The following is a 288,358-nucleotide window of genomic DNA, read 5'->3' on the forward strand; positions in this document are numbered from 1 at the left end:
ATTAGAAGCAGCAGAATTCACCGGGAAAATGCTGTCCTGGCAAAACACAGGAACATCTAAACCAGAGGTACTGGGGCCCCGTCCTTCTTGTCCCAATATTAGTTTCCTAATATCTTCCTCTTGAAAATGGAGAAATAATACGGCAGGACCTGCACATTGGAACAGCTCGTAAGAGTTGTACAGCATCATCTCTACAATGTGCACGGCCGGCGCTTTTGTACCATATCTTAGTTTTTCGTAGGGAAATTATCGCCAAGTGTTGCTCTTATTCACCCTAGCGATGCCCATTGTGACGAATATTGCTGCTTTTGGCTGGACCAAATCGACCAGCCAATAGCGGCAAACATGGACAGAGGGGGGCAACAAAACCCCTCTGGACCGCAAGGCAAAATTGGTGGCTGTCAGGAACAGCCGCCACCCTGCCCCGATCACCGTGTCTACAGACATGGTGACCGGTATTACTGACGTCATAAGTAAATTCGCTGCTATTGGCTGGTCTGAATTGATGAGCCAGTAGCAGCGATCATGTGGGGGGGACGTAACCCTTCTGGTCCATGGGGCAGGATGAATGGCTGTCAGGAACAGCCGCCATCTTGCCCCGATCACTGTGTCTGAACCGTGTTGGCAAGTCACTACCCGCCGCACCGTTCTATAACAATGCGCGTTGGGAATAGGCTATACAATCTTTATTTATTTTTTAAGCAATTTAAACACATAATGGCTTATTTTTTGCGAGATGAGATGCACTGTAAAAAAAACTTAATTTTAGTGGGTTTTTAGCTTATTGAAGCAATTTTATTAACTTTTACGTGTGGAGGAAAATAAAATCATCAATTCTTGTTTTGGATTTTTAGCATTTTTTTGGGGGGTGTTCACTGTAGCATAACAATAATATATTATCTTTATTCTACGGATCACTACGATTACGGTGATACCTCATTTATATAGTTTATTTCATATTTGTCCAATTTTATTGAAGGAAAACTAGAATAGAAAAAATTGCATTTGTTTTAGTATTTCCATTTTTATAGCAGCATAATTATAGTATTTTTTGGTTGACGGAGCTGGTTGTAAGCTTATTTTTTGCGTGACAAGTTGTTCTTTTCATTGGTATCATTTTGGTGCTTGTAACTTTTTCGGATAACTTTTTAGAACATTTTTTGTAAAGCAATTTGATAAAAAGTTTAAATTTTTGGCATGTTTTTGGGTTTTTTTTTTACCACGTTCACCGAGGGGGTCCAATTATGATTAGGATTTATTGTACAGATTGTTACGGACGCAGCGATACCAAATAAGTGGGGTTTGATTGTGATTTAGTGTTTTTTATACTTTATTACTTGTGTACAGGGAAATGTGGTGTTTGGGGGGACTTTCACTTTCTTTTATTATTTATTTTTATTTAAAAAAACCTTTATTTATTTATTTTTACTTTTTTTACAGTTACTGCCATCTAAGCTTGAACAAGTGATCTTCTGATCACTTGTTCAAGCTTTTTTACAGGTTACACAGTGCAATACAGTGTCTGCCCAGTGTCTTACAGCCGGGTCCTGCCAGGAGGCAGGGACCCGGCACCGGGATGAAGATCTCGCAGCCCCGGGCACCGACAGTCCCGGGGCTGCGATCGGAGCAGCGGACCCCCCGGTAAGCTTACCGCGGGGGGGGGTCCGATTCCCTCTTGTTAAACTTTAAATGCCTCTAACACGCCGCGGTCAGCGCGACCGCAGCGTGTTAGGGGTTAACACCCGCAATCGGAGAAATCTCCGATCGCGGGTGTTAGGGGCAGGTGTCGGCTATGATATATAGCTGACACCCGCAGCTTCTGGCCCCGGCTCCGTTCAGGAGCCGGGGCCAGAAGCATGACGTAATAGTACTGCATTTTGCGGGATGCACCTCCCGCCATGCAGTACTATTACGTCAAATGTCGGGAAGGGGTTAAGAAAAAAGGCTTTAAAAATGATGCAAATGGGCCTTAGGCTCATTAACACCGATGGAGCTGGAGCCCCTCAGACTCAATTGCAGAATTTTAAAATCCTTTTTTTGGTAAAAAAAACTTGACATAAGAAGCTAAAAAAAGAGTGTGAGTGTGCTTAGTTTACAATCCTTGATCCTAGTGGTAGATTTCCTTTAAAGTAGTGTGATTTTCTCTGTTGGGAAGAAACTGGAGTTGACATTGTGACTGAAAATCGTTGTGTAGCCAAACCATCAATCTTATTTGCAAGTCTAGTCAACTTTCTTTGCCTTTCTTGAGTTTATTCTGGGTCTCAGTCTGCAGATCACATCATCCATAGGTCGCAGTGAGCCGGTGTCCATAATCCCAAAGCTCTGTCCTTCCACCAGCTCCAACTCAAACCTCTGCAGGAACTTGGCCATGACCACCTTTGCCTCCATCTGAATACAAATAGAATAGACAAAATTACGTATATCCATTGCACTGGTTACCCAATTTTTTCTAAATGCAGTCTATCACCTAGCCTGTGCTCCTTGATCCCAGTGATCCAAGATTCTTCTCTTCAAACCTATTATTCACATCTCCAGGACCTCTCTTGAGTTCCACCAATTCTCTGAAGTGCCCTATCATACTAATATCTAACTACCAAAGCTTCAAACACGCTCTACAGACAGGCCTATCACATTCCTTAACTGCATGTAACTTAGAGTCTCTTTTGACTTATATACCCTATGCAGTCCTCCATGGACTAATGAGGCGGTGGCGGATTTATTTTACATAGTTACATAATTTATACTTTTGAAAACAACACATGTCAATCAAGTTCAACCTAGAAAGGCTAGGGATTGGACGAGAAAGGGATTTAGGGGAAACAATTCTATATAACATAACCGTCAATGTAATTTAGGTGTAAAAAGGTATCTGGACCATTCTTCAAGCTCTCTGCTGTCCCTGCTGTGACAGCGCCTGAGGCAGGCTATTCCACAGATCGACAGTTCTCATAGTAAAAAAATCCCTGTCGTCTCTGGTGATTAAACCTTGATTTCTCCAGATGGAGACAGTGCCCCCTTTTCTTTTGATTTGATTTAACATGGAACAACTCGACCATATTTTTTGTATGGACCATTCATATATTTGTAGAAATTAACCATGTCCCCTCTTAATCGTTTCTTTTCCAGACTAAATAAATCTAGTTGTTTTAATCTTTCCTCATAACTAAGACCCTCAATACCCCTTATCATTTTTGTGGCTCTACGTTGAACCCTCTCCAGCTCCAGGGCATCCTTTTTATGGACCGGTGCCCAGAACTGGACAGCATATTCCAGGTGAGGCCGAACCAATGCCTTGTACAGTGGTAATATTACATTTCCCGAGAGCCCAGACCACTTTTGAGACATGACAATATCCTGCTTGCTTTAGAGCTGATTGGCATTGCATGCTGTCATTTAATTTATGATCTACTAGTACCCACAGGTCCTTCTCAATGAGACACTCCCTCAGATTTACTCCCTCTAGGACATATGTTGCAAGTGGATTACTAGCCCCAGTTGCATAACCTTATCCACATTGAACCTCATTTGCCAAATTTATTTAATTAATTTATTTATTCTAAAAACCTTATAAAGAAATGCTGGACCATTGTACAAGCTCCTATTCCTCCTGTGTACCCCCTTCCCAGTTATAGATTGTAATCTCTTGAAAATAGGGCCATCACTACTATTGTCTATTTTTGGTTGCATAGGTAATACATAATTTTGAAACTACTGCAGAATATAAAGATTTATTATTTTTAATATATACTAGAGATGGCTAGTGCTCACCTGTGCAAAGACTTGACCAATGCAAGAACGGGGACCCAACGAGAAAGGAAAGTATGAATAATATGGCCTGTGTGAAAATGGAATTTATTGAAACCAGAAAGTGATTAAGTGAAAGTTTGCAGTATTGGTGCCAGTTAGCCCTTGGCATCCAGACTTTAAAAGGCATCTACCACCAGGATGAAGGGTTGTATGCTAATGAGCTTGAGAGGCTCCAGGCTCCATGAGTGTTAATGGAACCTGGAGCCCCTCAGGCTCATTTGCATACAGTCTTTCATCCTGGTGGTAGATGTCCTTTAAAGGGAACCTACCACCACAAATCTACCTATAAAGGTAGATCCAGGGCCGGATTAAAAGAGGGGCTCCCGGGCTTGAGCCCCGGGGCCCCCACCACTTTCACTTCTAAAGGGGCCCCCACCAGTTTCCGACTGAGCCGCTGACTGTCTCTGTGTGCTATGCTATGCCCCTGGCTGCCCACATCGCACATAGGGGTCTAGGATGTGAGACACAGCTGCCATCGCTGGGGGGGATCGCTGATACACTGTTTCAGCAACAGCAGGTTGTGATGGGGGCTGGCTGGCTGTATACTACATGGGGCTGGTGGCTGTATACTACAGGGGGCTGGTGGCTGTATACTACAGGGGGCTGGCAGGCTGTATACTACAGGGGGCTGGCAGGCTGTATACTACAGGGGGCTGGCAGGCTATATACTACAGGGGGCTGGCAGGCTATATACTACTGGGGGCTAGCAAGCTATATTCTACAAGGGGCTAGCAGGCTATATTCTACAAGGGGCTGGTGGCTATATACTACAGGGGCTGGTAGCTATATTCTTACAGGAACTGGAAGGCTATTTACAGAGGCTGGTAGGCTATATATTACAGGGGCTGGCTATATATTACAGGGGCTGGCTGGCTATATACTTCCAAAAACATTGTTGGAGGGGCCCCAATCAATTTTCACCCAGGGGCCCCCACCACCCTTAATCCAGCCTGGGTAGATCGGGTGGTAGGTGGATCTATAGGACGTGAGGACGTGGGCCTGCTGTTCTGTGCAGACAGCAGGTTTGTCGGATGAGGAGCTGCGTGCCGAGGATTTCTGATAAAAGTTATCAAAAAAGTGCGGGGACGTGAGGATTAGCTCTTAAAAGGGCTATCCTCACGTCCTATAGATCCACCTGCCACCCGATCTACCTTTATAGGTAGATTTGTGGTGGTAGGTTCCCTTTAAAAGAGATGACCCCAAATCCGAGGACTTCCTGCATAGCTCTGATCTATGGGGAAACATTTAGGAAGTATTTGAATTTCCTCTAGTGACGCCACAAATTAGATGAGGCATTACGTGGTATATATGGAATTGAAAGCAATGTACGTTTTCCCAAGGAAAGAGGCTTTTTTGTAGCTGCTCTGTTGGCTATGAATGACCTTCTATTCCATAAAAATATAGCTGGTTCAGATCTGGTTTGTCTATTCCATGACAAAGTATCTGGTTCAGAAAATCTATTCTTCTAATCAGGCGACCCCTCTAATAATTCACATGGAAAATTAATTAGACAATTACTTAGCCGCATCTGGGTGGAATCTGTCCGGGTTAAAGGTAAGAGGATCTGGATAAAAGTGATTCATTCTTCCCATGATGTATGAGTTAAACTGTAGAAAAAATAAAATAAAATAAAAATACTGTACAATTAGAACAGTGACAAAAATGCAAAGCAAAATATTTAATGTTTAATATTTTTATCTCTTTAAAACTCTTCGCCATATTATCGTGTCATGCTCGACAGTAGGGATGAGTGAATCTTAACCTTAGGTTTGGCTTCCACCGTTTGGCAGCTCTGTGTAACCCAGACAGTTCCTTGCTTGTCAGGCAGCTCTACGCCCCTAGCAACTAGGCATTGATGTGATTGGGGCTTATTTATTAAGGGTCCACGCACGAACTTTCGTCAGACTTTCTGGCGTTTTCTGGTTTTGCACGGCTGTGACAGGTATTTAACAGGCCGGCGTGCGGCAATGCGCTGGCATTGCCGCACGCGAACGGATCTTGCTGCAGCTGCGCTGGCTTTCATGCGACAGAATTTGGGGAACAGGCCGTCAGACGACCCGACTGATTCGGGCTGAGTACAGGATTTAACTTTCAAATTGTTTCGCAAGACAATGCATTTACAAGCACCACAAAGAAGAAGGTGCACTCCGGTGGACCTGAGCCGGGAAGCGACACATGCAGGATATCGGGCGCACAATCTTAGTGAATCGCGGCACAGTGCATTATTGTTGGACAATGCACTTTCGGTGAACACTTCGAACCGGGTAAGTAAATGTGCCCCATTATCTTCACCTGGTACCATCAGCCATGTCAAGTTGCTAGGGGCGGAGCAGCAACATGTCCGAACATAGGACACCAAACCTAAAGATGGGTCCGTTCATTATTAGCACAGAGCTGCAATGGTACCAGTACAGGAGCCACATTAAAAAAAAATTTAAAAAACTTTAAAAATAATTGCTGTAATAATAATAACCAACTGGAATAGGTAATTTGGGTTAAACTTAAAGGGGTTGTCCACTTTCAGCAAATAATTGATATTGTTTGTATAATGAAAAGTTCTACAATTTTCCAATATACTTTCTGTATCAATTCCTCACCGTTTCGATAACTCTGCTTGCTGTCCTGCTATAGAAAACTTCTATGTTTACTTCCAGTGGAAAGAATCTGTACATGTCATGTGATGGACACGCAGGTGCACGAACTGTTATTATCCCACGACTCTGATTGCTTTCTGTGATAATAACGGCTTGTGCACCTGTGTGACATCACAAGATCATGGACAGATTACTATCATAGGAAATAAACAGAAAGTCTTTCTATATCAGGACAGCAAGCAGAGATATAGAATTTTCCAATATACTTTCTGTATCAATTCCTAATCTTTTCTAGAACAAAATTTTATACATCAATAGTACAAATGTTAATAGTAAACTTTATTTACATTATCAAAGAAATATATTCTATGTCATACTGTATTTTTAACTGAAACCTGAGAAAAAGTTTACAGACAGTCTGCATCATCAAGTAAAATATGCCCTAGGTCAGTGATGGCGAACCTTTTAGAGACCGAGTGCCCAAACTCCAAACCAAAGTCCATGTAATCATCGCAAAGTGCCAACACGTCTATTTAGCCTAAAATCACACTATACCACTCTATAAGGGGCTTATAACACTGCTACATGATGACCATTACCAGTACAACAAGATAAATACCACCATACTGATAATAAACAGACCAATATCACTAATAATATCACTAAGCAGGAGCAAATACAGTGAGGAACACTACCCCCATCCAGCGAGGAACACTACCCCCATCCAGTGAGGAACACTACCCCCATCCAGCGAGGAACACTACCCCCATCCAGCGAGGAACACTACCCCCATCCAGCGAGGAACACTACCCCCATCCAGCGAGGAACACTACCCCCATCCAGCGAGGAACACTACCCCCATCCAGCGAGGAACACTACCCCCATCCAGCGAGGATCACTACCCCCATCCAGCAAGGATCACTACCCCCATCCAGCGAGGATCACTACCCCCATCCAGCGAGGATCACTACCCCCATCCAGCGAGGGACACTACCCCCATCCAGCGAGGGACACTACCCCCATCCAGAGAGGGACACTACCCCCATCCAGAGAGGGACACTACCCCCATCCAGGGGCAATATGAAGGATTGTTGAATTCGGGAGGGGGTGTGTAGGGTAATGTGTATGTTGTAGGGTGGGTGCACTGAACAGCAAATCTACATGCAATCAGGCAGGTGAATTTACCATCAAATCACCACATGACACATGTCTGTGGCCACACACACATACATATATACATATATATACTGCTCTTGGTCTGGAGCTCTGGGCACCTGTGCCATGCTGTCAGTGAGGGCAGTGTAGTGCACCCCAGGGTCACTGGCAGCATAGCACAGTGACAGGAGCACTGGACCAGGGGCAGTATACATGTGGCCACAGACATGTGTCATACAGGGCAGTTTGGGACACTAAACAATAAGCACATACAGTTGTTCAGTGTCCCAAAGCTGCCTGCCTGCTGCCTGTGCCATATACACACAGAGCAGCTCCTGCCCTCCTGCTGCACTCCTCTGTACTCACTGTGCACCGGCTGCGTGCTCCGGCAGTTCTCTCTCTTCTCCTCATGTTCCCGGGCTGAAGGGGGAGGGGGAGGGGGTGGAGGGGCGGGCACAGACCTGCTGCTGTGTCTCTAGGCAGCATTAATGAGCACAGAGCAGGTCAGACGCAGCCTTCAGTGAAAGAGATCACTGGAGCTCTCGGCGATCGGCAGCTTTTCCTGCCTGCCGGGAGTTCTAATGATTTATATATGGACAGCAGGGGAGATGGTCCGCGTGCCCACAGAGAGGGCTCGGCGTGCCCTCTCTGGCACGCGTGCCATAGGTTCGCCACCACTGCCCTAGGTATTGGCCTCCTCTTTTTATCTATCTGTGATGTATGGACCAGCTCACTGCAGGATAAAGAAGAGTAGAAAAAAGGCACAGAGAAGCTACTTGATGAAATGTATTATAAAGTTTACTAATATCACCTGCACTATTCATTTCTGCAATAAAAATATAATTAGCTTCAAATATTAGTTACACTTTTCAGTGGTGCCATCTAAAAATACAGTTTGTTACATTAAAGCACACCTCTGTGGCAATGGCATTTGGGCTGTAATGCCCAAAGCTACCGTACTACTGCTTTTTCTAAAGGTTTTATTACAGGAAAACGTATGGACCTACAGTATGGTTTGGTGTTTCAAATCACAATGGGGCTTATTTACTAAGGGTCCTTGGATCGCATTTATGTCAGACTTCCCAACATTTTCTGGGACTGCGCGGCTGTGACTGGTATTTAGCAGGGGATTGTGTCGCATGCGATTGGATTTTAACGCTGCTGCGCCGGCTTTCATGCGACAGAAATCGGGGGGCGGGCCATCATACTGAGCGCAGGATTTAACATTCAAATTGTGTCGCAAGATCAAGCACCCACATGCACCGGGAAGAAGATGGTGAACTCCGGCGGACCTGAGCGGGGAAGCAACACATGCAGGATATGGGGCGCACAATCTTAGTGAATCGCGGCACAGTGCATTCCAGTTGGCCCTATATGTCAACTCTGTCTGAATTGACCCTGGTTTACAGCTCTCGCCGCCCATGCAGTCATTTAGTAAAACCACTGCGGCCTCACTGTACTTGCGCCACAGGACTGGTGCATGCGCAATGAAGTGGGCGTTCACTATGCTGGCTATGCTGAGGCAATAGGCAGGTACCAAGTCAACCAGAGAAGGGTCTGATGTAGCTCTTCAGTATAGGGATATTTTGGAGACACATGTTTCAAAACTAATTTTTGTTCAAAAGTTCTAGTAACCAGCCTGTTTGAGAGCTTTTTTTCACGACCGAAGACATCAATTTTTATGTTAAATGTTTTTTTTAATGCTGTTTAAAGTCTCACAATAGCCACCTACTCTGTATAGCCCAGTAAGGAAAGAACCAAAATTAGGTTGGGTATCAAAAAGCACCTGTCACCCGAATATTGGCTCTAGGAGTTGCTTACTAAAGTAAGCAGCTTCCTAGCCTTAACCCAGTAATAGTGTTAAACTGCTAGCATTATTGGAACATACCAATAAAGCTAGCAAACACTGCACTACATAGCCCTCGGAATTCACGAGGGGGCAGTCTGAGTAGGCGGTGACTGCCGCATGAAGCCTGGCAGTTACCGCTGGCCTATGGTGTTGGAAGAGCGGTCCGAAGGAAAAGCGGAGGAGAGGGGAGCGCCTGGGACCGCCCCCTCATGAATACCAAGCTTACAGCGGCCCGGCATTCTGAGGGGTATGTAGTGCAGTGTTTGCTACCTTTATTGGTTCTGATATATCTAGCGGTTTAACACTGCTATTACTGGGGTAGGGCCAGGGAGCTGCTTTAGTAATATTCAGTTGATAGGTCCGCTTTAAAGGAGCTTTATTAAAAACTCCTACTATTTATTGATGACAGCGCATATGTGTTCCTTTGGTGACAGAATACAAACAAATCTTATGTAGTCTGCAGTCATATTGTATTCTTGTGTTAATGTGATGTGCGGGGGAAGATATAAATGAATGTGATTTGAAGATAAGACTACAGGGTTAGTAGAAAGATAGGTATTTTCCAGGGCTGGAATATTGTCAGCCTATCCTTCGGTATTCATGTTTGATTGGTGGGGGTCAGTTCCTGGGGTCATTAACATCCTGCACAATGAATAGAGCACCACTTCACAAGATGTTTAATCCTCACCTTACCATCAGAGTTACTTTTGGTGGAATTCTCACTACTTCAATTATAGTTTCTTCTTCCACTGCTCTTGAAGTACCCGGAGCAGTAGGGTATAATCGCAGAGACTCCTTTAGAACCTTGAAACCAAAAAACTGAATTTATGACTTATTTCCAAATCATACAGGTACAGCTGGACTGGCATATTTACTAATCCTGTCTAAAAATGTATTTAGATTTCTGTAAACTAGCCTTCCAGTAATTTGAGTAACTCTCACTCTCTACATACTCAACCTCTGTTGCTCTTTATTTCTATGTTATTTATGGGATTTAAGTGCTCACTGCAGGAGAAAGAAGCATAAAAAGCAGAGAGAAGCAGCTTTACTTAATGAAGTATACTACAAGTTTACTATTTTCATTTCTGCATTAAAAAAAATTAAATTATACTTTAAATTACAAACTTAAATTTAAATAGCAACTATGGTTACCAACTCCCCTATACACATGCACTTTTATGTTGACTTTGCATGCATTTCTCGTCAATAGGATAAGCCACTAATAGAAACACTTGCCAATGGCATATCTCTTTGAGAGAAAGCCATAAATGTAATGTTTATTGCCAGTTTAACATAATTTCATGACATATTATCAACTTCTATTTAAGTATAAGCACCTGGGAGAGATATTGTAGCTTCCCAAGATCATCATACTCTAGGTCTCTTTTGGCACCAATGACGTCATCCACTTCAGCCTGGACCCTGAAGGGTTAACATATTCATATGCATTTAGGAACTATTGAAGCAGACTTATTATTTTAAATCAGAATTAGTTAGAATTAAGGATTATGTGATATTCTAGTTGGTTTGGGCTTTTCGTTATGTGGACAAAACAAGCGCTGGGCTATTCGTGTAGTTAAACCGGAGAGGAGAGGTATGAATGACTATACTAGGTCATCCAATATCGTTCATGTACTGTACAGGCGGTCCCCTACTTAAGGACACCCGACTTACAGACAACCCATAGTTACAGACAGACCCCTCTGCCCACTGTGACCTCTGGTGAAGCTTTCTGAATGCTTTACTATAGCCCCAGACTGCAATAATCAGCTGTAAGGTGTCTGTAATGAAGCTTTATTGATAATCCTTGGTCCCATTACAGCAAAAATTTTGAAACTCCAATTGTCACTAGGGCAAAAGAAAAAAAAATGTCCAGAACTTCAATTATAACATATACAGTTTCGACTTACATACAAATTCAACTTAAGAACAAACCTCCAGACCCTATCTTGTATGTAACCCGGGGACTGCCTGTATTGCAAGCACAGTTGAGCCTTCCCAAACCACTGATGGTGGAGACCCTTGTGTATGTATAACTGAGACCTACTCTACACAGGTGCAATCTAAGCTCTGGTGTCAAATCTTTTACAGACACTTTACAGTAGGGGCGCATGTGGCTGAATTTTACTGATATTTCTATTACTCTCTCTCACATCTAAATACATTTTGCAGAAATTATTGTCCATACTACAAAATCCAGACCCACTGGTATGAAGGATTCTCCATCACAAATACATTCTGCAACAAATTTATAGAATGTGAACAAACCCTAAAAGTATTATTACGTGTTTATGTATAGCAGGAAACGTTTTATGTTATGAGATCTTTTGTAGCAAACATCTGAAAACATGATTACATACATTACAATGGCTAGGTAGGCATGTTTATAAGCTTTCCATATGTATTTATCACATTTCTCTCTTAGGGTACATTCACACGCGGTATGCCCGCCGTGCGGGCATACCGCCGTGTGCTGGAGGTGAGGAGGAGGTGACCCCTCCTCCCTCCATAGGAAATGGCGGCACACGGCCGCACATCCGCCGAAAGATAGAGCTTGCTCTATCTTTTTGCGGTGTGCGGCCCGGATCGGTGCCACACATGTGTGGCACCGGATCCCCGCCGTGCCGCTATTGCCGTCTATGGGGACGTACATGCGGCCGCAAATTTGCGGCCGCATGTACGGCCCCGCAGATGGCAGTGTGAATGAGCCCTGAGTTTGGATATAATTCAACTATAAACAACACATGAATAAGCTTCCTTGACACACCAGGGGGAGTTCTGTAACTGCTAGTTCTTTATAATCATCCTCCTCTCTGAGTCTCTGAAAATTAGTGATTGTCCTGGTAAAACCTTGTAACGTAATAGAATGACTTGCTTTTCAAGTATCTCTGGATTCCGTGCCAGTTCCATTATAGTAAATGATAACTGATTGGCTGTAGTTTCTTGCCCTATGAAAAGAAAAGAAATAATCCTCGTAGTAGTACATATCCATAGGCTATTTTCAAAGGTATATCCAGTTGTCTTTTTAGGGATCAAGTGTGCGAGTGGACAGAGCCATGAAGGCAAGCAATGATGCAGCAACAGCACAGGCAGAGATTGCAGCACAGGAGGAAACTTTAAATGCATTACCTATTCCAGGGAAAAGTGGTTATTCAAAATTGTTACCAACCTGCTATGAAGAATGTAACAAAGTTGTCCAGTAAATCCTCCATATCACAGTCACCCTCCAGATCTATGAAGAGAGAATGTCACAATAACTTGGACCATTCTGCAGAAGAATCATACGGCTTTTTAAATTTTATAGAAACCAAAAAAGAGAAATGCAAGAATTCTTCAAAATAAAATGAATACTCGTATTGATAATGGAATGGCTAAGCTGTACTTCCACATCCATTGCTGAGGGGTTTACATCATACGGTGGCGCACCATATGTCATCTGCTCTATAAAACGCTACCTGTAGGCTACAGGGCCTTATGGTTCCCTTTTAGATGCATAATAGCCATAATCTTGTAGAAAATATTACCTGCTCCTTTGAGTATCTGTGTGAGGATATCCACAGGAATCTCCTCTCCATCCTGAATTGCCTTTTTCCTCCTTTCAATGCATTCTTTTCCTGTCTTCCGGAGCAGCCTTACGCTTTCCTGGACATCTTTTATAAAAGCACGTTTTTCCCATAAGTACTAGATGTAAGCAAAGTATATCAATGATGTACAGTAATGGCCTGACAATGGAACACAACTACTCAGGGAACCTTTCATTAGGATCACACATTTTCACCTAATGACAGGTTCCCATAGCCTTTGTAATGCTAATTTCCAGTACCAGTTGCTGGGGGCCCCTGGGTGCAAAATTTGTTGGAGGTGCACATTGAATATAACATAGATACATGTCCTCCTGCTCACTATTCACTTTACCCCAGTAATACATCTGTCTTCAGCCTCCTCCCCAGTACATAAAGGTTGCGTGGAGCCATAATAAGTCTGGCACATATAAAATAATAAAACCTTTTCCCGAAGCGCGCAAATCTTTTCTTCTGCAGTGCTTGAATCAGGCACCAAAGTCCAATTCACTCCACGGTCTATGGCGGAGTAGGGAACTTATTGTCAAGCGTAGACGCAGCCAGACCCGAACATATATATGGGCCCACACTTTGGTCGAGGCCCTTTCAAGGGCAAAGTGGGGGGTGAGGGCAAAGTGGGGGGCACCCTATAATTCGACCATGCTAATTCCCGATATGCTTCTATCATCAACATTACTGCTTCCACTCAGTTTTAAAAGTATGTAAAAGTTACCTGGCAACCTGTTAGCAAACTGCATCCAGTAACAGAGGCGTCTGTAACAAGGCTGCAGTCATCATCATTATCTTCTCTCTGCTAGATTTTCCTCTTTCTCTCCTCCCTCACCCGCTTCATGCAGCCCCATGCTCCAAGCAAATGTCTGCCTGCTCAGGAGAAGCAGGAAGAGCCAGAGCGGAGATGCAGTTTGCTGGCAGGGAGCCTGGTAAACTTTTATCAAACTTTAACAATGAGTATAACCAGTAGTGTTAATTATGTAAGGCTATGGGAACCTGTCATTTGGTGAAAATGTGTAATTCTGTAATCACTTTTCCTTTAAATGGCTTTGGGTGTGGTGCCTTTTCTTTTTTGTAGGGAATCCCAATGTAGGGAATCCCAATGCTCTGCACCCAGGCACAACATGGTGCACTGAGTTTGCTTAGAGTGTCTATTTAATGTATCAAAAATTAAAAGTATATTGTACAATATCATGCTGGCCACTATTTATATGATTGAAAAGATATATAATCCATACTCTAATAAATGGATTTCTCATCTCCACCATAGCTCTCATGATCAAAGATATGGCTCTTGGAAACGGAGTTAGATCATCTTCTATTGAGTTCATTTCCATTCCAAAGGCAACCTAGGCAAGAAAATGAGTCATTACTTGAAGCCCCTAAAACCTGCATGCAGAATCAAACACACATACCACCCCCCACCATCACACACCTACTGTATGTCAATAATACTGTAGCATTTTTATGTTACAGAGGAGCTTTTTTTATTTAATTTGGGTGGTTTGGGTGGTGGCAATTGACATTTCTAGCCAACTATAGACATACCTTTGATATCACCTCCAAGGTAACTCTAATCATGCCGTGCATTCCAACATGGATACTTCCATCTGCTTTTTCTGCCAGTCTCTCCATCAGTTCCTCTGCTTTCTGATTGAAGGGTCCCATTAATCCTATCAAGTATCTGAAAAGCAAAAAACTGATCCATTATATATTTATAGAATAGAACAATTTCACCTGCGGTCATCATATATCTAACAGGTCAACTGCATTCTGTCATATACCCAGATTTTTAAGACTGTAAGATGCACCTTACCATTAAACAGCCCCCAGATTTAGTAATCCATAAAAAGGAAAAATATACTTTACACTAATTAAGAATTCTGTTGGTCACACACAAGCACAGAACAGCCCAGTCACTGATCCCTGGACACGGCTGTACCACCACAGGCTCCCCATCCATTACCCAGGTACATATATTACAGACATTAAGGGGTTGCCCCGGGGAGATCCAGTACATCAGCCTCTCACTCCATATTTCATGCACATACCACCTGCTGGAGACCTGCCAGGATGTAGGACAGCCCTCCAGCCCCTCTACTAAGCATCACATGAACACACTCATCACTGCTAAACACACACAAACACACTCACATGAACACACTCGGCACTGTTACACCGACACAGTAACACACCCAGCACTGCTATATTCAAACACACAGAGTAGCACACCCAGCACTGCTATACACATCCAGCAGCGAACTGAGCTCTACTATACACACAAAGCAACACACCTGGCACTAATATACACACACAGTGACATACCCAGCACTGTTATACACACAGCAACACACTGATCACTACTGTATGCACACAGCAACACACCCAGCCCTAATATACACTCTTACTCTCTCCGTTACAGTGCGGTGAGCAGGTCCGATTGTGGTGCAGCCTCTCAACTCCCAATGGAGAGGGGAGGGATGAGGAAAGCTCACCTATTTTATCTTCAACAGGTTGCAAACTTCCCACAGTTTGTGGACCTTAAAGGGGTATTTCTTTTAAGACAAGTTTCTTAAATATACTCAGGATTACAAAATAACACATTCTCAATTCAATGTTATCAACAAAAATTGCAGCATTTCACACATATGATTCCAACCTATCTTTATCAGTCCTGCTGTACTGAATTTCAGTTGCCCCTGGTTTCCGACCCTGGATCTTCTGACTTTAGGATTGGCAGCCATGCTGCCTGACGGTGTGGGGATGAGCTTCTCTCTGCTACCTGTAGTTCCCCCTTCCCCTGCATTCCAGGTCGAGCTCTCAATGATGCACACTCACTTCCTGCCAGCAAACAACAGCCAGCTGCAAGAGGTGAGATACAAGCTACAGGCAGATAGGTTCTTTATCCAGGGAGGGAGGCACATCAGGTCTGATAGTATGAGAGCAAAGATATAGCAGAGCTGACTGCGTCACTGTGTGTAATATGCATCTCATGGATTTCATCATATCATCTCTGATCTGCCTCATCTCTCTTTCTATGTGTCAGATACCAGTACAATGTTTAGAAGGTATATGAAAGAGTATCTAAACCCTGCACCCTGATAATCTAAGCACATTGTCAGCACAAAGGAAACATGAAGTGTCTGCATGAAGGAGTCCCCACCCACACTCTGGAATCTTACACTGACCATCACTGAGTGATAGGAGCTAAAACAGCAATATAACCAAGTAAAATTGTAAAGTAAGGGGTTAAAAATTACCTTTATTGTATAAACTAGGGGATCACTAGGGGATTGAAATGTGAGAATTTTCTTTCATGGGCAAACCCTTTGCACACAAACACTTTGTGTGTACGTGGCCTTAAACTGTATATTACCGTCAAATATAAATACTGTCTCCTTTTCATATATGCAACAAAATATACAAATTCTCCCTCTCTTACCACCGTAAAAAATACCATATTTTTTTAACACACAAATTTACCTTCCTGATCCTTATTGGGTCCTCAAATCAGAAAAGAGAGCACAATCCAGCTGAGGTGTCCCATAGCTTTAAGCTTTATTCACATTACAGGAGACGTTCAATAGATAAACACAATAGTCAACTATTAACCCCTTAAGGACGGAGGGTTTTTCGGCTAATTTCTCGCTCTCCAACTTCAAAAATCCATAACTTTTTCATTTTTACGTGTACAGACCTGTGTGAGGGCTTATTTTGTGCGTAACAAATTTGACTTTCCCGTAATGTTATTTATTTTAACATGCCGTGTACCGCGAAGCTGAAAAAAAATTCCAAATGTGGAAAAATTGAAAAAAAAACCGCACGTGCGTCACGTTTTTGTGGGCTCAGTTTTTACGACTTTCACTCTTCGCTCCAAATAACACGCCTACTTTATTCTTTGGTTCGGTGCAATCGCGGTGATACCAAATTTATACAGGTTTTATTGTGTTGTAATACATTTTCAAAAATTAAACGAATGTGTACAAAAAAGAAAAAAAATTTTTTGCCATCTTCTGACGCTAATAACTTTTTCATACTTTGGCGCACGGAGATGTGTGAGGGGTCATTTTTTGCAAAATGAGGCGACGTTTTCATTGCTACCATTTTGAGGTCTGTGCGACATTTTGATCATTTTTTATTTCATTTTTTATGTTATGTAAAAAGGTGTAAAAGTCGCATTTCGGACATTTGGGCGCCATTTCCTGCCTCGGAGGTCACCGCCGGCCGTAACCGTTTTTATATTTTGATAGATCGGGCATTTTGGGACGCGGCGATACCTAATATGTTTGTGATTTTTACTGTTTATTATGTTTTATATCCGTTCTAGGGAAAGGGGGGTGATTTGAACTTTTAATATTTTATTAATTTTTTTTATTTTTTAAACTTTTTTTTTTCTTTTTTTTTTCACTATCTTTTAGACCATCTAGGGTACATTAACCCTAGATGGTCAGATCGTTCCTACCATATACTGCAATACTTCTGTATTGCAATATTTGGCATTTTTGCAGGTCATACATTACAATGAGCCACTGGCTCATTGTAACGAACCTGCATAAGCCATGTAGCCTCGTGTCAAAAGAAGACACGAGGCTACCATGGTAACCGATCGCCGCCCCCCCGATGACGTTCGGGGGCGTGGCGATCGAAAAAAAGATGGCGGCGCCCACGCGCCGGCGGCGTTTAAAAGACGGCGGCGACTTTGCCGGCGGCGTTTAGAGGGTTAATAGCCGCGATCGGTGCAAGCACCGACCGCGGTTATTAGCGGTGGGGGTTTTGTGCAAAATGCAAAAACCCCCACCTCTGTATGAAGAGGACTCAGCCCGTGAGCCCTCTTCATACATCCCTTATACCTCTGCGCCGTAGAGCTACGGCGCAGAGCGTTAAGGGGTTAAAGGAAACCTACCATGTGAAATTCAACTTGTAAGCTTCAAATACCGAGCACCAGCTCAGGGTGAGCTGGTGCCGGAGCATATTTTCATTATTCTCCTAAACTGCTGTATTGCGGTTTAAACACTTTAGTAATCTTTATAATAGGAAATGCCGGAGAGCTGACTCACGAACGGAGCCGGCACCAGAAGCAGCAGCTGTCAGCTTTCTATCCCCTTACATGCCGCGGTCAAGCATGACTGCGGCGTGTAAGGGTGTTCCCGCTATGGATCGGATCCCCTGTGCCGCTTACCGGGGGATCCAATCCACTTTTGGGCAGTCCCGAGGACTGCCCAGTGCCCTTGAGCTGCCCGATCTTCTAAGCAGTCGGACTCCTTCCGGGTCTGACTGTAAACTGTCCGCGCATGCGTCTTCATGCTCAGACAGTTTACACTGCTCTACAATAAAAAAGTATTGTAGAGCAGTGTATTGAACTTGAACCAGCGATCAGAGCATCACTGGTTCAAGTTCAAGTATGGAAAAGTAAAAACATGTAAAAACACTAAAGTTTAAACATTAGAATAAATAAAAAAAATTATGCTGGATCTTACGTTCTACTGAATGCGGGATCCATTATCCTCCTGAGCTTGTGCCAATGATCATTATCCCGATCTGTCACCAAACCTTTACCCATGAATCTGAAATGTATAAAAGTGATTAATTGTAAAAAAAAAAATAGATATTGGTATGATATGTTTTTCCATACAATGGTGTAGCTGTACTTTTACAGCTGTTATCCCTGTCACATCTTTGAACTCATTTCTATGATCAGTGCAGGGAGGTGACAGAAAGCAATAACAGAGAGGCGAGTAACCCCTGGACTGTAGAAATGCAGCAGTAATGCTTTTACTTCCCTCTACCTGTATTTATCCAATTACACCTAAACTAAAATGAACATGTCTGGACCACTGTATTCTCTTTAACCACTTCACTGCCCTAAGCATGGCTGCCATCATAGCGGGAATTGTCAAACTGCAATACTGCTGTATATAAAAGAAAATTGGGGGTGCAATACTCGCTATAATTAATTCCTGGAACAATATATTGAAGAATAAATGTATGAAGCACTAATATGTGATGTGGCATAATAGTATAAGATGAGAACTAAAATATGGAGAAGAGGGGGAAAATCTTGTCAGTCAGTAGCCCCAAAACTCCTAGTGGTGGCCCTGGCCCTAGGCCATCACTTATCCTGAGATTTACATCTCCATTGACCTAAACCACATTGACCTCCAAGTTGTCCATTCTGCTATTCCCTGTTGTAGACCATTACAAATGTTGACAACAACCTTGGACCCGTTTGCTGTGCGGTCCTGTATGTCTGGCCACTGTGTGTTTGATTATTAGGACACTGTACACTCACCGGCCACTTTATTAGGTACACCATGCTAGTAACGGGTTGGACCCCCTTTTGCCTTCAGAACTGCCTCAATTCTTCGTTTCATAGATTCAACAAGGTGCTGGAAGCATTCCTCAGAGATTTTGGTCCATATTGACATGATGGCATCACACAGTTGCCGCAGATTTGTTGGCTGCACATCCATGATGCGAATCTCCTGTTCCACCACATCCCAAAGATGCTCTATTGGATTGAGATCTGGTGACTGTGGAGGCCATTTGAGTACAGTGAACTCATTGTCATGTTCAAGAAACCAGTCTGAGATGATTCCAGCTTTATGACATGGCGCATTATCCTGCTATAAGTAGCCATCAGATGTTGGGTACATTGTGGTCATAAAGGGATGGACATGGTCAGCAACAATACTCAGGTAGGCTGTGGCGTTGCAACGATGCTCAATTGGTACCAAGGGGCCCAAAGAGTGCCAAGAAAATATTCCCCACACCATGACACCACCACCACCACCAGCCTGAACCGTTGATACAAGGCAGGATGGATCCATGCTTTCATGTTGTTGACGCCAAATTCTGACCCTACCATCCGAATGTCGCAGCAGAAATCTAGACTCATCAGACCAGGCAACGTTTTTCCAATCTTCTACTGTCCAATTTCGATGAGCTTGTGCAAATTGTAGCCTCAGTTTCCTGTTCTTAGCTGAAAGGAGTGGCACCCAGTGTGGTCTTCTGCTGCTGTAGCCCATCTGCCTCAAAGTTCGACGTACTGTGTGTTCAGAGATGCTCTTCTGCCTACCTTGGTTGTAATGGGTGGCGATTTGAGTCACTGTTGCCTTTCTATCAGCTCGAACCAGTCTGCCCATTCCCCTCTGACCTCTGCCATCAACAAGGCATTTCCGCCCACAGAACTGCCGCTCACTGGATGTTTTTTCTTTTTCAAACCATTCTCTGTAAACTCTAGAGATGGTTGTGCGTGAAAATCCCAGTAGATCAGCAGTTTCTGAAATACTCAGACCAGCCCTTCCGGCACCAACAACCATGCCACGTTCAAAGGCACTCAAATCACCTTTCTTCCCCATACTGATGCTCGGTTTGAACTGCAGGAGATTGTCTTGACCATGTCTACATGCCTAAATGCACTGAGTTGCCGCCATGTGATTGGCCGATTAGAAATTAAGTGTTAACGAGCAGTTGGACAGGTGTACCTAATAAAGTGGCCGGTGAATGTATGTTAATATTTATTTGATACAGTCCTTTCTTGCCCAATTTAGTAATGACTACACTACATGCAACCTTCCCAATTTTCCCAATACATTTCTATAAACAGTACGTCAAAAAGGTGGAGTTTGTGGTATCTTATTATTATATTATTTATAATATTATAAAGAGAGAAGTTCAACGAGAGCAGATCCTCTACATTTAAGGGATCGGTAGGGGAATCAATGTACAGCTTATATGTCTATGCTTTTACATGGACCCCCAAAGACTCTCTGCATTTTCGTTAAAAAAAATTAAAACATAAAATATTTATTGTAAATATAAAATCACATCATATATAAACTTAGAAATAAAAAATGGAAAATTTCTGGCAATTTATTTATTAGGAATGTAGTTGTAATTACCGGACTCCAAACATACTAAATAGACGATCATAAAACCAATCCTTTGTGTATTTTGGGAACACTAGAATATACAGTATCTCTATGATAAGCATACACTGTATGAAATTAAAAAAATGTAATAAAATCATGGATAAAACTCTGAGTAATCTCAATTTTCTCTAAAACACCAAATAGAATACAGGCACTAGTCCACCAGGGGTATGCACTCTTAAAAACAATTTGGGTAATTTATCAGTAGATCAGCTCCTTGGGACTTTGGAGCTGTGCAGTCCATCATATTTATGAAATTGGCTATGGCTCTATAAAATATCTGCCTGCAGCGTTTTTGCTGTTTTGGGACTTTTAGTCAAAAGTTTCATAAAAAGCCACAAAACACATACAATAATTGCAGCACATACACCAGCAAGTTAGTGGAGTGACTCTATGTGCAACTATAGTAAAGTGGTGGGAATAGACCTGTGCAACTTTTAACTGCAAAATGTTGCAAAAAGACTCAATGGGGGTCATTTACTAAGGGACCGAATCACGTTTTTCTGTTGCGTTACCTGGATTTTACCAATTTGCACTGATTTTCCCTGAATTGCCCTGGGATTTTGGTGCACGCGATTGGATTGTGGCGCATTGGCGCTGGCATGCACGCAACAGAAATCGGGGGATCGGCCGTCGGATTCGGAGAAACCACCGTATTTTTTTTAAAAAATGTGTCGCTTACCTGCACCCGGCCTGGCTTGGTGAACTTCAGTGAACTCCGACGGAATTCAGCAGCGACACCTGGTGGACATCGGGGGAACTACCTTAGTGAATCGCCGGAAGACACGAATCCACCACAGAGAACACGCTGCTGGATCGCGAATGGACAGGGTAAGTAAATCTGCCCCAATGTGACTTTTATGAAACTTTTTAACCCCAAAGAATCTTTAGACGACTGTATGTTAATTCTTTTGGGAAGTGGATGGCACAGTTTTTTTGGTACTGTATGATTGTATCTAATCAAGTAAAGAAATAGTAACAAAAGAGAAAAGTTAGAAGAAATGGACGGCACTCACCAATCTTCAAAAATATCTTCTTTCTTTATTCCATTAAGTAGAATTATTCACATCAGGAGATAAGTAGATGTAGGGGAGGGAGGACTTGCTGGGTGCACGATTGCGCCTAAATCCGATCGTGTGCGCTAAAACCCCCCTTAAATCGGAAGTAGTCGGGAAACCTGACGGAAATGTGGTCTGCGGACCCTTAGTAAATGTGCCCCAAAGTATCCTATTCAGTCATCTACAGCTGTAAGATGTCTGTTCCAATGAATGTCCTTGGGGAATCTAGCGGTTCGAGATGATATGTGAATAGATTCATTAAAAAAAAGTGTGTACTATATGAAGTTGAACAAATACATTGGGGCTCATTTACTAAGGGTCGCGCTGCTCACTTTTGTCGGACTCTGCACCTTTTTTGGGGATTACATAGCTTGCACAAGTTTTGGCGCACACAATCGTTTTTGGCGCAGTTGCGCTGGCTTTCATGTGACACAATTTAGGGGGCATATATATACACAACAAGGTATTTTTAATGAGGAGTCTAGTTTAAGATGTTTTTTCAAGAGTTTTGGCCTCCCTGTTGATAAGGCACTATGGGGCACATTAACTTACCTGTCCCGTTGACGCCGCCAATGTTTTTTCCTGTTCTGTATATACAGCTGTATTTTGGCCCTAAATACAGCACGTTTTTCACCCGTATGAGCTGGCAAATGATAGATGACTGACTATTGGCTGACTGACAGAATGCACCTTCCTCTGGTTCTGGTCTCCCTTGATACTGCACGTATGTACAACCATATACAACATGTATGCACCGTATTTTATATGTTCCCATGGACTTATATGGGGCATACGGAACAGAAGTACATGAGAAAATCGGACATGCTCCCTATTTGTTTATGTCTCAAAAACTGTACGGTAAAGTATGGTGCACAATCTGCCATTGAAATGAATGGGCCCTTATGCTACACATATATTTTCATTCGTTTGTGTGCATGAAGCCTTCCAATCACATGGAGTAGTGTGTCACACCTGACCAGGTGAGGTGTTTCTTGCAGCTCTGTTTAGGTGCATGGAAAGGTAAGGTTGCCACTATTGATCAATCTACTACCAGGATCAAGGATTGTAAACCAAGAACAATGACATACTGATGTGTGCCACCTCTGGCAGGATCTATTCTTTAATCTTCTTATGCCTCTGTTTTTAAAATTAAATGGCTGTAAAAATTATGCAAATGAGCCTGAGGTTCTTCAGTCTTCATGTAAACCTCTGGACCCCGGTGCCCCTCAGGCTCATTTGCATAATTTTAAAATCCTTTTTATTTACAAAAAAACGGGAATAAGAAGCTAAAAGATGAATAGATCCTACCAGTGTGTGCACACACCAGTATGTCAGTGTACTTGATTTACAACCCTTGATCCTGGTGGTAGATAGTAGAGGAGTTGTGTAAAGACAATTGGATAGGACACTTTGGGGCTTATTTACTAAGGGTCCGCGGATCGCATTTCCGTCGGACTTCCCAACATTTTCGGGGATTGCACGTCTGTGACAGCTGTTTAGCAGGGGATTGTGTCGCATGTGATCGGATTGTGGCGCAGCTGCTTCAGCTTTCATGTGACAAAAACAAGGGGGCGCGGGTCATTGGACAATCCGACTGATTCGGACTGAGCGCGGGATTTAACGTTCAAATTGTGACGCAAGATTAAGCACTTACATGCACCAGGAAGAAGAAGGTGAAATCCATCGGACCTGAGTGGGGAAGCGACACATGCAGGATATATCGGGGGCACGATCTTAGTGAATAGCTGCAGATGTGCATTCCGGTCGGACAATGCTCTTCAGGTGAACTTCGTCGGCTGGGTAAGTAAATGTGCCCCTTTGTGTTAATTTTACCTATCTGAGACCATCGGCCACAGTACTAGATCAGCTTCCTTCACTTAGTCACTTTCACATAGAGGCTCAAAGAAGCACAAATCAGTACGAAACAGCTGTTTCCTCAGTCCAGGCACCCAGCACGTACTTCGTCCCATACAGGCTCTTTATCTCATGTTTGTGAATATTTTTACTTGAAGGGGTTTTCACACAAACTAAAATTAGGGTCTATCCACAGGGGTTACCCAAAGTAGCTATAGAAGGGACCCCTCTCTGGGTCATTAAATATACAGTTTCTCGAATGTAATGAGTCTTACCTTTACGGATTCTGGACTTAGTGTCAAAATTGATATTTTGTGAAAAGCATTGAATCGTATAACTGGGCCATATTTCTCAACCCTGGAGGTAAATTAAAAGATCTGTCACCTTTGGTGCCAGTACAAACAGCTGTCTGATAACTGGTAGTTGATGTGGGTTAAAAAAGGAGGGAAGGACTGACATGGAGAATTTCCATTTCTAATATTTAACATGTCTCCTACCCAAAGGAGGTGTGGCAAAACTTTCAAGATATCCTGAAGATTTTTGACTGTTCATGGATCCCATTGACAGGTCTAGAAAATATTGGAGACTGTCGTAGGGTCCAGTTGCACAAATTGTGTAGTGAGTTAGACAGAGGTGGTAGATTGTGGCGCAGGGGATTAACAAATCAGTGCACAACCGAAAACTTCCTGAAATGACCCCACATTCATGAAGCAGAAATAGGACTAGGTAGTCTTTCTTTTTGTGGGTCTACGTGTGCAACACAAATTCTGGCAATAAAACTGTCTGAGAAATTAGAAAAGCAAGAAAAGTGTCTGGATACACAAGTTGCGCCCAATTTGAGCAACTAAAAAAAACTGTTGTGAGTGCTGGAAAAGGAGCATAATTGTGGTGCCAACACTTCATAAATATGGTGTTCCATGACAAATATCCATGACACAATCCATGACACAATCCACTAGTACCATGTAATATCTATATATGCTGGTCACTTAGGCCCTTTTACACTGCCTTTGTGGGGACATAAATCCAGTCGCAATGCCCATAGATGCCGATGGCACCTAGGCGCAGTATGTTGCAAACACATGTGTCACCATACCGTACCATGCATGGGAAAAATATAGAGCATGCGCTGTTCCTGTGCTGAGTGACATCTCATGCAATGGACTGGAGAGGGAGAGCATAGGCAGTGTGAAAGAGACCATTTTATCCAAACAAAAAAGACCAGATTGAGGAGAAAGGGGACAGGGAACAAATAATAACCAAGTGGTATTGAATCCCTCTAATCGTAGCCTAAAGTGGCCCCCCTCCTATGGTATACGCATGGGGTTAAAAACCTCAAACATAATAGACACTAATAGTATCCCCCCAAGAACAAAGCCGGAGGGAAGAGAGGAATAACCAATGCAATATGTAGAAATATGCAAAAATTGTTTTATTACTTACAAGAATATAAATCAACAAGACATATAAACAGAGTACATACAGTGTGGTGATGACACAGAAAGAATGGCAGTCAGAGCCTAAGGCAGTAAGGGAACTTGAAAGTATACACTATAATGATAGAGCAGGTGGACTGTGTACAACAGGGGATCCACTAAGGTGCTGGCTGGTAATAAATACCGTGCCCGGCCATAAACCAATGATATGGGAATCTGCCCAATATTGACCCAAGTCCTTACCAATTTGCGGTGATAGCGGAATGTTCCACTGCCTGGGATGACCGCCCGCCCCGACGCGCGTTTCGGCTCGGGATGAGCCTTCGTCTGGGGGTGGCGTCATAACGTTAGAGGGCCCTATGATAAACAATCCGTCAACCAATGAAAACTTGCGATGTTGTACACGTGAACAGTGGGTGAGGTGGTGCCTCCCATCATGATGCCGAGACATCGCGAGTCCGTGTCACGTGATCACGAGATCACGCGCTCACAGTATCGCGATATCTGGAATCACTTCGGTGCTGATGAAGGTAATAGTTTCTATCGGGGGCATCTAGCAAGCGCATGCGCACAGAAATAGATGCACCTTTTTAATGGCGTAATTACATATATTAAATAGATCAATAAATAATTTAAGTTAGGCAATATTATGATAAATTGGATGCCATCTACAACATATGCTTTTGTGACTACTGTCTACAATTATTGAAAGTGCAATTTTATATGCCAAATAGATTGGAAATGTTGTTGTGATAGCTGTTACAGCTGTTTATTGTAGCCTAGGACTAAATCACAATAAATTACCAATATCCAGAGGTCCGTTTGTAACTAGGGGTCGTATGTAAGTCGAGTGTTCTTAAGTAGGGGACCGCCTGTAGATTGGAAATGTTAAAAGTGCTACGTGCATGATACAATTTAAAACATGAATCACATGATTAGTGTGCAATAACATATTAAGAAAAATATGCTAGACATATTACAAAAAGTGCTACGTGCTACAATTATTTGATCAATGATTATAATCGACCAAGTATGTATAGATTCATATAGCATAATAACCAAAATAGAAAAAAATTATTAAAATCGTTATTCATATTGGCATTTCAAGTGATAATGGTAAGTGCAAAGTGCAAAAAAAGTGCAAACTCAGAAGTGAGGAAAAAAGGGGGGGGGGGAGAGGGAAGGGAAAAGTGAGGGAGGGGGGGAAAGGGGGGTTTTTGAATAGTGAGGGAATGTGATGGAAATAAGTGCATGGTGCATAAAACGTTATGCAGTGTGAGTAATTGCTACAATAATAAAAATCATAATTGCATTTTGAGACCTGCATCCTGATAATGCCATAGTATTTAATACGACTTGATAAGAGAGTACATCTGAATTGCAGTCCGGATGGTAGCATCACAGTTTTGAATAGATCTTCTTATATAAGTATCAGTGCACTTATTTTAGTCACAAATCCACGAAGTTGAATGGTCATGTGTGAGGGATAATCACATGCAGTACAAAGGCAGTAGTCTACTATGCAACCTGCCCATGCGATTTAATTTATGTAGGCCTAACATCTCGCCCCCTAAAAATACGGATTAGAGAACATATGCGAGACATTAAGGCTGGGGCAGATACAAATGTACTTCTGGAAGGGAAACCGGTAGCACAACACTTTAGAGACAAGCATCACTCTGATCCAAGTGTACTAAAAGTGCGTGGCATTGACAAAATCGATTTGGGAATTAGAGGGGGCCCAATCCAGCAACGTCTAGCACAGTGTGAAACACGGTGGATTTGGACCTTAAACACACTTAAACCAAAGGGCCTGAATGAAACGTTGAGTTTCGCCCCCTACCTCTAGTAAATCGTCTCTGTTCCACCCTGTTCTCACTGTAATTAATTCAAATCTTTCTCCTATCTCTGCAAAGTGTCTAAAACTCTCATTTACTGGCGTCAATTGTGCACCAGTTTTTAGAGTGATTTTATTTATCTTCATGTCTAATTTTATTATGATTATTTTTTTCTGCACTTTCAGAAACAGTAATATTCGCTCTATATGGGCTCCTATGGCTCTTTAGGAAATCGTTTACCTGCATAAACATCTCTTGCACCAAGTGTGATAGGGAGGATTATCCCTCACACATGACCATTCAACTTCGTGGATTTGTGACTAAAATAAGTGCACTGATACTTATATAAGAAGATCTATTCAAAACTGTGATGCTACCATCCGGACTGCAATTCAGATGTACTCTCTTATCAAGTCGTATTAAATACTATGGCATTATCAGGATGCAGGTCTCAAAATGCAATTATGATTTTTATTATTGTAGCAATTACTCACACTGCATAACGTTTTATGCACCATGCACTTATTTCCATCACATTCCCTCACTATTCAAAAACCCCCCTTTCCCCCCCTCCCTCACTTTTCCCTTCCCTCTCCCCCCCCCCCCTTTTTTCCTCACTTCTGAGTTTGCACTTTTTTTGCACTTTGTACTTACCATTAACACTTGAAATGCCAATATGAATAACGATTTTAATAATTTTTTTCTATTTTGGTTGTTATGCAATATGAATCTATACATACTTGGTCGATTATAATCATTGATCAAATAATTGTAGCACGTAGCACTTTTTGTAATATGTCTAGCATATTTTTCTTAATATGTTATTGCACACTAATCATGTGATTCATGTTTTAAATTGTATCATGCACGTAGCACTTTTAACATTTCCAATCTACAGGCGGTCCCCTACTTAAGAACACTCGACTTACATACGACCCCTAGTTACAAACCGACCTCTGGATATTGGTAATTTATTGTGCTTTAGTCCTAGGCTACAATAAACAGCTGTAACAGCTATCACAGGCGTCTAATATTAAGCTTTATTGTTAATCCTGGTTCTTATGACAACCCAACATTTTTAAAATCCAATTGTCACAGAGACCAAAAAAGTTCTGTCTGGGATTACAATGATAAAATATACAGTTTAGACTTACATACAAATTCAACTTAAGAACAAACCTCCAGACCCTATCTTGTATGTAACCCGGGGACTGCCTGTATTTGGCATATAAAATTGCACTTTCAATAATTGTAGACAGTAATCACATAAGCATATGTTGTAGATGGCATCCAATTTATCATAATATTTCCTAACTTAAATTATTTATTGATCTATTTAATATATGTAATTACGCCATTAAAAAGGTACATCTATTTCTAGCATAGCGGCGCATCGTCGCTGTGCGCATGCGCTTGCTAGATGCCCCGATAGAAACTATTACCTTCATCAGCACCGAAGTGATTCCAGATATCGCGATACTGTGAGCGCGTGATCTCGTGATCACGTGACACGGACTCGCGTTGTCTCGGCATCATGATGGGAGGCACCACCTCACCCACTGTTCACGTGTACAACATCGCAAGTTTTCATTGGTTGACGGATTGTTTATCATAGGGCCCTCCAACGTTATGACGCCACCCCCAGACGAAGGCTCATCCCGAGCCGAAACGCGCTTCGGGGCGGGCGGTCATCCCAGGCAGTGGAACATTCCGCTATCACCGCAAATTGGTAAGGACTTGGGTCAATATTGGGCAGATTCCCATATCATTGGTTTATGGCCGGGCACGGTATTTATTACCAGCCAGCACCTTAGTGGATCCCCTGTTGTACACAGTCCACCTGCTCTATCATTATAGTGTATACTTTCAAGTTCCCTTACTGCCTTAGGCTCTGACTGCCGTTCTTTCTGTGTCATCACCACACTGTATGTACTCTGTTTATATGTCTTGTTGATTTATATTCTTGTAAGTAATAAAACAATTTTTGCATATTTCTACATATTGCATTGGTTATTCCTCTCTTCCCTCCGGCTTTGTTCTTGGGGGGATACTATTAGTGTCTAGTGCAGGGCCGGCGCTATGGGTAGGCAAAGGTGGCAATTGCCCAGGGCCCCCTGAAAGGGGAGAATCTCTTCTTTCAAATGAATCTTGAATTGTGTTTCTGGGTGCCAGGGATCCAGAGATATTCAGGTTCAAAGTGAGAATATCAGGTGCCATTTTTATATATAAAAATCACTCCCAACGGCAGTTCAACAGTTATTATCTCCATTTTTCTAAAACTTAGAAACAGAAATTTAGATTCGTTTAAAAGAGGAGACTCTCTTCTTTCATAAGAAAAAAGAAGTAAGGTTCTATGTGTCACAGAGCCAGAGATACAGCCCTCTGAATTGTCCCCCCCCCCTCCAGATTCTTAGCCATCAGGCTGCAGGGAGAATTTGCTGCACACAGGAGCTGCTGCACCTCACAGATACTGGAAATATTCACTTTATATATTACTACATTTTGAGAAGGAATAATATCAACTAATATTCATGTTTTTAACCCTTCTCTATGCAGAACTATCTAAGAACACACTTTCTCTCTTATTTCCTTTTATTTTGTGATAGTTTTTTGTTGTTGGGAAAATTGACTGATACAATGAACATTCAAACCCAGAACATGTCCATAAAGTTATATGTAACATCAAAAACACACAAATGTCCTGGAATAAAGTTTTTATTTCCCACCATCCTCCATTACTTACCCCCATGTTATGATGTTCTCACTCATATTCTTATGATCCGCGGAGGGTCCTGTTATTGTGCAGCTAATACAATGGCGACATCTATAAGTGACTTTATTATCTCATTAGCTTGGTTTATGGATATATAGTTATTTATTTGGGTGACCATTGTGTAAGGAACATGCAATGATAGATTTGTGTGAATTTTCTAGCTGAAAAGCAGATATCTAGTTATTACAGTGTAAGTGATATTATGATGATTCGAACATATCAATATGGGACATTTGTGAACTCTACACATGTCCATCTATTTCATTTAGGAGATGTGAAGGTAAATAGTTTCTGTTTGGAGCACATTTTTTGCCATCAAAGTCAAATTTTAAGTATTTTTTTGTAAAATGTTTCATTTCGAATCAAAGTTGCATGAAGGCGCCTATGTCTATAAACTCTTTGATGCTATTTTGAAAATCAGCTATCTCCTATAAAATTCTCCAAAATTACAGTTTGTTTTACCATACTAAAGGAGTTTCTTGCTGACTGTGACTGGTCATAAAATAGTTTTATTTTGGGGCCCCACTTTTAGTTTTGCCCAGGGCCCCACTTTGTCTAGAACCGGCCCTGGTCTAGTGTGAAAGAGACCTAAATTATATACACTATTACCAGTCCACACTGCATTTAAAGATTCAACACTTATACATACCACTCCAAAAACAAGCCATATTTAAGCTGGTTAGAATTCATTAACTTCAATATTGAGGTTGAATGTCCAAAGAAAAAGCTGGAATGGCAAAGAAATCCTGTTAAAGTTGCATAAGGGACACATCTGTGGGATTTCTGGAATCTAATTTCAAGGGTGATGTGGCTTCCTCCATTTATTATTTCCCTATCAATGTTTTTAAGGCATATTGATATGATATGTGATAATTGTATGATTGGCGTGGGTCTGCTCTCTAGAACATGGACACCACAAATTCACCGATCTCCAGCACTGGTGCTCATGCACACAGCACTACTGTGGCACTATTCTAAACAGAGCCATTACAGGGCTTTCATTAGTGCACCTTATAAAAAATAGTGGTATGCTGCACAGGATGGACATAAGTACAGGAGTAATAAAAAAGTATTGCTTCTAGGGGTTCATTTTGCTTGTTTTGGAGAGATTCCTTACCTGTCTCTGGGGGGCCCAGGGATGTGATCATACTTCATATGTTGGTAATGGATATATCCACAGTACAGGAGGAAACTAAGGTCAGTAATAGTATAAGAACCCAGTAAATGAGGCCCAGCAGCTCCATAGTCGCTAAATAGTAACCTTGCTACTAGCACCTACTAACTATCTGTGCACATAGACTGCCTGTTGTGTAATGCTATCCAGCCGGGCTGTCCTGGAGACAGGGCCGTTTTATAGGCTGCCTCTTTGGCAATAATCCGTATTCAGAACATTGATATGAAAACAGGAGTTCATAGAGGTGCACGGGAGCACCTGCCCAGTAACACTATACACGGTAACATTATACAGTGCTCTGCTTTATATTGTGTCAACTATTAACACTTAATCCTTTTCCATTTTCACTCCTCCAAACCTTCCAAAAGCCATAATTTATTTGTGTTTTGGGGGTACAAGAAATATGGAGGCTTGTTTCACGCAGGACAACATGTACTTTTTAATCGCACCATTTAATATTCTATGCAATGTAATGGGAATGTCAAAATAAATGGCAAATGTGGTGAAACTGAGGGAAAAACGTATTTGTGCCATTTTCTTAATGGCTTTTTATACTGAATAAGCAGTCATTTTTGTGGGACGAGCTGATGTTTTAAGACTACAGGTGGTCCCCGGGTTACATGCAAGATAGGTTTCTTAGGTTTGTTCTTAAGTTGAATTTGTATTTAAGTCATATTGTATATTTTATAAATGTAACCCCAGCCATTTTTTTTTTTTGGTTTCTGTGACAATTGGATTTTAAAACTTTTGGGTTGCCAGAAGAACCAGGATTAATAATAAACCTTAATTGCAAACACCTTTGGTAACTGTTATAACTGTTTATTGTAGCCTAAGGCTAAAGTACAGTAAATTACCAATTACCAGAGGTTCGTTTGTAACTAGGGGTCGTATGTTAGTCAGGGGTTCTTAAGTAGGGGACCGCATGTATTTTAAGAACTGTTGTATAAGTTGTATTAAATGGCCAGATGACTTTCAAGAAAAATTTCCAGAAGCTCCTGGCCTCTACAGGTGCAGCACATTCAGTTTTTCAGATGCAGTTTTCAAAGCCAGAAGCAGGTATAAAAACATATCTATTTTTCACTCCACTCACGCAACCGCTCTCCCACAATTGGTACCAGCACCAATTGCAGAAGTTAACAGCAGGTTTCTGCTGTATAATGCAGGAGGCACCTGCCCTGTTAACCTGCGAGCTTCACACAGCCCTAACCAGAGAGTTATGATGTATGATTACGACATGGTGCGGCTAAAGGTTTACTGTATCTATGTAGTGAAATACCTACTGTACTTTTATAGTAGGCTTATAAAAATGAATCTATGTATTATATGAGGATCTAGAGACTTGGTTCTGGTACACCATTCTTCTAAAAGCAGCCCCCACACCCTTTTTGTGTATTATGTCCAGTGGTGCACCTCATACCTAATGGACTAAATTGGACTAAATTAAACTGAAATACCAAACACAACATGTATGTATGTGCTGATCCTGAATGTGTTCTCTTACCCTAAAGAAATTTTACCAACATAACTAATACTTATACACAGATCATGGCATGTAACATTTATGATGGCTGCTCGGACGCAGTAACAATGTGCATTACCTTCTTTCAACACTAGATGTCGTGACAGTCCTGTCCTGAAACATTATACAGCAAATGATCTGTGAAAATTGTATAATTGAAAGCAGAACAGTGTTTACTGAAGAAATGTAATACTACATGGTTTGTATTATTCTGATGGCTTTTTAGCGTGCAATATCACAATCTAATTATGTGCACTCTCTGGGCTAAAAAGACAGCGCCACAGGATGTTAGAATTTCCAGAACTAAAAAGAGTTCCCTAAATAGTCTTAAAGGGTAGTGAAGGAGTAATGCAAACAGTGTGTAAGAGAGGGACCCCCCACCTCTCCATTAAATTGTGTGTTGCCAAGTTGCCCTTCAATGCCAGGCTGGTGTATAGTACCCATGATAACATGTGGCTTCCTAAAGTGTCCCCATAACTACAAGTATCAACCACAATGGGGCAGATTTACTTACCGCGATTGACTAACATTGTGCATCCCAGTTCCTTCCTGTGTCGCTGCTGCGTTGAGATCCGCCGGAGTTCACCTTCTTCTTCCCGGTGCATGCGAGTGCTTGATCTTGCGACACAAATCCTTTTTTAAATTCTGGGGTTTGTCCAAATCCGTCGGGTTGTCCGACGGTCACGCCCCCCGATTTCTGTCGTGTGCGCCAAAATTTTGGGGCAATTCGCCACAAACGGAAATATACCGGAAACCTGACAAAAGTGCAGCGTTTGGATCCTTAGTAAATGAGCCCCATTGAGTCTATGTCTATCACAGGTACTCCATAAATGAACACCTGCAACAAATATTTGTCTCAGGCATTTGTCAATGGGTCATCAGATAGAAATCACAATATCACCGATTGTGTCCATGCTTTCTGTTCATCGTTTACTAGATCTAGAAGTTCCACTAGTTTCACTGACTTATTGATGAATGCTAAATCATTTAAAGGAAATCTACCATGAAAATCAAGCAAAATAAACCAAGGACACATACTAGCAGATCCAGGCTCTGCGACTCTGGTAATCTTCTTTGTTATCCATGGTTTTCTTTCTTCTAAAATCATATTTTACCATTATGCTAATGAACCCAAAGTGCTCCTGGGGTCGATACCAAAGCACTTCTGTGCTGCAGCCTCACAGGCCATTACAATACCTCACAGGTCTCCTCTCCCTGTGCACTTCCTGATTACACAGGCAAAGACACGAGGGAGGGAGTGAGCAAGGGGTTGGGTGAGACATGTTATGCTCTTATTACATCCTGTGAAGCTACAGCATCGAGGGGTTCTGGTAATACCTCCAGGAGCCCTTTGGGCTTAGTATCTTCGTTTTAAAAGTTGATTTTAGAAGGAGATTACAACATTCAAAGTTGGATATATGAGTAAGTGTCCCTGGTTTATCCTGCTTAAACTTTGTTATCTATATTCAGTAGTTTTTTGCTATACCACTCAGATTATCTCAATGCTGAAGTAGCTCTTTCCTCTGCCTGTGCTGACAAGCCCTGGAGTCAATCTGAGAAACAGATCTACAAGAGGCTGCTGCTCCCTGCTCACAGAGGAGGAGGTCATGTGACAGAGCTATCTGTGTGTGTAGCAGATCTCAGTGTGTTTTGTGTAGGAGACATCAGTATCACAGCACTGAATAGTGAGGTACAAGATCTCCCCTGTTCCCAATCAGTCCCTCCATCTGCGATTCTACAGAACTTTTTCTGTTTTTCTCTCTTCACCTCATGCTGCACCTCTTCTCCCACCTTGTACTTGGTACTTTGTGCACAGTCCAGAGAAGCTATTAACCCTTAGTGCTCACACAACACAGACTATATCCTTCATAACTGTTTTACTTATTTCTACCACTTATTACATCCTCCCTGCTTCTACATGTGATGGAAGCTGCCAGGCCAGTCACTATATACATCCTGTATGTGCACTGTGCATTGTTTAGCAGATTTACTTGTAGGAATCTCACTGGACCTGCTAATAAATTACTTTGAGAGAGAACAAGTAACAAGTATCAAGGGATCTAAGGGCAGAGTGAATTGGGCTTAGCTTTCGGCCAGATACAGGAAGAGGTTAGTCTCAACCCACTTCACCACTGGTGAGAAAGATTTTTTTGAACCAGCAACACCTAATGGGCATTGTTCTGTTTGTTCTTAAAAGGAGTATTGCATATGAGAATTTGGTAAAATCATTTTTGCTTTGGAGTTATAAGTAAGCTGTCATTCATAAGAAGAAATATTCTTACTAATCATGTGTAAAGATAGTTTAAAAATGGAGAAAAGGTGCTAAATTAGCTCACCTCTCCAGGATGTCTGTAGCTGCTGATTCACTGCAGTAGTTTAATCCAATGAATAAAGAGAAAAATCAATCCAGTGGCCGGCAATTGAATTCCAAAAATATATTAAATTACACTTTATTTGATCATGATAAAAAAAACAACTGCCATAAAAAACATCTGAGACATTTCGAGTCAACAGATCTTTAGTTGTCCACACTATTAGGTGCTTGAAAAACTAGAAGGTCTGATCATTCATAACCATATACTGAAACACTACTATAAAGACCTACTGCAGATCTTTCGGCCTTCCACTGGCTGCCAGTTACAGATCCTTCACAGTAAACACAACCAATTGTTCTATATTAGTGGATAAAAACTTTAAATGTGGCAAATAGAATAATCCCCGTGTAGCAGTCCAGAATAACCCGTCCCAGATTATACCTGGATATAGCCCGGATATAATCTGGGCTAGGCCAGACTATAGCCCCCAGCCCATAATAAAACCTCATCAGTGTCATATAGACAAGAGTTACACAAGGTTTCTTTATTTTATTGGGAATTCATCATTTTCTGATGCAGGTTTGTAGCAGGTGCGGATCCTAATGAGTGAGAACATATTAATGGAGATCTGCGGCACAAAGTTCCTGCAGTTTGGGCGTGTGTAGCGTGCACCATATTCATGAAGACAGAGCTCCGGTCTTCATGAATGTGTTGCCTGCTGCACATTGGTGAGGCAAACTTCACATAGTGCAGTTTGTCTCACTAATAGTAAATCTGGCCCAATGTGTTCAGATAATCAGGGTACTGGGTTTATCTACACTTTCATTTAGCTTCTAAAGAGTCTACTAGTAGAAAAAGAGAGATGAGGCAGACTAAAGTGATGAGATGGATATAAAACACAATGGTACACACAGATCTGCTGCACCACCTAATCAATAAAACACAGTCAGCACCTCTATGCCTCCCCTCCCCCTGATAGACAGGTTGGAATTATATTTGTGAAATGCTGTATTTTTGTTAATAACAGTGAATTACATAATGTGTTATTTTGTTACCCTAAATATATTTAAGAATCTTGTCTCTGTGGGGAAAACCCCTTTAATAAGAATGTGTAGGTCACATTGAGACGCGATGCGAACGTATAGAATCATCTACTCAGAAATTGTACTTTCAAGAAAAAAAGACATGGAACAGGAGCATTTGCATTTATTACAAAAAATATCAAAATCATAGTACATAAACAAATCAAAATGTACAATTAATAAAAAAATAATCTCTTTTAGATTTCGCATTATTATACAAGAAAATGCTTGGAAGAGCCTGTATGCTCCTTAAATGTCATGTCAAATTTTCCAAGGACTATATGGTAAGGAACTAAGGTTCTTCCCCGGGTATAAACGTAGGCATGGCTGTGTTTACTGCAGATTTTTACTTCAGTAAAAAAAAAATGCAAAATAAAATTTTCTTTTTAAATTTTGCTTCTGTTACTAACGTTCCTCCAAATACTTTGGTTTTTTTCCCACTGGGAGGTATTGTGTTTTAGCCTGGTTGATAATCCATAGTATTTTGAGGAACGTTAGTAGCAGAAGAAAAGAAAAAAAAACACTTTACAGGCGGTCCCCTACTTAAGGACACCCGACTTACAGACAACCCATAGTTACAGACAGACCCCTCTGACCTCTGGTGAAGCCTTCTGATTGCTTTACTATAGTCCCAGATTGCAATAATCAGCTGTAAGGTGTCTGTAATGAAGCTTTATCGATAATCCTTGGTCCCATTACAGCAAAAACTGTTTAAACTCCAATTGTCACTGGGGCAAAACATTTTTTTGTCTGGATCTACAATTATAAAATATACAGTTTTGACTTACATACAAATTCAACTTAAGAACAAACCTCCGGACCCTATCTTGTATGTAACCCGGGGACCGCCTGTATTAGACTTTTTATGTATGGGACTAACATAGACTTTTTCATCTAGCTCTGTTTCTGTTTGTTTCTATTGGAAGTTGCTTTTATGTGCATTATTAAGATCTGTGCGCAATGAGTATATTCATAAAAAAATGCTGCTTCGTTAACTATTTAGGCAAACTCATCACGTTTCTGTTCAGTAAATAATGATTTAATGGGCTGTACCAATAATAAGCTGATCAGTGAGGGTCTGACTGCTGAGACCCAGACCTATCACAGATTAAACAGGAGAAAAGGCCATTGTTGTCACTAATGGGTGGAGCGGCAGGATGAGAATGCATGCTGTCGCTAAAGTCAAATGTATGATAGTAGTAGAAATTGCCAAACAGAGTATAGACTATCACTAGCACTGATTCATTGTCTGTGGGAATTTCCGGGGATAGCCAAGCTACACAATTTCCAACACTACCACACAACTGTGAACAGGACTCCTGTTCTCTAGATAGCTGGGAGTACTGTTTTCCTGATCTGTGGTGTCCCAGCAGTCTGACCCTCATAGATCATCCTGTGTATAGGGGATAACCAGCTTTAATAGTGGCTATAGGCAATAGAAAACTGAGGAAATTGAACGCATGTTGGAGTCATCTCTCTGAATATGATGCAACAAGTCTGGTACCTGTTGTTGGCTTAGTGATAGTGATCTTATGATCTGGGACTTGGACGTTAAATGCAGATTACATTGGGGCTCATTTACTAAGGGTTGCGGATTGCACTTTTGTCGGACTGTTCACGGTTTTTGGGATTTGCGCAGCTTGCACAGGGGTTTGCACTGGGATTGTGTCGCACGCGATCGGATTGTGACGCAGCTGTGCTGGCTTCCATGCGACAGAAATCAGGGGTGTGTCGTCTTACGACAAACTTTCAATTTGTGTCGCAAGACAATGCACTTACATGCACCACACAGAAGATGGTGAAATCCGGCGGACCTGTGCGGGGAAGCGACACATGCAGGATAACAGGCACACAATCTTAGTGAATCGCGGCACAGTGCATTATCGTTGGACAATGCACTTTTGTGAACTCCGCGGGACCGGGTAAGTAAATGTGCCCCATTGTGTGCCATGTTGCATTTTGTGACCACCTATGGCTTTATTGTTTTATTGTACTTCCATGGTCTATTTGTGGCCTGCACGTTTACTGTAACAACCACCACATGTTTTTAGATGTGTAATGCTAAAGAGAATTTGGATGTTTGGAAATAACTTTGCCATTACATGTGTTGTTGGAAACGTTAGATCCTTTTTGCACCACTTGCAGGTTTAAATGAAAAAAAAAAAAGGTAAATGAGGTCAAGGATTAAAGATCCGTTTTACCATTTTACAGAAAAATAATTGACCACATATTGGTGTAATCACAGATACAATATTACACCAGCATGTTCAGAAAATTTTAGAATTTTAACATAAAATTGTCATCTTTTGGTGAGTCCTTTTTAGTTAATTTGGTCTATGATCAGAAGGCCATCATGAGAAGACCTTTAAACACATCAACTTTGATAATGTTCTGTGTGGCTGCATATAACTCCTGCATCTTCCTGGTGGTTACAGTTGTGTTTGCCGACCTCTTTGTGCTTGCAGTCCAGTAGAGTCTTCTCCTTTCCGGTGCAATCAATATCATCAAGGAGAATCCGCAAGTTCCGTCCTTCACCAAACTCTGCCTGTTTGGCGGCTTTTATAACATGTGGGAACCCCAGCTGGCGACACACTACACTCGCAGCCTTGGCATTCCATAAATCATCACATACTGTTCCCCATTCTCCGTTGATATAGATTTCCACACGCCCCCGGTCAGAACTTTGGCTATTTGCCAAGCGTACTGCGCCATTACGTAATTCTGTAGAGGTCGCTTTGGAATCTGCGCCACCATGTGCTTTATTTTTCTTCCTGTGGCCTCTTCTTTCATTGCTCTTACCCCCTTTATTGGTTTTTGATGGCCTTGTTGTAGCTGGTCTGGCCGTGGTGGAGGTTTGAGTTTTAGGATTATCTCCTGCACCTTCCATCAGCTTTAGGAGCTGCTCCACCCAATCAGGCGTGTGACTGGCAGGAGGCTGTGCTGTCACCCTGGTCCTTCCAGATGGTTTGGAGGTGGGTTTAACCTTTGGCCGTTTTGTTGGAGTTGTCTTTATTATAAGTTCTGTCAAAGATTAAAAAAAATGAGTTAAATATATGATCTTGTTCTTATAAAAAGAAAACAAGAATATAACCTTTAGAGGCAAACAATTATAGTGTTGTAGCCCACGGCTATGCCATTTGTGAATATAAACAGGATTTATATTCCAGGATTGCACATGGACTTGGAGCACTGTGGTGTGACATCTTTTCACTGAACACAGAACAGCACCTACCCTTTGCTGTAATATCTAACCAGTCACCTGGTACAAGAGCGACTCCTAGCAGTGGCTTTGCTTTAAGATCTCTCACAGCATGGTACAAGAGTCCAGCTACAATCCTGGAATATAAATTGATTTTTACAGCTCTTCTGCTACTAATTACAGACACCGGTATGGTTACACAGCTCTCCAAGGCTGTTACTGCACACTGTGTGTAGTTTTTAAGCTGACAGATTACCTTTAACCCCTTACCGACGTGTGACGTGTTAGAGGGCGTACAGGTATATCACGGGCTGAGCCCTCTCCATACAAGGTGGCAGTCTGCTGCATATAGCTAGCACCGATCGCAGGTGTTAACCCTTCAATTGCCGCCGGCAAAGCTGCCAGCAGCATTAAAAGGGCAGCGGCTTGTGGTCGCCACCATATTGGCTTAGATTGTGGCTCCCTGTCACTTCCCAGGCAATAGAAAAAAAAAACCAGGCTTTTTCTACTGCCTCTCGCTGCACAGCGGCCTTGCAATCCGTGTCTGAAGAAGGTCTATAAGAAAGACCAAAACGTTACATGAATTTGGATTGTCATACTTTGTACACCAGTAAAATTCTGTCTTTTTGCATCATCAAATGGAGAGCCAAGCGTTTTATTATTATACTTAACGGACTGGTATCCTACTTGAGCACCCTCTTGCACACCCAGTGGAGTGAGGTGCAGTCCTTTACTACTACATTATAATCCAATACTGTATAAACCTGTGCAGTCTGATCCTGCAGTCATATCTAACTACCTTCCATTCATCTCCTTCTTGAAATCCTACAGGCAAGAGAAGAGAGGCAGACAGGCAGAAGTAATAACTCCCAGATCAGGGCATGTAAAGTTTATGTGTAGCTACCTAAACATTGGATACAAAAAAATGTAATGCTCAAAAGTAGATTTTTATTTTTTTCTTTCATTTCAAATATACAGGCAGTCCCCGGGTTACGTACAAGATAGGGTCTGTAGGTTTGTTCTTAAGTTGAATTTGTATGTAAGTCGGAACTGTATATTATATCATTGTAGCCCCAGCCAGAACTTTTTTGGTCTCTGTGACAATTGGATTTTAAAAATGTTGGGTTGTCATAAGAATCAATATTAACACTAGAGTTTCATTTCAGACACCTGTGATAACTGTTCTAGATGTTTATTGTAGCCTAGGACTAAAGCACAATAAATTACCAATATCCACTGGTCCGTTTGTAACTAGGGGTCATATGTAAGTCGAGTGATCTTAAGTTGGGCACCCCCTGTACTGGAAAAAATGGTGCAACTTGGGCCTTTCATGTAACAACTCTACTTTCTTTGATAAAAATCACAGAAAAAAAAAAAATGAAAAAATTACAGCGAATGGTAGCGAATGGGTCAAACTCCAAGAGTAAAAATCTGTAAATGCTGCCACTTGATACTAAGTGGAAATCAAATGAAGCGGTCCATTTCCTAGCAGACCCCTCTAGAGCGCTACACTTCATGTACTATTAATAGCATGTATGATGAGAGTGCTGATCTGCGTCACACAGCCTCGCAGAGGCAGATGATGGGTCATTGTGCATGGAGATTACTTGTATAGAGATGATTCCATGGAAAAGATCTTTGTTGCCTAGACAACCAACACAGCTCAAGAACTATTCTGCGAGCAGCGCTGACCTACATAAGCCCATGACCAGCGCCACAGTCTGCTTTACTGTATTATAACACTGGCCCGGCAGATGGAAAGTATATAATAAGCACAACATCAATCTACATTGAAGACTATTAAACAATTAAAAATGGTTAGAACTCCATCCAGTGCTATACTGATCTGATCTGCAGCCACTCTTCAGTATTCCCATTTTGTTCAGTGCCTTTACACTACACGGTGTACCATTATATGATCAATACATTATAGAAGCGGAAATGTCATTACCTGTTGTGGTTACCAGCCTGATTGTACATTTCGGTCTGTGGCCTACTCAGGTTAAATAATGTTTCTGGGAGTAACTTTCAGGGAAGAGATCCACATCCTGCAGTTGGGAATTGTGGATAGTACGATTTGGAACCCACAAATAAATAAGTGCGGCTTCCATAGAGAAGAAAAAGTCAGCATCATTAGTCACCATCAGCTCCCTCCAGGAGCATTATAGTGCAATCCTAAACCGGGCAGGACCCCCTGTAGAATTGTCTTGATATACCAGGCAGGCCTGTGTTTACGCCATGGCAAAGGGGGCAAATGCCCAGGGACCCCGACCTCAAGAGGGCCCCTGGACATTTGAAGTATACAGGGTCGGACTGGATTCACTATGGCAGGGGCCTCCTATGGGTATGGACAGAGGCCCCTGACATAGTGAAGCCAGTCCAGCCCTGAATACTTCAGATGTCCACGGGTCCAGTGCCTGTAATAGTTTCTGGCCCAACAAGTACTATGACTACAGGGTGCTGAGTGCGAAGTGGCCTGAAGCTTTCCTGGAGCATGTTGCACTCTGACCACGGATGGGTGGCTGCATCATGGCGTCATCATGCGCCTGCGCATCCCTTCCCATCCGGTGGCACCAGTTGTCGAAGTTAGAACACGGGACAAGGCAGGAGGTGAGTACAGGGCCGGTTCTAGACAAAGTGGGGCCCTGGGCAAAAGTAAAAGTGGGAAAAGCTCCCTTTAGTATGGTAAAACAAACTGTAATATGGGAGAATTTTATAGGAGATAGATAGATGATAGGGAAATTGATGGGCAGCACAGTGGCTCAATGGTTAGCACTACAGCCTTGCAGTGCTGGTCAACATCTGCAAAGAATTTGTATGTTCTCTGTGTTTGCGCAGGTTTCCTCTGGGCCCTCCTGTTTCCTCCCACACTCCAAAAAATTACTGGTAGGTTGAATAGATTGTGAGCCCCATCGGGGACAGGGACTGATCTGACAAGTTCGGTGCAGCGTTGTGTAATCTGTGTGCGCTATATAAATAAAGGAATTATTATTATTATGATAGAAAATAAATATGAAAGATGATAGAGATTTCTAGATGCAGAACTATAAAGTAGATGATATTTACAGGAGATAGATATGAGAGATAAATACAGTAGAAGAGAAACAGAAGATTGATTAATAAATAGATAGCGAAATAGTGAGATATATAAATGGTCAGATTATATGAGATAGATAATTAGACAGATAGATGATAAGCATCTTCAACCGGGAATTCAACCCTTTCACTCCCCGGCATTTCTGGATATTTTGATGCGTTATTGACCAGAGCAATTTTTACAGTTTTGACGCTTAAAAATTAAATCAAAATTACAGCAAAAAGAATTAAACCCAACAAACCATATATTTTCTGAAAGCAGACACTTGCCCCATTTTCAAAATTGCATTAAAGAGTTTATAGACATAGGCGCCTTTATGCAATTTTGATTCAAACTGAAACATTTTATGAAAAAAAAAACTTAAAATTGACTTGGATGGCAAAAAATGTGCTCCAAACAGAAAACATTTACCTTCACATCTCCTAAGTGTAATAGATGGACATGTGTAGAGTTCACAAATGCCTCATATTGATATTGTTCACATGAATAAATCCACATAATATCACTAAAACTGAAATAACTAGATATCTGCTTTTCAGCTAGAAATTTTAAGACAGTCACAACCTGCAAAATATAGCAATAAAAACAGAATAAAAAGTAAAGGCGCCATAAAACCTATAGAATTTTGAAAGCAGACGATGCATTTGGCAATTAACATTCAAAATTTCAAAATATATTTACAAATCCTGAATACTTATATAAAGAAAATATATTTTCCTAAAACTGTAGGATCATACAGACCCCAGATGTGTAAATTTACCAAAATATGAAGCAAAGAGAATGTTAAATCCACAGGGACACCAAACTGTGCGAGCGTCACACAGATCTATCAGTGTATACTCCCTTACACAATGGTAACCCAAATAAATAACTATGTATCCATAAACTGAGCTAATGAGATAATAAAAGTCACTATTAGATGTGCGCCAATGTATTATCCGCACAACAACAGAACCCTCCGCGCTTCATAAGAATGAGAGTGAGAACGTCATAACACAGGTGTAAATAATGGAGGACAGTGTGAGTGTGAGTGTTTTTGGTGTTACATATAACTTTATGGACATGTTCTGGGTTGCGGTGTTAATATATAAAAGCAACATTAGGCGAAGAGGGTCAAATGTTCATTGTATCAGTCAATTTTCGCAAAAAAAACTATCACGAAATAAGGCAATAAGAGGGAAAGTGTGTTCTTAGATAGTTCTACCTAGAGAAGGGTTAAAAACATGAATAGTAGTTGATATTATCCCTTCTCAGAATGTAGTAACATATAAAGTGAATATTTCCATTATCTGTGAGGTGCAGCAGCTCCTGTGTGCAGCAAATTCTCCCTGTAGCCTGATGGGGGGGGGGGGGCACACTTCATTGGACTGTATCTCTGGCTCTGTGACACATAGAACCTCTTTTCCTATGAAAGAAGAAAGTCTCCTCTTTCCTGGTATACAGAGGCCCAATATTGGTGTCCAACTTTCCCTCACTGCTCCCTCCTCTTGCCAGGAGGTGGGATGATGTTATATCAATGCGTCCGCCGGCCTCCTCTGCACACAGCAGCAGCTTGTGTGATAACCACTGAAACACCGTCTAGCACACATGTCATGTCCATGAGCATGAGCCCTGACGTCACATAGGATTGGCTACAATGGTGGAGGTCAGCCCAGCAATTCATCATAGGATTATCCTTCATCCTCATGAAACGCAGAAAGGCTCACACCATGTACCCAAAAGTAAACCCCACAGTGTCAAGAAAAAACTTCTACACGGTCCCTGATAAATCTGCAGCCTTATATAATATTAAAATATACAATATTTTTCCCCACTAAAATTTTATGATTATATGTTCCAATAAATAAGATTAAAAGCTGTGAGTGAGGCGTCACTTATAAATATGTAGATATTAGGGCGTTTCATACCAGTACAAGAGACAAGGACATTTTAATTCCCCCTGTAGTCAGACATATTGTCAGCCATTCAAGGGTTAATCCTTCAGAATCCTGAGTGTGACCTCATAGATGCGCTGATGTCACAATTCCCACTTATGATAAATTGACCTCTGAATCAGAAGGGGCAGGGAATGGGTGATGAGACGTCGATGCGTGAAGAACCGTGGATCTATGGACCCCTGGACGTATGGACCCTGGACAAATGGACCCCGGACGTGTGCACCCCTGGACGCATGGACCCCTGGACGCATGGACCCCTGGACGCATGGACCCCTGGACCTCGGGATCCTGGATACCTGGGTGACAGATATTTATTGGCAGTAACCCTCTAAGCCCAGAGGAAGGGCAATCCTTCAGCCATGGGTTCCCTAGAGGTTTCCTCCACAGGGGGTTTTTCCTCTCCTGAGTGCTGAAGGGTGACTCTTCGTGAGTCCAGGGTCTGCCATGGGATGGGATTATAAATAAATATTTGGTTATTTAGTTCCCAATTATTTGTCTTTTGTCTATTTATTGGATCTTTTTTGGTTAAATTAATTTTTCTTGGTGGTTTCTTTGGCCGGTGAATACAAGGTCTGTGCACATCTCATCTCACAGGGTCATCAGGGAACATAGTGCAGTAACTGCCCCTATGTATGTATCTGCCCCAGTGGTTGCCCCTTATGTACTGCACAGGTATCACATGTACACGCACTCCCAGGGTAACATAACATATGCCAGAACTGTCCTGGTTACCCATACCAACCAATCACAGCTTCCATTCCTGACTATCCTCTCTTACACTTAAAGCTGCTCTGTGATTGGTTGCCAATTGATATACATTAAAAATTATTTCCTCAAGAAGCAAAGAAGGTAAAAACTAAACACTTCATTAACCTATTGCTGCTCAGAGAAAGAAATATCAGTCACCGGAGCTGAGCCGGTATCAGGAAGCCGGGTTTCATCTGCTACTAACAGCTGACACCCCAGTGTAGCACCCGCACTGAGTGTGAGCTCTGATTGTAGGAGTATGATCTGTTAGATGCCGTGGTCTGCTTACTTCAAATGCCTCCTGGGGGATTGTCCCCCCATGATCAGCCCCCCATTCCGCTGTTGATGAGTGACAGTAGTTGCTATGGCAACTCTGAGGTCCGATCAGGACCCCAGGACTGTCCATAGTCAGAACCCACATAGATGGATCTTACAGTCTCTGTATCAGCTTCTGCACAGGGTGACAGTGATAACACCCTGCAATACATCAGTACTACAGGGAATTATAATGGATAAGGAATCACCTGATGTTAATGTCCCATAGTGGGACTAATAAAAAAAGTCTACAGACATGTGGGTACATAGGTCTCCGTATGACCCCCCTGAACTGATATGCAGGTGCAGAAGACCCTCCAGCCTCCCCTATACCCCCCTGAGCATTGTGAGCCTTCAACCATACAGTAAGTCCCTTCAGGCTTGCTGTTTACTAATCCTATGACAACTGACCCGCTCCTTCACATACACACACATTACTGACACATGCTCTACATACACACACATTACTGACACATGCTCTACATATATACACATTACTGACACATGCTCTACATACACACACATTACTGACACATGCTCTACATACACACACATTACTGACACACTCTCTACATACACACACATTACTGACACACTCTCTACATTCATACACATTACTGACAAATGCTATACATATATACACATTACTGACACATGCTCTACATATATACACATTACTGACACATGCTCTACATACACACACATTACTGACACACGCTCTACATACACACACACATTACTGACACACTCTCTACATACACACACATTACTGACACATGCTCTACATATATACACATTACTGACACATGCTCTACATACACACACATTACTGACACATGCTCTACATACACACACATTACTGACAAATGCTATACATACATACATATTACTGACACATGCTCTACATACACACACATTACTGACACACGCTCTACATACACACACATTACTGACACACGCTCTACATACACACACATTACTGACACACTCTCTACATACACACAAATTACTGACACACTCTCTACATACACACACATTACTGACACATGCTCTACATATATACACATTACTGACACATGCTCTACATATATACACATTACTGACACATGCTCTACATATATACACATTACTGACACATGCTCTACATATATACACATTACTGACACATGCTCTACATACACACACATTACTGACACATGCTCTACACATATACACATTACTGACACATGCTCTACATACACACACATTACTGACACATGCTCTACATTCATACACATTACTGACAAATGCTATACATACATACATATTACTGACACATGATCTACATACACACATTACTGACACATGCTCTACATACACACACATTACTGACACATGCTCTACAGGCACACACATTACTGACACATGCTCTACATGCACACACATTACTGACACATGCTCTACATATATACACAATACTGACACATGCTCTACATACACACACATTACTGACACATGCTCTACATACACACACATTACTGACACACTCTACATTCACACACATTACTGACACATGATCTACATACACACATTACTGACACATGCTCTACATACACACACATTACTGACACATGCTCTACATGCACACACATTACTGACACATGCTCTACATACACACACATTACTGACACATGCTCTACATGCACACACATTACTGACACATGCTCTACATACACACACATTACTGACACATGCTCTACATACACACACATTACTGATACATGCTAATAGATGGACATGTGTAGAGTTCACAAATGCCTCATATTGATATGTTCACAAGAATAAATCCACATAATATCACTAAAACTGTAATAACTAGACATCTGTTTTTCAGCTAGAAATTTTAAGACAGTCACAACCTGCAAAATATAGCAATAAAACAGAATAAAAAGTAAAGGCGCCCGTAAAGCCTATATAATTTTGAAAGCAGACAACCAGGCGATGCATTTGGCAATTAAAATTCAAAATTTCCTCTAAAATATGTACAAATCCAGAATACCTACATAAAGAAAACATACTTTCCTAAACAAGCAAGATATGATGGAGATCATACAGACCCCACATGTGTATATTCACCAACATATGCAGCAAAGGGAACGTTAAATCCACAGGGGACAATAAACAATTTTTGCAGAACATTTCACTAAGCATCACACAGATCTATCATTGTATTCATTGTATTGTATTAAAAGGCAATAAGAGAGAAAGTGTGTTCTTAGATAGTTCTGCATAAAGAAGGGTTAAAAACATGAATATTAGTTGATATTATCCCTTCTCAAAATGTACTAACTTATAGAGTGAATATTTCCATTATCTGTGAGGAGCAGCAGCTCCTGTGTGCAGCAAATTCTCCCTGTAGCCTGATGGAAGGGGGGGGGGGGGGATGGAGCACACTTCAGAGGGCTGTATCTCTGGCTCTGTGACACCTAGAACGTCACTTCTTTTTTCCTAAGCAAGAAGAATCTAGTGAAGTGATAAAAATGATATTCTAACTTTAAACCTGAATATCTTTGGATCCCTGGCACCTAGAAACAAAATTCAAGATTCATTTGAAAGAAGAGATTCCCCCCTTTAAGGGGGCCCTGGGCAATTGCCCACTTTGCCTACCCATAGCGCCGGCCCTGGGTGAGTACATTAATTAATTTGCAACAAGAAGAGGGAGACCGGTATATATAATTCATTGGGGGGCAGTGTATATAATGAAGGAACCCATTATCTAAATTCATTAATGGAAGCAGTATATTAAGCTTATTGGGGGGCAGTGTATACAATTCATGGGGGAGGACAGTGTGTATAATGAGGAGGCCCAAGATGTAAATTCATGACTGGGTGCAGTGTATATAATGAATGGGCCCTTTATGTAATTTCATGAAGAGGGCAGTATATAATACTCATGGGCGGGACAGTGTATATAATTAATGAAGGGGCCCAGTATATACATTTTTATGCAAAATATTTTAATGAAATTATTTTTGTGCAAAGCTGGCAAAATGGGATCCAAACTTGAAGTTAATATTCCATGGCGGGAGATTACCATTGTGTTTTAAATGAATTAATTCAAGGTAACCTCTGTTGTGCAAAGTACATCTATTTGTGGTTTTACATATTGATTAACAGGTATCTCTGTATCTACACAAATAGAAGAATTGGTCTCAGTTACTAAGGTAGACTGAATCTTATTTGCTCAGCTTTCCTGCTCTGTATCATAATACTTGCATAAACAGTTCAACCAGAAATTCTCTCCTGAAAGGTTTGTAAGATAAAATGTTAAATACAACAGTATTAAAAAAAAAATTCTTTATTTAACATTCAGAATATTCCTTCACTTACTTTCTTTCGGTACAAAGGACACAGTGGCACTTTTGGTCTTCACTGGTACGGGATGGAAGCGGCATTTGCCTGGTGGAGCCCTCCTGTGGCGATAGAGAGTATGAGCTGTAAAATTCAGAGCCTAGAAGAAAGCTTCCAGGATATTAGTTGCTATTGACAGCCATCAGAGGTCCTGAGAGACTGAAGGCGAGATCTATCTATCCGATGTGTTCCTAATTACAGGATATTAATGATTCATGCCAATGTTCTATGGACAATTTGAGCAATAAATTCATCAGTCGACAAATAGAGCGATCTGTGAGCCTGGCACATCTGTGAGAGCACATCATCCCATAATTAGTCTGATACATGGAGGCCGAATACATTATGAGATGTGTACTGTGTAATGAGAGGCCGCACCAGGTATTTTATGTAGCACTTGTCATAAACTTAATGAGATAATTAGTGTGGATCATTAGCACATCCTGGCACTACACTTCAGTCGAATTCACTACGAGATTTGCAAACATTATAATGTATATCTCTATAAATAATGTTCCATAACTAGTCCACGACTGAAAAAGAACTAAACCACATCTGAGTTGTGTCTAAAGCGAGTCCCCACTTTGATGAAATGAACCTACACTGCAATACCACATTCAACCTATGATCAAGTGTGGCGCTGTATAATTAAATACTATTAATTATTGTCACCTTGATGGGTCTATGATCTTGTAAACTACTCCGGTCGGGGATGTGGCACTTGGTATACCAGTAGACATAAAGTAGAGTTCACCTGAAAAGATAGACAAAATGTTAGGGTAATGGTATTTTTTGCTTGCAGGTGACATATATATCTATTCGGTAATCTATCTATCTATCGGGTAATAAATCTATTGCCCCATAAATAAATACTCTGCACATAAAATATGGTTCCACAATAATCGGCTTTTTACTTTTAAAATTAATACGGTACTAACATTAGCCCCCTCCTCCATAAAGCCCCAGTGATGAGCCTGATACCCTTGTGTTATGCTTTATAACATATTTTAAATTTCTGGCCATTTGTTCAAGTTAAAAACATATAAAACCATAGTAAAGAAAGGATTTCATTTAATTTAGACTTTTATAGGAAATTTATCATCGAAATCAAGCATGATAAGTAAGTGTCCCTGGTGTATGAACGATCGCATCCTTTATACCAACATTACATGGGCTAGATCATCAATTATTGACCTCCCTTTTATATCGAATATAAACTCCCCTCAATAGAGTATACAAAAGATAACTGGAGTCATGCATATCCTCATTTCATAAAACCACTTTTATTAAATCCACATACCATACATAAAAAATCTTTTTTTTACAATACAAGCATTAAAACTATTTCAGGATTCCAAATACAGTCCTGAGGACAGACACACCCCCTGAGGGGGATAACCACGAAACACACGTTGGGGCAGCAGCAGTGTGATATTCAACATGGGTAAGTAGCACATCACAGTCTCTTGCTGCATAAAAGTTACAATATATACAGTAAATCTCAAGAGAGGGGATTTGGGTAGGTGATTTGCTATTATGCAACTTTGTGATTAGTGGTACTGCCTGCCGCATGGATATTCACCTGCTATTTGGCTATACTGTTTTAGGAACCCTGAAGTTGTTTAAATATTTGTACTATAAGTTTTAAAAATAAAAGTGGTTTTATGAAATAAGTGTGTGCATGACTCTAGTTCTCTCTTGTCTACTGCACTTGCTCATAGATCATAACCCTTCAGGCTCATTAGTACAATTTTTAAAGTTGACTTTTAGAAGGCAGGAGGCCATGGATAACAAATATAAGAAGATTACCAGAGTTACAGTGTCTGGATCTATGAGGAAGTTGTTTTACCATAATGGATTTTGATGGTAAATTTCCTTGAAGAAATTAAAACTTGTAACCCAGATAGAAAGGAAATAGACTGCCAACTGCCAGCTCAAGGAATCTCATAGAGACAGATGACAACACTGTGTATAGTATATTTTCCCCAAGAAGACTTGAGACGCTGTTGTAACGTGTCGAGCAGAAACTAGAAGAAGCAGAACAATCCCCTGGCGGAGTCACCTGTCACTCAGTGTCCTGGAGTATGAATTCACATGTCAGAGGAGGAAAGGGCTTCACTGAATCACTTGCAGGACAGAGTATAAGACAATATCTGAATAGAACACAAATGGACACAGTCACTGAGCACTTGTGCTTGTTTCTTCAGGACTGTCTTCAGTTCTATAAAAATCTCAAACATTCTTCCATTTTGAAAAGCTTAAAGATTTTTTGCACTGTGTTAGCCAGTGGATAAAAAGATGAAAGTTGAGAGTCTAACACAGTACCAAGAATTTTTAGGCTTTTAACCCCATAAAAAGATGTGTGGTGGCTTGTTTTCTGCGTAATAAATTGCACTTCATAGTGACGGTATTTAACCCCTTAAGGACGGAGGGTTTTCCGGCTCATTTCTCGCTCTCCAACTTCAAAAATCCATAACTTTTTCATTTTTCCGTGTACAGACCTGTGTGAGGGCTTATTTTGTGCGTAACAAATTTTACTTTCCCGTAATGTTATTTATTTTAACATGCCGTGTACTGCGAAGCTGAAAAAAAATTCCAAATGTGGAAAAATTGAAAAAAAACCGCACGTGCGTCACGTTCTTGTGGGCTCAGTTTTTACGACTTTCACTCTTCGCTCCAAATAACACGCCTACTTTATTCTTTGGTTCGGTGCGATCGCGGTGATACCAAATTTATATAGGTTTTATTGTGTTTTAATACATTTTCAAAAATTAAACGAATGTGTACAAAAAAGAAAAAAATTTTTTTGCCATCTTCTGACGCTAATAACTTTTTCATACTTTGGCGCACGGAAATGTGTGAGGGGTCATTTTTTGCGAAATGAGGCGACGTTTTCATTGCTACCATTTTGAGGTCTGTGCGACATTTTGATCATTTTTTATTTCATTTTTTATGTTATGTAAAAAGGTGTAAAAGTCGCATTTCGGACATTTGGGCGCCATTTCCCGCCTCGGAGGTCACCGCCGGCCGTAACCGTTTTTATATTTTGATAGATCGGGCATTTTGGGACGCGGCGATACCTAATATGTCTGTGATTTTTACTGTTTGTTATGTTTTATATCCGTTCTAGGGAAAGGGGGGTGATTTGAACTTTTAATATTTTATTAATTTTTTTTATTTTTTAAACTTTTTTTTTTCTTTTTTTTTTCACTATTTTTTAGACCATCTAGGGTACAATAACCCTAGATGATCAGATCGCTCCTACCATATACTGCAATACTACAGTATTGCAATATATGGCGTTTTTGCAGGTCTTACATTACAATGAGCCACTGGCTCATTGTAACGAACCTGCATAAACCATGTAGCCTCGTGTCAAGAGAAGACCCGAGGCTACCATGGTAACCGATCGCCGCCCCCCGATGACGTTCGGGGGCGTGGCGATCGAAAAAAAGATGGCGGCGCCCGCGCGCCGCCGTCTTTTAAACGCCGCCCGCGACTTTGCGGGCGGCGTTTAGAGGGTTAATAGCCGCGATCGGTGCAAGCACCGACCGCGGTTATTAGCGGTGGGGGTTTTGTGCAAAATGCAAAAACCCCCACCTCTGTATGAAGAGGACTCAGCCCGTGAGCCCTCTTCATACTTCCCTTATACCTCTGCGCCGTAGAGCTACGGCGCAGAGCGTTAAGGGGTTAATATTCCATGCCGTGTATTGGGAAGCCGAAAAAAAAATTCCAAATGCTGTGAAAATACAAAGCATTTATGCCATTTGCTTGTGGACTTGTATTTTACAGCTTTCACTGTGTGCCCCAAATTACTTGTCTACTTTATTCTTTTGCTTGGTGCAATCATGGGGATACCAAATTTATATAGGTTTTCTAATGTTTTCATACATTAACAAAAATTAAAACCTGTTTAGATAGTGAGCTCCATGGGGACAGGGACCAATTTGTCAAGCTTTGTGCAGCGCTGCGTAGGAGCTATATAAATAAAGAATTATTATAAGCATTATTGTTAACCTGTCCAAAAGAAATTCTTCATTTTGCCTTCTTCTGGCGCTAATAACATTTTTATACTTCAGTGCACGGAGCTGTGTGTGGTGTCATTTTTTGCGGCTTTTTATAGAATTTTTTATATTTTGCAAAATGCCAAAAAAGTGGCATTTTTTACTTTAGGCGCCATTTTCCATTGTGGGGTTAAACGCCAGGAATAACCATTATTATATTTTGATAGATCGGACATTTTGTGACGCAGCCATACCTAACATTTTTATGATTTGTACTGTTTATTTATAATTATATCAGTTCTAGGGAAACTTTCTTTTATTTATTTACTTTTTTTTAGATCCCCTAAGGTACCGTATATACTCGTGTATAAGCTTTTTCCAGCACAAAGAATGCTGAAAAGTCCTGAAAACCCTCAACTCGGCTTATACACGAGTCAATTAAAAAAAAACACAAAAAAAAAAAAACATACACACTCACCCTCCAGCGCCCCGATCCTTGGCACGGCTCTAGGCGGCTTCTCTTCGATCTACTAAATGCTGAATTAGCCGGCAGTGACACGTACATGCGATGAGACGCTGTCTCTACCAGCTGTTACAGCAGAGAGAAGAAAGAAGAGGAGCCGCTGGGAGCCGTGCCAAGGATCGGGAGCAGCGCCGAGCATCGGGGCACTGGAGGGTGAGTATGTAAGTTTATTTTTTTTATGTGCTAGGTAAACTGCTGGCTGTATACTACATGGGGGCCGGCTGGGTGTATACCACATGGGGGCCGGCAGGTTGTATACTACTGGGGGCCGGCAGGCTGACCAATGCATTTCCTACCCTTCCTACTCAAGTCAATAGGTTTTCCCAGTTTTTGGTGGTAAAATTAGGGGTCTCGGCTTATACTCGAGCATATAAGGTCCTTTAACCCTAGGTTGTCTGATTGATCCTACAATAAACTGCCATACTACATTATGGCAGTGTATGGGGATTTTGCACTGTTACAATGTACAAATCACGCATTTTAATACTTTGGGCTAAAAGGAGACAGCCTTTGTATGACCCAAGACTGTTATGGTAAGAGATCACACTCCCTGATGAAGTTACAGGGAGTGACTATCTAAGGCAATAATGTGGTGCCCACGCACTGTTGGCTTTTTAATGATGCCATGAAGCCCATGAGACCTCTCCATACACCCACAGTTGACATGTGACGTTCTATTACGTCACATATCGGTAAGGTATTAAAAAATGTAAGATACTAAAATGTACTTCATTTTTATGGAACTGAAGACACTCCTGAAGAATCAAGCACATCTGGACAGTTACGGTGTCCATTTGTGTATAAATTTTTGTTCTATTCAGATATTGTCTTGTAGATATTGTCTTGTAGTATTGGGCCCGAGTAGTCTTGAAAGCTTGCAACTGACATCCTCCTTTTTAGTAAGCCAATAAACTGAAGACTCTCAACCCGTTACCAGTCAGGGGACAGGTTGCTATAGACAAAGTACTTTATATGCCAAATAGGTTTTTAAAAAATGCCTGTGTTATATGGCGTTTGAAATAAAGTATGTGAAACTTTACATGGCTCACTGCCAGATTCCTCAGCCAGAGAGGAAAATTTTAAATCAATCATCCATCTGCTTTGTAATATATTTACTGCTCTGGTTGTTACTTCTGCCTGCTGCCCCTACCCCCCTTGATGATGTGTCAGCTCACTATAAACCATCTCTGCCTCCGGCATCTCAATGCAGGAAGAGGACGTGGGGGGGTGACAGGTTTCCTTTAACAGGACAGAGAAATACAATGAATGGCTGATCTCAATAATGAACTGACTGCAAACACGAAGAAGGTATATGGGACTGCTATGGAGGGGGTCCTCCACCACACTTTTACGTAGGACCTGAAGGCAATGGCAGGTCAGCCCCAGTTAAGGTAATATCCAATATCTGACACAGCCATGGACAAAACTGTTTCTAAAAAAAAAAAAACTGATGGCTGTGGGTGTATGAGTGACCCTTATATATAGAACTGTGGGCGCATGCTCCAACCCATTCACTTCAATGACACTTCAAAACAGCAATCTCTGGTACTTGTAATGGAGTGTATGGATGCACCACTGATCTATTCACATAGGGTGCTTGCAGACCCCCAGTGTGGTTGTAGATGAACTGCATTAGGATAAATTAAGAAATCTCTTTTCATATAGGTGCTAAAGAAGAAGAGTAACTAAATAAAGACTTCCCCCAACTATTTAGTTACACAATTATACTATATAGAATATGATAAAAATGCGATCTTTAATTCTTCTTGTACCTGCTTCATCCTCCGCAAAAGAGATTATGTACTGGTAATAGTTATTGATAAGACCAGGAAACATGCACGTCTGTCCCATCCCCATGCAGATTTCATGGTACTGCCATTCCCCTGTATGCCGATCTTCCTTCAAAGCCATCAATCTCCTGTTGTGATGAAGGCAAAAATAAAAAATAGTGTCAATGTATTGCCATGACATTTCTGTACAAAAAAGTAGTGTTTGCGTGGGTTCCTCCGGTTTCCTCCCACACTCCAAAACATACTGGTAGGTTGATTAGATTGTGAGGCACATTGGGGACAGGGACCGATTTGACATGCTCTGTGCAGCGCTGCGTAATCTGTGTGCGCTATATAAATAAAGAATTATTATTATTAATGCTAATACTATGCTAATGGGCCAGAGGTCAAAGCCAGCAGTAAGCTCCCTAAAAGACTCTCAAAGTGAGAGAAATGACAGAGGTATGTATTTTGGGTCTTTCCTTAGCACATGCCAGAGGCAGTGTCTAATATGCTGCCTGTCTGCATTAATAACAGTAATACAGTGTTTTATACAAGAAATAAAATTATCGCAAGTTGATGAAAAAGTTAAAACTTACCCACTCATAAAATCTCCAAATATATACAGTCCATTTAAGTTTGGATATTCACAGCCTCTGTAAACATATCCGCCAGTGACTGATTTCCCCAGTTTATGAGGGTAGGCAAAAATTGGAAGAATGTCATCTGCACAGAAAGAGGTGAATTTAGATTATATTCACATTGTAGGAGTAACAACAGATACAGACAATTCAATAATTTAGGACTAATTAATATGATGGTCATGCAGTGACATTCACAAGACCCCAGGAGGGGTGAGGAATACATTCATGCCGGCTCATATCATCCAATAACGCACCAATATATACTTTTAGGAATCTAACATAACACTGTAGCACTTTGCATGCATATTCTAAACTGCGCCCTCAGAAGCTCACAGAAATGGCGGGAGTTGCCATGGAGCTTACAAGACGCAGACAATGGAATCCTCACAGTTTTCTTGGTTCATTCTCAGTCTGAATGAATAAAACATTCCCCATAGAGAATCTGAAGCTACTGCTTGTTATATTTTCCCAGGCCATCCACCGAAACATCCCTCGCACTAATCTCCCACTAGATTTTGTTGCCAAGTTGGTTACTTAAACGTCACAGTGAGCGATTCAGTGCTGTAACTATATATCGCTATGAAGCTTCTCCTCACTCCTGTGACTAGTGAGGTAAATTTACAGAAATCTTAGAAAGGGCCACTTACTGCCATGCTGTAAGCTCCCTCTGCTCTGAGTAACTGCTGTAGCAGACCTTTGATTGGATACTAAAACTGCAGCTCAGAGCAGAGGGGAAGAAGCTGTGGAGCTGTATGAGGACATGTCCTCAATGTACAAAGTCCAGCTTTAGGCCCCATGCATTCCAATGGGCAATACGGCCTTCCATGTACATGGCCGTATTGTCCATCGTACCACTAATGGGATGTCTAATAACATAGAGGATGTCCTATTTTCCATTGTATATCCGCTCTATACGGCCCATAGAAGGGAACGTTTAATATATGGGCTAAATACGTGCTACATATGGCAGTGCACCGTATGCTGCTATATATACGTGCAATATCCAGAACCAGGGGGAGGGGCATTCTGTCAGCCAGCCAATAGTCAGCCATTCATTATCTGCCAGCCCACCGTATTTTATATGGATATGGTGCGGATATGTTGCCATACGTCCCGTGTTTAGAACCATATATAAAGAACAGAAAAGACCATACGTTCATGTGCATGAGGCCCAAAGGAAAAGAATCACCTGATCATTTTAAAATGGTTGATCCTAAGTTTACTGACCCCAGATATTGTATAGTGCTCTACTGATGGAATATTTAGATTTTATTGTTTTAGTGATGTAGTCTTTCCCATACCAACCAAGCAGCACAGACAAATCATTACATAGTTACTTAAAACCCAACAGACACCAGTTTCCAAAATATCAAAATATCATGCAAGTTTTTTTTCTTCAGTGGCTTTGACATTTAAATAATCATGTGATCATAAACTCATGCTTAACAGATGTGCTGCCACACAGTAAGCGATCATTACCTAGTGAAGAATTGGCGCACAGTTTTTTATCATAGCAGCTGAAGCCTTCTCTGGCTCTCCAGCCATAATTTTTTCCACTCTCTACAATGTCGATTTCTTCAAATTTATTCTGTCCTACATCTCCACAGAACAGGCGTCCTTTCCCATCTTTTGTCTGGGGATCTCCCCTATCAAATGAACAGCGCCACATGTTCCTCACCCCATAAGCATAGATTTCGGGCCTGGCAGATGGGTCATTTACAAACGGGTTGTCTGGTGGGATTCGGTAAAGAGGTCCATGGTTGTTATGATTCACATCAATACGGAGGACTTTGCCTAATAGTGTGGATCTAGAAATACGAAAATTACAAAGATGTCACAATGAAGAAAAATTTTATACAAAAATTAAAGGGGTTGTACAGTCACAAGTTACCCCAGAGGATAGGGGCTAACTTGCTGATCAGATGGCTGGTCTCAGTGTTGGGACTGTCACGGATCATGAGAATGGGGAGTTGTACCCCACGATACAAGCCAAAAGAATGAACTGGCAGGTTGGACATGCACTGTGCCGCTCCATGCACTGTCTAAGGAACTGACAAGATAGCTAAGTATGTCGCTCGGCTAGCTCTGTCAGTGCCATAGAGATCAATAGAGCACCAGAGTGTATATGCAACCAACTGCTCTGCTTTGGGTACAATGAACTCCCCATTCTCATGTTAAGTGGGGGTTCCCGCCACTGAAACCCCCACCAATCAGTTAGTTATCCCATATTCTGTGGATAGGGGCTAACTTGTTGTGACTGGACAAACCCTTTTAAAGGGGTTGTCTGAGACAGTAAAAAAAATTCAACCAGGGACACAGAAGCTGCGCTGCGTTCAGCTTCCGTCCGTGCCAAGGTGGCCAGCCACACCCACCCTCCCACATTATACAGCACTAGGAATAGGGATGGATGGACATGGCCAGCAACCTTGGCCGTCCGGAAGCTGAATGCAGCTCAGTGCAAACAAACAGAGTGACATGTTAAAGGTACCGACTCAATATATAGTTTTTGGAAAAATATCAAATATCTTTATTTAAATTCATACTACAGACAAGTTAAAAACATTTAAAAGCACCAACATGTGCATGAAGCTGAATGCAACGTAAACAAAGAGGGCACAGACCAGAGAGATAACAGCGCGGGAGGCCCGGAGCGACCTCAAAGCCAAGTACATAGGGGCGGCACGGTGGCGGAGTGAGTAGCACTTCTGCCTTGCAGCACTGGGGTCCTGGGTTCGAATCCCACTCAGGTCAACATCTGCAAAGAGTTTGTATGTTCTCTCCGTGTTTGCGTGGGTTTCCTCCGGGTACTCCGGTTTCCTCCCACACTCCAAAACATACTGTTAGGTTGTTTAGATTGTGAGCCCCATGGGGACAGGGACCAATTTGCGCTTTGTGCAGCGCTGTGTAATCTGTGTGCGCTATATAAATAAAGAATTATTATTATTATATTATTACATGTTTATTATTTTAAGAAGCCCCCTCTCGGCCACCAATGTTTATTTTATGGTCTTGGACAACCCCTTTAATCATTTCATCTGAGGTGATTGGAAAATCTGACAAATGAGGATCTCCAAAATTTTCTGAAACTCTGGAACTGTGTGGGAAACTCTCCTCACTTGACAGCACAGAATAAGTAAGGTCGATGACACACAGGCCAGGGTGGAATTGGCTGAATCGCTGCAATTTATACTAATCTCATCCACATGCTGCAATGAAACCCTTCTTCACTTATTGCTGCAGAATTCAATCAATTTTGTGTACAATGGTTGATTTCTGCTCCCCCCCCCCCAGCTGTAGTTTTGGGTATTGCTGAAAACACTGTATCTTGGTATCCAGGCTATGATGAATTTGTTATATATCTGGAGGACAAATAGCTACTGAATTATTAGAAACAGAGCAAGCAGAAAAACTCCCTGAGGATACAAGTGAATATTCTTACTTGTTTTGAGCATTTCCAAACTTTCCAAATGGATCTCCAGCCATGCCTCCATCCCCAATAAAGATGTAAAGATATCCATCAACTCCAAAGAGAACCTCCCCACCGTTGTGATTCGATGCTGGCTCCTCCACTTCCAAAATTATTCTAAAAAAAAAAAGTTATATTTATCATATCCACGTAACAGATCAGAGTGGCCCATCAGAGTAGTATAGGACCCCCAGTTGAACCAAACAACATTGGCCTCAAAAGTCACAGTGATCCTTGTGACAAAAAGACATGGTCCAAAACAGACTTCCCCTTCAAGGAAATTAAGCACTGACTGCTAAGCTTCATTATTTAGTGACACATTATATGCTCCCTATTGTTTAAAGTTTCAAAAATTTGCATGGGTAACATGGTAAACTAGTGGACCAAAAGCAAAGACAGTTTTGTAATAAAAAAAAATAAATAAATAAAAATCACTCCCCCGACTTTGCTTGTTCTATTATTTTCCTGGCATTAAATTCTCATTAAGGGTTGGGTCTTTCAAAAATTGGCAGCTAAATTCTATTTTATTATACCATGGAGGTTCCAGACAGGTGGCACTGTGCCCAGAAATGCAGCTCTTATTAATAATTGAGAGAGTCTTACTAGGCTGGTGAACACGTGTGTTATATTACCTCTCAGAGCTGTGATCGACCATGTTCATGTCATGAGCGGAAACTCTGAACTCACTGATTCGTATGATCTCATCAAAGCCAATTTCCACTGAGTAGTAAACATAGACTTTGCCGTTATGTTTAAAGTTTGGATGAAAAGCAATTCCTAGAAAACCTCGCTCATCTCCTTCCCAGGGTGAGGTCAGAACAGCTTGGGAGATATTTAAAAATGGCTTTTCAAGTCTAGAGCGGTCAGGAAGATAGGCCCACACTAGGCCGACCTGCTCTGCCACAAAGAAACGATGTGTGCCATCGTTGGCGTGAACCATGGCAACTGGGTTCTGTAGACCATTCGCCACTTCTTCCAAGCATAGCTGTAGACAGCCCTCTGAGTCAGCCGTCACCAAGCCCAGGTTCTGGTTGAGTTTCGTGTTCACTAATAGACGAGGAAAACAGTAATCAACGTCATCTAGAGCCAGGTGGCGGCAGAATTTGGCCATGTTCCCTTCCAAGGCCAATAACTCTTTGTCAGACGTCATGTATCTGAAAAATGATCTGCATTTTTTCCAGACATCCGCGCAATAATCCTCACAGAGCCCAGCAACAGAGCGCACTGGGGTGTTGGAGTCTTCAGCATCATATAAGTGAGCGGCATACGGAGAGCACTCCTAAAATGCAGGGAAAAAAAAGAGGTAAAATGAGATGCCCCATTCTTTGTACTGCTGAATACATTAACTACAGTGGGTTGCAAAAGTATTCATACTTCATATGTGAACTTTGCAAAGGGACTGACTGTTGGTAGACTAGTCCTAATGACAAGCTCCTTAGGATGTCTGATAGGACCTTCTTTCATTCTAATACTGAACATAGCAATTTTTTAAACATATGCAAATTAGTCAGAGGCATCCCGACTTATGTCACCGGAGCGCTGCCGAGAGCCTAAACTTATAATTTATAAACCCCCCCTCACTTGTCCAGTCGCGTCAATGTATCATTTTCTTTACACTTTACAAATACACGTTACTTTGTGTTGCATTATCATATATAATATCAATAAACATTTAGGTTTGTAGCTATAATGAGTTATAACGAGGAAAAGTCCAATAGATATGAATACTTTTGCTACCCACTGTGTATTGCAACTTTATAACCACATTCAAACAAATATGAGCAGTAGATTCTGCATACTACAATTTTCCACCGGTGTCTTAATACTGTAGGTACAGTGTCTCTTTTTACGAATCAGGATAAGAATATATTATACAGTAGATGTGACCACAGCTGCTACACAGACAATCTGCCGAATTATTCTGGTATAACCCATAAGTAGGTGAAAATATGCCTTTAAGGAAAAAGTATGCAACACATGAAGTAAAAGATATAATGGGGGTTATACTGCTTTCTCAACTAAAACAAAACAAGTCATGAGAATTTAGGCCCCTAAACAGCCATCAACCTGTAATCCAGGGCAGTGACAGGATCACAATGATGTATTTATAAATTAAAACACAACTCCAACATTATTTTCCTGAAACCAGTAGCTCTTGAGATCAGGGCCGCATCTGCCATGAGGCGAGGTGAGAATCTCGCTATAGGAGGCAGATGCCCGAGCTCTGAGGAAGGCGGCAAAATATGCGGCCATAATGAATATGCGCCCACATGAAAAATCGATTGCGCCTGTATCTTTAAGATATAGATGCGATTAATGTACTGGAGGACCCAGGCAGCGTGGAAAGATATCACTCTGCGTGCATTCGGACACAGAGCAGAAGAGGCGGGAAGAGGATTGAAGAGTAAGAGGACGCGAAAGGCAGCGTGAGAGCGAGGCGAGTATTTTCTTTATTAATAATTGTACTAGATGCCACTATTGTCTGTGTCACTGAATGACTACTGGCTCTTAACACATGTAAGTGTCGGTCACAGAGGGCCAGTTACTAATTTTAAGTAATGTTGGCACCATTCTTTTATCAGGTTGTACATTACATTTCAATTTTTCGCCTCAGGCAGCAAATAGGCTAGAATCGGCCCAGCTTGAGATGTAGAACAATGTTGCATAATCTTGATTACCTATGTGCAGCAGTTTCTTTGGTAGTCTTCTTAGTTTCACTTATTGGCTTGTCTCCTGGATGTGTGGACTACTCTTATGATCCGAGAGTTGTAAACAAGATATGGATTACGAAAAGAGGGGATTGGCTGCTGCTACTTGCTCACAGAAGAGGGAAGGTCATGTGACAATGCTCTGTCTGTGAAGCAAAGATGAGTGTCTCCTGTGCTGTAGATGCAGAAGTCTCCTACACAGAATAGTCAGGTATCAGTATCAGTCCCTCAATCCCAGTCTGTGATTCTACAGAACGTTCTCTATCTTTCTCTGCAATTCATGTAACACCTCTCCCCCTATCTTCTATTTGGCACTTTCCACACAAACTATACACTTCATGTAACCGTTTCACTGCTTGTTTTTACTACTTATAACATTCTCCTCCATGCGATTAAAGCTAGTCTCATATAGATCCTGTATGTACACTATGCCGTGTTGAGTGGATTTCAGGAATCTCACTAGATTTGCTGTTAAATTACCAAATGAGAGAAGATCAAATATTATGGGAAGTTATGACAACATCCATTTGACCTAACTTTAGGGCAGATACAGGAAGAGATGAAGACTTTTTGACAAGGATCTTCAGAACAGAAAATGCCATAACTCTGGGTGCTGAACACAATAGTGGTATTGTCCTGTTTGTTATTAAAGGAGGATTCATATGTAACAATTTGGGAAAAAAATCTAAGATACGCTTTAAGCGTTATACTAAAAAAAATCTTTGATTTACAAATTACCTCTAAGGAGTCAAGGAGATGTATAAGAGTCACATATGCCAGGTACATCATCATAAGTCAACTTATATAATGATGTTCTTTGAGGCATGTTTTAAGACTAGAAGGGGGAATCCAGGTGTCACCCTTCTACTCTTTACATGTCATTTAGATGCAGCATTAAAAATTATTATTTTTTGCATAAAGCTGAATCTCCCAAAATATAGAAGGACATCATCTTATCACCATTCATATGCATATATTTCAACATAACTGGGAATATTTAAAATTCTGGAGTCTTGCAAACCTGAGTGACAGACTTTTCCCAGAAATAGATATTGCTGAGATATTTAACCAGAGGCTATTCAGGGCTATCTATAATGAGACATTACTAGATTATAGCAGCTGCTGCCTTGTCCCATCAACATTTATATCAATCAATGTGACACAGTGGCCCAGCCAGATGTGCAGGTTTCATGGAGCAGTATAGAATCCCACAGCGATAGCAGGGCAGGAGGACACGTAATCATCTACCGCTGACCTGAGAGAAGAGGGCACTATGCTCAGAGGTGAAGTTTCACAATGTTGTCTGTGCGCCTTTAGATTCCCAATTTACACTGTGTGTGAGTAAGGGGGAATACCAAAAGATCTCCAGTCCACAGCACATTATTATTAGCCCCTAAAGTATAGAAGCCCTGATTATTTAAAGGGAACCTGTCAGTCTTGGGTCACAAATAAAATAAACATATGGCCTGTGAAGTAAACACAGGCTTGTTTGCAATCTAGAGATATTACATCATTCCAAATGTACAATTATTAGAGGAAGCAGAGAGGAATCAGAGTTTAACATTTGCTTTGGAGGCCCCAATTTCAATGGGCATCCATCACAGCTCCAATCTTCACCTGGAGGTGCTGCCGGTCTATAAATCACTTCCTGAAAAGTTTTACTCAGAACTATAGGGTGAAAATATTATTTCAGAAACATGAAAATGGCATATCTGAACACACAAGCAAGACATGGCTTTTATTCAATGTCTGAAAAATGGCCACCATCTTGAAAGCCACCATATTGGATCAAGGTCAGAACTTATCAAAGAAGATCAAATTGTCAAATCGGTTTTTCAATATCTCCTGTATTTCAAAAGTTACCAACACAAAGATTATTTGGAAAGTCTTGTGCAGGTTCATAACCTTGGGATCCAACGGATCCATCTTTGTGTTCAGCACCATGGACAACAGATTGAACACATCAAATAGCTGTGCATCAAAAATAGATTGCAAAACTGATTGTGACAATCAATTTCTGAGACAATTCTATCCCTTTATGATATGTTATGTTACCACCTTCACATTGGAAAAAAAATTGTCCTAGATACAATATGGCGCCCTTGTTCTGTACAAATTATAACCAACAAAATCAGGCTGCTCACAAAAACTATTTTACCTGTAAATAACATTCCAGAATGCTAAACTGTATGTATCAAATTTACCTTTACTATAATAAAGTTTAAAAACAATACATAGTCACTAAAAAAGTTGGATGGAAAAAATATCACAATAATCTGGCGGATGTGCAGACAGCAGGAGCTAAGAAAGGCTAAAATAATAGCATTATGAACGACATGGTGTTCCCTTCACTGATGAAAGGGATCATCTGGTGAACAGACGGATTCTGGGACAAAGAAATATAATATAGAAATAAGCTCTGAGCAAACAATGAATAATCACACAAAATAAATAAAACAGGGGGCTGTCAAAATAATCAAATAAAATACCCGTAATGCACCAGAATCTGACACGCCAGTCCTTGACCTGTATTTTCCTCATGCTTTTTATGGTGTGTGTCCAGTACATGGCCGCCCATGGTTATTGGAATATTGTGCCCACCAATGATAGGTGATGTATGAGATGGGTGCTTACATTGTTCTACCACCCCTATTTTACAGCGTAATAAAGTGTTATCGCATCCATAAAGTTTAGGTTTCTGATCTGCTATTTATGTGCTAGATATGTTCTGTCCTCGCACAGTACAAGCTGCATGTATGGGAATACCCTTCTAGCATCTACAGAGGGAAAAAAAGATTAGGTTTCCACATGCCCGATAGCCCCGATCCATTTTATCCTGAGCATCGGTCACAAAAAGCTAATTTTATAAACAGGATTATAAAAAGATCTTTTTTTTTAAATAAAATGTTTATTGCATTTTCAAACAATACTATATGGGTAACAAAACCAAAAAGACATACACAATGCGATGCCATGCCCCAAACCCATATCCAAACCCCTCTCTAGCACATCAATCTTAACACAAGATTAAGAAAGGCTTTATCCATTCTATGTAAATGGAACCAAAAAACGGATATTTACTTGCCACTTACAGCTAATTACATAGCAGTTTTAACATTTTCAGACCAATTTAAAAATTGAAAGCCAAGATCCAATTAGTTGCTATTGACAACAACTACATTCAGAGTGAGTGTCTGACAGCAGCCTGCACACAATCCCACCTAAATTTCGGCCATACATTACCTGTGCCAGGTAAGGTATATAACTAACTACCATCACTTGGCACAAACAATGTAACTCCAGACCTGACCCTATTCCCTTTATCGCCTGGCACAGATCATGTGACTCTATACCCCAGCGTCGCCTGGCACAGATCATGTGAATCTATACCCCAGGATCGCCTGGCACAGATCACACCACGACTATACCCTAGCTTCACCTGGCACAGATCATGTGACTCTATACCCCAGCGTCGCCTGGCACAGATCATGTGACTCTATACCCCAGCATCGCCTGGCACAGATCACACCACGACTATACCCTAGCTTCACCTGGCACAGATCATGTGACTCTATACCCCAACGTCGCCTGGCACAGATCATGTGACTCTATACCCCAGCATCGCCTGGCACAGATCATGTAACTCTATACCCCAGCATCGCCTGGCACAGATCATGTGACTCTATACCCCAGCATCGCCTGGCACAGATCATGTGACTCTATACCCCAGCATCGCCTGGCACAGATCATGTGACTCTATACCCCAGCATCGCCTGGCACAGATCATGTGACTCTATACCCCAGCATCGCCTGGCACAGATCATGTGACTCTATACCCCAGCATCGCCTGGCACAGATCATGTGACTCTATACCCCAGCATCGCCTGGCACAGATCATGTGACTCTATACCCCAGCATCGCCTGGCACAGATCATGTGACTCTATACCCCAGCATCGCCTGGCACAGATCATGTGACTCTATACCCCAGCATCGCCTGGCACAGATCATGTCACTCTATACCCCAGCATCGCCTAGCATAGATCATGTGACTCTATACCCCAGCATCGCCTGGCATAGATCACACCACGACTATACCCTAGCTTCACCTGGCACAGATCATGTGACTCTATACCCCAGCATCACCTGGCACAGATCATGTGACTCTATACCCCAGCATCGCCTGGCACAGATCACACCACGACTATACCCTAGCTTCACCTGGCACAGATCATGTGACTCTATACCCCAGCATCACCTGGCACAGATCAAGTGACTATCACCTGGCACAGATCATGTGACTATCACCTGGCTGAGTGCTATGACTGGGTCTGGTGGCAGCAGTCATTACGATGTACTGATGGGCACTCACCTGGCACAGGATGTCTTGCACATGGGCAGCACACAGCTCATAGCCTGCCTCATCTGCATGCCCCATCACCCGGTAGAAGGTGTCCATGATCTCCCTGTCCCGGGAGGAGTCGCAGCAGCCAAACTCTCTGTACTGGACGCAGAAGGTGAGCGGCTGCGGCGGGCGGAAGGGAGGCTTGAAGTCCAGACATTGTGGGTGAGAGCGGGCCCGGTGCAGCAGAGCCGGGAGCAGCAGCCATGCAGCCCATGCCAGCCCCATGCTGACAGCCTATAGTGCATCCAGCACGTCCCTCCCCAGCGATCTGCACATTGTCCCTGTTATGCAATAAGACCTGCCCCTGGGCAGAGCTCAGCCTGCACCCCCACCCCCTGCACCCCAGCTCTGTCTACACTGTGTGCCCCCAATACCTGGGCTCAACAGCTCAAAAGTACCATGTGTACCCCCAATTCCTCACATGTTTCCCTAGCTCTGCAGGCTCCATACAGGCTCTCCATGATCGTCCACAAGCTACACAGATGTACTCGATGCAGAATGTAGGCTCCTGCGGCTTGGGATCCTGTCAGGCACCAAAACAGTTAATGAAGGTGCCTGCAGGGGGAGGGGGAGGAGAGGGGATGACTTTCCTCTGTGTGTATTGGTGCAGGGCGAGCTGGGGCGGGGCTAAGAAGTGTTAAAACCTACAGGAGATGCCACCCAGCTCGTCCTGGACATTAGTGTTACAAATGTTTTACCTCCTGCGTTAACTCCTGGAGAATCATGGCTTATTACCTAGTTAAAGGAGGCTCTGCTTGGCTTGTCAGCATTGCTACTGGTGCCCTGATGCCAAGCTCCTCTGCCCTGGATGACAGGGGATGAGACATCCTCACTGAGGTTAAGCCCTGCTTCTCCTGGACATCAGGGTTACGGCCAGCAGCACCTGTGTAGCAGAAGTACACACTTCCCAAATACAGGAACCTGCTTCACCTGTTCAGATGCCAAATCCCAGCAGTGGAGTCACCACTGCACTTCTGACTCCTCAATTTCCTCTTCTCTCAAACACCACTAAAAAGGTCACTGACTCAACAGTCCTGTTTATCTGGTCACTCTATCAATTTTAAGATGAGTGCATGTATTCCTGCTCCTTCTCTGCTCTGTAGTGGAGGAGCATCACTACTGAGCATGTACATAAAGTGCAGAACACAATCATCTCGTTCACAAGCGAAGATAAGGGTTGCAAACCCACAACTGGCCACATATGGTCAGTCAATCCTTGAGTTGTGGTTGACAACCTGCTGACAGAGTCCAATTAGCGCTTCCATAACTGAAGACAGGTAAAGGTGAGTGCAGCTAATAAGTCCTCATCGCTCCCCGAGGGTGCGGTCACACGTTGCGTTTAACGCATGCATTTAAAAACGCATTGCAACTGCTGAAGATAGATTTGCCTAATTAAACAGCTGTAAACACTTGTGTTTACAAGATGCAAATGATAACGCTTGTGTTAACATTGTGTTAATAAACACATGCATTAACGGTTGTTTAATTAGGCAAATCTCTCTGCAGCTGTTGCAATGCGTGTTTAAACGCATGCGTTAAACGCGACGTGTGTCCGCACACTGTACTTTATATAAGCTTAATTCACATTTCCTGGCTCCCTGCAAGCATGTGGTAAACACTGGGGGAGGGGGTAGCTGCAGCCTGGGTGATTCTGTGTCTCCTCATGCATTCTTCCTCTACTCCACACTATGGATGAGTATGGAGGAGAGGAGACCGACACAGGCACACACAAGCTGCGGCTCCCCAGAGACTAACTACTTGCTGCTGACAGGGAGCCAGATCATTTGAAAGAAATTATATAAACTACTGCAATGATTCAGAATGGTGACAACATTTTTAAAATAAGCATAGCATAGGCTATTGGAACCTGTCACCAGCTAAAATCACATTCCTGGTGACAGGTTCACTTTAAAGTCAAGTACTTTGACAATGTGTGTTGTTTACCCCTGGCCGAAATCCTTAGATCAGAACAGACATTTAAAAGAAGTTTTATAACTCCACACCACTCCCTGACCACCTGTACAGATAGTACAAAGCACAGGCAGTGGAGCTCCCTCCTATAACTACGATTGTTGTTCAGTCCATAATTTTAACTTCCCGTTTATAGTTCCGCAACCTTGGGGAGACAATAGGGGATCTGATGTGGATTTAGGCAATCTGATTAGTGGAAAATAATTTAGAACGTGTACCTTTTGTGTTCACAGACAACATTGGATCAGTAGGAGAAAACTGTGAAAAGTCGGAGAAGTATGAAAAAGCCCATTGACCCAGATTTATGGATAGTGAGACAGTAAGTGCATTTAGCCTTACGAATGTGCCAGTATTGAATACTGGCACAATGGCCCACATTTATCAATGACAGTGCGCCAGATTCATGTTTTGTGGCACCAGTTGATGAATCTGGCTCCCCCTGCACTGCCCCCATCTTAAACATGCTTATGCGACAAGCTTATGTCGGACTCTGCATCATAAATGTGTTGCATGGTCCGACACAGCAGCGGAACGCCTCTTCTTGTGCAGAAATTTGTGTTGCATCGACACAAATTTTATGTGGCAAGTACACTTCTTAAATACATGTGCAAGCAGTTTGTACTAGAAATAACGTTTTACGTCTGACAGAAAACTGGCATAGGGGCTTTCGTAAAAGTGAACCACGATCTTCAATTTTCTAGTGCACCCTGCACTGCACTGCTCGAGTCCCTGTATTAATTGTGTGTCAAAGTAAAGAAAAGAAAAAGGTTTTTGCGCACACCGATATGAAGTCCGATTAAATGTGTGTCGCAAGCTCTGTCTAAGCAATAAACTCACCCCTTAAGGTGCACATTTTTCTGTCTTGTTGGCACAGTGCATCCGCAGAACAAACTCTTCTTAGATACATGTGCAAGCTCCAAAGACGCTCTTTTCAGTGCAATGTACAACAGTAAAAAATCACTGAAAAATGCTAATATAAAAGAGCCCTAATACATACTAATAAATCTGCTCCCTTAGTATTTAGAAGCTGATGACTCTCATGTGTCTGTACACATCTATTTTCAAGCGCCCTGATGGCCGTCCTGGATCATGTGGAATTTACAAGACCTTCAGCAATATCTGAACCTTGGCAAGGAGTTGGAGATTTAAGAAAATATAATAAGTGTCCAAGTTTGTAGAGTGGAAATAAACATCGCAGCCATCCCCTGCAGCTCGGTCACATCTGCCGTGTGCTCTTCTGTGTAGCTAATGAAGGAGAGTATTTGTAATGAGCTCGTGTAGCTGCCAGAAGATTAAGAAATCTCATATTTACCTATTTATAGAGGTACACAATGTAATGGATGTTTTAGTTATTATGGATCTACTATGTGTCCTGTTCGCTGTGGTTAAAGGGGTTGTCCATTTATGCAACATTTATCAAGAAGGGGCTCTAAGCCATAAATTTGTCATTGAACTCTTATGTGGAAGCCGGTCTAGCGCCATCACAGGGGAAAAGGAACATTACACAGTTGGCATTGAAATCAATAGGTTGTTCATGTAGTGCCAGGTGCTCTTGGCTGTTAGAACACTATAGAGGGAATCAGAGTGTAATATGGTCTTTAGAGAGTTTGTTTCTTTTATATTATCATTCAAAAAAAGTAAAAAGAGATTCTCTAGTTGTACAGAATTGTGAGTAGGTTCCCATGCATCTGTACCATATGTTAAAGAATAGGAGACATTTACCAATAGCTGTCTAAATGTCTAGACCGTCTGTAACATTATCATGTCTAATGCTGAATGATAATCTGGCTCGGCCTATATGCGTTGTAGCCCCCTTCATAAGAACACAGGCAAAATCCTCTAGTGGGGACTGCTGCAGTCAGACATTTCTTCTTTCTTATACTTTAATGTAGTTCTGCATGTAAAAGGCTCACAAGGGCTTAGTGGTCTGCACTTCTGCCATGTAGCTCTAGGTCCAGCCAAGGGCCACCTCTGCACATTCTCCCTGTGTTTGTTGCCTCTGGGCACCCAGGCTTCCTCCCATACCCAATGGTGACAGGTACTGAGATGAATGTTGCTATTGTTGATACAGCTATATATAAATGAATGATGATTATTATTTACATGCCTATGGCAAGGGGTGGATTAAAGGTACCATGGGCCCTGGGCTGTATAAAAAGTGTGGGCCACCTAAATCCCAGAATTTTAAAATAGTTTGTTACAGTGTTTCCACGCGCTCCCCACTTTCCAAAAAGTGATATTATAAGTCATTGGAGTCTGCTTTGAAAGCAGCATAACCAGAGGCATAGTCTGAGGCAACTACTAGCACATGCAATCTATAAATGTATTTTTTAAAATATCCATGTACACAACTTTATATGCGTACATACACCTACCTATACACACAGGCACTTACATACAAAAACACGTCATGAAATTACACATACATATGCACAAATACAGCTTTATTTACACATGCATTCACATATGCATATCCTAAGATGTGCAAGCACACATATCAGGCACTTACGTACTGTACACACTTAATCGCACATATATACATATATGTATATACTACCACATACATACCCACATCATACACTTACATATACATGAACTAGCAGATGCATACAAATATGCATATAGTAACACTCAGGCACACACCATGCAAATACAGATTATATATACATATGTACATACATACACACACATCCTGCACCTAGTTTACACACATATATGCACATATATGTATACTACGCATCGCCTGAGCCACAGTTACATGATCCAGGTAAAGAAGGCACCAAGAGAAGAGAGAAGGCGTAGAGAGGAACAAGGTAAGTATGGTTCTTTAATACCATTGGCTTCTGTAGGACCACACTTTGACTACTGGCTACTGGGAGCATTCCTGTGACTTCTGGCTACTGGGGGCATTACTGTGACTACTAGGGGCAGGCACTTGGGCCACTGCAGGCAAGCATTGTTAATACTGGCTACTGGAGGCAGACACTGTGACTACTGGCTACTGGTGGATAGGCACTAGGGCTACAGGGAGCAAGCACCTTGACTAATGGCTACTGGGGACAAGCACTTTCACTGCTGGCTACTGGGGGCAGGTGCTGTTACGACTTGCTACTGGGTGTATCACTGTGACTAATAGGGGGTAGGCACTGTGACTATTGGCTACTATTGGGCAGGTACTGTGTCTATAGAGTACTTTGGACACACACTATGACTAATGGCTGCTGGTGTGACTATTGGCTACTCTGGGGCTGTTGCTGTGACTACTGGTTTTTGTCAATGGCTTTGATTGTTAGTTACAGTATGGGGGCAAGGTGACTATTGGCTTCTATGCTTCTGTAACTGCGGCGTACCATTTCAGACACCAAGACAAAATTAGCTAATGTGAGGGCCCTATTACTATATTGGCGACTGTGTGCACATAATATTGATCTCTAGGGGAACAACTGAACAGTATCAAGGTTGTGATAAGAAGATGGAGGTGAAGAGGTGATGTATAGAACTTGGTTATGAGGCTGTATTTATGGTATGATCTTGGCTCTGGTGATGTATTTAACTTGGTTCTGGTGTTGTCTTTGTTCTACCTTCTGGATCTATGCAGTTATCAAAACATTTTTGTATTTATGCTTTGGTAAAGGGGTTGTATATGTCTTTTATATGTATACTCAAGTATAAGCTGAGTTTTTCAGGACAATTTTTATACTAAAAAAGCCCGAATTGGCTTATATTGAAGTGAGGTTCCATTTCAGCGGTTGAAAGCTGCGGCAGAGCTCCTTGCTCTAAGGCTACATTCACACGAACGTATGGGGGACGTATATACGGCCGACGTATATACGGCCGATTTACGTCCCCCATACACTCCTATGAGCGCACGGCACCCTACAGGAGCGGTACGGTGCAGCACACGTGCGGCACCGTACCGTTCCGTACCCGGGAAAAAGATAGGACATGTCCTATCTTTTCCCGTAATACGGGGCCGTGCGCTATAGGTTGCTATGGAGAGGGGCGGGGGTGAGCTGCGCTCACCTCCTCCTCCTCTCCCCGTACACTGCCGTTGCCCGCTACGGTACGGTACGGGCGGGCAACGGCAGTGTGAATGTAGCCTAACACATCCTGAAGATATCTGCATCCCAACTCCTGTGACACAATAAATTGACAGGCTTATATTTGGTTGGCTTATACTTGATTCTATTCTGTATTTTTGTTACTACTGTAATGTACTGTACAGACGTGCTGAAGTAAAGTTTACCAAATCTTTACAGTGTTTTCTCTGATGCAACTTTGACTGTACAGTTGCAGAATCTGACCTTGTCTTGTGTTTAGAAAATTGATGAAGCAAACAGTCTGTTACATTATCTCGTCTTCCTAATCGCTTGCAGCAAATAAACATGTTTTACCCCTTTTTTTCAGGGTGTCCCATCGCTGCCTTTCTTAACCATGTGTGTTCTCATGTCATCTTGTAAGGGACCTTCTTTCACTATGCCACCAGCAATTCCCTGACATGGTCCCCTGATGTGTAACTATGGACATCAAATCAGTAGGAATAGAGAAATAAAATAAGTTGTGGAGAATGTCTGTGGTCTGAAAATGGGGACCCCAATGGAATCTGAAACCTTGAATTGGATATATTAGGGCAAATTTACTTACCCGGTCATGTCGCGATCCCCGATTCGGACTGTCCGATGAGGATGAAGTCCGGCGCGATTCACCAAGATCGTGCGCCTGAGATCCTACATGTGCCGCTTCCCCGTCGGAGTTCAATTTCCTCTTAATGGTGTATGTGAGTGCATGTCTAGCGACACAATTTGAAATGATAAATCCTGCGCTCCGTCCCCTGATTTGTGTCATGTGAAAGCCGGGGCTAATGCGCCAAAATCCGATCGCGTGCGACAAAAAGCCCTTCTAAATGCGTAGCACATCGGAAATCGTCGGATATTCCGACCATAGTGTGGTCCGCCCCATTGGGTTCACATCAAAAGAGCTCTTTTAATTTATGGCATATGCACAAAATATGCCGTATATGTAATGGATGTGAAGGGCTACTACTTGCATCTTACCAGTTTCAAAGCAAGAGCAAAGCTGGCAGATCTTCCATAGGAGTTATGAAATCAGCCATTGACGTAAGAGGCCCTCGTTTTTAACAAAGGTGCAGCTCCCTGATGACGGAAATCTAACTATTGTACATTAATATCAGAGATTGTGATGCACCTTCAATCTTGTAATTATTTCACCCCTCGAGTTATTGTTAATCTAAAGCATAAGCACTCACTGAGCACCTCCTCAAATAACTCCTTCTCTCTTTGTAGTTTACACCATAGGTCTGGTGGGTCTTGTTTTTTACTTTATGATTTTCCAATAGCTTCATTAGAGAAATGCCGACTGTTCTGACAGCGGGAAACATCTGGTTGTAATTGGCTATGATGCAGGATTTGTGCAAAAAAAAGAAAGCAGAAGACTGCATCAGAAACGTTTCTGGGACTTTTTCTTGAAAATAATTGTGACCTTTATTGGCAGGATAATGTGGTATCACATGGCCAGTAGATACAGTAATATGGGTTTGTTAATAGGTCATTTTATAGCCAGGCTGATATAGCCAACTTTAATGATGTCCTACCTCCGCTGTACCTCCCAAACAAATGGATTTCCTGTCTGCATAGATAGTGGCCCAAATTAAGTTTTCTGTTGGACGTTCTTTTAGGTGCAAACTGCTTGCACAGTTATTTAAGAAGTATCCTGCACTAGTCTTCACGCCACACAAATTTCTACACTGAAATGGGCGTTCCGGTCCTCAGTCGGACTGCGCGACAGATTTATCATGCAAAGTCCGAAACCATAAAATGGCTGCAGATGGAGGGTCATGATATCTCTGACCATTAACAATCGCCTGCTATCATAAAGTCTTGGTAGGGCGATTTGTTCATGGACAAATAGAGATCACATGACCCTCCATCAGCAGCCATTTTATGGACAGGAATCTCTGGCTGATGAGGAAAAAACACTAAGGAGTGGGACTTTTCTCCTTACTATACTTTCTACCAGGGGAAGGGAGGTTACATTTCAGCACAAAAACAATTATAAAGTCTCAGACATACATTGAGTCCCCATAATATTCTATGGCAGAAGGGTTCTAAGGTGTAAACAACTTCCAGGCAGCACCTGTCATTCTAAAGGTCAGGCTGTCAGCTTGTCTGGTTAACAAGTCTGTTTTTCCTCTGCAAACAATCTGCTATAGCTGGAAAATTACTGACTTCTCCGAGAGATAGAGATACACAGTCAGAAATGTTCTTCAATGTTCATTAACCCTTACTACTAATATATACAGATACAGTAATAATAAACAGAATGTATGTAACAAAATACTATGGATTAATGCAAGTTCAAAAACTGAAGGTTTTGCTTTGAAAACTTCACACCAGGTTTTTCAGCCTCATCAGTTAAAAAAACAGACGTTTCATCCATTTTTTCTTTTTTTGCGCACCAATAGAATTCTTCCGTGATCCGCATACCTGAAAAAAGTAGGACATGTTTCATCATTTTTTTTATTACTTGAAAGAAACAAGTGAGAAATATAATGAAAACTGGTTTTGGATATGCTTGGGATTGACTGTGGGCACGTGGGAGAATTTAAAAACAGTGTTTTGGTGATAGGTTCCCTTTAAATCTGTTTCATGAGCTTTAATTGTGTTTCATCCTTTATATGTAACTTTGTAAACTGGATGTTCCAGAACAGGATGAAGTGATCTGACAAATACCTGAAGGCCAGTGACTTTTACCCTGAAAATAAGCTCCAAAAGTCCTTCACAGCCGAGGTCAGAGCTGTCACTGTAAATGTATCACAGTATTATCTTGATCATGGTGTTCTAAAGATCTTTTCCCTGCCAAGTGAGGACAAGATACAATGTTATAAACAGTAACCATTTATAGTAAGTTACGGGGAAGAGTTATTAATTTTTCGAAATCTATTCTTTTCAACTTTTTTGGTGCTCTTTTGTGCATAATTTATCCCAATTTTTTTTCTTGTTTCTTGACAAGGTTTTCTTTCCACAGGATAGGGCCTGACTTGCTTATGGGCCAGAGTCTCGGTCACGAGGCCCCCACAGATCATGAGAACGGGGGTTTGAGGTACCTCTGTCGGACCCCTCATCCTTCCCAGAGATGAAAGCAGAGGGCGGTGTATGTCCGCTCTGCTCCATTCATCTCTTAGCATAATTTTAAAAGTTGATTTTAGAAGGAAGCAGGCCATGGATAACAAATATAAGAAGATCACCACAGTCATAGAGCCTGGATCTATGAGTAGGTAGATTTGCCTTAAACTTTTCAGTAACCGGCATCCCCATGGATCAACTGCGCTAAGGCAGCTCCTTTCTCTGTGTAGTGGTCAGACAAGGTTACTGCACATCACCTACCATTTATTTGAATAGGAACACTGCCCTGACTTCAGCCACTAAACAGAGAACTAAGCTGTCTGCTGTCTATTCCAATTGGGTATCTTTAGGGTTTAAGTGAACTTTAAAAGTGCCTACATCAGGGGTAGGGAACCTATGGCTCAGGAGCCAGATATGGCTCTTTTGTTGGCTGCATCTGGCTCTGAGACAGATCTTTAAAAATAGTGATGGCTGCTGTGTGTCCTTTGTGCAACCCAGACACCATTGTCGCCATCGCCAAGAGAAGAGCGTGGGAGCGATGAGAAGCTAGCTGCAGGGAGCGCACGTAGGTGAATATTCTTTTTTTTTTCTTTGCTGTGACTACCTATCTACTTGGGGGCATGTGCTGTGGCTACTCATCTCCTTGGGGGCATGTGCTGAGGCTACCTATCTACTGGGAGGCATGTGCTGTGGCTACTCATCTACTTGGGGGCATGTGCTGAGGCTACCCATCTACTGGGAGGCATGTGCTGTGGCTACTCATCTACTTGGGGGCATGTGCTGGGGCTACCTATCTACTGGGAGGCATGTGCTGTCGCTACCAATCTACTGGGGGTATCTACTGGGAGGCATGTGCTGCGGCTGCCTATCTACTGGGAGGCATGTGCATATTGTATGGCTCTTACAGAATAACATTCCTGCGAGAGCCATATTTATGTGGCGTTCATGGCTCTCTCAGCCAAAAAGGTTCCTGACCCCCAGTCTACATGATTATTCTTTATGTGCTGTAGCATAAGATATATTAGGGTCTTGCACTTCTTTATATATCGCTATGTACAATGTGAACTCCAACAAAACAAAGATTACAGACAAGAAAATTCTGTCTAAAACCCCTGTTTTGCCCTTGTGTCAAAGTCATAAATAGGTACAGCAGGGGCCCCATACACTTCAATGGAAGCCCTAACGTGGCTCCATAGATAATACAGTAGTCTGCATGAGCCCTTAGACATGTTCTTCACATTTTTCGGTGACTTATTTTCCTCACATTACATCTTATTGTGGGTGGAAAACGTTGACATTTATTCTTCTGAAACAGTCAGAATTTGTATGTAAGAATAGAACTTTATTTTGTGTCTATATAAAGACATTTCCAAATATTGCAGCCTGTGGTGTCTGAATCACAGAGCACCGGCGAGAAGATGTTATTGTGGAAAGTGACAATATAACTCGTCTGGTTTCTATGGGAACAAGTTTTTGACCTAGAAATAATAATTAACCTGAGTATTTATTTAGTTAAATTTTCTCTATTTTAATTCATATTATTTTCAAGGCCATAACTTGGCTGTGGTCATTAACCGGTTAAGGACCGGGCCCTTTCCCGTTTTTTCATTTCCATTTTTCACTCCCCACCTTCAAAAATCTATAACTTTTTTATTTTTACACGTAAAAATCTATGTGACGGCTCGTTTTTTGCGTAACAAATTGCACATCATAGTGACCACATTGAATATTCCATGCCATGTACTGGGAAGTGGGAAAAAAATTCCAAATGCAGTGAAAATGGTGAAAAAACGCATTTGTGTCGCATTCTTGTGGGCTTGGATATTACGGCTTTCACTTCACGCCACAAATGATGCATCTAATTTATTCTTTGGGTCAGTACGATTACAGGGATACCAAATTTGTATAGGTTTTATAATGTTTTCATACATTTCCAAAAATTAAAACCTCATGAACAAAATTTTTTTTTTAATTTTGCCGTCTTCTTGTGCTTGTAACTTTTTCATACTTCGTTGTATGGAGTTGAGGGTGGTGTCATCTTTTGCGACTTTTGATGATGTTTTCAATTATATTATTTTTAGGACTGTACGACCTTTTGATCACTTTTTATAGAATTTAAAAATTTTTTTTAAATGGCAAAAAAGTGCCAGTTTTGGCTTTGGACGCGATTTTCCGTTACGGGGTTAAACGCAGTGAAAAACAGTTATTATATTTTGATAGATCGGGCATTTTCGGACGCGGCGATACCTAATGTGTTTATGATTTTTACTGTTTATTTATATTTATATCAGTTCTAGGGAAAGGGGGGTGATTTGAATTTTTAGGTTTTTTTATTATAATTTTTTTTTTTAAACTTTTTTTTAATTTTAATTTTTACTATTTTTCAGACTCCCTAGGGTACTTTAACCCTAGGTTGTCTGATCGATCCTACCATATACTGCCATACTACTGTATGGCGGTATATGTGGATTTTACTCCTCATACATTACAATTTGCTGATAGCACATTGTAATGAATGGGTTAACCCGAGGTAGCTTCGGGTCTTCATGAGACCCGAAGCTACCATGGCGACGGGGAGCGGCGATCCTCGGAAAGATGGCGGCGCCCATGCGGCGATCAGCAAGAAAACACCCGCGATTGGTGCCGTGTTACCGGTAAGCCTTTGCTGCAATATGCAGCAGAGACTTACCGGCTATGGAGAGGGCTCGGCCCGCGAGCCCTCTCCATGCATCGGAACGCGACCACCGCCGTGAATACACGGCGGGCGGTCGTGAACCGGTTAAGCTTTCTGTTGTGTATGACTCCATGTCATCTGTAAGATGATAAAGTTCTTAGGTACATATTCTAAACGCTGCCTATACTTTGCAGTTATCTATACTTTTTGTTGGCACTTAGGCATCATGCACATAAATGTGTGCAGAGCCCGAGATTTGGTCACACAAACTGCAGCCAGGTTATGGCCCCCATAGATGCCATAGGTGTCCGGGAAGGTGTGGTGGACAATGGGGCAGATTTACTTACCCGGCCCATTCGCGATCCAGCGGCGCCTTCTCTGCACAGGATTCGGGTCCGGCTGGGATTTAAGAAGGTAGTTCCTCCGCCGTCCACCAGGTGGCGCTGCTGCGCCGAAAATAATCTTAACGCCCCGGAATGCACCATCCCATAGCAGGTGAAGGTGAGCGCTCCCCAAGCGACACATTTCGGTTTTTAAATGCGGCGGTTTTTCCGAATACGTAGGGTTTTCGTTCGGCCACGCCCCCCGATTTCTGTCGCGCGCATGCCGGCGCCGATGCGCCACAATCCGATCGCGTGCGCCAAAAACCCGGGGCAATTCATGTACAAGCGGCGCAAATCGGAAATATTCGGGTAACACGTCGGGAAAACGCGAATCGGGCCGTTAGTAAATGACCCCCAATGTGTCTCATTGCACTGTGATCGAGTGGGCTAGTCATGCCACAAAAGACAGAACGGCTCCTATACCTGCTCGTATTGTAACGTCCTCCTAGCTGGGTGTATGAGCTGAGCTCAAAGAAATTACACCAAGGAAGTATGGTATAATATCTCAATCTCTGTCGACAACTGATCCTCTACAAGGCTTATGCAGATGTGATACTTTATTCACGTCACAAAGGATTTTACAAAAACCCTCAGTGGGCTGACCTGGCATGGTTAGCTAAAGATAAGAAGTAATGTCCATAGTTCATTGGTTAGTAAATTATGATAATCGCAGAAACTAAGGCTGTTTCTTCTTGTAGTGGGCAGTATCGTTATTCAGCCAAGGCCACATTCTTTCACTGCACAGGGCTCTGTTATCAATCTTCATCCATAGTCTGGCCTCTTCTCAGTTTTCACATGGGTGAAGCACATGGCTGTTGGCATAAGGCCTTAAAGCAGTAGTTCTCAACCTTTCTAATGCTGTGACCCCGCAATACAGTTCCACATGTTGCGGTGACCCCCAAACCATGTACAAGAATATTGTATTCATGCCAAAAAATGCAATAAAATCGTGGCTCCGATGGCTTTAGGAGACCCCTGTGTTTTGATCGTTCAACCCCCACTGGGGTCGCGACCCACAGGTTGAGAACCACTGCCTTAAAGGGTTTTTTTTTAATAAATATAGAAAACCCTCAGGGGGACAGGCACGAGGACAACACAGGAAGTGAAATGAATTTGTGGTTCCATGTCCACTGAGTCCAATCATTTGAGTTCTGCGACTACTTACCCTGGAACTTCCAGTTGGCCATGGTATGTATGTGTTCTTTTCTTGTTAATGGAAGACCTTTAACCCATTATCAAGTACATGTACATCATAATGCGTTAAGGATATATGAAAAGGGCTGTAACGGGTCACACAGACAACTGGAAGGTACCTGGGAGTACCCGGGAGGAAAGTCTCTAAGGGGAGAGTCCGGAGGGAGGAGTTTGTGGACCAGTGGACCCTCTGGACCACCACGGGAGATGGTATGAGGTCCGCAGTTGCAGCCAAGGTACAGGAAATAGTCCGAGCCTGGGATGACAGCAGGAACACGGAGGAACACTGGTGACGCTGGCACGGACTGAAGACACTGCTGGACTGGAGCCCTGGAAGGCCCAGCAGGAAGCGTATGGGAACGCTGGAGACAGAAGACATGGAGGTGTCTGGAAACACTGGAAGACAGGACACACAAGGAGCGTATGGGAACGCTGGAGACAGAGGACATGGAGGCGTCTGGAAACGCTGGAGGAACACAGAGGTGTCTGGAAACGCTGGAAGACAGGAGTGTCTGGAAACGTTGGGGGACAATCACTTCAACAGGAACCGCTGTGGGATGCTAGGTGTGGAAACCTTGGAAGTTCCTTGTAGAATGCTGAAGATCCGTAAAGAATGGAGGTGCCGGATTAGCCAGCGCCAATCAAGAGGACACTGGCCCTTTAACTCTTGAGAAGTTTGCACGCACCCTAGCAGCGGGAGCTGGTGGCATGCAGGGAAGGAGGCGTGTGGCCTACACTCCGTGACCCGTAGCACAGCCAGGAGAGGTAAGTGTGGGCAGGGGGACAGGCAGGCAGCAGAGCACGGGTGTACCCGCGATCCTCAACATGGATCACGGGAGCACCCGTGACAAGGGCTCAGAGACTGAGCCCTCTTCATAAATGATAGTTGGTGGCTGCACCGATCGCAGGTGTTAACTATTTACCGGCTGCTGGTAAAGCAGCCATCGGGGCGCGATGATCTGTTCCCAAGGCAACCTGGAGTCTGTATGAGACGCCAGAACCTGTCATTCAGCAAGATCGATAACAATGTGCTGTAAGCACACTATACATACCTAGCATATTCTTCATATACTGAAATACTGTAGTCTAAGAAATAAAAACAACAATTAAAAAAGACTAAAAATAGAAATTCAAATCACCTCCTACTTTCTCTAGAACTGATATAAAAATAAATAAATAAAATCGGTGTGTCCCAAAAGTCCTGAGCTATCATATGAAAACAGTTATTCCTGGCGGTGAACCCCCATAACAGAAAATAGCAGCTAAATGTCTGAAATGCCACTTTTTCACCATTTTGCAACTGCAAAAATTGTTATAAAAAGTAATCAAAAGGTTGTACAATTCCCAAAAAGGTATAAATGGCAATGTCAACAAGTCCCATTTCATCACACTTGGAATTTTTTTCTAGCTTCCCAGTAACCGGCATTGAATATGATATGCTGTCACTAGGAAGTACAATTTGTTACACAGAAAACAATCCCTCATACAGCTCTGTAAACAAACAAACAAAAGATCTAGATTTTTAAAGATGGGGGAAAAATGGAAACCCAAAAAACTATAATGAACTGATCCTTATGGGGTTGAGGACACTTTTTTTTCTCAGGGATAAATTGAATTTTTCAGATGAACTTTTTTGAGGTGCTTGTTAACTTGTTAACAATTTTTAAATCATTCTACGAAGGGTTAAGAAAACAATTTTTGTTTCTAATTATATTTTTAGCAGGGTTCACGTTACAACAATAACAAAGCAATATTATACGGGTTAGTATGTTAATGGGGACATTTTTTATTCGTGCTTTGCTCATTTTGCATAATATGCACATTTTATTCAGAAAATGATTTGTTATGTGTCATTAGGTTTTATTTTGGCTCGTCTTTTTTTGCTGGAAAAGCTCTTCTTTATCTTGGCATCTTTCAGTACCAATGTATTGCACTGCATTGCCAGCTGCCATGACAGCATATTGGCACCCCAGCAAATTCAGAGTGCAGGTAGGGGCCTGTGCAGGGCAACAACAGTGACAAAATCTTAGGTCAGTGGTTTAGAACTTTGATCCTGGTTGTTTAACAACATAGATGCCACGTGATTGGAGTTATCTCTCTTGGCAGGTTTTGCATGCTGTTAGGGTGTCAATCACCAACAACACTCAATAGGACCATCGAACTGGACTAGTTTAAATTATTGTCCAGAGCAATTTCTGTTTTTGCAGGATTCTGGACTCATACATAGAACTCATGTGTTCATGTGCAGTACTCATATCAAAGAGTAATTAGGTGTTGAGGAAAACTACATAATCAGATAATACGAGGCTGTATCTCATGTAATTAGTACAAGATAAGTAATTTCATGTTTTTATACAGTAAAGCAAACAGCAGAATAGTGAGTGCCGCTCTGCAGTATAATAAAGGATGTAACTCGGGATAAGTAATGTAATTTACACAGTGACTCCACCAGCAGAATAGTGAGTGCAGCTCTGGAGTATAACACATGATATAGCTCAGGATCAGTACAGGATAAGTAATATCATGTACACAGTGACTTCACCAGCAGAATACTGAGTGCATCTCTCGAGAATGATACATGATATAGCTCAGGGGAAATACTGGCGTACATAAATAATAACTCTCCCCCAGTGACTCTACCAGCAGAACAGGAGTATAATAACTAGAGTATAATACTGGATGTAATTCAGGATAAGTGCAGAAAAAGAAATGGCATGCATGTACACAGTCACAAAACCAGCAGAATAGTGAGGACAGGTTGTAACTCAGGATCACTACTGAATATGTTATGTCATGTATGTATATACTGAATGACCCAGAAGAACAGTGAGTGCAGCTCTGGAGCATGATACAGAATATAATTCAGGATCAGTACAGGATAAGTAATGTACATATACACATTGATTCCAGCAGCACATTAGTGAGTGCAGCTCTGGGGTATAATACAGGATATTACTCTTGATCAGTGTAGGTTAAATAATAATACATTTTTAAAGAGTTTCGTAACTTTATACTAAGTTTGGCTGCTTACCCAGCAACATTCATGCACAGCAGGTGACACTGCTATAATGCAAGGGGGCATGATTTTATTTTTGCGTGTCACAGAGTAATATGCCAAGCACTGAGATCTGGCAGAGGAAGCATTACTCACCCTGTACACAGCAGATGTTACTTGAAAGTAGAAGGAACACTGGCCCACACTAAACAGCACTCTGACCCAGAGACCTCCTATAGCAGTGATGGCTAACCTATGGCACTGGTGCCAGAGGTGGCACTCAGAGCCCTTTCTGTGGGCACTCAGGCCATCACCAGAGATGACTCCAGGTATCTTCCTGCAGTCCCAGACAGCCCAGGACTTGCTGTGCACAGAGCTATTTTAAAGTGACAGCGCTACCTGGGACTATTTTCTGCATTATTGGTGTCCTCAGGTGCTGGTATCAATGAAAACTGTGACAGAGAAGGGAGTATAAATCATAAATTAAATTTCTGTGTTGGCACTTTGCGATAAATAAGCGGGTCTTTGTTGTAGTTTGGGCACTCGGTCTCTAAAAGGTTTGCCATCACTGCCCTATAGCAATGGTGGTGATACTATGCCACGGGTGCCAGAGATGGCACTCAGAGCCCTCAGACAGGACTCCACCTGAAGCCCAAGATGTGCGTTGCTCAGAATTTTTCAAAGCAAGACATCCTTGGCTGACTGCAGGAGTAGGGAGAATGGGGTTTTTTCTCTAGAACCCATGATTCCTGCCAATTAGGGGACCATGGGGGTAATCTACAATGATTTCCCCTAAATTTCTCCACTTGTTTCTACTGTATTGGTGTCCTTACGATGCTGAGTCGATTGAAGGATGTGATAGAGCAATAAGCAACTGCTTAAAGGGGTTGTCCACTTTCAGCAAATAATTGATATTAATTGTGTAATGAAAAGCTATACAATTTTCCTATCATTTCTGCATCAATTCCTTATGGTTTTCTATTTACTTCCAATGGATATAAATCTGTCCATGGTCTTGTGATGTCCATCACAAAGACTATGGGGCAGATTTATCAAGCTGTCTGAAAGTTAGAATACTCCTAGTTGTCCATGGCAACCAATCACAGCTCCCCTTTAAAATATTCATGAGCACTGGTAAAATGAAAGCTGCGCTGTAATTGGTTGCCAGTAGTTTGGGCACTTGGTCTTTATAAGGTTCGCCATCACTGTCCTATAGGCATGCAAATGAGGTTACACAAGCCATGGGGCCCATTCATATGGAAGGTGAGTACACTGTTTGTTTTTTTCCTACAGGCATTTTATTGGGGGCAGGGGCTGCAGGCTATATGCTAGAGGGGGCTGGCAGGCTATATCCTAGAGGGGGCTGGCAGGCTATATCCTAGAGGGGGCTGGCAGGCTATATCCTAGAGGGGGCTGGCAGGCTATATCCTAGAGGGGGCTGGCAGGCTATATCCTAGAGGGGGCTGGCAGGCTACACCCTAGAGGGGGCTGGAAGGCTACACACTACAGGGAGCTGGCAGGCTATACACTACTGGGGGCAGGCTATACGCTACAGGGGGCTGGCAGGCTATACACTACAGGGGGCTGGCAGGCTATACACTACAGTGGGCTGGCAGGCTATACACTACAGTGGGCTGGCAGGCTATACACTACAGGGGGCTGGCAGACTATATACTGGGGGGATGTGACCAATGCATTTCCCACCCTCGGCTTATACTCGAGTCAATAGGTTTTTCCATTTTTTTGTGTTAAAATTAGGGGTCTTTAACTAGGTAATAAATTTTGGCACTTTACATGGATCCAGACCTTTCACCGCTTCTTTCATATCAACCCAGTATCACATACAGAAGGGGCCGCAACATTATGGACCACATTGTTCACAGTCATGTTTGTAAACCAGATCCCCTGACCTCTTGGCTGAATAGAGAAATGAATGGCTGACGCGTAGTGGCGATAAAAAAGTCCTGTCATTCAAAGGGATAGACTATGTGAAACCACTAAGAAGGGGTGGCCACTGGGATCTCCTCATCTTACAATATGAGGCAAGGTGGATATTCCGCCTTAAGACAGTATCCCCCAGAGGCTTAAATGAACAATTAAATATTGCTTGTTTTATTTAGAATATCGTTAACCTGGGCATTCAGTCCTAGTTTAACACTTGCAATTATTACTTTTTACCTTTTGTTGCATTATGAATTTTATGCATTATGTCTAAACCTACCAGCCTGTATACCTATTCTTTTTAATACTTTAATCTGTGACAATAAATACTGACCACAGATCGGCAGAATAGGGGTTAACACCACTTCAATATAAATTTCCCTCTCTCTCTGTAGTATTTGACCCCCCAGAGGCTGTCCCTCGACATCAAACACCACTCTTCATTGACCGCTACAGCCCATACCAAAGATGGCGACTACGGTGAGGGGCACCTGCATGGTTGACCCTTTCCGGTGGAGCCTTGGGCACTTCCACGTGCCTCTGTCTGTCGGGGGGATAGTACCATGCGTGCGTAGTTTGATACTACCTCTCAATGGCGGTTAGGCCTGCCAGTCTATGATGGCACCGATCACGGGGAGTGACTTGTCCGAGGGGTGTGGCAGCGCAGTGCAGCGTGCCAACTTTGCTCTATTTATATCTTGCTCCTACGGCAGAATAGGTTGACCCACTGGCTACCTATATACTAGCCATTGCGCTGCAGCTATACACTACGCACTTCATTACTTGCTATGGGGTAAGTCCTACATTTATATTATATGTGAGTCATAATATCTGTTTGACACGTGTATATTCACATTGCTTTGGTAGGCGTAATTTATCTTCCTTCCCTGACGAACCCACAGGGGCGAAACATGCCATGTCGGGAACGTTTACTGTAAGAAATGTACCCCTAATAATTTGAATGGGACCACACCAGTAGGTTGTACTAGGGATTTCATTATCAGGTTCGTGTCGGGGTGGTAGTGATTAAAGGGGATGTGGGGAGTTGGCCCAGTAGAGACCGTGGTAGCGGGGTGCTGTGATGCAGTTCAAGACAGTGACACCAAGGTACAGTCCAAAACAGGTCTCGCCTGCGTTTATTGTAGCAGCAAAATAAAACAGCCTTTACATTCAGGCATTAAATAAACAAAAATCCTACCCGTCAGGGTGCTAACTATACAAGTATTCCACTAACTCACCACTATACAAAATCACTTGGCTGCTCCAGGCACAGAGGTCAGGGCTGTGTGCTCTCCAGCCTCCTTCCAGAGAGAGACAACACTTCCAGCTCTGCCGAGTGGTTTAAAAAAAAAGACTGATTGGGCTGCTCCCATCACCTGTGTCCAAGCTGCTGGACACCCAACCTCAGCACTAAGGCCTTGCATAATAGCAAAACCTAGGGGAAACATACCGCCCATCCACAGTTAACCCCTTCAGTGTCTCACATACCCTCCCCCTCTGTTTGACCCTGTGGGGGCGAACACTTTTGGCCATCAGACAGTGGGTACGAGACAGGGCATCGGCATTCCCATGCAGCTTTCCTGCTCGATGTTCTACCGTGAACTTGAAATTTTGTAACATTAGGAACCACCTTGTGACCCTGGCGTTCCTCTCTTTGGCCTGACTCATCTAGGTGAGGGGAGAGTGATCGGTCACTAGTGTAAACTGTCGCCCTATCAAGTAATACCTCAGGGATTCCAGAGCCCATTTTATCGCCAAGCACTCCCTCTCAACTATGCTATAGTTCTTCTCAGGAGGTGTGAGCTTGCGGCTCAGGAAGGTCACGGGATGTTCCTCACCCTCCACTACTTGGGACAGGACAGCCCCTAAGCCCACGTCAGAAGCGTCAGTCTGCACAATAAAGGTCTTGGTGAAGTTAGGGGTGATCAGTACCGGTCCCTCGCACAAAACCGTCTTAAGTCGCTGAAACGCCCCCTCAGCCTCTTCACTCCACTTTACCATCACCGCCCTGCTACCCTTGGTCAGGTCAGTCAGGGGTGCCGCTATGGAAGCAAAATCGGGGATAAATCGGCGATAATAGCCCACTATGCCTAGGAAAGCCCTCACTTGCTTCTTGCTCATAGGTCGTGGCCACTGCTGGATCGCCTCCACTTTATTTACTTGGGGTTTGATGACACCTCGCCCAATACGGTACCCCAGGTAACGGGCCTCTTCCAGACCCAGTGCACATTTTTGGGGGTTCGCTGTCAACCCTGCTGCCCTCAGGGAGTCTACCACTGCTTGCACCTTGGCCAGGTGACTCTCCCAATCGTTACTATAAACTATGATGTCATCCAGATAGGCCGAGGCATATCTCCGGTGAGGTTTTAGCACGAGATCCATTAACCTCTGGAATGTGGCGGGAGCCCCATGTAGCCCAAAGGGGAGTACCACGTACTGAAAAAGCCCATCAGGAGTAACAAAAGCGGTCTTCTCTTTGGCCCTGTCAGTAAGGGGTAACTGCCAATACCCTTTCGTCAGGTCAAGGGTGGAGAAGAATCTAGCCTGTCCAAGTCGTTCTATCAACTCGTCAACCCTGGGCATGGGATAAGAATCAAATTTGGACACCTCGTTCAACTTCCTAAAGTCTTTGCAGAACCGTAGGGAACCATCAGGTTTGGGAATCAACACAATAGGACTCGACCAGTCACTTTTAGACTCCTCGATAACCCCCAGGTCTAACATCTGCCTGACTTCTTCGGATATGGCAAGCCGGCGCGCTTCAGGGACCCGGTAGGGTTTTTGGTGTACCCGGATGTGGGGTTCGGTTATGATATCATGCTTGATGACTGAAGTACGTCCCGGTAACTTAGAGAACACATCCACATTTCGGAGCACAAACTCCTTCGCTTCCTGAATCTGGGCCCTGGAGAGGGACTCCGAGATCCGTACTTCAGGCACCTTGGCATCGGGTACACCTACCTCCGGTGTCCCCTTCTTGGGGACAGACGCTTTTTCTACTCCCACGGCCATCAGGGACTCTCTTTCCCTCCATGGCTTTAGGAGGTTCACGTGGTATATCTGTTCGGGTTTCCTCCTCCCCGGCTGAGATACCTTGTAGGTTACCTCCCCTACTTTCTCCATGACCTCATATGGTCCTTGCCATTTTGCCAAGAACTTGCTCTCAACGGTGGGCACCAGAGCTAGCACTCTGTCGCCTGGGTTAAAGGTCCTGAGTCTGGCTGACCTATTGTAGACCCTAGACTGGGCCTCTTGTGCCCTTGTCATGTGCTCCTTTACAAGGGGCATTACCGCCGCTATGCGGTCCTGCATAAGGGAGACGTGTTCAATCACACTACGGTGGGGGGTCCTCTCCTGTTCCCAGGTCTCCTTGGCTATATCCAAAAGCCCACGTGGGGAACGGCCATATAACAGCTCAAAGGGTGAGAAACCCGTGGAGGACTGGGGAACTTCACGTATGGCAAACATCAAATAGGGCAACAAACAATCCCAGTCCTTCCCATCCTTGCTGACCACCCTCTTTAGCATCCCCTTCAAGGTCTTGTTAAACCTCTCGACTAGGCCATCTGTCTGAGGATGATACACAGAGGTGCGGAGCTGTTTAACCTGCAGTAACTTACACATCTCCTTCATTACCCTAGACATGAATGGGGTACCCTGGTCAGTCAAGATTTCCTTGGGGAGGCCTGTGCGTGAGAATACCTGGAACAGCTCCCTAGCAATATTTTTGGAGGAGGTGTTCCTTAATGGAATCGCCTCGGGATACCGCGTAGCGTAGTCCAGGATAACCAGGATGTATTGGTGCCCCCTTGAGGATTTGACTATGGGGCCAACCAGATCCATTGCAATCCGTTCAAATGGCACCTCTATGATTGGTAGCGGGACCAAAGGACTCCTGAAGTGGGACACCGGGGCAGTAAGTTGACACTCGGGGCAGGAGCTACAATACCGGTTTACCTCCTCCCACACCCCGGGCCAGAAAAATCTCTGCAGGATCCTCTCCCGGGTCTTCTTAGCACCTAAGTGCCCTCCCAGCACATGTTTGTGTGCCAACTCTAGCACCAGCCTACGGTGAGATTGGGGTACTACAAGTTGCTCAACCTCCTCACCCCGTATCTGGTCGACCCTGTACAACAGCTCCCCAACAATCATCATTCGGGGGTATATTTTGTCAGCCCCTGGTATTTGGAGTACCCCATTTATCACCTTAACATTCTCCCGTGCTTTAAACAAGGTAGGGTCCTGTAGCTGTGCAGCCCCAAAATTCTCTCGGGAAAACTCAAGGTCCGGCATGTCGGCCACCTCCTCGTGGCCCTCGACCTCACCAGCTAGGACCTCTAGGGGAGAGAATTCATCACATGGGGTCACCCCTACTGCTGGTGTGGGTACATCGGCCTCAAAGGGTTCAGGGGCCAAGGCCGGACATACCTGACGTCCATTTTCTGCAACAGCACCTGAGGTGGGTCTTCGTCTCCAGAGGTCCCAAAACACTGGTAAGTCTCTGCCGATAATAGCCTCATGAAACAGGGTCCCCACCACCCCCACTTCATGGGTAATAGTACCACAAGGTGTATGTAGGTTGATGACAGCAGTGGGATATTCGCGAGTGTCCCCATGTATACACAACACTCCCACTTTACGCCCACTGTACAGTCCAGGATCAACCAAAGTTCCCCGCACCAGGGTAACCAGACTCCCTGAGTCTAGCAAGGCTTCCACCGTGTGACCACCGATTGTGACCATACACACTTGGGGTTCTGCATCTGTGACTGACTCGGCAGCCAGAACCGGCCGGGCAAACAGTGACATTCGCCGGGTCTGGTTGCAGTCCATTGGCTCCACAGACAGGGGACAGTTGGCAGCAATATGGCCCATTTCATGGCATCGCCAGCAATGGATACGGCTATGACCTCTGTCACGAGCCTCACTGGGTTTCTGTGTATCCAAGCCCCCCCAGTGTACCTACTTCCAACCTGACCTGTTTCCCTTTTCCTGCAGTAGCAGTCCTACCAGATGGTTTAATGGCCTTGTCACTGGCACTGCTTCGTGTGGGAGGGATAAGTAGAAGATCCTCCGTAGCCCGATATCTCTCTACTAGGGACATAAGTTCCTCAGCATTTGTGGGACCGGCCTGTCCAACCCACCGCTGGAGCCGAGAGGGCAGAGAACGGGTGAACTTGTCAAGAACCACTCTCTCGACCATCTGTGCTGGGGTGCAGTCATCGGGTTGTAGCCACTTCCGGACAAGATGGATCAGGTCATGCATTTGGGAGCGCGGGGGTAGTTTTTCAGAGTATGCCCACTGGTGGACCCGGCTGGAACGAACTTGAACGGTGACCCCAAGACGAGCCAGAATCTCCGCCTTTAGCTGGGGGTACTCACGTGCCTCCGTTTCACTCAGGTCGTAGTAGGCCTTCTGCGATTCGCCTGTCAGGAATGGCGCCAGGACATCTGCCCACTGCTCAGCTGGTAACTCCTCTCGCTCAGCTACTCGCTCGAACACAGTGAGATAAGCCTCCACGTCGTCGGTCGCCGTCATCTTTTGTAAAGCCTTCTGCACTGCAGCCCGTGCGGAATGCTGGACACCCGGGTACCCTTGCAAACCAGTATGGGACCCCTCAGTAGTCGTCGCTTGCGGTGCTGCCATAACGCCAGAAAACTTTTCCATCATCAGCTGGAACATGGCTCGGGACTCTTCCTGCTGTTGCTGTAGCATGGCTCGGGACTCTGCCTGCTGTTGCTGGAGCATGGCTTGCTGCTGTCGGGACCTCTCCTCCTGCTGCTGGAGCATGGCCTGCTGCTGCTGCCGATTAGCTCTGGCCTCCTCTTGCAGGTATTTTATAAAGTCCTCCATCTTGGCTTTATCCTGCAATTTGCCTGCTGCTTTCACCCAGGCCATGCAATGTTGCAGGATGTAGCGAGCCTTTCAGGTGTGTGTCTTTTGAACTGCCCGCATCCTCCACCATATGTGGGAATTTGGCCCAGTAGAGACCGTGGTAGCGGGGTGCTGTGATGCAGTTCAAGACAGTGACACCAAGGTACAGTCCAAAACAGGTCTCGCCTGCGTTTATTGTAGCAGCAAAATAAAACAGCCTTTACATTCAGGCATTAAATAAACAAAAATCCTACCCGTCAGGGTGCTAACTATACAAGTATTCCACTAACTCACCACTATACAAAATCACTTGGCTGCTCCAGGCACAGAGGTCAGGGCTGTGTGCTCTCCAGCCTCCTTCCAGAGAGAGACAACACTTCCAGCTCTGCCGAGCGGTTTAAAAAAAAAGACTGATTGGGCTGCTCCCATCACCTGTGTCCAAGGTGCTGGACACCCAACCTCAGCACTAAGGCCTTGCATAATAGCAAAACCTAGGGGAAACATACCGCCCATCCACAGTTAACCCCTTCAGTGTCTCACAGGGATTAAAGGACTACGTCCTATTAGCGTGTTTTAGGGCAACACTAGGGATAGGTATCCTGGTCCCGGGGTCACCACATATACTGTCTTCTCCTAGATTAACACCCTAATATACACACATTCTTTCTCCTATAACAAATTCTCCAGTGATACACCATATTGCAGAATTTATACATTTACATCTAGAAGAATTCAAGGAACCTGCTCCCTGACTTCAGTCTAGTATCACTCCAAACATCAGTTGAGGGTAAGCAACTGTACCCTTTTTTATCCCTCTGCCTTTAGTGTATGGTTCGAATTCTACCCACCACTTCTTAGAGAGTGAGTGACATTTTTTGATAGTACTATTTTATTGCATATTTGGTAAAAGGTACTTTTTATCACACAAGCTACTACTATTTGGAGTTTGTATTTAGTTGTGGGTAAACGAAGCTCAATCATTTTTGTACTTAAGTACCATTAAATACAGGAAGAAAATAGTTGTGCTGTGCAGTACCCACATATGCAGGATGAGAGGAATGATACTGTGATGTGTCCATGCTGTAGAAACCGGATAGGACTAGAAAGACACATACAGGACTTCTACTCCTCTCCATGCAGGCTGCTGTGATATCATGTGATATGATATATTGTGATTTCATGAGATATATGCTTGGCGTACAGTATTCTTATGTTAGAAGGCTAAAGGACCTGCGATGATGTCACCCTTGTCAAATGACATTAGTGCTGCATGCAGAGATCGCAAAGGGAGGAGCTGCTGGATTCAGCCCGAGGAGGCAAACACCCCTCAACTCACTATAAGCATGCTAAGATACCAGGTAAAAGTATAAAGTTAAATATATGGGAATCTGAGGGTAACAATTTTTAGCTAAAAGAAGGGTGTCAGTTACTAGGGCTCTATGGGAACCTGCCACTAGCTGTATTTGTGAATAATGTGTTGACAGGTTCCCTTCAAACCAAGCCTGTATGTATATAATATATATATATATATATATATATATATATATATATATATATATATATATAATATATATGTGTGTGTGTGTATATAGATATTTAACAAGGGATTGTGTCGTACGCAATCAGATTTTGGTGCAGCTGCACTGGCTTTCATGCGACAGAAATTAGGGGGCGTGCCATCGGACGATCTGACTGATTCGGACTGAGCGCGGGATTTGACTTTCAAATTGTGGATCAAACACTTATATGCATCAGGAAGAAGAAGGTGAACTCCTGAGCGGGGAAGCGACACATGCAGGATATCGGGCGGACGATCTGAGTGAATCGCGTCAGAATGCATTATCATCGGACAATGCACTTTCTGGGGTAACACAGTGGGGTAAGTAAATGTGCCCCACTGTGTTCAACGTAATAAAAATTAGAAGGTAAGTTTCAAATATGAGAAGCCTTCTCCTGCCCCATTCTTGCTACACCTCTGTAATCAATATAAGTATTGCCACCCATCCATTATCTCTGTTGGAACATCTCCATGGACCACCCTTCCTAATTATACCACATTCCACTCTTTCTTAGCACTATATCTTCAGGATCTTCCTCCTTGGTTTAGTATTTCGGTGTTTGTTCTCCGGAGCTGAAGTTCTATAAACACAGATAAATAGGTAAACTAAAGGTCTAAATTGGTGATTTCCCTTTCTCTGCCATTCCCATTATGTCAACCCTTTCTCTCCTTATCTCCACAATCCTCACATTACTGTCCCTAGTCCTCTAAATCTCACTTTACAGATCAGTTTCTGTGGGGAAGCTTTTCATTAGTTTCTGTAAGGAGACAATGCCCTGTAAAGTGCTGCTATTTACGTTATCTCACTGTCCTATCTACAGAAAAAGACAAACCTCTCCCCACTTAGGATTGTTCCCCCAACCTCACCATTCCAGGAGCCGGTGCAATCATTTATGGATGGACCACATGAAAAACATGTGCTGATAATTTTCTTCATATATCTTAACAGGAGTAGGAGTTAAATTATACATTTAGCTTGTCTGTGGTTGTTATAAGAAGAGCTTTGGACCTTACTTCTTATTGTTCATACAATAAACTAAATTATAGAAGAATATGCGGTCAGGGCCGTATTTAGTGTTGACGCTGCCCTAGGCACTCTCAGTGCTTACGCCCCCTATTGGAGTAGTCAAGCAAATGCCTCTGCCCATATCCCCCAGCATGTTACTAGAAGAGATCATTGCTGGACCAAGGAGGGTCCTCTCTAATGATCCACTGTTGGCATGAGATTCAAAAACTGATTCAGGCTGCTTTCACATGATGCATTTGCCTTGTGTTCTGGGCAAATTACTACAACAAATATAAATACTTTTTCTTAGTAGCAGCATCTGCATGACATTGTAAGTCATCACTATTAAAGTCCCATCTAACAAGTATGGCGCTCAGCTATCTCCATAAGCTCCTTAGAGATGAACTGGGGAGCACATGCATGCGCGAACATCTTCTCCGGTCATCTTGGAAAGCAACGAGGGTACATCGGACCCTTGTTCTCATGATACGCATGGATCCCATCACTGAAAGACACATCGATCAGCAAGTTAGGCCCTATCTGACAACCCCTTTGATGTTAAAAGACAAATGCATGTTGCTGCTTACATAACATGTGTTACATGAAGTCATTGAGCCTACAAAAAAAAGTAACAATGTACTCACCTTTCCTATGCCCCTCGCAGGTCCTCTTCTTGCTTTAGATGCTTCGGTGCCTCTTCGGCTCCACCGGCACCTTTTCGAAGGACCCAAAGGTGCACCGGAGCATCCAAAGCAAGAAGAGGTCCTGTGGGGGCGTTGGAAAGGTGAGTAGTGTTAATTTTTTTTAGTTATATGCTTGGCATACTCGGGGCAGGGACTGGCTGTCTATAAATTTTGGGGGGCTGGGGGGAAATGGGCTAGTTATATACTGCAGGGTCTGGCAGGCTAAATACCCGGTGGTGCGGGTGGCTGGCTATATACTGCAGGGGCTGGCAGTCTATATACAGGGGGGGGGGTGGCTGGCTATATACTGCAGGGGCTGGCAGGCTATATACTGGGGGCAGGGGTTAACAGGCTATATACTGGGCTGGCAGGCTATATACTAAGGGTGGCGGGGGCTGGCAGGCACATACAGACTGGGAGTGCTGGAGGGCAAAGCACTGGACCAAAGCACCAGAGTAAGTACAACTGTGGGTAGGTCAGGACAGGCAGCACGAGATTGGAGTCAGGAAATCTGGATAATCGCAAATCGTGGACCTTGTATGCTGGTATAGATCTCATTCACTTACATGTTGGGTATTGGAACCATGGAGGTGATACTAAGGGTCTTGGGTGCAGTAAAGGGCCTTATTGGTTGCTGAACATCGGGATCTTGATGATCAGCTACAGTACAGGGGCTACATGTGAGGTCAAGTATAATGGAATACAGGCAGTCCCCAGGTTACATACAAGATAGGGTCCAGAGGTTTGGTCTTAAGTTGAATTTGTATGTAAGTCGAAACTGTATATTTTATAATTGAAGTTCTAGACACATTTTTTTCTTTTGCCCCAGTGACAATTGGAGATTCAAAATTTTTGCTGTAATTGGACCAAGAATTATCAATAAAGCTTCATTGCAGACACCTTACAGCTGATCATTGCAGCCCCATGTAAACAAACGGGCACCGAAGCCGCGGGGTGTGCACGCCCACCTCGGCCGGCTGGAAGCAGCATGCAGCACGGCTTGCTTGCCCCTGTTGTTTCCATAGGGCACAGACCGGAGTGATGGCAGTGGGGGACATCGGAAGGGACCGGGGAGGTGAGTAAATGTTTGTTTTTATAACCAGACCCCTCCTGGCCACTAATAGGTTTTTTATGCTGTCAGACAACCCCTTTAAGTGGAGTTCTGGGGACATGTTTGGTAAAGGAGATTTCTCTTTCCTTGTCCACTATTGTTTATCATGTCTTCATCTGTAGAGATCATAGTGTATGTCCTGGACACTCATTATCTTTTTTAATTATGGGATGGAAGACAATATGGATAGAAAGGAGATGGAGGTGGAAGAGATTAAGATCGGAGAGGTGGAGATGGTGGAGGAGAAGATGAAGAGGGAGCTGAAGAGGAATGCATGGGAGGAAAAGAAGGTGAACAAGAGCAGGAGGTGGACAACATCAGGAAGCAGGAGAAAGAGGATGAGGTGATGTAATTATCATTGTACATTTATATTATAAGACAAGTCAACGATTTCATAAATTAACCTAGAACAAGACCTTTAAAATTTGAAAAATTCCCTATAACAACTAACCTGGACACTTTTCCATTATTTCAATAAGATCAGTTGTTATGGGTAACAACTATGGGATTCCCATAACCTGCGAGACAATAGCCCAGAAATATAAAAAGTGGTGCAATCTTCTTACTGCAATGTCAGCCAAAAAAAGCTGGTGTAACCAGTGTAATATATCTGAGCCAATGAAAGATGGATGATCCACATATAGGAGTCCAGATTGATCTAAGTGGGACTTGTATGTCAGTATAGATCTCAGGGAAAGGAGTCCAGAATATACTGGACCTAAGTCCAGGCCTTGGATTCTGTCTTATTACTTATAGGATGGGTGATAACGAGGAGATAGATGAAGTGAAGCCGGCAGTGATTAAGATCCGAAAGGTTGAGGATAAGAACACCAAGAAGAAGCAGAAGAGGGAGGTGAAAATTGCCTGGGAGGAAACTAACATCAAGGAAGAGAAGGTGGACAACATCGTGCAGAAGAAAGAAGGGGATATTGAGTTGACGTAAGTATCGGTCCACATATATATACTGTATTTATAAAAGTAAGACAAATTAATGATTTCTTTAAAAATTACCTAGAACAGGACAGTATAAAAAAATGGAGAAATTGCCCATAGCAACCAATCTATCACTTTTTCGATTATTTCAATAACAGCAGTTGTAATGGGCAATGACTGTCCCGTAACTTTTCCCCAATTTTTTATCAATTGTCAAATGTAATGATACAAATCTTCTGATCTCCATCTTCCATGTAATACAGGCGGTCCCCTACTTAAGAACACTCGACTTACATACGACCCCTAGTTACAACGGACCTCTGGATATTGGTAATTTATTGTACTTTAGTCCTAGGCTACAATAAACAGCCGTAACAAAGGTGTAATGAAGCTTTATTGTTAATCCTGGTTCTTATGACAACCCAACATTTTTAAAATCCAATTGTCACAGAGACCAAAAAAGTTCTAGCTGGGATTACAATGGCTGCATATAATGGTGGTGGCGCATTTATGGATCAGACCCACAAAAATGGTAATTATATGATACTACTATTCTGTAATTCTATAGGTACATTATAGGGAAATAAAAATAACACAACACAAATATAACGAAATAATGCAGCATTTTATGGGGGAGATGGTGACATAAAAGGGACATAAGGGGTATGTGGGGGCAGGAAGGTTATGTGGGGGACATGTAGGAGACATGATGGAATTATCGGGAGGTAAAGTTAGAATGGGAACATGCGTTGGACCTGCAGAGACAGTAGCAGATTTTAGAAGAATTTAAAAGATATTATCAGTATATATAGTAACATGAGGGGATTATGTCAGACATACAGGGCACATTGTGACATGAGGGGTATGTCAGGATCTTGTGGGATAAAATGGGGGACATGAGGGGTATATTGGTTATATAAGGGGTATATGGGGAACACATGTTGGAAGGTTCCAGTAACCAGCGTTGTGTTTTCTATTTTAGGATGAGAATTGCTACAGAAATGAAATATTTTATGCCTAATAACCCTAATAAATAAACGGAACAGGACTACACTGCTTGAAGGGGTCACATATTTTATTAACTTCCAATATCTTACATACATTTTACAACCAGTTTGTAATATAATCTCTTCCGCAATACTGGTCAGTATAATATAGCGCATTTTTAATAGAGATGTCATTTATGCTCTGTCATATAGCAAGGAGGATGATGATGCAGAGAAAGAGACAAAACATCAGGAAGTGGAGGAGAAAGTCTTGGAGAAGAAGGAGATGGAAGAACAGATGGAAAACAAACTGGACAGGAAAGTGGTGGAGGAAATGGAACAATAAGTGAGGTGAGTACAGGGTCCGGATTTCATAAGGGACTATGAACTGACATGGATATTCATGGTGAAGTCATCAGACTCCATTGCTCATTGCTCCCTATAACCTGCTGCAATGTCCGGGAAATTCTGGAACCCTTGTGTGACTTGGCTAGTCATTCTATACGTTACACACCAAAAAGTCCAAAAAAGGACACCTTCCCCCATTGGTCACGAAAGTGTAAAGGTGCCCTATACTGTACATGGCATTGATTCTACCTGTATAGTTTCTTAATTGTTAGATTGTCAGGATGATAATGGTTAGGTGAATAGTATTGTTTTCATCCTAATTTCACTGGTTATTTTGAGCCCCTCCCTCGGATCTGAAAGGGGTACCTTTCGCGAGTTCATTCGCCTTTAATAAATAGAGTAGAGATTTAGTAGGGATAGAGTAGTCCACAAGGGCTCACAGAGATAAAACACCCAGACCCAAATTTGACTGCTACATATCCAACCCTATTGCAACCTCTCTGGACGGTATATGTGCTGTTACTCAACACAACCCAGTGTAATTTCTGCTTCCATCAGCGAAGGATTGTCCTCTCAAATGTGGACAAATGAATGTCTATTTAATCTCAACACTAGGTGGCAGTGTTTCCTTAAAGTGTCATTGTATTGTATTTCCACACACATGTGGATGGTGACAATTCAGCTGCTATACAGTCACTAAAAGCTGCAATAAAAGCATTACTATGTCCCTATAACAATTTATAATCAAAAATAATAATAACATGTATTTACCTTCCAGAGAGGCCCCCCCTTCATGAAAACCTCTACTGTGCACATATCGAATCATTGTAATTTATGAGCCATAAATCCCTGGACAGTGATAACATTGTCTTGGAATAAGCTCTGTTTGCAGCGGGTTTTAACTTCAGAAGAGAAAGCCCAGGTGGCCAGAGAAGAACTGCAGAAATAAAAGCGACTTCATGTTATCTTTCCCACTGGGGGGATGAGAGAAGACCACCCCCCACTGAACATCAATTCAGACTTCACAAAGAGCTCACATGAAGGCGCAACTCTCATTCACCAGGAACTGATGGAATTTACACTCTCCAGAGGAAAGCAGGACTTGGCAAAGTTGTAGAACTTTTTTTTTTTTTCTCTGTTAACAAATGTCAGAGTAATAAATATTTATGACATTGTTGTATTGTATTAGATGTTACTTGTCTTTTCTACTGATCCACATTTATACATAAAACCTTCACTTTATCTTTATATATTTCTTTTTACTTCATATATTTGTGATATGTATCTGCTCATCTCTCACTTATTTAGATGACTTTTATTATTAGCATATTTACCTATCTTTCTTATTGTTTATATCACTTTCTTTATTGCTTTATGACTACATATTTAGTTCACACCTACATAACTCTTCATATCCATCTATTAGTCTATGAAGTTCCTAGCTTTAAATAAATAAATACAAAATAAGTCTTTATTTATATAGCGCTATCATATTCTGCAGCGCTTTACAAATCATGGGGTACACATAGAAAAGAAATATGACATCTAATTTTCTATTTGTTTCATCAATCTTATTATTATGGGGGACATTAATGGAGAAAAGTAATCACAAATCGTAACGAACCAAAAGGCGTAATGATTATTTTCCCCTTTTAGCCACCACCACGCCAAGTGGGCATAGAGGAGCATGGTGTGTTGGAAGAGCGGGCCGGCATGGGATGTTAGGGCCCCTGCACACCCGCTATAGTCTGCAAGCCTATGTTTACGCCAGTATAGTGAAGTGGCGGGAATAGTCCTGTGCGACTTTTGAGCAATGAAAAGCCACAAAAACCTTCTATGCAACTTTTATACACCAAAAAGGCCAAAACCAATGATAAATCTCCCCTTTTATCTTTATTTCATAATTCTCTATCCATTACATCTCTCTCTCTCTCTCTCTATCTATTACAGCTATAACCATGTTTCCAGGAAAATAAGTATAATTTTTGCTTCTAAAGAGGAACTAGGTCTTATTTTCAGGAGATGTCTTATTTTTCCATGACCAAGAATTCATAACTATTTTCTTATGCCATCACATACATCAGCATAACCATCTGAATAGAGTTTTGTGACTCTATTTACATGTACAACAATCCTGGTCTTTTTTTATACGGCACAGTTTCTTAGTGGTTAGCATTACAGCCTTGCAGCGCTGGAGACCTGTGTTCAAGTTCCAGAGTTTGTATGTTCTCTCCGTGTTTGCGTGGGTTTCCTCCCACACTCCAAAACATACTGGTAGGTTGATTAGATTGTGAGCCCCATTGGGCACAGGGACTGATTTGGAAAGCTCTGTGCAGCGCTGCGTAATCTGTGTGCGCTATATAAATAAAGCAATTATTATAATTATTTAAAGACCAACATATAACTCTCCATTTCTATTGGAATCATTGGTCCCAATCTGTCATGTTTAGCACTTTCCTTCAATGACCCCTTCTTGTCTAGGTAGCAGCTCGTAGTGCATTTTTACCAGAAAAGTCAGTGATTCTATCCAAGGACTGTCAGGAGAGGCCTTATATTTCTAAGCTTGAATAAAATTGCACTAGGTCTATTTTTCAGGGGGTGTCTTATTTTTGGGGGTAGTCTACCTATCTACATAATATCCATTTCATACCTTTATAGTATACATCCAATATATATGTATCTATACACTTCATAGTTATAATTTACTAATTATTACAGCTATTAGTCTATCTATCTAAATAATATCCATTTCACATCTATCTTATATCTGTATAATATACCTCTCATACCTCTGTCTCATATATATGTATCTATACATTTCATATCTATCTTATATCTGCATAATATCTCTCATACCTATAATATACATTTCATATCTATCATCTATCGATCCAAATATCTATATAATATATATTCTTCTCATATATCTATCCAGATCACCGTTATGCATTTATCACCTACTTTATATGCATCTGTTTCTCCCTATTTTATGCATTTGGGTTTATTTGGAAATACAGCTTCTTCCCTAAATCTCTAGTAATACTATTCAGCCCCCAGATGTGTTTCTGATGACAACAGACATGTCAGCAGCACTCTCCTAGATGCCGCCACTACCTCTGCTTGCTGTCTTCAGATATTGTTGTTATTTTTTAATCAAGCCAAGGAGAACGTTGACCTAGTTTGAATTGTGTCGTCACGCCATGTGCTTGTCAATAAAGCTGGTTTGAATGTGGAAAAAAAGCGAGCAGTAAGTGGAGGCCGGGCAGGAGGGAGGAGGCTCCAGAGGAGCTGGAGACAGCGGAGCTGTGAGATCGAGCCCGGTGCGTGCAGGAGGAGACCCGTGCCCATGCCTGCATGCCAGCTCTGTGCCAGGGGGCTCTGAGGCACCATTGGATTACTCTATTCTTCTGCCCAAGTTCCCACCTGAGATGCATGAGCCCCCTGCACCATGGCTGCTGCAGGAATCTGCTGTATAGCAGCTGCTCAGGGATGGTAGTTTTGCAATAAAAGGGAGTTTGATTGAATTCTGATCTCCCCCTTTTTGCATCTCTCAATATTTGTCATGGCCAAGCTTTCCCAAGGAGTAGGGTCTGCAGAAGACCTCAACAAGATCTCAGATGAAGAACTTCTCAGGTGGAGCAAGGAGGACCTGATCAAGAGGCTGAGGAAAGTGGAGGGTGACAAGATGAATCTCATGGTGGAACATAGCAATTTAATGAAGGATGTCAACAGGAGGCTGCAGGTCCACCTTCATGAGATCAGGGGATTGAAGGAAGTCAACCAGAAACTTCAAGATGACAACCAGGAGCTCAGGGAGCTGTGCTGCTTTTTGGATGATGATAGGCAAAAGGGGAAAAAGCTCTCCAGGGAATGGCAGAGATTTGGGAGACACACTGCCGGGGTCATGTGGAAGGAGGTAGGGTCATATCAGCAAAAACTGAAGGACTTGGAATCCAAGCAAGAGGCTCTTATTAGAGATAACCTGGAGCTCAAGGAGATAGTCCTCATGTTGGACGAGGAGAGGAATGGGGCAGGTTCTAGGAGTTCCATTGATAGCCAAAACAGTTTGACCAATTTGAACGGTGGCTCAGGGGCAAGGGATGTAGGGGATGGCAGCAGTACTTCAAGTACTGGCAGTGCAGGTAGTCCGGACCACCACCACCATCATCATCATCACCCCAAACCAGTGGAGAATAAAACTGGCACCATCAGGAGATCTGCCGATGACCTTTCCACCCTTCCACACCACAGAAGTATTCCTAATGGGTTGAATGGTAAGTCCCAAGCTTCCCATTCAGAGCAGTCTGTGTGATTATTGTTACTCTGGTGATTTGTGTTTGAAGTGTTCAGGAAAGAAAGCGAGGAGAAGCAGTCGTATCCTGAGACCTAGTGGAGAAAAATCTAGGAAACAAGGATTTGGATCACTGTATTTCTAAACCTTTACTTAAAAAACAAACAAACAAGAGGTGCACTAGTATGCCATTTGTAGGAATTATTCTAGATCTTAGTTTTCTTAAAGCCTTTAGATCAGTGGTTCTCAACCTGTGGGTCGGGACCCCAGCGGGGGTCGAACGACCAAAACCGAGGGTCGCCTAAAGCCATCGGAGCCGCAATTTTAATGTGTTTTTACTGCGAGTTGCATGGTTTGGGGTCACCACAGCATGAGGAACTGTATTGTGGGGTCACAGCATTAGAAAGGTTGAGAACCACTGCTTTAGATGCACATAAAGTGTAAATTATGCTTATATGTCAGTTTTTCACATGTATCAGACTTGAGAAACATCTAAATCTCTACATGCTTAAGGCTTAGGATTGACATCTGGTAACCTTATACATGATGTTTCTTCATAACATCCTATCTGAAGTTCTCTTCTCACTGATGTATTGCTGGTTGTCTTTCTCCAATTACTTGTCATTTACTGGGTCTTTATGTTTGATATCTTCAAAAACACCTATTTTCTCAAGCATCAATGTTTCCTTTGTCCTGAATGCAGCTAAACATGTAAACCATATGAACCAGAACAGCTCTGAGCCTCATGAGCAATAGGACATTGCAATATGGCATCTATGATGAGTTTGTGTATGATGGGTCATATGTATTAATTCTTGTCCTGCCCATTAGTTAGAGTCAGTAGTATTTTAAGGTCACTAATACTTTTCTTGAGGTTTTCATAAGGTTATTAGATAACCCCAGCACCCTTCAAAGAGCTTGACATTGGTGGACCTTGAAGATGAAAAGGGGTTGTTAAATCTTTTAAATGTGGGGAATGTTACATTGTTATATTAGACCTGCAAAATTCTGAATGATTAGTGAGCAAGAACTTGAATATTTCATTAAAACAAGTGCCAGGAGACAACAATTATGATTACCCGTCTGTTTGGTCATCATGATGTCCGTTGACTCCTCTCAAAGCCTGGGTGACATGTTGTAGAATATATGCTTGTGAATGGACCATAAATCAGTCACGTAAAAAGGATATCACACCCATGAAACGGCTCATGTACAATAAAATGAAAATTCTGAAGACTGATAGCTGTTATGACAATAAGATGTATGTAAAAGCTAATGTACCCTTCATGGCTTAGTCACCCCAAACTTTGAGTCAGTGTGAAGTTTTTCATCGATTGATGTTGACAACAATGACTTCCAAAACAGTATTTAATATGCAATGACTTATATCCAAGGATGTGCTCAACTATTCGCTTATTTAGAGCAGAGGTGACTTATGGTGGAGGGAAAACATGTCATACAGATATTGGGTAGGTGGTTACAGCTGAGATCATATCAGGAGCCAAAGCTGCTCCATAATTGTTAGGATGACGAAGATTACAAGTCATATTTTCTTTCAAATGCCTACACCTTGATTGAAGTCACTCATTGGACACTCAAATCAGCTCCTGTATACTTAACTATAGGTGAAGTGTCACCTTCTGACTATAATTTAGTAAAGATCTTCACAAGAAGACCCTACTGATCACAATGTAGACGATAACTAATGGTGGGCAACAAGGTTCCTTGTCAACACTAATTGTAGATGCTCCTTGATGACTTCAATGGCCCCTCAGTTTTGATTCTGTGGGCAGAGAGCATCTATAATGGGCGATATACCCTCCTAACATCTCATTGTAGCTTATCTTCCTGGGCTCCAATAAATGTGATACTGTGGGAGTGAAACATTTACACATGATATTTTAGGATGTTTATGGAGATGAACCAACATTGATAATTGAGAAATATGGAGTAAAAAATTACTGTGACATGCTGAGCCTGACTATACATCTGGTTTTATGGCACTTTCCTTTCCCAGAGTCTGTTTATATTTGCTTGGTGTCAATACAGAGTACAGGCTACACGAGGAAGTGGAAAAACCTCTGTGAATGTCACTTACTACAGGGAGCACTTATGATTTTCACCCAATACTCCCTTATTTTATTGTGCTATGCTCCTTAACAAGCTGTAGTATACTTTTTTATAACTGATGCACCATATGTCATCATAGTGGGGTGCATATATTGGACCTTTAGAGACACCCCGGTGCCGTCATATAATTGCCTTCTATATATGTATACTTTTTTTTTTTCACATGACACAAGGAAACAGGAAAAGTATGTCTTGAAAGCTTATAAAATGACGCTGGTTTTAGATATGGACTGATTTGACACTCTTGTTATGTGTCACCCAGAACAGACTTGCCTAGGAAACTGCTTGCAATAGCAAGACTTTTTGATCGTGTAGGGAATAATAATTCACATTTATATCATGGCATCCTGCTTGTCAAATGAGGCATTTAAAAGCCATTGTATCCTCCTCCTTTGCTCTATATTTCAGTACATGTCATGAAAAAACTTTTACAAAAGAGACCAAATTTACCTGCCCGGTCATGTTCCATCTCCGCAGGCTCAGCTCTTCACTTGCAGCTGTAGACTACATCCTGCATCTCAAGGACAATCTGGAGAGGTACCATTACCGTCAGGATGTTTGCAGACTGGATAGTTACCAGCAGTAAACACATGTCTTAAAATATGTAGCTGTGATTATGGGAGCAAGTTTCAACAGAATGAAGGACATTTTGAGAAAAACATAAAAAATTAGGCCAAGGCAATTCCTTTTCCCGCATCACAGTCTATGCATTCAGAATATATCATACTTATTATTTCATACCTATATTTGGGCAGGATGGGGTATTGACTGGGGATTCTCTCATATATTGTAGCTCTTTATTATATGACATCTAGCAGAAACATTTTCTTAAGCATGGAACTAGTCCATAAAATGGAGCTCCTCTAGACCCAGGCTCTCATAGGACCAACAGATAACATCACCAAATGGAGGCGACTTAAAGGACCCCCAGGATGAAGGATTGTAAACAAAGTACACTGACATACTGAGCTTCTTATCCCATATTATTTTTTTTTTTTTAAAGGCTTAAAACATTTTGCAAATGAACCTGAGGGGCTGCAGACTCTAATGCTGTTAACTGAGCTGGAGCCAGGTTAATTTGCATAATTTTTAAAGTGTCTTTTTTTTTTCATATAAAAACAAGGGCATAAGAAGCTTAAAGAGCAGATCCTGCCAGAGGAGGCACACACCAGTATGTCGCTGTGATTGGTTCACAATCCTCCATCCTAGTGGTAGATGTCCTTTGAGAATCAATCACTTGCCTATAGAGTTTTATTCTTTTGGCATGATTTACAAATTATTTCCTAAATGTGTCATTGAAAGCCCACATGTTATATGTAGAGTTAGCACTTTGAAAAAGTGTCTCTCACAGTTGTGGCTGGGGCCACGAGGCACTGACAGGACCCACAACACTTTGGTCTCCATTATCATTTGGCAATTTAAGTATCCTAGCTCCCTGTGATCATAGTCTCTTCACTGAGATTTGATATACAATCTGCCAGACTTGTTGTCCTTTATTGTGTTGCGCACGGAGCTGAAACTTTGCACTGAGCCTAAGAGATTTTAGAATTTTGTTTGGTGTATGGCCATCTTAAATTATGTCCTCTGAGGGGACCAAGGACACACAACAGTGACTATTGTGTCTTTAAAGAACTTTAAAGAAGATTCTGGTAAAATTATGAGTTTACCTCTGATTATAAATCCCCGTAAGAGATTCCTAATCCAGAAAATCAGAAAACACTCTTTATCTATTGAAGAGAATTACAGTATACTCCCTTTATAGTGGTTGTCAGTAAAAATACAACTTTACTGATTCCCTAAAAATCCATGTAGGATGTTTCTTTTCTTTTTATCTTAATGCTTTTAGTAAACCTTTTCAATAGAAATACCAAAACCTCAAACATAGGTCGTGGTTGCAAAATTTCTTAAATTGTTTGTCGACTTTCTCAGTATAGACACAAAGCTTATTCCTTGGGGGGTTGCAGGTCAGTGTTCACGTGAAGCTGATGGTATGTACGTGTTATCTGATGGACTCAGGATTCCTCTGTACAGTCAGTGTTGCTGCTTTGTGTATTGAGAGCTGCAGGTGTCATTCCTGGAATCCAGAAAGTCAAGTTTCCTGCATTGTTTCAAGGCTTACATTGTGTTCCTCAAGGAAGTTTTTTTTCAAATAAACATCACAATAGCTCATTTATATGCGTGCACCAGAGCCAGTTCATCAGCTTCTACTACTACTTTTATTTTTGGATTGACATTATCACAAAACTTACTCTTGTTTCATGTTTTATTTCTTCTACTTGTAGCTCAACAGTGTAAAGTTATTTGCATGTGAGCCTCTATTTTAGTTGCTGATATGGTTGAATAATAGAGTTTTGCTAGTTGTGTTGTCTTTTATGAGTGCGCCACTTCCTTCATGCTTTAGAATGGAGTACAAATATCAAATTCACCTTCTCCTGTGTTTATCATCACCCCCCCCCCCCCCCTGCAGAGTAATATACTTTGTATAAGGAGTGCGGAAGTGACATTTTGAAGCTTTGAGCTGTTACGGACAATAATATAACTACTACAATACTGCTTGTATGTACAATGATATAACTGCTATAATACTACCCGCTATGTACAAGGATAAAACTACTATAATACTGCCCCTACATACAATAATAAAACTACTATAATACTGCATCTTGTGTGCAAGAATATAACTACTATAATACTGCCTCATGTATACAAGTATATTACTACTATAATACTGCCCCCTATGTACAACAATATAACTACTATAGTACTGCCCCCTATGTACAACAATATAACTACTATAGTACTGCCCCCTATGTACAACAATATAACTACTATAATACTGCCCCCTATGTACAACAATAGAACTACTAATATACTCCCCCCTACGTACAACAATAGAACTACTAATATACTCCCCCCTACGTACAACAATAGAACTACTAATATACTGCCCCCTATGTACAACAATAGAACTACTAATATACTGCCCCCTACGCACATAAACATAACTGGTATAATACTGTACTATATACTACAGTACTGCTCTGTACATACAAGAATAAAACTACTATACTACTTCTTGCCATATACAAGAAAATAGGTATAAAGTAATGCTGTAGACTGTAGGACAATTTTCATTTTTTAATGGGAAATAAATGATTTACAGGTTAAATAATTTCATTTTGGCTGGATAACTTTCTCATCCATGAAATGCTACAGACAGTCATTTGTACCTTGCACTGGTGTTACTGAGCGGCCAGATACACTGTACTTATCAGTGGTTGGGTCATCCTGGACCAACACCCTACAAGAATATCCTTCCCATTGGTAGCATTACTATATCGACCTTTGGAACGTAGAGATCAAATACAGCTGAAAGGCAGATAAGTCACAGGACGTGGTTAACATTAGTGAGAAGTAACCTTGAATATATCATACAACTTGACAGCTGGTTCTGTTATGCTCAAATAAGGAGAGAAGTGCATTGTATAAATTCCTGATCCTCCCAGAAATAGTAAAAATCCACAATCTGTGTCTTGCTGCAGTTGGCGCCATTTGTGAATGTGCCCTAAGGCTGGGTGCACATAAGTGAATTACATGGCAGAAAAATCTGGTGTGTATTTGCAGGAAATAGATGCCAGAAATGAGATTACTGCTGCAGGTTTGCAGTTCGATCTACTGTTGGATCACATATGGAATTGCTCCATACATGTTTGCTTGGTAATCATACTGCTGTGATAAAGGCAACATTTTAAACTTTTGTTTAAAGTATTTCTATTGCCTATTTTCCTTATAGAGATGTAAGAATAAGATAAGTCCTCCATAATAGATTCTTGGAGGTCCGGAACTAAGGAATTCTAGTGAATCGGAGCTGAGCTGCTGTCCCCTTGGCCTGATACCACACTACCTGCTCTGTTGTCTGTTAAACTTCTGGCGCTCGGGTGGTCGACGCTCAATAATCTCATATTGATTACCTTTACTTGGACAAGTTTGTAGAGAGCACAAATATATGCACATTTGAATGAAGGCCAGGGCAAAAAGCTTAGAACCTATTAATTTTATCGACCACGAAGGGCATCTACCACAAGGATGAAGGACTGTATGCAAAAGAGCCTGAGGGGCTCCCGCCTCCATAGCTATTAATGGAGCTTAGAGCCCCTCCGGCTCGTTTGCATACAGTCTTTCCTCCTTGTGGGAATGTTCTTTAACTACTTTAGATCTCACATATAATCTGTATAGACTGAATACAGTTGCACCAAATCCTTAGTAGTTACATATTTTAAGCTACTGCATAAAAAACATGGAATTTTGACTGCAATCAGAGATCTTGAAAAATAAAATGATTTCATGATAACATAAAACCCAACTTCCCCTTTAAGGTTGTTTCAGCAGAAGTAGTATTACTGCCCAGTAATGGGTTAATGAATAATCTGCTGTAATTGTTTCATTTTAATATGATTCCTTGCTCTTCCAGACACCGGTATATACAGTGTATCCTTGCTGATGCGGCCCATAGATACCTCCCGGTGTGACTGATGGATCGATGTCCCCCATGGATTGTGTTGATCTCATTTAAGGCTCCATTGTTCTCCTCTTGATCCTTTAGGCGGCAGAGTGTTGTACTGTATCCACCGCGCTGTTTACACATTATACACTTGGTGTCAGGGGAGCAGATCCTGCAGATCCTTCCCGGTAGCTATGGATCACGCTGTGCGCTCATCACTGCCTGGTACAGATGGCACGAGACACACAGGAGACGCACTGAACGTTGTAAAAGAGTGTAATAATTTATAATGATTTATTATTTACATGGAGTCTCAACTTGGATGATCCTACATTCATTGCAATTCCCTTGTAGTGGCCTATGATTGGGGTCACTTCCATTGTGAGTATTAGTCATTTGTGTTTACACCCAGCGGCCATTTATCATCATTTTAAAGATCTCTGCTTACTGTCAGTGATAAGGATGATTCTAGTTACGATCAAAAGCTCAAAATGTATTCAACCCCATTGTAACAATTGTATCCAGTCTAGACAATTAATGAACATAAAAAAGGCTATGGTGCCACTCAATAGACAATATTTGAACACAAATCTGGGGCAGATTTACTGACCTGGTCCCGTTGCGATCCTGCGGTGCGTTATCCGATGTGGATTTGGGTCCGGCACGATTCACTAAGATCGTTCGTCCGAGTTCCTTCCTGTGTCGCTGCTGCTCCGAGGTCCGCCGGAGTTCACCTGCTTCTTCCTGGTGCATGTAAGTGCTTGATCTTGCGACACAAAACCTTTTTTAAATTCTGTGGTTTGTCCGAATCCGTCGGGTTGTCCGGCCAGGCCCCCCCCCATTTCTGTCGCGTGCAAGCCGGCGCCCAAGCGCCAAAATGCGATCGCGTGCACCAAAATCCCGGGGCAATTTGGCGCAAAATGGAAATATTTGGGAAACCCGACTAAAGTGTGGCATTGGGACCCTTAGTAAATAAGCCCCAATGGGTCCTAAAATTATACTCGTAGACCGTCTTGAGTATCAAGAACATAGAATTTGCAAAAAAGGAAACGGACCGTCTTGAGTATCAAAGATCAGTGCTCTAGACATTCTTTTCACAGTCTAAACAATGCTCTGTGAGCTATATCACTGTACGACTTTCCCATCCTGATAGTTTTAGGTTAGAGAAGTATTAAGCTAACTGCACACATTGCGGATTATTTGAGTTTTTTTCTGCACAGATTTTCTTGTTGAAATTTTCCAGGGTAACACAGGAGCATTAAAGTCGATCTGTTTTTGAACCAATAATGTACATGAAAATGCACTCAAAAACCTGGAAATGTAAAGGCAACCTTGTATCACATCTGGTCTGCAGGAGAATATTCCATTCATTTTCAGCAAATAGGGATCCTTAAAATGACGAGAAACTAAAAAGTTCCAGATGTGTTCATGTTTCGTCTCTCATTACACATGATAGCTGCCTGATCTCAACCTTAGTAGATATAGTGCAGAGAGCGCTGTATAAGCAGAGAGAAATAACTATAAGGTCAGTAAGATTTCTTATAATCATAGTCGCCCCTAGAGGGAGCTTAGAACCTCACTGCATACACTGATTTCAATAATATGCAGTAATTGCCATATTGCCCCCTAGTAGTGGTTTCGGGCAGTTAAAATTTGTCCTATAACTGCAGAAAATGTCAGAAATGCATCCGTATGGAAGTAAGGAAGGAATCGGCAGACAGTTTTGAATCTTTTTAGATGAAGTTTTGCTGGTTGTCAGCGGCTGTCTTCTGTGCACAGGCGCCATGGCTTTGTACTTCTGAGCTGTGTTGTCTGAGGGAATTTAGATTTTGGAGAACATTTCCTCATGACTGATGACTTGTACACTGTCTTCTTCCAGTTTCCTGCATAGCAACAGCGTTCTGCTTCTGTGAGTGTCTCGGCTCCGTCCCTGCAACGTGCGGAGAACACCCAGACGCGTCTCTTTTCATTACTGTTTTCATGCTATGCTTCCTGTAAAAAGCAGTGTACTATGTATAGCGTGATCACATCTCCACCTCATCACTCTGCATTGTGCTGCCATGCTATAGCTAAAAGACTTTGACCCAAATTTGATGCCCTCCGGTGAAACGAGGCATGCTTGGCAAATGTACAGTATTAGGCAAATATAGTTATATATTAAGTGCTCTTATTGTTAAGGACGATTGTAAGTACCTTAAGCATAATAGTCTATCATAACTATCCAGCTTTCCGGGTACTCTGAATGGCATCTTGGAGAGTGCTGGCACAGTCCCTGAACAGGAGTTACACAGTACAGGAAAATGCTACATTATGGAGCACTGTAACCCCATTTAATCCCTGTGGTCAGTCCTTAAAGGGAATCTACCATCAAAATCAAGCAGGATAAACCAGGGGCACTTGCTCATAGATCCAAGCACCATGACTGTGGTAATCTTATATTTGTTATTCAAGGTCTCCTTCCTTCTAAAACCAACTTTTAAACACGCTAATGGGTGATAAAGGCTCTGGGGGACGTTACCAGAGCTCCTCTGTGCTGCAGCTGCCCAAGCTGTTACACTGTGCAAGGAGCACCTCCCCCCTCCCACTGTGTGCTGAAACTTCCTGCTCCCATTAGATTACAGAAGGAGGCAAAGGCTGAGACAGTGTAGTCTGTGAAGCTAAAGCAGGGAAGGGCTCTGGTAACACCCCCAGAGCCCTTTTTGCTCAATAGAATAATTTTAAAATTTGATTTTAGAAGGAATGAAGCCATGGATAACAAATATAAGAAGATTACCACAGTCACAGTGCCTGGATCTATAAGTAAGTGTCCCTGGTTTATCATGATGGATTTTCATAGCTTAAAACAACCTCTTAAAACTTATACAACTGTTGTGTCTGTTTCTGGAAAAGCTGGGTGGCCACGACCATGTCCTTTATTACAATTCCCATAAGATTACTAGCTTTCTTCGACTTCCACATGGCAATTCTTGCTAGATCCCCATTATAAAGGGAGCAGAATCATATATCCACTCCCCATGGAGCAGGAGATTTATCCGAAATACCATGTCCCAGGAGTGACATATACCTGTCTTAGAGGCATGTGCTCTGTGATTCATAAACCCAAACCTACACAAGCTCGGAGACGAGTTTCTGGTGTAAGTTTCTGAAATGTGTCAGGTTCTTGTCGATCCTGTATTCACCACTTTTCCCACACACATTTTTAGTCAAAATTGTGTGGGAGGTGTAACATGGTGAAAAGTCTAACTAAAATATATTATCTTTTTACACCACTTTAGTGGCGCCTCGGTATACTCCCACACCTTTACCTACTTTAAATGATGGGAGATTCGATATTCCTGTACAGTTTAGACTACCCCCCACCTAAATCTGTCTTTTCATGATGCGGCACGGTAGCTGAGTGGGTAGCAGTTCTGTCTTGCAGCGCTGGGGTCCTTTTGTTCAAATCCCACCCAGGTCAACATCTGCAAAAAGTTTGTATGTTCTCTCCGTGTTTGTGTGGGTTTCCTCCGGTTTCCTCCCACACTCCAAAACATACAGATTCAGATTGTGAGCTCCATGGGGACAGGGACCAATTTGTCATGCTTTGTGCAGCGCTGCACAATCTGTAGGCGCCATATAAATAAAGGAATTATTATTATTAAGTGCTGCATTGTATCAGTGCAGGTAAAGTATTTCTCTGCATAGAAGTAAGAAAGTTTCCATTCACGGAACGAAAGCAGAGATCTTACAATTGGTAAGAACTTGAATACTAGATTTTAGGGACACAGAAGTTTTGTGTATGTAATGAGTGAGCGCTATGTACATAGGACAGGGTGCCCCCAGCTCTGTACATACCAGTGTATCATTCACCATGGTACCTGATATCTAGGCCGTACAATCTCTGGGAAACAAGACCCCTCCTTGTCATCCAGTCCATTGCACAGGTTTATTCAAAGCCTCTAACCCCTCCGATCTGAATCGTCTATTTGTTCCCGAGACAGGTGGACATGGGGAACTTCTAGGAAAAGCGAGCATAGGTCAACCGTCTGCCGCAGTGATGGATCCCCTCTGCCGGCACCCATGTATCGCTATCATTGCTCGCTTGTTTCACATATCATTTCAGGAGCTGGAGAACACAAGGCTTTGTCTTTGCTTTCTTTGGGGATGAAACAGGAAGCCGGCATATTCTTACAACCTTGTTACTCCGTAGAGAGTGTAGCTGTGCGTTACAGGTCATACACCATGCAACGGCGGCCATTGTCTATTGTATCCAAAGGGAGTTACAAACCTTTGTCTCTTGGCGCCCGAGTCACAGTTTTACTGGATTTGCATAGAAATGAGGCCATATTTTGGGATTTCTTTCATCATCCTAATTGCATTGTTGATGGATTCTTGGCCTGAGAAGGGAATCGGGCCTCCACTTTCATCTACCTGTATAATGCCTTGATTGTGCTGTAAGACGGGAAGGGGTACAGCAGGAACTCTTAGTCTTGTGGCATTTCCACCCTTGCAATTCCCAGCATCTGCATTGGGAAAAGTGCAAAAATCACAGCATTTATGCCATGTTTAATTGCTACACTATGTCCTTTTTCGTGTAATAATAATCCCAGCCGGTGACTTTTCACATGTTAAAAGTTGTTGACTGCAGCTATTGCGCTGGTTCGGGGACAGAAACTCCAGGCGGAGGACCACTGCCCCGCTGGCCAGACCCCCCTTCGTGCCCCTCCAACTGGGGCACTTTCATGTAAGAAATTTAATTCACTTCTGTACCCTGTATTACATGTATGCAAGCACAGAGTGACCTTTTTATCTATCTTTACCGTTTTCAATCTATTTTTATGTAGGCAGTATTATATGGGCACTATATGATGATGTGTTTTGTCAGGATGTCAAAATAGAGGGGCCACCGTGTGTTATTTCCTCCCAGTTCCTCCATTATAATGGCCTCAATCTGTTAATAGAAGGATCAAGGAATAAGTAGTCGGTGGGAGTTAATTTTTACCTATTATCAGATTATATATAGGAATAAATATAAACACTATTGTGAGCCTGTAAGGTAGACACTAATGAGATAATTGGGTAACATTTTGGTTGTTTAGCATTTCCTTCCTTCCACACAGAGCATACATAACAATGAATGACTGAGCTGTCAATCAGAATAACCTGCGAGCGACGTCTTTATGAGGCTGTCTCACTTTCTTTACAAGACTCCTGAAGGAAATGTAGCGGAGATCAATCATCATGATGGTAAAAGTGTATATAGGTAGTCGTATTTACCGCTATTATGTCATCACTTCTATATGATATATTACTAGAACCATTCAATAGTAATCAAACCTTACACACTGGGGCACATTAACTTACCCCGGTCCCTGCGCGATCCCCCATCCGGACTGTCCGACAATGATGAACTGTGAAATGATGAGCAATGAACTGTCCGCGATTCATGAAGATCATGTGCCTGATTTCCTGCATGTGTCGCTTCCCCAATCAGGTCTGTTGGAGTTTACCTTTTTCCTGGTGAATGTAAGTGCATGGCTTGCGACACAAATTTAAATGTTAAATCCCGGGTGTAGTCCGTATCCGTCGGATCGTCCGACGTCCTGATTTGTGTCAAGTGACAGCCAGGGTGATTGCGACACAAAACGATCTCATGTGATCCGATCCCGAGCGCGACCCCCGAATAGTCGGAAAACCGCCGAAAATGTGCCCGCGGGACCCTTAGAAAATAAGCCCCAAAATCTGTATATGTATTTAAAATTAATTTCTGCAAATATTCAGAATTTTTCCAATTTTTTTTTTTTTTTTTACTTGATTCTGTTATCACATAAAAAAAATAGCATTTTTTATCTTTACAAATACACCATGTGGGATATCAGGCTTACAGGGGGGATTCTTAATGTGGGACCCCTCTATCTATGTCCATGTACTCCCACAGGGCAAATAGACAAGAAGAAGAGTCTTCATCCTAGTCTTCATCGGTAAGGACTAGAAATGAGTTACACAGAGATGAGTGATCAAACTCTGCAAGGGTTAAAGAAAAAAATGACAAAAGGGTCAGATGTTTGTGTGTAGCGAGGTGTGAGGCAGTGAATCATTCTATCCCCTACCTGACGCTCGCTGTAGTCATTGTGCTGTGTGACTCGTAAGGTAATATGATTCACCACAGTCCTCTATAATGATCGTGTCATGCCCCAATTCTACTATACACCTGTTCCACATGTACCCAGCTCGGGGCTACCACATCTATCCATCCCCAGGTTACTACATTGTCCTGGCCGGTGTGCCTACACCTTTACACACCTCTCACCTTTACACCTTCCAATGTGTGCCCACATCTTTCCACCCATGTGTATGGCCTGTGGACACCCCATATCTTCCAGCCCTACATACCCCCCGTGCTCCCCTGTACTGTGCATACCCCTGTCTCCACCCACTATTCATAACATATCTCTCTGTGCCCTTTAACTCCCTAAGTCAGTAAATGTCCTATTCCCTCTCTTCATCCCATCTTCAGTCTTGTACCCGTCCTGATCTTCCAATGTCTGTGCTCGATCCTGCTACACCATGTACTTCATCCATCTGCCACAGTCTAGTTTGTTGCTGTAATTCATCTCCATAGTTATCTTTACCTGCTCTGTCCTGTTAATTTAAAAAACTTTTTTGTAATGCAGTGTTCATCTAATTACAAAAAAGTGCATTCCTTTACCCTGGCCATGATGATACCCCGCCTTATAGGTGCTCCCCCTCCCCCATACTGGTACACGCAGTGTCACCTTTGTGGGTTACTTTCCTCCCGCGCTTCCTGCCCACATCATTCTCATCCCCTGGAGAAATATTTCCCATATCCACGTGAAACACTTCTATTTTCGTTCACTGTTGAACTTCTCACATCGTCTTCATTTCAGCTGAAATCTAATGAGTCATTTCTTTTCATGCCCAAGTTTAAAGGGAATAAATCAGGAAGACGGTAAAAAATTAATGCCACTTTCTCATTAGTTAGTTCTGCCCATTGATCTATTTGTGGACTGTTTTCGGTTCTTCTGTAATATCTGGTTTGTAAACACTTCTCTGAATTATTCATAATGGTAGAGTTTGAAATTACGCTCCACCTTCAGGCAACTTTAACCGGATTAGGGAATTACATTATAAAAGAGCTATTACGATTTTATCATTGCAATTGTCCTCATTTATAAATGGGAACAACATTGATAATTATCCTACAGGCCGCAGGGCTCATTCCTACTATGCAGAAAAGTATGCAGAAAAGCTGTTTTTGGCAGCCTGTATTCTATGAAGGGACCACTCACTGGGCTTTTGCATAATGATCAGGGTTAACTGTAGAAATTGTGGGGCCCCGGATTGTCAAATTGTATTTTTGTGTGTGTGTGGGGGGGGGGGGGAGGTGTTGCACATTATCTAAAATCTAATTTTAGGGTTGAATGGCGTGCAACATAGATGTAAACCCATCTATTTATTTTCCTGGGCACCATAGGGGTCACCTCCAGTGAGTTTAAAGGTCAGTTGCCAAAATGACTAAATCTTGGATGAGTTTGTAGAAGACATGCTTCCAACATGCTAGAAAACACAAGGCGCCTTTCATCAGTCTCCGTGTCAGAATCTCATCCAATTTACTGTTTCCGTCTTGCGTTATTTTTGCTCCTGTGAGCGGTGTCTGGCAGGGAATAGTCATTGTTATGGGTAAACAGTCTGCTCCGTCCTCCGCTTCTACTCTGCTTGTGATGGAGGAAAATCAAAACTGATTCAACACAGGAGCCTTCAACCATGAGCATCAAGGGGCAGCACTGCTACAAAATGAAAGCTAATCTTAGCATTTCCCATAAAGTATTTTATTTGCACATTGTTTAATTGTATTACTGGTTATTAAACTGGTATTTAGTCACTTTGGGGCACATTTACTAAGGGTCTGAACGCCGCATTTTAGTCAGGTTTCGCAAATTTTTTTTTTAAGATTTGCCCTGAATTGCCCCGGGTTTTTGGCGCACGCGATCAGATTGTGGCGCATCGGCGTCGGCTTGCATGCAACACACATCGGGGGGCGTGGACGTCGGACAACCCGACTGATTCGGACAAACTGCGGAATTTAAAAAGCAAATTGTGTCGCAAGATCAGCACTCATATGCATCGGGAAGAAGAAGGTGAACTCCGGCGGACCTCAGCGGGGGAAGCGACATATGCAGGAAATTGGACGCACGATCTAGTGAATCGAGGCAGCTCTGAATCCTCGTCAGACATTCCGGATCGGCGGCGTCAACGGGACGGGTAAGTAGATGTGCCCCTTTTATGTTTTTGTTTCCATAGTCTCTGACTGTATTCACTTAAAGTAACTAGACCTTTTGAAGCCTTTTTTTCCAGAAATGAATAGAGCAGGTGATAATAATATGCTACATCATTCCTTTTTATGCTTCTTTCTCTAGTAGTGAGCAGTGTGCTAAATACTTTCTGAGGTCTGTCCAATTTAGACCGATAAGGAGACAAATGATTGATTCTTTCCATACCTAGAGATATGATTCAGCTAGCTTAGGTGATTATTAGACATTTATGATAATGTAAGATCATAATTACAAATTACTTTATTAATTCCCAGCAGAAATTTTACACACAATGAACACCAGTATTAAAAAAAATAAAAATTTTTTTTTTTTAACTTGCCGTAAAATCCTGGTGAGCACTGGATTACTATATATATGTATATATATATAATATATTTTGCTTTGAGGTCCAGGAGGGCAGTCCATTGACACACCAGGCACTGAGAATGGTGAGCTGAATAAACTTTTACCTTCTTATTATCTTAAATTACACTATCTCTGTCAGCTGTCAGTGGAGTACAGGACAGAAAGATGATTTGCACAAACTGCTTAAATATGGGAGAAAGGCAGAGGAAAAAGAAGGGCACAGGGATATATTTATTTAATAAAGTCTATTACAATGTTTACTATTATCATCTACACTATTCATTTATGCAATTTTGACAAAACTTTAGTTACACTTAAAAAGTGTGTCCCACTAAAGACACTTATGCCCTTAAAGTTATGAAAATCTCCCTGAATACTCACTATGAGTGAAGCATCAATGTGCATGCATATCCAGCACTCCATTAACTTTAATGTATCTAACACCATTTGGTTGTATCACCAACAGTAGGAGAAAGTTTTCAAGGTGATAATCTTCCTACTTAAGGACACAGTCCATCCTCCTCTACTTTCATTTATATTAAGATTGCACCTAGGCTGGTTCCCATTTTGGTTTACTTTAATGACTTCCTTTTTCGGAAAGTGAGAACAAAAGCCGGATCTAGAAGGGGCTCCACTCCTAACCCCTGGACACTATGACAGTAACTAAGACTATCATTCAAGGGGGATAACCTGTTGAAAGATAAAAATCTGAATGTCCAGTTACTACCAAAGTATAATATGGAGCATCATTTTTGTTTTTGGTTCATTTTGTTGCCATACATGCAAAATATTGCCATAGGTCCTGAAAACGGGGCTACATGTAGCTGTGTGGTGTGCTTCTTCACACTGGGGAGCTGCCTGCTCGTGACACAAAAGGAAAACTCCAGTCATTTTTTTTTTTCATTTCCTTGCAAAATTGAATCTCTGCAGGAACAAAAGTCAAACATTGATTTTGTGATGACCCCGCAGAGTTGCTGTTTTCTCAGGAGAAGAAAATAGTGACCCAATTCTGACTGCCTTGTCTCACAAAAACACAGTGGCATCTCTCTCCATTGTCGGGATCCCAAATCATAATTTGTTATCTATCACAAGGACAGGAAAGGTAAAAAGAATCCTATTTTTTTTTTTAAAGATTTTACAGGATTAAAAAAAATAACTTGGATTCTGTTTTACCGAAATCCCCCTAACCCTACAAAATACAGCATTTGCGAACATTTGTCAGACACATTACACGGGGTAACATACTTTCTAAAAGTTCTTTCCTGGTCACCATGTGAACCATAGTCTTAAAACTAATATAGTGATATACTGTATGGCAAAGTGCAGAGATCTCATTGTACTGGGAGGAACTTTTACTTCAGAACCTTCTATTTCCAGGTGCATGGAAATTTTGATGGAAAACCTAAAAGCACAGGCAGAGGTTTCTGGTTGTGACCCATTGCAGTTAGGCCCAGGTAAGAACAGGGTTGGGCCTTTCTATTAGAAAAGGTTAGTTAGTAGGTGGGGGATATTAGAGACATAATGGGCACAAGTTTTACGTCTCTGCATCTAAAACAGAAGCCCATGGAATGTGAGTTGTATCCGGAGGTTGGAACAGGACATGGGAAAAACACTGCAGACATTGGGCAAGGAAGTTTTCATCAGGGCTCCATTTCTCCATAATGCGTCACTGAAGGTCACTGCGCAGTATTGGGGATTATTAGTATTTTAAAGAGAGTCCACCACCTCCACAATGATGTCCAACATTCCTTTATTATTTCTGCCAGTTATGGTGTTCCCCAGATATTCCCATTTTAATACATATGCTAATGAGGCAGTTGGTGCCCCTGAGGCATGCCCCCAGAGCACTGCTAATCCTGCCTAAATCACTTCAGCTTCTTCAAGTGTTGCCCCTTGCTTCTCACAAGACATCACTAGCGCATCTGATAAAGAAGGTAGTGGTCCAGGCAGGAAAAGCTGTGTTCTTGTGCGAAGGATAGAGCGAGGACACAACTTCTTTCTCATTAGCATATAGGTTCAAATGGGAATATTTAAAAAACAGCATAATGGGCAAAAATATTGAAGGTATGTTTTAAATCATAGCTTATTTCCCTACAATGTGCTGACAGAAGATTTGAATGCTTTGGGGTTGAGGTTAGTCTCTATTTATGTGTTCTACGACCTAAAATGTCTCTTTTGACATTAAGAGGTCACAATGTTACTTATAGTTCGATACCAAAAGCTTAAGAGGGTTAACCTTGCTGTCTAGTTATAAGTTGCCCCAGTTTTATGGATAAGACTCTTGCTCGCCTTTATGTCACACACTTGCAGACATTTCATGACTCCTACCACAGGGCCACCAAATTTTGGCTTTTAAGTGAAGTAAAACCAGATATCTGTCCTCTAGAACTGAAAAGATCGAGAACTTAATTTAGTGGTCATGGGGTGTCAGGTATTCAGACACAAAACTGGCCTGAACTAGGAACTAAAATTGCTGCTTACTAAGTTATTCTGTATTCTGCAAGTTGTGATAACGCCAGGATGCGCAGGCAGTCATGGTCAGCAATATATGGCGGCTGTAGAGCTGAAACAAAGAGATTGGGGGTGAGAAAGAGGTCACTTGTTAAATAATTGCACCAGAGAGAACAGGTTTCCGAATGACTGAACAGAGTAGCGGAGTCCTGGCCACTAAATTATACAGGAGCACAGAGAGTGCAAGTTACCTGTCTGCAGCACAGGGCATGCTGGGAATCGCTGCCAGGGCCAGGACATGTGCCAGCTTCACCTACTGCTGGCAGAGGGTCACTTATTTTCCTTCCCTAAAATATGACCACCTAGCTTTTATAGCATGTTGGGGAAAGGGGGCTTGGTAGGGATGTATAATTAGGCATGTATGTCCTGTGGGATCTTAGGAAAGCTGGATAATAACAATCCTTATGAGACCTATAGACAGGATGCATAGGTTTCTGTGAACCTTCGTTACTACAGTCCATCAGTAGCTATGTAAATTTAGAAATTTAATTGAAGCAAGTTTTTGGCACGGGGAAACATGTTGGGCTATTGTCAATTGTTTATAGATGGGAAGCGGGTGACAAGGAGACAGTGTTCTCATTGTAGTCATGAAGTGTGTTTTTATAGCATATATTAATTTGTATTATTCCATTCTTCATGGAAATTTACTTACAGGTTATGATAATAAGGGGTCACTTGTAACACGTGGTAAATGTGCAGGATCACCTGAGTGTGTGAAAATAAAAGCCATATTGGCTTTGAGGCAGTGCGCTATGACTCCAGAGTGTTGCCCTAGCCTAGATTTGTCTATTTTTGCTAAAGTTGTGGGGTCTTAGGAAGTGCTGTATAAAACCATAATGCCTATATTGCCCTCGTATGGCTTGGCACCCAGGGACCCATAGCAGCACCCTGCCCCCACTCCATCACTTTACCATAGGTCACTACTCTGCTCATTACATGACAGTCATAGCTCAGTGTATTGTCCTGTACGTCAGTATGTTCTTTATTGTAATGCTGGATACACCTGGATGCTCAGAAATTCCACCCGCTTCCTCCTAATAAAACACACCCAGATAACTCAACCGTTTACAAGCGATGGGCGCCCACAGGAAGCGCTTTTTTGCCATTGTTATTGTGTACAATGGTTTAATTGGTGTCTGCCTCTTCCCATGCTCTTTTTTTTTTAGGATGGTTTTCTGCTTGTTTGAAGTCATCCACCTAAGCGTGAATTGCAGTAGGTGACCCATGTCAGTCACATGACCTTGTGAACTGCATGTCCCTACATTATGGTACACGTCCTATAGAAAGCTACTAAAGAGTGCAGAAGTAAAATGTCAGATTAAAATGGACATTTTCCAGGATTTGAATAAGTTAAAGTGGGTCTTGTCACTATGGTGGTCCTCAGATTTCTTGCAGTGGTCCTATGCCATACAGGACAGCAGCACTACTGGCATTTCTTCTCATAAAGGACCTCTACCAGCAGTTTAGTGATGGCAAATGTGTCCTAGTAAGATGTCCCTTCTTTTATTATAGCTCTATACCCCGCAGCGCTATCAGCCCTGCCAGGAGGGTGTGCAGACATTTAAAATTCTAAGCTCCCTATATCACTCTATGGGGGAGATTTATCATAAGTCTCTGATAGCAGAACTGTTCTAGGTGCCCATGGCAACCAATCAGAGCGCAGCTTTATCCTTACTGTATTTTATACAGTACTTACTGTCTTATGCAAGGACACACTAAATCAGTTTGAATGGTAGTTACAGGGCATCTACCACCAGGATGAAGGACTGTATGCAAATGAGCCTGTGGGGCCCATACAGTCTTTCATCCTGGTGGCTGGAAGCCCTTTAAAGAAGACCTGTCACCAGAATTTTACCAGCCTGACTAACAAAGGGTTACTCCCCAATTTTTTCCGATATGCAAACTAGCTTTCCTGCCTCATGTCTTCTGGCTCTGACTCTTCTCCTGTCCCAGGCTGCCAGTGAACCGCGATTAATTATTCTGACTGACAGCTCTGTGTCTCTTCAAATCACTGCCCTGTCTCCTTGTACTTAGGGACTCTCCTTTTTTCTGCAGTGATTTTATTAGCTGAAGAAAGGTTCCCCTTATGCTATAAGGGCTCTATGAGAACGTGCCCGCAACTAAATTCTTTCAAACAGCGGTGACAGGTTCCCTTTAATGTTCCACTACAGACAGGTAAAGTTTTATTTACTTGTGTTGCATTCATCTTCGTCTTGAGATCCAGTTAAGCTTATGGTTTGACAAGCTACAGACTTGGACATACAGGCAGTTAACTAACAAGCTTGCATATGATTTGTAAAGTGAATATGATGGCGCTATATAAATAAAGTTTATTATTATTAACAACTATGTCTTTAGTTGCCTCTGTCTCTGGTACTGAAGCAGACAAAGCCATATATGATCTGAAAGAGAACAAAAGATAAGGACATCAGAAGTGACACTTTCCCAATGACCACTAAGCTTGGCTCACTCCTGTGAAAATGGGATGAGAAGTCATATTTGCCTGATTTTGGGGAAGATTTTCTTTTTTTTTTTAGAGATTTCACATAAAACCGGGAATTCTCTAAGGGGGTTGGTAGTTTAGTGGGTTAAAAGCTGGTGACAAGTTCTCTTTAAAGGTAAATACATTTTAGGAGCGTGGGAGGAAACTGCAGTAGTGGAGAAGCCAGGATAGCACAGTAGCAGCCCTGCGCCAACCTATCCCACAGCATTTACATTATGGGAAAATGACAGAACAAACTTTGAGCAAACATTGTAACCAGATCCTCACATTCCTCCTGTACTCAATGGAAATTTGAAACACAAATAATGTGGGGATAGATGGAGACAGAAGGTAAAATAACAGATCCACTTCAGTCAGAATTATTTTAATATTTACCCATATGTTTATATAATCCAGATACTTGCTGATTAATTTGTTAATATATATTTAAGTTTTACTGATTTAGAGCGCCAAATCCCCTGCCAAGATGTAAGTTACATTCCATCTTCTGTCTACCTTCCGTCCGTCACCTCTAGGAGAGCTCATTGCTAAGAGATCTATGCAGGTATTCAACTCCTTTATATTTGCCATGAAAAAGCTCCCTCTAGTGGGTGCTATGAAAAGCCAGAACTTTATCACTTGTGCCTGTTGGAAAAATTAATCCCTGACCGGTACATAGATCTATAATAAAATTAATCAGAACAGACTCCTGTTTCATCATAATGGGGGAAAGAGAGTGGTGACACAAGAGGTATAAGAGCCTGTATAAAGGTCCAGCCATTCTTAAAAAGAGAATAGTGTAAAATAATGTAATAAATAAAACTGCTACTGCTTGAACCAGACATCAGCAGCCATCTTATATACAAAGTCTAAGGTTAATGGCACTGCAGGGTAACCTGGAGCTTGTTACCTTGTGTTTGCCGGATAACAAACGGTAGCAGGACACCGGATGGGTTAGTAAAGAGAGAGTTGAAATTTCATGTAGTTAGTGATTGTAACTGGCTTGCCTAAAGAAATGGGTTTCAAGAGCATGTTTGAAGCTTTGGAGGTTGTGTATTGGTCTTCTAGTCTGGGGGAAGGGCATTCCAGAGAATTGCTGCAGCTCAGGATAAGTCCTGGAGATGTGCATGAGAGTTTCAAATTAAGGTAGAGATTAATCTAATATCACTGACAGATTGAAGATCACGGGTTGGACGGTAGACTAAGATAAGAGAAGAGAGCTAGGTAGGTGCAGCATTATGCAGAGCTTTGTGGATGAGGGTTATTATTTTAAACTATATTCGGAAGGAGACAGGCAGCCAGTGCAGTGATTGGCAGTAACTGGAGACATGAAAGACAAGTCTGGCTGCTGCAATAAGAATAGATTGTAGACGAGAGAGTTTGGTAGGACCCACCCAATGAAGACTAACGGGAGTCATATTGGTTGTGTACCAACTTAGCCCTATACATATAAAGCAAAAAAATCCCCCTGAGTATGGGTGTAGTAAGCATTCCCCGCACACACATGGTGTTCTCTACATTTAATTCATCATTTTGGTATACAGTAGATGCTAAGGATTATGGGTAATGCTGAGTATCACCCACTGTAGTAATCAGGCTCCATTGATAAATTCCTCTCCGTGAATGCTTTATCCTCAGATGTGGGAGAATACACAACAATAGCCGGATAAGACAAAGGCAGCATTTATATGGGATTTTTGGCTAGTGCGGGTCTCCAGATCCTCTGAGGCTGCCTGGGGCCCAAGCCTATTATGACATTAATTGGATTTTTGTTTGATTGAGCCAAGCGATTTGGAACACGAGTTGGGGGTGAGGCCGGATGGGAAGATTTGACATTGTGAAAAGCAATAGAAACTGATGATGAAGCAGAGAGCATGGACTGACATAATCTCATCACTCATAATCCCAGGGCAGAGGTTACACTCGCAGATAATGGGGACAGCTCATCTGTGTATTTAGTGTGAATGGAAATGGATTGGTTGAGGAGTTTTACACTAATCCAGGGATTTTTTGGGTAAACACCCATATGGTGGTCATCACAGCTCCTACTCAGCTTTACAAGGCTCCTGAACTGTATGATTTGTTACTAGTTAGAATTTCTCTACACTGGGGGTGATCTTCATCCATCTTTACCAAAAACAGATTCTTCAATTAGCATAATTTGTTAGAATGTTAGAAGCTATAGCTATAGTGATGGCCTTTACAACCCCCACATGACCTCACTTCTTTCTGACACTCACTGAGTGTGAGTGAGATAAAAGTAACATGTACATCATCAATAAGTTTTACTGCTCCTGACATAAAACATGAACTAGGCTCCATTTGGTCTTATCTAGTAATTGTACTTGGCCCTTTGACCTTTCTCGGATTGTAAAACTCTGCAGGCGTAAAATTGTCTTCACTTAAGAGGAGACCCAGCACAGGAGGGGTTATATGGAGATCTGGGACCGAGCACAGGAGGGGTTATATAAACATACACTGAGGAGACACAGAGCACCTTCTGGAAAGAGACAGAGGGGTCAGGCGTCTTCTGTAGAGGTTCAGGTCTTGTATACAGTGACACTAAAATCTCTGGGAAGATGTCACAGTAATTATCTATATTAGCCTCAGATCTGCAGGGCTTGTTAAAAATGGCAAAACATACCAAAAAACATAAGGGGAAAATTATTTATCATCTTATGGCTCTATTATTGTTTCATTTACATAGGGCATGACCAGAGTATAACCAAATCACTGCCCCATAAACCCTGGCATCGGCCTTGGTATATACCGTATACTGATGCCACTCTGGCACTCCTTATTGTTTTATGTACTTGTAGTTTATACTGTGGCTCTTATCATGTGACGTCCAGGACGCTTCCTGAGCGAGTTGATGATTAATAGATCTACCTTGCCCATTCTTACCTCCGGTAACCAGTTCATGGCTCTCCTAGTTATGTAATGGGGGGAAATGACCATTTCAGCTTTACATTGATAAAATAACTAAGTGGATTAAGATGGCATCACTTCCATATATACGTAACTAGTCATATAATATTTATTTAGAGAGGCTGACTTCTGAGTATATTGACTTTTTGACGTTTTATTATTTATCTTGAGTTTTTTTACACTGAAGTCAATGGGGACGGATAGTAAGTGTCAGTTTTAACAGATGTTTTAAAGGGGTTATTCAGGTTTAAGAAGTTACTTAGGGCAGGGCTGGGGCAGGCTTTTTAAAATAACAAACGTGTACTTGCCTTCTCCGGCGGCGCTGATGTCCGGCCCAGTGGTCCTTCTGATCCGTGCCCCTGTTTGTTTACAGGGGCACAGAAGCCGCGCGCAGGGAGTTTCCGGCCGGTGCCAGAATGAGGTGTTACAAAGGAAGGGACATGATACCACTGAAACTCATAAATCTGTTTATTAATAGTGAATAGTCTTAGACCTCATATAAAGCCTGCCCCCTAGTGGTTAGGGTAGCATAAAAAACTATTTTCCTTTCTTTAATACTACTACTTGGTTATGGCATGATTACATTACATTTGCAGCGCTCTCTATGTAGATTAGATCTGCTACCCGCCAGAGTCAGCGTGACGGATGATTGAATCCCTCTCCAGCGCTTTACTTACAGTTAATAACATTTAAGGATATAGGATTGGTCCCATCCATCTTGTTCTGCTGCCAGAGCTCTCATGGGGCTGGCATAGTGTTATGGTAAATGCCTTGCAGTCATCACTCACTCTGGGGTTTCATGGAAGCTGAATATTTATCCGCCGTCATGCGGTGTCTGTACGAAGGCTAAAGCGGTCACTGTACTCCTGGTGGAATAGGCTTCTTATTGTTGGATTTCATGTGAATCCAATAGGCTCCTTTTATACACAAGCGATGGGGATGTATACCGCTAAATGGATGCGGTTTCCCAAAACTAATATTTAAGAGGTACAGTAACATAAGTAACAAATAGAAAGGGGTCAAACAATTTGTAGTATTAATCCAATGGAAAAGAGTGACACTTATAAAGAGTAGGATCCTGTATACTTGTGATCATTGGGGTCACCCACACGTCAGTTTTTAGACAATAGCGTGACATGTCATGCACAAAGACATATTTCACATTGGTGAAAATCGGTATTGGTTTGGGAACATATATCGCCAGAGACAGTCTAATGGTACCTAACATCCAGCAAAAAAGTTGGTATTGCGTAAATGTCTCCTATTGGAATACCCCTTTAAGGGCTTATGCTCATAGCCTAACGTTGTGCACAGAGCATGTACTGTGGACTGGGAAAACGTTTTAATCTTATGGCGAATGTCACAATGAAATTGGAGGCTTCCATAGGTCAATTGTAGTCCCATAGGCTTCTACATTCTACCCAAAAAAAACAGCCAGACTTAATACACAGTTTTTGTCATCAAAAAGCATCAAAATTTTATTATGTTAAAAAATACAAGACAGAAAAAAGTTTGCATAAATACACTGTACTGGAGGGACATACAACAACATCGGGGCAGGGCTTGTTAAAAAAATGAAATTTACAATCACAGAATCTAATCCCTAATATGGTGTCAGTACTACCTCTTTAACAACCTACCAATAATACTTCCTATAGGAGGCTTCCATAGGTCCATTGTAGCCCCATAGGCTTCTGTGGATTCCCTATAATGGGCTTCTGTACAATTCATATGTTATAGGGACCTGTAATATTATCATGTGCATGAGCCCATGCAGCTACATACGTCTATACTTGGGGGAGAACTCACTGCTCACGTGAAATAGTGTAAGGGTACAGACCAGGATTTATCAATTGTAACTATAGCACTAATTTTTAGTAATGTTAGCACCCGGAAAGAGAAAATACAAAAATATTCTTTATCCGCACAATACAAAAGACTCATGGAAAAAAGCACAATTTAAAAACACTTTCAGCAACCCAAATGAGCAAATGGTACCACCTTATAAACTTGGTTCCCACACACCAGACCCCTATGTAATAAGGGGAACGCATCAATATTCATGGTTCTATTGTAATTCCAATACAGACAGTCCCCGGGTTACATACAAGATAGGGTCTGGAGGTTTGTTCTTAAGTTGAATTTGTATGTAAGTCGAAACTGTATATTTTATAATTGAAGTTCTGGACAATTTTTTTTCTTTTGTCCCAGTGACAATTGGAGTTTCAAAATTTTTGCTGTAATTGGACCAAGGATTATGAATAAAGCTTCATTACAGACACCTTACAGCTGATCATTGCAGTCTGGGGCTATAGTAAAGCATCCAGAGAGCTTCACCAGAGGTCACAGTGGGCAGAGGGGTCTGTCTGTAACTATGGGTTGTCTGTAAGTCGGGTGTCCTTAAGTAGGGGACCGCCTGTAGGTCCCCCTCATTATGTAGGTGGCTGGTGGTTTAGGCTTATAAGCTGGTGCCCTTCGCTTACTGTGATGTTTTATGTGTATTTTTTTCTCTGATCCCTTTTCTTTTCCAAATAAAGAATATCTTTGTATCACCTGTTGTGAACGGTTCTGATTTTGTGCTTTTTCTTTGTGCTATTTTTGGCACATTCTCTTGTGAAATAATGTAGCTAATGTAGTTAAAATAATGATATGCCTAAAAGGCCATTTATCAAGAGTTTAAAGCAAGTCAATGAGTGACAATAGTGCAAGTGCGATATAGGAGGGAGGAGGAGGAAGTGCAGGGAGCAAAGGTGAATTGTGTCTCCCGGGGACATGACAATCTGCACATTCCTGTATGGAAATGTTTACATAAATATTGGTGAGTGTTACAACATGACTGCTCCTGCTGCCGAGGCTATCATTTCCACTGACAATCACTGAGTCATCAGAAAGGTTGGCAATACCCAGATTGAGGACTGCAGGGAAGTGTTTGCAAAGACAAATGTCTTCAGAGGTAAATGGTGAATGCTAAGCTGTTGGGGAAAAAAACCCAAAATTTCTCAAGTCAACCTGTTAACAAGTTATTGATTACAATAAGTGACTCCTGTTTGAATTGTGGGTGAATGTGGCGCTGGAGTATAATATAGTGCACACCATAATCACTACAGAATAAATAATTTGTGAGCACAGTGACACTACCAGCAGAATAGGGAGTATAGCTCTGGAGTAAAATACATGATGCAAATTCTGATCCCTTAAAAGTAAACAATCCTACTGAACGACAGCAACAACAGATATTTAGAGGATCGCCGTACAATGCAAAAACTTTAGTTGTTGAAGTGGTAATATTGCATTTTACAGGAGTCTACAGAATGGGTTAAGCCTGGGCTCCACATAGTACCCATAGTTGGTAAAGTCAATCACAGTTGGGTGCTGACTTTCTGTAGCTCTGCTTCACTCCTTGCAAAGTGGAAAGAATTGGAAATCCAATTTCAAATTAAAATTCCAGGGAGCTGCAGAAGTGAGAGCACAGATTTAATGGGAACTTTATAAAAAAAAAAAAAGGCACTCAGCCCGTACAAGTAAAGAAGCTGTCATGTCAATGCTTCAGAGAGTCGCTGCGCCTGCATGTCCCCTGCCGCTTATCTCTATTTTACTGCCGCCTTTTGATCTTGACGGTTGCCCATTCTTATTACAGCTCACCCAAAAACTGCCAGTTCCCTTCAAGAAAAGCGTAGCAATGATGTTCTCATTATTATTGGGAACATACTCCTGACCCAGAGAAACTCACATATCTAATTTCCTTATTTTATGTATATGCATATAACATAGGTGTTTATATACCATAGGCCCTTCATCTGCTGCAGCATGGCTCACTGCAGCGTGGTATGGGTTCTAATACAATAGTAGGTTGTAATACAGATACATACTAAGGTTGTTATTGGTGGATTGTCAAAAATTCTGGATTATTTGATGTAATAGCAAAATGATATAAGACATGAAAGGGTAGAGAACATTTACTCAAATTTTTACTTCTTATTTGGTATTTTAAAACATTACGGTATATCACTTTGGAATTCCTTTAAATCAGGCACATCTAATAATCTAGCAAAGTAACTTCACATGCCTGGTTTAGGGTCCATGTAGGAGTAGTGTGCATATATATATCTACAGCTCTTTGTACAGGAACATAGTACTAATGCTCTGTAGCCTTTGTTTCTGTGGATAATATTACTTGGTACAACCGATTTAACGCTCAGAATTAGTGGGTTACCCACCAGCTCCAGCATTTTTTTTTTTTCATTACAGGGGCCCTGCAATCCAACAGATCCCCATCTCATAATGACGGTGCTTCAGTGGTGCCCTCTGCTTCAACAAAACATGCACTACTGACTTTGATTTTGTTTTCTTCTGTGTCCTGCTGACTTTTGACTGGGCTGAGGACGGTTAACTACCTGTGATGGACAGATCCCTTTCCAATTCCTGTGTAGGACCAGGATTTTGATATCTCATAACAGAATTATCTGCCCAATTACCAGTTGACCCTGCTAGTGTTTTCTAAACTTTTGTATTTGTATATTCTTATCATCCACTTGTTTCTTAATTCTGTACTGAATTGTCCTAGCTTTAGGGCTCACTGTGTCTGTCTGTCCTGTCTTTCCATCTTTGTCCTTTTCCTGACAGCAACACAGCATCACAGGTATAGCCCTATAAGTTATAGTGGTGGTTGCCTACAAATTTCACTGTGTATGTGTAGAATTTTCTGTAGACTTTTCAGGTGCCAAAGTGTTGGAGGGAATTTAAAGTAACGATGAACATATGGTAACAGAAAGGTTTGAGTGACTCTTACCAGGACTGAAAATCATTACCACTCACATGTAACATTCCACAGTACTCCCAAGAGTAATCCGGAAGCCCCCAATTTTTTTTTTTGCTCAGGAATTCTTTATTTTGCTATGTGAAATTTAATGAGGGGCGTTGATGCTAGAACATGGCTGAGTCAGCGGTTTCTTTATCCAAGCTGTCAGAAACTGGCCATGCACATCGACATGGTACAAGCAGAGTGGTGGAGTGTTACAGCTTCGAATGACCTTTTTCTCTCTTCGCACCATTGGAAGAACCAATTCCGTTTGCAGATCATTCCCATAACCTCATTTTTTTCTATTTATTTCCCAGCATTCACTATCCCTCTTTCATTCTCACGGAGGATAAGTGTTCAGCTGCGAATGTTACTTTTTAGTTAGAATTTTGTAGCTTTTCGTAATTGAAAAGAAAAGTCGACTTGTTGGTGGTTGTGAAGGGGAGCTAGGCCGCGGCGGGTCACCCTTGATACAAAAATGAATTTGGGCTTTGAATAGGAGACGCGGGTTGAAAGCGGCCCTCACACTGTTTTTCATTCTAGTCACTCAAGAAGCCTAATCCTTCTAAGGCACCGCACAGACTGTGAAGTAAGATCCCACTGTTAATTTGCCTTGATACCTTCCCGCGCTCAAAGACATGGCAACCTCTAAAAGTTTTCTGCAACTTTGTTTTTTCAGTTGCTCAGATTGCAAGGATTGTCTTTTAATGATTCATTTACTTGTAGTAACCTCATACACAATGCTGGGGCTGACTCAAGGGCAAGGCGACAGAGGCAACTGGCTTCAATGAGATTATATATTTTACATTTAGATTGCACTAGGAATTAATGGATAAGTCAGCTCTTGGTTGTTAATGAGTTGATTTGGAAAAAAAAACTGACTGAGATTGGAGAGGACCAAGGGTTTATATGATAGGTTTATGATTCTGGATAGTTCTCAGTGTCCGGTGACAGATGGGACGCCAGGTTACATGGAGTACATTCATCTGCTTGAGATTGCTGCATAAACAGGACAATTTTTTGACTCCTTTCATGGCCCTATTCAATTAATAGACCTAGGGCAGATCAGCCAAAGATTGATGAAGTAGAGCACGATCTGGGGAACACCAGCAGGTAAAAGACTAAACCTCTTCATGCCAGGGAATGTCAAAGACGTTGTCACCAAAGTGGGTAACTACAGGGACTATAACCTTAACATCAAGAATTGGGTTACTAAGGCATTGATCATAAATCAAATCTACCACATGCAGTATTGTACACCATTCACACTTACATGCTGGTTTGTGTCCCCTGAAATAGGATCCATTCTTACTTTATTCTAATGGCTCGTGAAGAAAATGGTTTTATTTTTAAGTTATGCAAATGAGCCTCAGGTGCTCCTGTCTACATCATAGAAATTCCGTTGTCTGTTAATTATAACATCTCTGCATCTCTGGCTGGGGAGAGGAGGAAGGGCGGCAAGTGGTAACCTCGTACAGAGTTGTGCATAATTAGCAGACTACCTCGCCAGAAGATCCATTTGCATAATTTAAGAAATTCTAATTTTCTAAAAAAATCGGGCCAATAGAAGATAATGGAAGAGTGGATCCTGTTTCAGGGGATACAGATAAGCCTGTAAATTTGCTTGGTGTAAGATGCTGCATTCATGTGGTAGATTTCCTTTGATAGACGTCTACAGATAAGAATAGGGGGTAAAATCGTCGGAGTCTTAGGATTTGGGGTTGACACTACTGGACTCTCTAGAGTACCTTTGGATACCACTTCAAAATTAAGTATGTTGGGACCTCAAGGCACTTTCATACTTAACACTAGAGGTTGTAGGGGCTCTAAGCTACTAAATACTAGGAGAAAGAAGACCAAACTAGTAGACTAAACAATTGGGGGGCTGGGGCTGTCTTTCCATTTACCACTTCTATGACTGCTACATTTTCTCATGGATACAATAAATTGAAGACCATGGAGAAATCTGGAGGTTGATAACAATAATAGTGATGACAATTATGGAGTTATTAATGCCAGGGCTGCGGCCAGGCGTGTTATTTGTATGTGCCATGAAAGGCCTTCATTGTGTTGTATTGCAAAAAACTTGGTAAACAAGAAATAAGAAAACCTAAAAAATCAGTTTTTATAGGAGAGGTGTTTTCTTGCAGGTGAAATAGTAAAGGACTGTTTCCCTCGGGCAGTCGGCCTACCTGCATCCACAGGCAGCAAACAATTGATTCATGGTCCATTGTTCACAGCCCGTGTGTGAATTCTAATGAAACGATTGTGCAAACTGCATGTCCTTATATTCCTAGAAATGTGGGTAGGAATAGGACTTGTTGTCTTGTGAGCCCTATTGAATTATATAGGATAAAAACAATGTTTGTGTGCATCTAGTCTAGCCTAAGCCTTAGCCAGTTTTCTGCCAAAAAAATAAAATTATATGTGATCATGAATATTCCCTATACATTGGGGAACAGGTATTATAAGTCTGGCTTTGTCCTTCTGTTTTTTGGGACTTTTCTTTGCTGTTTTGCAGGTCAGATGTATCTTAGCATTTTCTCTCAATTGAGACATATGACGTTTGGTCTTTAACGAAGTTGCAACTTAAAACAAAAGTTGCAAAAAGTCTCCAAAACTCACAATCAGTTCTAAGCTACTTTCTAAACCTGGTCAGGAGAAGCCATAGGTTTGCAACTTTTTTGTGACTTTTAAAAGTCTGGATTCAGGTGATGGCACTGGCAACACTGCAGAAAACTAGACAATAGCAAACTTTCAAGGGAGACTGTCTTGGGCTCAAAAAAAAGTCACAAATAAGCACGTGCCATGAAAAGTCTCAAAATTAAAGAAAAAGGCATGCCAAAAGTTTGATACATGTGCCCCATTGACACACTGGCAGGAGCATAGTTTTTGCCTCTGTATGCAAAGTATATCTTGTATACGGTGTAAAAAGCAGGATAGAAATATGCAGCAAGCCACATCTTTCCATTCTCCTGTAATGTTCTGCATCTACCCCCGGCCACCACTGAGCGTATATGTCCCCAACCAAAGATTTCACGGATCCAGCTAATTTGCAAAATAAAATCTCCTTTTATTGGTCAATTCATGGCATCCACAGGTAAAATACAGGTGTGTAGGTCAAAGTATTTTACCTATAGATGCTAGGAATTGACCAATAAAGGCAGGCTTTTCTAGTTTATAGGTACCCAGGGATGTCTCTGTCCATATTGGGGCAGAAACCTAAATGGGGAAAACGCACAGAACATCAGCAGCGGCCAATCGCTGCTGCCAATGTTTACTCCCCCCGTCCCCCTACATTCAGTGGGGAGGCACCAGGGGACATATTCCAAGTGCATACAGTGGGATACGTCTGTGCCCCCTCTTGTAAGGGTTACGCTGGGAATCTTCCCAGACTGAGGGACATAACAAGGTGTAAATCCAGCCTTACTTATGACTAGAGATTTTTACCAATCTGCTTATTTGTCAATCCCTAAAATAAAATTAGACAGTTAATTAGCAAAAAAGGTTCATCTCAACCTAGCAAAATCCTAACAAGTCCTTTTGATGGGAAAATCGGGATCTGATATACAGGCAGAAGTTTAGGAATAAACTTCCACATGACAGCCCACATGCAGTCAGCAATGAAAATGTCTTTTATGGTTTTCAATCGTTCAGTGAAGAGTTTCTCTAATTCGGCCGCTCTCCAAGCTCTCCTCCATCTGAAAGATGTCTCTCCCGGCTCAGCCTTTGCAATGTTTACAGCGCCAATTTAGCTGGTAGGGCAGGAAAGTTCATTAACAAACTGCTGCCCTGTTTAACAGGCCCCTGACAAAACATAAAGCGGAATACACAGGCTGGAGGGACATGAGTCACTGCACATCCACCAACATCACCCCAACATGTCCTTTTGTTTCTGAAAATGTACTCAATGTTTTTTTGTGAGTGTCTCTTGTGAACAAGCCGCTGATGGTTTCCCACCAAAGTCTTTGATAAGGTGCTGAATGGGAAGCGGAGGCGCTGTGACAAGGAGGCCTTGATTTAGGGCCCGCTCTGGGCCAGGCTTGGTCAAGGGCCTGGAAGAGAGCAGATGCCGCCATCTCCAGATCATTTGTGGACACACAGTCTTGCCTGCGTGTTTCCAAGATCCCTGCTGTCTCCAGCCAAAATGAACAATTAGTGCAAGGCATGAGATTCATACATCCATGCCATCTGTGCCGTGCCATTGTCTGGCTGACAAAGACAACGGAGAATGGCTGCCTGCGCTTTCTAAAAGACAGTGATTAACTCGGGATCATACAACCATTCCCCTCTGTAGAGATGTATAAGACCACAGCTAATAGCGGCAGCCTGTCCTATGTATAGAGGACCTCCAAAATACATATTTTCTGTTTCTAGAAACATAGTATAGCATGAATCATAGTATTGCTTCATATCTTGGTGACAGAAGTTATTTAGTTATAGTAATTTCAGTCTGGCCTGATATCAACATACCATAAAGAGTTAAAAAAAAAGTTTAGAAAAACAACCATGGCCCCATTTCAAAAGGTGGATCCATCACTGGATACATTAATATAGTTCTAGAGCTCAGTCTTTGGACCCATGGCTCTTCTTGTAACATAAGCCTTGAAGAATGGGAGAGGGGGGGGGTCTTAAGCTCCAACATTTTTCATCTTTGTTTCCATCTACAATCAATAGATCAGGATGACCTTTTATGTAGTGTGTATGGATACCTTCTTAGAAGCTGTGTCCACTGTCTGGTGTCACATCTTCCTTTGATCCCAGACTAATGTGTTTCCCAGATTATCTAGAAGGCACCATGAGATATCCTGGCTGTGTTTATCTGAATAGGTACTAGGCCGGAGATGCCCCCTGCTCGGAGGTTAACATCTCCCATCATCTCCTAGGAGACTTGACTAATATGCAGAAACAAGTTCATTCTCTCTTTACTCTGAAAGGTTAAACTAGGAGCAGGGATGAAATGTTTAGGAATGTGAAATTAGTGAATGAGAATAAGTATTCACGCCAATAAATTTCACTTGTGTTGAATGGGACCTAATGGATTGTTTACTATTCACAATGGATTGCAGCTAATTGTATTATCCTGATGTTAGTGACATGTCACTTCATGGTTGTGGTGCTGCGGCTAGTGCGACTCCATCAATAGAGGACTTACTTAACCTAATTGATTTCCTTTTGCTATACATGGTCTCCCTTCTGGGAAGATAGCGCATTTCTTACAATGTCACTTGTTTTTTAAATGATTAAAACTCCATTTTTGTTCAGTTTTCCCCTGAAATGTAAAAATTAAGCAGCTAGTCTTTATTAAATCTTTACATTTTTGTGCCTACAGCTCCTATGCAGAATACATGGTAACAGAGAAAGAACCAATAGATTCTGAAATAGTTTTGGTGTCAGTCCTGCATGAATCCCATTAGACTGATTTTAATTGTTATTAACCCTTGCTTACCCATTTTTCGGTTCTAGTTGTTTACTTAGGAACCAACATTCTATATTAAATCCAACATCTCGGAGGCCGCATTTCACTCTTGTATTTTTATTGGCAGATTTTGATTGCTGTTGGCCCGAGATGGGTCTCTAGAATCCAATTTGAAATATTCTAGAAATCGCTCTTATTTAAAGCACAAAGCGGAACAAAGATGAAAATGCAGATGTTCTGCTAATTAGCCCATAAAATTCTTTATTTATGGTCATCCCTTTTTTCTGACTGGCCCGCCAGAGCCACAGCTGATTTATCTGGAGAGGAACAAAGCAAATTACGCCAAGAAACACATTAAGGAATAAATCCAGGGCCATTACTTCAATGAGGTAGCAGGCGGAGAGGAGAGATACCTTAAATAATTGGGAGCCGTAAAACGTCTTCATCCACCATTATCTACAAATCATCAAGACCCATTTCCTGGCTGTCTGTTCACTCAGGGAGGTATTGTGCTCCTTGTGTAAATGAATGGTTTGAGTATTACATTTGGTTTTATTAGATGTAGATCCGTCCCCACATAACTTCAGTTTAAAAAAAACTATTTCCCATTTTGGGATTATTAAAGTTTTTATCTATCTATTTTAATGAAGCCTCCTGCAACTTTTACAAAAACTAAACATTTCTTATTTTAGGTGTGGCTTGTGTGTAATCCAAGAGGGTTGTTTATTTGTGTTGACCTGTTCCCTTCCCTACTCATTATAGTCAAGGGTTAAAAACCCAGCAGACCTGGGCAGAAAGAAAATAAACTCTACCAGATGAGACTCGGCTAAACATGGAGGAAGCCAGACTGAAAAATAGAACAATGTAATAAATGAAATAGATTTTTCCGGGGTGGCAGGTATAGTGCGAGATTACAAAAGCCAAAAATAATACTTCTCAAGGGTTGACTCCTTTGTACCTCAAAAATAAAGGGAGAGGGACTGAATAATATAAGTTAGCAGTGGTGTACACTCGACTTACAGACGACCCCTAGTTACAAACGGAGCTCTGGATGTTGCCAATTTACTTTACTTTATCCCTAGGCTACAATAAACAGCTGTAACGGTTATCACAGGTGTCTGTAATGAAGCTTTATTATTAATCCTGGTTCTTATGACAATCCAACATTTTTTAAATCCAATTGTCACAGAGACCAAAAAGAATTTGGCTGGGGTTACAATTATAAAATATACTGGTTCGTATTGCATACAAATTCAACTTAAGAACAAACTTGCAGAATCTATCTTGTAAGTAACCCGGGGGCTCCCTGTAGTCATAAATAGTCATAAATAAGTAGTCCTAAATATACCATACTCTAAAGGGTGTAGAAAAAAATAACCTGCCTAGTAAAAAATACTGAAAAGACTGGCAGAATACCTACTAGCTGACAACTCTACCTATAACCCTGTGCTTAACCGATCCACTATTATAGCCGTTTCGTGGATAGAAAATGACACTTAGAGAGATTTCATGTGTAATAGATAAGTGGGTGCTTATTTAGGATGGTCATTTATAGTCATAGGTGGAGATGTATTAATGTGTTGGTCTTTGAGTAGAACTAAACCGTTCTCTGGTGCACCAATTAATAATTACGCCTGCTGGATGATTAATCTGGTGCAGTATAAGACTGGAGAGTTGTACATGGCATCTCCTATTAGTCCATCTAATTTTCTGTGCCACTATGTTGAAGTTGCTGGTGAAAAGAGTTTAGGATATTTCCTAAGTATCCAAGCCTTAGAAGAGTCTGTTGTCAGCTGCTCCCCCCTTTTTTTTTTTATATATATATCTTCACTTGGCTGCCGAAAGCAGAGATATATCAACCCACAACACTGCGCTGCAGCCGTAACAAGAAGATAACTCCGCTGTGCTGTCATCCATTGTTCTGGGACTTATTATTTGATGATGACACAGAGTCCTAGCGATGTAATATGTCACCTGAGTCTCTGAGGAGCGGCCGCCTGTCTAAGAAGCTGAATGTAAAACATGTGTTCTGAGACTATCGCTACCCGACACTCCATGGAGCTGAACTGCAAACACTGGGCCACATTTATTAAAGTGTAAGCGCTAGTTTTTTGTCTGATTCTGGACTGAAAAGAACATGCAAACTGGTTGCACATGTATTTATAAAGCGTTTGCGCTAGTATTGTGTTCTGCACCTAAAGGGGAATTCCGGTGCACCCCAGTTGGATCACGCACCCTTTTTATCACTGTGACTCAACAGAATTGTGTTGTGCGTTTTATGTTAAAATACTACAAAAAAAGTTATGGCACACTTCCCGAGCATTCATTCATAATAATGAAGACCATGCGTCACTTTTGATGAATCTGGCGCACTCTACACACTCTGCACATAGTGCTGCTTGCACTACTTTTGATAAATTTGGCCAGGATAACAATGTCCAAAGGTTTTAACACATTAAAACGAGTGGTATTAAGGAAAATCAACCACTAAAAAAACCTATTTATACTAATCCCTGCTTCTCTTCACCTTGAACCCGGCGCTGTCCGTCACTATTCTTGACACGCCCGTCAAGTTATATTTAGCAGCCTGAAGCGCGGGGACAAGACGTCTGGCACTTTGGGCTAATTCTGCACGCTCTGCGTTCCGGTTGACTTGTGTTTAGAAATGGGAGGGGTTTGGCCCTATGTGCATATGCATTTCAACTAAAACTCGTGCAATCGGTAAGAAGCACCACGTGTTTTCCATTGTTTAAATGCAAAACATATGGTGCTTGTTACCGATTGCATGAGTTTCAGTTGAAAAGCTTAGGTGCATGGGCCAAGCCTCTCCCTGGTCCGGTATTTCCAGACACAAATCAATCGAAATGTATGAACGCTTCCTTAATTAGGATTCACGTGGAGACATTAACAGGCTGCAAGTTTGTGCACGGTTGTACCTCCCCGTAGATGCCTATGGCACCTGGCCGCGGTACGGTGAGCACAATGTGCCATTGCCGCAAAAAGAATAGAGCCGGCTCAATCTTTGGCTGTAAGAAGGGCCTTGCAGCACTGTTTCCTATGGAGAGGGAAGGGGTGATCAGCGCCGGTCTGAAGGACAACTTAAACATTGGAAAGTGTGTGAAACTGCAACATTGCAGAAGTGAAATGCAACATTTACAAAGGCAAGTTTTTAGGAGCAGCTTAAGCTGTGTTTCAGTAGTAACAGTGTTTGCCTGTGGTCATGGTCCTGCAGATTGGATGATGTCTTGTAGAGATACATTGCATGTATCACTTACCAGGACGATGCAGCCTCTGAATGACTGTCTCCAGTAACAGCAAGCATATTCTTGTGTAGACAAAACCTTCTATTATTCAGTAACTGACTGAGCCAGGAGGGGAAATTCTTAAAATAATCAAAACCCACAGCGTTTATGTGTTATTATATTCTCCATCTATTGGAATGTTTCTGTATGAAGGATATAAACCTGGGGAATGTTGCTCCCTCTTTGGTATTTTTATATGGCACTGATAGTTGGCATTGTTATAGGAACAATTACATATAAGGCTCTCTTTAAAGGAAAGCTACCATTTACTTTTTATGGATTGTGAATATACCTTTAGAATGCTGTAGCTACACTGATGCAGAAACATATCTTATTTAATCCCTGAACTGAGTAGTTTTGCTTAAAATTTTTTTATAAAATTTAGGCCTTGGCTGCCGTACATAAACACATTACTTACACAGAAGCTGCCTCAACTGTCCAGACAAGACTAATCAACTTGAGCTTTTTGACTCATACACAGCAGTGGGGGATGGTGCAGCGATTGATTGCGTTTGCCTGTCAGGGACAACACGTTGATTATGTATTTTTTTTAGCAGTACAAGGCTGAAGCAGTGCATAATTGGGGTATGAGGAAAGCACTGGGGCAGCCACAGGAGCGACAGAGCCTCATTATCATAAACCATTCAGTTCAGGGATTAAACAAGATATGTTCCTGCATCAGTGTAGCTACAGCATTCTCATGGTATGTTTATATTACTATATTAACTGAGCGCTATATGGCATCATAATTTTGTTTATATTCATAGACAAAACTGTAAAATATGATGCACATCAAAGTCAGCCATAAAAAACTGATGTTTTCTTCCCTTTCCAAGGTATCAGTCTGGCATCTGTGGACCCTCAAAAACTATAACCTATGAGTGACCCCTGTAAAATAGTATGGACTAGGACATGCTCTATTCTTCAACGGACCGGTCACGTGGTCCATTAAAGTAACGTCTGCTGGTACTCCTCCATTAAGAGGTATTGCATTTTGTCCAACCGTGTGCCATCCATTTTTGCATGGATGCATCGTGCATCTAGCCTACGGCTATCTATACGTATCTATTGCAGATTCCGTGCACATTTTACTTATGGATTTGGTTCGAGAAAATTCACAGCGTAATACAGAAGCTTTAAAGTGAATTTGATTTTATTTTTACCACACGGAAATTATTGCTCAGTACAGAAAATAAATTGATTATTTCACTTTTCTCGTGCGTCCTCACGGTTTTTGCCATGCATTTTTTTTCAGTGTACTCTCTATTGGAGAGTAAAAATCTGCTTCTTGTCCACGTCAAAACTGCATCATGTTGCAGATTTTTGCTTGAAATGATGTCAGATTCGTGGAAAATTAAATTGTTAAAAAAAACTCATGCAGAAAAGCGCACGCTTTACATGTTACTCATACATGTATGTGAGTGTAAAAGCTTATGGCTATGTAGTACTATAGACATAGCAGTCCTGGGGAACTTTTCAATCATAAATAATATGTCACCTTATTAACCCCCATGGAATCCAATACTACTTATAAGAAGTAACGTCAGCAGTCAGAATGATGTTTGCTCCTGTCAGATACATATCTCCCCATTGTGAAATGGAAGTGAACACTCCTCCGTGCCCACGGCACATTTGGGAAGATGCCAAGCCTGCCAACATGCCCTTGACTGTAGTCTTAATCCGCGCACCAGAGAAAAGTCAGAGCGCTTGATCTGTAGCCCGAGGAAAGTGCCTTAGCTTACATTCTCTACATTCTCATACCAGTGATGCCACAGGGACAGCAGCGAGGGCATCCTGGGGGTGTAATGGGCATATAGAGTGCGAGATAGATAGATAATGGATAGAAAGCTATGACCTGGAAAAAGAGATAGAAATAAATGCGGTAGGTAGATGGATAGATAGATAGATAGATGGGCAGTGGTATTGGTGCTGTTTCCCAGCTTGCCCAAGCCCCTGATTGGCAAATGTTTTTCATATAACTCCATTTGCTGTAATCTTTGTGTTTCTTCATTACTATGGCGTTCTCTTCTCTTGATGCTGGCACCGGCGGTTGCCATGTTGCTTGGTGAGCAGTAATAATAATATATTTGCACAGAGGTCTAGCGCACTCATCACACACTGTAATTAGCCTCATTGTACAATTACGTCTCACTAATTGACGCTATGTGTAATTACACCATTGCCTCTCTGCTTGTAACACAATATTTACCTATCATAAATTAGGATGTTTCAGCTGTTTTCTGCCAAATAAAGGGGACAGAAAGCTTTAGAAAACGTATATATAAAAATAAATGTGATATGCTTTGTGATCAGACAGAAATTGGGAGAATTTCAGAGCCCCATTTCCCGATTGAGTCACCATCTTTACAGTTGATGCTATCCTGCTTTCCCAAATTCCCTGTGATCTGAAAGTAAAATTGATGGTCACCCAACTTTCCTACTAAAGAGTATAGCATTTTGCAGATTTTTACTTCCTGGCTACATTGTTGTGAATATTGAAGCCACTGTCATAATGGCAAGCCGTCGTTGATTTTAAAGGGGTTGTACCAAGTTTAATTGTTCTCTCCATCCACCTGATATGGGCTAACAATCTGATTGGTGGGGTCCAGGGGCGTAACTACAGTGGTAGCAGCCATAGCGGTTGCTATGAGGCCCACAGTATCAGGGGGCCCAGCATCTGACCTGATATACTGAAGTATGGAGGATGTGCACAATAATGTATATAACAGAGCACGCCTTCCACACTGCAAAGCATGAATAGTCACTCTCCTCTCTAATTCCTGTTGTCTACTTCCCCCATGTGGTCAACAGCAACTGGAACAGATGTGTGTAATTTTATAAATGTATATATCGGTGCGAATCACGGCAGAAATGTGATGAAACTGGCCTGGGGGGAGGGCCGAGCCCATTGCTAGCCCCCAAAATTCCACCATCCAGCAGGAGGCGACGCCCGAGGTGAAAATTGCCCCATGGGTTGTGTGTCCCTAGTAGTGGGCCCCATTTAGATGTCTGCTATGGGGCCCTGCCTCTCCTAGTTACGCCCCTGGTGGGGTCCTAGCAGTTGGAACCCCAATGATCAGATTGTAATTTGATGGGGGAACAGTGAAACAAGATAGTGATTGGATCTGGGACCCATGATTTTCCTTGTTTCTCACTCCCACACTCGCTGCCTTTCCCATTGTTCTCCTTGCTGTGTTTTTATCCGATGATGTTGTTTTGATAAATCATTGCATTCCTGGTGATACTTTTTGTACTTTATTGCATAGACTCAGACCCTGCAGGTCTTGTTAATGTTTTCACTCTTTTAACTGTTTTGTTACTCCTAAAATAAAAAAAAAACTTTAATACTAATTGTAAGCTGAAAAAAAAAAGCTGGCAGAGATGAACTGTGTAAAGCCGAGTTGGGATCTTATTAATACATTTACAGAAGGAAAAACGGAGGGACAGAACTACAACGTTTTAAGAAAAGACTCACGAACATTTTATTGGGATTGCAAGTTTGCAGTGAATGGACAAGTCAGGAGTGGGGACAGGCTCCCATTATAGAAGTAATGACTTGTATTTCTGATACATGACCGGTGTCACAGCAGAAGTCATTATATAATATCCAGCAGAGGACACATCCTCGCGTCCGCCTCTGTTCATGCTTAAAATAACTACACAACCATTACATTACAACTGCTGCCCAGGGAGCTCATGTGGCCTTGCTAGCGGGATGTATTAGATGCGCTGCGCTTCATCAGACCAACGCTCCCCCCCACTAATGTATAAGCAATTAGGCAATTACTGGAGTAATAGGAGGTGAGGGCACACTAGCAAACAATGAGATCACGCCATCCTTTTCCACTACCCTAGACTTGACTACTAGGAGACAGTAATCGGCTTGGCTGAGCCGCTGGGTCATGTGATTTGGTGTCGCCACATGTTGACCGGATTAACAGAGCACGAGGGACACAAAGAAGCTTAATGATGCAAGTATGACCCAGCTGGTCATTCCGATAACCCTTTGTTTGCTGCTTGAGTTGAGCTGATCATACTAACACATTGAGGGGGGGGGGGGGGGGCGACCTAAACATGCCAACACAAATGAGATGTGCGCCAATAGGACTGCGCCTTTTTAAATTTATTTTGATTTCAGACCTTTTTTTCCTGGTCTGTTTTGCGCCAAAATTTCTGCCTAAAAATGCTGACAAGCCCCTCATAAATGTGGCGAATGATGTGGAAAATAAAGGCCACGCCCACTTGTGCCAAAAAAAGACGGATGAGTCGGGATAGTCGGAAACAACTATTATTACTGGCACCAACTCATTATAAATGATCTGCAACAATTATGCGCCAAAAAATGTGGGTTTCCGACACTTTTTTTTGGCGCAGATACGATAATACATCTTCCCCATTATCTATTATATTCCACTCTATATCTCATGAAATGTATTGTCCACTTTAGTAGATGGACCTACTATCATAATATTTTATAGGCAGTCTTTACATAGGTCTGCTTGACAGTCTATGGATTTACCCGATTAACTTTAATGACATCATGAGTAACAAATACCCACTGATGACTAGAGGAGGGTCCTCTGTACCCCTTTTTGTAGAGATTGAATAACAAAGAATTCCAGCTTGGCTGCAGCCATTTATACCATATAAATGAATACAACCAGTTAAATCTTTGTATTATGGGCCCGGGGTTGATTAAGATTACAAATGTTATTACAATAGGGGACATTAATTGGGGGGGGGGGGCTTAAGAAGTAGAATTCTGGATTACTCTGAATCCTTAGCTTTAATCTCTAAGAATGCCACATTCTTGTTTTCCCACATTCTTAATACAATGACATCAATTTATTAGAGAAAGTTGGTGCTCCGGCATCTCCTTTGATCAGTCTTCAAAGTGGAGGAAGAAAAGCACAAGTGTGAAAAAACTTGGATGAGAGGTGATGTTACCCAGAGGAGTCATATAAATATTATAGCTGCTACATTTGTGCCTCACACCTCATATATTACAGGACCTCCTACCTAGAATTTTCTGGTGAAAGGTAATTGAGGTGAGTGAAGCCTGGCAGCGAATGTGTCTGCCTCATATTGGTGTGCGTGATCCATTGTGTACAAGACAGCTAGGCCGAGTACCCTGCCAGGGAAAACCTCACACACCCTGCCTAGAACTGAAGAGTCTACGCTTTATATCAGTCTAATACATAGAAAATGTATTCATAGTTTGATAGATCCTATCTATACATCTATTTACTTATTTGTAACAGCTGCTGCCTACAAGTAAATTTGCTGTGACAAACTTGCTCCGTGCGCTTTTACCAGACCGAACCAAGCACCACTGAACTGAACAAATGTTCTTCATGAGTCCAATTCAGTGATTCTAGGTTCAGTCTGTTTTACCCCACGAGTTCACAGAGCGATCAAACTCACTCAAGGGTTACTGTCTTGCGGCCAAGTACACACGTTGGGGTTTATGTACTAAGGGTCCCGTGGCTGCATTTCCATGGGATTTTCTGACGTTTTCTGGGATTGATCCGCAAGGGGATTTAGAAGGGGATTGTGTTGCACGCGATCGGATTTTGACGCATCGGTGCTGGCTTTCATGCAACAGAAATCGGAGGGGGAGTTGGCGTTGGACGATCCGACAGATTCGGATTGAGTGTGGGATCTAACATTTAAATTGTGTCGCAAGACAATTCACTCACATGCACCAGGAAGAAGAAGGTGAACTTCTTCCACACAGCGGGTATCGCGACAGGATGTGCCCCGTTGTGTTTAGATGCCCCGTTGTGTTTAGATGCCCCGTTGTGTTTAGATACCCAATTTAAGCGCAGCCAGGCGGAGTTTTTCCTGATTGCAGATGCTTTTAGACCAAAACTCTTGCGATGAGGAACAAGTAACATGTGTTTTGCATTGTTTATCGGCAAGTGTTTAGGTCAAAACTGTGTCCGGGAGTAGCTCCTCTCTACTGCACTTAAATTGTGTTTCAGTGGCTGCTAGTAATGGCTTATTCACGAATGAGAGTTGTCGTCTCTGCGCTGAACGTAGCCCCAACCCAATCAACTAGCCCCACCCTATTCCATGGCTACACTCCCTTTTCATGCCGAAAAACATCCTGGAGCCTTTCAGGAGCTAGAAGAGCCGACTCTTTATAGTGAGCATGAGCCAAATGATCCAGCTCACTATAAGGGGCTGGACTACCCATCATTAATGGCCATGTTCACACGTGGCATTTACATTGTGTATTAAAACACGATGCAACAGATGAGGACAGATTTGCATAATTACCCGGTTGTTAACACTGCATTTTAAAAAACGCAAATGTTAACACAAAGGGGGATTGTGTTTACCACACAATTCATAATTTGCTGAAACTTCACCACATTTATAAAGGGTTGTGGACAGTGCACCACAAAAGGATCACGAAGGACCTGTAAATACCTGTGCAAGCAGTTCTCACTTAAAGAACGTGCAAAGTCCATCAGAAAACTGGCGCACGTCCCTTATTAAATGTGCCCCAATATGTTTGAACGCCGCCATAGACTACAGTAACACAATGCACTTAGATTATGTTTTGAAATGCATTGCATGTGCATCAGAGGATACTCAATACCAAATGCATACGCGTTGCATTTTAACCAAAACACTTGTATTTGATAAGTAGCAACGTTTCAAAATTAATTTCTATGGACTCATGGCTGTGCATTCCATGGATCCATGTGCCAGCCGACTTACCAGGCTTCAAAATTCAGCTGAATAACCAGTCTGAGGCCCTATTCCTGAAAGGGGCCTCAAATTCTTTATTGCTGTCATCGGTGGGTGAGCAGAATTTATGTACAAAAATACACAGCCACAAACAGTGGACATGGATCCGTAGATTTGCATTCTGTGTAATGTATACGTTTGTGCACATCTGAGAGAAACTGGAGAATTGTGGCTGGGTTCACACGTTGCAGTTTAAACTTCATCACTTCTGAGAAGTAAAGAACTACATTCCGTTTTTAGCATGTTGTAGGTGCGGTTTCTTAATTTAACAGGCAATAGGCTGTTTTTACCTGCAAAATAAAAAAACTGCTCCAAGGCCAGCATCAAAACTACGTGAACGCACGTTCTGGTGTCTCCCATAGCATGACAATCTGATCAGTGGTCATCATTTTTTTTTTTACATTAACTTTTTTGTCACATTTCCATGAAGATGAGTCATTTATTTAGTTTTATGTGAGGAAACCAGAGCTAATTGTGTGGGAGTTGTGTGGGAGACGTCTTAGCCCTGGCTCTCTGCCCGCCTGGCAGCCCTATGCGTTATTTATGCAGATGGCACCGTTGTCTGTGTTGTCGTATTTCCACAGTTTGTGCTCCCTGTGAGCGCTTTGTGACGCGCTTCGCACCTAAACACACAATCCACGCCGTTCGTTGTTTGTTGCCTAGGCTGCAGGCTCTATGTTATTCCAGTTTTACCTGTTTTGTGAAATTCCCTGCATCTTTCATCCTTCTCCAAGTGGCTCCTCATTCCCACAGGTTTCTTCTTGCCTTCTGGGGAAGAGGGGTGCCCTTCCTTAGATAAAGGCCATTCCTGTATTTTGCCACAAAGTCTGTAAAAGTGAATGCTCTATTGGAGGCTAAGGCATTGTTATCCAAATGAAATGTTAAAAGGGATCTCTCAATGATTTCTCACAAAATCCTGATAAATAAGGACATTATAAGATTATCTAGAAGATACTACAGCAACCAAAAAATATAACTACAGTACTAAATATGGACACAGTAGCAGAAGAAATTGGAACTAAAGGTGCACTGGTAGGATGAAGTAATTGAATAAGCTGTGTACAATTATATACATAACTCTCATATAGGCATGATCAGGAGATCTGTATGGGTGCAGCCGAAAGTTTGTTCCCTCTAGCTTGGGGTGCTAAAGAAGATGGACACAACACAACACCACATATACATGATCCAGGTGAAGTGAGAATTATTTTTAGTGTTATGTTTTTTAACAATAAAAATAATTCTCCTCTTCATCTGGAGCCTGCATGTGTTGTGTCGTGCCTATCTTCTACACCTACATAAATATGGGACCTTTGACCCCCTACAAAAAGAGCTCCTTGTGGAGTGTTACCTGTAGAGTCATGTGACTTCACTGATGAGTTATTTCATTGGGGCCATAAATCACAAGTGTGTACCTGCTGTGTTATCCTATCAGGTGATATCCAAAAGCCCTACATAATGGGTTAAGCGATAAGATGCATTCTGGAATGCCTCTGTGTGTATTTTGTATCCATGAGTCGAATGTGGATGTGGAATGTTCTATGGCTGTTGTGTAGGGTTAACAAAATCACTATTCACTATTAAGTTGCCAAATTACTAGATAAATGATTTTTCTACCAAACGAGTAAAGTGTTGCCATGGCTACCAGTGCAAAGATATAATATCATACGGTAAGGTAGCGTCCTCTTTCCGCTGTGTACTAGTAGATTTTTGTTTGTTTTAGTGACTGGAGTAGATTATTTTATCTATAGAGATATATCTATATTATTGTATCTAATTCTCATATTTATGTAATAATTTCTCATCTAATTTTGCATTAATCTTTTACCTATCTGTTTGTCATTACCTTATCCACATATCATCTTTATCTATCTATCTCATGTCAATCATCTATCTGTTCTTCTAAGTATCAATCAATCAACTATCAAAGACAAAAATAGCACTCCAACTTGGAAAAAAGTGAAAGTGAAGGTTTATTCACCCATATATTACTATATCTGTGAATAAACCATCACGTTTTTTTTTTTGTTTTTTTTTTAAAGTTGGAGTGCTGCCTATTTTTGTCTCCATCTATCGTTCTATCTATCTATTCTTCTATCTAACCTCCTCTTTATGTTTGTCTTTAACATATGTCCCTCGGTCACGTATTCTTTCCATAGCTTCCCATTGACTGCATCTGATAGATTTGGGTTTACCCACCATCTACAATTCTGGTCACTAATACAATATTTAGCCTAGAGGTGTATTATTTATAAGGTGAGTCTTTTCCAGAATGATAGGGCAGGGTTTTGGCATCTGTACAGCCCAGATATAATAGTCAGTCCCCTGTGCAGGTCCTCGCACACTGCAGTTGTTCAGAGCTTGGGCTTTGACCTTTCCTGATGAATAGTTTGGTAACATTGTCGCTTTTGTGGTAGATTCTATGTGGGTGCCAGGGTCCTGTAAAATGGAGGAATAGGAGCGCTACCAGATGTCAGGCTGAGATTTATGTGACATTTATGCTCGACAGTGAGAAACATAGAAAGAGAAAAAAATGTAATGACGACAAGAGAGCCTAATTATGGACATGCAATGTTTTCCTATTATGGAGCATCGGATACGGCACAGTATGCAGGATCAGCAGTTCCTATAGTGTCTGCTTATTAACCCTTTACACAAAGGCCTTCCTCAGGTGCTCATGGTAGGGTGTTGTGAAAGAAGATGCCAAGATCACAGCAATGGAGCCCCTTAAGTGCCCAGAGGACATGAGGGCTGTGATTGGACCTTGATTGCGGGGAAGGGGGCTATGTCACAGGTATCAGTTTCCTGAGTCTTGAAAACTGTTTAGCACATAGATGCTTATTCATAGCTTACAATGGCCAAGGTAGAACAAGACATATGTAGATGCACATCAAAGCCAACATATGGAAAGGATGGCAGTAGGCCAGATATATTATTGCATAACCAGACAGATGTGTCATGAAGATGGCTGTGAGACTGACACCCATGGCTAGTTGTGCTGTGGCCACCACATAGGCTGCAGTAGTGACATGTATGGCATGAAAGACATAAGCCAACAAGCACTGAGGCCAGTGATAAGCTTTAGAGGTCATGTATCATCCATTTGATGTCACCTCTCCAGGATCTGTAAACAGGAGACATCAGAATTTACCGCCACAAGGCAGAAGGAAAGGTAGATTATAGGTTCTTATAGGTTGCCAGTGACCACAATCCCTTTAAGACTGCTGTGGATAAACACATTTTCGAAAGATTGGACAAAAGTTATTGCTGGTGAAGTAGTTCTACAAACGGGAAGTTTGGGAAGTGCTAGTTTTTCACACATTTTGGCTTGTGTGATTGTATAGCACCTATAGAGAATCTACGTAAAGGATTACAATGCAGCAAGAGAACAATTGCGCTTCTCACAATATTGATCGTTATTCAGCCAGTCAGCATAACTCAAGAACCAAAAAGGGCAAAGGTAGCGCTGACATCCCATTAACCCGATCATAAATACACATCTGGAGGGACCATAAATCAAAATGATTGGTTGTGCTTCTAGCATTCCAACATTAAAGGGCTGAATGGGTGGCCTCCATGATCAGAAGAGATGGAATTGGATCATAGATAACAGCAGGTCAACATAACATTCCCGGGAATGCAGCTAATCCTTCTCCAACTCTGTTTTCCCTTTTTTTTTCTTAATAGGGAGAGTGTCTGTCTAAATTTGCCTGATGTCTCTCCAGCTTCATAGAGTCATGGAAGGCTACCTCTCCTTATCTACTGGCTTGTGATATTGAAGTGTCAGCGCAGGATAGATGGGGGCATGGTGGTGTTAGTGCTTCTAGGATGGGTATTGATTTTTTTACATGTTACAAATGGGTTTGAGTCGCGGTAACATGGGTAAAATGATCCTATTAATCATCCCATGTTTCCCATAATAATACAGGGTATTGATGGTCTTATCATATTAAGGGTATTCTTACAAAGTCCAAAGAGTGGTGAGATCTCATTACAGGAGGCTTAAATTTCACCAGATTTCACTGTAGTTGCATCTCCTTATGCATTTGATGGCATTCTGAGATATTGTTGGCGTAAAAGGAGTTTTCTACCACTCCTCCCTTTTTCAAAACAGTTACACGTTATTATAGAGCTCCTCACAATGAATCATAACATACCTTTTTGTACAAAAATATATGCAGCTTTTTAGTAAAAATTACTAGTAATATTCATGTAAATTAGGCATTTGGAGGACCCATGGTGTTGCCTTCCCAATGAAGCACCACTTTGGAACACCCCACCCTTCCCATCTGTATGCAGCTCCACCCAATCCTGCACAACCCGTGATCTTCAATCTGCCAGTGATATTAGATTAATCTCTACCTTTAATTCGAAGCTCTCACACACGTCTCCAGGACTTCTCCCGAGCTACACCAATTCTCTGGAATGACCTTCACCGGACTATCAGACTAATACCCAACCTCCAAAGTTTTAACTGTGTTCTTAAAACCCATCGCTTTAGGCAAGCCTATCACACTCGCTAACTGCATGAAATGTCAACTCTCTCTTTACTAATCCATCCTATGTCCTATCTCCCATCTGTTATCCAGCGAACACTAGATATATACCAAGCTCCAGGCTTCTCTGCAGTCACTTTCACCGTGGACTTTGTATATAAGATGTGGCTGATGACTGGTTCAAGCAGCAGAATTTGTATTTATTAAATTAGTTTACACTGTTCCCTTATAAAGAAAGGCTGGACCATTATACAAGCTCTTATACCTCTTTTGTCACCCCCTTCATCCTCATAGACTGTAAGCTCTAGTGTCACCCCTCATCCTCATAGTCTGTAAGCTCTAGTGAGCAGGGCCCTCACTCCTATTGTTCCATATGACTTTTCGTACTCTGTAATGTAATATTATATTTGTATATGTCCCCTTTGATAAAGCGCTATGGAATATGATGGCGCTATATAAATGATGTTACTTTTATTATTATACTCCCACGTCCTGCACACATAAGGGAAAGACAACACCATGTGTGCACCAACTACCTCATTTACATAAGTGTTATAGTTATGGTTGTTAGTTATAGTTGTTAGTGGTTTGGGGTGGGAGCATGCTACCTTTAAGCTGAGATTGCACCAGTCTGGGGTGCTGATCATTGTGAAGATCTACAGACTGCAGGCCTTTAATATCTCATGATATTCCAATCAGGGACCAAATATTTCATCTGACTGGAAAAGCTAAAATGTGGCTACTTTCTCCCAAGAACAATGCCACCTATGTTCAAAGTTAGTATTGCTGCTTTTTGCTGATTATGAGAGTGAGCTGTAAAACCAATGAATCGCTATAACCACGTTTCCAATTCTTTTCAGGAGATCACTTTTTTGAGATATCTCATATACTGAATGTAGCAAAGAATTCCCCTTTAAGTTGGCAATCAGGCTCTTCAGAAAATGTTATTGACACCACGATGGCGGTATAATTATTTCTCCATTCAGTGTCATTGTAGATCCAGAACATGAGCAATGGCACATAATATTTCCCAGGGGACATCCAGCAATACCATTGTCCTGTCACCACAGACGGTAGCTGCTTTCTTGTTGAGGAGATTTACTGTCCTTACTGGAACCGAGGCCTAGACTATGATGCCGAGCACCGAGGACACATCCATCAGCACAGCTGTCCTCACACAACTTGAGCAGTAATAGCCGCCACAAGACATATATTGCTTTTTATTACCAGAGTCTTCTAAGGGACCGTCAAGCCAAGATCATGACACATTGATATAGATGTTAGTGAAGAGTTATAAAACATGAACATTTATTCTTTAACATTAAGCCTTAATTTAAAGGCGACATACCACAAATACTATATTAAATCCTCTCATGCACATAAAGTGCTCATGTAGCTTACAGCCTGGAGATGTACTACTACTACTGTATAGAGACCTTGTAGATTCAAATCCCCATCCATAGTAATTTACATGTTTACTCACTATCCAGGTATAGCGCTACAGAAACAGAAACAATTGTCATCGATGGGAAAATATTTAAAGGGAACATGTCACCACATTTTTACAAATGTAGCTAGTGACAGGTTCCCATAGAACCCTATTAACTGACACCTATTGACTAACTGACAACCTAAAAATAGTTTCCCTTACATCCCCATAAATCAACTTTATGTTACATTACCTGGTATCAGAGGGGCGTGTCCTGCTAGACAGGCATGACCAGGATGATGTCATCTAAGGTCCTTCACACAGTTATGTTTGCAACGTCTTCCCCATGCATGTATCTGATGACATGAAATCACAGCATGAACTTCACAAATTCACTCCATGAACTTCTACTTCTCTCCATACAGTATGGAGGCTGTTGTGATTTCATGTGATCAGATACATACATGGGGTAGACACAAATGTAACAGGACCTTAGATGACATTATCCTGCTCATATGTCATGAAGTGCCCAATGATGTAACAGAGCTTTCTCTCAATATTCCACACAGCATCATGCCCGTGACCTGCCAATCAGGCAGGGCAATGCAAGTTAAAGGTGAGTAAAACAAACTGATTTTTGTCACATTGCAAACATGGAAATGAACAATTTAGGGATAAGGGCAATGCTTTTTAATCATGGCTTTTAATTAAGTATTTATTTTGGGTGGGTTTATTTAAATGGCAGGTTATCTTTAAGAATTGACTTTGCAGTCTTAATGTACCATTGTTTTGGCTTCATGTATTGCATAGCGCATGTGCAGCGCAGTGTATAAGATCCCATACATGTGCACACATGCAGCTGAGTTTTTGCTATGGCTCCTGGTTGGATAACTAACAAGGCAAAAACTGATAATACGGCTCTACACCTCCAGCGCGCCGTCAGCCAGAGGCAAAAAGCGTATTCCAAGGAATGTGGGTGCAGCATTGTAGTTTGGATGTTAGTTTGGGCCGTTTTTTCTCCATGTATTTCAGATTCCATTCCTCCCTCTCCTAGGCAGCGGTAGTGGCCTAAGTAATAAAACAAATATTGACCCTTCTCCTCCTCTCATATAATGAAGACAAAGCTCTGAGCTGGGAGGAGTGGGGGCACCGGTTATTAGCTGGAATATTCCCAGAAATTTACTCATTCACTGAAGTTTTTCACATGTTAATAACATTCCACTTAACAGTAGGCGTTGACTGAGGTTTTCAAGTTTTTATAGAAGAAAAGTATCATAGTCTTGAATTTCGATGCCATAAAATTGCATTTATGGGGTTAATTTCAAGAAATTGTATTTGGTGTCATATGTATTTCTTGATATCAGTTACATCCATGTATAAATTCATTTTGGAAGAATAGCCCTTTAAGGACCTTGTAGGTGCAATGTATCTCAATTACATTTCCCACCTGTCTGGAATGTGGAGTGTAATCATAACCTTTATCCCACAGGCCCTTACTTCATACTTGTACTGCAAGAAAGTGTCTTAAGTGACTGTTAAGAAGAATAATATTACATACCATGGAGTTTTTATCCTGAGAGTTCCATGAAAATCGAAAAAATAATGCACCTTCTCTATACTTTTACACTAAGTATTAAGCTTCTTAAGTAACACCTGCATTGCCCAACAGATGCTTCATTGCTTCATAGATTAATAATAATAATCTTATATAGCGCCATCATATTCCATATAGGGGACATATACAAATATAATATTACATTACAGATTACAAACCGTCATATGGAACAATAGGAGTGAGGGCCCTGCTCACAAGCTTACAGTCTATGAGGATGAGGGGGGACACAAGAGGTAAATACCGTATATACTCGAGTATAAGCCGACCCAAGTATAAGCCGAGGCCCCTAATTTCACCACAAAAACCTGGTTATACTCAAGTATAAGCCGAATTTGGGTTTTCAGCACATTTGTTTGTGCTGAAAAACTAGGCTCATACTCGAGTATAAATGGTAATAATGGTCCAGCAATTCTTTATAAGGGAACATAAAGGACAGGACACTTGCCGTTTCAGTCTTCTACTTCTACCCATTTTTAAAACCACCCTAAGTTGGGATCTGGACGAAGATAGATAATGTTTTTTTGTCCCAACCCCTCCATTGTTTACCAGGTACAGCGCCATACATTTGGTTGTGGTTGTATCTACTACTGAAGCTTAAAGTTCCTCAGTCTCTTACTAGTCCCAGTCATGTGGATGCTGCAGTTGTAAATGTACAGCAAGTTTTGTAAATGTTTCAGTATGAGGTTTGCCGTGAGTTGGACCAGGCCAGATATCGATACTTATCTTAATTATGTGTCATCAATAGTAAAGTTCTTAATATATTGATAATAAGTTCCTGGTTGTCCATCTTATCTACTGGTCATCATCTCAAAAACAGATCTTATTATCCTAGAGATTGGTCTGTGTAGTTACATTCCATCTTCTAAAGTGATGGTCTATCTAGTAGACCTGCTCTAGGATTTACCATATTGTTGTCAACCTCCCTCTTGGTGCAATCTACAATGTTTGCATTATTACAAGGTGCTTTGATTTAGATGTAGATCAGAAAACCTTTTACGAATTATACAATTATAATCATGGTGTGTAAGGTATTGAGAAGCCACCATAGAATGGGGACACTTTATCAAAGTTCTAGTTATGATTTACAACTAATCCTCTGACTTAGGCTTATGGGGGAATCAAGACATAAGCTTTGACTACTACTGGTCTTATCAGCATCAGTAATATATTTATATAATATATAAAGATAATTTTGAATGAATTGAGATGGGACTAGAATAGAAACCATTGACTTGACGATGTAAAAATCTTATTTCTGTAGTCTAAATGTGTGTTATACAAGTTGTGTGTTCAAATAAACATTAGTTCATGGCTTAGGATAGCTTTAAGCTAGGAGACATTATCTTTTCAGCCTGAAGAAGGAGGAGTGTCCCCAGGCATAGTCCTCATAGTCCCCATAGTATAATCACTGCCATAGGCAGTTACCAGACCATGAATCTGGACCACAAAATTGTTGCTTAAAGACCTGCTAATCTACACCTAACAGGCTTATGTACCTTGGCGACCTAAAATTGTTTGGCAGCTTGAATCTATATTAAGTTGCCAATGTCCCCATTTCTCAACAGTTAACTATTGTATCTCAGTTATTTCAACTACAACATTGTTTAAAGCTAGTTATTAACGAATAGTTAATCAAAATTAATAGACATAAAAACTTGTGTGGTCTGAATGTCTCTGTCCTTTCTTTACACCTCCCATGTCATACTTTTATTTTTTTTTCAATAGATACGTCTTCCAACTATATCCGTCAACTAGAGACCAAAGTGAAGCTCCTCGAAGATGACAATAAACTCCTGTCACAGGTAGGAAACAATTCAGTATTTTCCATCAAGTTGAAGATGTGATCGCGCTTGTTATGAATTTGTAGCGTCATGGCCAACGCATTAATTCATATGTAATCACTCATAAGACATTATAGGGTGTGAAACCAGTGAAAATAGATTTTTATTCTCTATGTATCTCAACTAATTTCCTTACTCCATGAAGATTATTTCTTGATAAGAACCCTTGTAATCGTTCCAACAATTGCGTTTAAATGGAGATTTGTGCTGAGGATCTTCTGGGGGCTGGTGAAATGGCTAAAAAAATGCTACTAAAGGTGTTTTAGTGACTGGAGCAGATAAAGTAACCTTATTTTGCTTATTTTATGTATAGTGTATCTCATCTATCTAACTGCTGAATAGGACTATCTGACATTTGTTATGTTGACTGCTCAGTTAGTCACTGGCTGCAGCAGGCACGCACCTTAGCTGCTGCAGCCAGTCACTGCCTGAGTGGTCATTTCCTGGGATGGTCAATTTAGGGATTGGAATATCAAAGAATGGGAAAGGTAGGTATGACACATTTTACCTTTCCAAATGGGTCATCCATTTTATATTGGAAATAAATAAAAGCATAATTGTTTACATTCAGAGCCTGAAGAAAACACAACCTGAAGTTTTTTTTTACATTCTATCAATGTAGACAATCTCCGATTCTGATTCTTTTCCACAATCAAATGTGTCAGTTTGGAATCCATGGGTTGTATAGATGAGATACATTGTAACAAGCTTTCAGCTATAAGAAGGACACAGCAGGTTTTCTCGCTAAGTGTAAATAATATTGGTTATAATAATATAATAAGGGTTCATTTTTTTCCCCTCTGCTCTGGCCTGCGTTGTAGCCAGTGGCAATATCAACATATTAATTGGAAAAAGGATGGCGCTTAGCAGTGATCTAGATATTGTTGTAGCTCATATGGATTGTAGATGGAAACACTGCGGGGTTCCTGCCATATTTCATATGATTTATCCCACAATGATAACAGGATCGTATCTCTGACTATCGCTTTTAGAGACTGTAGTAAGGTCAATCTTAATTATCCAGTGATCCCGTCTACTTCCAGAAGGGATTATATATGGCTGGAAAAGATTTGTGCCCTTCTTCTTCAGAAATAGGGTAATTAAGTCATAAAGGGCCCACTGAGTGGTTCTTAATGTGTTTCATTAACTAACTTGTGTCATGTCTCATGGCGCCATCCTAATAAAGCAATCCATCATCTCTGGTGATAATTCAGGGCACATTGCTGCTCCGGAATAGGCCACAAAACAGTTTTGCCACTTTTTATGGTGTTAGTCCCCTTTTAGATTAAAAAAAAAATTGCTTAAAGGAACAATCTGGTAAGAAGTGATACATTGCATTATGTCTAGTGCAGGTCATATGAGCAGGACACTGGGATTATTTGTGTCAAGCACCTCCTTTCTTGTGATACAGAATGTGGAATGTTCATTTAAGAATGGGGAAACCCTACAGTGTTATAGATCATAATAACATAAATCATATGCCTTAATTCATGCACTTATCTTATAGAAGCCAGTAATGAGGATGTATAGATAGGATTGTGAGGTTATATATGCATTGTCCTTATCTCACTGTGTGTACCCATAGGAGTTCACCCTTCTCTAAATGGTTTAATGGATCTTCATATTATATTAATAATCCTTTATATCAGGCAGGAGGAGGATAGTTTTTCAACACATAAGTGTATAACCCTGTAATAAGGATTGAAGCGCGGCTAATAACAATGTCTAATGGGCTGTGAGAACCAAGATCCAAAACTCCAGTCTAATATCAAATTGTACATTATGCTTCCAGTTACAGTATAGCTTCTACATTGTAGCAGCTTGTGGCAGGAATGTGTATAATGCTTATTGGTTAATAGCAGAAAATGTATGTGGAGCTATTTCATTTTCTGGGCGATTATTGTCCCTGCCAGTAAAAATAGGGACGGCAACACATACATAGCCTAAGATAGTGGAGGCCTAGAGTCCTGTCTGGTGTACTATGCGAGGTGACAACCATGTGCCCACAGAAAGACTCCGATTGCCACCTTTGGCACCCGTGTCATAAGTTTGCCACCACTTTCCTAAGGTTAGAAACAAGGGGATGAGTTCTTGGAACAATCATGAGTATGAATGCAACCCTACAGCATGTATAGGTTATGTTCAGATATGGGAGTGTAGGTTACAGGTCCATTCAATCTATGAGTCCGCTCATTAAAGTGGTTGTCAGTCTTTACTAAAAGTTCTAGAGGTGGGCTGTTCTAAAGCTGTACTTATCTCTTGTTGTGCTCCGGTGTCCTGCACCTGTTGGTTTACTGGGGCACGGCACCTCCGCTCCGACTGCTGCGCAGAAGATAAGTCAGAAAACTGACCCATAGATTAAATTGGACGTGTAACATCAGTCTACAGAGATAAGATGTGAACAACGACCAGTTAGTTAGGCAGTGAAGTCCGAGCCCTCACTAGAGTTTTTCATTCTTCCTTGAAGCAATTTGTGCCTTTTTCCAACTTTCTCCTCTCCACTTGCTAATGCTAAAGTTTTGCTGCCATATGTCTGCCCCTCTAAGATAAATAGGACAAACCAAAGACAGCAAAAAATACAGTGTCAAGTAAGGCTAAAAGCTCCTAAATAGGTTCAATGAAAGAAAAATAAATAAATGACCCCCACTGTGTTTCATAAGTCTGCTAAAACTATAGGTGATCAGCCCACAAACTGTGGTTCAATCCAATGGTATAACAGAAACAATAGATTAACCTCATGGTATACAATGATTTATAAATCCCCGCAATCAATGGTGAACTCCAATGTGTCCTATAGGTCCGCTGAAGCAATGGGCCACACACACTTGGCACATGGTAATGACACCTTTTGGCATATGGCATACAATGTAGTAGAAGTCCACGGACGCTTTGAGTCTTCCCTATGGAATACAGTATCCTATAGATTCCCATTTATCCAGTGCTTCTGCCTTGTTTTAGTTAGGATGAGCGGATTTAAGAGTCTTCCGCTTTGTCTGGCAAGGAGAGAGAAAAGTGATTTAATTGCACGTGAAGTTTGGCAGTAGGCAGAGAGGACTATTACCATAGCAGCGCATTACTTCTGCTTCAGACTGTTATTATTGGGTCAATCTCTGATGACTGAAAATAGAGTACATTCTTCCTGCAAACTCTTGTCTTTTCTATCCACGTTATGGAAGAGAAAGCATCTCATGGAAACCACCTCCCTGCATGCATCCTGATCACATAATCCCATTTGCAGGGCTACCTCATCCATTTACATAAGGAATCGTTCACGGAGAATGGATTCCTTGTTGAATTGAGCTCCGATGAATTGCACCTACAATTCAGGGGTTCATTCTTTCAGTTTTGGTCTTGGATAATGTGGCCCTATGGCTTTTGTGTTGCTGTGACTTCCAGGACACTCAATTCCTTTTACGTGTTTATGCAGATTTGCAATGACACCAGTGGCACCTGACATGTCCTGTAGGTCAGGAGTGTCTGTGCCCTACAGCTCCCATCTGCCCCAGTGTACAGGTGACAGACAGTGGCGGGTGCTGCTGGTTGAGGCTTAACCCATTGATTCCAGCAGAAGGGAGATGCTATACATGACAGCTGCTCCTGATATGAGAGCGTGCTTCATATCTTCTGTTTAGCTGCCCTTATGGGGGGATTAGCAAACACACAAGACCAAACAATCTGTTTTCTCTGTCCTAAAGCCAGGTGGACTCCACTCAGATGCCAAGATAAACCCAACCGCCAGAAGTAGAGCGTTTTACCATTAATTCTTATTCGGAATTATGTGTTTGTTAATTCGGCACAGATCACCAATTACTGTGCTAGAGTTTTTCTTTATTATACCTTTCTTAGCAGGTTTTAGCAGATGGTAAGCCATACACCTGCCCATCATAAATTTATATACACAAATAAGTTAAATGCCACAATATTATATCCAAAGATTCTTTATTAAGTCTTCTTTAAAATCCTCACATTCTATATATTTCTGAGGATTCTAATGAAGATCTAATAAATGTTGTGGTATTGTGATATAATGTTGTGGTTATTCTGGCATGGAATTGAATATCTGCACTGAATGACACTAATGTGTTATGGTGACATTATAAGGTAGTATTTGTTAACCCAATAGACCTGTGGTGGGATGTAGATTGTCACGTTTAGTCTGCATAAGCCATTTATACAAGCATTTTATTGAGGCAGTCCCATGGTTAATGTGGGGCTCACAGAATAGGACACTTGTATCTTAAAGAGAACCTGCCATTGAAATTAACCTACCCCGAATAAGTACTTCATTAAAAAGCATTGACCTTATCCTTAAATGGTTCCTTTCCATGACGGCAATGTTTAAAAAAAAATCAGTGACACCACTTGCATATACATTTACAAACTAAGTGAGTCCATTGAGACCCTGCATATTGAGTGGGTACTGCATTGCCCTGCCGCCTCATTCCTTATTGACAGGTCTCAGTGCTATGATATGCTGCTGTGGAACATTGAGAGAAAGCTCTGTTACATCATTGGGCACTTAACCCTGGCCACATGACTTTATCTAAGGTCCTATTACAGCTGTAACATCTACTCCATGTTTGAATCTGATCACATGAAATCACAGCAGCCACCGTGGACTTCTACAACTCTCCATCCTCCATGGACATATGCTGGGATTTCATGTGATCAGATGCATACATGGGTAGATGTTGCAGATGTAACAGGACCTTAAAGGACATCACCCTGGTCACATGACATGAAGGGCTGAATACTTAGAAAAGGCATGGTACATGGGGAGGAGTAGATGGGAAGGGCCAGCTGAGTAGGACATGCCCCCTCTGATGCCAGGGAAAATAACATAAAGTTTATTTATGGGGATGTGAGGGAAGCAGTTTTTAGCTAAAAGAAGGGTGTCAGCTAGTTAATATGGCTCTAAGGGAACCTGTCACTAGCTGTATTTGTAAAACTGGGGTGACAGGTTCCCTTTAAGTCTGGCTTTGTGCACCTGCTTTTTTTTTTTAGCTTTTCTGTCAGATGTATCAAAAGAGGTCCCCAAAAAATAGCATTTAGCTCTACGCTATTTCCTAAAACTGGAAGGGAGCAGGTGTAGATTTGTGACTTTGTGGTGACTTTTTAAAAAGGCTGCAATTTTCACATCTGAAGGAGGGCAGAAAACTCAACCATGGCAAACTTTGAAGGGAGATTGTCTTAGGTGCAAAGTCACAAAAGTCCACATATGTTTTACAAATAAAGAAAAAAACGAGCCAAAAATTTGATTCATGTGCCGGAATGACTAAGCCAGCTCAAGTTCTTCCTAATGACCTGAAACATGGATGGGGAAACCCTAAAAGAGTCACAACATGGCTATTACATAAGACCACCCTTCTGTAAGGGGAGGAGGGGGAATGCAATTCCCATGTTTGGTGCCATTCTTGATGTGGTTTGGTTACCTGGGGTAAGTATAAATGTATATATGCTGGCGCTTCACAGTCTGATAGAGCACTATTTAAAGCCCCTTTCTTCTAAGTATATCAGGAGGTAAGTGTCCTGGGATGGTGGTATGACCTGGAAAATTTGTTTGCTTTATTGAAATTTAATTTATGGAGGCATTAAGTGGCATCAAGTAGGACCCTCCTCTATACCTGCTCCTACATAGAATGACCTGTATAGAGTACTTCATATCTGTCTGATCAGTATGTGTCACCCCCTGATACACAGAACATTATTATATAACGATCAGTCCTTTATATTACCTGCCTTGACATATTTCAGTACATGGTGTAATACAGAAGATGGGAGACGTTTATGAGAGGTCGGAGGTGACTCGTTGGGTTTAGGTCAGACCTGGTTATGTAGGTTTTATATCCTCTCTGGACAGGTGCCTCCTCCAGTTCTTGAACTGGTTTTTAAAAGAGTGGAAGGGTTTATAAATCCACCCTGCCCTGTGATCTTCCTTAATCCTCCTTCTAGATGTCTTAATTCAATTGTGACTCTTCTGAACACATTGATGATGACTCGGACTAAACCGAATAAACAGGATTAAAGGCGTACAAAGCACCTGTCTGTTACAGTATGGTTAATACACAGCTCTGGATATGGGGGACAATGTATGGCTATGTAAGGAGTAATGAGGGCTACACCTTTATAATACAGGGGGGGACCTAGCTTCCTCGAATATACCGTACATATTCCTCTAATCCAATGTCATTGTGACCTAACATGTACCAGATTATCACAATAATTATGGATCATAAAGAAAAGTAGATGAACTTGAATTGTAGTAGAGATCACCCAAGAAGCCATATCATCCAAGACCATTTGGAGCCTAAAATATAAAAAGCCAATGTCAGATTTTTTTAATGGTTGTAGGTCTCTTTTAAAGGTAGGGCCTCTTTTGTTAAAGGGCACCTACCACCACAAATCTACCTATAAAGGTAGATTGGGTGGTAGGTGGATCAATGGGACGTGAGGATAGTCCTTTTAAGGGCTAATCCTCACGTCCCCACACTTTTTTGATAACTTTTATTCCACATATATTCAAATTTTCTTATGCGGCTACTGGGGCGTGGAGTAGCCGCATCTGAGGTTACACGAGGCGGCTACTCCACGCCCCGGTAGCCACTTTACCCCTCCTACTCATCCATCTTCGGCACGCAGCTCCGCGTAGCTGCGCGCCCTCGTCCGGCGATCCTGCCGTCTGCGCATGCGCAGAAGAGCAGGCCCGCGCCTGCGCGGTCACTGCTCCGAAACAGGCGTGGGCCTGCTCTTCTGCGCATGCGTAGCTGCGCGCCGAAGATGGGTGAGTAGGAGGGGTAAAGTGGCTACCGGGGCGTGGAGTAGCCGCCTCGTGTAACCTCAGATGCGGCTACTCCACGCCCCAGTAGCCGCATAAGTAAATTTTAATATATGTGGAATAAAAGTTATCAAAAAAGTGTGGGGACGTGAGGATTAGCCCTTAAAAGGGCTATCCTCACGTCCCATTGATCCACCTACCACCCAATCTACCTTTATAGGTAGATTTGTGGTGGTAGGTTTCCTTTAACTTCTTCAACATGGGGATATAAACATGACTTTCAGGTCCCACCAAAGTCAGTAGATGACAGTATGGTGGCACGGTGTCTGAGTGGGTAGCACTTCTGCCTTGCAGCGCTGGGGTCTTGGGTTAAAATCCCACCCAGGTCAACATCTGCAAAGAGTTTGTATGTTTCTTCCGGGTCCTCCGGTTTCCTCCCACACTCCAAAACATACTGGTAGGTTGGTTAGATTGAGAGCTCCATGGGGATCGATTTGTCATGCTTTGTGCAGCGCTGTGTAATCTGCAGGCGCTATATAAATAAAGGATATATTATTATTAGATTGATTTACAATCATTTATTTCCTTCCACAGGGGGCAGCACATTGGTACATTAGTGGGTGGCCACCTACACAGAAGATAAAGATAGATATTTCCCTCTAGATCATTTAGAACTTTTTTTCGCCATTCTACACAATACACTTTATGCTGAAACTATTTGGGCCACTAAGAAATTGGTACCAAATTTGACTCTTCGAATATTTGACTTGATTTTAAAGACCAAAGTTCAGTCAGACTTCGCTATACACCGTGGCCGATTGAAAACAAAAAATCTTTTTGAAACATTACTGTACAGGCAGTCCCCAGGTTACATACAAGATAGGTTCTGTAGGTTTGTTCTTAAGTTGAGTTTGTATGTAAGTCTGAACCGTATACTTTATTATTGTAACCCCAGTCAAAATTTTTTTGGTCTCTGTGACAATTGGATTTTAAAAATGTTGGATTGTCATAAGAACCAGGATTAACAATAAATCTTAATTACAGGCACCATTGATAACTGTTAAAGCTGTTTATTGTAGCCTAGGACTAAAGTACAATAAATTACCAAAATCCAGAGGTCCGTTTGTAACTAGGGGTCGTATGTAAGTCAGGTGTTCTTAAGTAGGGGACCGCCTGTATTGTAAAGTAGAATTGTAGAATGTGATTGTACCCAGATTTGGGTCCTTGTATGTTGTTGCTTATTCTCAGATTTTTCCTTTGGTTTTCAGCATTCCAGCCATAGTGAGTTAAGGACATTACGGAAAGGCTTATCTCCATACCACTCCGAATCGCAGCTGTCATCACTGTCTCAGTACCAGGAGCCCCTGCAGAATGTGAGTAACCCCTCTGCTCCATCTCATTTACTGGTGACAAGAACTAGATGTGTGCGTACCGCAGGAAAAAGACCGCTCCCCATTCTCTCCTGTATCAGAATGAATATTTATAAGCAGATACAATAGAGGGGGATTTATGCCCCTAAATAGAGGAAGGGCATGAATATTTATAACACTTGATCCCAAAGGCACTACCTAATTTGCAGCTTGAGAATGTATATGATATCATCAGGGGTTTTGTTGGGTAAATCAGGAATTATAAATGGTTCCCATGTATTGAAATTTTCAAAAACACTTTCTAATGATGGGGAATTTATAGAAGTCCTTCAGCCATGGTATGAAGAGTGTTATAGTAGCTGTATTCTTGTACATAGAGCCAGGATTGCATTAGTTATAGTCCTGTGTCTATGGAGTAGTATTATAGTTGTATATGGTTAGTTTCTGGTACATAGGAGCAGCATTATATTCTTATGCCCAGGGAGAGGTATTATAGTTATTATATTCTTGTTCATAATGGGTAGTATTTTAGTAGCTATATTCTAGTACATAGGGGGCAGTATTATAGTAGTTATATTCTTGTACATAGGGGGCAGTATTATAGTAGTTATATCCTTGTACATAGGGGGCAGTATTTTAGTAGCTATATTCTAGTACATAGGGGGCAGTATTATAGTAGTTATATTCTTGTACATAGGGGGTAGTATTATAGTAGTTATATTCTTGTACATAGGGGCAGTATTATAGTAGTTATATTCTTGTACATAGGGGGCAGTATTTTAGTAGCTATATTCTAGTACATAGGGAGCAGTATTATAGTAGTCATATTCTTGTACATAGGGGGTAGTATTATAGTAGTTATATTCTTGTACATAGGGGGCAGTATTATAGTAGTTATTCTCTTGTACATAGGGGGCAGTATTATAGTAGTTATATTCTTGTACATAGGGGGCAGTATTATAGTAGTTATATTCTTGTACATAGGGATAGTATTATAGTAGTTATATACTTGTACATAGGGGGCAGTATTATAGTAGTTATATTCTTGTACATAGGGATAGTATTGTAGTAGTTATATTCTTGTACATAGGGGGCAGTATTATAGTAGTTATATACTTGTACATAGGGGGCAGTATTATAGTAGTTATATTCTTGTACATAGAGGGCAGTATTATAGTAGTTATATTCTTGTACATAGGGATAGTATTATAGTAGTTATATACTTGTACATAGGGGGCAGTATTATAGTAGTTATATTCTTGTACATAGAGGGCAGTATTATAGTAGTTATATTCTTGTACATAGGGGGCAGTATTATAGTAGTTATATACTTGTACATAGGGGGCAGTATTATAGTAGTTATATTCTTGTACATAGGGGGCAGTATTATAGTAGTTATATTCTTGTACATAGGGATAGTATTATAGTAGTTATATACTTGTACATAGGGGGCAGTATTATAGTAGTTATATTCTTGTACATAGGGATAGTATTGTAGTAGTTATATTCTTGTACATAGGGGGCAGTATTATAGTAGTTATATACTTGTACATAGGGGGCAGTATTATAGTAGTTATATTCTTGTACATAGAGGGCAGTATTATAGTAGTGGTTCAGGGGCGGATTAAGACTGCCATGGGCCCTGGTTTGTATGAATATTATAGTCCCTACCTGTCTGGAATCACTTCCAACATACGGTACTAGAATCAGCTTCTTGGGGAATGGAGGATGTGCCCCTTCTGCCTGGTTTCAATCTGCGGTTTCAGTACTTTGAAGGGTCCTGAAATGGTTCTTGTGTACGTGTGTGTTGAGAGCAGAAACAGATGTAGACGGATTTCATGGGTGAAGGTCTTTCTCAGAATAAAATTTGGTGGGTGGTTTGGGTGGCCATGGTCTACCGGCCCAGGCTTGGGCCCTGGGCTACCACCCAAACCACCTGTGTTATAACCCACTACTGACAGTAATTATATTCTTGAGTATAAGAATCAGTAGTGTATCTACGTATAGAAAGATCCAGCGGCACTATCCTTGATAGAGTACAGGTGGGTGCAGGCTTCCTAGGAATGAGCTTCAGGTCCTCCCATATAGATTTTGAAGAAATGTGCAGCACTCCAATTTAGTAGAAAAGTAGAAAAACCTTTTATTCCATAGTGAGTAACAACAGCGACATTTCGGCTCAAGAGAGCCTTTTTCAAGCTTGAAAAAGGCTCTCTTGAGCCGAAACGTCGCTGTTGTTACTCACTATGGAATAAAAGGTTTTTCTACTTTTCTACTAAATTGGAGTGCTGCACATTTCTTCAAAATCAGTAGTATATCTAGTTATATTCTTGAACCATATGTAATTATTTTATGTATAATAGAGGGTAAAACATGGGTGCAACTCTTCAGAAGCGGCTGATCCAGACACATCAAAAGTTCACCAGAAAAATATAGTAGTGAAGCAGCACCCCTTAAAAAAGTATTTCTTTTTAAAGGATTGCTGCTACGCTACTCTATTTTTCTGGTATGTATCTTTGTATGCATTGTAAGTTGTTTGCAGTTGTATTTGTGTCTACAATGTGTATATGATAGTTACACTCTTACATAGGAAGCAGTATTCTGGAGCAGACATATCCTTGTTTCTCATTGAAGCCTATGGAATTATAGCAATTGGAACAATAAAATATGGACACTGAGAATTCACGATGATCCTTGTTCTCAGAGGCTTTGATTTGATGTGGCATTACTCTGAAACACTTTGAGAACACATGCAGGAGTATAAAGCTCTCAGATAGAAGAGCAGAGGCAATGGAAAGTGCTTGTACAGGATGTATGAAGAGCATTGTAGATCCTGTGAGATGTAATAAAAGCGGCACAGTGCTCAGGCTGTGCCTCTCCCAGGAGTTCTGTGATACATCGGTTACTTGGGGTGAGAATCTGTCATGTGTAAGACAACACTGCCTCTAGTGGCCGGCTGTCTGATGGATATGTATAAGGTCTGTATTGCCAGTCTTCTTGTAGTTTCCTATTCAGACTCTTTTTATAGCTGCTCTTATATGAAAGTTCTTAATTCTGGATCTTAATAGCTGAGTTATATAGGGGAATCTATATATGACAATATTTGTGCCTGCTTCAGATGCCTTTATGCCTACCACATAGTGGGAATTTAAAGAAACAACTTTATGCTGGTAATCTGAAGATAAATGGACGATAATCTGATGCTGAGAATTATAGGTTATTAGCACTGGCAGTTATTGGGGGCATCGGAGGTAGGTGCCTTTTGGGCATTCATTGTAGGCAAATATTAGACAGGCAGTTATGGGTAAATTATATGCACGTTCTTGTTTTGTTTTAAACAATATCTCTTGATTTTAAATTTTGATGCAATTTTGATGCATATTTTGATGCTGGAAAGTGGTCAGTAAGCTATTACCAATACAGTAAAATATAGGGTCTTGGATGGTCTGTGATATTTGTGCCTATGGATCATGTACCAGGCAGGATATCATTACTGTCCGTCTGGCCCTTTGTTCTCACATCTTATGATGTGCCCCAGCTGCTCAGCGAGGGAATAATCAAGGAAGATGGAAAAGGATCCATCCTGGGATCTCCGCTCCATGTCATTGTAAATTATATCCTAAATAGTAATAAAACCTGCAATAACATTTTCTCGATAATTCAATCCCCAGAACAATGCAGTGGGCCAACCTCTATATACATATATACACTCACCGGCCACTTTATTAGGTACACCTGTCCAACTGCTCGTTAACACTTATTTTCTAATCAGCCAATCACATGGCGACAACTCAGTGCATTTAGGCATGTAGACATGGTCAAGACAATCTCCTGCAGTTCAAACCGAGCATCAGTATGGGGAAGAAAGGTGATTTGAGTGCCTTTGAACGTGGCATGGTTGTTGGTGCCAGAAGGGCTGATCTGAGTATTTCAGAAACTGCTGATCTACTGGGATTTTCACACACACCCATCTCTAGGGTTTACAGAGAATGGTCCGAAAAAGAAAAAACATCCAGTGAGCGTCAGTTCTGTGGGCGGAAATGCCTTGTTGATGCCAGAGGTCAGAGGAGAATGGGCAGACTGGTTCGAGCTGATAGAAAGGCAACAGTGACTCAAATCGCCACCCGGTACAACCAAGGTAGGCAGAAGAGCATCTCTGAACGCACAGTACGTCGAACTTTGAGGCAGATGGGCTACAGCAGCAGAAGACCACACCGGGTGCCATTCCTTTCAGCTAAGAACAGGAAACTGAGGCTACAATTTGCACAAGCTCATCGAAATTGGACAGTAGAAGATTGGAAAAAACGTTGCCTGGTCTGACGAGTCTCGATTTCTGCTGCGACATTCGGATGGTAGGGTCAGAATTTGGCGTCAACAACATGAAAGCATGGATCCATCCTTCCTTGTATCAACGGTTCAGGCTGGTGGTGGTGGTGTCATGGTGTGGGGAATATTTTCTTGGCACTCTTTGGGCCCCTTGGTACCAATTGAGCATCGTTGCAACGCCACAGCCTACCTGAGTATTGTTGCTGACCATGTCCATCCCTTTATGACCACAATGTACCCTGTAACATCTGATGGCTACTTTCAGCAGGATAATGCGCCATGTCATAAAGCTGGAATCATCTCAGACTGGTTTCTTGAACATGACAATGAGTTCACTGTACTCAAATGACCTCCACAGTCACCAGATCTCAATCCAATAGAGCATCTTTGGGATGTGGTGGAACGGGAGATTCGCATCATGGATGTGCAGCCGACAAATCTGCGGCAACTGTGTGATGCCATCATGTCACTATGGACCAAAATCTCTGAGGAATGCTTCCAGCACCTTGTTGAATCTATGCCACGAAGAATTGAGGCAGTTCTGAAGGCAAAAGGGGGTCCAACCCGTTACTAGCATGGTGTACCTAATAAAGTGGCCGGTGAGTGTATATATATCATGTAGATGGGGTTTCTTGGAGACATCCCTGAAATGTCAAGGGTATTGGTTTGCCTATGGGTCGGTACTCCCCTCAGCTCTGAATTGAGCATGGTACCAATGAAGGTGATTGGTGCCAGGGCTGTAGAACTGGTAAACTGGACTGGCAGGTTCTGGGCTAAGGTAAAAATGGGTGCACCAAGAATTTTATTTGGGGTGATTGTATAGCTGATGGGCAATCCTGAGATGAGGTCCCCTCTGTATTGGGGTTTATAGAAGATTCCTGTACCCCTCTAATAACCATCACCTCTCACCTATTCATAGAATAGTACACCAACCTCACTAAATATATCAGGTTCCATAAATTCCTCTGAATATTATTATCATTCCAATTATTTATCTTCCTCTTTATTTGAATAGAACCTGTAGTTCTCATATATACCGTTCTTCTTACCTCTCTTAATGCAGGGAATAACCCAGGTCAGAACATTATCTTGTATATCCTGGATATTATAGGTTGTTGCAAATCCACTTTTCACTTGTTTTTCCCTCAAACAATGTCATTCTTGTTCACAGCCTGTGCCTGGTATCGCGGTTCAGAGAGAGAGGGGCGGCAATACCACACACAGACGAACAAAAAATGCGGAGCTGTTTTTGTAATGATCCCCCCAAAGCTGTGGAATAGTGATCGGACGGTCGAGGTTCAGCATCAACTGAGCTAAAATGATGGGAGTTGTATGCGATGGGACTGGAGGGTACCATTGTGAGACTGGGATACAACATGTTATAAGCAGAGATTAGATTATCATATTAAGCAGGAGCTTTGACAGCTCTTTAAAGTGACACCTCCATTCTCATACATATTACATGGGCTCCTATGCTATAGAGCACTTGAGTAGAGAACACCCTAGGTAGATAATGAACATTTTCTATACAGTTAACGTGATGTTTATCTCTGGTCATTTACTGATCACTGACATAATCCAGTAGCTGCAGAATCCCTGGTGACGCTGCGTCTGTCTGCTGCCTCCTCTTATATAACCCGCATCTGTGCTGATGTCTGAGCAGATGCTGCCCCCATCACAGATCACAGGGGGAACAGAGGGGCTTGTCGCATCTAGTAAAAGTCTGAATGTAGGACTCCAGGTTTCATCTGTTGGGATTTATTAGCTGATAACTGTATATTGCTGACTTAGTCCATAGCGCTGTACACAGAAAACACGGCTTCAGTCCATGTCTGCCAAATAGAGGGTAATCCGGAAAGAACGCAACACCTATTCACGGGTTGTGTGGTACTGCAGCACTGGTACCATTGGACCTGTGAGCTGCAGGTATATTAATGAATACTTTTTTTTACAGTTGCTTCACTGATGGTAGACTAGTCTTACTAACAAGCTCCTGAGGAATCCCTCTTCTCCAAACTTCTATTACTAGAACTCTAGAGTCATAAAATGTATTGTAATCAGTCGGAGGTGCTACGGCTTTCATCACCACGCACCTCGGAGCACCTTGGCTTATAATTTATTCACACTCCCTGCATTACTCTTCCAGTCCCATCTGGTCCCTGACATCACCTGCTCTCTGAACGGATGGGACCAGGAGGGAAAAGAAGAGTAATGGGGGAGTGAATAAATTATAATAATACAATATATATAATAATTCCTTTATTTATATAGAGCACACAGATTATGCACAGAGCTTGCCAAATCAGTCCCTATCCCCAATGGGGCTCCCAATCTAATAACCCTACCAGTAGTTATAAGTAGAAGTGCTCCGGTGATGTAAGCCGGAGTGCCCCAGACTGATTAGCATAATCTTTATATCTGTATATTGCTAAAATCGCAGCATGCAGGGTTATAATAGAGAAGTTCAGAGAAGAGGGAATCCTCAGGAGCTTGTAAGTAGGACTAGTGAATCTGATGGTAGATGTAAAGGTATACTCATTTGCTACCCAGTGATTTGAGTAAATTTAATGGCCTAAAAAGGAGATTTAAACAGCCATGGTGGACACTCGAGATACCTTCTCTGGGAGAATGCATAATTTTTTTCAGCCCACGTATAGCGCGGTGCATGTAGAGAACCTGGAGGAAGCCATCTAAGCCTCAGTAGAATGTGCAGATTACACACGTATGTTGCCACTGGCTAAATTTGATCCCAATATCTCAGTGTTTCCTAGATATTACATACTTACACAATCTCCCCTTCCTTGTGGTGATGATACGGCTGCCATTAATGTATCACCCAGCGTTCCTGTTTAGTAAACCAAGTTTTCTTTTCCTCAGGGCACTGCACGGATACCGCCTGATCCCTCGTCCACTCCCCCTGCTGGATATATCCCAGTAGTACAGAAGCCAGAAGCCGTTGTGCATGCTATGAAGGTAACTTTTAATAAATTGTTTATCTATATGTAAGCCAAAACCCAGAGTGGAACATAAACATGGAAAAAAACATATCCTTCTACTAAAAATGTTTCTCTAATCTTTATGAGGCCTTAGGCTCAGTCCAGAAAATAGACATTTATATCCATTCTTTATGGCTGATACGCATCCGTTTTTATCTCTGTCGCATATGTGTGGCATCTGGGCGTTTTTTTGATAACCTTCTTTTTTTTCACGAACTGCTGCAGGATGCTATCCATGTGCGGCCTGTTTTTTACCCTAACCTATTCACTTTTGTCGTACACATGGGTCAGTGAAAATGGTTCTGACCAGGACATTCTTTAAGGGAAGGGATACACAGCACGTCCATTAATTCCTGAAAATGATAGCATTCTGAGCAGCCGTGTGCTGCATAATACATGGAAATATTGGTTGCAGAACCTTACCACAGAGCACTACAGGCCACGTAGTGCCACTAATACTTACATTGTACATTTATGTGCAGACTTTATGCTTTTAAGTCAACTAAAACCACTTTCCATTTTCCTTTTGGTAGGTTCTGGAGGTACATGAAAACCTGGACAGACAAGCCCCTGACAGCTATGAGGAAGACCTGAGCGAGAAGGAGAAGGCAATTGTACGAGAAATGTGCAATGTAAGAACAGCTTCGGGTTGTGATGGGTATCGGCTGACTAGCATTGATGAAGTCCTATTTAGAAACTTTTTAATAGGTCTGTCATATCTCCACTAGGACCTAAATGGTTGCCTTAACATGGCATCCACACATATATAATGATTTTTTGGCGCTAGGCTACATTTACAAAACAATCTTGAGTTTCTTAATTACATTTTGATCAAATTGTATGAGCCCACTAACCACTTCACAGTGATCTTGTTGTAGTGGGTCCCTACGCTATTGTGTGCGGCATCACAAAGCACCAGCAGGGACCAAGACCCAGTTGCCCCACCAGCACCACACCACAGAAGCAGCATATGTCATGCAATACTGCACCATGTGTACATATGCGGTATTGCATGGCATCACTTGGCCTAAATAGTCTTGTGTATTTGCAGAGGGGACTTGTACAATCCCATATCAGAGATGACTAGACGAACCACTACTCTTTAGGGAGCTTTTTTTCAGCACTCTCCAAGTTGTAGCATTCCTTTGCTGGGGATGTCTTTCTATTTGTTGGGGATCCAACTGCAAATTTCCCCGGTAATCTCAAGAACGGGGGTCCTCCCTTGTACATCTATGAAGCAGCTTGCAGTAACAGCAGTCACTTTCCCAGTGATCGCCAAATGTTTTAGTGGGCTACCTCTCACAGGTATGGCCAACGCCTTCATTCTAGATATAAGTTGGACACCATCAAACAGTAAGTGGATTTGGGATTGGAATCCAGGAGGAAAGGGTTAATGATGTATTGTACATATTGTACAAGGCCACTTCCAGGCTGCATTGTGTAGATCTGGCTGTGCTTTTTTCTAATCTCGCTGTTTGGGATTCCTGCCACTCCTGGACACAGTGACATTATAAGATTGTCATTTATGAGATAAATAAATAGTCCTGCTGGGAAGACGGCGCTGGTCACGCTGTTCTTCAGGAAACTTCTGGAGTATGTTACAGCAGACAAAGCCTCAGCATTTCCGCGTTTTGGGGGATGCATAACAATGTTCTTCACACATCTAAAAGAAGCTTGTGCTGCCAAGAAACTCGTTATTGAGTTTGCTGAATTGTCATGTGATGATCAAAGTTACCTGAAGATAGAAACTATTAGAATTATTTTGAACAGTTGATGTTCTGCCCAGCTGGAGGTAAGTAGCGGGACATCAACTCTGCCGGTATCCTCCTGAACCTGACAAAGGCAGCAGCTCCCTGCACCATCACTGTGACTCTGCTTCTGCTGTGTGTAGCAAAGGCAGCAAGTGATGACATCATGTAATGATGTCATCTCTGCCTGCCAGCTTCATTGGTACACACAATAGGAGAGGAGCTGCTGCAGGGGAACAGAGAAAGGTGAGTATTTTTTTTTTTATAATTCTACTACAGTGCACAATAAGAGGGGGAGGGGGGACAATAAGTGATAGTGCTGCTGTGGGGGCACTATAAGAGAGGGAGCCAGTGTGTGTGTGTGTGTGGGGGGGGAGAGGTAACTGCTATGGAGAGGGGGAGGGGGGACAATAAGTGATAGTGCTGCTGTGGGGGCACTATAAAAGAGGGAGCCAGAGGGGGGGGGATGAGAGGTAACTGCTATGGAGAGGGGGAGGGGGGGGGACAATATGTGATAGTGCTGCTGTGTGGGCACTATAAAAGAGGGAGCCATTGTGTGTGTGTGTGGGGGGGGGGGGGGTGAGGTAACTGCTATGGAGAGGGGGAGGGGGACAATAAGTGATAGTGCTGCTGTGGGGGCACTATAAAAGAGGGAGCCAGTGTGGGGGAGACGCAATAAGAGAGGGAGCTACTGGAGAGTGAGCTTGGGGTGTGTAAAATAAGAGGGGTAGCTACTGTAGAAGGACACAATAAAAGGGGGAGCTGGAGTCTTCATATATGAGGGAGATGAAGGGCACTAAGGGAGAAGTTATACTGTGGAGGGTGGATTTGGGGTGGAGCAAACGGGGAAAAAAAATATTTTGTTCTTCTTTCTCTGCTATGAAAGTTGGGAGGTACAGGAGACTGATCACTAGTGCACAATTTGGAAGTCACCTAAATAGAACTTAGACCTAAGGAGGATAACACCTTTCTACCTATCAAAAATTAAATTAAATGCAGTCTGTTGTAGGAATTGTACTTTCCTGTTGTCTATTGTTGTCTCCTTTTTTGTCTATGGAAATGTTGAAATTACATACCATATACACAGTATATATTTATTTATTTTAAGGAGATGTACAAAATAAAAAAAACATGATTTTTCGTTTCTTTTTTTTTTCCCAATAAAACTACCAAATCCAATACAAACTATGCACAGGTACAGCTTCTGCAAGAAATCAGCATTGGTTTTCCCATTCCATGAATCTCCTTTATTCAAAAGAAACCTCCTTTTGGGACATTAAACCTCTCACAGGACCTTAAGGCGGTTTAGTTTCCTGCGAGGTTCCCTTTGAATATAAACAATAAAATTAATTTTGGTTTATTGAGCTGTACTATTATAAATGAATGCCACATAGTGGAAAAAATAAACCAATAGCTGGTATAGATGTAATATTTTAGAGAAATACTTATTATAATAATCCATGGAGTCTATTAGGGTGACAGCACTTCAATGGGAACATTTTACTTGCAGGATTATCAAGTATTCTGATTTATTGGATGGTCAAGAATTTTAGTAGCAAAAAACTTAAGTGAAGTGATTATAATGCAGATGTATTTCTTTATCTTTTAGGTGGTCTGGAGAAAGTTGGGCGATGCAGCGAACTCCAAGCCCTCGATCAGGCAGCATCTATCTGGAAACCAGTTTAAAGGACCCTTGTGAAATGACTCATTTGAAGATAAAGATGTCAGAGGCACTTGAAATAAAAGAAAAAATGCTGTAAATATGGCGACTTAAGATGAAACCACAAGCTGGAGACGCAATACACTGTATATAGATGTACCACGGAGGACTTATATACAGACACAGTAGATACAAAGAAGACCCCCTCCCTCACATTGTCTCCTATGTAGACCAATGCACGTCCTGCAATAGACCACTATCCTAGAGCTCAGATAGGGGCTCCGCATTCTATGTTTTTTTGGGTACTGAACTACAACTCCCAGCAGTGACCATAGATTGGGCACCACTTACCCGTTAGTATTGAACACTGGATTATTATTTTGTAACAAGAATTTTTATTTAATTGGATGAGAACAAATCAGGATATTTTTGTATAGAAGACGAGGCTATGCCCCTACCCCACGTTTTATGAACTTTCTAATGGACCGATCATTTTAGCTGCTTCATTGATTTTTTTTTTTCTGATCAATATTTGTACTATGGGGGGGAAATGAACAAAAAAAAATCTAAACTTTTCAGGAACTTGTAGATTTATATCCTTGTAAAGACCAATTCTGTTTTTGTTTTTACCTCCAAACTGCTGTATATAAAGTGGACGGATCTCTATTTTGTTACAATGCTGTACTAGAATATGTAGAAGTTGACAGAGAATATATTCATTTTATGGTCGTTGTGTATAAAAACCTGTGTATATGTGACTTGTCAAGATTCATTTCTCCATTAATACACATCACAGATGAGCACATGGTATACTATGCATCATTGTGGCACATAGTAAAGACACAGCTATATTATATACATTATGGGATATACTGATTTCCATTCAAAGTTCACCATGGTTGAGTTTTCTGCTGAGTTACCACCTAATTCCAGTGACAAATTTCGGAGCAACGCCACTCCTGTCCCCCTACTAGGTGTAGGAAATAGATTAGACCTGTTCTTTTTTTGAGACCTTTTCACTAAAGACCTTGACTCCTCAAACGGAAGATGTACAAGGAAAAACCACTAAGATACATCTGACCAGTATTGAAGCCAAACAAAAAAAGCAGGTACACAAAATAAAAAAAGAGAGATTCACATTTGGGAATTCATATCCATTTCCATAAATGTAATGTTGTTGTTTAGAAACAAGATAGCTGTCCTTGGATATGACCACCTCTGCTTTCTGGCAGCGGTGGCTACACCTTCGCTGCTATTGAGACCTGCCTGACCACCTGGATTCAGCTTTCATTACCGCAGGACGGGTGTGGGACATGCCGTAGCTCCTGGCTATTTCATATGTAAGAACAATTTGTTTCTTTGTGCTTGTCTCCATTGACAACAATCTTGTTTTTAAAGGACAGAATGGTTACATCACAGCATGGCTTCTCTACAACCATCACAAAAGCTGCGAACTGTAGTAGATCTAGAGCTGGCGACGTGCGATGGCGCATCGGCCTTCCTTACCTCAAACAATCCTGAGATGAAGCAGTCGAGGCGAACGCCTGATATTATCATGCGTCACCTGCGCTGCAGACTGGCAAGAGAAGAAGAGATGGATTTGACAATTATTGTAGATAAGGTTGGGAAAAGAAACATAGGTACCCCAAGTCCTATAAAAATAAAAAAATGTTTTCTCCCCATAACCTGTGATATTTTTTCTCTCCAGAAAGTCATCCAGGCCTCTCTTGAACATGTACATAGAGTCCACCAGAGGTCGCATTAACGCCTCACCAAGCGTCATAGACGCATGCTGAGGCGCCATTACCCCCCAAAATAATTGCCATGCGTCAAAGTACATTTGGATGTGGTTGTATTGACCAATTATTATTAGCCCTCCACTTCAACCACTAACTGTCCTGGCTTACCTGCTATACCATCCACCCAGGGGTGATCCTAGTCTCTCTGCTGTCCGAGGCGAACAATAGAGGGATGCCCCCCAATATTTCAAGTAGAGTCAGAGTGGTGCGAGAATAAAGCAATGCGAAATACATGCAGCTTGCCACCATGTTATATAAAATACATATTATTAATTAACATACAGTCTTATAAAGACTCCAAGCTGTCAAAGAAACTGATTGTCGCTCCCCAATTACATCACGGGTAGCGACTATCAAAACCAATATCTGCTGGTGGCTTTGCCTATGCCATCCCCCACATTTACAAATATATACCCCATTGGGTAACCTCGGTGTTACATCTGTCCACTTCAACCCTACTACAACTGGCAATGGTTGACTGATGTAGCAGAGCTGATGTAGACAGATGTATAGAAGCTAAGGGAACATATGTGGCAGGTGGACAACCACATGCACCTCTGATATACATGTCCACAATTGACAGATGTAGCAAAGTTGAAGTGTCCACCTCAGCTCTGCTGGACATACAGTTGGGAAAATTATGCAAGTTCTCCCACTTCAAAAGATGAGAGGTCTGTAATTGACATAGTAGGTAGACCTCAACTATGAGAGACAAAATGAGAAAATCACAGAAAATCCCATTGCAAATTAAAGTATTTGCAAATTATGGTGGAAAATAAGTATTCGGTTATCTACAAACAAGCAAGATTTCTGGCTCTCACAGACCTGTATCATCTTCTTTAAAAGGGAACCTCTGTCCTCCACTCGTAGTAATGGCTCCTGTTCGAACTTGTTATCAGTATAAAAGACACACTCCAAACTCTACAATGGTGAAGACTAGAGATGAGCGAGCACTAAAATGCTCGGGTGCTCGTTACTCGAGCCGAACATTTCCAGATGCTCGAGTGCTCGTTTCGAGTAACGAGCCCCATTGAAGTCAATGGGAGACCCGAGCATTTTTCAAAGGGACCATGGTTCAGGAATAAAATGTGTTATTTAATTGAAAAATAATGTCTTCTGATAATTTGCAAACATCTGCGATCTATTCTTCACTGTTCCGCGCGTATATTATCTCCCGACAAGTTAGCAGATGTAAAGAACAGTGAAGAATAGAATAAAAACAGTGAACACAGTGAACACAGTGAACACAGTATCATTTAAGATAAAAACACAGTGCAGAACACAGTGCAGAATAGATTACAGATGTTCGGCACATCTGCTTACTTGTCGGGAGATACGCGCGGAACGGCGCGAACAAAATAGCATGTGAAGAACAATATATATGTGTGTAAAGAACACATTGCAGATGTTTAAATACATCTGCAATGTGTTCTTCACACATATATATTGTTCTTCACATGCTATTTTGTTCGCGCCGTTCCGCGCGTATCTCCCGACAAGTAAGCAGATGTGCCGAACATCTGTAATCTATTCTGCACTGTGTTCTGCACTGTGTTTTTATCTTAAATGATCCTGTGTTCACTGTTTTTATTCTATTCTTCATTGTTCTTCACTGTGTTTTTTTTAATTAAATGCTCGATCTCGAGCAGGGGAAATACTCGTCCGAGCAACGAGCCGTCTCGAGTACCCTAATGCTCGACCGAGCATCAAGCTCGGACGAGCATGTTCGCTCATCTCTAGTGAAGACCAAAGAGCCGTTGAAGGACACCAGAAACAAAATAGTAGACCTGCACCCGGATCGGAAGACTGAATCTGTATTAGGCACCAGCTTGGTGTAAAAAAAAAATTAACTGTGAAGCAATGATGAGATCACTGATAATCCGCCTTGATTAGAGGCTCCACGCAATATCTCACCCAGTGGGGTCAAAATGATCACAAAAATGGTGAGAAAAAACCAAGAAACAAATGGGGGGACCTAGTGAATGACCTGCAGAAATATGGCCACTGTCAGTAACACTGCACCACCTGGGACTCAGATCCCCCTGCTTAAGCCAGTACATATCTGGCTCCATCTGAAGTTTGCCAGAGAGCATTTGGTGTACCAGAAGATTATAGGGAGAAAGTCATGAAACCAAAGTAGAACTGTTTGATATAAAACACAACTCATTTTTGGGAGAAGAGTGAATACCGAGTTGCAGCCAACGAACACCATATCTACCATGGGGGTGGCAACGTCATGATGAGGGGCTGTTACACTGCAAAGGGACCAGGACAATGGATCCGTGTACTTCAAAGAATGAATGAGGCCATGTATCATGAGTTTTTGAGTGCAAACCTCCTTCCATCAGCAAGGGCACTGAAGAGGAAACGTGGCTGGGTCTTTAAGCATGACAATGAACTCAAACACACCAGCAGGGGGAAGAAGGAGTGCCTTCATAAGAAGCATTTCAAGGTCCTAGTCAGGTCGACTCCATAGAAAACCTTTGGAGCGAGTTGAAAGTTTCTGTTGCCCAAAACATCACTGCTCCAGAGGAGATCTGCATGGAGGAATGGGCCAACATACCAGCCGCCGTGTGTGCCAACCTGGTGAAGACTTAAAGAAAACAGATAACAAATGTAATCCAAGCACTCCTTTAAAGGACACCTGTCATCAGGTCTCTGCCACTAGTCTTGTCACCTCTTCCTGTTGGAGCAGCTCACAAGGATCCCACCCCAGCCTTTATCTAGTTATTTCATACATTAAATCATTATAAAATCTTCTATTCTTTATCATATAAATGAGGCTGGTCACATGGTCAGAGGCAGTGATGTCACCCCTGTTACCCCTCTCCTCTCCTCTCCCTGCTCATGTCTGTGTGTAATGTATAGTAAAGCATTGCTAGTGTGTGTGCTGTACCTGCTGACATGCTGCATCCTCCTAATACACATGTGAGAGACACAGACATCAGCTACACATGAATCTGACATGTTCTACTGTAACATGGCTGCCTGGAGCTGCTGTATCTCTCCTATACACACACAGGCTGCAGGGGGCGTGGCCACCAGCACCAGGAAGCACATCATTATACAGCCTCACATCATTACACAGGCTGTCAGTCAAGCACTGGGGGTGTGGCTGTACCTCCCACTCATGAATAGAGTGGACAGCTTGAATATGCTAATGCTTCATTGGACATTTCACAGGTCATTTGCATACAGCTTTAGGACCTCATTGCTTAGGTTTACAGGCATGTAGAGGGACAATGAAGGGATAGAGGCAATGCTCTCTAATGGCAGTTTATGAAAATATATTTAGTTTAGGGGGGTTATTTTGCATGACGGGTTTTAAGTTTTTGCTGAGAAATATCTGCAGAGACGAGTATCTGGTGTTTATTTTTTTATTACAAGCGTCCACAATAGAAGGAGGAGATGAGAAAGACGGGAGCCACAATATGAGGGGGAGATGGAGAAGTGTGCTTTTAATAAGATGCCCTGCTTAATGCCATGTGCACAAGATGGAAATGCAATTTGAAATACATGTCAAGTGCACCCAGAATATCTCCTCCTAGAACAGATGTGTTTTGATGTATTCAGCAAGTAGAAACATGTGTTTTGCCATGTTAAACACACAAAAAACTAAAACATGTAACTACTTACTAGTTATAAAAAAACTATGAAGTGTTAATTCAAGATAATACAATTACTGATATAAGAACTACTTTTGATCTCTTTAAAACGACATGAGCCACTTAGAATCACGAACAACGAGAGCTGCTATTCTCCAACGTATAAGCTGTGCACATAAATCCTTTTCCTAATTCGCCTGCGTTCACACTGCATTTTGAAACCAAATGAAACAGCTGTAATGAGATTTGCCTAATTTCATTGCGCTAAGGCCATTGACACATGTGGTGTTCTGGTTGCATCTTTCCATTGTATACATATCTTAGATGCTGCATTTCTAAGGGCTGCGTTTTTGGTCTCCGTTGTTGAACACATGACATCACATATACATACAGCAGGGAGAACACAAATCCCATGCAAGAACCAAAATCCAACAAGCCACTGTGAGTTGCGTTTCAAAATGCAATGTAAACTCAGTGTGTGAATGCAACCTCAGCTGACCAGGAAAAGAAGGGGAGGGGGGTTCTATATCAGTAGGAAATAACAAATCTGCAAGGATCTTACAATCTAATTGTAAGCAACTCTCAGAACACAACTCTCCCTCCACAATGTCTATCCTTTACCAGGAGGGCTCCACTCTTCCAATCCAGCCAGCATCCATCACCCTCACGCCCCCTCTACCCCTTCTCTCATTAAACGGGAACTAGTAGGCACAGAGATACTCCAAAACAATGCAAATAACTACCGACATGGAGCTTTGCTGCCCTCTAGTGGTCTCCTTTGAAGGCTCATATAACAGATACTGTTTATTTGCCAAGTTATAGCTTTTTACATCATTGAGACAAAATGAGAAGTGGTTGAACACAAAGGTTTCCTTTATACCTTCTCTGTACTCTACACACCTACATTTATTCACAATAACAAATAAAAGTAAAAGTACACACCGTCAGCACTTTAAACTACAACTGGAAAAAAGAAAAAACTGCAAAGTACTAAGGAATTGCTGAACTTGACAATTCGTTTATAGGGTATTTTGGAAATTGCAAGGGCTTGCAAAACAGTGAAAGGTGGTGGAGGAAGTGTCATGGTTTGGGAAAATGTTTTCTGCAGCAGGAGTTGGACCTCTCATACATCTACATGGCAGAGTAAATGCATGAGTTTATCAGAACCTTCAACAACACATGGTTCCTTACTTGCATAATACACTCAATTAGCAGGACATTACCCTGGACACATGGCAAAACAGGTAAAGCAGTTCCTTGAAACAGAAAACACAGAAATAATTACCGTATATAAGCCGACAAAAAATGTGCTGTAAATCCTCAACTCTGCTTATACACGAGTCAATACCCAGCCCAGCACTGGCTTCTATACTCACCCTCCGGTGGCCCCGATGCGCAGCGCTGCTACCCAGATGTCCGCGCAGGTCCTCTTCTGCCTTTGGCGGCCGCGTCATGCTATGCGCCTGCCGGGTAGCACTTGGCGGCGCCCAGCAGGATGTTACGGAAGATGGAAGACAGAAGAAGACCTGCGCGGACATCAGGGGAGCAGCGCTGCGCTTCGGGGCCACTGGAGGCAGAGTATAGAAGTTAAATTTTTTTTTTAGTGCTGGGCTCGCTGTGTACTAATGGGGGCTGGCAATATACTAGGGGGGGGGGGGGGGGGGTGTCTGATCAATGCATTTCCCACCCTTGGCTTATACTCGAGTCAATACGTTTTCCCAGTTTTTGGTGGTAAAATTAGGGGTCTCGAGTATATACGGTAAATGACAACAGTCAGAACCACGGAAGAGACCAGAAGAAGAGTGGATCAAAATCCCAGCAGAGCAGCGTGAGAGACTAGTGATGTCCTGTGCCTGCAGATGTGCTGAAGTCATTCAGGGCAAAGTCCTTACTGATAGTGACTGGTGTAACCTTCAGAAAATGTACTTATCTATGAACCACAGTCATTGCTGTTCTCTAATCATGATCATTTTAGGTTGATCTAGTTTGGCATATTGTACCCCTTACCAAAAAAACCCCACATCAGTTGGTTGAGATTACATTATTTCTAAGAAAATAAAGTGATCATACATTGTTCTCCAATGGTAATCTACAATGTGATTGATAAACACACAGTATACCTTGTAGCACAGTCAAGACTTGGTTATTTTTTTTATTTACCATTTAGGAGACTGTTACAGCAGAGATTATACTGAACACTTACAACTGTTTCTTTATACACTAAAAAATATTTACAAACATTTGTAAAATTTTCCAAAAATTTAGAAAAAAAAAAAAGCAAGACCTCAAACATTTCAGCAAACGTGTTGATCTTTGCCTTGCCGATTAGTCAAAATTATTTTCAATTTTTATTTGTACATTTCTAGCTAGGCCAATATGGCCCTCGCAATATAAAGCAGAAATCAGGATTTCAGTGTATCCGCTAGTATCGCAGCAGCTCAGTATACTGTACGATATCAGCCAGGCACGTTGTAACAATACAAAGACATTCAATGCCCCCCATATACTCAAAGATGGCAATAAGGGAAAGATTTTGACAAACATTACATGTCCCCTGCAGCCTGTATGGGAGTACAAGTCATATCCATCAGTCTCCTCCCTCCCAGTGCACATAGATCACTTTACCTCACTATCTCATCCAGGCGGCACGGCCAAGTCCTGCCACAGGCGGCATGCCAGGCGGGGGAATAGGAGGGGGAACCGGAGGCTGGCCTCCAGGTGGCACTGTTGGAGGGGGATAAGTTGCTGGGGGCAAACCAATTCCTGGAGGTGGGTGATTGGGTACAGTATGGGTAGGGGGCAATCTTGGTGGGGGGAAATTTGGATTGTAAGTAGGTGGAGGGGGATACACTGGAGTAGGAGGAGGAATGTTAGGAGGGGGGAATGAAGAAGGTGGTGGGGGTGGTGGCACAGATGGAGGAGGATTAGGTGGATACACATGGGGATGATAGGGCATGTGTGTTGGAGGACCATAGGCAGGTGGCAAGTTCCCATAAGTAGGTGCTTCAGTCTTCATCATAGACTGGAGACTTTGGTAGCCCTCCCCAGACATATAAGAGTTGGTTGTCGACATTCCAGTTATGTAACTAGAAGGAGGTGGTGGCGGCGGCCGATGTGGTAGTGGCGGCGGCTGATGAACTGTAGGATGAGTTGGAGGAGGAATTTGAAGCTTGGTCAAGTCCGCAGCCTCAGGCATGCCGACAGGATCTCCCTCCCCTGGAACCAGAGCTGGAGCCACAGGTTTTCTCTCTATTAGCAGGGAATGAAAAGGCAAGTCAGAATGATTGAGGTAGTAGGACAGATGGTATTGAGAGATCAGGAAAGATGCACTAAATGCATAGTCAGTATTGTAACCATCATTTACAACAAGGATGGATTCACCCAACAGAGATACAATGTAAGGGGCAGAAGAGCACTTGCTTAGGAATAAAAATCTGACTGACAGCTTTACCTGCCGGGGTGATGACAGGAGGAAGGGGCGGGTGCACGGTTTCAACTTTAGACATTTTTGTCAGTGGTTGATCTGAAAGGATAGAGGAGACAATGGGAAGTAATACAGTCCGTAATATCAAATACAATAAAAAAATTACATACAAGGTTACAGGCATGAAAATAAAAAAGGCCTATACCCCACAGGCAGTCTGCAAACCAGCTGCTATATACAGCAGAGGAAAAAAAAAAAAACAATTGCTATAAGTGAGTGAGTAACTTATTTGTCAGTTTTAATAATTCTGAAGTCCGGCAGGTTGTGTGTGGGCCTGGCCATCTTTGTCTTATTACTTCTCAATACTGCATTAATTCTGTAGCAGTTTACATTATTACTATATTTTTTTGTAACTGTGCCATGGATTTAACGAAGTTTACACCCTATGCATGAAAGGATGTAACTTTCTTGTTGTCACTCCAAAATTAACTGTAAAGCTAATGAGCCATAAAGGCTCTTGGGAGTGTTCGAGCACCCTGCTACTGTAGCTTCAAGGGCTGTTACACCTCAGCATTTCCCCTTGACTGTGCCAGAGTTTATAGCTCCTTGCACACAGGTCAGAGGCTAGAGAAAGCCTTGCTGCATACCGGCGTCCTGTACTGTCCGTGCACCCATTAAAGTTCTGAAGGATTACACCGGTGAGTGCCGCTACAATCTTCCGTTTATCGACATGTTTGATATACTTCTCCACTAAGCACCCTAACCCTGCTAATAGATACTCCACTAATGCTGATACCCGTCTACTCCTGGAGCAGTGTTGCGTATGGGAGCAGTGCTAGTGCCGCTTTTTTCTTCTGCTACTACCCTCCTTGCACATTAACAGCTTGAGTAGCTACAGCACAGAGGCCGCTGGTAACATCCTTCTGGCTCTCTGGAATAATTTTAAAAAGGAGGCCATGTACAAGTATAAGATACTCATAGATCCAGGCACCAACATTGGTTATGTGTCCCTGGTTTATCATGCTTCACTTTGATGGTAAAAGATTTATGCAGTGGGTTTTAGCTTCTGCTTGGCAAAGGTCAAAACCTGGTGACATGCTCTAAATTGTGTATAAAATGTAATTTTATATAGCTCCATTCACTTGCATTGTACTGTATGTTATGAATATTTGGATTCAAAATATATAGGTTAAAGAAGGAACCTACCTGGCGCTTTCCCCTCATCTTTGGGTGATGTTGGCTGAAAGAAAGAAAATTTTGAAAACTTAAAAATAAGGTATCTCGCAGCGTAGGGATGAGTGTCAGGGTAGAGTAACCTACAGGAGACTACAATTTAAAACTGTGATCCATGAGTTCTTGGGGACAACAGAGTAGATCTGAGGGATAGGCAGAAACTAATGGGAATGGCAAGACAGTAATTGCATAAGGCACAATTTTTTGGTGTGACTGCAGGTCATCGATGTTGAGGAACTTCATTAATTTACAATGCTGAGAATCACACTGGATCTACTATCAATTAAGGGAAAACAGAACAGAGGTTTTACTGGACGCCACATCTTTATAGATGAGTTTCGATGAGCCACAGTATGGGTTGTTCCTCGTCCGAAACACGACCAACTGAAGGGCATGGGCGAGATACCATTCACCCACAACTTTAAAATTATAAAAGTGAAAAAATTATACTGTACATGAACGTAAACCTCAATAACTTTCAGATGATGTGATATAAGGAGATAGCAGGGAAACTTCTAGCATAAAAAACCCACCACACAACTGTCTAGCATATAAAAGTCAGAATACTTTCCTGGGTTCTCCCTAGCCACTTTTATAAAACTTAAATGATAAAAAAACTTGTTCAGCAAAAAAGAACCGTATACAGCTCCAAATGCAAAAAAGAAAGTCATCACAAGTCATCAAATGTGGTGAAATTGAAAAATGGAGATCATGGGTGGCAGGTAGAGCAAATGGCCATTTGTTGCATTAGGCAGCAAACAACTGCTGTCAGCTCTGCAACAATCACAGGCGTTTCCAACATTATATAGGTTTAAAAAAAAAAAAAAAGTTAGCTAGCTCTGATCGTACAGACCTAAATAGAGGAGAGGTGTCATTTGGAGCCCACAAGAAAATGGTGCAAATGAGTTTTTTCAAATCCACAGGGTTTGGAACATATGGATTTTTGAATGTGGGGAGTGAAAAAAGGAAACACAAAAGAGGTTGTTTATCTGGTGCAATTTAGGACTTCTCTTACAGGAAAAACTGCCTGCGCCATGGATACTACCACATACCAGAGGTCTTTTGGTCTGTTTTGGAGGGCTAGACTGAGGGGATGGTTTCTTTGTTTGAAGGCCTCCTGACAGTGGATCTTTCTGTTGCGATGCCTGGGAGTCTGCGTTGAGCTGAGCCTGCACTGAAGCAATCTGAGCTTGGACCTGCGGGGATTGCTGCTGGGCTCCATGGTGAGGCATTTGCTGCTTTCCTTGGGAATACAGGTCCAGGATCTGATGACAGATGTCTGAGAAGAAACACATTTTTAGAAAGCCATATAGAAACCAAGTGCAACAGAAAACCACTACCGTATATACCCGAGTACAATACAATTTGAAAAAGCCCCACTCAGCTTATATTCCAGTAAATTAAAAAAATATAAAGTTCGTACTCACCCTTGGCTTACTCGGGTTGGCTTATACTGGAGTATATACAGTAGGTACCCTTGGATTTAGAAGTACAAGATAGGTTCTGTAGGTTTGTTCTTAAGTTGAACTTGTATGCAAGTCAGAACTGTATATTTTATAATTGTAACATCTGTCAATTTTTTTTTGGTCTTGTGACAACCCAAAATTTTAAAAATCCATTTGTCAAAGAACCAGGAACAACAATACATCTTAATTTCAGACACCTCTGAACTCTTACAGCTGATCATTGCAGCCTGGGACTAAATTACAGTAAAAAAACATCCAGAGGTCCGTTTGTATGTGGTATCATTTGGGCCTCATTTATAAAAACTGCCTAAGAGCACAACTTAATTAGCATTTTATTGCATGAAATATTTTTTTCAAGTTAGTGTGATTTTCTCAAATACTTATTTTCAGCACTGTAAAAACATGTGCATTTTATGTAATTATTACACTTGGGAAAAGGCAGAAGTGTAACTCATTTGAACTAATGGTTTGTATTTTAGTACAAAGGCTTATTATAAAAAATTCTTTTTTTATTAAACAGCCCCTGAAGTTTCTCCTTAACCCCTTAAGGACGCAGCCATTTTGTAGCTTAAGGCTCAGCCCGATTTTTTGGATTCTGACTTGCTTCGCTTTATATGGTTATAACTTTTGAACACTGTTACTTATCAAAACGATTCTGAGATTGTTTTTTCCCCACATGTTGTACTTCATTTTAGTGGTAAATTTTGGCTGATAAGTTTTGCGTTTATTTACAAAAAAAAAAAGAAAATATGATAATTTTTTTGAAAAATTTGCCATTTTCGAAATTCTAAATCATTGCGTTTTAAATAAGTTGCTGAATAACATTTCCCCATTTGTCTACTTTACATTTTCATAATTTCTGAAATGTTTGGATAATTTATTTTGATGTCACGCGGCTTACAAATAGAATATCGCTTTTCCGGATTTTCAGAATTGACTATTTTGGGGATAAATACAGTTTTGAATGAAATTTTACATATTTAGCATCAAAACCCCCTATATAATCTACCCATTTTCAAATCTGTACCCCTCAAGCTATCAGAAACAGCTTTTACGAAGATTGTTAACCCCTTGAGATCTTCATAGTAATTGAATCAAAATGGAGGTGAAATTTTGAATGGTCATATTGTTCCCTTATACGTTCATTTAGCCCTAAAATTTACACATTTCCAAAATATAAAAAGAGAAAACCCACCATACAATTTGTTCTGCAATTTCTCCTGAGTACAAAGACCCCCCACATGTGGCTGTGACTTGTTTTATGGGGGCACAGCGAGGCGCAGAAGGGAAGGAGGGCGCTGCAGCTGCCAGGATTTTAGTTTCCTCATTGGCCCCCTTTGAAGGCTATAAAATTTTCGCTTTTTCGTTATTGGGGCCATGTGACAGCATTTTTTTTGCGGCATGAGATGCTTTTTCCATTGTTACCATTTTGGGGTTGGTATCACCTATTGTTGAAAATTTAGGAACTTTTTGTGAGGGCAGGAGTAGAAAAGCATCAATTCTGTACTGGATTTTTTACTCTTTTTTTTTTGGTGTTCACCGTATAGCCCAATAATCCTGTTATCTTTATTCTATGGGTTGATACGATTACGGGGATACCAGACATGAATATATTTTCTTACGTTTTACTAAATTTGTCAAACAAAACCCTAATGTGGGGAAAAATCTATCATTTATGTATTGCCGTCTTCCAAGTGGCATAACATTGTTACTTTTTTGGCTACGGAGCTGGTTGATGGCTTGTTTTTTGCGGGACATGTTGTACTTTGCACCAGTATCATGTCTGAGTACATATGGTTTTTTGATCGCATTTTATAGCATTTTTTGTGGGATTGAAAAGGTAAAAATCATAATTTTTGGAGGGTTTATAACAGTTTTTTTTTACGGCGTTTATCGTGGGGGTTCAATAATGATTTACTTTTATTCTACGGGTTGTTACGGACGCGGTGATACTATATATTTGGGGTTTGTGTTATGATTTAGACTTTTTTTTGAGTTATATGTCTCTTTATATGTTTTGGGGGTTTGGGGCATTTTTAGTGATTTATGACTATTTTTTTATTGAATAACTTTTTTTTTTTTTTACTTTTTCACTTTTATACCATGGGGCATGAACAAGCAATCATCTGATTGCTTCTTCATGATAATATTCTGCAATACTGATGTATTGCAGAGTATTATCAGTGTCAGCCTATACACTTGCATAGGCTGGCACTGTGCCAGTAAGATGACGTCACAGACGCCATCTTACCGGCAATTCTTGCAAGTAACTCTGGGGTCCAGATCGGACCCCAGAGTTGCTATAGCAACGATCTGCGCCCCCCCGAAAACGGTTGGGGGGGGCCGATCGTGGGGGAAAAACCCCCCAGATGCATGTTAGATGCCGCGGTCGCGCTGACCGCGGCAGTTAACGGGTTAAGCACCCGCGATCGGAGACAACTCCGATCGCGGGTGTTACACTGGGGTGCCGGCTATTAGTTACAGCCGGCACCCCGTGTTTCCCGATGCCGGTTCGGCTCTGATCCAGAGCCGGGCCGGCATAAGCGCCGTGGCGGATATATCCGCCACGGAGCGTGAAGGGGTTAACAATGCTCTGAGAGTTGCCAAGGAACGTCTGTATTCGATTTGCGCCTATATTAACTCCAGAGTCAAGTCACTCCAGCAGACTTTTTCCCATCTAATACAAAGTAATTTGCATATACATATATCTACACATACGTTATACTGCCCCTGCCTATCCAAAACAATTAGAAATAATCGCTGCTCAGCTTCTCGCTCTAGCAAATGCACAGAGGGGTATAAAGTAGAGTGGCTACTAGTGCTGCATCTTCTAATATAACTCCATTAAAATTACTGTGTTCAATCTGTATACAGAAGCTTATTAAGAAAAGCATGTTGCAAAGGAGAAACTTCAGGGATTTAAATATAAAAGTACAAATTTTTCAAATAACCCCCCTTAATATTATACTGATAATTCATTCAAAAGACATTGCTGCTGTGGGGTAGATGCACCTCCTGACACAAAGACCAAAGTATTTTATGAGACATTTATCAAGTTGCTTTAGCAAGGACAGTTCTGAGGAGACACAAATGGGATTGCCAGGTGACTATTACAACTATTTTCTATCCGCAAGACTTTGTTCGTACCTTCAAGCACATCAACTGGGACATCCTGGACAAACTGCTCCCACCACCTCCTGTACATAGGCTTCGCAGTCCATTCCTGGATCTCAAACTTGCAAAGTCGACCAGCCAGATACATGACCGCTACGGCTATGATCTCCGGCTCCCACTGCAGGGACAGTGTAGTGCAGAGGCTGGAGACAGAACACACACAACAGCATAAAGAAAAGGATTAACACTAGGGGAGAAATGCTACAGGGATTATTCAAGGCATGTACCTATCATTAACAAATGTCCACGCCATCTGCACCAACTTCTGTATTTTATTCTTATCACCTGGAAAAACAGGAAAAAAAAAATTGAAAAAATAATCCGTTATTTGCCTTGTATCTTTCACCCACTTCAATTCTCTTTGCATGCTGACCACTAATATTTGTCAAATGACAACACATTTAAGGGAACCAGTTAGTGGTTAATAACAGTATGATCAAGCAGATTCTTTCATGACCCAGGGATACATAAATTGGATAAAGTCACTGAGGCACATGTATCTAATTTTTAGCTGGGCTTTTTCTTTAAATGCAACTTTTTCTGGCGCATGTCTACTTTTGAGAGCCCAAAACAATCTTCAACAGTGCGAGTCTTCCTCCACTCACCCAGCATCATCCCCACTTCCAGTAATGTGCAGTGGGCAGGCAGGGGGACGGCGCAGGAGAGGAAGATCGCATAAGGAGACAGACACACGGACTGCAACTTTCATGTGTATAAGATCACAGATTAAGTTCTTAGAATCAACCACTTCACAGAGAAGGAATCAAAATTTCCAGCACAGTTGTGCATAAGGATCAACTGATCCACAGCAGTGGGAGCATTACTGATCTGAGATGGATAATCTATCCATATGTTAGTAAAGCTCAATGACAGATTCCCTTTCAGAGGCAGAAATCCACTTACCAATCACAAAGTGCCAACACCATAATGTAGTGCAATAGTACCAAGAACCACTACACAAGGGCCAAATATTGCCATATGATGCCCACCACAACAAATACCATCATACAGCTATAATATTACTAATAATATATCGGTACGGTGATGGTATTGTGGTTTACTGGTGGCCTATGCTCAATGATACTGCTAAACCAGTTTAAGTGCTCCCTTTCTTGCTCCTAGGGAAAAAGAGGGTGGCTACTACTAATATGTAGGCCCCTTTCTGCAGCCCTTCACAAGAATAACAATAATCATTGTTATTATAATACAATAGTTTTAGATTACCTTTTAACTGTTTCGCATATTTTAGTAGAAACTGATATGGATGCTCCACTTGTAGGTCGAACTTAATAGTTTGGAGAAGAATCCTCTCTAGAACCATAACTTCTTCCTAGGTAAAAAAAAAAAAAATATGGAACATCTTCATTATGTTTTTTATGCAGCATATTATTCAGTATTGTAAAGAAAAAAAATTATGTATATATATTTTTTTTTAAAAGAGCTGTGGTCTTCCAACTACGGGATACGAACAAAACAAGAAAACCACGGTAATGGAGACCCATAGCAGAGAGGACAAATATGTTTATACAAATTGCTGTATTCTGCTTCAGGAACAGCTAGGTGACAACCAAAAAACACGGGTGGTTTCCAAGTCACCCAATTTTCTAAACTTTTTTTTCTATATAGAAAACATGTTACAACTAAAATTTTTACTACAGATTGTACTCATCAGGGGTAAAGCAGTGATGGATCTGCAGCACCGGCAACATGTCATACATAGTGCTTTTACTACAGAAAAACAGGGTACATATCTGCTACTAAACCCACAAGACAAAATTCAAGGATTTTGTCACTGTTCCAGTTTCACCCTCACCTTTGGGTCATCCCCAAATTGTCCAAACTGCACATCATTTAACAAGCTGCGGGCAGTCTTTATGATGTCTTTACATTTCTTTGGCGTTTCTTCCACCTTACCAGCAAGAAAAAGACAGCAGGCCCCAGTCACCTAGAGGAGATAAAACACAAGCGTCACCTCTGGACAGCAGGGCATAGCAAAGGGCAGTGTAGTAAGCATACTCACATATCTGGCAAACTGCTTGAATGAATGGAACATGTAGAAGCGGTGGAAATAAATAATGCCGGTGGCAAGTGTATCATAATGTCTGAGGTAAAGCGTTAAGGAAAACAATGTGCAAAAGCCACGTGCATTTAACGAAGTAATTCCTCTTGTGTGGTGCAGGATATAGAAAGAATTTATCAGCTCATGTATGGTACAGTATACAGACCAGAGGCGGACAGCCTTTATTTGCCCAAGGGAAACATTGTTATACTGCGCAACCTTAAGGGGGTCACACTAGTAAGCAGCACCCTAGACACAACAACACCCACAATAAACAGCAAATTGCCACCCCAAAAATGACAAAATAACTGCATACAGACAATAACTAATACACACCCCAGGGACTAAGTAATACTCATCAACTGCGGCATGCAGCACCAAGAATCGTGCAAGCCCAATTACATTAGGACCTTGTGGGGCTCTGAACAGGGCATAAGACGCTCGACAACACACATATCAAGAGCCGAGCTAAATGGGAAAGAGACATAGGACCCATATCAGATGAACAACTGTCTGACTGCTTAGAAATTGTTCCCACCTTATCTCCTAGCGAGGCACATAGTATGTTCCATGTTTTCATGCTGCACAGGGCGTATAAATCCCCACAGGTACTGCATCACATAAGGGTACGGGGAGACTCAAATTGTCCTAGGTGTGGCTGTGAAGCAGCGGTATTTTACATATGATGTGGGAATGTGAGGAATTGGAAAACCTTTGGAAGGAAGTACTGGAAATATTAAGAAGAGTATTCTCAGTTATACCAGCAACACCTCTAACCTGTCTGTTTGGGATTTAGGATATAGACAATCTACTAACACTTCAAAGTGTAGTGATTCAGCGGTCCCTGTACCAAGTTAGGAAGTTAATAGCGGCACACTGGATTAGGCCACGTCCTCCCTCTGAGAGACAGTACTTAAATAGGGTTAATAAAGTACTTACCCTGGAATATGGTTCCAATAGCTAAAAATTTGAAAATTTTTTTGGGGAAATGGATGGAATCACCAGGTTTGCCATCGCAAGCGTCGTTTTAAATAAGGTCGAGTAGAAAATACCAGCTCTCCCTAGCCCCATAAACATGCAAGCAAGATCAAGGAAACGCAATATATTGGGGCACTTAAGCCCTACCATTAGGAGCTGACTCTGCCGACCCCAGACAATAGACAACCCAGTGCAGACCAGTGATGGAAGCACTCATTGGCTGCAAGCTCTCACAATTTGCCAATTTTAGTGAATACTTGTATTCATCATGAAATAACAAACTGTAAAACACTAGCACTTGTTCTGTGATCCACTACACCTGGTTTTGGTCTACAATAATTAAAGACATAACGAAGATGGGCAATGGTCCTAAGATTCTAGTGATCAGTGGGGCTTGTGGTTTCTGGGGCTCTCACCAAATCAGGCATGTATCATGTCTACACCAAACCACCAGTAGCACAGAAGGATACAGTCCTAGTCTTGTCCCGACATCAAATATAAACCTTGCTCCTTCGCGTCTGTATCTGGCTTCTGTGGCAGGATCCAGGCCTTCCTGCTGAGAGGGAGTATGAGCTAGATCCTTCTTGTCCCAATACCAACATGGTTTGGAGTGGTCCAGAGCTCCTGATGTCACCGAGGGGCTTGAATTTTCTTTATTCTCCTTCATTGCTGAAACGTCCAAGCATTCAGACTACCTGGAAAGGAAGTAAAAGTTTATGAAGTTTATAAGTAAGACTAATGACTTGGGAGTCAGCCTCTTCGTGGTTAATATAGACCACTATTAGTGATTACTAAGCAATCTATTAATACTAAAGCTAAAACACTTTCTAACACACTTTGCATGTTAATTCCTAATCCTTGTAAGATCTCTGCTTGCTGTCACTGATAAGTATTCTTGAACAATTGTTCTGGTCCTACAGACAAAACATGCTGCAACAAAAATGTGACAACTTTCTAGTAACGTTTTTACACTTCGGCCATTTGTTTTTACTGCACTTTAGAGTTCCATAGCGGTGATTGGAAGAGTCACATGACTGTGCACACAGGGTACATGAGAAGACAAAGGGAATAATGTGTATGACTGGTAGAACTACAAGTCCCAGCATGCCCAGGCTTACAGGAGATGCCCCCTCAGACTACTCTGGCACCAAGGAGTGTACGTATCCTGCTTATACGGGGCAGTATGAATGGACAGAGTAAGCAGCGCACTGTATAGCGGCCTCACTGCAATGAGTGACAAGATGGCGGCAGAGAACTCCGAGCAACGCGCGATACCACTCACCCGCAGCGCCCGGCTCCACGTACTAAGCGGCTTCCGTAGTTAAACGGGAGAAACTACAAGCCCAGCACTACACAGGCAGCCATCTTGGAACAGAATGTGCGACGAGACGTCATCACCGGTGGACACGCCTCCTCCCTGCTCACTAAAAAGGACACAGACTTGCATTTACCAATCAGGGGAGAAAACGTCATCGTAAGGGGCGTGGTTAGCGATGTTGCACTGCAACCAAACCTGAGGGCTGTAGTCTGTTGAGCTTGACTGAAAGACCGAGGCGTGAGTGACGGGCAAGAGACGCGACCAATGACCGGCCTCTCATTCGTCTCACGGACCAATCTTGGCAGAGTGTTGCTGGGCGCTGGCAGCGGACTGTTTGGTTGTGGTGGGTTCCTCTCTCTCTCCATCGTTGTACGTCTGTTTCTCCCGGGCCGGTGACTGGCAGAGGCCGCTGGTGTGTAAGGGTCGCAGGGGGGAAACGGGAGGTAAGTACTCCCTGTCCTCCCGTCCCCCTGTGTATTCACTGCACGTCCTGCGCACTGCGGAATCCCCCAAGAGCTAGCACTCTATACTGCTGCTGCCTGTGCACACGGGCGCTCAGCTGTCACTTACCCTATACATACCAGGGGACTACAAGTGCAGTCACATGCTGCGGCTTTCCTGCGGTTCTAGCCCAGCAGCTTCCATAGAAGTCTCCGGCAGTGTGAACGCATGTCATGTCCATTCATTTCAATGGAATAACGAAATAAATAGTTGGAATACAGTGATGTACCGGACACCCGCTCATCCTATAGGCAGGACATCAGTAGTCACGTCACGGAGGGCCCCAGCTCCAGACTAGATAATATATCCCATAATGCTCTGGGAACATTATAAATAAAGCTGGTTGAAAAGACCTCAGTATGGCTTCATGCTTTCAGATTTGGTGAAAACAGGCCATTCAACAGATCTCATGGACAAGGAACTGGAACTACTACTCTCAGCATGAGTAGACACCTTACGGCTGGTTGTAGTTTCACAACATTTTAAACCGAACCTGTCACCAGACTATCCCCCTGAAGCCTTCTAACAGTATCATCTTCTGTAACATGTACGGCCCCTGGAGATGTTTGAGCATATTTCTCCTGCAGTGGGGGTCGCCCCCGCCTCCAGCAGTGGGGGTCGCCCCCGCCTCCAGCAGTGGGGGTCGCCCCCGCCTCCAGCAGTGGGGGTCGCCCCCGCCTCCAGCAGTGGGGGTCGCCCCCGCCTCCAGCAGTGGGGGTCGCCCCCGCCTCCAGCAGTGGGGGTCGCCCCCGCCTCCAGCAGTGGGGGTCGCCCCCGCCTCCAGCAGTCTGACTGAAGAATCATCTTTTATACTTTTGTAGGCTGCAGTGGGGGTCGCCCCCGCCTCCAGCAGCGGGGGTCGCCCCCGCCTCCAGCAGCGGGGGTCGCCCCCGCCTCCAGCTGGGCCAGATGCATGGAGTGGGCTCAGCAGACCGAATGCAGGAGGCGGAGCAGACTGACTTCAGGGGGTGGGGTTACCTGACTGCATACTACAAAATAATAAAAGATAGAATTGCGCTAAAAACACCTCCAGGGTACATATTTCAGAAGAAGTTACTGCTTGTAGGCTTGTGGGGTTAGTGTGGTGACAGGTTCACTTTAAGAGCAGCAGGTTGCAGACACTTATCTGTAATTATGTTGTCACTATCATCTACTTGTGCACAGCAGGTAATCCAGAGCTGCAGTGTAAAGTATGGAGGAGAGAAACCTTTCCTAAAATGGGATAATCAATTGTCTATTTTCACACTACTGGTCCTCCTAGGCCCCTCTTGTTGTGTCCTAATGTAGTCCTGTCCGTGCTGACGTCCCGCGTACAGCTGTGATCAGCCGCTGCGGTAACAGTGTAACAACCAGGCAATAGCGCTTCATTTTGTATAAAATCCAAACAATAACCGGCACAGGGATGAATTGCAGTGTTATTATATCTGTAACACTCTTCTAATATTGGAAATATACTCTGACACCACAGTAGTGTCTGTCTTTCCAGATCTCATAATGAAAAGTAAAATAGAAGGGAATGAGGGTGGACAAAAAGGGGAAAAGCAAACGCTTTACTCTGATAAAATATATTACACTTTTTCTTGCAGTCACTTGTTGTTATTTAACATTTGTTTAATTTTTTTTTTTACACCAATCTTGCTGGCCCCTATACCACTCTGCTGTGTGCTTATTATACGCGAGGCACAGTGGTCACCACAATTGCCTACAGTAGGGGGCAGTAGTAATCAATTGTAGCCAGCTGTCACTTTCTGAACAAATGGAGTTGAACAAGATGTAAATGCTTTATGGCTTTTTCTACACCAAATAGTGTTCGTAAATGACTCCCAATCTACCTGCTGAGCTTTCCTACTGGTGCGTGTAGTATTTGGTTGCAGTGGTCACATGCATATATGACATGTTATTGGCCCATTAAAGTAAATCCACTGGGGGATCAGAACCAAAACTATGAGGAATGTGTAGGAGGCTCCCAAACCACCTTGAAAAGTCCTGATATTGATGACCTGTTCTTTTCATAGATCATCAATATCAGATTGGTGGGGGTCTGACATCCGCCACAGATTACCTGGGGGCTGATGAGAAAGCTGACTGGGGAGGATCAGGGATCTGATATGATAAAGCTTCTTCTGCTTCAGAGTTTGGGGTTCCCCACGACTGTTCACATGTTCTCAGCAGTTGTCATTACTCAAGAGGGAGCAGGATTGAGCTCTATCACACTGAAATGTCTGCTATGAGGGAAGTGACTGAGAGAATTCTTAAAGGGGTTGGTCACTTTTCAATAAATTGCTTCCATTAGACATGTCTCCGCATGTACATGTACTTGTGTCTTTGTCTCCTGTGAGAGCTCCAGCCTTTCCCTGTTCTCCACATGCTGCACTTTGCATCTCTACACAGCTTCCTGTTTCTCCCTCCTTCAGTCCATCCTAATGGCAGCCTCCAGTTTGTCTTTTTTCTCTCTGTCCCTCTTACTGACACACAGGGAGGGGGCGCAGGAGGATGAGTTATAATCTCCTGCTGCAGGTCCCTCCTATTTACCAGTGTAGGATCTTTGTTTACATGTCTATGCAGAGTGCACAGGAAGTCTGCACACAGCAATAAAGGAAGCACCAGGGATGATGAATCAATTGGTGATCATTTAGGGATTATTAAGGCAGTAAAAGCCCATGGGCAATTTTAAACTGTTTCACACTTAGCTGTCTGTTGTGACATGGGAAGGGGAGTGACTGGGAGAATTCTTGAGCTGTACCATTCTGAACTTTCTTCTGTGACATGGGAGGGGAAGTGACTGAGAATGCTGAAACTCTATCTCACTGAGCGGGTGAGTTGCTGAGGGGGTGATTGAGCTGTATTACACAGGTGTGTGCTGTGACCTGGGCAGGAGAGTGAAAGTTATAGAGCTGTATCATTCTGAGCTGTCGGATGTGAGATTCTTTGGGGAGGGTCTCTGTGGGAGTGCTTGAGCTGTATCGCACTGAGCTGTCTGATGTGAGATTCTTTGGGGAGGGTCTCTGTGGGAGTGCTTGAGCTGTATATCGCACTGAGCTGTCTGATGTGAGATTCTTTGGGGAGGGTCTCTGTGGGAGTGCTTGAGCTGTATATCGCACTGAGCTGTCTGATGTGAGATTCTTTGGGGAGGGTCTCTGTGGGAGTGCTTGAGCTGTATATCGCACTGAGCTGTCGGATGTGAGATTCTTTGGGGGGGGGTCTCTGTGGGAGTGCTTGAGCTGTATATCGCACTGAGCTGTCGGATGTGACATGGGAGGGGAGAGGAGCATTTAACTCATTTGGGAATGCGCTGTTTATTTGTGACCTGGCCTTGCCCTGTGCATAAGGAAACTTCACCTTCCAGTCCAGGGATTGTGAAACACAAAATGTATGTTCAGCATTTACAGAGATGAATCACTTATAACCAGCGTGTACACCTCTGTCTGCAGAGAGGGCATGGGGAACATTTATCATTACCAAGGGGTGTTGCTGCTAGTTTTGAAAGCTTTTATTTTTATTTTTTCTATGTTTTGTTTTATCTTTAAGTTTACTGTTTAATAGATCTTCAGTAACATTATACAGGAAATCCCGTGTACCTTATATACTCGAGTATAAGCCTAGTTTTTCAGCACAAAATTTGTGCTCAAAAACCCTAACTCGGCTTATACTCGAGTCAACTAAAAACATAAAGACAAAACTCACCTTTCTGACGTCACCCATAGGTCCTCTTCTGTCTGAGACAGAAGAGGACCTATGGGGGACGTCGGAAAGATGAGTACAGTGTTATTTTTTTTCCTACTACAGGGGCTGGGCAGGCTGTATGCTACAGGGGCTGGGCAGGCTGTATACTACAGGGGCTGGGAAGGCTGTATGTTACAGGGTTTGGGCAGGCTGTATGCTACAGGGGCTGGCAGACTATATACTGGGAGGCTGTAACCAATGCATTTCCCACCCTCGGCTTATACTCGAGTCAATAGGTTTTCCCAGTTTTTTGTGTTGAAATTAGGGGTCTCGGCTTATACTCGGGTCGGCTTATACTCGAGTATATACGGTAATCAATATCAGATTGGAAGAGGTCCAGAGCATCAGACCTGTACCAATGTCCTGTAACCAGTATACAGCTGGATATTCGGTGGGCTTCTGGTGTGGAAAGGTCATGAATAGCCTGGAAAACTACCATTCCCTGATGTTACTCCACTTTCCGTATCACCTCCTTACAGAACGAGGATTAAGATTATTATTGCAACAGTTGATAAATCTGGAGGGGCCGACCACGTCCATCTACTTTACTAAAGGAGAAGGGAGCTGTGAAATGTCCCAAATCTTTCTTTTGTAACTTGTTCAACAAATTCTGTTTATATTTCCCCCCCAATATGTAATCTTGCTTTTTAAATGACTGCTCCAGACAGCAGAGTGAGGTGTTTCATTCAGGTCTTTGCAAAGCTCCACTATATGGTTTTATATGTGCGGCATTGTGCCAGTTTTGGCTCGCAGCTTTGACTTTTCTGCACCCATATTTTGTTGTTCCATTTCATTTACCTGCGTTTATTCTGAAATCTTAGAGGATTACATAAGGCCCAGCTCTGAGCTGTCTTATATTACAGGACAAATAGGTTCTTTCCCAGAACATGCTGTTTAACCCCTAACCTCCCTTAAGGTTGGGAGAATCAATACATACAGACAATCATTGGGCATCATGCTATATTGCAGTGGATGGCTGCAGATGCCATTCATACATTCCTGCTGCAAATGCAATTTTAATCCTGCTCTCAAAAGTTGAGAAAAAAACCCCTGGAATACACTTAAAAAAATGTAATAATTAAATCCGTGTCACATAAAGATTTGTGCATCACATGTACATATGTTCTAATAATACTTTCATTTTAAATGCAAGAACTCCTGGGGAGCATCTTTCATTAAGACTTTACATACTGCAGTTCCTCTGTTACTCATCCTGGAAAAATGTGAATAATTTAACACGAGGAAGTTGCCATTTCCATTTGGCTGCACTGATTGGATAGTGGCAGTCTGTATAGATACAGTAACACCCAGTTTTCACCTTATTTGTACATTTTCCTTGAGGAATAACAGAGTGCACAGACCCAAGGCAGATTATTCTGTTTTTTGTATTCATTTTTATTTTCCGGGTAACGTTTATTAAAGCAGGTTATGACAGCCATGTCAATGAAAAACTGTACAAATATACATAATTGGGCAGATTTATCAAGTGTCTGAAATTCTGAATATTTCCAGTTGCACATGGCAACCAATAACAGCTCCCCTTTTAAAATATTCATGAGCACTGGTAAAATGAAAGCTGAGCTGTGATTGGTTGCCATGGGCAATTGGAAATATTCTGACTTTCAGACACTTGACAAATCTGCCACAATATCTTAACAGTATAATTTAGTCTTAGAATAGATTCTCATGATAGTTTTGCCCTTATACAAATCCCTGGTCAGACCACACATGGGATATTGTGGGCAGTTTTGGGCACCAGTGTATAAAAAGGATATAGTAGAACTGGAACTAGTGCAATGAGGGGAGACCTCATTACAATGCAAAAATACCTCAACGGGCAGTACAGGGATCTCTCCAAATATCTTTCTATAACTAGGCCTGGGGGACATCCCGTAAGCCTAGAGGAGAGGCGATTCTACCATCGCCATAGATGGGGATTCTTTACTGTGGTGTGGCACATTGCAAAAGGGAGCCTGATTTCGGGGGGGGGGGGGGCTAGATGTACTCAACTGGTATGAAATTGAGACCACACTACAAAAAACAAGTCTAGAGGAATCGCCAGTTCCTTATACTCTACTGACGCAATACAAATACATTGAATCAGTGCTGTTTAGAGTTGGGAATCTGTTCATTATGGAATAGATATACTGGTTTGACATTCATCATGCATCATTAGGCTTCTTGAACGTCATGGTTCATAATTAGGGGGCTTCCAGGAGCATAAGCAAGAAAAATGTAGGGATTTCTTGGACCACTGGACTGATCTCAGCATGTCCGTTCAGCTCATTGATATGAGATTCATTCTGGGGAATCCCTCCGTCTCAAATGCTTCTCCTCAGACAGAAGTCTCTTGTGGGCAACTGGACTAATACATATAGTCGCTGTCCTGCTATCTTACATCATCCACAACTTTCAGCAGTCACTTTGCCACATTCTGCACCAGGAAATTTGCAAAAGAAAAAGTTCTCTTGTCGCACTTACTATACATAGGCATCCAAAATTACGTATTACATTGACTATTCTTAATCTAATGTGGGTCCCAATACAAAACCCTCCTCGTGTATGACAGATCTTATTGGTGATAGTCGGCCCTTTCAATAGATCAGAGGTTTCCGTAGATCCAACCTTCATCCAGGTTTAGAGAATCCCAGTGATCATTGTATCCTCCCAGTGTAATCCTTTAGCCACTTCTCCCTATCTATATCTAGGACATTAGCCTGTTCACTACTCCCAGCGCTACAGCCACAGCTATGGGACAAGCAGCTGCAGGGATTGTGTCAATGAAAGGACTGCTCAGAGTCATTTGTGTCACCCATAGCAAGTAAGGTGACAGCTGATTCCCTCTACTCGCTGCCCGGTTTTGTGCTGCGATCGGTTGTGATATTTAAATAATCCCTTTCTTCTGTTTCCATGGCGCTGGTGACAAAATAATTACGCTTTTCCAGGCTGAAATGATACTGGATTCTTATACAAAGTGTTTTTCCTCCTTTTCTTTTTACATGAAGAAACACTAAATGATGTTTTATGTATTAGCAGAAGAAAGGCAGATTGTCCGTGCTCCCATTGCTGGGGCTCGCTGGGTGCAGAATTGACCAGATTAGTTACAATTATTATAGACTAAAAGTATCACTGCAGTGGGGATCAGGTGAGATTGTGTCACTGCCCGGAGCCTGTCTGTATAAGATGAGCTGCAGTGTTTAGCATGGGGACTTTGTACATGAGCAGCCTATTCTCTCCTGACATGCCAATATCTTGTGTATTTGGGTAGATTTTATCTTAATTTTATTTTATTTCTCTCTTTTGCAGGTGCTTCTGAATTGCATATCAGACACTTTACAGAAAACACAGGTAATGTGATAGAGAACACTTAGTGGTTTGTTTATAAGTGTCCTTTAATGGGGTTGGGCACTTTAATCTAATTTTCTTGTGGGGATTTCGGGCAGGCTATCACACATTATTGTCCTGATCCTCCTGTGTGATCCGGCAACATCTTCTCTCTTCTCCTTCCTTCAATCCGTCCTGGCCTCTCCCTCCCTCCCCGGAGGACCATGTGACGTACCTCCGTCCTCTGCTGCGAGTGTTCAGAGCTGCGTCTCCGCTCAGTGAGTGGAATCCCAGCGCTGAGCTAAGCCTGGGCATAGCTCCCTCTGTCTTCTCCATCACAGTGACACGCATGTGACGATGATGTCCCAGTCAGGGACAAGGCTGGATGCTGGCGAGGAGACTTGGGGCCAGAAAAAGATAATGGGTAACTAGTACCGGGCGTGTGATCTAGTGGGCATTGCTATGAAAATTTGAAACGTGAAAGTTGCCTTTAAGATAATATTATTTTTAAAATCCGCCTTTGTGCTGTTTTAAGAATAATAAAAAACAATACTGGCCATATGGATTCTGCTTAGGTCTTTTTCAACAGTACGATGAGGTGATCAGACTTTTGTTGTGTCCTTATTTGGGTACGCTCACATTTTGGATTTTTGGGATTGCAGTGCAGTGAACGTGGCGGGTAGCCACAAATGGATAAGCTCTTGTATATGTGGCTTATCTCCATACAAAACCAAGCCCTTATGCCATGGATCCAATTTTGGGTCACATGTTTAGGTGATTGACATCCTCAAAATCCAAAGCCAAAATACTGCACATTTGGCCTAGACCTGCTAAAGCAGATGTGAGAAGGATGAGGAAGTGTGGGGATTGAAGTAGTGCAGGATCCAGAAGGTCAGATTAGATTAAAAAAATATATATATACATCTCTTCGCCTTGGGACTAAAACATACAAGCGTGGTCGATGTGTGAATCACGGCCATGCTGTATCTCGATTCACAGACCAATCATAGTGCTGGGGATGGGACCTCGTCCTTGTGATATGATACAGCCCCTAACTGTAATCATGAAGCAGCGGCATCATATATATCACCAAGATGCCCAAAGTCCCTTCCCTGGCACAAGTCGTGATTTCAGGCTGACCAGCAAAAAATACCAAAGCATTTAGTGGCACTGCATAAGGGGGATCCAAAGCTCTGCATAGGTGCTGTAGACATAAATTGATTTGATATTCACAGATATGCTGCGTTATTTGGTATCCTTACATACCAGAGTATAATGGCATTCTGTGCGTTGTCTAATTTTGGTTCATGTCCATTTAACTCAATATCTCGAATGATGATTATAAAGGTCATGGCTTCAAAAAGCTGAAGGATGCATTCACTCACCAGTGTTATCTTTTCAGAAAGGAAACAAAATGGGGAAAAAAAGCAGAGTGAAAACTCAGAAGTCGGGGAGTGGAGCCGCCGCGGCTGTCTCCCCAAAAGAAATGATGAACCTGATCAGTGAGTTATTGCAAAGTAAGTAATGGTCATTCTGTAGGGAGAACATGGGTGTTCTCATGGCAGGGGCTCAGAATAAAAATGTAGCGGCATGTCGACAGTGTACCTATACAGGGCAAAACAACTTATTGGTTGTTTCTAGTAGCAATCAGCTAAACATTAAATGTATCTCTGGCTTGTAATACTGGTTGTTACTCAAGATCAGTACAGGATAAATAATATAATGTGTGACTCCAATATCAGAATAGGGAGTGCAGCTCTGGGGTGAAATACAATATAAGGTCAACGTGTAACTAATGTAAAGTTTTAAAAGTAAATTATATTAATATAAGTGCAAAGCGATTGTAAGATTTTGTTTGTTTGATATAATAAAATGACAAACTGCTAATAGCCATTGTATTTCCATAGAGTGTAGTAACCCCAACTCCGCACCAGGGAGAGAGTGGGAAGAATATGTGCAGATTCGGGGACTTGTTGAAAGGATTCGCAAAAAGCAGAAAGGTCTGTAAAATCTTGGATAATAATGGCTGGGTTTAGTAGTCTGTGATTACTACGTTGTGTATGTGTATATACATGTATTTATATTTGTATTCCTGCAAATAATTGATATTGTTTGTGTGATGAAAAGCTACACTATTTTCCAATATACTTTCTGTATCAATTATTCACAAGATTTCTGCTTGTTGTCTGCTCGCTGTCAACAGGAAGCTACATTGTTAACTTCCTGCAGATCCAAGGTCATGTGATGTCACACAGATGCATGGCTCGTTATAACACATTGGGGCACATTTACTTGGAAAGTCAGAAAATGCACTGCAAGTGCTATTTCCATGTATAATGCTGGGTGCGGCGATTCACTAAGATCTTGTGCCAGAAATCATGAATCTGTCGCTTCCCTGCACTGGTCTGACAGAGTGCACCTGTAACATATGGCGTGCGATACAATTTGCAACTAAAATATGGCACTTGGTCCAAGCCAGACTAACTGCCGGCACTCCCCCTAATTTGTGTCTCATGGAAGCAGTGCAGCTGCACCACAAAAGGGTCATGTGCAACACAATCGCAGTGCAGACACTTCTTAAATACCTGTGACGTTTTAGCCTAGAAGAACGTGAATAGTCCCCCAAAAGTGCGGCGCAAAGCCCTTAGTAAATGAGCCCCATTGTAATCAAAGCTATGCGATGCTAACGAGACGTGCACCTGTGTGGCATCACATGACCATGAACTGGTGTTTATATACAGGAAGTAAACCATGAAGCTTCCTTTAGAATAAACAGTTAGAAATTGATACAGAAAGTATATTTGAAAATTTCATATTTAATTATTTGCTATAATGTGCTTAAAGTGAACAACCCCTTTAAGGCTTCTGTTGAAATGAGAGTTTAGAGGGATGTCTGATTTTTCACTTTTTGAAATATATGGGGCGCTTGTATCTTAAAGGGAATCTGTCAGCAGAAGTTGACCCAATAAACCACTACTACTAGAATGTTGTCAATAATGACACTATCATTTCAGATCATGTTTCTTTCATGGCCCATTGTGATGGCATCATCCAGAATATCAGCTTTGAAGTGGGATATAAATTGGTTGTCATGGAGGCAGAGAGTTTAGTAGTTAGGGTGTTCTCAGCTTTAGCATGTCCCTTCTACTGTGACTGACATCATTCACCATAATTTAGGAGAGCCGGTTAGTCATGTCCTTGGACATGTCCAATTACAGCAAAGTTGAAGGGCATCTACCACCAGGATGAAAGATTTGTCTGCAAATGAGCCTGAGGGGCTCCATTAACACCTATGGAGTATGGGGCCCCTCTGGCTCAATTGCATACAGTCCTTCATCTTGGTGGTAGATGCCCTTTAAAGTTCTGAGCCAGGGAGAGCTGACTTCAGTGCAGCACTTTTCCTTTCCTTTTTTTTTTTTTTAAGGCAACCAATTTATATCTCGCTTCAAAATTTCATTTTCTGGATGATGCCACCACGCTGGGTCATGAAACCAATATGGACTGGAAGCTGTAATCTGCTTGGCAGTAGTTTATTAGGTCAGTTTCTGCTGACAGGTTTCCTTTAAGTCTGGCTTTGTGAATCTGTCTTTTTATTGTTGGTCACATGTTTTTTCCTTTTTGGTCATCTGGCAATCATGGAATTAAGGTGTTTTGCAACTTTTTAAGAATTTGCAGTGCATAAAAACAACAAAACCACATCTGGAATTGGGTGATAACTGGAGCATATGCGACCATGGCAATATCTGAAGGAAGATTGTTGCCTATAAATGAGAAAAAGCAAAGCCTTATGAAGATCTTAGAAGATTATTTTAGGAGGACAGTCTTTTAAAGGTGGTATAACCAAAGGGGTTTTCTGCCTATATAGGAAACAAAAAAGCATGTGAAAATAAACGCTCTCCCGAATTCTCTGAAATCGGACTCCTTTAACACTTTCACGACTGCCAAACGGCTATGTACTTCCTATTTATAAATGTCACAACAGTGGCCAACTTCAAATCTCCTGAACCTTGGCACCTATAAACATACATTTGGTGTTATATTAAGCAGGAGAATCTCCACTTTAATATAATACATTCTCAAATTACTCTTACACACTATATATTATATTACAGGGGAGATCCTTGTGTTTCTAGGTGCTAGGGCTCAGTAGATATAGGCATTTTAAATGTGCCCCTCCAGCCTGTCAGTTGAAGGCAGAATGTTGAAGAAGCTGCAAAAAATACTTTGCTTACAGTTTGCACAATTGTAGAAGTACATGCATCCTCTGCATCTGTAGCTGAACCTGGGAAAGTGTGATGGAATAATGCTGTACATATTTGTGTGTGTGTTTGTGTGGGTTTCCTCCGTGTCCTTTGGTTTCCTCCCACACCCCAAAACATACTTGTAGGTTGATTAGATTGTGAACCCCATTGGGGACAGGGACAGATTTGGCAAGATCTGTGCAGCGCTGTGTAATCTGTGGGCTCTATATTAATAAAGAATTATATATCTCTCTCACATATACATACATACGAAAAAATATGTATTTAAAAAAAAATATCTTATCAAGACAACGTCTCGCATCAAAAAAACAAAGTAAAAATCGTTTTGATATGTAAAGCATTTCAAAAGATATTGTCATTTAAAGACGCATATAACTTAACTGCAAAAATTGACCTGGACTTTCAGGCATCAATGACTATTGGTCACAAAGGGGTTAATGTGGCTGGCGGACCAATTGTATGCCTAAAAGAGATTATCGCTCATGTCTGTTGGAGCCCTAAATCCATTATGCAGTTACATCTAAAATGTTTGTGTTGCCTGTAGTTACAGCATAGCAATAAGGGAGCAACTTTCTGCTATGTGATTTGTAGAGTTCCTGATAAAGTATGAAATGTAACGCTGGTGTCCATGGACCTAGTGACTAAGCTAGAGATAGCCGAGCGCTGTACTCCTATGTGCCATAGAGATGAATAGAGCAGCTGGCGCATGTGTGACTGGCTGCCCTATTCATCTGGGGTACAATGGACCCTCGTTCTCGTGATCGCGAGACCCCCACGATCAGCAAGTTAGCCTCTATCCTGTGAAAGCCAGCTTGTTATCGCTTAACAACCCTTTTAAACTTCTATGTAATGCTAAATACTTTGCAGTTTATCTCTAGATTCTGTATTGTAACCTAATAGCTATATGTACCTTCCGCAGCATCCTGTGAAATCACATTGTAATTCATTCTTGCTGTACCTTAGCAGGTTTGTCTGTAATCTTTGATGGCAAGAGGGAGGACTATTTTCCTGAACTGATCCAGTGGGCAAGAGAAAATGGGGCATCAACTGAGGGCTTTGAACTCTCTGAATTCCCCGGTGAGGGATTTGGATTGAAAGCAACACGGGAAATAAAGGTAAGAACTTTGTGACATTTAAAGGGTCTAGCAACTCCGGCATTCTAATTCTGTATAACCTGAGGGATTTGGATGTGGATAGGGGTATCCTAATCGGGACTCTCCCCACCTCCTCTAATCTGTTTTGCCGTACATGTTCAATAAATGGCAGTGGGCCCCTCCATGAGTACCATGGTGGACCGTCCCCTGACATCAGAATAGACCAGTAAACTCATGTTAGGTTCCAGAATGTCTGCTCTCCAGGGAGGCAGTTAGAAAGTCTGTAGTTGGCTCTGCCCTTGGATATCACCAGCATCTATGCATTACAAGGATAGACCCTCAGATCCCCATGGTGCAAGTTGTGTTCACTGGTGGTAGCGGCCATTAAATTGTGGACTTGAAGGCTTGTAAAAAGGGGTTCTTTTATCTTACTATCTCTTTTTAGGCCGATGTCCAACCTCAAACGCCATTTGGCTTAAGCACGCAAAAATGAGTCACGTGCCGTACACTGTTCTGGGGACAGGACTCCAAATATCATAGTTATATGTGATACACGAAGGTTACCTGTGAAACAAACACATTATATGGAAATCATGATTGCAGTATGCCATTGTTGTCCTCTCCTTGTTAAGCAGGCATAGCTTATTACCTTTAGTAGTGGTAGTCCCTTGGATTGCAGCACGGTCCTATTTAAGTGGTTGAAATAGCAGTAGTGAACTTGATATCAGGCACAGATACTACTAGTATGGAGCTGTGCCAGAAAATCCATCAAGAGAAAACGGTGTGCGAAGCCTTCCTTCAGATAGCTAAGTAACAAGGTTGGTGATTATCAAACCCCAGGATAGGACATGACCTTTATGTTCTTGATAAACCATCTGAAAAAAGTAAATTTAAAATGCTGCTGTGGGTAGGAAGGCTTACTGCTAAGTGTTAATACATTGCACTTGTTTAGTTCATTTTTTGTACCATTGTTTAGTGCCATTTGTCTCTGCTGCTCAGGAGCGAATCAGTCCAAAAATACCAGGAATATTGAATCAAATTTCTATGGTGGTGCTCAACCTTTACAAAAACCGGCATGTAGATAATGATGCAATAAAGACAATAGAGGTGGCACCCACCAGTGAGTCTTCTTTATAGGAAATTGGCCATAGGACAGGGAGGGAAACCAGACACGAACTGGTGGTGCCGGGCGATTTCACACGCTCAATCTAGGAAGCGGCCCATCGCCGAGAGCTCATGTGTGGTTTCCCTCCCAGTCCTTTTCAGGAATTCCCAATAAGGAAGAATCACTGGTGAGTGCCACCTCTATTGTCGTTATTTCATCATTAATTAAAAAAAATGTTTGGTCCCTAAATATTGCATGGTAGTAGAAGACCAATTTAAATGGGACATATCAGAGTGATTGGGGCACTAAACCACCATATATCAGCAAACTTGTGTTTTTTTTTTATCATTTTTTTTGTACTTTCTATATTATGTTGTTATTGTTGTTTTTGTTAGGATGCTGTTATTATTCTGCTTTGTTTTCCTTTACACTTTATAATTTACCTCCTCTATTCATACAATCAAACAACACATATTGTATTAACATGTTGCTACCCCTTCTTACATTGGCATGTTATACTCACCTTTCCGTCTTGTACATCGGTGGCTTTGTGGCTTGTTTGGACACGTTGAATCTGTTATTTGAATGTTAGTCACTTTCCCGCTGTGTGCACAGATCACTTTCACATGATTTGTAGGCAGCGCTAAAAAATCCAGATTGTGTTCTATCCCCAGTAAATGGAGTCAGCAGGTATCTTGTGTATATTAATGGTTGGCCGGATAATAGAGCGCCAGGCTCCAGCATGTGTATCATTATCTGCAAACTCAATCACAGAATAGATTTATTCCCCCCACTTTATTAAATTGGTTGAATTTGGAACATGAGTTTCTAAAAATCATTTATCCCAGCGCTGATTCCTCAGGCCTCAAACAACTATTTATTTCTGAGTGCTCTCCAGCCCAATATCATTAATATCCTGCATCTCCTACCACTGGTGATAAGCCTAATGGGTTACCAAATCATTCTTCGCATCTTCTGCAGCAATATCACCTGTCATGGCAGCTCTGAAAGCAGAAAAAGCTACGAATCCGGCATTAATAGTCTGATAATCCAGCACCTGTTTTGCATGTAAACGATGCAGAACATGTGGTGCTAGTTACAGATTGCAAGCGCTTCAGTAGTAACGCATATGCGATCGATACAACAGCCCTCCCTTCCCCCTCGCTCTGTGTGAACACAGCCTATGGGAATCGCTGTCTAACCTGTAGCTTGTGCTGGGGCACGGGGTGGAGGTGAATGTAGCCCTGATTCTGATTCCCTTGGCAGCTATAAATAGGGCTAGAAAAAAACACAAAATGATATCATAGTAAATGTCTTTATATTGGGTGACATAAATACTCAGACTGATCCATACATTTTATTGTTGTATGACTGGAGCTCATGCATAAGTCATCACTGTAATACATTTCTCCTCCACAGGCTGAAGAATTATTTCTCTGGGTGCCAAGAAAGTTATTGATGACTGTGGAATCTGCAAAAAACTCAGCCCTGGGTAAGAAAATTGTCAATATCCTTCCATACTCTCCCACATGTGGTGTGTCAAACATGTAGGCCGCGGTCACACGTACTGCTAGGTGTCCGTTCATAACGCGACGCTAGCGCACAGGGGGAGGTCCTCGGCCTAAACGCACATGCATTTCCAGAAAAAACGCATGCTATCGGCTTATCAATCGCATGTGTTTCCCTGGAAACGCATGTGCGTTCGGGCCGAGGAACCTCCCCTGTGCGCTAGCGTTGCGTTATGAACGGACCCCTAGCGGTACGTGTGACCGGGGCCGTACTCCCTGAACGGCCTCGGTGAACATCATGTCTGGGTATTGCAGTCATTATCCAGGCCATACAGATGCTACAGTTTATGATTTGGCCAAATTCTCGGGGTGTCCTGTGGTGATGTCTGTGGTCTCCATACAGCGTCTTAAAAAAACAAATCGCTTTATATATGGACAAGACAAACTAAGAGCTGACACGCATCCATGGTTCTTCTTTGTCAGTCTTGTTTTAACCCCTTCACTACTACCGACTATACAGGCAGGGCCCTAACTTAAGGACACCTGACTTACAGACAGACCCCTCTGCCTACTGTGTCCTCTGGTGAAGCTCTCTGGATGGTGTTCTTCACTCCCAGGCTGCAATGATCAGCTGTAAGGTCTCTGTATTGAAGTTTTATTGGTAATCCTTGTTCCCACTTGTTGCAGAATTGTAGAAGTACATTCACCCTCTGCATCTGAACTTGGGGAAAGGGTGATGGAAAGATGCTGTACATATTTCCATTTTGTGTCCCCGGACTCCTCTCCCATTAGTCTCCATATGTGTGTGTAAGGCTGGGTTCACATCACATTTTGTGTCATTTGTTGTAAGGACATGTCAGGAAGATTCCGACCTGTCCTCACTACGTATGGCACAGATGTTCGGCTTGACAAAGCGCCACTGAGCACAAAACAGCCTCTTGCCAAGGCTTGCTTCTCCCTGCATGTGTTTTACGCTTCTTCGCCTGAATAAAGGACATTACACTTTTCTATCAAGTGGGAGAGTGCCGTTACTTTCCTCTACTAGACAGTTGGATACGTCACCCGGGGACCACCCTTCCTCCTGAATGCAGGGGGAGGAGTGTACATCGTCGGCAGCCTGCAATTGCCTAATATGACATCACCCGGTCCTCCCTGCTGTCGAGTGACGTATGTACTCGGCGGGACTGTGGGTAGAGATGCAATACTCTGCATCCACTCCTCATAGCCGCCCATTTTCTCCACTAAGCACAAGCATCACTCGGGCAGAGGTTGCAGGATGAAAAGAAGTAGCTACGTCTTTCCATCCTGCTTTTTTGGCAGACGGGAGCTATAGTGGCCAGAAAGATGCAACAACTATGCCTCCCTCTGCCACTATTTGTCAATGTATACGCTGTTGAGCTTTGCTGACTTATACGCTTGGCCTATACAAAAAAACATGATGTGAACCCAGCCCTATAGAGGTGATGGCCATATATCTACTAAATATTTTATGGATCTACCATATATTTGGAAGTTGGGAAAGCTTCTTATAATGTGGCCAAGATGGATAATATTAGATGTCATGGTCACTGCTTGTGCCTCTTTAACTCCCTGGTGACAACTCCTTATTTCTCCTTTATATTTAGGATCCCTGTACTCGCAAGATCGCATTCTACAAGCAATGGGGAATATCACCTTGGCGTTCCATCTGTTGTGTGAACGAGCAAATCCCAATTCCTTCTGGCTCCCATACATCAAGACGCTACCCAGCGAGTATGACACACCCCTCTATTTCCAGGAGGAGGAAGTGCAGTACCTCCAGTCTACCCAAGCCATACATGATGTATTTAGCCAGTACAAGAACACAGCCCGGCAATATGCTTACTTCTACAAGGTCATTCAGGTATGGACATCATGTATGCTGTGGAAGATTTTAGAATCAACTTATTATTAAAGTTCATAAAATGTATATACTTTTGCTACAAATTTTTTGTTGTTGATGTTTTGTGTATACAGCTCTTCTTCAGGTAAATGTATGAACACTACAAAACTACTTGTTTGTAGCTTAATCCTGCAGTCAAATATTTATTTACCACCACCTCCACTGTCCCTAGCTTATCAGATAGTAAGAGAGGTTGTTTGTAGTCTGTGACCTACCTTTGAGACATAGGGGGAGCGGCCTGTGGAGGGGGTGGACAAGGGGCGTTCGCGCATCCTATGCCTGCTCTCTTTTGTAAAACCAGCAGATACATCAAGAGGCCTAGTCGTCTTAAGCAGTTTGGTTCACACCATGTAAAGGAAAATGCATTGGAGGTCAACAGTTATGTGCTGGCAGAATATAGGATTTCTCTTGCTACTTTTGCAAAATGAAGTCTGCAAATGTGCACTCAGACTGGTCTTCAGACTTCACATTGTTTTTTGCCATATGTTTTAAGGACACGTTTGGCGCATGGCAGCGACGTCTCCCTGTCACTTGTCATCTCCCCTTGAATGTGGGGAGAGGAGTGAACAAGCAGCAGCTGGTGATTGGCTGCTGCTGATGTTTGGGATGTTTCCCCAGTGTCGCTGTCCTTGTATGGGCAGTGACATCTCTGGCACCTCCTCTTTCTGAGCGACATATCTAGAGAATGGAAAGAAGTAGCTATTACACCGGATACGTTGTATACTGAGCAGACGGAGGCAACAGCTATGCCTCAGTCTGCTTCTATTTGTCAATGCATATGTTCAGCGTATACATTGGGAGCTTTCCCGATATATATGCTGAGCATATACCACGTGATGTGAACCCAGCTACCCCATGGTCCATGTTGCAGCCGGTGAACATGGTTTGTTGTGTTTTAATATCTCTACTTCACTCATTAATAAATGCCCCCCCCCCATTTAGACAACCATGAACTTCTCTGTATACTAAAGTCAATTGTGATGCCATGTTTCCAAAAGCTAGATCTTGACCCAAACTGGACCACGTAATAGGGCTCTTCTCAAGCAGCTCAGCAAATATCCAACGGAATGTTGAAATGTAGAGAGAAGTAAACCATTATTCCTCCACAAAGATAAAATCCTAAAGAAAACCGTTACTGTGTGTATTACTGTAACTGTGCTGCTACATGTCACTTATTCATTGGGGGGGGCTACTTAGTTTTTACACTTGGCTTTTCCTTTTTTGGTAAATAAATACTGAATTTTTGGTGATCTGAGGTTTTATTTACCTAACTTTAAGCCAAGCCTTTTATTTTGCCCTGATACATAACAGCATACTTTCTTTTTCTCATTCTTGTACATGACATTCAGCAGGACAGTCCGTACCGATCAATGGAATAAACGCCATAATTGGCCTAAATACTTTGGTAAATCCTTTCTCCCCTTTACTTTACTTCAGATTTTTTCCCCCCTGTTTTTTATAGAAATCTTTCATACTGTAAATCCCTTTCCCCTCTTGTTGACCCTCTTTGTAAAGGCAAGCGGGGACGACTAGCAGCTGTTGTAGCTCGCGCTCTAAGGTGAAGGTGACATTGGGTCACATAGCGAGGAGCGGATCTGAGGATTCCTCAGCATTTCTCTATCATGGGCTGTTGTACTATTCCTGCAGCGGATAACAAGGCAGTAAAGTGTTAAGTTGTACTGCATCCCATGGAAGAGACCTGTGAACTGGAGGGTTAGGCTGCTCCGCTTTCCATAAACATTTCAGCTGGCCTCTGCTTTCTCTCACCGGCTTGCCCATAAATGGCTGGATTCTGTGCGGGGAGAACGACCAAACCTGCTTGGCCGGCAGACTCCACGGACAGGAACAAAACACACATTTTATATTTTGCAGCTGCTGTTCCAAACCAGCCTGTGGCCCTAAGTGATGAGAAGAAGCAGGTGTGAAAGGCGGGAGACAGAAATAACACCGACTCCAAGAGTGCATCTCTGAGAATTAGGTTCAGGGGTTATTAGGAAAGTTGGGTGACTATCCATCGTTACAGCTTCTCCAGATTTCATACTGCTAGATGTGTTATCCCTGCCGCACTGAAATACTATTGTACAGGAGGATTAGAAAGCTGAAGGCCATATTGGATGTCAGCCTTTACTGTACATTTTAGACTCAAATAAGGGCATTTTTGAGGGTCTGTTTTTTTGTAGATGTGGAAAAAAATGTATGACATACGGACATGACAAAAAAAACTACTGTGGATACAAATTAGACTGAACACTGGCATCGCACATCTGCATTTTTTTGGAGATGTGGAGTACGGTAGTCAAGAATATTTATTTTGTAATTATATTTTTTTAGGGTGGACTCGTCACCTTTCAAGTCAATTATTGTTATATTTTTGTACAGTGCCATATGAGTAAATCAATAAATGGCTGTTACCTCTCCCTTAGCCAGAAGGGTATGTCCTTACACCCGTGCACTGCCTACACTGATTGGGGAATTTAGAATAGGTCAGAACACGCAACAACAACAAGGGGAATGGTGGAAGTCAGTTCTCCATTTATTTATACATTTCCAGGAGGAATAAACTGAGGAACAGGAATAAACTGAGCAGGCCAACATTTTCCAGCATTATTTCATGTAGAATCCAAGTCTTTACTAAAACTGACATGAATTGGGAGAAATAATGTCCTAATACTGCAATACTGGCCCAATAAGTGCTATCTTAAGTTTGTCTGTGGCCAGGAACAGTAGTCCTCATGTTGGCGGCTGTTACCGACGTGTCTGTGGTTCTGCTAAACTGGATTTGCTGCATCTTGGGTACCTATGATACTGTGGGGTAATTTAAGCCAGGTCGGGATTGACAATATTTCCCAGCTGAAACATGACCTGCCTGCCTCTGATATAAGACTTTACCAAGGGATTGCTATTCATGTGGTGAATGCAGATGCTCCAGAGGATTGGAGACCATTCACTACGACGCCCTATATTGATTCTATATTGGTTCTTCCTCGAGTTTAAATCATGTTGAAGATTTGCGGAACGGTGAGAGGATAAGTCTAAAAATCAGTTGGAACTTTTTCCCTTTAAACCTTGTAAGTCTTGTTCAGAAAACTTTTTGGCATTATCCTTTCCTCAGTAAAACTTCCATTGTTCGCAAGACAGGTGACAAGATTTTGCATAATGACAAGAATCCATAGAGGCAGCACTATGTATTAATGCGCCCTGGTACTCAATCATCCCATCGCCCCTCACACCCTCCAAATATTAGTCATGTCTCCAAGCATCAGCCCCATCCACGTGTGCACAACAAGGGAATAATATAATCAACATTTCCCAGGCCTCCGCCATTCATCATCCCTGATACTACAGAGGCTGCGGCACTTCCCGATAAGATTCCTCCTTCCTCTCGTCTTATCGAGGTGTAATTTGGGTGGACAGTTTAACATCCACAGGAAGCCGCTTGATATTCTTGAAGTGTCTCTCGCCCCAACCTTGTGTTCTGCTGCTTGTAAGGGGCGATGTGACTGTAGCTCTTACATGTGTAGAAGTTTGAAAGACTCGATGAAAGACATTGTAATTAATGCATTCTGTCAGGAGCGACGTCCCGCTTAACTTCCTGTTCCTTCATGGATTTGGTCGCAGGAACAACTTAAAGGGAACCCCTACATGCAGTTTAAGGGTGCCGACCAAGATAAATAATATATTTTTGTGTTTTCTTTTTGCCACCTATGGCCCCACTCTTGTCCATGTGTCTGGTATTGCATTCTTGCTCAGGCGGCACATTGAAACACATCATGTGCAAAGCAAAAATGCCATATACTGCTATATGTATATGGTACGATCAATCGGATCCCTTATGGTTAAAGTGCCCAAGGGGCTCTAAAAATATAAAGAATCAACCCCTTTCCCTAGAACTCATACACAAATGAACAAAAAAAATCATCAACATATGTATGTTTAGCTGTACCCTAAAAGTCCCAATCAATAATTAAATAACACTTATTCCCAGTGGTTGACCCCAAAACTTTAAATGCCCGAAAAGCCACTAAAAAATTCTAAATAAACAGCAATCAAAAGGTAGTACAACTAATAAGTGATGTGATTGGTGCCCATGGGGCATTTATTGTATGTCAGTTATCTTTATTGTTTAAAAAAAAAAACAATAAAAACTGTTTAAAAAAAAAAAAAAAAGTGGTACAACAATGGAATCAATGTAAACATCATCACGTCCTGAAAATAATGACACCTTATGCAGCTCCATAGTCAAAGTATGTAAAAGTTCTTACCATCAGAATATGGCAAACTGAAGACTTTTTTGAAGAGAAAAGTTTTTTGGTTTTTTTCTTTTTTAAAAACCTATATAAATTTGGTATTTCTGTAATCGCACTGACCCAAAGAATAAAGGGGAGGTGTCATTTGGAGAACCAACAAGGAAAGGGCACAAAAGATTTTTTTATTTATTTTTTTGTCCATCAAGTTTACTGCCTTTGGAATTATCCCCACCCCCTCTTCCCAGTCCGAGTACAATTGTTATGCAGAAACAAGCCCTTATAAAGCTCTGTATATGGAAAAATAAAAAGTTAAAAATGGCAGTCAGGGCATGCTGGGAGTTGTAGTTTTGCATTGGCTGACAAGCCGCATCTCTACTTGATCTCCCCTCCTGTCAGGCAGTATATAAATGTGTCTGTTGAATATTCTGATTAAGACGAGGCAGGGGAGCCGGACGCTACATGTGGCAGACAATCGCTGTTCACTAAATGACTTTCCAGTGTTGTGGAGGTGTTCTCATTTAATAAAAATGGATTTATCATCTCATAAACCTTTCCCGCCGTTCCCAAACCCCTGGATCTTAAGATGTTACTTAAACGCGCCTGGTGATAGCTAAAATAATAACAGCAAAATACATCAAAGTCTTATTAACCCTACGGATACAGGCACAGCTGTACAGGTAATAGAAGAGTTAAACACAACCTTAGGCCTCCATGCACATTAAAGTGCTACCACTGGCCTTGTGCAGTGGATGGGAATCCTTACATCATAGCTATGTATGATGCAAGGAGTCCCTGTCTGCTGGCCAGACTGCAGCACCAACACTGTTACTGTTGTCACTTGTGGGACAATTGCTGCACAATCCACAGCTGCAATGAATTTCCACCATTGTAACGTTGAGCTTGCAATCGGCCCTGGGCCCCCGAGAAATCACATAAATGCATCAGGAACCATCAGTTTCCAACTAGTTTTTGCTGCAATCAGATTTCCTGCAGACTTTCTATAGTGCGTCTGTCCTGTGTATCCAACTTACACAGGCGCTTAGTAGTTGTCCCCAAATATCGGGCTGTATAAATGAGTGTCAGGTTTTTTTTCCCTCATGCTCTGATGGCATATTTTATGTAGTATAAACAGACAGGAGCTGCAAACAGTAATGGGCACTGAGTTATAGACCAAACCTGGCTGCGTCACACTTGGTGCCATTCCACTGATTATCTTTTAACATGAGAGCACCTTATACGTGAAAGCGTTGTTGTGGCCATTTGGGCTAAAATTCTGGAAATCTTCCATTTAATGGAATATCTAAATACATTTGAAGCGTAGAGATCCTACAGGACAGCAGAGCCCTATATGGTATTTGAGTGGGGGAAATCTGACTCCTAGCAAGCAGTCACAGTGGGGCTTTCGTGATCTAGAAAAAAATGACACACTATGATTGGTTGCTGAACTGCATATATAAGAATTACATGATTGACTCTGTTATACGGTACAAATGCTGTAATGATGAACAATAGTACTGTAAAACTACAACTCTTATCATGTTCAGCTTCTCTGTTCATTCATTTAAAATGTGAGAGGACAAATCTCATCAGTGACTTAAGGTAATACAGCTTTGTGCCACTAGGTGGCAGCAGAATACCACCAATGTGCATGGAATCCCAGCGTATTCCAGTTACAGGCTTACCCTTCTATACGGTGTGTTGAGCTTTAGTCTATCTACTCTGTAGGTATAGGATTGATTGCTAAAGTAATCTAAAATAATGGTTCTGTTTAGAATAGGCATTTATAGCCTGTGACCCAATGTACATCTGCATAGATGACATAAGTTAGAATATATAGTGGATAACAGCAGTGTTTTTTTTTTTTATATTTTGGTATAAACGATAAGACCTAGTTCAGGGCAGCCCTGCTCACATGATCGGCTGCCATTTACAGCAGGTTCAGCACTGGGAACACTGTACCATATTCCGGTTGTCCTCGACTTGAGGACACCCGACTTACAGACGACCTATAGTTACAGACGGACCCCTCTGCCCACTGTGACCTCAGGTGAAGCTCTCAGTCTCCGGCTGCAACAATCAGCTGTAAGGTGTCTATAATGAAGCTTTATTGAGAATCCTTGATCCCATGACGGCACAAACTTTGAGAATTCAGTTGTAACAGGGACAAGATTTTTTTTTTCATCTGGAGCTACTATTATAAAATAAATTTTAATTAAACTTAAGAACACACCTAAAGAACTTGCCTTGTATGTAAACCGGGGACTGCCTGTACCAAATGCCCTTTGCAATCAATGCCCCTCTTGCTGATGAGAAGGTAAAACACGACTTATTATTGAATCCAAAAACCATGGAGGTAAAGAGTCCAGGGAAAATGTTACATCCAATTGTCATTTAAGGCATTCATTTCCAGGAAGAATAAAAGAGGAGTGACACAACACAGTATCTGGTACAACAGGTGCGTTTTCCCACCAATCGCCAGCGAAAGGCTTTGGGGCCCTATATTTGCACCACCATTTATTGAATTGTGGAGTGCTGGAGTGATATTGTGTGTGTGAAAAATGTGTAAATAGAAGATATAATTAAATTTGCCTGATGGTTGATTACTTCACATTAATATACGATATTGCCCCGGGCAGTAATGTGTGTGCCGCGGCTCATCCTGTGACCAGTCAATATTCTCCTGAGAGTCGTAGCCCTGTGTCTTATTTATTGAAGGAAAATATTTGTTATTGACAGAAGCCTTGTGCAGACAGGGTAAGGTGCCGTGTCCTGCAGTTATCATTTAATTAAAGTGTCTGGAGTGATCCTTATCCTTACACAGAGGTTGGACCATTGAAGTGAAATATATTTGGTAACAGGTTTGTTTGCTGAGTTTCTTGTGATGTGGATCATTAGAGACGCACAGAACCTAGATGTGAGGGTAAGAGCAAGGAATGGTTCAGTTGACATAACCTTAAAGGGAACCTGTCAGCAGAAATTTACCTATTAAACCACGTCCAGTATTCCAGTTTTCTAGATCATGTTCCTTACATGGTCCTGTGTGGTTGCATCATTCAAAAAAAAAAAAACTTTGAAGAGAGATGTAAATTGAGTGTATAAAGTCAAGGCGGCAGCAAGTATAACACTGAAGTCAAGCTCTCCCACCTCCGAACGCTCTGTTCACTGTAGTTAATGGTCCTACATCACTAAACAGATCTCCTGTAGTCTGGTGCATGATGTCAATTACATGGGTGGAGGCATTCAGAGGCGGGAAGAACTTGACTTTAGTGTTAAACTCTCCTCCTCCTTGACTTTAATAAATCAACCTTGAAATGAGATATACATTGGTTGTATAAAGGGATGTCCCCATGCGGAGCCATGCAAGAAACAAGATGTGGAAGGCGTTATTCTCCTTCACAGCATACTGGTAATAGTTTATTATGTCAATTTTTGATCCCTGGCTCCCTTTAAACAAAACCTACCATTTCAAAGGGTGAGCTGGTGCCGGTACTTTCGTTAGTGATATTAACCGCTGTATCGTGGTTTTAACACTTTTTAAAGTTTATAGCAGAAGCTGCTTCGGCGCTGCTCGCGACCGTGTGCGCGCAATGTCTCCGGCATTTCCTATGTAGGTGCGCGCACGGTTGTGCACTCGCAGCGCCGAAGCAGCTTCAGCTATAAATGTTAAAAAGTGTTAAAACCGCGATACAGCGGTTAATAACACTAACGAAAGTAAGTACCGGCATCCGCTCACCCTGAGCTGATGCTCGGTATTTACTGCTTACCCCTGCCATTCTAAGTGGTAGGTTTCCTTTAAAGAGGTTTTCTCATGAAAGACATTTGTCCGTCCACAGGATAGGTAAAACCCCATCAATCACTAGAACACGGCTCCCAAATCCTCACAGTGACTGCAGTGATGAAAACTTTGGCATGTCCCCTGTGGCTCCATTCAATGTCCATGCTATTCAGGCGTTGTACTAGGCTCTTTTGGTCGGGGCTGTAGGAGTTGAAGGGGATATTCTTCACTAATGTGAAAGTCAAAGGTGATGAGACATGCATGACCTTTGTGGATCATGATAAATATGCTAAACGCACGTTGAGCTTGTACGCGCATTGTAAACTGAACCCAATTGTATATACATGTGTAAACATCATGTTAACAGTGTGTTTTACATCATAATAACATCACTTTTAATAAACTTAAATGCAATGTGTGAACGCACCATAAAAGTGTAGAGATATCAAATCAAAGCTACCCGTTATTGATGCAATGCACCCATGTGGTTGACACTGCTAGTGGAGGCCCAATATAGGCAACCTTTTGGGGCGGTCAAGTATAGCATCATATGATAAAAGATGTGTCTGAACACTGCCCTTAAGACAGAGCCTCTACACTGACAATCTCAAATTCAGTCTATAATTGAAGTTGATTGTATTCGTATTCAGAGTCTAAGAATTTATAAGGAATTACCAGTATGATCCCATCTTCTGATGCTATATCCAGCTGAATTCTCCACCACCTCCCCATCCCCCTCCATACACATAAGGTCTGTGTGTGTTGGCCGTAGCCTTTCATTTCACCCAGTAACTTTCTACCTGTAAGAGCAGATATGTTTGTGTTGGATGAGTTATTTACACATATACTACAACCTGGAAGACCACTTGTGCCCCCGGATGCAGCGGTGCTCATCTCTCCTGTCTCTCTCGTGTGTCAGGATGGCGCTCTTCACCCTGGAAATATAAGACGCTTATCCTTAAACTAACAGCATCCCCCCTTTTACAGTAATGGTCTTGGCATGTCGGCCATAACCATGTATGGTATATTACCATGTAATACCACCTTATGGCAGCAGCCTGACCCTAGGTGAATGATATGGATCCACCTGCGTTACAAGTTTTAGCAGATTACAGCTGATCAGATCTAGAGCGACTCTCAGGGGTTAAATCTTTGCAGAGCACAATAAGCAGGCAGGAATGAAAGGGTTATCGGAGAGTGGCAAGGAGGGGGTAGGAGAAGAAGCCACGGAGATCTCCCACCCAATTGGCAGTCTTGCAGTGTATAATTTTCCTCAAATTGCTCACTGAGCTAAGGCTTTTGTTTTATAATTGATTTATAGTTTGAGCCACTTTTGCCTCATCCCCTACTGTCCTGCACACAGTGCCAGCGAGTACATTACAGTGAGGGATGATAAATTACCTCGCACTCGAGATGCTAATGCATCAGAAGTAAAACCGGGTACGACACGGGGCTTCATTAACAGTGGTAGGAGGCCTCCCCGCACATTCACATTTTCTCTTAGCCAGGCAGAAGTGTTTGATTACATTCTGCAGCATAACAAGAACGCTGCGGCCTCCTTCAAAGACTGTAATACGCTTTATTGGGCCGACCTGAACCAGCAGAGAGATGGGAGAGACCTACATTTCATTTGTAATACAATATACCAATGGTTTTTTGGGGGGACATGTTTCCTGTGGTTGGTGACCATTGTTTGTTGGGGGAGCCCATAACAATGTAGTTTATAGTCATATCACATGACTCCTTTATGAAATGGGTTAGCGGCCATCTTGTGGTTTTAATGAACCCACTTATTCTGGGGCACAGTCTACAGCAATGGTTCTCAACCTTTCTAATGCTGTGACCCCGCAATACAGTTCATGTTGCGCTGACCCCAAACCATGTACAAGAATATTGTATTCGTGCCAAAAAATGCAATAAAATTGTGGCTCCGATGGCTTTAGGAGACCCCTGTGTTTTGATCATTCGACCTCCGCCGAGGTCACGACCCACAGGTTGAGAACCATTGGTCTACAGCCAAATATCTGTATATGGAAAGAGGTAAAAGATGTTCTACCCCACAATCTAATCTATGTTGGGGCAGATTTATCAATCTGACTTTAATTTCTCTATTAGTCAAGGAATTCAGACACTTGTCCTGGTATTTCCAGAATTTAGGGCAAAATCGATGCTAACTGCGGGACATTTAATAAAATATTGAAATGTTGTGGGACCATTGGGGACCAGGTTTTGTTGCCTCTTTTGGGTGGTAGTGGGCAAATTTAGAAAACAAGTGGTTAATTCGGCCATAAGATTCACAGGGTTAATATTAATGCATGTGGAGGCCAGGGTGGGGAGGGGTTGTCAGACTATTTCTGTCAACACTAATACTTTATGATGGTAATAGCCAGAACAAGACCCCTTCAGAAATCATGGCTACTCGAAAGGTGTTGGGTCAGGTATGGGAATCGCATGACTTGGGCCAAAATAGCCCAAAGTAGATAGTTAAACTAGCAGTACGGTGTAGTAACAGACTAGGTACCAAGCAGAGTTCCCCATTTGGGAGCTAGAAACAGGGCATAGAACCAGGTCCGCTTGAAGTCAATCTCCCCATTGAAAATATTAAGGCCATTGAGGCCATCTATTAGTGATCTGTGACAAGATGGGTACGATCTTGCTAATAGTGGTACTTACTAGTACACATGATCTTAATAGGATGGCTTTTATAGCTTACTTGCACATTTTATTAAATGTTTATATTGTCAATGTGTGTATTTTACTGGTACTTGCCTTTGTAAAACCCATTTGGCAAGCTTTTTTGTATAGTTGTCCTAGTATTTCCAGGATTTGGGGATTTGGATGCTAATTTCGGGACATATAATAAAATATTGAAATGTTGGACCATCGAGGTCCACGTTGAGTGGTGGATAAGTTGACCATTGAAGCTCTCGGGCCTGAAACGGATGGCCGCACCCTGTTGTGGTTTCTACATTAGACATCTACTATGAAAACTAGTGCTAGACAAAAATTGCAGCCATCACCTATAGCACCCAATCAGGCAACATATTTTTAAAAAACAACAGCACGGATCCTATTGGTTGCTATAGGCAGCACCGTTTATTTTGCCTGGTAAATCGCTGCCTCTGACTTTGGAAGGATCTCTGAAACACGTCGGTGTCTGCCACAGTGTGAAATTGAAAATTAAAATTTTCTAAGGACGGAAGGAAAAAAAACCCGACTGAAACATTTGTTTAGAGAGCGTAAGCTGAAATGCCTAATTAATTCTTGCTTCCTCGCTGACATGTATAAATGATGGCCGCTTCCCTGTCCATAGCGTCCACCTTATATTGTTAAATTTGCGTTGCCTGCGAGTTCTGTCTCAGAATACGGAGACGCAGATTAATGGAAGCTGCTGGGCACAACAAATTAAGTTGACGTTGATATATGAGAACATAATAGCACGATGATCCCTGCGTAACATTTCTGGGCACCTCCTGTTTCATTTGGCTCTTGTTAGGATCTGTTAGGAAGCTAAATTATGAAATTCTGCTCAGCAATTTCTGACATTTTTCTCCTCTCTTTTCACTTTCCTGCAGACCCACCCTAATGCCAACAAGCTGCCCATAAAGGACGCCTTTACATTCGATGACTACAGGTTGGTGACTATTATATAAGTAGTTTTGTATATTTACAGTAAAATATGATGAGCTGGATGTGCTCTGCAGTGAATGCATATGTACCACCCACGGTGGCTGAATTTTTTTATGGTGGAAAAATGAAGATCTAAAAATAGATTTTAATCCACCTTTATTGATTAAAAGCTAATTATCTAGAAGGGTTGAACAGAATAGCTGACTATGCAGTATTTTCCGTCTGTATGTTTTATTGAAACACTCTATTAAAATAGGTGAGGCGCTACCCCCTCCCCCCCCCCCCGAACAATTCTTCCATCAATCAGCGGTGTATTTTATTCATGGACTGTATTTGCAGGGATAACAACAAAGTTGAACATTGCCCCTGGTGTCTTATCAACTGCCTATAGCAATTTGTAAATTCTGCATTTCATAGCAGAACTCTGTAAAATACGTATAACTTCATGTGCGCTCCTGTGGGGTCTTTTCTGACTGTAGGTGGGCTGTATCATCTGTCATGACGAGACAGAATCAGATCCCCACCGAGGACGGATCTCGGGTTACCTTGGCCCTGATTCCACTGTGGGACATGTGTAATCACACCAATGGCTTGGTAAGTAATCCTTAATGACAGGCACAGGGAATGTCACCAGTAAATGAAAGTATATATCTGATTTATATCTGTTCTCGGAAAGAGGGACAGAGGCTACTAGAAACATTATTGCAACACCCTGCTAAGGCCCAATTCACACTTGCATCTTGACCTCCACTATATTTTGTCACTAATAAGAAAGGGTAAACAATATGTTAAAAAGTCCAATGATTTCAGGGAATTGTTTCCAATATGGGACGGAAGCTCCAGCGTACAAATAAAAGAGGTGCAAACGGACACCAGTGGAAGCCACTAAAAATCTGTTGTTATGATTGTTTAAGTGTCAAAAGATAATAACAGAGGTCCGAAAGCAGGTGTGAACTGGGCCCAAGTTGTCGCCTCTCATACATAAATAGACAGGGTGTCTCTCTACTTTGATTGCTAGGGTGTGAGCACTCGGAATAAAGGGACCCCTGCATTTCTCTGCACAGCGGGAAGGAAACCTGTTTGAAACTGCAGCCCATCCCCATTGAAGTGAATGGGGTCAGCTACATCTGGGTGGCAATGATGGTCATTTTTTTTTGTTTTTAAATCAGTCTCCCAAAAGCAGGTGTCGAAAGAGAATCCAGTTTTGCTTCTCTAAAAACGAAGTGTTTGTGATCCCCAGTAGGTTTCATAAAATATTCAGTTCCAAACCTGTCACGTCAGGTGGAACAGAGTCGCACGTTGAATGATTTTCATTAATGTTTTATGCCGTCTAAAGAGACAATCTTGCTTCAGGTAAAATAGTATCTAATGAGTTGAAATCTTTATTCATTACTTCTCCCATTGCTTAGATAACTACCGGTTATAATTTAGAGGATGACCGATGCGAGTGTGTGGCACTACAGGACTTTAAGGAAGGCGAACAGGTAAGAGCCAAACTAAAAGGCCTCCACATATAGGTCTATTACCCAAGTGTTACATCACCTAATACACAAGTTAATGGTCAAGCGAATCTTTAAGGAAATCTACAAGCAGGATCAAACACGCTGACATGCTGGTGTGTGCCCCGTCTGCCAGGATCTGCTCTCTTTTTTTTTTTTTTTTTTTTAACAAAAAAAAACTTCTTTATAATTATGCAAATAAACCTGTGGGGCTCTGAGCTCCATAGCTGTTAATTGAACATGGAGCCCCTGAGGCTCATTTGTTTAACTTTTTTAAAGTTTCTTTTTGTGAAAGTGCATAAGAAGCTAAAAAAAGAACGGATCCTGCCAGTCGGGGGCACACACGAGGGTAAGTATGTTTGATCTTGGTGATAGATGTCTTTTAAACATCAAACAAAGCTAGACCGCATTGTCGCGTTCTTGTGTACCTAGGTGATGGGATGTGCCATTGTTTAGGTCCAGCTCTGCTGGCAATAACCTTGTTGGATAGGTCGTACTTTTTTGCTTTGCATAATTGAATGGCAGGCAGTCCCCGGGTTACGTACAAGATAGGGTCTGGAGGTTTGTTCTTAAGTTGAATTTGTATGTAAGTCAAAACTGTATATTTTATAATTGTAGATCAAAATAAAAAAAAAAAATTGGCCCCAGTGACAATTGGAGTTTAAACCTTTTTTGCTGTAATGGGACCAAGGATTATCAATAAAGCTTCATTACGGACACCTTACAGCTGATTATTGCAATCTGGGACTATAGTAAAGCATTCAGAAGCTTCACCAGAGGTCAGAGGGGTCTGTCTGTAACTATGGGTTGTCTGTAAGTCGGGTGTCCTTAAGTAGGGGACCGCCTGTATTTCAAGTCCCTGTTATGCAAAGCATGCTGGGACCATATGCCACTTAAGGGGGTATCCAGCTGTAATAATGTCATAGTTACACATTAGTCTTTGAGCAGAGTCCACCAGTGAGTTCCAGTATACAAGTGTTGTTAAACCCTATGGCACAGGACCACCTATGGCACAGTTCAGAGTGTCCATTATGGAGCACTCTAGGCACAGTTCCATTAATTTCTATGGGCTTCTGTTGATAGTGAGGTGTCGATGAAACTAGTGGTAAATGGACATGGCCGTTTGACTGGCAGTAGTGACCCCTAAAATTCTTAATCTCTATCTTATCCCAGTATCACTTTAGGTGGATTTCCGCTTTATTTATGGTTACGTCTCTTCAGTGTTTAGGCGTTAGCTATGGATAGCGAGCCATAAGTAAATGGGCAGATTATGGATAGTGCAGGCTCTCCTGACCATGTGTCTGTGCTGACTGTATTTCACCGGCTGACATGAGGAGCCATCTATGGAGCGAATCGTCCAGCCGCTAACACATAAAGCGCACAATAACTTTTATGGGGTGGGAGGCAGATAATTGTTATTTTGTTATCACAGTTGGATAAACAGAGCAGCGGGGAGCCCTCGATTAAATCCAGTCAACGTTGGAAGAGAGAATTCACTGCAAGGCTTTACCCTTTTTTGTACTGTCTTGTTAAATCCTGACTCGTGTCCTGTTCTGTCTGTCCAAAACCTAGATTTACATTTTTTATGGCACTCGGTCAAATGCAGAGTTTGTCATCCACAACGGATTCTTCTTTGAGAATAACGCCCATGACCGGGTGAAGATCAAGCTGGGCGTCAGTAAGAGTGACAGGCTTTATGCCATGAAAGCTGAAGTCCTGGCACGAGCGGGCATACCTACGTAAGTACAATGGACGACTACTGATGGAGCTGGGCATTTGGTCACATGTGCTCCAACCACCATACTTTCTGTAATTCTTATAACTACCACAATTTTCTGTTCCCTTTTTGACCCTGTAGAAGTTCTGATTTGTCACTTCAGTTCACTTTGATATGTTATAGTTAATTTCCATAGGTATTTTAAAGGGATTGTGCAGAAAAGTATGGCGGCTTTGGTCCGGTAAAAGTTCTTCACCCTGTCCATGTGTGGAGTCTAGTAATACAATGCAGGACCCCCCATGTGAGTTGACCTGGGTTGGGCTGTGATACCACACACTACATGTGGACAGGAACTGTTTTTGGAAAAAAGCCACCATGCTTCATACAGGATGCCTGGTTTATGACATCCTCTGTACATCTGGCTGGTCCCATATCAATGTAATGACTATAAGACGCAAGTCTTTTCACCGGTAGCCATAAGGTGCTCATTTAACTAAGTTATCACAATACACACAGTAATGGAGCCCCACAGAAATAAATGACAAATTCAGCTCTACTGCATCTGTAGCACTGAAAACCTGAAAGGAAATCTATGATAAAAATAAGCATGATAAACCAGGGAAACTTCCTCATGGATCCAGACACTGTGACTGTGGTCATCTTCTTATACTTGTTATCCATGGTCTCCTTCCAACTTTTTTAATTATACTAATGAGCCAGAAGGGCTCTGGGGGGTGTTACCAGAGCCCCTCCATGTTGTAGTTTCACAGGCTGTTACACTGTGTATGAGCATCCCCCCCCCCCCCAACCCAACTGTGTGCTGAAGCTTCCTCTGCTGCCATGAGATTGCAGCAGGAAGAGGGAGGGGAAAGTGCTGTGGGAGCAGAGAGAGGCTCTGGTAGCACCCCTCTAGATCCCTTTTCAGAATCTGACAATATCTTTATAACTTTGCCTTAATTTCTGGCAGATTTTGGACATTGATGATAATCATACATAGTTTTAGTGACAACTCTGCACCTTGCAGGAATCAGAATGGGTCGTTAGGCTTTGGATCTTCAGATGTAATCGATGATATCGCAGCATAGAAGAAAGTCATTGGAAAAGGGTTTGCACATTATACGTGTCATTTTATATTCTGATACAACTTGTCTTAAATGTCCAAATGCTGTCAAGAAATTTTTAATTTTATTATATATGAGCTATTATTACGTTGTGAACTTCTTTTCCTCATCAGAGCTAACAATCTAATAATCCTATAGGTCATTGTGCTCATCCTCTTTATATTAGAGGCCCTGTTGCCTGGAGAAATCCCACTCCTCTGGATTGAAGAATACAATTAGGAGGTGCTACACCTTTGGGATATGTATCAAGTGCAGGAAGCGTGTCATGCTGTAGCGGTCCCTGATGTAATTAGCATACAGAGGATTGTAGGCAATGCAATGAGCGACTAGCATGGAATATCTCAGTGTAACTAATGGCCTTTTCTTACTTTGTTTTTGGTGGACCTGATAATGGCTGAACAGTGGGGGTCTCCTATCCCCCTGTACTAGTAAGGAGTATGCAGAGTTTAATGCTGTATTATATGTCCCTGCACAGGTCCAGTGTATTTGCGCTGCACATCACCGAGCCTCCAATATCTGCTCAGCTGCTGGCGTTCCTGCGAGTCTTCTGCATGAGCGAAGGTAGGATATATGTATACCGAGGACTGTGCAGTCATAGAAGACTGTGCTGTAACCTCCACCTCCCCACGTGTCCCGGCTAGCCCATAATACTTCATGTAATTAAAAAGCCACAAAAGTAAATTACTCAACCGTTTATGTAGATTTTAACTGCAGAATCTTGTGAAACGTTTTCCAAAAGAAGGAAATCTATAAAGAAGCTATGGGAGAGTGTATGCTGGATAGGGTTCCTCGCTATGAGTAGGGGGTAACTAACAGAGCCTTTCAGTCACTCTGTAATAGGGTTAGGGGATATGAACGGCCTATGGCAATGTTATCCCTGGAAAAGTCCTCTGTTTTTCCAGGTTCTCTAAAGCCTGAATTACTGCAATCCATATTGATACATGCAGTTTGTTTCCCCTTTAAATCTGCAATAACTGATAATTGACAGAGGTGGCGCTGGTCACATAAAGACATCATATACGTAATCCCTTAGGAGCGTTGATGCTCTTTGATCTCATTACTGACCTTTCATTGTACGTCTTTACAGAGGAGTTGAAAGAACACTTAATCGGAGACCATGCGATCGATAAGATCTTCACCTTGGGGAATAGCGAGTTTCCAGTGAGCTGGGACAATGAGATTAAGCTGTGGACCTTCCTGGAGGCGAGGGCTTCTCTCCTGCTTAAAACCTACAGAACCACAGTCCAGGTACAGTCAGCTAACCGGGTATCGGTTCTGCCACTTCTGTAGCAGCAGCAGATCCAGAAGTACCTGGTGCCAAGTCACCTCTGACTCCGCTCTCTAAGTCTTCCTAAGTTTTTGCATGGGGAAATTGCTTTTAATGTAAAACATAAATGAATATATAGATCGAAACACATGCACAATTTCTGTATGGCTGACATTACAGCTTTATCACATCACACGCTGTCACTTACATTGCAAATCTGCTACAGTAAGTGTAATTCAGCTCACAATCATCTGCTTTCTTACAGTGAGACATTTTAGATCCTGTGATTTGGATGAATTCTGCAGTGGGAAATCTTGTTGAACTTCACAGGGATGTGACATGACAAAATATTACAAGCATTACAAAATACACGATATACGTACATAAACTATTCCTTTACATCAAATTCAGCGAAAATAGACTATTTATACAATCCCAGCGCTTCCTTAAAGGAACACTCCACTCACAGCCGATTTCATTTGATCATAGTATATGCAGGGGCTGAAAGGAGGAGTGTGACTCTAGGATGTAATACAGTGAATATGAGCCCTGCTCCTCCCTTCATTATTCAATCAATTAGCTTCCATTGGAGTGTTCATTTAAAATCCAATTTCTCTACCTGAGGGCTCTTTCATATAGGCGTTGATTTTCACGTCCGTGGTTCAGCGATTTACACCGATACCTCACAAAGCCAATGATTTCTATGGGTGATTTTACATTGATTTGTATTTTCACTGATCCGTTATCTGTGGAAAAAATTATGAAATGTCCTATTTTAGTCACTGATGCGGATCACAGAAGGCAATAGAAGTCTATGGGTCCGCAAGAAAAACTGAGGAAACCTCTGTTTTTTTTTCACTGATGAGGCTAATAAAGCAGGTGTGATGTTTTCAAAGCAATGTTACACCTTCAGTTTTTGGGGGTTTTTTTTGTGGACAAAGCTGATGCATCTGATCAACGCATCAACGCAACTAATGTGCAACTGAAGCTGAACATCAGCGCTATATGTGAAAGAGCCCCAAGAATCCATTAAAATTCATCATTAATGGACAGCAAAACACCGCTTCAGCCTTGTGGCTCTGCAGATGGATGTCATTTTAAGAAATTGGATTTTAAGGAAGCGCCGGGTCATTGTAAATCTGTGGTGAAAATAGTTGTCATGTTGTTTAATATCTGATTGCTGGCGTCCAACCTCACATGTGTACTTCAGACTTTACTGCATTGCAGCTCCTTTTAGGCTTTGTTAGCCTATTCTATTCACTGATGTATACTGTACATTTTATTATATCTGATAATTTCCATTTTTTTAACTCCTTTCCAGGATGATAAGCAGCTTCTGGATAGTGGTGAGCTCTCACTACATGCAGCCATGGGCGTCAAGCTACGTCTCATAGAGAAAGAAATTTTGGAGAAAGCTGTAAAAAGCGCCACCGATAACCGCATGCTTTACACCAAGCGCCTGGAGGATGGAGACCCTTTGCCCAAATACGAAGAAAGCAACATTGCCTTTCTGGAGAACACAGTCTCCGATACCAAACTTCCTCTGGTCCTGAGAAACCTCGATGACGAAGATGCAGAAGAGACCCTCACCATTACAGAGATTGCAGAAGATGGCTATGTGAACGGAAAGGACTCTCTGTACAATGGGACCAAAGCGGAGAGCGATTGCATCCTGCCGGAGGGCGAAGCCGCCAGTGTTGCCGATTAACGTTCCTGCACAAGGCAGCCAGGAGGCAAAAGTGCAATTGTGAACTAGCTGAAACTTTAAAAGGAGAAGAGCACCCGCACTGCTGTGTTCCCCTTGTTAATATCCCGCAGGAGGAGATGTTGCTGCTTACCATTTTGTTTTTCGGTTTCTTATTGTTGACTTGCTTAGGGCTGGAATAGGCAACGATCGCTGAGCAGCAAAATGGCAGAAATGACTACTGGTGCCGAGGGCAGGTTGTTGCCTAATCTTGACGATTTGTCTTCGGAGCAGAGATTGATGCTCCTTGAAGAATAGCGTTATAAATAATATATAGTTTATATATATTTTTTTTCTTTTACAAATTCCAAATTTGCTAATGTTGGAACTTTGTTATAGAGAAGTTTAGCCCTAAAAGCCAAAAAACTAAGGAATCCTCAATAAATGCAAGTCACTGCTGTCCTTTTCAAGTTAAAATGAGTAAATTCAATGTATCTTAGGAATATCTGGGTTGACCCCAAGCTTTTCTTAGATACCTATATAACTAACTTGGCAGAAGAATACAGTGGCTTAAATTTTATTAGTGATTTTCTAATTTCAGGGAAAACGGCCCTTTAAAAAGTGTTAAAGAGGTTGTGTGAGATCAGAAAAACATGGCTGCTTTATTCTCAAAACAGATCTGCACCTATAGCAGGAGCGCCCCAATCACTTGTGGACCTGCAATGCCAGACAATACAAAATGCAGCCATGCTTTGTGATGTTATACACCTGGTTTACCACCGCTCCAGAATCTGCCAGTTTATATGGTTTTGTACTCCACATTTGATAACCAGGTTGGTTTTAAGACGTCTATTGTTTTCCTCAGTTGAAGACGAGATAGAGGCCATTAGTTGAAGTTAATATATACATGTAAATAGAGATCTATATTTTAAGGCCATCAATCACATATCTAGTACAGTACGCTCAGTCACTGGTAGTTCGGAGGTTTACGGGTCCACACAAAAGCTTTAACCAGTTCAGTGTTGGAGGGGCTGGGAGTATACACCTCCGAAACTACAGGCAGAAAGCTGCTTCATGTGGTGGCTTCTTGGCTCCTCTGGTTTTCACCATAGCTAGGACTTTTGGCGGCTATGTCTTTTTTTCCCCCCATTTTGAAGTCCTCAATAAAACAAACATTAATGATTTTTGGTGCTGTGGATTATTATTTACGTCAATGTTTGAATCTTTGCTTTATGGCAGCTGCAGTAGTCACTCCATAGACTTACCTGGACACGTGTGGTTTCTGGGGTCCATTGTTTGTGGCCGGTATGTCATCGGCATGTGACGTCTTATTGCTTACTGAGAAAAATCACACAGGGACAAAATTGTTGGCACCCCTCGTTAAATGAAAAGAAAAGCCCACAATGGTCACAGAAATAACTTGTATCTGACAAAAGTAAAAATAAATTACATTTCTATGTAAATGAACAAATTAAAGAAGGACATTGATTTTCAACCAGGCTTCAACAGAATTAAAAAAAAAAAATTGAACTCCTGAAACAGGCCTGGACAGAAATGTTACCCCTGAAAAAATGTGAGCAAAGGAACATGTTAAATCGCATTGTGTCCACTAATTAGCATCACAAGTGTCTACAATCTTGTAATCTATCACTAGCCAATAGGGCTACAGCTACTCACTGTTTGGTGACATGGCATGTACCACACTAAACATGGACAGAGGAAGTGAAGGAAAGCGTTGTCTCAGGAGCTTAGAAAAAAAAATGATAGACCAGCATGTTTAAAGACTAAGGTTATATGTCCATCTCCAAGAAGCCTGTAACTAAAGTTACACATGTTATTCAGAAATATAAGATCTATGGGACTGTAGCCAACCTCCCCGGACGTGACCCCAGGGGGAAAATTGATGACAAATAATATGAATGGTAACCAAAGACCCCAGAAAAATTTCTTAAAACATTAAAGTTAAACTTCAAGCTCAAGGAACATCAGTGTTAGATTGCACCATCCTTTGTTGTTTGAATCAAAGTGGACTTAATGGGAGACGACCGAGGAGGACCCCATTGCTGAAAATAAATCCTGAAAAAGCAAGACTGGAATTTGCAAAACTACATCTTGATAAACCACAAAGCTTCTGGGAGAATGTCCTATTGACCGATGAGACTACAATCAAACATTTTGGCAAGGCACATTTTCATAGATGGTAAAATTAAGCACATCTTGAAAAGAACATGGTCCCCACGGTTATGTTCTGGGGCTGCCTTGCTGCATCTGGCACAGGGTTTCTTGAATCTGTGCAGGGTACAATGAAATCTCAAGACTATCAAGGGAATCTAGAGAGAAATCTGCTCCCCAGTGTCAGAAAGCTTGGTCTCCGTCGCAGGTCAGATGTCTAGCAACAGGATAATGACCCAAAACACTGTACTCCGTGCCCCCCCCCCCCCCCTCTCTGCCTGATGTAATCTCATGGCAGGAGATGAAGTTTCAGTACACAGTGGGAGGGGGAAGTGTTCCTGCACAGTGTAACAGTCTGTGAATATACCGCACAGAGGGACTCTAGTTAGGAGCCCTTAAGGCTCATTAGCATGATTTGCTACGTTGATTTTTGAAGGAAGGCCATGGATAACAAATAAAAGAAGATTGTCACAGTCACTGTGCCTGGATCTATAGGTAAGTCTCCCTAGTTTATCATGCTTGATTTAGATAGTAGAACTTTTCTGTTTGGGTAGTGTTACTCTCGTGCCTTAAGCACAATAAGATAACTTTGCTGATGAGACGACTCTTCTGATTTTCTCTAATTAGAGACTGACCTATAAAGATTAGATAACTCAGCTAAAACTTGTCCCCTGATGAGGTGACTGCCACAACCACTCCTCTAAGGTATTGAGGTGACTCTGCAGACCATGTCTGAGTCTGTACAGCAGAACTGCAAAGCATGCTACACAGAAGATCTGTTTTTCTTCCAGTGGCCACTTTTTCCAAATTAGACTTTCAGAATCTGCTTTCTTCCATGGATATTTAAATCCATTGGACAAGGTGACATGTGCGTATCGTGCTGATACAAATCTATGGCAATTTTACCTGCAGCCAGCTCCCCTCCGGACCCGGGTCTATAGGCTCTGTATGATCTCTAGTAATGTGTCCCTGCTGACTTTTTCCCTGGCAGAGAATGAAGTTCTCTGTACACGGCTGTCATACCTGCAGAGGTCTACTTACGTGGTCATTAGTTTTATACCTGCGGTGGCGCTGACAGTTCAGTTGGTTAATAAAGGTCACATTGTCCCCATTCCGTCCCTTGTACAGAGAATAATGTGGTGCAAGACACTGCTGCTACTTCTCTTCACCCGGCTTCACTGTCAGAATGTATAGTATGGAGAGGAGGGAGCAGAAAATTACAATTCTTGTCCTGAATACTTTGAATTCATTATAAAGCAGAAGTCTCCTATATAGGATGTAAGATAAGGATTATGTACACTATAATTTCTCTGCCTTTCTATGCATCACATACAGTATAGACTAAATGTTCACATTGTGCTTAAAGGGAATCTACCATCAAAATCCTGCATGATAAACCAGGGCCACTTACCTATAGATCCAGGCACCAGGACTGTGGTAATCTTCTTATATCTGTTATCCATGGCCTCCTGCCTTCTAAAATCCTTTTTTATAATTATTCTAAGCCTGAAGGACTCCTGATTGTGTTACCAGAGCATGCTGTGGTTTCACAGGCTGTTACAATGTGCAAAGAGTACTTCCTGTTGGTGTTACCAGAATCCCTTTGTGCTGCAGCTTCACAGACTGTTACGCTGTACAAGAGCACTTTCACCTCTCGCCAATGGGCCCCGTTACAAACTTTGGATAAAGGCCCCATATAACTAAACGATCGCTGGCATCCCTGTCCAGCAGGCTACACAAACATATATACACACGGCACCATACTTATACACCATATACATGCTACACATACATATGTACAAAAACCTCATATCTCACATCTTCGCCTGTGCCCCTAAAATACCACAGTCACATACAGTGTCATCATGACAAAAACTATGGGTGGAATTTATTGTACGCTGCTGCTTGTGTCTTCCTTGTTTTTTTAACACACTCAAACAAGCCTTATGATACAGAAAAAACACATACCAGTTCCTCCATGAAATAGTATATATAACAGAAACCCCTTATTAATTAAAGTAGCATCCCCTTTCGTTAAGGGCTCTCCCACATTCTCAATGGTGCTCAGGTTCAGTTGCACATCCGTTGCGTTGTAACATTGTTTTGAAAAAAAGTCTCATCATTTTTTTTTTTCGCTGACCCGTTGACGTCTATTGCCCGTGATCCGCATCCGTTAAAAAAATAGGACATGTTTCATCATTTTTTCCACTTACAACGGATCAGTGAAAAAACAACGCTAATATGAAAGAGCCCTAATTCATATATAGTCAATGGCAGCCCTCATTACTTTATATGTAGCATAGCAGACCCATTCTTTGTTAATATAGAACACGGTAGCCTCCTTATTTATTAAAATAATGTTCAAGAAAATAATTATTATTGGGGGAGGGGTTCCTGAACTCTATATTAAAAATGGGGCTGCTGTAACCTATATTAATATGGAGGCTATTGAGTTCTGTATTAATTAATAAAAGGACTGGTGGACTTTAAATTAGTTTAAATTTAAAAAGTTCAGCAGCCCCACCTTATTAATATCGTGTCCAGCAGCCAGACCCCCTTATTAAGAAGGGCTGCTGCTGGGCACGACATTTGTAAGGGTTAAGAGTTACTGCATTTACTGTCCAGCAGCAGGCCACCCTTAGTAAATACAGGCCAGCAGCAGACCCCCTTAGTGAATTAGTAATGCTGCCCAATAATCCTATACTTTTGAATAAACATGGGCTAAGCGTATACATAGGGTTTCATCCATCTGTGGTGTTTTGGCTGTCATTAGACTGGTATTAGTGGTTAAAAATATGGATGGATTAGTGTAGTATATTTCACACAAATATGTACAGTAAAGAGTCAGAGTATTCAACTATAGGCCTATACAGGTGGGCACATACTTTTTTTGGAAGTATGTTGAGCGCCTTTTCCTAGCACTCTGCTGTGAGAATATATCAGGCAAATGGAGGTAGAGACAGCGTAACAGCCTGGGAAGCTGCAGTACACAGGGGCTCTGGTAACACCCCCCAAAAGTCTTTCAGGCTTATAAGAATAATTTTAAAAATTGATATTCGAGGGAAGGAGGCCATGGATAACATATAAGATGATTACCACATTCACGGTGCCGGGATCTATTAGTAAGTGTTCCTGGTTTATCATGATGGATTTTGATGGTAGATTTCCTTATTAGCACCATCTTTCCCCAAATCGAGGGTTGGAGATGAAAGGACGCAGCACTGGAAGTATATCTCCATCTTATAGATATTTTTAATCCTGCTCCCCTATCGATACTTCACTTCTTACCCATCTCCATAACAAAGTCTCATTGAGCCCTTGCTTTGTCCAGGTTTGGCCTGCGATGCCAGACCCTCTGATTAACAATCTGCCTTTTGAAGCCTCGCCCCGGAATATTTCAATATTAAGATGATCTTTGTCTTCATGGGCGATTACAATGAAAGAGATGGAAATATCAAACACGAGTATAAAGCCGTATAAAGGCTGTACGCTTTTTCTTGCTACCTTTGTTTTTAATCTGGCTCTCTGAATCCTGGGCTCCCGGCTGTGATAAAGTAAGGGCTTTGATAATAGTAGATTGTTCATTACAAAACATATCTCTCTGTCTAAAGTCACAAATTGACTCCGGCGTTGACGCTTTATTGAAAATTCGCAGTAATTTCAAGTAATGACCAGTTCTTACAGAAGAACAAACACTCGAGAAAAGGTCATTTTTATAAGCAGCAAAATTGTTCTTCCATTTTTTTATGTCGCTGTCATCCTTCACTTTAATTAATATCAAAAGTATAGCCGGCTGGCGGTGCCTTCAATTGCCGCCGCGCCAGGAGACTGGACTTCCTGTGACATTTTTAATGAAAAAATGCAAATCGTATTTTGGTAATAGTATAATATGGGTGTTCATTAACTAATGCTAAATTGTAAAGTACTCACCTGGGTGAGACGATCTGCCATCCCGGTGAATGTCAAATGAATAGGCGGTAATGAGTACTTAGACGGTAAATAGCTCAGATCTCACCACTCTGTGTTGGTACCGAATTAACTTTGTCAAACTCTGTTTAATGCTCCTGGATTAGTCGCAGAAACATTGGGTTATAAGGAGAGATCTGTAAATTCCAATACATGGCTCGTAATTGCGGCAAAATTCCTTCAATGCAACAATAAACGTTTTTCAATTTTTTTTTCTTCCAACGGGATCTGCACAGCTCTAAATTGTACCCAATAAAAAAATATAATTACAGCGTCCCTCTAGTTATCATCCATTATTGTTAGTTTCAGTCTCTTTGGATTTAGATTTATGCCCCCCTCGGACACTACCAACGTGCCGGTGTATATTGATAGCCTTTTCGAGTCAAATCCAGACAGGGCCAGATTCAGGTTTCAGTAGGCCCTTGAGAGATAGAGCCTCAGTAGGTCCCTTTGCAGTAAACTCACATAGCGGCATGGATTTATTATAATCAGCCCCCCTCACCTCCCATAGATTCCTTATATACAGCCTCCTCACCCCCATAGATTAATTATATACAGCTTCTTCACCCACCATGGAATAATTATATACATAAGTATTATATATAATGGATTAATTATATGCAGCAGCCTCCCCCCCCCCCCATTATTGATGAATTATAAGCACGCCCCTTACCACCCTTGGATTACATGCACTCACCTCCACCCATGCAGATTAATTATATACGGGCTCCTCACCTCCATGGATTAATTATATGCACCTTCCCCCCATGGATTATATGTAGCCCCTCTCCACCCCCTATGGATTATATGCAGACCCTCCTCACCCCCCATGGATTATATGCACCTTCCCCCCATGGATTATATGCAGCCCCTCCTCACCCCCCATGGATTATATGCACCCCCCCTTCACCCTTCATGGATTATATGCAGCCCCTCCTCACCCCCCATGGATTATATGCACCCCCCTTCACCCTTCATAGATTATATGCAGCCCCTCGTCACCCCCCATGGATTATATGCACCTTCCCCCCATGGATTATATGCAGCCCCTCGTCACCCCCCATGGATTATATGCAGTGACTCCTTACATATAATGCAAAAATTTTGACATGAGATCAAAAATCTACATTGGAAAGACGTTTGCCATATGTGCATGGATTGTCATAAATCCCTTACACTGCAATTCCACTATATTACACTACAGATTTGCTGCGTGGGAAATCCATAGGCAATACAAAACTTGTGCAGATACGGTATAGTCTATTTGCCTTACAGAACAGAATCATCAAGGGAAATATTCTCTATGTATGGAAAAAGTGAATCATTAGCCTCCCTATCTGTCTGAAGTAGATAGACCTCGGCTGGATAGAAAGAGTTCTCCTGACAGAGACTTTGCCAATTAAGGCCGCCTTGCAGGTGTGTGGAGACTTCCTGCCATTTATGCTTCATTGGGGACAGTCCTCAGAAGGCTAATACACTGGGAAGTGGTAAGTATTTAATTTTCCTACGGTGCCACAATAAGGGCCCATGCACACTAACAAGTGCCCATCTGGCCGTAGCTGTGCGGGCCCACGTCGGGAGTGCAGAAGAGGAAGAAAGAATAGTGGCACACGGCTGTTCTAACGGCAAAGATATAATAAGCTCTATCTTTTTTGCGGCCACAGCTCGGTACAGTGAGTATACGTCCCCCATACGTTCGTGTACATGGACCTTAAGGAAGATACGCTGGTATTACAGCGATAACACGGAAATAGGTGTTCATTCTCTCCTGAGATTAAAAGATGAGGATGTTGCTGCATGGTCGAGCTTGTCTATGAATGTATCACACTTGGCCGCAGGTTTAGGTTGATATGGCAGCATAGTCCATTTACCCATAATACTCTGCCTTCTAATGCAAAAAATAAGAACCAAATGACAACAAAGTAATTAGTAAGAGATAAAATAGCAGCCTTAATATGTAACAATGTGGATTGCTGAAGTCCCAACACATGCGGTGTGCTACAGACTGACAAGTCATAGTCATCCGCTGCACATTTATTCACAAATCAGGGTAAATAACGTCTTCCTAGCGAGCAGCATACTTTACACATCACCTCGGGGCGTAATAAATAATTGAAACGGCATTCAGACTGGAGGTAGATACCCTGACAAGCCTCTTAAAGACACACACTAATGCACTACAAATAGACCTGTTTTCGAGAGCTGTGCAAATGTGACTGGAATAGGCTGCTCCCCATCCTAGACTTATCACACATACTATATAATGTCACAGTAACTGGGACCGTGCCTTGACACCGTAACTTGCCTGTTTCATGGGGTAACGCACAAGCCTCCCCAGGCACGTTCCATAATCTAATGAAAGTTTTTGCCGGGGGAGGGAACCTCATTTAAGTGACATGTGATATGTGGCCCATCATAGACTTTAGTAGCCTCCACAGAGGCGTAACATGAGGGTGTGCAGAGGTTGCGGTCGTACCAGGGCCCAAGAGGTTTAGGGGGCCCTTATGGTGTCACTTTCCCTTATGAGAAGACTATTACTATAAACCATACATTATAGTCGGTGGCCTGGCACAGACTTTGCACTGAGGCCCATCAGCTTCTAGTTACGCCACTAAGCCTCTGAATTAGGTTTTCTTCTCCTGGTCATCTGAGGTCCGGTATTAGGTTTAAGCTTTGGCCCATCGGATGCAGATGAACCTGTAGGGACAGTTCATCTGCATGATGTATCCACAGTGCCCAGTGTGGTGTGGTACACTCACAGGCTTGTGTAAATGAAAGGATATCTAACACCAAGATGGAGGATTGTAAACCAAGCACACTGACATACTGGTGTGTGCCCCCTCTGGCAGGATCTGCTCTTCTTTAAGCTTCTTATGCTTTAAAAGTTATGCAAATGAGCCTGCGGGGCTCCATTAAGACCTATAGAACCCTAAGCTCTCAGGCTCTTTTGCAGTATTAAGCAGGAAGCAATCCTGAGGAAGCCCCTGAGGAAGCAATCTATATGCTAAAGGTGCGTTGGGGAGCCGGTAACACATAAATCATGGGTAAGGATTATGAGCATTACTGTGTGAGCATTAATCTGCCAGTCAGGAGCCCTGATATTCCTAGTAGCCGCCCTGCAGATACCCTGAGTTAAACATGTCTAACATAAAGCAGAGGATTAAACTCTTTCAGATTCCCAATATTCATATCATAGCTCTATAAGAAGGCTGCGTGTCATGTTGTTTTTACTATATGGCCCAAGAGGTGGGGGAGGGGCGGGAATCATGTTTTACAGCATGTAAACTTCAATTAGCTGGGAGATTAATTCAGTTTCCACATGACTGGATTATCCACATCAGTGACAGCCATTCACCTATGGATTTCATCTGCCATTTGTGTCTGCATATATTAGTCTCCTTTTTGCTTTTTTTTGTTATGTTGTGTTTGGATAATTTGTATTAAAGGGGAAGTCTAGTTTATTTGGTGCTAGCCTTCTCAATGTTGTGTGATTGGTGAAAACTACCTCATTTGGGTTACATGGGAGCCTCAATCAAAGAGTATCTATCATTAAGCAGAACATTGGTTACAAAGGAAAATACTAAAATTGTCTAGTTTATGTTGCATGTTTATGTTAAGATGCGTTTTTGCTGTGGCAGGGGGCGGAGCTCAACACCAGAATGCTCAGTAATAAAAACTATGAAAATATGATAATACGTATTGTGTGCAGACGGCTTTGTCAAGGCCATGAACTTTCAGTAAATGATGAGCATGGAAAGTGGGGAGCTATAGATAACATGTGGCTGAGTGGGTAGCACTTCTGCCTTGCAGCGCTTGAGTAATGGGTTCAATTCCCACCCAGGTCAACATCTGCAAAGAGTTTGTATGTTCTCTCTGTGTTTGTGTGGGTTTCCTCCGAGTCCTCCGCTTTCCTCCCACACTCCAAAACATACTGGTAGGTTGTTTTGATTGTGAGCCCCATGGGGACAGGGACCAATTTGGCAATCTCTGTGCAGCGCTGCGTAATCTGTGTGCGATATATAAATAAAGAATTATTATTATCCAGCACACATAGTGCAATTCAGCTTTGCTATATCTGTCCATAGTATATAATAACCCCAATACTTAAAGTGATTCCCATTTCTCATAAAATTGATGTATTTGCAATCCATTTACTTGTAGAAAAGATCCCTGCGGCCATTCTATATCCAGAATAATGCCTTATAAATGATGCATTCAGCAGCATGATCACAAGGAGCCCTTTGCACCCATCCAGGTCATTTCCAGCATTCGGCCTGAGCCCTGTCTTTAGAACATTAGGTAGATATCGGCAAGACAAGGTTCTCTGCATGACTGCTTCTCCCTCCAAACACATGCACACGGAGACCCTATAATGGACGGCTGCATGTATTATTAAGAAGCTGAAAGCACTTGTACAAAGCTCGGGGTACACGGTGCATGACTTATTTACTCTGACCTAAAATAGCTGCACTTTAACTCATATAAACACAGATGACGTTCAAGTGCTCCATGGGGGCCGGTGACTACTGAATAACCTCTGGACTAAGCCCGGCATGTTTCTGGCCTCTGCTTGTCCTCCACTGCGAAATGGGAAAAAGTCTTCCTTTATTAAAACATCTTTATCTTCCTTTATTCCTTTTCATGAGTATAGACAGTCGCTGTGTACTGAGAGTTGGGTATTTTATCACTTATCGACTTATTAGTGGGTTTCATACATTAGTTTTTACCTAAGATCTACATTAAATAAGATGCAACTAACAAGGCCGGGATGAGGGGAGCGCTAGGGTACGTGCCAACCATCCTGCACCTCAAGTTAGACTGTAGAAAGAGGAAGACATGTGGGTGCAGGGTGTAGAGAGACATGGAGCTGTAAGTTGGGGAAGGAGGTGAATAAAGAGGTTGGGTGCAGGCTGGTCAATGAGAAGGGATTGGGGGTGCAGGCTGGTCAATGAGAAGGGATTGGGGGTGCAGGCTGGTTAATGAGAAGGGATTGGGGGTGCAGGCTGGTCAATGAGAAGGGATTGGGGGTTCAGGATGAGGAGGTCATGGCATAACGGTTGGTTAAAGAGGCAGACATGCAGGTTTCAGAGAAAGAGGGGCATACTATGACATAATCAGTGGTGACACCGCCGCATCATAGTGTGCCCCGGCCGGCAGATCGTGTGAACACGTCTCTCCCGGCTCATACAACAAGGAGAAGAAAGAAGAGGAGCTGCGCCGAGCATCGAGGATGCCGGAGGTTGAGTATTTAAGTTTTTTTTTTTTTAATTGACTCATGTATTAGCCGAGGTGAGGTTTTTCAGCACATTTTTTGTGCTAAAAACCTCGGCTTATGCAGGAGTATATAGGGTATTTATAACCAGCCTCTTTTTGCCTATTCAGCCCATTGCAGTAGTTAAGGAGATTTTCTATGTTGACAGATTTTCTTGGTAATTTTCTAAGGAATAGAAGGCAATGCCATCTTATGTTTTAGGCTGGGGGTGTATGGTGACCTCACAAGAATAATGTGGGCACATCACACCTCCATTGAGCCCAGTATTCTATACAATACACAGCATCCTTCTATAGAATATCTGCACCTGAGACAGTATTCCATGTATGTGAGACACACGCCATACAGAATATAATGACTATACATTTGCAGTGTAAATTTAAAATAATGATGTGAGTATATTGTTTTAAATTAATACATTGAACATGCAGCCACAGACTGTCTAAGCAAGCAGCAAACTGATCCAGATCCACCTTATTTCAGCATTCATAGGAAACTTGTTTGAATTTTTATTTATAGCCATGGCAGCTGGTGCCCTAGTGCCCCCTGGCTCTCATGTGCCCCTAGGGATGCCATCGTCCGAGGGACATTTAGTGGGTAGTGTAAGGCTGTCTGCTGAGATTAAAGTGACTGATCTGAGAAGCAGCACGGGCTCTCTGGGAGGGTAGAAGCATAGGATAATGATTTTAGTATAATTTTGATGTAATAATGTAGACCACTAGACTCATTTGTAGATGACCACATTTGTATCTATAGCTGTGTGTCCTGGACTGTGTAAAGGACCCGGGGCAAAAGCTACATTGGAATTACTGTCAGACCTAGTGTTTCTTATGATCCAATATTCACCATTTCTTTCCACTGTAATTGCAAAATCCATTTTTGTATATCAACATATTTTATGTGCCTTTAATATAGCTGTAGTTCAGGCAATTATTTGGTTTTGGCATCCAAAAGTAGTGAACTGGCAAGTAAGTGGTCCGGACAATAAGTGTTAATGGCCTGTTAATCTTAGCATTTGACCCATGATAGAGGGACTGTTAACCTGACAGTTCACTAGTTAGGGCACCAAAAATAATGGGACCAATTGGTCAGCACTAGGAGTAACAGCTCCAGCCTCAGTACAGAGGCACCTGTAAAGGTATGCAGACAATTTACATTGTTTGAGGAAGTTTCTGTCGAAATACTGGAGAGCTAGTCTTTGTGAGAAACCAAAGACTTAGGTTTCAAGTACCTGGATATATTATGGCCATGTAACATTTGTGCCAAAGTCTCCCTCTGTCCGCACAGTGTGGCTTAGGTGGCATTAATTTTGTTTTGTGTTTTGTTTGTGTGAACTGTGGCTTATGTTGCTGCTCTGTTGTTGATTGATTGAGCTACAAGCAAATCTCTGCAGCCTTGCCCTGTCCAGCAAAGGCTACTAAAGTGATGGACGGCTGACCCAGTAAGCTGCAGGGGGCAGCGTCCAGGAACTCCTATATCTGTCCAGTTCCATTTTACCTTCAATTAGTTCTATTAGTCTCCTCCTACCTTTTCCCTATTATTGCGTGTTGTTACATTGTGTATCCAACCTCTGCTACGATCACTCAACCGATCTCCGACTGCTTGTTTGTCTGTATCTGTTGTTTGTCCCTCCGTGTCAATGTGTGTACGCTGGTCTGTCTCTGGCATCATCCTACCCATCCGCTCCACCATCCAGTGGCTGCCAGACAAAGTAAGTTCTCCCCATCATCTTGCAGTGTCTCTTAGGGTCTGTTAGCAGGTTCCTGATAGTGGGTTCACCCTTACCAGTGTGGCATATCTGCTTTAGGCAGGTTTGTTGCCTGCAAGGACATCACTGGGTGAGTTTGCCATCGCTTACACAGTCTGACAGCTTGCGCCAAGTCTAGTTGTGGTTGTGCTGTTTGCTGGACAGGTATCTGACAGGTCCCATATACTCTCCAGGTTCTATCGGGCTGTCATTTATTACCTATTATTCAAGAGGCATCCCCTATGAGTAATCCATAAGTTGTACAATTGTATAATGACATTTTTTATATGCTTTCTGTACCAGTTCCTCACATTTTTCTAGATCTACTATTGCTGTCATTCTATTAAAAGCTTATGTTTATTTCCTGTGAATAGAAACCAATCATTGGTCATGTGATGTCCCACAGGTGCACGGCTCCTTTGTATCACAGAGAGGAATCAGTGCACTGCCTTATAACAAGCCGTGCACCTGTGTGACATCACATGACCATGTGATCTAAAATGACAACAAAGATGTAGAAAACTCTAAAGAATGAACGCAGTATGAAAGTATAAGTAAAATTGTATAATGTCGCATGACACAAACAATAAGATTTATTTGCTCAAATTTGACAACCCCTTTAATAATCATTCCTGCTTGTAGAAAGAATAATGGTGATAATAGATGTAGATTGGGCAATAGCAGTGCATGTCACCCCCATATACAAATTATGCTTTGCAAAGGTCAAACCTACGCTTTAGAAAAAAACAGATAGTAAAATTGTTAACCATAAATCATAAATGTCCAAGCTTGACTGTGTCAGTGAGAGTGTCCTGCAGCATACTGTCAATATTTAGGTCTTATCGTGCAAGTTTGTATAAATCAGCAGTAAACCCCAGACCCTTCCTCGGACTCTGTTCATTTTCACATAATGAATACAGAAGATCCTGCATGTGTTTAGCTACTGTGTAGTATTTATGGCTTGTTTAGTTTATACTCCTGGGCTCCCAGCTGCTGCTTAATGCATTTGTTTTTATAGTAAAACTAAGGATACTGGACTTAGATTCTGCATCTAGGTTGTGGACCCAGTGAAATGAAAAGGGGAAACTTGCTTCATTATACAAATAGGATTAATCTACATAAAATATGGAGTCTCCTATTAAATGCAACACATTTCATATCCTGCACCAGGACTGGATTAGGGTTGGTGGGGTCCCTGGACGCAAAATTTGGTGGAGGCCCCCAACTGAACGTAACATACATATACCCCCTCCTGCTCACTATCCACTAGTCATATAAACCTGGGAATGTGATATCACTGGAGGGGTGGAGTATCCTGCTAGCTGTTAACTAGTCATGTGACCCTGTCTTCTGATATAACTGAAGGTATGGGACCTCCATCTCACTATCCACTAGTCATGTGACCCTGGGATGGGACCGCTGTGCATCGCTCCCAGAGACAGTCAGCTCGCAGCTGTAAGCTGACTGTCAGACATTGCTGGTGGGGGCCCAGGGGCACGCACGACTAGAGACCTCCTTATAATACAGCCCTGCATGCCTCACTACTGAAGTAAAGTGAAATGCTTTAGGGATTGCTGCAGATTTTTATGACATGTGCATTGTATTTAGGCTGTAGCATTTCCTGTCCTTGGTCATGTAAAGATAGTAAATGGTACGTTCTTTCCGGATTTGTAGTTGGTTCATTGTACAGGTGCCCATCAGACCAGAGAATGTCTGAGAAATGAGGAAGTATTCTGACATGTAATATCAAACTGATTTTATTTTAACCCCTGCAGCTGCCAATTCAGAGAGCAGCCACAAAGTAACCATCTCTGCAGGGATTTTAGAAATCTAGCGCGCCACATATCCATGGGTTTTGGACCACAAGATATCACTTGAGTGTTGGAGAAGAGAAGCAAGCTTTGCCATCATGTCAGTGCTATCCACAACCTATGCAGGGTTATTGTAGAGCTATCACTCCCAGTACTATGAGGGAATTTGTCACCCTTTGTTTTGCTTTTTTGCGACATTTTATTTTTTTTTTACAACATTTTAACTTCACCAACTTTTAATTTGTCACAGTAGTCACTGGGTTTTTGCACCCAAAATGTTGGAGAGTAAACCGCGAAACTCAACAACAGGCAGTATCGGTTACATTTTGGTTGAAATCCGCACTTGGGATATATAATTTATAAGTGCGAAAAAATTATACAAAGTTCAAGCACAAAAAACACACGCAACAAGTGAAAATTGCAGAAAATCGCAACTTCCGAGCTCCATTACAAACTCTATTACTGAGACCCTTAACTCCAACCACAACTCCAAACTTAGCTACCCATTGATGTCTAAAATAAATGACCCTCAAGGTTCCTGCGATCAGAACACATAGGGGGGAATTCTTAATGTGTCACAGGCTCCAACAGTGCAGAACTGGACAACACTAGTCTAGTGCTGTGCCAGATTCATCATTGTGATCATGAATCTGTCGCAGTATAAGTTCAGTTCTACATTTAGACCTGCTGTTAGCAGGTCTGAACTGTGTGCCACAATTTGGAGCACTGCCTTAATTTTTTGGCGCTCGAACGTAATATGATCACGTCCCTCTCTCAAAACCACACTCCTTTGTTGGACAAGTCTAAAAAAGGCCAAAAAATGGTCTAAAAGCCTTCATAATTTTGGTACAAATCCATTGTTTTATGGCGCTCGAGCAATGAAGAATACCACCCCATAGAGCTCATCACTGGTCTTTGACACATAAAACCCTGATCTCTGCATTTCAGTATTTCCAAGCATACTAAGTTGAGGGCTTTATGGACCGATTGGGAAGCAGTGTGCAGCGCTGCGTAATCTGTGTGCGCTATATAAATAAAGAATGATTATATCCACTTTTATTAGGATAAACCTATATATTTTGAATAAATTTGTTATTCTATTGTAAACTTATGAGCTGCTTTCAAAATTCGCCACTGAAAACAGACATGTCTGTACGTAAACGAGAGCCCGAACCATTACTACCATAATGCATTGCACTCTGCTATCAGAAAACCTTCAGGCTTTTGAATACAGCTCTGGAAGTGAATGGAGTATTTAACCCGATTTTGTATAGATTTGAAATGTTGGTTGAAAGTAAAGTTTTCCTGCAGATCTGGTAGGGTTACAAGTGACAGGATCTGGAATGACAAGCCCCAGACCATATTGATTAATCCTCCACAAAGCCCTAGGTTTAAGTGTAGGAATCTTTCTGCCTTTTCAAAATTTAACCCCTGGAAGTGTGTTTTCCTTTCTTGCTGGTCTCTAGCAACAGCTGGGAGGGTCGCTTCTGAGAATAATGTCCGGTTTCATGGAGGAGTGGTGGAGGGGACGCAGTGGTCTGATGTATGTATCCAGATGTGTGCCTGGGGTCCACCATAGGCTCCCAGTCAGTGCACACAGTCCATAAATAGTCCAGTATTAGGCCAGATAGTGGAGGATACCTATTTTGATCTTCTATCCCTTCCTCTTGCTGGATAGTAAATCTTGAGATTTTTCACATTCCAGGGATTGTAACATCTGGGCCTTGTTGTTCTATTAGATTTGATAAATGAGCGTCACCCTCACCTTCCCCGGATAGCCAGCCTCTTTTAGGAAGGTTTATTTTCATGTGCAATTTTCTTTTTTTTTTCCACCTTAAACAGTTCTGTATGAGATTTTTAGAAAAATGCAAATTTCCAAATTAAGGAAGGGGCCATGGTGTGTGACAGGTTTCCTGTGTGTGACTGACTGAGTTTAGAATGTCACCCCTAATTATCAGGGCCAAGTTCTTTCACTGCTCCGTGGAAGGAACAAAAATACATATGTTCGTAGTCAGGACCCAGTGTTAACTCTCCTGCTGCCGGGAGGCACCTCTAGTGGAGATTTCACACTTACAGGCAGTGGCTAAAGTCTGATTCAGCCAGTGCCTGAGGATCCAAGAACAGGGGCCAACAAGAAATACACACGTTGTATTGTAAAAGTGCAATTATTTTAACCCAAACCAAGTAGATCATGTCTTACATTGTGAGCAAGGGACCCATAACACCTAATAGTCAAGGCCCTTTGCAAATATTACAAAGCTTCCTTACTGTAATCTGTGTTAGTAACTTTGAAGATCATTTTCTTTACTATATCTATTTATTCGATTATATCTTAAAGGAAACCTAACCTTGGGGAATCTACCATAGGAAGTAGATCTGATGGTTAGGTTCTCCTGGAACCTAACTTGTTCAAAAACTTTATGTAAAGTAACTGCAGAGGCTACTAGGGCATGGAGTAACCTTAGCTCCCGGGCTAGTATACGCCCCAGTAGCCTCTGCAGGTAATTTACATATTACTAAAATAAAGTTTTTTAACAGGTTAGGTTAGTTTCCAGGATTATTAAATTACAGACAGATTAGGGCAGAGGCAGGCAGGAGGAATCTACCATCAGATCTACTTCTAGAATTCTCATAGCAGGTTTCCTTTGAACACAAGTCATGTCCAAAGCTCCAAAACAGATGACTACAAATCTACATTTTGTTGGAATGTACCTTAACATTTTTATTTTAAATGATAGTAGGAGAATAGAAAAACATGGCTGCTTTCTTTTCAGAAACAGTGCCTCTTTTTCATGGCTTATGAAGATTCCAATCTCCAACAATACATGTTTTTGAAGAGGAAATCTTAATAATTTTGAAGGCAACTTAGGCTATGACAGAATCTTTAAGAAATAGGGGTAGATTTAGGTCACGCCCCTTTTTTTATAGGCCGTGCCCCTTTTGTTGAACTAGTGGTAAATGTTCCAGAAAACTGTCTAATACACTTTATAAATGTGGTGCAGACAGTTTTTAGTGCAAATTATGACAGAATTCTGCCTTAGACAGATTACTAAATCTCCCCCAATTTGTTTGTTCAATGCTTATCATAATGTTATTCTTGGCATGGCTTGTATGCAAAAGCAAACCTAATCTATTGGAAGATATATGCACAAGCATGAATAGATTGGCTACTTATCTTTCCTGCTTTCATGGTGTGATGTGTAGGGGTGTAGCCATGAAGAGGTGTAGCAGTAGCAGCCACACCTGGGATGATGCCCCTCCAGTGCTATAAATGGCACATTTTTAGATTTTGTGAAATTTTACACAACTATTACATAATTTAGTTTATGAAATAATTACGTATACTCTAATTTAGGGTATACATCTGGTATTGAAGCCCCTTCACGTTCAAGTAAATGTAGTGTATGAACAAGGGGGGCACTTTTTTTATACTGAGCATTTTAAATTCAATACACCCTCTACACATCCCAAATCATTGAGTGACCAAAATCCTCCATGTTAATGCCTGAATGGTTTTTTTTAGATCTCCTATTGACAAGAGGCAGTGAGAACACATATGAGCGTGCAGTCTAATTTCCTGACATAAATCCTCAATAATCTGAATCTACACCATCTTTCTTTATACCACGGCTACTCTGTGTCATTGTAACCACAGGCTGCCCGATAGTCTTACATTACAGAGAGCAGTTTATTTCAGGACTCCGGGTCCGGCAACATTTTATTATTATGTCTCAGTAATTGACCAAAGTCACTTTATTTCTGCTGTGCTGGTTATTTATACTGCGGGCAGACATCCATATTAAGTGTCTGGGCCTGTGCCGGTCATACGCTGGCAGGTGGTGCCCCTCCAGGATGTCTGGCCATGAGCTGCTCAGGTCCCTGAAGGCTTTGCAAGTCTCCATGCAATGTGGACAGAGGGAAGCTGTGGCTAGGCAATGGCTGCGGCCAGAAGAGGTGGGGGTGGAGGTTGGGAATTCTTCAGTCATCAGTCATTCTTCTGCCAGAGGGAAGAGACTGCCCTGTCACTCTCTCTTGTCTAATGGTGTCTTCCCACAGTCTGCTTTGTCCCCCTCCTATGCCCATGTCTGGGACCGCTCCCCCTTTGGGTCATGGCAAACAATAGACTGGGCTGCAAGGGCACAGAGGGACAATTTGCCCCAGACACGGCTCTCATGATAAATGGCCGACCAAGTCTATGTGACAACATGCGGACTGCTGATAAGGTTTTCAGACACAGCATGGTCTCTGGAAAGGGGAGACTGGGCCTGCACCCCTGAGAGGGAAATCCCTAATCTATGATATATTCCCTGTCCTTCATTAGTAGCCGCTTGAGAGCCATTAACTACTGAGTTGCCAAGTGTGAGAAATCTGCAGGCAATCAGTCTAATAGGGAAATTCCATCATTGACCTTGACAATGAGACGACCTTGAATTTTAGGAGCATCTCCGTGACCCTCGGTGATGGGCTCAGGTGTCTGGTACAACACAGCATCCTATTCACTGGCCGTCTAGGGAAGCTGAAGACACTGTGGTATTTATGTTGGGGATAATCATATTCACACTGTCTGTTGGTTAATGCAAAATATGTTTCCCAAAATTATTTGCTGCACTCTAGCATGACACCAGTGACAACAGTGTGACGGCTACAGAAACCAAAGCAATAAATAGAAAATGCTTTACTCTGCTGCCATATGGTGCTCCTTTTTTTCTACCCAGCTTTTCCAAGTAGAGATTTAACTAAACCAAATAATTACAAATCACTTATAATAAAGAATAGTGCAAATTGAACATTTAAATAATTATTGTAGAGCTGAAAACTTATATAACATTTTAGAAAATCCAGCTGTTCAGCCATTAAATATTTGTACAGCGGCATCCTTTTCTGCAGCCCTTTACTGATTATGGGGTGCATATACAAACACAATACAACAGAGTATCAAATGGTCAAATGAAACAAATAAATGGCCCTCATTCTATGAATATTGTAATATTATATTACAAACCTGCAATATAGCCAAAATCTGTTAAAGACCTAATATGAATCTTTCAGGACAAGCTATAAAATGGGAAGTACCAGCAAAAGAACCCATTCACATTTTATTTTCACTTAATATCAATACACAATAGTACTAACATATTAAATAATATGGACATATGCAGGACATATTGGGGCACATTTACTAAGGGCTTTGCGCTACACTTTTGACGGACCGTGCTTGTTCTTCATGGCTAAAACGGCTTGCACAGTTATTTAAGAAGTGTCAGCGCTGAAATTTGTGGTGCAGCTGCGCTGGACTCCATGCGACACAAATTAGGGGGACGTGCCTGCGGACTGTCTGACTGATTCAGACCGAGCGCTGTATTTAACGTTCAAATTGTGTCAGATGCCTGACGAAGGCTCCGGTACGGAGCAGAAACGCGTAGCATTTTATTACTTTATTGTTTTAACAATCTTTTAAAAGAAATATCTTTTATTTTGTAAAATAAAAAAGTACTCTTTTTGAGCCATTTATACTTACCTATCGAGGATTTTCTAAGCGCCAACACTCCTGCCTCCATTCGGGTTTTTCTACAATGATCCTCTTCAGCCTCGGAGCCTGGTCTGAGTGCTGCTGATCTACAGGAGACCACCGGCTGCTGGTATTACACTTTACATATGCATTATGCCTATGTAAATAGGTGAGTGACCAATTTACCCATCCATCCTTCCCCTTGTGCATTACTGTCTTCACGAGGTTGCGCTTCCTCTTTTTCTTCTCTCCTCTATTACACACCGATTGGATATCTTCTGACGAGGTGTATATAGAAATCCCAGTCTCAAGCAATTCTATGAATATTGTAATATTATATTACAGACCTGTTATAGACGGACAATGCACTTTTAGTGAACTCGAGTGACCTTGTAGGTAAATGTGCCCCATTATAGTTTCCAAAACATACCTTATTCCATTCTTAAATATTATCACTAACTACCGTAATACTGAATGGCTTTAGTTATCCTTGGGTCTCCTTAAGAAATGGGGGGAAGTCACACTGCACATTTTCTACCACTTAAGATTGTTCTGCAAATAACTGTCACCAAAGGCGTTGGTAGTATAGAATTTTCTGTAGTGTCTGCTGCTGTACATGACACTTCTCTGATGCAGTAGGACCAATAACGACTGTATATAACATATACAGCTACAGGAAACACAGGAGAAATCCCTACTTGTTACAGCCGGTGCCTGCAGGTGACATGTCCTCGGACTATCGTTGTTCTTCATCTTCTCCACTAGGTCCAGCAGAAACCTGTCTCCTCTTCAGCCATGTGTCCTCCCTGTGGAGTTCACCACGCAGGCATCTCATGTTCTTCATTGTCCCTACCTATTGGTCCCCTAAGAATGTTATCCTACTACTAAGAACCTCTCTTAATTACTGTAATACGGCTACAGGAAAAGTTCTCCTGAAATACTTCCTCAAATAACACACATCCCCTTCCTAATCATGCCCACGTAAAGGAGCCCCTCGCCTACTAATACCTACCCTAAGTTATGTCACCCACAGCCCCCACAGTAAACAATGTCCCCCACAGCCCACAGAAATGTCCTCACAGCCCCCAGTAATGTCCCCCCACAGTCATGCTGTTTACTGACTGGAAACAATTGAGTTTTCTACAGCTTCTACAAAGACAAATTTATGTGCATGGGTCTATTGAAAATAATCTGTCACAAACAGATACATGCAGGCGAAAATAAAGGTTGTGTGCATGCAGCCACAAGTCAGCACATTTTCCAGAAAAACTGATTTCAAAAAGTCCAATAACAAATAAAATTCTTCCATGGAGTATAACGTGACCCAGACCAGAAGCCATGAGTGTCCATTGCCACTCGCTTTCGGAGAGGATGGTTGTGGTGAAGTCACACGCCGAGTCCTACTCTAAGGCCACATGGCAACTTGTTAAATCCTTTTAAGAGACCTCATAGTCAGATTCATGAAGAATGTGCAGGTTACAATTCTCCTATTTATCTCTTTGCCCTCTTGGTCTTTTCCTCTCCTTCCTAGTATCTTGATGCTATAACATCACCCATCAATCCCTTATGAGCAATAACTTTTTGTAAACGGCCTTTTAAAATAGATGAATGGATTTTTTTACAACCTGACAGCGGAGGACAACTGAAAGACTTATGATATTTATTGTGGAGGATGATAGCTGCTATGTACCTGTACTGGCAAGGAGCAGGTTAACTGTTTGATGCAGGGTCTACCTATTGCTACAGTTTACACTCTCTGCACATCAGTCAGTATTGCTGCAAACCTGGAATGGAAGCCGTTACATTTTGCTTTTATTTATGTGCTGAATATTGATTTAATTCCAGTAAAGTTTGCCACATAATAAACATGAGGCCGATAGCGCATGGATTCCCAATTACTGCTGCACCTTTAACCCTTTATGCTCTGCAAAATCCTGTGGGGCACGCTTCTACTGCAGGGCTAATTGTGTATCCCTTTAATGTGTCTAGCTAACATCTGGACATCACATAAAAGGAGCATTTATTTAAACACACAAGCCAGCCGGCGAGTATCGAGCCCGAGAATGTACGCTTTAATAGTTCCCTTCTGTGCTATTTAAAGTGGCTCCAGAATTACAGTAAATGGGCCGGCCTCATCAGACTGGGGGGGGGGGGGGGGGACCTGTGATTTGCTGTAAGGTGAGCCATTTCTTTGTTACCTTTAGTTGCGGGAATAGCAGTACTGCTGTCATATCTGTTGTTGTTTTGCCACTAATTTAAGATTTTTTAAAATAAATTTATTAGTAAATTTAGAATAAAGATGAGGAGATTGGACTTGATTAGTAAAAGAGGTATTTGTGTCCATTATGTGTGCCCAGGTCCAGTGTTTCACACTTTGTAGTAACAATGGTCATATGTCAGGTTGCCAAAATTCTAAAATGTTGCTTGTAAGTTAAGGGTTATTTTTCAATTGTCTTCATGCTTTGCCCCCCAATCCTTAAGATTCTTCCTCCTGATAACTGTTTGCTTTAGGAAACAATATGGAACAGTACCCTGGTCTCATGTGATAGTGCGGAAGGGTATTCAAGCATGATCAAACTGGGCTGTCCTTTTAGATCAGGACACCAATACCACTCTTCTACTTCTGCACTTGGCTGACAGCCTAAAAACACAGCTGCAACTTTAGCCCCACCATGCCCCCAGGGAGCTACAGATCTGCTGGAGCTCTGTTACACAGTCCCGCAGAACTTTATGTTTAAACACATGGTCAGTATAAGGGTTCACCAACCATTTATCACTTTGCCATTTAGCCTATTTACACATATATCGATTAAAGATCCCACAGTCTGACCTGTCACCTGATCTGCATATGCAATATGGCCATTTCCTTGTGTGAGATCCATCCATATATAACAAACAGCAATAATAAGACTAGAATAGTTCCTGCCTCTCAAGACCAAGTAATTGCTAAGCCATTTCACCATCTGGGGCCCTACAGTGAGAGAGATGGTGCCCTCACGTTTGTTTTCCCAATCTTTGAGATGATGTGGTTTAAGGTGTTAAATATCCACAATTGGTGTTGACGCAACTGTGCCAGTTGTATCAGAAACCTAAGTATCAGGTACTGTTGTGGTGTGTGAGGGTTATGACTCAACTCGCATTAAGCATTGTTCTGGAGGTCTTCTTTAGGTCAACTCAAGGACAACCATACGTTTCTTAGTGTATTTTAATAAAAGAACAAGAGGTTGCGTTTCACCACCAATATGATGTCTTTTTTAGGTCAGTAAGAATAGATGATGAGTCAATTGTGACCCATAGGTAAAGAGATGGATAGGCAGCTGCGCTGGCTTTCATGCAACAGAAATTGGGGGGCGTGCCGTTGGACGATCCGACTCGGAATGAGCTTGGGATTTAACTTTCAAATTGTGTCGCAAGACAATGCACTTACACCAGGAGGAAGAAGGTGAACTCTGTCAGACCTGAGAGGGGAAGCGACATATGCACAATATTGCGGCACAGTGCATTATCGTCAGACAATGCACTTTCGGTGAACGCTGCGGACCAGGTAAGTAAATGTGCCCCAATGTGTACAATTGTAGCCACTTGTTCAAATTTGTACCTAGGAAATCAACTAGTATAAAAAAGTAAAAAAACACATAATAAAAAAACACATAAAACACATAAAACACATAAAAACACTCCTTTTCATCTTGATCCTGGTGCTTGTCTTTGTTAGTCTGGACACTCTGGGATCACCTTGAGAAGAGTCTTATAAAAATCAGGCCGGAGCACAGGGACAAGATGCCCGGCGGTCCGGGCTGCTAATTATTCATGACTCCTGCGTGATGTCACCTCCCTTTCCAACATGGGAGAGAGAGGCATCTATCAAACAGGAGGTAGGTGACATCATGCTGGGAGAGGGAGGTGACGTCACGTGAAAAGCCTGAATTCACACCTCCTGTGTGATAGATATCTCCCTCTCCCATGTTGGAGAGGGAGGTGACATCATGCAAGAGGCGTGAATAATTAGCAGCCCAGAGTGCCAGGCATTTTTTATAACTATCTTTTCTAGGTGATCCTGATGCTTGTCTTCGCTTGTCTTTACACGCTGGGATCACCCAGAAAAGATGAAGAGGAGTGTAGGTGAGTATTTTCAGTGTTTTTTTTACTTTTTCATTCTGGTTGATTTCCTTTAATCTTAAGTTTCAACTTTTTTTGTGACATGTTCACTTTAAGACACAACATCTCATTTTCTAAAAGTTTGTTAAAAAATATGAAGATTTACATAAAGATTTCTCCAAGAAAAACACAGAGACACCTGGGATTTTTAAGTGTTTGAGGAATGTGGTTCATTTTGAAATGATGATTCCGAGCTCTCATCATTACAACAAGCCATTGGTTTTAATTAAATATTATTGCTGCAGAATCTGCGCACAAGACCGGCAAAGAGAGAAATAATTATTATCCCTCATTTTCCTGCCGCCGTTTACCAGCGTTGGAACTAATTAAAATAAATTAAATTTGGATGACTTTAGAAAGGTAGATCAATATGTGCGGCATTACCAGAGGAAGGCACAACACGAAAGGTAATATTTGTAAAGCATCTTTATTCTTCTTTTTTTTTTTGCATAGAAAATTACCGCCATTTGTCTTCTCATCAAGCCAGACTGCTGTGCCTTGTACGTCCACATTGCATTTTTATTTCTGTTTTGGAGTTTGCTATATTTCAGTTTTTAGCTCAAAATTAAATTTATACTATAAAAACAGAGGGCAATAGGTAGAAAAGTTTGGACGGAGGATAGATAGGTTCCTATGCGTTGTAGCATATTTACTCTGGGAATTAGTGAGATTGCTGTAAAGCTTTGGCACTTTACAAGCAGCATATTGGTACTGCGGTACATACTGATCACGCTTATACAGCATTGTTCAACTGTAATTGATCTGTAGTTTTATTAAATTGGAAGATTTTACTTTTAAAGGGAGATCTCATGTCCCATAACTCTTAAGATTCAAAACAAATCAACCAATAAAGAGTGAATTTGTATATCGCAACACAAGATTGGCACCAGTTAGTTGTTACCGATTGCAACTATAGTTGGTAATACAGTGGATGGGGCCACTTTTTCTTCTGTGTAGTGGCCAGAAGACTGCAGAATAATTCCCATTCAAGTTTAAAAGCAAACTTTTATCTACAGATTTCCCAAAATAATGACGTTATGGTTTAGCACTGGGAGAAACACTCCCGTGTAGTTCTATATTGGGGTTGCTGCATAGGATGTATGGAAGAAGCACAGCCCATTTAGGAAAATACAAAGTTGAAGTGAAATATATGTCTTGACAACAAAGATTGACAAAGGTGAAAGGAGAGGAGGACTCCTCTGATGATAGAGGGTGTTCTGACTGAGAATGACCTGGAGTCGCAGATGATATGAGTATAGACATACCCAACATACCCAAATGGTGAATCCACCTCAAATACATCATTTACCGGTATATTGCTAAGCTACATGTACTGTATTAGCTTCTCTCATGTACTTGTATAATTTTATGTATAATTTATATACATTTTAGATTTGTCTTAAAATGCACCATCAAAAAGAATAGCGTTCACTTTTGTGTGTTTGCATAAAAATTAAAATTATTTCTGGCCATAAAATTAATTTTGTCAGCTTTTTAGCAGTTTTTCCCTAATGTGAGATGACTGGGTGCTAAGATATGTCTAATACATTGCACACAGAGAAGAGGAGATCATGCTCCTCAAACTACATCTCACACACAAACAGGAGTACAGTAGCAGCAGTATGAAGGACATTATTAGCCAGTTACGGGCAGTATATTTTTGAATCCAGCAATGTCAAAAGTCAATGGTTTGTTTCTTGGTTGCTTTAAACTACGATACATGCTGCAGGCAACTTATAAAACTGCTTCTTTGTTATAGAACTCCAAAACTTTCTGCAGTGACCTCCCTTACCATCGCATGTTATGCTTGTCCTTGCATTTGCTAATAATTTTTACGGGTCCTAGTTCATCGTTATGTTTCCTCCAGATATGCCATAACATTTGATACCGGTGACACTATTTAACATGTATAATAATAAAATATATAACAATAAAACCTTCAATGCAAAGAGAGACCTAACCTTGGCTAATACTCTGGCAGGGCATTGATAATGGCTCAGGGGCAGACCAGCCTTGGTTACATACAGTACATTAATGATGCCCCATTGTAATCTAGGCCTTCACTTCCTTGTTGGTATTGACCAGACAATACATATGTTTTATCATAAAATCTAAAAGGAGAACAGTGACTACGCATTTGTGTGAAGCCTGGGTGACTATGTGACAGACCTAAAGCTGATAACACTGGACACTAGTAAAGATGTTTCAGAGATTCTATTCCTTGTTGGCATCATTTTGCCTTTTTATATACATACCATGGCACTAATTCTTCTATAGTTGGTGAAGTGGCACAAATGTATTCCTTACATAACTCACACACCTTGATATCACAACGTCACACCTTGGTACTCATAACCACTGACCCAGTACCAAAGTCCAACCATTTAGTTTATGCATGGCTGGTTCTAATAGATAATAACATTGATTGGATCTGTCAGGGCAATTAGCTTCTGTCATCCAGAAATATCTATGGGTAGAATAAGGTCAAGGTCAAGGTAAGCAACCAACTAGGGTGCCACCCCACAACAAAGATGTGAACAGGAACACATAAAAGACACAGCATGTTGCATTATCATTGCATCTTATGCCACCAAGCAAGGACTATGATGAAACTGCCATAATTGTTGTAGGGCCGCACAGAGATGGCCCCAGGTCTGTAGAAGGCTGTATGTGGAGCGGGGAGCAGTCTTGTAGAAGTGTTGGGTTTGCGTTTGTTTTTGGGGAGTCTTTTCAAGTTTGGGGCCTTGTCATTTACTGACACAATGGGGGAAATATATCAAGCTGAGTTAGAATTTTGGAGTTATTGCATAAAAAATGTCTTTTTGTCTGAAATTTGCCACATTTATTAAGGGTTTTACACAGCTTTTAGGAACTTTTCTGACGATTACAAATAAAGGGGATATGGCTTCACAGGAAAGAGTCAGCACATCAAAAGATTAGGTCAGTGTGCCAGAATTTGGCACAGCAAAATAGACCAGCTAATCATCCAGAATATGACACAGTGATAAACCCATTGAAGCAGAAGACTGGTCTTCTGATAAATCCTGCCGGGCAGTTCTACAACCGGTGCAGCTGAATGGGCTTAGGCTATAGTGATTGGGCAGACCTAGGGCAGGAACACCAGGCGCAACCCCCTTCACACCCCTCCACGTCCACTTAACATGGAAATTGTGTAAGTGGGGAAATAGGTGCAATTCTTGGCCGTGCGCTAGGAATTGCACCTGTTTTATGGCTTGTATCCCAGATTGGAGGTGTACATGCCTGATAAATCTGCCCCAATAATTATAATTTTGCAGTTATTTTATGATTTGGCAGGGTTGGTGCGTAGATTTCCTTTGTCTGACAAAGCTATTTTTGACACCCCTAGCTACAGTACCTAGCTACCGGATTGGCTGTCATTCCAGTAGTATGTCAAGGTTGTGCTGGCTGAACCTGAACCCAGAACCCGAAACATGGGGTCCGCTCATCTCTAATCAATACACACCCTCTCTTCACTGATTGGTTGGATGCAGAATGTCTACAGACACACCTTTGCCCAAGAAACTCACTTTATTTGTACATTTCCAAAATATTACAAAATTGTCATTACCGTATATTGGGAACACAAGCATTTACTGAAATAGAAACAGGTTATATGCAAGCTACTTCTTGTATGGCATAGTCTGCAATGGCTCCAGCTTGACAGCAGGAGATAGATGCGGGATTGATAAGAAATCCGGGAGTGTTATAGGTGCTAGGCTCCCAAATGTTAATGTGATGTCAGATAAGTGTATGTTGGTGAAGTTTGATGGTACAGTTGGTAATCTGTTGAACCCACTTTAGTCTGTTGTTGCACTACAGAGCACCTTCAGTAATAGGTTTCTCAAGCCAGAAGTACATAGGGAACACTTCAGGAGATCATTATCGCCTCATGCCATCAGCCTATATAATGGGATTATGAATAGATAATGTATGGAGAAACTTTATGTTTCTGTAATAGTGTGGATATATTTATTTGTATGTCTTTTTAATTTTTTTATGTGTCGCGCTGTGGTGCAATCATTTCCCCTGGGGGATAAATAAAGATCTTATCGTAGCCTTCTCAAATCTTCTCCCATGACTAATCTCAACTATCATCACACTGACAACGTACCCAAATAATTAAGAAACATTATTCCTGCAATCCTTCTAGGGTTAGACTAACCCCCAGGACCATGGGGCTAGTTTTGCTGAGTGTCTGGTGACCTACCGTATATGACCTATATAACGCTACCCCTGTTCACTAATCACCATCATTTTAATAGTACGCCTAGCTTCTTCCAAATGGTACTAATAATTGGTTTCAAAAATAATTTTGGTATAGTTCTCCAGCTTTAGAAGATAATTTCTGAATTATTTTACATATTTGCCTTTCTCTATTCACACAACAGCAAATAAGTCTAATATATTTAGTTAGAAAAAAAAAACCTCTGCGACTTTTACCATTGCTATAATTAAAATGATATTTTCATTATCTGGGAAGCGTTTGAAAGTCGGGATGGCGCTCTCCGTTAATAGATAGCAGAGAGACAGCTCTGTCTCTTCAATTAGACACTTACCGCATTTTGACAGATCACAAGTTTTCTCCCGCCATTGCGCATAAAACAATTTAGGATAATTGAAATTGTGCTTTGTAGATAGAGGCTAACTTGGGGGTTGCTGTGAATTCTGTAAGACAAAAGGAAGAGCCACTTTTATGTTGCTCATATTTAAAGTCAATGTTAATTTGGATCTTAATTTTTTTTACCATAATTAAAACAATGTTATTACTCTAGCCAATATGCTAATTGCCTCTATTGTAAAAGCAAAAACCAGATTAATCCCATGTTTTAGGTTCTGTATCCACTCTACAAATGGTTAAAGGCCCTCAGTGAACTGACTACATACTGGTACTTTAGTAATGTTACTTGGACTCTATTCACACTCTTTATGTCTCTGATGGAGGTTTTTGTATTAAGACATACAGTGACATACAGCACCTATAAATAAAAAAGAAAGAAATGGGACTGACACATTGGACTCACATCCTTTCTGTCATTTGCTTTAATGAACTTGGATGATCCAATGTCTTATAAGAGAGGGTAATAACTAGTAACTAGTTCAGGGACGTAACTAGGAGAGGCAAGGCCCTAAAGCAGAATTCTGAATGGGGCCCCTACCCCTCAGAAAATATATCTGTGTACTTATGATTTATACACCTTTACAAACATTTATACACTTATGCACTGATATATACATTTATACACTTACACAGATGCTTAACAGTTGGGAGAAGTAAACATCAGGAATTAGAGATGAGAGATCCATAGCCCTGTTGTTCTGCTGCCCATTCCCTCTCCCCCAACATTACTTATCTGAGGTCTCTGCTGCGTACGGTGGAAGATGTGCACTGTTATATACACGTTGGGGCACATTTGCTAAGGGTCCGCACGGCGCATTTTCGTCGGGTTTCCCGACTATTTCCGATTTGCGGCGCATTTAAGTGGGGTTTTTGGTGCACGGGATCGGATTTGATGCGACACAAATCGGGGGCGTGGCCGACGGACAACATGACTGATTCAGACTAAGTACGGATTTACAATTCAAATTGTGTCGCAAGACAATGCACTCACATACACCGGGAAGAAGATGGTGAACTCCGGCGGACCTCAGCGGGGAAGCGACACATGCAGGAAAATGGAAGCACGATCTTGAAGAATCGCTCCGGACTTCATTCTCGTCGGGCAACGCACCTCGGAGATCGCGACAGGACCGGTTAAGTAAATCTCCCCCGTTGTGCTGTACAATGTGCTGAATAATATAAATATTATTATGTACACCGTTATATGCAGAGCCGGATCATCATTGGCGCTATTGGAGCGCTAGCGCCGGGCCCCCGGATCCGGATTTATTGGTTGGGGGCCCCCGGCCTGGCGCTCCAATAGCGCCGATATTCATGCTCCTGCTGGGGCCCCGGCAGGCCCCGACACTCGCCTCGGTAGACGGGCAGGGACCTCCGTCCGTCCGGACAGGAAGCTCCTGCCCGTCACTGTATAGTGCTCGATGCGGCCGGAAACGGCCGCTCGAGCACTATTACTGGAGCGATGTGCGCCGGGGTTGTCTCCCGGCCACATCGCTCCATGAATTAGGATGCGCGGCCGCGCGATGACGTCATCACGCGGCCGCGCACCCTTTCCTGCCTGGCCGCGGGCTGAAGAAAGATGTGGGAGCCTGAGGTGAGTACGAGTTTTTTTTTTTTTTTAATCAAATAGCAGTAAAAACATGGTGGGGGCTTATTAAAACATGGTCGGGGCAGAACATTATATAATTCATGGTGATGGAGGAGGCAGCATATCAAATAATTCAGTGTGGAGGGGCAGCATATCATTTAATTCCTTGTGGGGGGCAGCACATCATTTATTCCATTGTGGGGGGGCAGCATATCATTTAATTCATTGTGGGGGGGGGCAGCATATCATTTAATTCATTGTGGGGGGGCAGCATATCATTTAATTCATTGTGGGGGGGGCAGCATATCATTTAATTCATTGTGGGGGAGGCAGCACATCATTTAATTCATTGTGGGGGGTGCAGCACATCATTTATTCCATTGTGGGGGGGCAGCACATCATTTAATTCATTGTGGGGGGGCAGCACATCATTTATTCCATTGTGGGGGGGCAGCATATCATTTATTCCATTGTGGGGGGGGCAGCATATCATTTATTCCATTGTGGGGGGGGCAGCATATCATTTAATCCATTGTGGGGGGCAGCATATCATTTATTCCATTGTGGGGGGGCAGCATATCATTTAATCCATTGTGGGGGGCAGCATATCATTTATTCCATTGTGGGGGGGGGCAGCATATCATTTATTCCATTGTGGGGGGGCAGCATATCATTTATTCCATTGTGGGGGGGCAGCATATCATTTAATCCATTGTGGGGGGCAGCATATTATTTAATCCATTGTGGGGGGGGCAGCATATCATTTAATTCATTGCGGGGGGCGGCATATCATTTAATTCATTGTGGGGGGGCAGCATATCATTTAATTCATTGTGGGGGGCGGCATATCATTTAATTCATTGTGGGGGGGGGGCAGCATATCATTTATTCCATTGTGGGGGGCAGCACATCATTTATTCCATTGTGGGGGGCAGCATATCATTTAATCCATTGTGGGGGGCAGCATATTATTTATTCCATTGTGGGGGGGGGGCAGCATATAATTTAATTAATTGTGGGGGGGCAGCATATCATTTAATTCCTTGTGGGGGAGGGCATATCATTTAATTCATTGTGGGGGGGCTGCATATCATTTAATTCATTGTGGGGGGCTGCATATCATTTAATTCATTGTGGGGGGCAGCATATCATTTAATTCCTTGTGGGGGACAGCATATCAAATAAATCATTGTGGGGGGTTCAGCATATCAAATAATTCATTGTGGGGGGGACATATCATACAATTTATTATTAGTATTCCAATATTCATTCTAGTATATTAAATTCTGAACGTTCCACGCTGTACTATTACGGCATGGAGTTTTTAAGCATTTATCAAGAGGGATCACAGAGCGAGGTCTCGTCATACAGACAAGGGTTTTGCTGCATATTGCTGCAAACACCTACTGCTAACACCCACAAACGGTACAAATATGCGGGTGTTAACCCCTTGATCATAGCTGGCAAAGCCGCCAGTGGTAGTCAAAAGATGAGAGGACGCCCCCTTCTTTGTTTCGATCATTGCTCCCCATGACGTCATTGGGGAGCAACAATCCATTGCGGTGACAGCCTGGGGTCTTTACAAGGCCCGAAGCTGTTACATTCCTGCTAATTTATTACAATGTACAATTTGCATATTGTAATAGATTATATGGAAAATCCCCATATACTGCCATACCGTAGTATGGCAGTATATGATAGGATCAATCAGACAACCTAGGGTTAAAGTACCCTAGTGGGTCTGAAAAGTTGAAAAAAAATATATGAAAAAGGGGAAAAAAATAAAACCTAAAAGTTCAAATCACCCTCTTTTCCTAGAACTGATATAAAAGTAAACAAGTAAAATCATAAACGTATTAGCTATCACCTCATTCCAAAATGTTTGATCTATCAAAATATAATAACGGTTATTCACGGTGTTGAACCCCATAATGGATAACAGCGCTCAAATGTCTGAAACGCCACTTTTTCACTATTTTGCAACATATAAAAAATTTTACTAAAAATGACCAAAAGGTTGTACAGTCCTGAACAGTGTCCTGCAAAGTAACAATGGTAGCAAAGAAAACGTCCGCTCATCCCGCAAAAATCCCGCAGTATATTAGATAATTCATTGATGGGGGCAGTACATTAAGTAAATGGGGGGCCATATATTAAATAATTTCTTGAGGTGACCAGCATCTAAAATGCATGGGGCACCCCAGTATATTTGAGAGGGCTATAAATAGGTAAATTAATTAATTAAAGGGGGCCTTATAAATTAAGTCATCAATTGGGGGGCAACATATATAATTAGGGGTACAGTATTATTTATTCAAGGGCTGTAGTATAGTAATATATTGGGGGTCGCAATGTGTTCTTTGATATATGCAGAGTGGTTTTATTATGGGGTATATTTGGGGGGGGGCATTTTTCTGTTATCCAGGTGACATTATACTGTGAGTAACTGTGGTATTTTTAGGTGCACAGTGTGGGGCATGTGCTGCCGGAAGCTGAAGACATCTGCTGCAAAATTCTTCAGCCAAAAGTTATGTCGATTCTGGCCCTGAAGGAGGAGACATGTCACCTGTGAGGTACTAGAAGCCACTTCTGCAGTATTGTACTCACAGATTAACATCCTAGTGTGAGACAGCTCTCAGTTTGTACTGTACATGTCCTGATATATTCATAGTGTCCATAGTGAGCCAGCAATGGGATGTGGGGTTATTGTCATCAATTATTATTATGCTTTCTCTTATTAATAACGTTGGTGCTGTGACATCACTTTGTGTATTTGCCCCCTGTTCTGTGACATCACTGTGTGTGTTAACCCTCTGTGTTGTGACATAACTGTGTTAGTGTATCAGCCCACTGTGCTGTGACATCACTGTGTGTGTGTATTAACCCCCTGTGCTGTGACATCACTGTGTGTGTATTAACCCTGTGCCTAATAAATTCCTAATGGGGGCTTACCTAATGATTTATTAAAGGAGAGCCCTGCCTAATACATTTCTAAGGGAGAGGCCTACCTAATGAAGCTCTATGGGGAACCCTTTGTCTAGCATTATGGGTGCACAGTGTGGTCAGTTGTGGTGTGAGCAGTATATATGTAAGGGGTACAGTGTGGACAGTTGTGGTGTGAGGGGTATATATGATATATGTGGGGTACAGTGTGGTCAGTTGTGGTGTGTGAGGAGTATATATGATATATGTGGGGGTACAGTGTGGTCAGTTGTGGTGTGAGGGGTATATATGATATATGTGGGATACAGTGTGGTCAGTTGTGGTGTGTGAGGAGTATATATGATATATGTGGGGGTACAGTGTGGTCAGTTGTGGTGTGAGGGGTATATATGATATATGTGGGATACAGTGTGGTCAGTTGTGGTATGAGGGGCATATATGATATATGTGGGGGTACAGTGTGGTCAGTTATGGTATGAGGGGTATATATGATAAATGTGGGGGCACAATGTGGTCAGTTGTGTATGTGAGGGTCAGATGTGAGGAGTATATAGGATGATGTCAACTATGTTTGTTTTATAAACCTGCACAGATGAGTCATGGATGGAAGAACAGGAAGATCAGAAAGAAGGGAAGAGACAATATGAGGGACGTCACCTGTAAGGGATTGGATGACACTGTGGCCTTTGTGCAGGACTGGTATATACTACTGTATGGTCACTGTATGGTGGTACGTACTGGTCTGTGTGTAGGTTATTATATATTATTGCAGTATTATTCGGTTATTATGTAGTGGTGATAATCATGATGCAATGATATTATTTGGCCTTGTACAGAGGTGTCATTAGTGATATTGTCCGGTGGTGTTTGTATAATAACAATATGGCGGTAAAGATCATCAGTAAATGGAGTATATATTTGGTAAATTATTGGTAATACCGGTCTGTGTATAGAGTCTTGTGCTCATTATCAGGATGTTGGTATTATCTTTATGTTGTGGTGATGCTGTGTGCTGCATTTTGGAGGAATCATTTATAAATAGATGCGCTATTGTTTGCAATATTGGTCTTATGGTAGTTTTAATTGGTTACAGTATTGTGGTATCATTTTAAAATAGTATGGCGGGAGTATTTTTTGGTTTCTACTATCTCTAGAGCTTTTAAACAGTCTAACTATGTGGTACCTTTTTACTTATATCGTTGTGGGAGGGGGCCCCACATTGGCTGCAGAGCTGGGGGGCCCCATCCTAAATGAGGTGCTCCATACCACTGGGACCCTTAATCTGGCCCTGGTTATATGTATATATAACGGTGCACATCCTCCATTCTTTGGTATGTCAGATTGGATGCCATAGTCCTCTGATACTGCAGGCCCCATAGCAGCTGCTATGGCTGCTACCACTATAGTTACGCCTCTTTGTAGATTATTTTCTTGCATTTTCTTGTCTAATCTGTTAAAGGAAATCTAAAATCAAAATCATGCATGACTGTGGTTATTTTATTAAATTTGTTGTCCGTGGCCTCCTTTCTCTAAACATGAACTTTTTATATTATGCTTATGAGCCAAAAGGGCTTGGGAGACCTTCCATGCAACAGCTTCAGTGTGACTGTGTGAGATTACAGCAGCCAGCGGAAGAGGGGAAGTGCTGAGGGAACAGATGGAGGGGGAGACATGCTCCTTTACAGTGTGAAAGCCTGTGAAGCTACACAACAGAGGGGCTCTGCTAATTCTCTCCCATGGCCATAAGCAGAAACAGTCTGGAGACAACTCATTGAGGTCTACTGAAAGTTTCCAGGAAGGCCAGTTCTGTGCAAGAGCACAGTCATGGTCATGTTACTTCTCGATTACAGAAGTTGGTTGCAGCCTGTTTTAGCCACTCTTTGCATGGAAGCATCATTGAGTAACTTTTTACTGCTCTGTCTAATTTTTAAGCAAGGGTAGAAAATTATTGATCAAGAAACAGTGTCATTGAGGAGCTCTTTGACCACGTCAATCTCCTGGACCTTCTTCTGCTTTCTATATGCCTAGTCTATATTTAGCGGAAAGTCAGCCAAAGAGTTTAATGAGGATGGAGCCTGCATCTCTCCATCCACAATGTCTGAGAGAAAAAGGTTATGGGTATATGTATATTGATAAAGTCTAATGCTTTTATACTAATAACAACCCAAAAATGTAGACACCAGTGGTAGACATCTACTTGATTGCTGGGCCTTATCTAACTCTCTTATAATAGACAATCAAGTCTGTCCAGACATCTCCTTCCCATAGAAATCTATTTGAATGACCAGACAAGTCTGATATGAAATGATTCTGTGGATACTGAGAAAATGTAGTGATATAGACGTTAGCACATTAAAAACATATGTGTTCCTTTTCTAACCACCATTATTATGAGAAGCGTCATGAAGCATCTGCAGTAGGATTTGGTTGTTGAGACACATTGGTTGGCACATAATAACTGCTATGCATGCAAGCACCAAGGATTGCGGCTCACAGTCTCAGGGTAACTTGGCCTGTACTTTTCCTACTGTTCACAAAGCATTTCTCTTTAAGAGGTCATCAGCTTTGCCGTCACATGCAACTGGTATGTACACTTTCTTCTGACAGACTGATGAAGCATAAACTATTCAGAACACAGTACACGACATTACATTTCCACATTCTTTTCATCTTCCAAATTATTAAAAAGTTTTCTCACTATAGTAAGTGATGGTATAACACTGGGATATCTCATCATTATCTAGTAGAAGTCTGACGACTGAACCCCAGAATCTACTGTCTGAGGCTATTTTAGCTTTATCTCTGTGCAGCTCTGCAACAGATTTGCAGGACTGGGTTTGAGGCAGATTTAATCTAAAGGTGATATTGTCCTTTCGCCCAAATGGTTATTTAATAGTAGAAACTGTAAAAGGACCACACCTACAGTAGCACCTGTAACATAAGACAACTTGATTTATTGCTATCATCTCCTGGAGCAGAGCTTCTCAACCTGTGGGTCCCAACCCATTTGGGGGTCAAATAACCATTAAACAGGGGTCACCTAAGACCATCAGAAATATGTTTTCTGACACTACACTGTTTGAGACACTGTTCACCTCCCTGTAATTTAATAATCTAATGTATGTGCGCACCTATATTTGATCATGCCGCCATCTCCAAGACCAGCTATCTCCTAGCAGCGTTCCAGCCTGCTGAATTCTTATGCTGATGTTAGGCCGTTTCCTGCTGTTCAAGTTCCAAAAAAGAACCGTGAGTTGATTTGCACATCATGCCTCCGTGTGATCCCAGGATCAGGCTGCATCACCATCGCGGGCTCCGCATCCTCCATCACCCAGGTATTGCTATATACACCTCAGGAGTTGCCCCAGGGAGAAACCTCTTTCATCAGCCTCACGCTCTACTTTTCTTGCACACACCACCTGCTGGAGAGCTGCCAGGCTGTAGGCCCGTCCTTCGTTCCCAATACCAAGCACCGTGACCATGGTGTGCCCAAGGCCACATAAGCCGGCCACTCCGGTATTCTGGGCCCCGGCTGTCTACAACCACCGAAGCAAGGCTAAGCTCCAACAGGGCATGTTGCACATCCCTCTGACAATTACAATTCATAATATTGTTGTATAATTATAGTTATGAAGTAGCAATAAAAATAATTTTATGTATGAAGGTCAATACAACATGAGGAACTTTATAAAAGGGTTGTGGCATTAGGAAGGTTGAGAACCACAGACCTAGAGAGTCAAGCTGTTAGGTAAGCTAGCACTTGTTACATTGGAATAGCCCTTTTTTAATACTATTACATTTGCTAAAAAAACAAAAAAAACATTCTATGGTAGTAGGATGTTAGTGCCCCACTCAGACAGGGGCCCAAATCCCCCAAAAATTCAGTCTCTACACAACTGCACCCCAGTAATTGTGACGTAATTGCAGCTTTTAACAGGATCCTTAACTACTGTAGTATTCCTTGGCTCCTGCCAAAGCTGTCTTGTTATCTAGTGTTAGTGGCCTGGAAGAGCCTGCACAGAAACAGAAGGAAACACAAGATCTTATTTTATATGCAAATAATAGAGGAGCCATTTATTTAGATACATAGGACTTTGAAGGAGCAGCTCAGTTCTCAGTGGCTCAGCAGCTTCCATTGTATTAGTGCTATAGTAACAGACTGATTGCATATATAGAACGGCCTTCACTGTCTCGGGCTTGAATCATTCCTATACCTCATGGTTATAATAAAATAATAACAGAATGCTCAGAAAGCAAAGACTTTAATCTCAGTTTGAACATCATTGAATGAGTTTAAATGTACGTAAGACAGAGGATAAACAAAGAGCCCAAGTCAATGCAGAAGCAGCCACAACTTCTTACATCACTGATAGAACTGAAGATGCACCCAAGGAGCTGTAAAAATACCTTTCAATTACAGGGTAAAAGCCTGATACAGTCCGAGACTTTATTCCTCCATATTTTGTCCTCATATGACAGGTGCTCACAATATCCCCAGGACAATTATGATGGCAGCAATGCAATCTAACATACTTCACCATTCTCCTATTAGGTATTGTGAGGATCCAATCAGCAAAGTAGATAGTTATTGTAGATTATTTCAGTTTTGTAGGAGCTGACGGTAGGTCCAACTCTGTATACCCAACATTTAAAGGGAAAAAACAGAAGAAATCCAGCTCACAGAACCATCCAGGGTTTTCATAAAAACATGCCAAATTCTTTATTTCAATCATTTAAAAGTCCATAGTATACAAAACAAAGGAAACGCACAACCACAGCTCACGGTCTACGCGTTTCGGAAAGATTCCTTAATCATGACCTAGGTAGGAATCTTTCCGAAATGTGTAGACCGTGAGCTGCGGCTGTGCGTTTCCTTTGTTTTGTATACTATGGACTTTTAAATGACTGAAATAAAGAAAATCGGCATGTTTTTATGAAAACCCTGAATCGTACTGTTGGCTGGATTTCTTCTGGTATTTGTTTATATGTGGACTTGGAACAAAGTTTATCCGTGAACTCACCAGGAATAATTACAAAGCCCTCAGGGTGCGGTCACACGTCACGTTTAACGCATGCGTTTAAAAACGCATTGCAATAGCTGGAGAGTGATTTGCCTAATTAAACAGCTGCTAACACCTGTGTTTACAAAACGCAACCGTTAATGCATTGTTAACACACACTTTAACATCGCGGTTAACGCATGCGGTTGTTAACGCATTGTCAAAGCATGCGTTAACATTGCGGTTAACGCATGCGTTTTGTAAACACAAGTGTTAAGAGGTGTTTAATTAGGCAAATCACTCTTCAGCTATTCCAATGCGTTTTTAAACGCATGCGTTAAACGCGACGTGTAACCGCACCCTCAGGTGAACTGACTCTCCTTCCTATATCTATGTTAACCATTTAAAGGGAACCTGTCACCACAGTTTATCCCATTAAACAAGCTCCCTCCGGTAGGGTATGAAATGTCCTTTCCAGAATCCTCTCTTTTATGTGACATATCATCAATTTAGAAATAAAAATTGGTTTCAAATCAAATTAAAATGATCAGAGAAGAGTCATATTTGCCACAAGCCACTTTTAGGGTCCAGCAGCAGGAGTATTACTTCAGACGCTACTATCTTCAGCCCTTTAATACGTAGAACCATACTTTAATTGTCATTCTAAAGAGGAGAATTTCATCTTTAAGAGTGCATCAAAATCAAGCATGACAAAACAGGGGCACTTACTCATAGATCCAGACACTGTGACTTTAGTAATCTTCTCATATTTGTTATCCATGGCCTCCTTCCATCTGAAATTAACTTTTACAATTATGCTAATGAGCTTGGAGAACTCCTGAGGGTGTTACCATAGCTCCTCCATGCTGCAGCTTTACAGGCTGTTACACTGTCTACCCTTCCTCCTCTGCTCCCTCAGCAGTTCTTCCTCCCTCTGCCTCATATAGTCTAAATGCAGCAGAGGGAGTTTCAGAACATAGAGGTAGGGGATGTAATCCTTGCAGTGTAACAGTCTGTGAAGCTACAGCATGGCAGGGTTGATTTTTCTTGATTGTACATTTCCTTAAAGCAAAGAACCAGAGATAAGAGCAGCTAAGAAAAATGTGGATTGTTATCTGCAGGTCATATTTTCATCTATACCGTTAACTTCTTAGCTTCTTCTTAGCTTGTTCTAGGTGCTATAGAACCGAAGATTGGGGGCATCTGAAGTAACACTCCCCCTGCTGCCTTTGACTATGGAGTAGATTTTTTTTTATAGGTAAACAGGTGAGATTTCACATAAAACAGGGACTTCTAGAGGACATGTCATATCCTACCTAAGGGGGCTAGTTTAATGGGATTAAAATCTGTAGCAGCTACAGTGGGTTACACTGGAGATCATGAAGAACCAAAGTCAGTTTTAGTGAACATAACAGGAGTAATTTTTTTGGATGACTGTCCCCATGATCAAAACTTTATGCAACAAATCTAAGGCGCTCAAATAACTGATAGACCTCCTACATCTATATGTGTTTAGTATATTACCCTTATATATACACTTTTCTAAGCGTTGGACTCCAGGTTTGTCAGCTCTTTGTAATACATGCAACTCTCACTGTGTGGACTCCAGAATGTCATTAAAATTGTCCATCATCTCTCTGATGATTGATTCTTGTTGACGTTTCAGAGTTAGAGCGCAACACTTTGTTTTCATCAGAACTAGAGGGCAAGAGCAAAAGCCACTCCGTGTCAGGTCACCTGCCTTGTCATAAGGAAATACCAACATGAAATATTTGCATTTACACAAGTTCTGCCTTTTCCTTGTTTTGCACATCACAAAGTGTTAACCCTGTACATTTAATGTAAATGTAAAGTATCTATACTGATCATATTAGTGCATTGCTTTGTAACCTCTGACTGTTCAGCCTGTCTACTTTAGGACTATATATCCCAGCCAGACAGCAGGCTAAAGTTATGGTATAGAGCAGTGATGGTGAATGTTTTGGGGACAGAGTGCCCAAGCTACAACCAAAACCCACTTGTATCCCGCAAAGTGCCAACACAACAATTAAAGCAGTAACTTATTGATTCCTGCTATATAGCAAGTTTTAAACGTATTGGTGTCCTGAGTTCACCAATACAATAGAAAGGTGGAGAAATTTGGATTGTAGCAGGAATGGATGGAATGGCAATCCATCTCTATCCACACCTTCTGGCTCATCCTGTAGTCCTGGCAGCTAAGGATGTCGCTTTAAAATAGGGCTGAGCATGGCACGTCCTGGGCTGTATTGGACCACAGGAGGAAGTCTTGAGTCGTATCTGGCAAACTTTGTGTAGGGGTGAAGGCTTGGGTGCCCACAGAAAGGGCTCTGAGTGCCACCTCTGGCATCCGTGCCATTGGTTTGCCACCACTGATATAGAGAATCCATATCCAGAAGTCCCACTTACATAAGTTGTGAGCAGGTCCATCAGAAATCTGATGGATGCCAATATGGGCAGATCTACATCTTCAGGAACTGCAGTTGCATTTCTTCTACCCAATAAACATCTTTTCAAAAAAAGATCCAGGATACTTGTGCACTCATAAAACTGTGAGAAGAACAGAGCCTAGAAAGCCTAAAGTTCCAACATACCTAAGAGTGGGATGCCTCAAGGGGTATTCCCAAGTTTGATTGTTATCTCCCATCCACAGAACAGAAGATACAGGGTCTGAGCACTGGGATCCGCACTATTCATGAGAGAGGGGATCCCCTTCCCTTATTCAGTGGAATGGAAGGTATAGCATGTGTCTTTTTGGGGTATTCACTGTCATTGAACCAGATTTATCAAAAGTAGTGCAACCCTGTTGAGTGTGTGCAGGGTGCACCAGATTATTGAATATTGGTGCACAATCTTCAGTTATTTGTCGCCCCCTGCACTGCTCTGGAAGTGTGCACCATCATTTTTTTAGGTGCAACATTAACATTGTGTGACACACTTCTGACGAGTCACTGTATTAAATGTGTCGCAAACTCCGACTAAGGCTACATTCACACGAACGTATGGGGGACGTATATACGGCCGCCGTATATACGGCCGATATACGTCCCCCATACACTTCTATGGGCGCACGGCACCCTACGGGAGCGGTACGGTGCCGCACACGTGCGGCACCGTACCGTTCCGTACCCGGGAAAAAGATAGGACCTGTCCTATCTTTTCCCGTAATACGGCGCCGTGCACCATAGGTTGCTATGGAGAGGGGCAGGGGTGAGCTGCGCTCACCTCCTCCTCCTCTCCCCGTACACTGCCGTTGCCCGCTACGGTACGGGCGGGCAACGGCAGTATGAATGTAGCCTAAGGACTAACACGTCCCTTCAGGTGTAGAATGCAGTGCAACTGCGACACAAAACTGGCGCAGATCCGGCCCAGTTTAAGATATAAAAAATGGCTAGAATGTATATGCCCTATATACATCTCTAGCTGAGAATTCCCCTGTACGACCCCGCTACACCCACATACGCCCGCAGCTGAAGTTACAGTATAAGTCACTAGTAAGTAATAAGTCACTGCCCAATGTAAGGAGCGGCAAGTTTTCGACCTCTGCTTATAATATGGCAGCAGGGTTACATTGCTGCAATTCCTGAGAAGTCTTCAGATGAGTGCACAGCCAACAGTCCAGTGACATTATGTTATTGGTTTCTAGGGAAACTAAACACCTGATTGACCATTGTAAATGATCACTTATCTTCTCATTCAATGGCCAGATGGTGATTTCTGAGGTCTCAGGGACACAGGAGTAAAGAAATAAACTTGAGTAACTTAATGCCCAGCCTTTATTTGTTCTCTGTTGTGAAAGGTTAAAGATTACTGAGATAATTGGCAATAAATGTGCGTTATTTGCTGACCTTTGACCAATAGTCATAACCGGGCTGAGTTATGTATGAATGTACATGATGCTCACAGGACATGACATATAGTGCTGCTATGACTATTTAACACTAGAGGAGCCAGGACTAGCACTGTTCTTCCTCTCCAGTGTTTAGTCCTAATAACCTTACAATATTCATCCTTGGTGTGACCTGAGATGTAACCTGGACAAAGATGCAGAATATTTCTACATCCGAGGTGTAAAAGCACCACTTGTGATGGAAGGCTCATTTTTATCATGTGTTATGGGGCATCCCTTGTAAAGATCATTGATGAACACGTTCAACTAGAACACATTTCTTTCAACACCGGTACCTTAACAAATACTCTGCACTGCTGGGCGGCTCTGATACAACCAAACTACTGTGTCAAAAAACACACGGGCAACATATCTACCAATGATCATGTGGTAGCATCCTACTCAACCACCTACCAAGTTATTAGGTGTGGATGAAAAGGCTATTGGGTAGATGGAGTGCTAAACGGAAATGGCTGCACACAGCTCTACAAAATGGAATACTTTTTAATGGATCGGTGCTCCGGATCATTGGGCCACATTTATCAGGGCTTGAACGCCTAAAATCTGGCATAGAAGCCCTGAATAGACCCTCTTGCTGTCCCAGGGACATTGTGCTTAAATCCCCCATAAGATTGTCTATCACACTTTGTTTCAACCGGAAAGCCTTATTCTATAGAGATTGGCACAGGAAACAAAAGTTAGAGGGGTTGTACGGAGGATTAAAAACATGACTGCTTAGCTGCAATACCATGCATTACACATAGTCAGTAGAGGAGCTGTATTTAGAGGGAAACATACATCTTTATCAACCCCTTTCATGAGAATACAGTTGTGGGGCCAATAATAATATGAGAAACGGGCGTAACTAGGAGCAACTCTGTAGTATATATTACAGAGGGCTGGCAGGCTATATACTACAGGGGGCTGGCAGGCTATAAACTGGGGGGGGGAGGGGGCTGTGACCAATGCATTTCCCACCCTCGGCTTATGTTCAGGTCAATAGATTTTCCCAGTTTTTTGTGGTAAAATTAGGGGTCTCGGCTTATACTCGGGTAGGTTTATACACACACCTAAAGTTCTACACGCATAGGCACACATTTATACACTTTTACACACATACACTTATGTTCTCATACACATAGTATGTACACATCCTTATATGTATACACAAATATAGTATGTACACATCAAATTTGCATATGTACATATACATTATATACACATACACTCACCGGCCACTTTATTAGGTACACCTGTCCAACTGCTCGTTAACACTTAATTTCTAATCAGCCAATCACATGGCGGCAACTCAGTGCATTTAGGCATGTAGACATGGTCAAGACAATCTCCTGCAGTTCAAACCGAGCATCAGTATGGGGAAGAAAGGTGATTTGAGTGCCTTTGAACGTGGCATGGTTGTTGGTGCCAGAAGGGCTGGTCTGAGTATTTCAGAAACTGCTGATCTACTGGGATTTTCACGCCCAACCATCTCTAGGGTTTACAGAGAATGGTCCGAAAAAGAAAAAAAATCCAGTAAGCGGCAGTTCTGTGGGCGGAAATGCCTTGTTGATGCCAGAGGTCAGAGGAGAATGGGCAGACTGGTTCGAGCTGATAGAAAGGCAACAGAGACTCAAATTGCCACCCGTTACAACCAAGGTAGGCAGAAGAGCATCTCTGAACGCACAGTACGTCGAACTTTGAGGCAGATGGGCTACAGCAGCAGAAGACCACACCAGGTGCCACTCCTTTCAGCTAAGAACAGGAAACTGGGGCTACAATTTGCACAAGCTCATCAAAATTGGACAGTAGAAGATTGGAAAAACGTTGCCTGGTCTGATGAGTCTCGATTTCTGCTGCGACATTCGGATGGTAGGGTCAGAATTTGGCGTCAACAACATGAAAGCATGGATCCATCCTGCTTGATATCAACGGTTCAGGCTGGTGCTGGTGGTGTCATGGTTTGGGGAATATTTTCTTGGCACTCTTTGGGCCCCTTGGTACCAATTGAGCATCGTTGCAACGCCACAGCCTACCTGAGTACAGGCAGTCCCCGGGTTACGTACAAGATAGGTTCCGGAGGTTTGTTCTTAAGTTGAATTTGTATGTAAGTCGAAACTGTATATTTTATAATTGTGGATCCAGACAAAAAAAATTTTGGCCCAGTGACATTTGGAGTTTAAACATTTTTTGCTGCAATGGGACCAAGGATTATCAGTAAAGCTTCATTACAGACACCTTACAGCTGATTATTGTAGTGTGGGACTATAGTAAAGCATTCAGAAAGCTTCACCAGAGGTCAGAGGGGTCTGTCTGTAACTATGGGTTGTCTGTAAGTCGGGTGTCCTTAAGTAGGGGACCGCCTGTATTGTTGCTGACCATGTCCATCCCTTTATGAGCACAATGTACCCAACATCTGATGGCTACTTTCAGCAGGATAATGCGCCATGTCATAAAGCTGGAATCATCTCAGACTGGTTTCTTGAACATGACAATGAGTTCATTGTACTCAAATGGCCTCCACAGTCACCAGATCTCAATCCAATAGAGCATCTTTGGGATGTGGTGGAACGGGAGATTCGCATCATGGATGTGCAGCCAACAAATCTGCGGCAACTGTGTGATGCCATCATGTCAATATGGACCAAAATCTCTGAGGAATGCTTCCAGCACCTTGTTGAATCTATGCCACGAAGAATTGAGGCAGTTCTGAAGGCAAAAGGGGGTCCAACCCGTTACTAGCATGGTGTACCTAATAAAGTGGCCGGTGAGTGTATATGCATCATGCACTTAGGTATGCAGTACATACACTCCATCAATCAAATATTATGCAGTACAATGTGCATCACAATATGTACAGGTGGTCCCCTACTTAAGAACACTCGACTTACATACATCCCCTAGTTACAAACGGACCTCTGGATATTGGTAATTTATTGTACTTTAGTCCTAGGCTACAATGATCAGATGTAACAGTTATGAAATGTGTCTGTAAATAAGCTTTAGTGTTAAAATTGATTCTTATGACAACACAACATTTTTAAAATCCAATTGTCACAGAGACCAAAAAAGTTCTGGCTGGGATTACAATGATAAAATATACAGTTCCGACTTACATACAAACTCAACTTAAGAACAAACCTACAGACCCTATCTTGTATGTAACCCGGGGACTGCCTGTATTTAAAAGTTCACATCCTCCATTCTTTAGTGTGCCAGACCCCCTGACACTGTGGGCCCCGTAGCAGCTGCTATGGCTGCTACCCCTGTAGTTACTCCCCTAGTGAGAAATATGAATACTTGGTGCTCTACTGCTGATAATGGGTAAAGACTGATTTAATACAAAATAGGATATAAGGAAACAAGGACAGTAAACTGGGACCTTGGGCAATTGCACAGTTGGCTGTGGTTGGCTGTATTATGGAGGTACTGGGGGAATGGAGAGGCACATATATTGCTATGTTCATTTGGAAAGGCCTTGTCATACATTTAATTAAGATGCTTTAATATATAATAAATATTAGTATAATTAATATATAATTATATTATGGTGATAAACCATACTGATATACCTTGAGGAAGGTATAATATTTTTCTGCTTGCAGCTATGGCATTGTACCGCCAGTATGTAAATGAACCCTAGACGTCTCTTTCCTGGCACACAAGTTGTTAAGCGAATGTTAATGAGAATGATCGGCCTCCCAGTCCACGCTGAGGACTAACCGTCATCTTTTTCCCAGTGAAAGGTGGAAGTACTTGAGAGCAGAGAGATGACACAATTTAATAAAATCCTACAATAAAAAATCCATTGTCTGCAGCGCTTCTTTTTTTTTTTCGCTTTGCTTTAACTCAATTTATTTTTCATTTTGTGGACAAGAGATTTACCCCTTGGTATTAGTTTATGATTTTGCTGAGAGAATTATCCAACATTCACACTCAAAATAGGAAATATTATTTTTATTATTTATTTTGGGCCGTGGCTTACCTAGAAACAAAACTGAGTCAAATCACTTCAATACCACTGTGTTTTTCATTACAAAGTTATTACATGGAGAAATTACTGCAAATTATCTGAAATGAATGGAAATTATGAGGTTTAAATTCCCCAGGTTACAGCAGGCACGATGCTGGAAATTTCGTTTGTCATCTTGCTGAACATAATTGCTACAACAAAATGTCTCCCATTTTACAACTGCAGCATAACTTATTTATACCGGCGCTGTTGTAATTTTACATCAATAAGTTGCATGGGAAGAGTGCACAGGTGGTCATGGAAAACAAGCAATCGCACTGGGGTTCAGGCAGAACATTAGTCTGGAAAGAATGAGATCCTGTACGGTATCAGTTCTCCTCTGTAGTGGTGGGAAGGCGGCTGATAGAAGATGGGGCTCCTCTGTGCACCCAGTGGGGTACTGATCACCCGAGGGTCTGCACTATATCTCCACGCTCTAAGGCCCATGGGTATCAGTCTCACATCTGCAATGTGTCATCTACCACTTTATTATGCAGCTCAACAACCTCATAAAGAACAGGTATATTTGGGGACTGCTGTAATATATGTGACAGAGGGTCAGTTGGTTGAGACTTCTGCATCTCCGAGCGCTACAGCTACACCCACTGCCTGCTGTGCTATTGTCACATATTCACAACCCATTATCAAGCAAATTTGTGGTCTAATAAAAGGAACTTGCCAAAATGAAATTGTTGTCCTGAGGGAACACGGTTTAGGAAAAGAAGTTGTGATCATATTATACATAGTGTCCTTGCTGCAAGCAGCATTTTATATAGCAAGACAATGGGGCAGATTTACTTACCCGGTCCATTTCGATCCAGCGGCGCGTTCTCTGCGGTGGATTCGGGTCCAGCCGGGATTCATTAAGGTAGTTCCTTTTCCTGCGCTGAAAAGCATCAGAACGCACTGGAGTTCACCGAGCCGGGCTGAGTGAAGGTAAGTGCAAGCTCCGTGACAGATTTTTTTAAAAAAATGCGGCGGTTTTTCTGAATCCGTCAGGTTTTCGTTCGGCCACGCCCCCCCCGATTTTCCGTCGCGTGCATGCCGGCGCCAATGCGCCACAATCCGATCGCGTGCGCCAAAATCCCGGGGCAATTCAGGGGAAATCGGCGCAAATCGGAAATATTTGGGTAACACGTCGGGAAAACGCGAATCGGGCCTTTAGTAAATGACCCCCAATCTGAGCAGAGTGTGCATAGTGTCCTATCTGCAGGTAACATGTTATAGAGCAGGCAGTACTGAGGGGCACATTTACTTACCTGGTCCAGTCGCGATCCAACGCCGCGTTCTCCGACGAGGATTCGGGTCTGCCAGGTTTCACTAACGTCCGTGCACCCGATATCCACCAGGTGTCACTGCTGCGCCGAGGTCCCCTGGAGTTCACCTGCTTCTTCCCGGTGCATGTTAGTGCTGATCTTGCGACACAAATTATTTTTTAAATTAAGTTTTTCCGAATCCGTCGGGTTGTCCGGCGGCCACACCCCCTGATTTTTGTCACGTGAAAGCCGGCACCGATGCGCCAAAATCCCGGGGCAATTCAGGGCAAATCGAAATTGTCGGGAAACCCCACGAAAGTGCGGGATTCGGACCCTTATTAAATGAGCCCCATAGTGTCCTATCTGTAGGCAGCAAGTTATAAAGCAGGGGGCACTGAGGAGATTGCACATAGTCACCTATCTGGAAGCAGCATGTTACAGAGCAGGAGGAGCTGAGCAGGTTGTACATAGTGTCCTATCTGCAGGAAGAAAGTTAATGAGCGGGGGTGGTAGCATAGGAAGTACATAGGCTAGGGTCAGGAGACCCCCCTTCACGTTCCTTCAAGCCCACTTGGTGTAGTGGGTGCTTAAGGGGAGAATTATGTGCAATTCCTGGTCAGGCACTAGGAATTGTCCCTATAAATCTGCCTCATTGTACATGTGCTATTTCTGTATGCAGCATGACATAGAGCAGGAAGGGCTGAGCATATTAGTAGTTACAGTATCATTAGTAGCAACATTAACAATTTGCAACATTTTGTTGGGTTCATTCCCAAGATGTTTCCAGTATAATCTCTTCTTCCAGTGTTGTCCCATGTATCTCCCAAGACACATTTTCTGCTTATTTGATAGAGAGGTGAAAGGTTTGGGCAGTAAAAGCAGTGCTGGTGGGTGCTATACACACGACTAGGTGCACCAACTGCCTCATTAGCAGGGGGTTGCTAGGGTGGTAAAAGATCCGGGGCACTGGTCCCAATGCATTTGTATCGCACTTTTAGTAATACCCACTCCCCTCACATTTGGTTGTTCCAATAACAAATTGACTGAGTGTATATACAGCTACAGAAACCACAGGTGGAATCCCTACTTGTTACATCCAGTGACTGCAGGTGACGTGTCCTCCATCTTCTCCATTAGGCATCACCACGTCTTGTTCCTCGTTGCCCCTATATCTAGGCTCCCTGACAGTGTTATCGTGCTGCTGTCCCTAACAATTTCCCCCAAATACTGTAAGGCTGCGCTCACACGCATTTAAACAACACCAGGTGCTTGTTACCCATCACATATGTTTCCCCCAGCCAGTACTGTACCCCACACAGCTCCCCCAGCCAGTACTGTGCCGCACACAGCTCCCCCCAGCCTGTACTGTGCCCCACACAGCTCCCCCCAGCCAGTACTGTGCCCCACACAGATCCCCCCAGCCAGTACTGTGCCCCACACAGATCCCCCCCAGCCAGTACTGTGCCCCCCACAGCTCTCCCCCAGCAAATAATGTGCCCCACACAGCAAGTAATGTGCTCTCCCTTCCCTTATCTTCTATTATGTTTACCGCTCACTTCACTCGTGCAGATCTGTGCATTACTTTCCCCTCCCGGTCATGTGATCATGACATCATCACAGGTCCTTCTGCCTCCAGGAGTCTTATTCTCCCGGAGGCTAGGTCCTGCAGGAGAAAGTAATGTCTCATCACGATCTGTGTCCTGAGGACTGGGATTGTGATGAGAGAGAGGAGGAATCTCCTGGGCAGCGGGACAGATGTCCTGCTGACCCAGGGAGATCTGGGGCTTCGACCAAAAGATCCGAGGCTAGCGACGCCCCTGCTTATTAGTGTAACAAGCAGCGGGTTGTGAACTTACTGTACTCCTTGCACCCAGCATCTCTCTCATCCATTTTCAACCTAGTATCTTCAACTTGCATCTTTGTAGAATCGTTTACACCAGGTCCCATTATGTGATTTTTTACTATAGCATTTTGTACCCACTGTGGACCAGGGTGCTGACCTTTCAATACTCATTTGCGGTTTCATTTGTTTGATGTGTGCATGGATAGGATTTTACATTTCACTGTTTGGTATTTTCTCATGGCAGGGAACAGGGAGAGTATATGAGGGACATGGCTTTGTACCTTTCCTGTCTGCTCCTTATGTGCTGATTGGGCACCTTTTTAAGGGTTTTTATAGTTTGTGTTGTTGCTGTATATCCTTGTTATTGAATAAAAGTATTTTCTTTGATTTTGGTCACTTTATGCATCATCTTTCCTTTTTCAAGTGTTGCTACTATTGCTTGATGCATGACCGTGATTAATTCTAGCAGTGCCGACCTTACATTAATACCCTGTTTCCCCTAAAATAAGACATTCCCCGAAAATAAGACCTAGTACAATTTTGTTCTGGCTTAGAAATATAGGTCCTCCCCTGAAAAAACATAGTGCCTCCTTGGGAGCAAAAATTAATATAAGACACTGTCTTATTTTCGGGGAAACAGGGTATAAACGCCCCTGCTCATTAGTGTAACAAGCAGCGGGTTGTGAACTTACTGTGCTATCTAACTGGTTTGGCCTTGGGCCACACACCAAGGGCGTTATATATGGACCTCTCCGATATTTACTCTTTTACCCCTATCCAGGAATCTGAACTTCTCTGCAGAGAGATCACAATGCCGCTACCTCCTGTGGTGGTCCCAATTTAGACTGCAACTGGCCCAGCGGGCACAGAGACACCGATACGTGGTACCAAGAGGGCAGGCAGAGCGGCAAGTCAGAGTCTGTCTGGAGTCGCGGTAGGCAGAATACAAGCAGAAACGTAAACAGGCAGAGGGTCTTGGCAGAAAGCACAGGCTCAAAATACAAGCAGAGGTCGATATACCAGGGAGCGCAGAACAGGCGTCAGGGACAAGCCAGAGGCCACCGCAGGAAAACAGCAGAACCAAACACCATACAGCAGGACTAGCAAGTTAGGAACCTTTGCTGAGGCAAAGAAAAAGGGCATATGGGAGGTGCACGCTTATTGGCTGGGAGAGCCTATCTAGGAAACACACTGCTCCTAATAAGGAGAGAGAGGCGCTGTCTGCACCCGAAGGTCACCCTGGTCACATAATATTAGGCTACACCCCAAATTAGGCCACGGAAGAAATTGTGGCAAAAAAGAACAAGTCAAGAGTGCTGGAAAACACCAATATTCTGGTGCTGACACTTAAATTTAAACATGAATTTAAGAAGCAAGTGGCATAGAAAGGAAATTTAAAAAAACGCCAGTTTTCTGGTTGAAAGGCCATAATAAATGACCCCCTCTGAGTTTAGTAGCTACAGTCCTGGGTACTGCTGCGTGCATCAGCATACACCAGTGGTGGGCCCCTCAGCTCTGGAACCTAGGAAGCTCTGCACATGCCACTCTTAAGTACTATGTAAAATATTTATCCGGAGCATTAGAATAAAGCGTTGGTCCGTTTCCTTTGCTTATGCATTTCTTCCACTGGTCTTTGGTACAGTTCAGTGTTTATTTTTATCAGATGTGGAATGCAGCGAGTCGGCTTGAGTCCTTGCTTTCATTTGTAGCAGCCTTTTCTTCCCGTGTTGTAAATCTCCGAAACAGTCACATAAATCATACAAATTGTAGAAAAATATTGACTGTACGGTTATGAATTCGTGAATGCTTTTAAAATACTTGAACGTCGACCATGACCCTGATCCATACTTTGTGCAGCAGGAGAAGAGTAAGAATGGTCGCTGTGACCTGTGATCTTCTGATGAATTTACCAGTGTCTGTACAGATATCAAGGAAGGATAAAGATGAACCATAAATCTGACTTTGGGCAAAAGTTCTTAGCGAGAAGCAGAAAGACAAATCAACCAGGATTGTGCAGTGTCCGCGGCCAGCATATCCTTGCCAGACGGCCCGAAATGCCTTTTTGCACCTACTTTACCACGTTCCTAACATATCAGCAATTTTGACCGTTTTTCAGCAATAATCTCAAGTAACTGTCACATTATACTTGGCAAGAATTGTGCTATATAATCATTTAGAAACAGATTTCCAGCCACTAGTGTCATAGATGAATAGCGGTAGCCTCATACTGATTATGCATTACGGGATATTCTCTCCTCCATTTAAAGCCAAGCTGAGGATTCTGTCGGTTTCCAGTTGTTTCTAGTTGGGTAGCATGGGTGTTTACCTAAAATATGAGGAACACTTACAATGTAATATAGCTGTCAACTAAATGCTGTCAACCTACATCACTCATGCACATCTTAAAGAGCCCTTAATGTCTTGAAACGCATTGGGGCAAATTTACTTACCCGGCCCATTCGCGATCCAGCGGCGCGTTCTCTGCTCTGGATTCGGGTCCGGCCTGGATTTAAGAAGGTAGTTCCTCCGCCGTCCACCAGGTGGCGCTGCTGCGCTGAAAGTCATCTCATCGCGCCGGAATGCACCACCTCGGACCAGGTGAAGGTAAGCGCTCCCCAAGCGACACTTTTTCGGTTTTTAAATGCGGCGGTTTTTCCGAATACGTCGGGTTTTCGTTGGGCCACGCCCCCCGATTTCCGACGCGCGCATGCCAGCGCCGATGCGCCACAATCCGATCGTGTGCGCCACAATCCCGGGGCAATTCAGGTACAATCGGCGCAAATCGGAAATATTCGGGTAACACGTCGGGAAAACGCGAATCGGGCCCTTAGTAAATGACCCCCATTGTGTCCCCACTTGAGATCATCTGTATTGTGTGCTACTCTCGTTCCTACTCCTGTGTATGTGTTTCAACTACAACCGGTATAGATATCCTGCTCATGGTTTTGGTCTGGACTGCTGCACCCCAATTGTTCTTGAATACCTTTTAGCTACTACAGAGTTGTGCCTGTCCCTTACATAACCTCATCATATTCTACTCGTACTTGACTTATCCGATGAGGGCCTGACAGTTATTATTTAAAGGCCATCTGCAATGTCATTTCAGCCCCGCAAACTGAAATAAAAGTCTTGTAGCTCCTGTATTACATAATACAGTCATACCTTTTGATCAAATCTTACTGTTCTCTAAACCCATAAAGAATTAATAAGCATGTTAATGAGTGTGATGTACGTTGTGGACATTACCAGAGGCTCTTCAGGCTCTGGTTCCAGGGTTACGCCCTCCCCACCGCCCACCCCATTTTCCAAATACTTCGTCATCCAGAGATGTCACTGTGTCATCTAACCTGATCTTGTACCTTCGTAGTGTATTGGGCAGTCCAATGGCAATGTCAGTCAACCTCACATGCACAACGAACACCTGAAAAGCAGATCCAGAAAATTCTCTAATGGGGCTTCATCCGATGTACATTGTGCATGTGCAATGGACAAAAGAAACTGCAAGATCTGGAGTGCAGGTAGAGCTATGGGAACGTCAGAGCAGATACATCATAGAAGCAAATTGTTGCCCTGGCCTTACAACAATCTTATCAAATATGGTGTTGGGCATATGTCACTGCTGTTTAAATTTAACCTGTCACCACCTTGTTTCACAAATTCAGCTAGTGACCCACATAGAGCCCAATTGACATAATGGCATCCTTCATTTACCTAAAAAATGCTTGCCTCACAACCCCATAAAATGAACTTTGTATTCATAACTGGCATAGAGCCAGATGCAGCCGTGCATTGGAAGGGGTGCGGCCTCCTCGTCCAAGTCCAGAAGCCCCTCCCATCCTCACTGCCCCACACTCCACCCCATCCTCCGACATCATGAAGCCGACCAAAGGATGGGATGGAATGTAAGGGAGTGAGGACAGGAGAGGCTGCTGGACTCGGCTGAGGGGGCCGCCTTCCTTTCGACTAGCTGTATGACAGGTAAGAGTACAAAGTTCATTTTATGGGGTTGTGAGGCAACCATTTTTAGGTAATAGAAGGGTGTCATTTTGTCAATAGGACTCTATGGGAACCTGTCACTAGCTGAACTTGGTGACAGGTTCCCTTTAAGTGCAACAGTCACATTCAATAGTCAACAGTCACACACAATCAGCTCGGCAGCTTAATTTACTAGAAACGTAGTTTTGACTCCTACAGCTGAATATCCAGCACTATCCCTGGGTAAATGATAAAAAGGACAAGACGCTGACCCTTAAGTTTTATAGTATTTACCTGTGAAATCAGTGGAGATCTTGCCCTGTGGATTACAGTGCTGCTTATTATAAAATTACGATTCAGAATATAATTTATGTGTACCAAATAAACCTACTCATACATTTATATCAATCTGTGCAGAAAAAAAATCTGCAATATATTGACATTTCTATAAATTTACAACTTTACACTTTAACCAGTTAGTGGTCTTGGAGACGTCTACGTGGCATAGCAGAGTGGTTTAGGTCACGGTGTACATTGCCATCTCCATTTCATTTGATCTGTGGGTTTATATTTTTGCTGTTTTGTGTGCACACATTGATGCCTAGATACAATCACATCTAAATACTGTATGTTCCCTATCACATTATAAGTATCTGTAATTGCTGTCTTTTGTCTCCGGTAATGGGTAAGGTGTAATTTGCGGTGCAGATGTGTACGTAATCTACCTCTGTTAGTTTAATATCTCATACACATCACATACGCGGATCACCTACAGAACAGCAGGGAAAGTGTTGGAAAAGTGATTCTGTCGAATCTCTGCAAATGGTTTAGAGAGAGTCGGAATGGTAGAAAATGAAGATTTGCCAGCCGCTATTTGAATATAAACACTCTTCACTTACATACAGAAAAGTTTAAAGGAAGCAGATCAAGGAGGGGGAGAAAAGCTGAAGATAGACAGTGATGCCTCACATCTTCATGGGAATGTAAGAAGACAAAGGAGAGTAAAATGATGGCAATTTTATGTATTGCACATAAGGGCTGTCTGAGTTAATGCATATGACAGGGTAATATAGACATGATTACAAAGAAGGTTCCGCTCTGCCCCTTCCAGTGTGACGAACAGAAAAAAAATTATATGTGTGTGTATTAACCCATTGCTGTCGGCATCATTCACCTGTTACTATATGTGTAGACAGTTTCTAATTGATATTATTGTCAAAGATAGAATTGGTTATGTAAATGTAAGGTAATGATAAATATGCTAGAATGATGGGCTCTTCCAACTAGAACATGCGTTGCGTTACATTGTCCTTGCTCTCACACCCTTTTATTGAGTGTGCACTCAATAAAAGGATGTGAGAGCAAGGACAATGTAACACAAAGCATGTTCTAGTAGGAATGTACCAAAAATGTGCCACAATGTTCCTTCCTTTCCATCCCACCCCAAACCACCCTACTATCCACATCCATTTCCCTTAGCTGGCCATATAACAAATCCACCATTAAAATAGTCATTCACATACATTAAACTATCCCACTATTAAACAGAACCTGTTATTAAGCCAACCTGTAGTCCAGAACAGTGTCAGTAGCATAATGTAGCATAATGTTTGGGAGATTTGCCTTTACATAGAAACACATATTTGAAGGTTGTATTCAAATGACCAGCAAGGAGTCACAGGGGTGGAGAATCCCATATCTTCCTCCATCTGAGGTTGGACAGGCAGGAGTAGTTCTACAGGGAGGCAAACAGCGGGAGAGTAAGTAAATGTGCCCCATAGTGTGCAACACAATTCTGTTGAGTCGCAGTAATTAATGTGGCGCATGGTCCGAATTGTCACAATGCAGCCGTGACACAAAACTGGCACAAACACTTTATAATTACTGTATATGTGCATGCAGTTTGCACATTAGTTTCAGTGACACAGAAAACTGGCACAAACACTTTAATTACTGTAGGTCACTGTGGTTTTCTAGTATACTTGGAGTTCTAGATTTACAACAGTTGGAGACCTGCAGATTCAAAAAGAAAAGAACAACAATATTTAGCATACAGGGGCGTAACTTGAGGGGGTGCAGAGGGTGTGGTTGCACCCGGGCCCAAGAGACTTAGGGCGCCTATCAGGTCTCAATTTCCCATATGAGAAGACTAGTACTATATACCATACATTATAGTCGGGGGCCTGGTACAGACTTTGCACTGGGCCAATCAGCTTCAAGTTACGCCACTGTTAGCATACATTTCTTCCTAGCAACGAATGTGAGTAGTCCTTCAGAAATATTACTCTAACTTACCTGCAATATTGTAGCTGATTACTTCATCCATGCTCAGCTGCATCCACACATTTATACCTGTTCTTTCTAAGAGGCAGTGTCATGTACAGTCAGGAGGTCAGACTCCACTCCTCCAGTATGTCTTAATAAAATGCAACTTCACATTGTTGTATCCTGCCTCCTGCTTGTAAGAGAAGAAGAGGAGAAACCTATTCAACCTGTCAGAAGGGTTACACAAAGAGGGGCAATATAAATGGGTTGAAAAAAAAAGTGAAATATTAAAGAACATCTACCACAAGGATGAAGGATTGTACACCAAACACACTGACATACTGGTGTGTGCCCCCTCTGGCTGGAGCTGCTGATTCTCATGTGCTTTGCCAGGCACTGTGAGCTGTGAAGTCTTATATAGACAGGTATGTGCCTTTTTATACAGTGGCTTCTATAATCCTTAAATGGAAGAAGTTTGGGACGACCACAACTCTTCCTCGAACTGGCCATCCAGCCAAACTAAGCAATCGTTGAAGAGCCTTGGTGAGTGACCCCAAGATCACTGTGGCTGAACTCCAGAGATGCATTTGGGGGATTGGAGAAAGTTTCACAAAGTTACCTACCACTGCAGCTTCCACCAGTCAGGGATTTATGGCTGATGGAAGCCTCTCCTCAGTGCAAGACTCATGAAAGCTGCATAAAGTTTGCAAAAAAACACTTGAAGGACTTCCAGACTATGAGAAATAAGATTCTCTGATCTGATGACACAAAGATTGAGCTTTTTGATGTTAATTCTAAGCGTTAGGTGTGGAAAAAAAACAGGCACTGCTCATCAATACAATTCCAACAGTGAAACATGGTAGTGGCAGCATCAGGCTATTGGGGTGTTTTTCAGCTGCAGGGACAAGACAACTGGTTGCAATTAAAGGAAAGGTGAATGCGGCCAAGTATAGAGATATGAAAACCTCTTCCAAAGTGCTCTGGACCTCAGACTGGGACGAAGCTTCACCTGCCAACAAGACAATGACCCTAAGCACACAGCTAAAATAACAAAGCGTTGGCTTCAGAAAAACCCTGGGACAAATCTTGACTGACCCGACCAGAGCCCAGGCCTAAACTCAATTGAGCATCTCTGGAAACACTTGAAAATGCCTGTCCACCAATGTTCACCATCCAACCTGGGGAACTGGAGAGGATCTGCCAGAAAGAGGTAGAGGACCCCCAAATCCAGGGGTGAAAAACATGTTGCATCATTCCCAAGAAGACTCATGGCTGTAGTAGCTCAAAAGCTGCTTCTACTCAATACTGAGCAAAGGGGCTGAATACTATATGTCTGTTTTTTTGGGGTGCAGAGTGTACATTTATGAGAAAAAAACTTTTTTTGATCTGACCAATTGGCTGCTATAAACCAATGAATGAAAAATGTAAAGGGGTCTGAATACCTTCTGTACCCACTTTATATACCATTTTATTAGGATATTTACATTTATATTTATGGCGTCTTGTTTAACGCTTTATACAGTATTCACATATTGTAGCATTAAAGGTAAATACTTAGGGAGGTAAATGAAGCTAGTGCATAATACTGAGCAAAATAAATTGCATGAGTGCATGTTAATGGATACAGAAGATTAAACTGGTGAATTATACTTCCCGGGGTGAAGCAATGTGTTTTTCTGGATACACCTGATTTCATCTGTGCAATATACTGGGCAAAGTAGATTGAATCAGTGCATTATACTGGTTTAGGATGATCGACCTAGTGATTAAACTGGGAGCAGGAATCAATGTATGATAACTGATAGGAGATTGAATCTGTGGTTTCATTGGACTTTTGAGACTGGGGCGATGATTATATTGGCCAAGGACATGATATCAGTATCTGATTCTATTTAAAGGGACACTTAACCTAACGTCTGTTTTATATCCATTAGCTTTACGTTGTATGCAATCTATTGTTCCCTGTAGTCAGCCATTTGAGGATGAGGAGCTGGAGTGCTATGTTGTATAATGTTGCAATTTTCTTATCAGATACCATTTTACAGTCCATAGAAGTTAGTGCAGATAGAACAGTACTGGAATCTTTTTATACTTAAAGGAAACCTACCACTTGAAGTGGCAGGTATAAGGGGGAACTACCGAGCACCAGCTCAGGGTGAGCTGGTGCCGGAGCTTAGTTTTGTTAGTGTTTTAAACCGCAGCATCGCGGTTTAAAACACTTTTTAAACTTTATGGCCGATGCTGCTTCGGCGCAGGGAGGTACGCGCTCGGCGTACCATGCATGCGACCGTGCACGCGGCTACATAGGAAGTGAATGAGAGCCGCGGGCACGGTCGCGCGCATGGTGCGCCGAGCGCGTACCTCCCTGCGCCGAAGCAGCTTCGGCCATAAAGTTTAAAAAGTGTTTTAAACCGCGATGCTGCGGTTTAAAACACTAACAAAACTAAGCTCCGGCACCAGCTCACCCTGAGCTGGTGCTCGGTAGTTCCCCCTTATACCTGCCACTTCAAGTGGTAGGTTTCCTTTAAGGATAGGTGATTTATCTTTTTTTTTACATTTGTTTAACCACTGGGACAACACATGACCATGCAATGGCTTTATCATTTACAAAATGCTCAAAAAAAATATTAATTTCAGTGTTATACACCTGTGAGTCTAAAACTGAGATAAAACTGGGGAAGATATTGGGGGTCATTTACTAAGGGCCTGAATCACGTTTTTCCATCACGTTACCCGAATATTTCCGATTTTCCCTGAAATGCCCCGGGATTTTGGCGCACGCGATAGGATTGTGGCGCATCGGCGCCAGCAGGCATGCGACGGAAAACGAGGAGCGTGGCCATAAGAAAACCTGACGGATTCGGAAAAACCGCCGCATTTAAAAAAATAGTGTCGCTTGACATGCGCTTACCTGCACCCAACATAGGACGGTGAACTTCAGTGAACTCCGATGGAATTCAGCGCAGCAGCGAAACCTGGTGGACATCGGGCGCACTACCTTAGTGAATCGCCAGAAGACCCGAATCCTCCGCAGAGAACGCGCTGCTGGATCACGACAGGATCGGGTAAGTTAAAGGACACCTGTCATCAGGTCTGTGTCACTTGTCCTGTCACCACTACCTGTTGGAGCAGCTCACAAGGATCCCATCCCAGCCTTTATCTAGTTATTTCATACATTATTCATTGTAAAATCATCTATTTTTTATCATGTAAATGAGGCTGGTCACATGGTCAGAGGCAGTGATGTCACCCCTGTTACCCCTCCCCTTTCCTCCCCCTGCTCATGTCTGTGTGTAATGTATAGTAAAGCATTGCTAGTGTGTGTGCTGCATCTGGTGACATGCTGCATCCTCCTAATATACAGGTGAGAGATATCAGCTACACATGAATCTGACATGTTCTGCTGTAACATGGCTGCAGCCTGGAGCTGCTGTATCTCTCCTAAACACACACACATGCACACACAGGCTGCAGGGGGCGTGGCCACCAGCACCAGGAAGCACATCATTATACAGGCTGTCAGTCATGCACTTGGGGTGTGGCTGTGCCTCCCACTCATGAATAAGGTGGACAGCTTGAATATGCTAATGCTTCATTGGACATTTCACAGGTCATTTGCATACAGCTTTAGGACCTCATTGCTTAGGTTTACAGTCATGTAGAGGGACAATGAAGGGATAGAGGCAATGCTTTCTAATGGCAGTTTATGAAAATATATTTAGTTTAGGGGGGTTATTTTGCATGACGGGTTCTCTTTAATCTCCCCATTATGTCATACTTCAATGATAGCAGATGCAGGGACCTTCATTAGCCCCCCTCCCCCCCAAAAAAAAAAAATAAAAAAAAACCACAC

At 42.1% G+C, this 288,358-nt stretch overlaps 4 protein-coding genes, 1 long non-coding RNA gene and 1 pseudogene across 9 annotated transcripts; 3 read left to right on the forward strand and 3 right to left on the reverse strand.

The window, feature by feature from the left end:
* Positions 1-1,938: 1,938 nt before the first annotated feature.
* On the reverse strand, positions 1,939-31,111 carry LOC140068785 (cholesterol 24-hydroxylase-like; annotated as a pseudogene).
* Positions 31,112-38,136: 7,025 nt separating this feature from the next.
* On the reverse strand, positions 38,137-66,705 carry HHIPL1 (HHIP like 1). Its single transcript, XM_072116049.1, has 9 exons — positions 66,127-66,705; positions 59,681-60,327; positions 59,022-59,165; positions 57,062-57,390; positions 55,538-55,664; positions 54,942-55,087; positions 49,315-49,396; positions 48,622-48,704; positions 38,137-38,978 (listed from the first exon to the last, which is right to left on the reverse strand). Exons 1-9 carry the CDS (start codon positions 66,382-66,384, stop codon positions 38,332-38,334), a joined length of 2,463 nt encoding a protein of 820 aa, XP_071972150.1. The 5' UTR covers positions 66,385-66,705; the 3' UTR covers positions 38,137-38,331.
* On the forward strand, positions 66,017-98,096 carry LOC140069857 (uncharacterized). The gene is made up of 4 exons (XR_011848865.1): positions 66,017-66,271; positions 68,364-68,449; positions 96,825-96,962; positions 97,738-98,096. It is a non-coding gene; the product is annotated as an uncharacterized lncRNA (long non-coding RNA).
* A 2,115-nt stretch (positions 98,097-100,211) lies between these two features.
* On the forward strand, positions 100,212-173,766 carry CCDC85C (coiled-coil domain containing 85C). Its single transcript, XM_072116050.1, has 6 exons — positions 100,212-101,233; positions 154,024-154,100; positions 162,183-162,287; positions 169,485-169,580; positions 170,137-170,235; positions 172,961-173,766. The coding sequence occupies exons 1-6, from the start codon at positions 100,522-100,524 to the stop codon at positions 173,048-173,050; spliced, it is 1,179 nt and encodes a 392-aa protein (XP_071972151.1). The 5' UTR covers positions 100,212-100,521; the 3' UTR covers positions 173,051-173,766.
* A 6,776-nt stretch (positions 173,767-180,542) lies between these two features.
* On the reverse strand, positions 180,543-192,772 carry CCNK (cyclin K). Of its 3 annotated transcripts, none has more exons than XM_072116056.1 (11): positions 192,638-192,772; positions 191,220-191,444; positions 189,733-189,814; positions 189,526-189,657; positions 188,937-189,042; positions 187,940-187,997; positions 187,686-187,855; positions 184,125-184,351; positions 183,046-183,079; positions 181,867-181,938; positions 180,543-181,664 (listed from the first exon to the last, which is right to left on the reverse strand). In XM_072116056.1, exons 2-11 carry the CDS (start codon positions 191,414-191,416, stop codon positions 181,045-181,047), a joined length of 1,698 nt encoding a protein of 565 aa, XP_071972157.1. In that variant the 5' UTR covers positions 191,417-191,444; positions 192,638-192,772; the 3' UTR covers positions 180,543-181,044. The 3 variants fall into 3 exon arrangements, with proteins under 3 accessions (XP_071972157.1, XP_071972155.1, XP_071972156.1); XM_072116054.1 differs by lacking the exon at positions 192,638-192,772 and adding an exon at positions 192,032-192,179; XM_072116055.1 differs by lacking the exon at positions 192,638-192,772 and adding an exon at positions 192,032-192,170 and having other exon boundaries at positions 191,220-191,440.
* SETD3 (SET domain containing 3, actin N3(tau)-histidine methyltransferase) lies at positions 192,183-229,629 on the forward strand. 3 transcript variants are annotated; one of them, XM_072116052.1, is made up of 14 exons: positions 192,183-192,510; positions 199,598-199,639; positions 201,018-201,132; positions 201,523-201,615; positions 204,841-204,992; positions 207,496-207,568; positions 209,210-209,466; positions 221,103-221,161; positions 221,637-221,751; positions 222,567-222,641; positions 224,229-224,395; positions 225,970-226,055; positions 226,582-226,742; positions 228,083-229,629. In XM_072116052.1, exons 3-14 carry the CDS (start codon positions 201,030-201,032, stop codon positions 228,467-228,469), a joined length of 1,728 nt encoding a protein of 575 aa, XP_071972153.1. In that variant the 5' UTR covers positions 192,183-192,510; positions 199,598-199,639; positions 201,018-201,029; the 3' UTR covers positions 228,470-229,629. The 3 variants fall into 3 exon arrangements, with proteins under 3 accessions (XP_071972153.1, XP_071972152.1, XP_071972154.1); XM_072116051.1 differs by having other exon boundaries at positions 192,185-192,410; XM_072116053.1 differs by having other exon boundaries at positions 192,190-192,410; positions 204,844-204,992.
* Positions 229,630-288,358: the final 58,729 nt, after the last annotated feature.

Source organism: Engystomops pustulosus, chromosome 7 (genome assembly GCF_040894005.1).
Source record: "Engystomops pustulosus chromosome 7, aEngPut4.maternal, whole genome shotgun sequence".
Classification (NCBI taxonomy): domain Eukaryota; kingdom Metazoa; phylum Chordata; class Amphibia; order Anura; family Leptodactylidae; genus Engystomops; species Engystomops pustulosus.

Excerpts from the sequence above, each read along its gene's own strand:
- CCDC85C (XM_072116050.1), top strand. The coding sequence starts at position 100,522 with ATGGCCAAGCTTTCCCAAGGAGTAGGGTCTGCAGAAGACCTCAACAAG. Across the intron at positions 154,101-162,182 it reads ACAATAAACTCCTGTCACAG|CATTCCAGCCATAGTGAGTT; the intron begins GTAGGAAACAAT and ends TTTGGTTTTCAG. Across the intron at positions 170,236-172,960 it reads TTGTACGAGAAATGTGCAAT|GTGGTCTGGAGAAAGTTGGG; the intron begins GTAAGAACAGCT and ends TTTATCTTTTAG.
- CCNK (XM_072116056.1), bottom strand. The coding sequence starts at position 191,416 with ATGAAGGAGAATAAAGAAAATTCAAGCCCCTCGGTGACATCAGGAGCT. Across the intron at positions 183,080-184,124 it reads AACAGACCAAAAGACCTCTG|CCAACATCACCCAAAGATGA; the intron begins GTATGTGGTAGT and ends TCTTTCTTTCAG. Across the intron at positions 181,665-181,866 it reads TCCTGTCATCACCCCGGCAG|AGAGAAAACCTGTGGCTCCA; the intron begins GTAAAGCTGTCA and ends CCCTGCTAATAG.
- SETD3 (XM_072116052.1), top strand. The coding sequence starts at position 201,030 with ATGGGGAAAAAAAGCAGAGTGAAAACTCAGAAGTCGGGGAGTGGAGCC. Across the intron at positions 221,752-222,566 it reads GTAATCACACCAATGGCTTG|ATAACTACCGGTTATAATTT; the intron begins GTAAGTAATCCT and ends CCCATTGCTTAG. Across the intron at positions 226,056-226,581 it reads AGTCTTCTGCATGAGCGAAG|AGGAGTTGAAAGAACACTTA; the intron begins GTAGGATATATG and ends ACGTCTTTACAG.
- HHIPL1 (XM_072116049.1), bottom strand. The coding sequence starts at position 66,384 with ATGGGGCTGGCATGGGCTGCATGGCTGCTGCTCCCGGCTCTGCTGCAC. Across the intron at positions 57,391-59,021 it reads TTTGGAAATGCTCAAAACAA|ATCCACACTATTAGGCAAAG; the intron begins GTAAGAATATTC and ends TCGTATTTCTAG. Across the intron at positions 48,705-49,314 it reads AAGATCATAGACCCATCAAG|GAGGGCTCCACCAGGCAAAT; the intron begins GTGACAATAATT and ends CTATCGCCACAG.